Source organism: Henckelia pumila, chromosome 4 (genome assembly GCF_033568475.1).
Source record: "Henckelia pumila isolate YLH828 chromosome 4, ASM3356847v2, whole genome shotgun sequence".
Classification (NCBI taxonomy): domain Eukaryota; kingdom Viridiplantae; phylum Streptophyta; class Magnoliopsida; order Lamiales; family Gesneriaceae; genus Henckelia; species Henckelia pumila.
In genome coordinates, this window is record NC_133123.1 from 3,019,678 (window position 1) to 3,261,647 (window position 241,970).

The window sequence follows — 241,970 nt, forward strand, 5'->3', positions numbered from 1 at the left end:
ATATTACAGGAAGTTCATCAAGGGTTTTTCCTCTATTGCAGTACCCTTGACTTCCTTGACCAAGAAGAATGCGAAGTTTATCTGGAGTTCAGACTGTCAGAGGAGCTTCAATCAGCTGAAGGAAGCACTCACTACTGCACCAGTGTTAGCGATGACAGTACCACACGAGGAGTTAGTGGTGTACACCGACGCGTCTAAACTAGGTTTAGGCGCAGTGCTTATGCATTGTGGTAAGGTTATTGCGTATGCGTCGAGACAGCTGAAGATTCATGAGCAGAATTATCCGACGCATGACTTGGAGTTGGCAGCAGTGGTTTTCGCTTTGAAAATCTGGAGGCACTATCTGTATGGCAAGAAGTGCAAGATTTTCACAGACCACAAGAGTCTCAAGTACTTCTTCACACAGAAGGAGTTGAACATGAGACAACGCAGATGGTTGGAGTTGGTGAAGGACTATGATTGTGACATTAGCTACCATCCGGCCGATGCTTTGAGTCGGAAGTCGTCGGTGGTATCATGTTGGACTGTACAGTTACCACTACAGAGCGAGATTCAGAGTTTTGGCTTGGAGTGTTATCCGAGTGGCCATGCACCGAGCTTGTCAGTGTTGACGGTGCAGCCAGTGTTGAGAGATCGGATTAGAGAGGGACAGTCCACTGATGAGGAGCTACAGCGATGGAGACAGAGAGATGAGGCCAGAGGTAATCTCTTGTATACAGTGGAGGATGGCATCGTTCAGTACCGTGGGAGGATGTGGGTACCGAACGTTGATCAGTTGAGAGCCGAGATTCTAGCAGAGGCTCATGCATCTCCGTACTCCATTCACCCCGGAAGTACGAAGATGTACCGAGGCTTACAGTTATCGTATTGGTGGCCCGGGATGAAGAGTGACATCGGGAGAGTGGTGTCAGAGTGCTTGACTTGTCAGCAAGTCAAAGCAGAGCATCAGCGTCCAGCAGGACTTCTTAGACCTCTCCCTATTCCGGAATGGAAGTGGGAGAATATTACGATGGACTTTGTGGTTGGCTTACCGAGGAGTACCAGAGGGTGTACAGCGATTTGGGTGATTGTGGATAGACTCACCAAGTCAGCTCATTTCTTGCCGGTGAGGACTACTTATACTTTGACACAGTATGCAGAGCTTTACATCAGAGAGATTGTTAGACTGCATGGCATACCAGTGTCTATTGTGTCAGACAGAGATCCGAGATTCACATCAGCGTTTTGGAAGAGTCTGCACACAGCTTTGGGGACGAGACTTTTGTTCAGTACAGCATTTCATCCCCAGACAGATGGTCAGTCTGAGAGGGTGATCCAGGTTCTCGAGGATCTTCTGAGAGCTTGTGTCATCGACTTCCGAGGATCTTGGGAGACTAGACTGCCATTAGTGGAGTTTACCTATAACAACAGCTTTCAGTCGTCTATAGGTATGGCTCCATATGCAGCACTTTATGGGAGGAGATGCAGATCTCCGGTGCATTGGGATGAGGTTGGAGAGAGGATTTTGTTGGGGCCGGAGATTGTGCAGCAGACAGCTGACATGGTGACGCAGATTCGAGACATGATGAGGACAGCGCAGAGTCGGCAGAAGAGTTATGCAGATGCCAGACGACGCGATTTGGAGATTCGCGGTGGGTGATCACGTATTCTTGAAGGTGTCACCTATGAAGGGAGTAACGCGTTTTGGGCGGAGAGGCAAGCTTAATCCGAGATACATAGGGCCATTCGAGGTCTTGGAGCGAGTTGGCACGTTGGCCTATCGTTTAGCTCTACCTCCAGAGCTAGCGGCAGTGCACAACGTTTTCCATGTATCCATGCTTCGGAGATATGTCTCCAATCCGTCGCATGTATTGGATTTTGAGCCCTTACAGTTGCCACCAGATCTTGTTTACGAGGAGAGACCAGTGCGGATTTTGGCTAGAGAGGAGCGGAGGCTTAGGACGCGGGTCATACCGATGGTCAGAGTCCAGTGGCTGAATCACTCGGAGGAGGAAGCTACTTGGGAGACCGATGAGGATATGAGGACTCGCTACCCGGAGATGTTCGGGTAAGTACTTTAATTTCGAGGACGAAATTCAATTTAAGGGGGGGAGAATTGTAACACCCGGTATTTTTAATTACATAAATCCGCCTGCATAATTAGGATATTTAATTATTTAAATTTTAGATTTATGGGTTAAATAATTATGTGAATTATTTGTGCATGATTTAATTTATTTTTAAGCTTTTAACCCATAATTAGTAAATTTTTATGATTTTTAGTATTTTAATTATTTGATCGCGTAGACGGGACCGTGGACGGACGAGATGACAACTTTCTAGCCAAATTATTTGATGAGCCTTTTTAGAGCCCTAAAATATTATTTTGAGTTTTATTATCTCAAAATTTTAAGTATTTAATTTTATATAATTTTAGGAGTCCTTTTTATCCAAAATTAGCCAAGATAATGACTTTTAATCACTTTTAAAAATTCCCTTAATTTTAATTTCGGGATTTTTATTAATGTTTCAGATTTTTAAATATTTATTTTAGAATTTTGTGTTAAGTTATATTTTATCTATATATTTAATATCCTTAATAATATATTAATTACCCTATTTTCTTAAATATTAAAAACCCTAACCTAATCTACCCAAACCCATCGACCAAGCCATCAGCCGCCTCCCTCCATTCTCCATATTCATCTTCTTCACCTAGCAATCCTTGAAGAACTCCATAGCTCGTTTTTGAAGGTTCAAGTCGGTTGTCATCGCCCCCGTCGTCCCGGACTCGTCGCCTTCTCGTTTTTCTCTACTACTTTGGTGGAAGGCATGATTTTTCCTTCTCTTTTCTTCTCCATATCAGTATATGCATGTGGGTATCGTGTATACATCAAACTTTTCCAATATTTTTCCAGAAAATTTCGGTTTTGGACGTTGCACCTTGTTCTTGCATTGTTTTGGTTTGCATACTCACGTTTTTCTTGCATGGATTGTGCATGGCTGCTGTCCACGGTTCAGAGGGGGTCCAAGGGTCCCTAGGATTGGGTTTGGTCAGATTTGTGGGGCTGTAATGGGCTGGAGTCGAAGCCATGTCTTCTGGAGCCAAGCAAATCCGCGCAGGTTTTTGGCTTCTGGTAGAATGGTTCGTTCTCCCTCCTCAGGCCACTATTTTGGGTGAGGTTTGTTGGGTTGGAACCTACTAGATGTTGTCTGAGTTTTGCAATTGGTTTCGCGATTTTAGGTGGTCGGAATCTCAAGAACGAAGCAAAACGCCACAGCTGCTCCTGTCTGCGCGCGAGCTGCGGGTAGGCAGTTTTGCAGAGCTTCGTTCTCCCTCTATACTTGATGGTTTGGGCTGGTTCTTACATGGTTGGAAACGTCTTGAAGAGGGCTAGAGGTAGGTGGTGGTGCTCCGGCCAGGGGACGGCCGGAGCATGGCGGCAACTGCCCCGGAAGGCTGCTGCTCGCGGCTGTGGGAAAGCTAGGAGGGGTTTCGGGTTAGGGGTGGTCCGGGTCGGGTCTGAGGGGTCCGGGTCGGGTCAGTAGGTTAGTGGGTCGGGTTAAGTGGGTCCGGGTCCGGGTTTGGTGGGCCGGGCTCGAGTCTTTTTATTTTTAAAATATTTTATGAATTAATGGGTTTTTGAGTCAATTAATTTGAAATAAAATTATTTGGACTCCCAAATAATTTTATTTGGACTTTTAAAATTTTAATTAAGTTAGTCCATTAATTTTATGGGTTTTGAGCCCATAAAAGTTATTGGGCCAGTCTTTGGGTTTTTGGGCCCATTGGGCCAGTTTAAGTTGTTATTGGGCTTAGGGTATTTTAATGGGCTTTATTAATTTAATTGGGCTTAGAATAATTATTTGGGCTTAAAGTTTAAGATATTGGGCTTAAGTATGTTAATGGGCCATATTTAAGTAAATGGGCTTGAGTGTTAGAGCCAACAGTCCAGTACAATCCATGAGAAAATTTGCATGTGTCCTGATTATATATTTAATTATTTTTATGCATTTAAGTTATTTTAATATTTATATGTTAGTAAGAAATTTAATTAAATATATATGAAGGACACACATTTTATTCAAGTACATGCATTCATGAAATAATATTTTATGCATAATTTAATGTTTAAGGTTGAGCAAGAAAATATTTTATGTTGGAAGTTGAAGTAGTGTGACAATTTAAGGGGGATTCGTCCCCATATGATTGAAGGGCAGTTTACTGCCAATTTAAGAGGTGATTCATCACCGGCCACGTACGTTGGTTTTCACGCTGATCAGTATTTAATGTATGATTTAAGGTTACACTACGGATACAACCATGCGATGTTAGAAAATTAATTGTTCAACAATGTTTATGTATTACGTATGATTATGATATTTAAGTTCATTTAAGTTAAGTTATGTTATGTAATTTTTAAGCATGCTCATTCATGTATATGTATGTATTAGTATTTAATTGTTTTAAATTATTTTAAACCCTTGTTATGTTAGCATGTTGGGCCTCTAGGCTCACTACACTGGTATGGTGCAGGTGAGTTCATAGAGGAGGATGTAGCTCCCACCGGAGGCGAGGACGTATGAGCGGACATGCAGTGACCCCGTGACCGTGATAGATGTTTGAGTCACATGCATGTTTTATTTATGTCGGCATGATATATTTTTATTATTTGTCAGTGGTTGTGAGTTTAGAATATTTTATTAACTATTTTCAGTGCATGCAAATTTTATACATTTTATTTATGCAGTATTTTTTTAATTAAATGTTTGACTCAGATATTTATTTTATTTTTAAGAATGCATTTTTATTTAAGTATTTATTTGTTTATTTATTTAGTTATTTTAAATCTTTTTATTCTGTTCATATACGTATGGGCGTATATGTACAATACTTTATTTAGTAAGTATATATAATAATAAAAAAATTTTTCCGCATATTTATTTATTAATTATAGAGTTAGGGTCGTTTCAGTTGGTATCAAAGCACGGTCCTCGGAGGGGTCCTCACTGCTATGCGAGCTCATAAATCCACGCTACCGGTCTGTAAGTTTTAAATGTTTGTAGCATGATTTAATTTCTAGAATTTAAGTTAGCATTAATTTTAAACCACTTAGTTATGCATGGCGATTTACGTAAAGAAATATGGGGTGATGCAATATGCCTCGGAGACGAGTAGTCCTTAGGGGTGAAATTGGGTAAATTAAGATTTTGGTGCAGCTACTTGGAAATATTTTCTGCGTGCAGGGAGAATTCTAGTAGGAGGAAATTCCACGTGTGCGTTGCTGGATTCAGGAGCCACGCATTCGTTTATCTCCCGGGATTTTATCAGACGGATAGGCATTTCACCGGAGGTTGTAGACAGTGGTTACGATGTTACCAAGCCATCCGGACAGATTATCACTACCACTAGTGTTATCAGGATCTGGAATTGGAGTTGCAGGGACACTCCATTCGAGCAGATCTAGTGGTTCTTCCATTGACTGGGTTTGACTTGATTTTGGGTATGGACTGGCTATCAGTTAATGGAGCTTCGATTGATTTCCGACGTAGGACAGTGTCAGTGAAGCCAACAGGAGGTGAGATGTTTACTTTCTTTGCATCTCAGTCTAGCAGTATTCCTCAGATGATATCACTGGTTCGTGCGAGGAAACTGTTGCGCCATGGATGTCAGGGTTTTCTTGCTAGTGTGGTCACTACCTCAGATATTTCTAGCAGATCTTTATCAGATATAGACGTGGTACGTGACTATCCAGATGTTTTTCCTGACGATGTTGCAGGAGTTCCACCCGTGAGAGAGGTGGAGTTCAGTATTGAGTTGTTGCCGGATACTGTGCCTATGTCTAAGGCACCGTATCGACTTGCTCCTACAGAGATGAGAGAGTTGAAGGAGCAGATTCAGGAGCTGTTGGAGAAGGGCTTTGTTCGCCCTAGCTTTTCTCCATGGGGAGCTCCAGTGTTGTTTGTGAAGAAGAAGGACGGCAGCATGAGATTGTGCATTGACTACCGAGAGCTTAACAGAGTCACAGTGAAGAACAAGTATCCACTGCCGAGGATAGAGGATCTATTTGACCAGTTGCAGGGAGCTTCAGTGTTCTCCAAGATCGATCTGCGATCTGGTTATCATCAGTTACGTGTTAGAGATGCAGATGTGTCCAAGACTGCTTTCCAGACACGATATGGGCATTACGAGTTCTTAGTGATGCCCTTTGGGATGACCAATGCTCCAGTGGTTTTCATGGATCTCATGAACCGAGTCTTTCAGCCGTATTTAGATCAGTTCATCATAGTCTTTATTGATGATATTTTGATCTATTCTAGGAGCATCGAGGAGCATAGACAGCATCTTCAGACAGCCTTGCAGACTTTGAGGGAGCATCGTTTGTATGCCAAGTTCAGCAAGTGCGAGTTTTGGCTTGAGCAGGTGGCATTTCTTGGCCACATTATTTCGAGAGATGGGATTGCAGTTGATCAGTCTAAGGTTGAGGCAGTGCAGAATTGGGGTATTCCGAAGAATGCTTCAGAGATTCGCAGTTTCTTGGGTTTGGCCGGATATTACAGGAAGTTCATCAAGGGTTTTTCCTCTATTGCAGTACCCTTGACTTCCTTGACCAAGAAGAATGCGAAGTTTATCTGGAGTTCAGACTGTCAGAGGAGCTTCAATCAGCTGAAGGAAGCACTCACTACTGCACCAGTGTTAGCGATGACAGTACCACACGAGGAGTTAGTGGTGTACACCGACGCGTCTAAACTAGGTTTAGGCGCAGTGCTTATGCATTGTGGTAAGGTTATTGCGTATGCGTCGAGACAGCTGAAGATTCATGAGCAGAATTATCCGACGCATGACTTGGAGTTGGCAGCAGTGGTTTTCGCTTTGAAAATCTGGAGGCACTATCTGTATGGCAAGAAGTGCAAGATTTTCACAGACCACAAGAGTCTCAAGTACTTCTTCACACAGAAGGAGTTGAACATGAGACAACGCAGATGGTTGGAGTTGGTGAAGGACTATGATTGTGACATTAGCTACCATCCGGCCGATGCTTTGAGTCGGAAGTCGTCGGTGGTATCATGTTGGACTGTACAGTTACCACTACAGAGCGAGATTCAGAGTTTTGGCTTGGAGTGTTATCCGAGTGGCCATGCACCGAGCTTGTCAGTGTTGACGGTGCAGCCAGTGTTGAGAGATCGGATTAGAGAGGGACAGTCCACTGATGAGGAGCTACAGCGATGGAGACAGAGAGATGAGGCCAGAGGTAATCTCTTGTATACAGTGGAGGATGGCATCGTTCAGTACCGTGGGAGGATGTGGGTACCGAACGTTGATCAGTTGAGAGCCGAGATTCTAGCAGAGGCTCATGCATCTCCGTACTCCATTCACCCCGGAAGTACGAAGATGTACCGAGGCTTACAGTTATCGTATTGGTGGCCCGGGATGAAGAGTGACATCGGGAGAGTGGTGTCAGAGTGCTTGACTTGTCAGCATGTCAAAGCAGAGCATCAGCGTCCAGCAGGACTTCTTAGACCTCTCCCTATTCCGGAATGGAAGTGGGAGAATATTACGATGGACTTTGTGGTTGGCTTACCGAGGAGTACCAGAGGGTGTACAGCGATTTGGGTGATTGTGGATAGACTCACCAAGTCAGCTCATTTCTTGCCGGTGAGGACTACTTATACTTTGACACAGTATGCAGAGCTTTACATCAGAGAGATTGTTAGACTGCATGGCATACCAGTGTCTATTGTGTCAGACAGAGATCCGAGATTCACATCAGCGTTTTGGAAGAGTCTGCACACAGCTTTGGGGACGAGACTTTTGTTCAGTACAGCATTTCATCCCCAGACAGATGGTCAGTCTGAGAGGGTGATCCAGGTTCTCGAGGATCTTCTGAGAGCTTGTGTCATCGACTTCCGAGGATCTTGGGAGACTAGACTGCCATTAGTGGAGTTTACCTATAACAACAGCTTTCAGTCGTCTATAGGTATGGCTCCATATGCAGCACTTTATGGGAGGAGATGCAGATCTCCGGTGCATTGGGATGAGGTTGGAGAGAGGATTTTGTTGGGGCCGGAGATTGTGCAGCAGACAGCTGACATGGTGACGCAGATTCGAGACAGGATGAGGACAGCGCAGAGTCGGCAGAAGAGTTATGCAGATGCCAGACGACGCGATTTGGAGATTCGCGGTGGGTGATCACGTATTCTTGAAGGTGTCACCTATGAAGGGAGTAACGCGTTTTGGGCGGAGAGGCAAGCTTAATCCGAGATACATAGGGCCATTCGAGGTCTTGGAGCGAGTTGGCACGTTGGCCTATCGTTTAGCTCTACCTCCAGAGCTAGCGGCAGTGCACAACGTTTTCCATGTATCCATGCTTCGGAGATATGTCTCCAATCCGTCGCATGTATTGGATTTTGAGCCCTTACAGTTGCCACCAGATCTTGTTTACGAGGAGAGACCAGTGCGGATTTTGGCTAGAGAGGAGCGGAGGCTTAGGACGCGGGTCATACCGATGGTCAGAGTCCAGTGGCTGAATCACTCGGAGGAGGAAGCTACTTGGGAGACCGATGAGGATATGAGGACTCGCTACCCGGAGATGTTCGGGTAAGTACTTTAATTTCGAGGACGAAATTCAATTTAAGGGGGGGAGAATTGTAACACCCGGTATTTTTAATTACATAAATCCGCCTGCATAATTAGGATATTTAATTATTTAAATTTTAGATTTATGGGTTAAATAATTATGTGAATTATTTGTGCATGATTTAATTTATTTTTAAGCTTTTAACCCATAATTAGTAAATTTTTATGATTTTTAGTATTTTAATTATTTGATCGCGTAGACGGGACCGTGGACGGACGAGATGACAACTTTCTAGCCAAATTATTTGATGAGCCTTTTTAGAGCCCTAAAATATTATTTTGAGTTTTATTATCTCAAAATTTTAAGTATTTAATTTTATATAATTTTAGGAGTCCTTTTTATCCAAAATTAGCCAAGATAATGACTTTTAATCACTTTTAAAAATTCCCTTAATTTTAATTTCGGGATTTTTATTAATGTTTCAGATTTTTAAATATTTATTTTAGAATTTTGTGTTAAGTTATATTTTATCTATATATTTAATATCCTTAATAATATATTAATTACCCTATTTTCTTAAATATTAAAAACCCTAACCTAATCTACCCAAACCCATCGACCAAGCCATCAGCCGCCTCCCTCCATTCTCCATATTCATCTTCTTCACCTAGCAATCCTTGAAGAACTCCATAGCTCGTTTTTGAAGGTTCAAGTCGGTTGTCATCGCCCCCGTCGTCCCGGACTCGTCGCCTTCTCGTTTTCTCTACTACTTTGGTGGAAGGCATGATTTTTCCTTCTCTTTTCTTCTCCATATCAGTATATGCATGTGGGTATCGTGTATACATCAAACTTTTCCAATATTTTTCCAGAAAATTTCGGTTTTGGACGTTGCACCTTGTTCTTGCATTGTTTTGGTTTGCATACTCACGTTTTTCTTGCATGGATTGTGCATGGCTGCTGTCCACGGTTCAGAGGGGGTCCAAGGGTCCCTAGGATTGGGTTTGGTCAGATTTGTGGGGCTGTAATGGGCTGGAGTCGAAGCCATGTCTTCTGGAGCCAAGCAAATCGCGCGCAGGTTTTTGGCTTCTGGTAGAATGGTTCGTTCTCCCTCCTCAGGCCACTATTTTGGGTGAGGTTTGTTGGGTTGGAACCTACTAGATGTTGTCTGAGTTTTGCAATTGGTTTCGCGATTTTAGGTGGTCGGAATCTCAAGAACGAAGCAAAACGCCACAGCTGCTCCTGTCTGCGCGCGAGCTGCGGGTAGGCAGTTTTGCAGAGCTTCGTTCTCCCTCTATACTTGATGGTTTGGGCTGGTTCTTACATGGTTGGAAACGTCTTGAAGAGGGCTAGAGGTAGGTGGTGGTGCTCCGGCCAGGGGACGGCCGGAGCATGGCGGCAACTGCCCCGGAAGGCTGCTGCTCGCGGCTGTGGGAAAGCTAGGAGGGGTTTCGGGTTAGGGGTGGTCCGGGTCGGGTCTGAGGGGTCCGGGTCGGGTCAGTAGGTTAGTGGGTCGGGTTAAGTGGGTCCGGGTCCGGGTTTGGTGGGCCGGGCTCGAGTCTTTTTATTTTTAAAATATTTTATGAATTAATGGGTTTTTGAGTCAATTAATTTGAAATAAAATTATTTGGACTCCCAAATAATTTTATTTGGACTTTTAAAATTTTAATTAAGTTAGTCCATTAATTTTATGGGTTTTGAGCCCATAAAAGTTATTGGGCCAGTCTTTGGGTTTTTGGGCCCATTGGGCCAGTTTAAGTTGTTATTGGGCTTAGGGTATTTTAATGGGCTTTATTAATTTAATTGGGCTTAGAATAATTATTTGGGCTTAAAGTTTAAGATATTGGGCTTAAGTATGTTAATGGGCCATATTTAAGTAAATGGGCTTGAGTGTTAGAGCCAACAGTCCAGTACAATCCATGAGAAAATTTGCATGTGTCCTGATTATATATTTAATTATTTTTATGCATTTAAGTTATTTTAATATTTATATGTTAGTAAGAAATTTAATTAAATATATATGAAGGACACACATTTTATTCAAGTACATGCATTCATGAAATAATATTTTATGCATAATTTAATGTTTAAGGTTGAGCAAGAAAATATTTTATGTTGGAAGTTGAAGTAGTGTGACAATTTAAGGGGGATTCGTCCCCATATGATTGAAGGGCAGTTTACTGCCAATTTAAGAGGTGATTCATCACCGGCCACGTACGTTGGTTTTCACGCTGATCAGTATTTAATGTATGATTTAAGGTTACACTACGGATACAACCATGCGATGTTAGAAAATTAATTGTTCAACAATGTTTATGTATTACGTATGATTATGATATTTAAGTTCATTTAAGTTAAGTTATGTTATGTAATTTTTAAGCATGCTCATTCATGTATATGTATGTATTAGTATTTAATTGTTTTAAATTATTTTAAACCCTTGTTATGTTAGCATGTTGGGCCTCTAGGCTCACTACACTGGTATGGTGCAGGTGAGTTCATAGAGGAGGATGTAGCTCCCACCGGAGGCGAGGACGTATGAGCGGACATGCAGTGACCCCGTGACCGTGATAGATGTTTGAGTCACATGCATGTTTTATTTATGTCGGCATGATATATTTTTATTATTTGTCAGTGGTTGTGAGTTTAGAATATTTTATTAACTATTTTCAGTGCATGCAAATTTTATACATTTTATTTATGCAGTATTTTTTTAATTAAATGTTTGACTCAGATATTTATTTTATTTTTAAGAATGCATTTTTATTTAAGTATTTATTTGTTTATTTATTTAGTTATTTTAAATCTTTTTATTCTGTTCATATACGTATGGGCGTATATGTACAATACTTTATTTAGTAAGTATATATAATAATAAAAAAATTTTTCCGCATATTTATTTATTAATTATAGAGTTAGGGTCGTTTCAGCCGAGCTCTCGAGCTCCGTGGCTGAGCTCCCCGAGCTGACCTGGCAAATATGGTGAGGGAGCTTGGCCGAGCTCCATGTAGTAACCAGTCTCTAATATAAGTTAATCAAAAATATAATGATGATTAACTAGCTAAAACAAGATTTAAGAATCAAAGCAGGGCTCAAAAGAGGGTTCTGATCTCGAAAAGTCCGGAGGATGGATCGGAGGCTCTGTGAGGATCGAACGCTCCGAAGGGAGTTCAGACGGTCCGATCACATCCGGATAAGTGGATGAAGATTTGATTTGGCAGAAGGCTAAGATCGGACGCTCCGAAGGTGAGATCAGACGGTCCGATCATATTTCATCAGCAGTGACGTCACAAGCTAGGACACGTGTTCGGACGTGGTTGCTAGATGAGTTCGGACGGTCTGATATCAGGGTTCGGACGGTCCAAACTCTGTCTATAATTAGTGGGCCGATGATTCATTTTCAAGTGCACCTTCCAAATTCTCTCTCTCGTTCCTAGCTCCTTTTAGGCGAATTTAGGGGTTTCTAGGCGTCGTATTGGGAAGCCGAAAGTGGCGGAGCACCTCGGAGGCATTTGCGAAGCTGTGTAGGGATGACAATGGGGCGGGTCTCATCAAACCCGCCCCGACGGGGCGGGTCTAGACTCGCCAAAGCGGGTCCATAAGCGGGTCCGGGTCGGGTCTCGGGTTTGACCAAACCCGCCCCGCCAAAGTATTATATTAATATAAATTTAAAATATTCATGTATATATATAAATATAAAATATATATATAATATTAATATATAATTATATTATTATACTAAATAATTAATATTTTATCCATAATTTGAATGTGCAATATTATTGGATTGAAATGAATTTAGTTTATTATGATATGTTTAGTATAAAAATAAATCATTATAATGTTTTTTAACTAATAAATATTAATTAATTACAAGTTAATAAATTTAAACTTTTGAGAATAATTTTTTTTGTCTTAAATATTAAAAATCTATATTTGAAATTAAATTTAATGATATTTTTTATTTTTAAACTTTTTATTTTTTTTATTTTAATAAATTTAAAATTATTTTATTTATGGCGGGTCCAACGGGTCTAACCCGGATTGGACCCGCCGGGTTCGCGGGGCGGGGCGGGTTCCGGGTTTAGCCAAACTCGCCCTAGACCCGCCCCGTTGCCATCCCTAGAGCTGTGCCTAAGTTTTGAGGCGATCGTCGTCAAAGGGTTGATTACGGACGCAGGTATAACTTCGTATCCCTAAAGAGTTTAGAGAGTATGAGATAGCTTAGTTAAGACTTTTAGGATATTATAAGTGATATGATAATTATTTCTTATAGGCTTGGATTGTGAATACCTGGACTGCTAGGTTGTTAGGGTGCTCGGGGTTTCCTTCTTAGAGGTACGAACGTATTATCCGAAACACCAGGTTGAATATACATGTATTGTGTTTGCATATTTTATGTGACATTATTATGTGCATTGATATTATGCGGCATGCATATACACGTTGAACTTTATGCCTTGTTTTGCATAGCCGGTAGATTGGGTCGCTCAGCCCTGTATTTTTAGTGGATGGTTTTCCATGGACTTGGAACAGGTTATATCCACAGGTTTATGGTATAGGAGTCACCTCTTGATGCGACGACCCAGCGTGTTACACACTATGGCGCCTTGACTGAGCAGTTTTCCTAGATAGGTTTTCCAGTACCCTTCATACTGCATATGCATGCATGATATATGTATATTCGTACTTTTGTACTGAGCGTTATGCTCACGTCCAAGTGTTTTGTGTTGGACACCTTATTCGATGGTAGGACTCATGTTGGACGGGCTTGGAGGCAGTGGTCGTTGAGCTGCAGTGATTGCGCGATGATCCTACTTTCCCTTTCAGGTTGTTAGGTTGGGCTCCTAGTGCTTTTCGTTCGATGGGGTTGTATAATAATTCTATTTTTTCCCGGTTGTTATGCCGGTGTATGTTGTATCTTTTGGATTAAGCTTCCGCTGGATTATTTTAAATCTTATTTAAGTTTCATTTGCATGCTTAATCTCTGATTTGTTTAGTGATCCAGGTTGAGTCACTACACTCCCCGAGCCGACCTGGAAAATATGGTGAGAGAGCTTGGCCTACCTCCCGAGCTCCTGTGGCCGAGCTCCCCGAGCCAACTTGGAAAATATGGTGAGGGAGCTTGGCCGAGCTCCCTAGCTCCCGTGGTCGATCTTAGAGTGTTAGTGAGAGCTTTCATGCTTAGTGTCATCGATGAACTGAGCTAGTATCCTTCCGGGGTATTCATATATAAAATTAATATAAATTTTTATTGATTTAGTGATTGTTTGAGATTTAAATAATGGGGTATGAATTTTTTTGAATATATAGTCATATATGGTTAATGAGAAACTTTTATTGATTTTGAATTTTAGAATATCATTATGAATTACCGAGCTATATATTCGTTTTTTTTTTATAACTAATAGGAATAACCAAAGATCATTTAAAATATATCCTAAATATATCTCTTGAGATCAAAAGAGAAAAATGATACAAATGAAGGAGACATTAATTCAAATTCAAGCTGTGATATTGAAAAATATTTTAGTAGAAATAAAGAAAAATAATTAGGGGATAATTTGATGATTGAAAAAATAACTATTCACTCTTATTAACCACCACAAAAAGGTCCATTTCTATTATTTATTCGCCTCAGGCCCCATAAAATACAGGTACGACTCTGGGTATGACATCTCTCATATTTTTACACTTCGATGATCATATAATTACAAAAATTTCACTTGCACTCATTTTTTTTTACTTTTTGCGGATATTCATTTACAAGATTTCCATTTTTTCTTTCACTATTTTTTAAATTTTCAATAAAAAATGAAATGTACAAGGCATGCAACGTGTGCGTTTGTGTGCTAGTATTATATTATAACTAGTAATTGAGGCACATCCGATGTGTGTGCGACGTGATACATAAATATTTATCTATTGGCATGAAAGCAACCCTCTCCACATAATTCGGAAGAAAATGGAGTGAATTGAAAAGGGGATAAAATAAAAAAAATGTGTAAATTGGAAATGATAGAAAGAACAAGGGTGAGTGGAGAAAATTTTTGGATTAAGAAAAATTAAAGTAAGATATCATTCAATTTTTATGTGGTGCTAAACTTAATAAATAGTAACATATAATAATTTAAAAATATTTGACATACGGATTTGGGCTAAGCGAAGCTTAACCACTTTGTTTGGGTATTGGGCCGTTACATAATAGGAACTAAACGCACGTTTTGGTTTTGGATAGATTTGAATGAATTAATTTGCTCAAAATTTAAATTTAAATTTTTTCAAAAAAAAAAAGGTGAAAAATTAGTATAAATATGGATTTAAGTGGAAAGTCAAGTCTCAGACTACAACTCGGCCAACCAATTTTAGTAGACGATTTCAAACTGGCGCCACAATTAATCTGGAACGTGTAGTAATTCTACCCACGGTTTCCCAGTTAGGCACGAAATCTCTGGAGGAAAACCCCAAATCTGATGTATCCAGCTATGAATTCTCTGATTCGTAAGGCATGGGGATCCGTCGTACACCGATTGGTTTTTGGTTCGAGTTCAAATCAGAATCCGAGTCCGATCTCGGAGTACGACACGTTCCTGCAGATGATGTACATACATGATTCATCTACAGGTGAATTCGACCGGATTCCGATCGATATATTATTGCAAATTCTCAGAATTCTTGGTCCTAGAGAGTCGGCGAGGCTGAGAGCGGTTTGCAAGTCCTGGAAATTTATCCTATCGGATAATCGGCTCTGGATTTATTTTCTACAGAATGAGCAAGAGCCTTGGAGCTCCATTTTCTTCGCCGAAACCAACCTACGATCCGGTTTTCCTCTTCAGTAAGCCCGATTCTGTTTTTCACTTTTTTTTTTTTTCAAGTCCAGCGATGTTAAGAAATTAGACAGGATCGGATGATGATTGTACTGTCTTCTCTTCTCCCCTTGCGTTTGCTGATAAAAATGAATACTCTCTTATTCACTTTTCGGTGAACATGCTAACCAAATGTCTGAGTATATGCTATCTCGATGTATAGTTTTCCACTGATAATTTTTCACATTGCCAGCATTCAATTTCTCTTTTGAACTCTACAAATTGATTCTATTACCATATATGCATTTTCGTTATCATTCAGACTGACCTTGTTACAATCTGCAATCTCTTCACTTATATGAAATCTTTGCGTGAATACCTAGAGGACCATTTGATCCTCAGCTACTGAAAAGAGGTTAGGGAGGTGAACTGTTGACGCTGCATTCATTGCTCCTGATATTTTCTTTACCTTGTTGCATATTTTGACCATCTCGACTCTCAAGGCAGTTGATATTGAGGTTGTTGGCATGAATTAGTGGTAGAGTGAACTTTTCGCCTGTCTGAGAAGATGTTGGCGACTTTATGGTTATCCTAACAATAAATCATTTTTTTACAGGGTGTTTCCTACTCTGTTGTCTGACCTGTCGTTTATGCACATCTACTGTCAACGTGTGCAAGTTCCTGGAGCTATCATAATTGATGGTAGGTGTAAGGTACTAAGTGTGTTTTTTTTAAACCCGAAACTGGTTTTTGTACATCTCACACTGGCTGAGCAACTTAGACGAATAAGTTCTTTTGTTGTTTCTTACCTCCTTCGATTTATTTAAATTTAATATAGTACGTTTCAACTTCTCAAATGAAAATCAGAAAAGGAGGACAGAGAAGAAAGTATCATGGTTATGAATTGATTCCTAGACATTTGAAATCATTTAGCTCCTACTGTTTTTTTTAAAAAAGTTTTAAAAGAAAAATAATTGAATTTGAACGTACTGACTGATTTCATTTCCATTCCAACTTTTATCACAGGTGGCTCAGGGTACTGCAAGTATGGGTGGAGCAAGTATTCCTCTCCATCTGGGAGGTCAGCTACATTTTTAGTAAGCTTTCTGCTTAAAGTCTGATATCTTGGCTGCTTGTCCTTTTATGCTTGTATCACTTGTCCAAATGATTATTTAAACACGCCTTGGACTCCTTTTATGATTATTGTTTTTTTTTTTGCAGGAATTTGGAAACATTGAATCTCCAATGCCCTCTAGACTTAGACATTTCTTTTCAACAATTTGCCATAGGTGATCTTATGAGTAACTTTACAGGCTTTATATGTTAAAAAAGTAATTTAGTTCCCTATAAATCTGTTTATTCATCTTCATTTCCAACATGGATGTGAAAGTACATGCATCATTCTCTGTGTTTTAACATTCAACTCACATTCTTCATAAATATGCATAAGTTTGAAATTCATGGTGTTTTAGGAGTACAACTACTTTCGATCCAGATTTACGTTTCCCTTGTTTTCTTGGTTGTAAATTACTTTGAATTTAATGGTCTGCAGGATGCAGGTGAAAACATCTACTCAACCAATTGTTGTGTCCATACCGCTTTGCCATTCCGATGGTCAGTTTCCGAAATTTTCTGGCTATTTTGTCTGTTATTATAGTTTTTTCCACTCTTATGGTTTGACTATAATTAATTTTCGAAAACTTACATGTGAACATGAGGTTTTGTGCCTGTCTGCGTCTTTTCATTTGTTGACTTATTTAACCGCCCATTTCATTGTTCATTGTAAATAATTGCTTTGCATACCAAGGGAAGTCATGAAAAAAGGTATTTGTATGTTTTGTTTCTAGTTAACAAACAAACAGATATGTTCAACAGAACTTTTGCCCCTTTTAAAGGCATTTAAGCTGTCAGTTTCAACGACATGACATTAGGGATAGTTTGAAATTTAACCTCCAAATAATATTTTCAAAAGTTTATGATCTTCCTCGTGCCAAAATGATATTCACAGTGTCAGTGAGAGTCAATATCCCATGGGATACTACCTTTTTTAATATGTACTTCTCTTAGTCCTTGTTAACATCTGTTCAGGTACACAGTCTGCTAAAAATTCAAGAAGACGGCTAGAGGAAGTCATCCACTCAACATTATTTGACATGAATGTTCCTGCTGTTTGTGCCGTCAACCAGGTATTTCTTCCATAAAAGCCTGTGCAACACATTTTCAGTTACCTGTGAAAATATCGTCAATGGTCGATTCTTCATATCCTTGGGACCTTGTCTAGGCCCTGTAATGAGCAATTAGTAGGCCACTAGGCCATGACTTGAGAGTAACACTTTTTCAAGAAAAATCCTTTTAAGAAGTACCTAACACCTCACTTTATTGAATTTTAGGACTCGTGAATCTTGAGAACCGTATCATGTAACCATCACCTGTTGACGTTGTTGCCTGAAACACAATTGTTTTCTTTCGCGGGAAAAATTCAAGTTATGCTGAAGGAATTATTATTCTTGGTCTGCGGCATTCAATGCCATCTTAAAATTCTTATTTTTCATTTTCTCCTTACTAAAAATTATCACGCATTGGACCTTAAAGTTTTTCATATTGAGACGAGACTTGACCTGGCATGTCAGGAAGTATGAGAATTGCCATGCACAAGCTCTGCAGCTCAGTGTGATTGTGAACCCGGGCTCATCTTTGATAAGTTAGAGGATTAACCTCCATGCAAATTTTTATCTCGTCGTTGATGTTAACTATCACCAAAAAATTGTGGATGTAAGCTCTAGTTTGGATAGAGTGAAATTTTATCATATTCAGGATTGTAGTCTAGGTTTAGATTGAAACTACCAGGCTGTAATTGAGTGAATTTTTTTTAAAAAATTCACATACTAGAGAGCATGTAAAAAAATAGAATTTTATTTATTAATAAACACGGGTTTTAATTTTTAATCTGAAGAAGATGTCTACCAGTTATTTCCTGTTGTGCAGCTTAACTATAATTATTGTCCTATGTTAGCACTGTTTCAGAACTCTTTTTAAAGTGTAGGCAACCTTGGCTTTGTTTGCTGCAAGACGAACATCAGGGATTGTTGTTAATGTTGGTTTCAATCAAACATCAGTTGTTCCAAGTAAGTCCTTTTTTCTAACTGAGTTGGCATTATGTGATGTGCTTCACATTTCTATGAGATTTAAGTATCAGTTCAATGTTAAGCATTTAATTTATGCGGTGATCAAGTGGGCATTTTATTGTTTCTGGGGAGGGTGATTGGTCAGTTCCAGAATATTTGAGTGTTTGGTTTTGTGTTGGACAGTTTTGCATGGCAAAGTGATGCATGAGGTGGGTGTGGAGGTTATTGGAATTGGAGCTTTGAAACTTACAGGATTTCTTCGAGACCAGATGCAACAGAACAATATAAATTTTAATTCCATTTACACTGTTCGCGCTTTGAAAGAGGTAAAAATTTCCTCTTAATCTGCGTAGAACCTTTTATCTTAGCTGTCTTTCCTTATCAGGGTTATTTAGACGGTGATGGTGTTTCAGATTGTCCAAGAGTTAAATCTGCTGTTGTTTATCTGTTTTGTGACTCGCAGAATCTGTGTTATGTTGCTTTTGATTATGAAGTCGAACTATCCAGAGATACACGAGCATCTTTTGTTGTTCCATCAGAAGGTCAATTTACACTTTCAAAAGAACGATATCAAACAGGAGAAATATTATTCCAGCCTCGCATTGCAGGAATGTATGTATGTTTTTTATTTACTTGTCACTTATTAGGTATCTTGTGATGCGTCAGTTTCTATGAATATATGATGGTTGGACATTGATAGCTATCCGATTGCTAATTTATTATGAAAAGCCGATGTCAAATGGGTTGATATCTGTGAGTCCTTCAAGGCCCAATGCCGTAAATTTTCTTTCTTTGCTTTGGTGCAATGGTTAATTTGTATATAATATGATGTTTTACAGGCAAGCAATGGGTCTACATCAGGCAGTGGCCCTTTGCATGGATCATTGCCATGATGCTGAATTGACATGTGATGATAATTGGTATAAAACTGTGGTATTGGCGGGGGGCAGTGCATGCTTGCCAGGATTAGCAGGTATAGGTGTATCCGTGTACCTTCAACTCCTTATTTCAGTTGATGGAAATCAGTATGATGAAAGTTTTGATTTGATGCATTCATTATTGTTTCGAATTGCTGATTCCATCTGTTGTTTTTTCCAGAAAGATTACAAAAAGAACTGTCTGGATTTCTACCAACATCCATGTTCCGTGGAATTCGGGTTTTGCCTCCTTCTCATGGTGCAGATTCTGTGTGGTTTGGAGCAAAACTTGTTAGCAATGTAACTACTGCATGCCTTTGCTAAGTTTGCTATTTAACCCTGATGCTTAATGATATGATTAAATCTTGATGCCTATCCAGTGGTTGATAAACTGGCAGAAATATTAGATATTTCCACAGTTTCCCATTGTTATTCGTATAGCCATGGACAATTTCTATCCAATTATTATCCTCCACCATATGGTCGTGAACATTGTCTAATCCAGAAGAAAAACTACCCTTCAAACGTATTTTAGTGGCACCAACGATCTTTGAATCGTTTTTCATGCTTCTTTTTACACCAACTTCGTTCCTACTTAAGTTTAAAAAGAAGATGAAACTGAGACTTTGCAGTTGATTGTGAAGTTAAATTTATGACTTCAACTTTTGAACGACGTAAATTCTTGATGCTTTTTAATGCGAGGCCTAACGTATGTGGTTTCTGGACTTCACGCAGTTGAGCACATTTCAGACATCCTGGTGTGTAACAAAACGGCAATTCAAGCGTTGGTAATATTACCAACGATTACCAACGCAAGTCAGCTGTGCATCTGTTGCAAATGGAGCTTCAAAAGCTGATGAAATGGATGTATGTATATTTCAGGTGAAACCCGTCTTCTTCATTGTAAGTAGTCAAACTCAATTCTTTCAGTTTCCAATCTAGAAACCTTATATTTTATACATTAAGCTTAATACGCTTAAGGTGTCAAAGAGTGTTGTAATAATTGTAACTCTGGACGCCTATATTGAACTCAAGTCTCAAGTTGTCAAAAGTGTGATATAATACTTTTTAATGAGGATAGAATGTATTAAAATTTGCGTTTTGTTTCTGTATATACTACTAATCGAAGAAAAATATATGTAGGGTGGTGTCGTGGTGATTCAAAACCCAAGATAATTAATTGACTCAAAACTTCAAAAGAAACATTTTCGATTCTTGTCGCAAATCCAAATGTTATTGCATGGATATTTTCGTATTTATGCGATTTACGTCTCCTCTGGTTACGTATTAATTGTGTTCATATTAGCTTCAGTTGCCGGTGTCCATCCCACATTGCGAATTTGCGATTTAAGATACTGAATTTTTATCATTTTGATTTCAAGCAGTTTCTATCCGCCCTGGCATGAAACATGGCCGATTGGGTCATAGTTTTATTGACCGGGCCTAAACGAGCCAACCCAAACGGGTCACGGGTTGAGAAAGGTCGGCCCGCGAGTTTTTTAAAAAGTAAAATTTTTTGTTTTTTTTTAAAAAAATTATGTCATAAAAACACTCATTTCAAATTATTTTTTTGAAAATTTATAATTAATATGTGATATGTTTTTAATATCTTACACTATTGTTTTATGAATAAATATCTACTTGTGTTGTTTATACTATTAGGATGTTTGATTTTTTAATTCAAAATATAATAGCTAACATAAAAATTATCATGTTTGTTTGATTTTGCCATTTATTATTTGTTACTGTAATATTTTTAATATATATACTTCAATTCTGTGTTGTTTTTCTTATTTTTGTCTTTTACTTTTTAAAAAATTTACGGTGGGTAGGCCGGCCTAGCCCAATCCACAGCGAAACGGGTTTTTAGAGACTCATTTGGAAGTGGGCCTAAACAGACCAACACAAACGGCCGTGGGTTGGAGCAGAGCGGGCCAGCTTTTTGACAGCTCAAAATTGAGAAGTCCCAGTACAATTTTTCCACTGATTAATTATTATAAACTATAAAAATGTTTAAACGCTTAAAATTGCGAGGCAACCTAAACTCTGATCCTCTTATAACATGAAACATACCACCAAATTGAAACCTTGGCGATTTAAATTTGAAACTCGAATCATACTCGAAGAGACCTAATGGCCAATAAGAGCTCTCCATGCACCTATCCTATGCTCTCGCAACACTTTATTTACATTTTGGCATAACTATCTAGATGCATGGCACCTGCTAATTCACTATCATCCCTCGGTAATGGACAAGTGATGAACCTAATTCTAATTTAATGGATATTTCAAAAAGTCAAGTTAGATTTTCTGAACCATGAACTAACCGGCTGGTGGTTTGCAGACTTGCTCGGATTTTAACCACCCACAGGCTTAACAAAACAAGCATCTTCGCTGCAAAATGAAAGCCCTAAAACTTAGTAGCAATGGTAAATATATAAATCTAATGAATGCACTTGACAGACTTGGTACAGACAAATGGTGGGAAAAGTCACAATATAATACGTTAGCTTTAATGGCAAAAAAATGGCTTACATGAAATTTGAAATCACGAATACTTTCCAGGGATTCGGCAATTTCGACCTGCTTCAGCACTGTAGCATTTATATCCTGGAACAAACAAAAAAATGATTGCACGCCTAAATTCTTGAAAAAGTAAAGCGAAATTAATTGATTAATTACCCTCTTTGTTTTCTCCAGATCACACTCCACAGACTTTATTCTGTTGAGAGAATACTGAATCATTTGCTCTTTCTCTAGTGGAATTTCAGCGGGCTTATGCGCGAGTTCTTCCAATAAACTTTCCAGTTTCTTGAGACGCTGTAGACATGGAAGGACCCTGTCCTCTTCAGTAACAGCTTCTGAGCTACTGGTAGATAGTTGGTTGGTGTGTTCTGCTTCATTTTCCAATGTGTTGGATGGACAAACATTGTTCTGCCTCCTCCAGTATTCAGTAGGGGCATTCCGGATAAGAGCGAAAAGCTTGGTAGTGAACGTTATTAATGTTCTCACCATAAACCGGAAACTTCTCTTGATAAGCTTCTCCTGGATGGCATATAGCCACTGCATCATCAAAGTACCTGACACAGATTCAACACAATTTTAAGCTTTGGCACAAGCCATGGTGTCACGTTACATAGATTTCTGTTACTGATTTGCGTATTTGAAGCCATATCTATTGCTTACAAATTTATTCACATTCCACATGCAAAACAAAATAATAATAATAACAATTTGAATAATCACAAGTTGATCAGAAAAAAACATTCCAGACATTTGGATCAAAGTACACAGCACCAGAGAGCAGAGAACAACAGATAGAATACCTTGTATACTTGGTATTGCATCCATTTTAGTATTTCGTAGATCATTGGTGAGGACAGACTCAGTTTCCAACCCTTGCTGGTTGTCACCATCTCCATCATCTGGACTGAAATGATCTTCACAACTATAGTAGACTTGTTCTAATGTTGTAGCCTACAAAATTATCATTATTAAAGTAAACTGTGTGCAAGCATGCATGCAACTACGAAAGGTCGCCTTCACTAAAACTAGCCCCAACAGTGTATTGCATGTAATCAAACTTACTTCTTCATGCACATGTGGCTCTGGTAAACTCGTAGAGCTATCTTGTCTAGGAGAGTAAGGAATATCAGCTTCAGAAACAGATTCTATCTTATAAGAATTGCTACATCTCCCCTGACAATTTAATGCACCAAAACAGTTAGTTATTATGCATGGCAAGGATAACATGCCAAGTTCCTATATTTGCATACTTACCTTCAATGGCAGGATTTGGATATATGTATCAAATTTCTGCTGGTGATCGCAAGCTATTCTGGTTATCTGCTTCACAAAAGTTGCTTCGGCATTGAACACCAGCTACAAAAGATAAATAGATAGATTACCAAGCAAACATAGTGTCTGTATTAAAACAAATTATCACCTCCTCTTCGACATGTATACCTTCATTATGTCAGGATTATTCCAAGGACCCTTGTTAGACCTTAAGCAACCTCCCTCGTCATTACAATTACATGATCCACCCAAAAAGTCAGGCAATTGACTGGGATAAAACAGCATCCAGTTAAATGATAATTTTACTCGAAAAATCACAAATGAGGTGTACATAAGAGACGAGCAAACCTCGCATCAATAACTTCCTGTAGCTTCCCCAAAGATTTAGAGTCCAAAACCTGCAAAATCAGAGAGTACAATTGACCGATTAAATAATGATGCAGTAAAGGAGAAAACAGAAAAAGGGCCATTCTTTACATGAATTTTTGAAATGGTTTTTGCATCCAAAAACTTCTCTGCAGCAGGCCAAAGCACCTTCTTGAAGCCAGGTCCAGCATTTACAATATACATGTGGTGCAGCGTCTGCCCATAAATGGAAAAAATAAAAACCAAGCATATTGTTTGTGAAGTCTCAAAAACTGTCATGATCTACAAATGTTAAAAAATACGTGAAAATATCTAAAGCACCTCAGGATAGTAACTATTATCAATCTTTGCAATGGCTGCCAATAAACTCGCGGCTGTTTTGGAGAAATTTTTAAGCCCCTGTATAAATCATTAATGATAACAAAATTAAAATTGAAAATTTAATAAGAACTAATTTTAATGCAAAATATATTTCTGAACTACTGATCACTTAGGCCATTGAATAGCAATCTTGTTCCCCTTGGTAAACGAACCAATATTAAATAAGCAATTACTGGAGAATGAACATATAATTAACAATATAGATTCAAAGATTGACTTGGTAAGTTGTTTGAGAGTCATATAAACCGACCAGGCCTTGTACATCCAAGAGAGTGGTGGTTGAACAGATGCGTCTCTTTGCAGCTATGGAACAAGCAGGGAACTTCTCATGTAGAGCTCTCTCAAACTCCTGAACATGGTATTTTAAGTATCTTTCAATTGAAGTGACTCGAATTAATTTACTTGGATGAGCTTTTCCAAGCCTTTCAATGTAGACAGGTCTGCCTTCTCTATCAACTCCATGATATCCTTGGGGGTAAGAGTGCAAGACTTCTTCCAGCTCCTCAAACTCAAAGTCCTGAAATTCAATCATCAGAGAACAGGGAATATAACATCGGAAAAACAGAGGCACTAAGCAGACACCCTCCCACGCGAAAAGAGAGGTTCGAAAATCCAGGCTCCAAATAAGCAGAAGTCCCAAGTTAAGCGTGGAGACTAAACCAGGGATTGAAAAACAGCACATTAAGTTGAAAAACAGCACATTAGGAGAGACTCTGTGGTCTGCTAAGAATCCTTTTCCTAATTAATTAATCATAAATCATGAAACGTTACATCTGATATGGTGTCAGCTCCGTATTCTCTCCTCCAATTAAGCATTTCTTCCCACATCTGGATGGTCTTTTCAATGTTGAAGTCTCTCGCTTTCAAAAATCTGTGCAATAAAAATGGATCCCTTCACTTCAAACAATCTCGTATCATAGGATGAGGCTGTGGTATTGGAATGGACTGGAACCAAGAAAATTTACTTGACGAGATAACAAAACGCGTAACAACTCACCTCAGTAGAGTATGGTAGTCATCATGTCTAACAGGCAGCAAATCTCTGTCAAGAAGCTTTTGACGCAGATCACAGACAGCACTGTCCTCTTTTGCGTCCCTCACATCCTCAATAGAAATGGAAGGCACTCTAAAATCTACTTTCCTTTTCCCTCTTTTCTTGAGAGAATGGGTGAGCTTATTTGAAGCATCTATCGCCTTTTTCTTTAAAGCTCCAATTTTTGATTTCCTCCTTTCATCTTCAGAATTTTCATAGTCAGATTTCCTCTCCCTTGGTTCGTTGCACACCTCTAGGCCTTGAATGCCTAATGTATCAATTAATCGAGTCAAGGAGAAACAAAACTACTCTAACATGCTAAAATTCGAACACAGGCAGTGTTATCAGGGATTTTATTTGCTTGATAAGAACTAAGAAAGATAACAGAAGATAAGAATCTACACACCTGACATTCCAGCCAGATTAGAAAAGAACGGAACCTCAGTGTCCAACATACTTGGTTTCAAGCAGAACCATCAATCTCGATAATCTACATGATCAAGAACGCAGATGATTAAGATCTCGAAGCTACTTGCATTAGTAAATCAACTCCTAGATCATTTAGAACGAAATTTGATAATCAAATACCAACAAAAAACAAGCTTCCATGGCGAAAAAAGGGGAACGATTTCAGGAACTTTCAAGTTTCAACATTATTCTCTACTCAGTTACTTTGGAAAAAAATTCGTGGTCGCTTTTCCTAGTAAAAACCTCTGGAGTCAAAATTACTTTCTCAACCATGCACATCTATGGAAAATTTTCAAATGTCATAACATCGCACGCTTTAGCAATGTCTTCTAACTGTTTCGTGGCTGGTTTAATCCGGAACTAGCTCGAGATCGCGTTCACTCCGGTACTTACAATCGAATTCAATAGAACGAAAAGGCCACGCCTCACACCAACATAATTTACAATAAAATCGGCTCAAACTTCCTTGTCAACGACCCAACCAATACGATCAGAAAAATCCAGCAATGCCAAAATCTCCATCACAAACAGCAAAACAAAGAAGAGAACGAATGACTTATGCAAAAATAACAGCACAGAACCAATCATTCCTCCACATCATTAAGGTCAAATCCTTCATCAACTCAAAAATTAACAATGCGATCAATTCGATCACCATATAACGAATCTCACCTCGCACACAATCAGAAAACATCAAATGATTCCTCGAGAAAGCATGCAAACATATAAAAAAAACAGATGATACATACATGCATCCACAGATCACGAGGTCTATATAGATACATCAAAAGAAACAAAAAAAAAAAAAAAACAGAGACGAGTCACCCACACATAAACCCTAGAACAGAATATCAGCTGGATCAATACCCGCCGAGGCCTATTGCATTGATTCTCCCGAGCTCATCGAACAAAGAAAACAAATCGCAAATGTGCATGTACGCAGACAAAACCATAGAAAACACACAGATTTCTCGAAAGGAGTGCGGCGATATTTTATCGATAAAATTCTGGAAATTGAGATCGAATGATAACGAAAGATCTGAGAAATAGAATCCGAGAATAAACAAACTGTTATAAATATATATATATATATATATACATACATAATAATAATGATGATAATATTAATTATTAATTAATTAAATAAATAAATAAAATTAAAACAATTGTGTGTTCCCTGTTTTGTCCCCCATTGCAGGGGTAAAAAAAGGGCAGAGGTGAGGCAGAGGAAGGTCAAAGCCAAAGGCACGAAAGAATAAAGTGAGAGCGTGCCTGTAATTTACCTTTTTAACCCTTTTTGGGTTTAACCGAGGCGGTGAATAAGGATAAAGTCGTTGCGCGCAACAGTACTTTTCTGTTTCGACCTAAGCTTAGCCATCAGAGTAGGGCCGTTGTTGGTTTCTTTCAGTTGTTTTACTCCGCGGTTAAAATCTAACTCGGGTCAACTCCGGTTTTTTTACCCATGCTTTTAAACCTTACAAATTATTCGAGTTTTCAAAAAATCAGGCCGTCGCCCATGAAACTAAGGATGACAAAAATTCCTGAAATTCCGACCCTTTCCGAATCTCATCCCATTTTCGTCCCAAAAAAATCTCGACCCGAACTTTCGGAATTTTTCCCATCCCGATTAATATCGGAAGCGGGATTGGGAATAAAACCTTATCTCGACGGGATTCCCGACCCGTTCCGAAATAATATAATAATATATTTTATTAATAGCTTTATTAATATAATAAAAAAATATTATTAGGTTTCAACTCATATAACACTTAATTTTGGACTTAATTTGTATAATTTTTAATGTTGGGACGATCAAATTGTAAAATCACGAAATGTCATTTTATTTTTGTGTATTTTTTTAAAAATTAAATTAATAATTTAATTAATTCATATTTATAATTATCTAATTAGAACAAATATGTAGAACAAGACTCAAGAGATTAATTTGACAATCTATTTAACAAAATTTATTTAGCAATTGTATCCGAACATTTTATTAATAATTATCTGATACATTTTTTCTCTTAACAAACTTTGAAACATTATTCAAAATATTTTAATATTATATGTTTTAAGTTGAATATTTATTTTTATTTATAAATATAAGTTTCTAAATAGTATATTTAATACAATTATCACATTTTTTTATTTTTTGAACGAAATCTTGAATATAAAAAAAAATCGGGATTTTACTTCCCTACCCGACGGGATCCCGAATAGTCGGGTCCCGAAATGTTTCGGGTACGGGATCGAAAGAAAAAAAAAATTTCCGATTCTTTTTGGGACGGGAGTTGGGTAAGGAGTTTACGGGACGGGTCCCGATCCTATTCCACCCCTATATGAAACAGTCCAACATATAACGTTCAAATTGAGTACTAACTGATGTTATATTAAAATTATGAACTTGGATCTAATTTAATATCAAAAATTGTTTTTTTCAATCTGAAATATTATCTTAATCTAGACGATGTAAAACATTTAACACTGTTTTATGACATGTAATTTAATATTACTGGGAAATAATTTGTGTAAATTATTATGAATTTATGATTTACAGTTTTCTTTCTTGGGGAATCAAATATTATAAAATTTATTTTATTTTAACATGTTTTTTATTTGTGAGACAATGAATGAAATTCTTTCGCATTCTTTAGTCTTTAATTAATCAACATGTTTTTATTTACGACTCCTCTTTGTGTTGGAGTCTTGGAGAAAGTGAATGAATATTGTAAAATGGACCGACAGGTGAGGTAAAATGCAGATGCTGAGCAGTTTGATAATTTATGTAAAATCATATAAAGCAGAAGTAACAGTTTTTGGGGTAGCAGTTGTTGAGCATGCACGATGGCCTACATGATACAAACCTAAGCTTTATAGACTCTGTCTAGTGAATAAAATCATTTACAGAAAAAGTAAAATCTTGTCTCGACTTTTTTTCATGTAATACATTAATATTCAAATAATTTATTCAAGGGCTCAACATATATATAAAATTAATATTATAAAATTGATATGACAAATTATAATTTGTTAGATCTTTTATTAAGATAATAATCTTAAAATAGATTAAACTAAGCTACGTTTCACATACACTAACGTATTGTGTTCAAAATAAGAAGCCCCCCACTAATTAAATTTTTATTTAATCATAACTATATAATATTGTTATGCTACGAGACGATGTAATTTTGTCGATAAAATCTCTGAGATCTCAGATCCATCACATCTTTCACGACTCACGAGTTTTTGGATTATAATATTAATGAATCAAAGACTGGGGGAAGCTACCTAAAAGAAAGCTGCAGGAGCAGTGTACAAAACATAGATCTCAAAATATATTTTCTTACCGAGAGGGATCGAAACTAACTAACAAAAGTTCAAAAAGTAAACCACAACGCAACGCACCCCTTGATCTGAAAAATGAGATATAGCTCATAGGACAGGGGCATAGGCGAGTTGGTAAGGCCTGAGGTGACGTGGGAAGAAATTTCCCAGCGTTGCGAGTTCGATCCTCGTGTGGAGCATATTTCCTGCTGAAATATTGTGGGGTATGCTATTGGAATTGGGTCATGTGCTCCCTTTCTCAGGTCTCTGCCGCTCGTGCACATCCCTCGATTTACCCTCCGCATGAGTCAATGGGCCTCTGACTCATTGAGAATAGGGTCCCTTCGAAATCCACCTTTTTTTTTTTTTTCCTGAAAAATGAGATATATATTAATGAATTCCCAAGAATTTAATTAATAAAAGTGAGGAATATATATGTGAGTACTTTTGAGGACATTGGAAAGATTTAATTAAAAAGCTGGGGCCGGGGTGCTGTAAAGGACTGTTGCAATGAATGATAAAGAAATAACATAAGAGGAGGAATTGGCGATATTGACTCGTCGGTGGAAACGTCGCTTTCGGAGTTTGCAGGGAACAGAGACGTAGCAGTAACCTATAGTTTCTTGTCCCGCCATTCCTGGATTTGCAGCCACCACACACTATAAATTTTGATCTTTTTATTTATTTATATAACAATAATAATAATCACACTTTTTATTATTGTTCTTGTTGTAAAATTGGTTCTAAAATTGTTTGTTCATGTGTAACAACAATTTCAATAAAGAGCGATCGAATCGTAACGCTCGTCTTTATGTACGATCCACTTTGATAGCAGGGTTAGAGATGATATATATCCACGAATGAGATTAAATAAAAAGAATGTGGGGACTTGGCGGTAGGCGAATGCATGCATTAAATAGGAAGTGAATAGTACAAGAGAGCTTGCTTATAATTAAGCAATGATCAGAACATATAGGACTAGTGGAATTAAATGTTGGTGACAATTATTATGATGAGCTAAATGCCCCACCCCCACAAGTCAATGATCTGGCGACTGATTCTATTTAATTTATTGGGGATCACTCAACATTTTAATTCGACGTTGTTGGCAGTGGCCAGCGAGGGGAGTGTGCATGGTTTTGGTCCAATATTTTTATTTTCATTTTATTTATTTATTTCCTTTTTATATATATTCCATTTGTCTCGTTGATATAGATAAGTGTACGTGTTTTCATATATATTAAAAAAAATTTGGGAAATGTTAATTTTGGAAGCAATTTCTCATTTTACCCATATTTAATGAAGATTTTAATACAAATAATTGTACAAAGTAATTGATTATATTAATAAGGGTAAATTGATAAAAAAAAAAATATCAGATATAACATTAAATATGAAAATTATACTGTATATTTGGAATGAATGAAAAATGAAATGTAAACTAAATAAACAATTAGACGAATGGATCGGAATATATATTTGAATTTATTTTTCGTAGAAAAATTGTTTCAAACAAAAAAAAAATATTGACTTTTACTCCATCTGACCCGTGAAATAATGGGTTGAGTTCAACTTATGTTAGGTATGATCCAAAGTGCGAATCCAAGGACACATATTTATTATTACACATGAAGGTCAATTTCATTTGAGAGTGAATAAAGACAATTAATACATACAAAGCCACAAAGGTTATATCAAGATTATCATCCCATTAAACCGAAATATCGGTTGTGATCTTGAGACATCACATTTTACAGACAATATCTAAATAATTTGGATCCAAGGGAAAAATTGAAGATCTCATATATAGTACGATTAAATCATTCATAAATTTCTGTCATAAAAAAATCATTCATAAATTCATAAAATTCCACACATGCTTGTTTACCATGGATAATTTTTTTTCTAGAATCTAAATATTCAATTAAAAAATCTTCATAATATGTGTGATAAAAAAAATTATTTTATGTCATCATCTTTTGTTTCCATAGCCAGAGCTACTATATATTTCACATAAAAGCTCTTGTGAGATCATCTGACGCGTTAATTTTGTGATACAAATCTTATCCAAATCTTATTTTGTGATACATCACAATTTATTTTTTTTTAGTTTTTATATATTTTAAATTCATTTTTTGTAACCTTTTGTTTTCTTTTTTGTTTTACCTTTTTTCTATATCATAATTTTTTATTTTTTAAAAAATATATATTAGTTTTTTTTATTTTTTCAAATTTTCTTGTGTAATTTATTGTATAATTTATAATGACAAATTTTAGCATAATTGCACAATTTTTTTGTAAAATTTTTTTTTTGTATTTTTTTATAGATATTTTATTTTATTTTAATTTTGTTCAGTTTTTTGGGCTTTAGTTTCCATCTATCTTTTTCCTTTCAAAATTTCATTTTTATTTTTACTCATTTTTCATATGTTTGATTATTTTATTTTTCATTTTTGTCTTCTATTCATTTAAAAAAAAATTATAACATGAGATTATAAGATTTGTATTTAAAAAATGTGATTTTTTTTTATCATTTATATTTCAAATAATTAATTTTTCAGTACGCACACAAAGCGCGTGCTTCGATTACTAGTTATATATTATAGAAGGACAAATTATAACAAAAAAAATTGATTAAAAAAAAATTGACAATATAAAAAAAAAATTAGAGTGTATAAAAAAAAGGGTAAAAAAAACAAAAAAATTAAAACAAAAATATATGCTGTGGTGTGAAGGGCCACAATAGAGGATCCAATTCCTGAAAAAATAGTGTTACTTTTTTACTTCATGCATGGTTCGACTATCTCACGGATGCACAAAACCTACCCTATATTTTAAAAAATATACATGAATTCTACAGCCAAATATTTGTGATATTTCATCTACTTTTTTCACTGATATTCTCTCCGTCGTTCAATCAATTTATCGGGTCCTAGACAAATAAGTACAATATTCATGTATGCATAGAGATTTAAAAACGTAAACACAATAATTTGGGTGGAGTAGTTGAGTGTTTAGGCAGGCCTTCCTTGGAGATATGGACCAGAATTAAATGCCTGCGGGCAGGGAAATGGAGACAGCACATTGAAGCTACACATTGTTGCCCATTGCCTCCGAGCCAACATCGCTTTCGAGGTACTCAAATTTGTTCGGAGATTAAAAATATATATGGAATTAAAAAGGAAACAAATAGAACAAGCAGATGATAAAACAGTGATTACTTGGATCTATCCCAGTACGTAGTAATTGCTTCAAAAGGGACATTTCAACAAGTTCTCCCTCTATAGCAATTAATATGAGGGTGAAAGTGACGTATAATATACTGGCTAACATGGGTTCAAGGACCACAGTGTATATCGTGCACTAAAATGCCAGTTTTCCATTTTGTTTTCTTGGGTCTGGTTAAGAAAATTTTAAAAATTCGATGTGAAAATTCATCAGGATGTGGGACTGGATCGGTTCGGCACGTCTTTTTGATGAGTTGAGAAATTATCGACCCAACCTGATCCAACATATTTTAGTTGGCGGATGGGTCGGTCATTTTATGTATAATTTGTCGGGTTGAGAAACGATCAATTCAAATAATCTCTTTTAATCATATTACGGACGACAAGACGATGTAAAACGGTCAATCCAAATCACCTATTCAACTGTAATTTGTCTGGTTGGGTGAGCCGACAAGACGATTGACGAATTTAACCCATTTTAACATCCCTCATAAGAAAAAAAAAAAAAAACTAAAATCAGAATGCTTAAAGGGTAACCGGTAAAGGACCATTTTAAACTCATAATCTTCGGGCCCTCTCATTGGCAAGATAGATTTCCTTGGGCCTATCCAGTGCCCCATCTGGAAGGAAGACCAAACATTATTTTATTGGGCTTCAAACTTGAGAGTCAAAATTTTATGCAATATATTTTCAGTTTCAGGATTTTCTTTTTCTTTTTTTTTTTTTGTAAAAAAACTAAATATAATATAAATAATATTCATAAATACCATAATATATCACTCTCAAAAAAAAAAAAAAATACCATAATATATCTCCTCTCTAAAATAAAGAATTATATATATATATATATAAAGGTATATTTAGGGAAATGGACTCGGTCAAACATTTTTAAAAAAAATTAACCTCTCCCAAATGATTTGCATTACACCAGAACGTCATTTTTTTAAAAAAAGATTTGAAATACCCCGTTTATTGTCGCAGACCTCGGCCGGTTGGTTGAAAAATAAATAAACGAGGGTCCAGCTCCATCTTTTAAACTTTATTAATATTTTTTGAACAGTTTAAATTATTATAAAACTAGAAAGATTAATTTTAAAATTATTATATTAATTCGTACACACAGCAAAAATAATTACTATGTGATTAAATTATGAAAAAAGGCAATATGACTAATTTTTCTTCTGCACATCGCAGGAATGTCCAAGTGTCAATTATTTAGTCATCCAATTCATTTTTTTAAAAAAGATTTCAGTATCTGTGTGTGTGGCATTATCTCTCTCTATTTTCATTTGTTAAGACAAGCAATCTTTTTTCTATCATTGCCAACTAATAATCAAACAGGTAAACTCTCATTGCTTGTTTGCTGTTGTAAGATGGGAACAAACATGTGAGATCTTGAGGAATGGCAATGCAAGAAGATAAGCTTTCACCTTTTTGTTGTTAATTCCTATTTTCCATTTGCATGTTCTTGATGAAACTGAACTCTGAAACAGTTCAGAATGCAAAAACAAAAAACAGAAAAACGAGACATACAAATCACTCAAACTAGTTCACGAATAGCGAAAGTTTGATTAAATAACAACACAAATAGATGGTGAGCGGAAGCAATCACGGCAGCGATGCCGGAATTTATTTTCATCAATACTAACCAGCCATTTCAGTACAGAGGCGCAGGAGATCCAAGACTGTAAACTACATTCAGAATCAGTTATAAATCATTTGCCTAATGAAACATCGGAGGCATCGGCCCCGGCAACAGATCAATGAGAAGCTCAATATTAGAAGAATGGAGTGGAATGGAATGCAATGCAATGCAATTCAGCAATGGCCGAATTCCTAAGCATTACAGATTCCTCAAAGTTGGACTATCACATCCCAAAGGTACAATTCTTTTTCTGGAACACTTAAAGTTACGGTTACGAAACCGGTTGCTTCTTCGTATTCAAAATCCACCTCCTTGTTATCGACTGCGATTCTTTTCGGTTTAACTGATGAATAAGCTCCGAAAGGACCACATCCACAGACTTTCATGTGGACAGATGCTGTGTTTTCTGGTTCATAGTTGAGTTCTTTAATAGCTCCTCCGGAATTGAACATTTTAATGAGTCCTATGGGGGCAAACGCAATGTTATTCGACAACTTCTTGACGGGAACCACCGTAAAGACATCGTATTCTCGCGCCTTCAAAGTGACAGGTAAAGATGCATGCTTCGGAAGGTACACCAAGTCCCCTGTGCAGAATAACAGAGAAAATGTCAACTGTCGAATTCTTTTTTCGTTCAGTTCATTCAATGTATGTGGGAATTGGAAAGTACCGTGTAGATGAGAATGGACAACTGCATCTCCCTTCCATTTATTATCTGTGATTCTTGGTAAGTAATCTACATCATTAGCCCGAATGATCCCGGTTAGTGTATCGGGCCGTTCGTCGTGAATGAGATTCTTCTTTTCTGTTTTGCACCAGCCAGCTCCTTGGCAGTTGAACACGCCCACAACGCCGTTGAAATCGTTTAGATTCCAAATTTTTAACAAGCTGCAGAAGATTTTTCGAAGTTATTCGATAGGGACAAAAAGAAACTCATGAAAAACAAGATCTTGAAGATACAGGGTTGGCTGAAGAGATTCCAAAAGTACCTTATTCCATCTCTTGCTGGATCAGAAAACAGGCAATCCCGAGTCGGTCTTCCGGGGAGTTTGGCCCTCAATATGGAACCATCGGGAAGTACAAGCTTCTTAAGAAGTTTAAAGTCATGCTGCCCTGGCTTATCACTGACGTATATAGCGCATCCGCCAACTGCTCGTGCTGCTCCGTGATACTCAGCCATCGGATGCAAACTCTGCCAAAGCATTAACACCATGTTATAATATAATTTTTGCATGAACGAGAAGTGTTTATTAGGCCATCTTCTTACATGAAACATGTCCCAATCCGGTTGCATAAACTCCCCTAGAAAAATGGTGTTGTAAGCAACAGAAGCAATGTGAATGGTATGAGAAGCTGGATCTCTCGGCCAAAAATCGTCTGATGCTCTTATGACAGCCGTTCGTTTGGCACTGTGGAGTTAATGCACAATTTCACCAGTATCAGCATTCATGTATGAGTTATGATGTTTGAAATAAAGGACTAGTGTGGTGATAATCACCTGTACAATCCATCCGTGTTGTGACTCATGCAAGAAATGATCCCATTATCGGGAAAGTTTCTGGAGATGGACGCCTCCAATGCTTGGTGGTATTTTCTTGCGAGCTTCACTCTTCCACCATTGCCAGCTCCAAGGGTTTCCAGGATGTTTTGTACATCTACCTTAACCCCATCCACATTAGCTGACGCAAGGTACGAGTGAAGCTCGTTGTAGAAATGAAAGACCTTCTCCGGATTAACGAGACCGAGACCATTCTTGGCAATGCTATTCAAAGCTTCACAAGGTTCATTTGATTGAACCCCAGGAGACGAGACGGGGTAAGCCATCTTGGATTCATAATGTTCCAATCCCCTTCCGCTCGGCCTGACTCCACCCCAATAGCCAGCCAACGCGTGCCAGACATAAACATACCTACGCAGGCAAGAAAGATGGCGTGATTGTTTGCTTACACTCTCGTAAAAGTACATCGAAATGTGGGATTATCATACTTGACAGATTTTTCTTCTTTGATTTCATTAACAATGTGCCTGATTCCCATAGCCGGATCTTCAACCCTTCCACCCTCTTTGCCCTCCCTTTGAAATTTGTGGTTCTCTTTGATGTTAGTCAACCGGTTCGCAAAGCTGGAAATGATAAACATGTATGATGTTATGTAACTCAACAATCAGCAAATTAAGCTCTAAAACAAGAAGCAACGATGAGCAATGAAAAGGATTGTGTGGCGCACTTGGCTGAGTTGTCGCCTTTCTTCCCGTCACCAGTCGGATCCATGCCGACTGATTGCCATCCATCATCGATGATCACAAACTTCGGGGGTATCCCGCCTTTCTCCAAACTACAATAAGGTATAATAATACATCTTTAAAATTCATTTCTCAGATGTTCATGCTTATATACCATTTCGGGTTTTGGAAACAATATGATAATTTGATACCTTTCCAATCCCTGTTTCACTCCTTCAGCAGTGACATCTGTGTAGAAAGCATCCCACGTACACCATCCGAACCAGTTGAGCATGTCCGGCATCTGAAAATGGATCGGATTAGAATAATGAAAGCTTTTCCTAGAGAAATTTGAGCTGGAAATGAAGTTTGTGAACATGAAAACTCCCACCTTCTTTCTCTCACGGTGGCAAAAAGTCTGCAAATGTCCCTCCACAGTCCTGTATAAATCGAAAAAAGCATGTTCTTAATTCTTACACTAGTCGCCCCATCTCGTTTAACACCTCGTCAAGAAGATGATCTCTAATACAATTCTTGTCTTATACAATAATTCTTGAAAAAGGAGCGATCTTTGAAGTCACAAAAAACCAATCACAAGAATTCAGAGCATGACATACTTGACTGCATTTGTGATGACATCAAACGGATCCGATCCAGCTGCAACGAAAACCAAATTGCTCCCGTCGAATTCTTGCACATCGGGATCGCCTGCAAGTTACTATTTATAAAATTTTCCGCAAACAAAACATGGTCCGATGATAGATTACGAGAGATGTAACTTGTAAGAATAAGTGGATGCAGATTTTGTACACATACCACTTTCCAAGCATATCTCCAACTCATTGTTTGCGTTTCCCTGTAAAACAGCTCTAAAATCTCCCTCCAAAATGGGCAAGAAAACGACATATAACGATGACTGTTCGTTACTTTCTGCTCCAAAATTCGAACCATCGCGTCCTTCCACGATCAAGAATTGGGTTTCAAAAGGTATATCTTGGCCATATTTCCCCATCCTCTGAGTCATCCACCATAATTTGAACCGAAAAACACACATGAATCGTAAGTCCCTGGAAATTCGTGAACATGATGAATTTTAGTATTAATGCTGATCTTTATTCCATGCACCAATATTGTCAAAATTTCAAGAATTTTTCTTTGAAAAAAATCCAAACTTACAGGAGCTTGCCAACAGGGAAGACCCTCCGGCTGCCCATTTGATCAGAACTAACACCAAGGAAAGCTCCATTTGTCAAGTTTGCGCCACTCGCAGGAGTCACAATTATGTTTTCATGAACATCACTCAAAATCTTCTCCCCAAACACATTCAACCCCCCATCACTCACGCCAATCCCAGCTCCCACTGTCATTTTTTTTTTCTTCTCACAGATAAGAGATTACGACGATAGAATCAATCGAAGAAAAACCCAAGAAAAGCTAATGAACAAAATAGAGATATGACACACTATACGGGGGAAACCAGAAATGTCGATGAAGGAAGACTGCGTTGGATGGGGTATTTATAGCTGAAAAAAAACTAAAGAAACAAGCGTTGTGTGCCTTGTATGCTACCTCGGTCGGGACATTCAATACCATTATATCACGTGGAACTCATATATTTTTATAAAAATTGACATATGTCTTGATGATCTAATGGTTGATATTTGACCACATCATGGGGAAAAGAACTTCAGATTTAGCATAGAATAATCCGTTTTTCTCATGAATAGTAACGACGATTATTTTCTAAATATTACGTGGTTAAATAATAATTCAAGCTTTGAAATTTGAATATTCTTTTTGTGAATGGATAATTCACTTTCAAGAAAAAAAAAAAGTTGAAAAGAAAATGGTGAAAATGGAGGAAAATGATGTTCTCCGTGTTATTAAAAAAATGGACAGCTAAAAGTACGAATCACTGACATCGGCAAAAGCTCCATTTGGGTCAGATTTCGTGAATCAAATGGTCAAATTCTTGGTTGGTGGGCTTTGAATTTAGGGTAGTTTCATTTCATGCATTTGCTTGTTTAGATTAGATTAGATTAAGATTTTTTTAATTTAAAAAAAGGAAAATTTGATATTTTGGATGAATATGAAAGATTTGTTGGTACATGCAAATTGAGATCTCCGCTGATTACTAAAATATAACAGTTTTCATGTCATAATCGATGGGGAGCGAGTACGCTGTTTCAAAGGAAGAGTTGCACGCACGAGTCTTACAAGACATATATCCACGTCCGCCACACAACACTTTTCACATTTTTTTTAAAAAAATTGTAATTGCTAAATTCTAATTTTTATATAATCTCGTATCTATGGGTTTTCGAGTTACAACTTACAATTTCCGATGAATGAAGTACAAACGCATTTGAATGACCAATAATGGATTAGCAGGTTTTGGTGAGACGAGATCGCAAATCTATTTTTATAAGATAAGTCGACTCGATTCATATATGAAAAAATAATAATATTTTTATTATAAAAACAATAGTATCAAGAGTCGACTCAAATATGAAATCTATCTGACAAAAAAATTATGATTATGAATTTATTCGATCATATCTTTAAGGTATTTTGTGGATTGATTCAATGACATGTAATATGACACATTTAATTTTTCACGTCGTCCAATAACCTTATATAAAAAAATTAGACATGATATATTGTACGTATTGGATATAGGATCGAATCAATATCTCTAATATTTTAGAGTAACTCAACAATTTTATGACAGAGTATAATAATTCGTATTATTTATTTTTATTTTTAATTTTTTGTTTATCTACTTTCTATAATCACACAAAATTTAAAAAGAATTTGACCTCGGAAAGTGCTACAACAAATAAATGAAAATTAAATTTGACTTCATCTTCATGTTAACTAGCTGGGAAGCAAACATCGCGTTATATGGATTAGGTGCTGAGTAGATATGACGTGTAAATGGGAAACAACATTAAATTGGTAGGTCGGAAAATGATATAAATAATTATACTAAATTAATTAGTGGACTCGAAGAAGCTGCGATATGTGGCGAAAAATGTCCATCAGTCGGCGGAAACACGTCGGATCCAAATCATCCTATTGACAACAACAGCCTATCCAACTGTTTGCTCGTCGATGAAATGTTAGCAAAAAATTTAATATTTTTATATTATATTCAATCGTTCAATTTTAATTCTGATTAGTTTGTTCAAATAATTTCATAGACTCAATATATTCATATCAATTTTAGATCATTGGATTCCGTGTCAAGGTAATATCCATATGAGTGTTTTTAGAATCGGACCGGACCGATCGGTTCAAGCGGGAACTGGGCGCCAGTCCGGTCCGATTCATCCCAAAAAATCGAAAAATCGATTGAACCGGTCAGCACGGGTCAAAACATGTCAAAAACAGGTTGAACCAGTGAAGAACCGAAAAAACCGGTTCAACCGGCTGAACCTGATTTTCGAATTTTTTTAATTTTTTTTCGAAAATTATTTTTTTTAATTTTTAAAACTTTAAATTTAATATTTTATATATATATGATTATTTTTAATTCATTGAAAATATTATTTTAATAATAATAGATTTTTTAATTAAATAATTTATTATTTAAATAATTTATAACTATAATTGATTTTTAAAATATATTTACATATTTTTTTTAGTTTTCAAACTATGGTAATATATATATATATATATATATTTTTATTTATATGTATTTTTGAGTTTTTAACATTCAAAACATATTATTTATTATATTATATTATATAAACGCTTTTCCGGTTCGATCGTGGTTAAAACGGTCCGATCGATTGAACTGTTTTTTTTTGTCTAGACCGGTTCGATCACTGAACTGGTTATGAAAACACTGATCCATATGTTAGTAAAATGCTTATTTTTAATATTTTGTAAGTGTGATCTCTCTCTTTTCTTCACATTTTTAATGTTTTGTAGGCGTGCGTTATCTCCCTTTTCTTCCTTCTCATTTAATTTGATGCTAACATTTTGATGCACATGCTACATCTACTACTACTAGATTATTATCATATTTAATGACGTTTTCATTGTATCATGTTTTTGGTTGAATAATTTGGTTATGTTCATTTTTTGTCTTATTGTCGGTCAATTCTGATCTCACTTCAACTAAAGTGTATTTTTTTTTTTCAATTTTAATAATTTTTCAATAAATTTTTGGCGTGCCACGAAAAAATCTAACATTTTACAAATATTTGTCATCATGACAATGAACATTACTGGTACGACTGTGTCACGTCAACATCCTGATAAAAAAAATATAAATTAAAAGAATAAGACGATAATTTAACCGATATCAACATCAAAAAAATTATAAATATCCCCTTGGTTATTCATAGAAAATCATTTTAATCAAAGTATAAAAATTTGGTAGAAAGGGAAAAGAAGGGATTATTGTTTGAGGAAAACATTGTTTGATGTTTTGTCAGAATAGAAAGTAAAAATCATGTTTGAACGTTTTAAAAAAATTTAATAATGATGATGATGATAATATTGAACGTTGACTCTTGACCAATTTGAAGAGGCGGGTGTAGTGATGGTTCTAAATTAAACTGACCCCTGTCGATCTAACAAAGGGTTTTATTATTGGTAAGATTTCGATACAAATCTAAGAGAGAGCAATCTATAAAAATAAAATTTGTAAAGAAAATCTTCATAATCATTTATTTTTAGAGGTTGCAAACACTATCTAAATATGAATCCATCATATTAGAAATGGTCCTCTATTTTATATAAGATTTTAGATTTAGATTATTATTAGGTTACATTCACATTGAAGAACTCGAATCTGAGGGAAAACTCTATTTTGCAGAAATTTAAAATATTTTGCATCAGTCGATAAAAAATCATTAAACTATTTTAAGAACATCCAAATAAGTGAGATGAATTTCAGAATTTGCTATTATGGATCAAAATTCCTAGCTCCAAATCCATCCATTTATATTCTTCCGATCAAAATGTTCATGGCATATGTCCTAGCTCCAAATTTCGTTTATCCTCAGAATCTTTACTAAAATTTTGATAAACTAATAAATTTTTTTTTTAAAAAAAACCCCAAATATATGATGCTAGTCCTACTATTTACTACGGTGCTCCTAATTTTCTAAATGATGTACAATTGTACTGGCTCTTTTGCTTGAATAAAATGTTTGTTTGATTTCAAAAAAAAAAAAAAAAACCCCCAAATATACAGCAAAATTGATATTTAATATCTTGAACGATACATCCCAGATTTTTCTAACATGCCCATCTTCTGTGTCAAAAAGAGACAAATTTCACATGCAAATAATGCTACATTATTGCACGGCTTACGAACACTGTAATTTATATTCGGAGCCTTTGTACTCCGGGACATGAACATTTATCTGAATATTCCTCCCAACAATAGCTCAGGGGTTCGTCTCTACCTCGCGTTGAAGCAATACCTAATTAACATTTTGTTTTAAATGTAATATTTATTATTAACAGGACTCTTGTGATTGTGAGACAATTTCACGAATCTATGTCTGTGATACGCGCTGATCCAGTTCATATTTATAATGAAAAATAATATTTTTGACATAAAAATAATATTTTTCATGGATTGAGTTGAATAAAAGATTCTATTTACAAAATTGACTCATAAATTATACATACATATATATAACCACGATCGGTTGGGGTTATGTTTTTAAATGTGAGATCAAACACGGCTCTCTTTATTGAAAGAAGTTTATATCACGATACCACAACTGATGACGAACGTTAGCAATTAATAGATATTTACACACCGATCGAAAACCAATTACACGTTCATAGTTTGCAACCTGATAGCTGTCCAAGATTCGATAAATATAATAGAAATGGCATCACATAATGTAGTTTAAAATTCGCTTACATGTAATAATATGATTAAGTAATAACTTCTAATATTTGATGTGTTTTTAATCATGATCATTCATTGGACAAAGTTTAAATGTGATCTGGTTCTTAATTAGTTTTGTAGACTTCTAATTTAGATCTTACCTACTAAAGATTCCATCGACAAACAAAAACTTTTGTTTTCACCAAAAGAGAAAAAACACTTGAACCGAGGACCAATATTTAGATGGGCTGATTGTTAGGTTTGCCAACTCTCATACTTGTCTTCTAATTGTGAAATCACATAGTTTTTTTAACAAATTACAATTATTTTTTCGGATAAAAAAATGTTTGGCCAAATGTACGATTTATTACACGAACAACACAAGATACAATGAGCAAACCCGAATTTGGTGGCTTGAAAAAATCAAGAATCCTAGCAGAAAAATTTGTTTCTGCTTTGTTCAAAGTTCAAGTGTTAGATTCTGATGGTTCACACCCTCTGGAAAAGTAAAAGTGACCAATCCAGATTTCTCTTCATAATCAAGCTCGACTTCATCCATGTCAATCGCGGCCCTTTTCGGTTCAACAGACGAATATGCACCGAATAGTCCACATCCATGGATCCTCATTTCGACGTTTCCTGTTTTTCTGGATTCGTACTTTAGTTCTTTTACTGCTCCCCCGGAATTGAACATCTTGATCAGACCTATGGGCGCAAATGCTGCACCATTGGACAGTTTCTTGACAGGAACAACCGTGAATACCTCGTATTCACGAGCTTTCAGTTCGATTGGCAGAGTCATATTTGTCAGTACATAAACCAGTTTCCCTACAATGGGCATCGACAAGAACTAAATTTTACCAAAATGGGACCATTTTTTTTTTATATACAAAAATTGGTGAACCGAAAAAGCAGATGTGAGATGTATTGTCGTGAACATTAAAAATGACATGCTGAGAGAACATACCGCTTCTATGGGAATACATAATGCAATCTCCACTCCATCCATTTTCAGCTATGCTGGTTATGTACGGTATATCTTTCGCTTGAATAGTACCTAGGTTCGTTCCAGGCTCTTTGTCGTGAATAATATTTTTTCTACTATCCCGACACCAAGAAGCCCCTTGACAGTTGAAAACTCCAAGAACTCCAGTATAATCATTCATGTTCCAAACTTTTAGAAGACTACAACGAATTATCAAGACTTGAATATTCTTGCATGTCTTCTAACATCAAGGCGAGAGTTTCGAGCCTAACTTATATTTTTTAAAAGTTATACCTTCTTCCATCTCTGGTAGGATCAGTAAACAGACAATCTATTGTTGGTCTTCCGGGAAGTTTGGCCCTCAATGTTGAACCATCAGGCAGTACAAGCTTCTTCAAAACATCAAAATCGTGGTTCCCAGGCTTGTCGCTGTCAATAAGGACACATGGATTTATATTTTGGATTGAAAATGAGTGTGTTGTGACACATGTAACATCAGAGCATTTTAAACTAAACATCACCTGACATAGATCGCGCAGCCTCCAACAGCACGAGCTGCTCCATGGTATTCAGCCATGGGGTGCAGGCTCTATATCATCATATCAAGCGAAAATTGATTAAGATCAAACATCTCAGAAGTTTATTGGAAGAAAATGGAATCCTCACATGAAACATGTCCCAATCAGGCACCATAAACTCTCCAACGAAGACAGTGTTGTAAGCAACAGAAGCAATGTGGATTGTGTGAGATGCAGGATCTCTAGGAAAAAAATCATCTGATGCTCTAATAACAGCAGCTTTCTTTGCACTGTGGGAATCAATTTTACAGATATAAAAAAATTTAACGCTCCAAATGGCGAAAATGGAGATTTCTTACCTGTACAATGCATCGGTACTATGGCTCATACAAGAAATAATCCCATTATTTTCGAAGTTTCTGGAGATCGATGCTTCTAGGGCTTCGTGGTATTTTTGAGAAAGTTTTACTCTTCCACCAAAGCCAGCCCCAAGGGTTTCAAGTATACTTTGATTGTCTACTTTCACACCATTTACCCCAGCAGAAGCAAGGTAAGAATGCAGATCATAATAGAAAGTGTGTACTTTCTCAGGGTTCACAAGTCCAACCTTGTTTAACATTATGCTCTTCAAAACGAAACAGATGCCATTGGTCTCGACCCCAGAAGATGGAACAGCATTTACTATTTTGGGTTCGTACTGTTCCATTTCGGGAACACTGGGTTTAACACCACCCCAGTAGCCAACTATTGCATGCCACACATAAACATACCTACAAAAAAACTCGGGGGGAAATTTACCAAGGTGTCATAGCCAGAAAGAGTTATGGAGATTCTATTTGAAACTTAAGAGCAATGGTTTACTTCAAATTGTACTGGTCCTTGATCTCAGCAATAATTTGGTGAAGTCCCATTCCCGGATCTCCTTCTGTGTCGCCCCCTCTTTCATTGTCCTTTTGAAATTTATGATTCTCTCTAATATCAGTTAATCGATTTGCAAAACTGGTATGGAAACAAAAAACAAAAATCATGGAACCAGTATTAAATCAATTCACAAATACTGCCCCAAAAAGCAAATGGGTGGAGTTATATTCACTTGGCAGTGTCATCAAATTTGGCTTCAGTGCTGGTAGAATCCATACCAACTGATTGCCATCCATCATCTATGATTATAAACTTAGGAGGAGCTCCACCTTTCACCAGACTACTTGAACAAACAAAAACATGATATTTTACACAGATGATGTAATATTTCAAATACTTTAAATATTAATGAAATTATCTTAAGCGAAGGAGACCTATTTATTCCTTCCTTGACTCCCTCGGCAGTAACATCCGTATAAAAAGCATCCCACGTGCACCATCCGAACCAATTCAATGCATCAGGCATCTGTACCATGATTAAGAACAAATTTATGAGAGTGGGAAAACTAGTGATGAATGCAAACCATGGATATTTGAAGTGTTATCTATAGTTTATAATACCTCCTTATTATGACGGTGGCAGAACGTCTGCAAATGAGTTTCCAGAAACCTGTTCAAATCCCAATTATCGCATAATAACTATGGATTTAAATTCACATTATGAAAGGATATGCAACTGAATCATTTTTCTGCTGCCAAATCACAAACAATGGGATACCAGGAAAGGTAACATTTAGACTCACTTAGTTGCTTCACAATACAATCTGAATAAGAAGAAGCTTTGTGCATTATACCTATAAGCATCATAGAATAATTGGACAAGCCTTGCATTGCAATCAAGTGATATTCAAGTTCTGCTACTATGAATAAGTATTAGACCGAGCAAGAAAATAACTTCTGAATTCGAGTGGCCGTTACAACACACAATCATAGGCCTATCTTGACAGAGTGTGAGAAACTAACAAGGAAATAGCTAAAGAAATAATACACAAGATAAACGGAGAGACTAGTATTGATATTGGTCCGGCAAATATGAACTTAACCGGTCATACTTGATTGAATTTTCGATAACCCTGTACGGATCGATTCCAGCTGCCACATAAACCAAGTGCCTGCCTTCAAATTCTTGCACAGAAGGATCACCTGCAATATTCCAATTCCCCCAACAACAACAATAAAAAACTCAAATTTAGACAAAGAAAAAATGCACACTTAAACACAACCGATGAAAAATTACGTAAAAAAGGTCAACTACCACTTTCCAAGCAAATTTCCAGTTCATCATTTGCATTTCCCTGAAGCACAGCTCTGAAATTCCCTTCAAGAATCGGCAACAGAACAGTGTAAATTACCGATCCTGTTCGTTCTTCCCCATCTTTATTTTCTTCGCCAACTCGAAAACTATTGGGCACCTCAATCAGTAAAAACTGTGTCTCGCATGGGATATCGTGGCCACACGTACCCATACATTGTGTCATCCACCATAACTTGAATCTGTAAAGACTCAAAAATCTCAACCCCCTGCAAATTTAACACCATTAATCCTTCCACAGCCATTCAGTTATATAATCAAGAAAACAAAATTTGACCATGTTTTAGAATAATAAAAGTAAAGCCTCGTACTTGAGTTTTCCAACTGGGAAAACTACACTGCTACCAATTTGATCAGACTCAACGCCAATGAAAATACCCTCATTTTGTTTTGTCGGAGTCAGGAAAATGTTGTCGTGAACATCGGTGAGAATGCAGTTGCAAGAAACGCTCAGATTTCCGTCAGCAAGAATTAAGTCCTGCTGTGAACCAATCGCCATTTTTTGTCCTCCCGCGTTATTGAAAATGAGGATTCACAGTTTTTGGGCAGCTATGATATGATATGATATGATATGATCGAGAAATCATATAAATAAAAATTTCCACTAATCTCGACATGGGAATGTGATCGGATAATTGCGATGAATTTCTATGGTAGAGCAAAAGGCAAAGGCGAAAGCATCATTTTCAGTGGACTCGAAAGTTGAAACGCAAGGACGAGGGGAATTTTGTAAAAATTACACATTAGATACAAGGTAAAGGATGACGTAACATATGCGATCATGTGAATTGTAATTTTAGCGCACACAAAAAACTCTGCAAAATAACGAAACATTATTTAATTTTGTTTCACAAATTTTTTATTCGATCTAAATCATTAAAAAAAATTAATTATTATTTTTTGTATAAGTGTTTTTGATAAAGTTTCATAGATTTATATCCGTGAAATAAGTCGATTCGATTTATATCTACAAAATTTTGAAATGTAAGATTTTTGACAAAAAAGACGATATTTTTTTTCATGAGCCAGACCAAAAATTCAAAATTCATTTAAAAATTTGATTCGTATGACAATTTCCTAGAAATATGTTTTGTATTTTTTTATGTTAACAATATTACTTTAACTGAATTTATGAATAACATTGTCACTTCTTACGAATATATATTGTATTCATAATATACATCATTAAACTATATTTTACAAACGCTTCAATGAAGATAATTTTGTTAATTTATTAATTTAAAAAATTAGTATCTATATTTCTATACACTATATATATAATAAAACATAAACTTTTTTAGAATAACCACGTTGGTCAAATTAATGGAGTGAATTTTCACTTGCATGGATTACTAGTTAAAATAATTATCTACCAAACATTCTATTCTTTAAAAAAAAATCTGTTTTTTAATTTTATTTTCAAACACTATTTTTTTAACAAACCATAAATTTAATCATTTCTTTAATATTCTTTTACAAATACTCGTAAGATAAATAAAGATGTGACATATCAAATGGAATTTTTGGAGTAAATGGTGATGCAATAAATTCGAATTTTATTGAGCATCCTTATTTATTATTTTCTTAACACTCTAATCATACATCATTCACTTATCATAACCCATGAATCAATTGGTACAAAAAATTATACGATATATTTATGCGTTAGTTTTTTTTTTTTTTTAAAAAAAAAATAGATTTTCAAGATTTTTTTAAAATCTTGAAAAATTATACATGACTAATTTTCAGCATTAATATAATTACTTACTATGATATCTCCAGTTTTTCTTAAATTTCATCCACCCCTCAGAGTCAGCTTTGCTGCTTTGCAATATTCCCACAGTTTTTTTTATCACTAGTTCTTTTGTTTGGGGAAAAAAAAAACCTCTGGCGCACAAGCATCATCCATCTCAATAAATAAACAAGATAAAATATGGAATTAACTAGGGAATAAGATTAATTAATTTCAATGTGAAAGAAATATTAAGTCCAATTTATTATATTCTGCAGTTTCTTGCACGACTGCTAAATGCTATAGCTTAGTACTATGGACATCTGACTTTTCATGTGGGAGCCGATGCCATATATACATGAAAAATAAGATGTTACTCATCATGAATACAATAATAAACGTCTGGTCTTTAAGCTCACCTCCTTCATAATAAATTGTCTCCAAATTCTATGCTGGGAAGTGGGAACCCTATAATAACGATAACTCTCGAGCGGGACAAGTGTGTACAAGTACAAAATTGCATATAAACAGTAAAGGTATTTTCAAATCACTAAAAAGGGAAATTTAAACAAATTTCTACACCACTCAAGGATAGGGAAAAGATGTGGTATTCTGAATTCTACTCTTCTGACCGAGTAACCTATAATTTTGTACAAACCCTCTGAAATCCCGACACTTGAAATACGTATGGTGGCATTGGAATCATTTAGAGCCCATAAGCATGGAATTGATGACATGCATGATCAAGCGAACGTTAGAAAGTTCGGAACCTGTAGTGGTTGGCATGTTGTGATGGTGATTCATTATTTGATATACTTGCTCAAAGATGGGGCGTACGTGCACATTAATCACCGGGTCGGCCGGATTTATAGCAGTTAGAACCTCCCTCATCCAAGTTAGTTTTCGAGGGGTTTCCTTGCTGATATCACAGGCCAATTGCTGTAGAAGAGAGAGGAGAACCCCTTGGCTCAATGGCAGTGGATTCATGGCCAAGAGCGTAGGCAAATCAACCTGAAGAAAAATGATTGAAAGGAACAAATTTTAGGATTCCAATGCAAATAACTATGGAACCAAATACATGTATGTGAAAAGAAAATGGTGAGATCGGCCAAGCATATGCCTGTGTTAGGCCTCTCTGATATTCTGAGGAAAAAGAGTAGAGCATACATGAGAACATAACCATGATACAACAGTAACATCACTCCTATGCAAGGCAGCAATGAAAGCATCCTCATACTTTAGCTCAGCTACCAATCTAGAAAGCTCTTTTGTTGGATCAACCTCGAGCTAGAAAAAATAGCATTCAGAATAAATAGGTATAAAAGCACCAAGTAAATAAAAATAAAAAATCAGGGAGAAACGTATAAAACCTTCTCATGTAGAGCACCCAAAAGACCGTTACTCAGCTGATTAGTCAAAGGATTTGCTGCTTTAGAATTTACTCCTGCAGCAAAAGCTACCAATTTTCTTTGACCATCGAGCAACTCATTGCTCAAAGTTTTAGACATTGATGACGCGGAAGTTATAGCATCCTGAAGAAATTAAAAAAATATTAGTGAGGCAGATGGGTACCAACTAAAAGACTCATTCTCCGGTAATGTAACATGCAAACCATGTGCATTCTATATTAGTCAGAGGGCGCACACCTAGAAACATTAGCATAATATTGTAAAAGTATAAATACCCTCAAAACAAGTGCAAGAGATGAATGTGAGGCCTCAAACTGCTGCTGAGCTGCTGCAGTATGTTCAACCATTCCTTTCTGAAATGCGGAATCAACCTGCTCAAACATTGCCCTGCATGACATTTCAAATGCAGGGATCACAGAAACTTCCAAAGACGATTTCAGCATTTCCTGCATTGCAAACCGATATGAAATTAGATTTCGTGAGGCAGACAACTACATAAAAACATATATAAAGATCTATGCCATATCTTGGATAATCCATCTCTTTTTGTAAACAAGGAACAGAGTTCAAAGAACAATAAAATAATAGCCAAACTTATTCGCTTGACTTGTACCTGAAGTGCTTGCTTGCCGGAAGATTGAAATTGAGAATGGAGTTGCCTAGCAACTATAGCTTCAAGCTTGAAGTTGACTGATTTTTCCAGCTGATTTACAGCTTTATCACCCACTCCTTTCTGATCACATAAATAATGTATGATTCAGAAAATGATTAAACCACAATAAAAATACTTTTGACACATGTCGGAATGTAGAATATTAACCTGGAAGCTCTCCACAATAGAAGTGGATATTGCTTTCTCGATGGTGGGAATGATAGCTCGAGCCACAGATTGCCCAAGTGAAGAAACTTCTCGCTTCACAGTTTTCTCTATCAACGAAGGTAAGTCTTTGTTTAAGAAACCGCTGATCATATCTGTTACTTGTTGTGCTCGCTCCCGAGACGCCTTTTCCTGTTTTGCATTCTCTTCTTGCAACCGAGCCCATAAAGCATCAGCATTGGCTTTTACAGCTTTCTCCATGTTTCGTCCCAATGATGCCTCAAGCCTTTTGCCTTCTTTGATAACAGGGACAGCAATCATCGTTGCCATCTGCTTCTGCATGTCTTTTTGCAGAGCTAGAAGCTGAGCATAAATAAGCCGTAAAGCATGATATCAAAACGTTGACACATAAATCAGATGCCGTCAACAATTTGCACTTGATTACCATAGATAAAATGGTTAGTCTCTACCTGATGCATTAAAAATTTCGTACACGGATTTAGCGTTATTCCTATAAAAAAAATATATCAACAATAAAATAACCACTACTTGGGAGAGTTAAAAAAGACAAAAATGAGTAACATTCAAGCACGTGAATGGCATTTAACATTTAACAATTAACAATGACCTTGTATGCGGACAAATTAAAATATACAAAATAAAATAAATGCATGAAAGATGTTTTTAATTTAACCAACATAACTGAAAAATCAAGTGACAACTCAGTTTGAAGAATGATGAAATATAGCATACATAACAGCGTTTCCAAGAAAAATTGTCCAACAGTAGATAATAACAATATTAAAAGGTTCGCAATTACCTGATGCAGGACCTCTTGCATGGAATAAATTTGTGATTCTACCGGAGTACTATAGCTGATGCCTGGTTCATTAGAAGAATCTGCCGAATTGAAAGCACTTGGTGAGGCTAAAGATATGCCAGATCCTTGAGCACTCTTTCCCTTCTGCTTCTTCCCTTTGACATTTGGTGCAGGTTGCGGAGCCAGCACAGGAATTGATGGATCAATGACCCTACTGGGGCCATCCTTCGCAGAGTCTTGAATCTCTTCTTCTACTGTCGAAGGTTGGGCAACTGTTTCAGTTCCACCAGTCCCATCAAACTGGCGATCTTCCTCTACTATATAAGTTTCAGGTGATACAGCACGACATTCTCGGGCCATCTCAATTCCTAGGTCAGATGCTTCAGAGCAAAAGGTATTTTCCTTGTCTTCGGACAGAAAAGTTTGAAGTTCTTCTCCAGATCCATCAACAATATTTTGATTAAACTTTGTTTCATCCACAACCTTTACCTCTACAACAGAATTCCTTGTTTCACTGCTCAGTCCCACATCTTGAATTTTTAGTTCAACGTCGCCTTGGATATCTGTTGTGTGCATCACCTCGGAGGATGAATTGGCCATCAATATCTCGGAAGGAGTAACCAGATGAGTGGGGTGTCTGAATTCTATTGAATGACTGAGTGCCAGGGACATATCATCTTGAGAATGTTTATACTCATAGTTTCTTGATTCACCATCTAATGAAGCAACGTCAGACAAGTTACTGTGAATGGTGTCCATTTGTCTGTCAACTGTATACTCAACAATTTTTGGCTCTACACCCCGATCATTACTCAAAACACCATGCTCAAAGCTGCTCGATGGATTTCTAAAACCAGAAAGTGTTCCGGACAGCCTGGGACTCAAAGGTAGAGAAGGTGAAGCAACAGGAGAGAGATTACCATCACTAGCAATTACAGGTGAAGCCATTTGTTTGCTTTCCATACTTGAGGGAATGAACTCCTGAAGGCTGGGTGACTCGGCAGAAACAGGGTCGACAGGGCATCTAACCGTAGGTACATTCTCCAAGCCATGTGCATGTATGGATGATGAGGGTGCTGAACTAGCAAGCGATGTCCCCGTTGTTTTATTGCCAGAAGACTCCAAATTGGCAAGTCCTTCTGTAATAGAAGCTTCGCGCGAAACATTAGATTCTGACTTCTCATACACTAAATTTCCTACTGCAGGTGGCAAACACTGTGACAAGTCCAACGCATACTGCTGAATGGCTTGCGTCTGGACACAATATACCTGAACAACTTGCTCCCCATTAGGCAGTGATTCACTTGTCCCTGTAAAACTCAGTATTCGCATTGTGACCGTAAATTCGGCAATGTAGTTCATGCGTGTTGCAGCCGGATTAGGACCGTATTCCAAGTGCACAACATATATAGCATTTCTTTTGGCATTTGCCAATAAAAGAAGACCAGCTTGTGATAAGGCTATCACTTGATTGAAGAAAGCTTCTTCTATTCGAGCCTCTGAACTCGTTAATTCCAAAGTCTGCGTGCAGTGCCATGACTCGGCATCAATAGGAAGTAACCAACCTTCCTCACTCGCTGATACCCATATTTTCACTTCCCGATTGAGAGGGCCCTGAACATATCCTCTAAAAGCTAAGTGCAGTGATATAACAATTAAAACCACAAGCAAAGCAAGAGTTAACAAGAAATATTTGATGCAAGTGGTGTTAAAGAGACCCATGACAAAGATAACTCCGTGAGAAAAACTAAAATGAATCTCTATTTGCATTTACCCCAGTTATAAGTATTATATGGTCTGGGCGATGAGGAGCGGCCAAAAATGTGACAGAACTAACAGGTTGTCCACCATGAGGCAGGAGAACTGCTATTGGTAGTAGATTTCGATCTTCCCAAATTTTAATCTGCAAACAAAATGGCAAGTCCTCAACGCCCACAACTTTATAGGAAATACACCAAATAACCATAAGCACTCAATAACCATAAGCACACATGTGATATCTAGATATTAAGTGATATTCGATTATTCAGAATTAGAGGCATTTTGACTGTCAGCAAAAATCCACAAGCAACATTCGGAATCAGAAATTTTTTCCTTCACAACACCCTAACTGCACATGCATTGCTCAGGACCTAGTAGTTTAATGTTGGATTTAGACATTTAAGAATCTCCCTATACAATGTTGAACTTTTCCTCCCAAACTAAATATATGTTCACATTTTAATTAGTTGGTATTGGGTATGTATGTCCGTGCACGAACAATACCAAGTTAGCATGTATAGATCAGGGATAATTAATTATGAGTCTATCATCTGTTCTACGGCCTTAACGTGAGCACATTCCACAATATGAAATAGAAAATTATTTTTAATTGACATCTTGTCAGCTCAGGCTTTTGGTTCCACTTATTTCTCACTATATAAATTACTTTGGAATTTTAAAACACACATTTCCTCAATTCAAGATATGGGAAGTAATCAACACGTTAGCTTTGTGCTTTATAAGAAATAAAGTTACTTAAATCAGATTTGACTATCATAACCACGTTATTTGATAGAACGGAAAGATTACATATGCGAACATAGCGAATGGAGAGGGTACATCAGATGGAAAAATTATTAAACAAGCGCCATAAGTTTTGATAAATCATGAACTTTCGAATGAAGTTGGCTAATTTTGTTTCAAGATTTATGCTATTACAAGCTAATGTTGCATATACACTCATGTGCAACTGCAAAATTGCTATATTTAATTACTACAAAATGTTCCCAGTTAATTCGATTTTGCACGTGCTCGTGTGTCGCTGGAACTCAACATTAATTTTTATGACATACTTTTCACATTTGTTTGTGCAAGGAAGAGAACTAAACTAATTTTATTGATTCTACATGTCACTTTAAATGGGTGTATAGACCCTAAGCCAAATAAATGCAGAAGAAAAGGAATAATATGATGAGGCAATCACTTGGCACTTGCTTCCCATTATTAGTCAAAAAACTTAGAAATAACACCAGCTGTAGGGCAAAGTTAAAGAAATATATGACAAACCGTGCCGTCTACTGAAGCAGATACCAAACGGGTGGTCATCCACTGACACATGGATAGGTCAGTCACTTCCCCATCATGACTACCAACAAGTTGGATGCCATCAATCAATTTATCAACTGTACATTTTAGAGGTTCGTCCGCCGAAAAGTTTTCTCCTTTTCCCACTTTCGTAGTATCAATCTTCAAGATATTCTTCCCAATCCCAAGAGCAAGAACTTCCTGTTGGAGAAAACAAAATTACCCAGCAAATCAGCACCGAGAGATAAAATACGGTTAAACAACCAAAAACACATCGTTGGTGCCTGGCGGTGAAATACTTGTTTGTGACAATGCCAACAAACTCGGGGATGAACAGATTCTCCTTCTCCGGTAATTTGAACAGCAGTAACAATTCGCCCAGTAATTTGCTGCTTGTCTTCTTCATCAGGACCTTCAGCAATCTTCCACACATAAACACGACCATCCACGCTAGCACTGTATGCAACCAACTAGTTTGGTAAAGAGAAGACAAAAGCTAAGGTGATCTCAGGGCAATGGTGGAAGAAGTTACCCAGCTAAAAGGTGAACATCCTCGGTAAAGAAAGCCATGTCCGTGACCCTCTGGCAGGAATAAATAATTCAATAAGATTCAATTAAGGCTATTTTCAAATGTTCACAAGATTGAGAGAAACAATAAGAAAAACTAATAACAAGATTACCAACTCATACACTAAAAGTGTAAAACAAATCCACAAAAATTCTTGGCTCTAACAACAGACTAAGTTCGAGTGCCAAAAGGTAAAGCAGACCTGAGCTAGGCCCTTGAGCAATGATCTCAAGGCAGTGTTGATATTAAGCACCCTAATAGCCCCCAACTTAAGTCCATAGCATATATATGTTTTATTCACTGCAATTTGCCTGCCCACTACAAGTCCTGGGTCCGACACATATTTGGTAATGGGTGTAACCTCAAGCTGCGGCTGCACCTCTCCTGGCAACCTAATATCTATATCATAAACCAAATGATCGCCGCTCAAATGCCTCCCCTTGGGTGGTTTACTACTTGGCATCCGCATCACAGGGCCCTGGTGTGAAACTAATAATCCAGGCCCAGATGACAAATTGTTCACATATTGTGGCATGGAGAAATCAGAGCCTGAAGAAGTAGGAAGAGTTTGGGGCATCGGCATTGTGGACTCATTTGGACTGTCCTGCGTTGAAGGTGGAGCACTCAAAAGCGCCATCAAACGAGCACCATGGGTGTTAGGGTTTTGGGAAACAAGAGCGGCTTGGAGATTAAGGTGGTGGGGGGAACTAGGCACTGGAACTTGGGGTTGGAGGAGGGGCGTAGGATAAGACACGGACCTCTGGGGGTGAACGTTCGCAAATTCCCGAGGGTTGGATGGGGGACTGTACATAGGAAGATGGTGGAACTGGGGTTGGAGATGGAACGGTGAGGTTTGAGGAAGATAAGAATACTGCCCTCCGCCGGCAGCGGCTGGCGGCGGAAAAGAGGCCGAGGGGGGCGGAAAGGGAGCTGAAATAAAATTAGGGTTAGTGAAGGAGCTACCGCTGTTGGAAATGTTTTGGGAAGCAGGTGCTGCTGCCGGGGAAGTGGAAGGTCTGAACAGCAAAGGCATGTCGAAAGGAGGAGCTCCGCCGGGTGGATTGGGATTTCCGGCGGTGGCCATGTCTGCAAGTTTGGAGTGTAGCTCAATAGCTCAATCTCAGTCTTCGCAGGCTCTCACCTCGTTGTTTGCCATTGTCGTTCATCATTCAACACTTAAAATAATTATAATATAATCTTTCATTCATGTTATCTAATTTCATAACAAAATTAAAGTATTAAACCGTTTATTTCAAAAAAAAAAACAAAACAAAACAAAATTAAACCGTTGTGACAGATAACCGCTACCAACGTGCGTCAAATTGATCTCTAACTAGGGATATGAACCAACTCAAAATCGAAATTAAACAAAATCCTAAGCTTCAATGACATGTTTTGACCCATTATATGTAAAGTATAAACAAGTTGTGAATCAAAACAACCACGACCAATGATATCACGAATCCTAAACACTTTAAAGAACTTGTCGTCGAAGATTGGTAAGTCATAAACGCCACAAGAAACGAGTTTCTTGATAAATTCTATAAATCTGAACAAGAAGATGACAAAACACAAATCCAAACAATTTATACGAATAATCAATATCTTCAAAACATTTTTATGCAATTCTCGTCTATAACGCATGCTTATATAAGAAAAATGTCATCGCATGTCAATCTAAAGTTCAACTATTATTGGATGAATGTGTGGGTATGACTAAAACAGATTATACAATGTTGCATTTACAATTGAGTTCAACACAAATAATCGTTTTAATAATTGTCGCAATATTATGAAAAAAAAACAACTACTCAGTCCAGATAATAATAAATAAGGAACATTAAATAATAAATGTTTTCTAATGAGATGAGAAGATGTTAATTATTTCGTATCAAAAAAGAAGATGGTGATTAATGAGTTAGATATCTATGATTTGCTATATAATGTTCCATTACAATATCATCTAGTTGATTAAGTTTTTGGTGAAAACCATCCTATGTCAAGATATCTTGTGTTTATTAAAGAAATTCTAAAAAGACTTTACATGACCATTTTAAATAGTATTTTAGAATGCTCCTATAACTTTGAGAAAAGCTTAAAAATATTTCCTAGAATAATTTCAATACACTAACTCAATATCAACATCGTCCGCACTCACAAAAAAACAAACCAGCCAAAATAATGTCAATAGTTACCATATATCTTCCTCGGCTTGACGGCTTCACAATATCCCCATGGTTTTTGTTATTAGATTATGATGCCCTCAGAAATATATGGGTTTGGTCCGACTCGAACCCGATGATCCATGATCAAGGAGCATAGTCCAAAAATCACCAAATATCATTATATGACAAGGCTTAATGCAATGCAAAGCCCATTTGATGATGTCTCATGTATCAACCCAAGCTAGATGGGTCTATTCAAGACAAAAGGAAGAGCCCATGACTCAAGCCTTTAACTGCTGAGCTCATTGGCCGAGCCCTTTCTGGGCATGGTAAAAGCCCAACCCGGACCCAACAATCTAAAAGCCTGGATAATAGTAAATATTTGAGGATCTTTAACAGATAAAGATAAGCTACGCTAAATTCGAGATATGATCAGATATTAAGTCGGCGCAAGAGTCCTAGCCGCCATTATGATTGAAACCAGCCAAAATAATGTCAATAGTTACCATATATCTTCCTCGGCTTGACGGCTTCACAATATCCCCATGGTTTTTGTTATTAGATTATGATGCCCTCAGAAATATATGGGTTTGGTCCGACTCGAACCCGATGATCCATGATCAAGGAGCATAGTCCAAAAATCACCAAATATCATTATATGACAAGGCTTAATGCAATGCAATGTCCATTTGATGATGTCTCATGTATCAACCCAAGCTAGATGGGTCTATTCAAGACAAAAGGAAGAGCCCATGACTCAAGCCTTTAACTGCTGAGCTCATTGGCCGAGCCCTTTCTGGGCATGGTAAAAGCCCAACCCGGACCCAACAATCTAAAAGCCTGGATAATAGTAAATATTTGAGGATCTTTAACAGATAAAGATAAGCTACGCTAAATTCGAGATATGATCAGATATTAAGTCGGCGCAAGAGTCCTAGCCGCCATTATGATTGAGTCCTACCTACTTCAGTCTCCTACCTTGGGTAGAATTTTGCAGCCTCTGTATTTATACAGGTATCATTTATGGTTTTACACATTCACTTTTGCTCACATATTCACACACTTTTATTATCTCTTTATTATTCTCTCTTTATTGCTGAGCACTGACTTAGGCATCGGAAAGGTCACGCCGAAAACACCTTCGGCCCCCCTAACGAAGTTTCTGTCTGTGCAGAACCACGTCATACCCGACTCGACCCGCTTTTGAAGAGATTTGAAGATTCGCTCTGACCAAACCCGAGATAAATTTTTGGTATCATCATATTAGATTAGATTTTTTGGTGGAATAAATATATATTGTGATATCATGAACATAAATATATGTTAAAACGGGCCAGCGAGATTACGGTCGACCAAACCAGTTATGTGTTATCCTCAAGCAGCCATTTTCTCGACAGATCGAAAATTATGTCGATGAAATCCATCTAATACCTAAAACTCGTGTTTGACAACTTTTATCAATAAAAGAAATAGTAATTCGGAATGATGGTAATAGAAGGTTGCTTTGGCAGTCAAAACGTTTTAAAAAAAATGACCCTTTATGTTGTTGATAATTGGTCAGTTTAGAGGGAACCAAAAGTAATCTGAATGCCGAACCATCAAAATCAAGTCTTAGTGGATGTGATCTTCTCGTATATGGAAAAGCAATCAAGTTCTTGATGCATGAAACCAAGCCGAGCTGTTGACGCCCTCGTCGGTTAACTGTCACATCTACTCCGATTCACCAACCAAACTGAAAGCAAAACATGTTAATGCACGTACTGGCGCAAATAAAGCTATGCTATGCGTGAGAATTAGAATAGCGAGCCAAACACTATTAATAAATAACTAATTATACACCTTCAAAAAGTACCTGGGTATTGTTAACCGAAAATAGCCTATAAAACTGATGATATTATCATCGTCTAAACAAAGAATAACAAAGAACTCTCGGGCGGTACAAGAGTGTACAAGTACAAAATTGCATATAAACAGTAATTTCGAACCACTGACAATGGAGATTTAAACAAATTTCTGCACATATTTTCAGGGACCGGGAAAAGAAAGCTTATTTTCAATTATATTCCTCTGACCGAGAAACCTAGAATTTTGTACAAACCTTTCCCAAAATCCCCACACAACTTCTTAATTATTCCTTTAGATTTGTGGAGTAGCATTGTAATCATTTAGAGCCCATAAGCATGGAATGGATGACATGCATGATCAACCGAATGTTGGAAAGTTCGGAACCCGTAGTGGTTGGGATGCTGCGATGGTGATCCAATATTTGATATACTTGCTGAAAGATGGGACGTACGTGCACCATAATCACTGGGTCGGCGGGATTTATAGCAGTTAGAACCTCCCTCATCCAAGTTAGTTTTCGAGGGGTTTCCTTGCTAATATCACAGGCCAATTGCTGTAGAAGAGAGAGGAGTACCCCTTGGCTCAATGGCAGTGGATTCATGGCCAAAAGCGTAGGCAAATCAACCTGAATAAGACCGAATAAAAAGGATCAATGTATTGAAAGAAAAAAAAAATTAGGATTTCGACGAATAACAATTGACAACAAAAACATGTATGTGAAAAGAAAATGGTGTAATTGGGCAAGCTCTGTCTGATATTGTGAGGAAAATAACAGAGAAAAAGAGTAGAGCCTACATGAGAACATAACCATGATACAACAGTAACATCACTCCTGTGCAAGGCAGCAACAAAAGCCTCCTCATACTTCCGCTCAGCTACCAACCTAGAAAGCTCTTTTGTTGGATCAACCTCGAGCTAAAAAATAGCATACAGAATAGATAAGTCTGAAAGCAAGAAGTAGTTAAAATAAATTTTAAAAAAATCAGGGAGAAATGGAGAACCTTCTCGTGTAGACCACCCAAAGGGCCATTGCTCAGCTGATTTAGCAAAGGATTTGCTGCTTTAGAATTTACACCTGCAACAGCAAGATCTACCAATTTCCTTTGACCATCAAGCAACTCATTGCTCAAAGTTTGAGACATTGATGATGCCGAAGTTATAGCATCCTGAAGAAATAAACAAAAATTAGTGGGGCAGGTAGATACCAAGAAGATTGAATAATAGACCCTTCGATAATGTAACATGACAATCATATTTATTATGTGCATTTCATATTTAGTCAGAGTATACATATTTAGAAACATTAGCAAAATATTGTAAAAATAATAACATAATATACCCTCAAAACAAGTGCAAGAGATGAATGTGAAGCCTCAAACTGCTGCTGAGCTGCTGCAGTATGTTCAACCATTCCTTTCCGAAAGGCGGAATCAACCTGCTCAAACATTTCCCTGCACGACATTTCAAATGCAGGGATCATAGAAACTTCCAAACTTGATTTCAGTGTTTCCTGCATTGCAAATCAGTATGAGATTAGATTTTGCAGGGCGGACAACTACGTAAAAATAGAGACAGGTCTGTCATTCCGTGGATAATCCATCTCAATTTTTGTAAACAAAGCATAGAGTTAAAAAACAATAAAATAATAGTCAAACTTATTCTCGATTCGTACCTGAAGAGCTTGCTTGCCTGAAGTTTGAAATTGTGACTGGATTTGCCTAGCAACCATAGCCTCAAGCTTGGAGTTGACTGATTTTTCCAGTTGATTAACAGCTTTATCACCCACCCCTTTCTGATCACATAAATAATGTGCGATTCAGAAAATGATTAAGCCACAATAAGCATACTTAAGCACATGTAGAAATGTAGAACTTTAACCTGGAAGCTCTCCACAACAGAAGTAGATATCGCTTTCTCAATTGTGGGAACGATAGCCCGAGCCACAGATTGCCCAAGTGAAGAAACTTCTCGTTTCACAGTTTTCTCTATCAATGAAGGTAAATCTTTGTTTAAGAAACTGCTGATCGTATTTGTTACTTGCTGTGCTCGCTCCCGAGATGCCTTTTCCTGTTTTGCATTCTCTTCTTGCAATCGAGCCCATAAAGCATCAGCATTAGCTTTTACAGCTTTCTCCATGTTCCGTCCCAATGATGCCTCAACTCTTTTGCCTTCTTTGGTAACAGGGACAGCAATCATTGTTGTCATCTGCTTCTGCATGTCTTTTTGCAGAGCTACAAGCTGAAAATAAATAAGCCGAGAAGGGTGAGATCAAAATATTGCCGCATAAATCAGATGCCGTCAACAATTTGCACTTGATTGTCACAGATTAACTCTACCGGACACATAAAAAAGTTAGTACATGCATTTCGCATTATTCCTATGAAAAAAGATCCAACAATAAAAATAGCAATACTTGGAGAGTGAAAAGCACAGAAATGAGGGACATACAAGCACTTCAAAACATTTAACAATGACCCTGTATGCGCACAAAATTAAAATATACTAAAAGTTTGGACAGAGCCCATTAACAGAATTGTTTACTCTAGACCTATATTGTTATGGGCTTACGTCAGTTGGACCAGGTAGTTACTTAGGGAAGGGAATATATTTTAAGGGGTGAGATAGTTGTAGGGGGCATTCAGAAGATTTCAATTTGGAAACTGACTAGCATAGCTAGGGAGCGACAGAGGCTTTACTTTGGGGATTTCATCTGTTTGAATTCATATTTGTATGTATTTCTTTGTGTTGTTTTCTTATATTCAATATGGGAATTGAGGATCATAACAAACATCCGGATGATTAAATTTGAAGAATGGTGAAATATAACATATATATAACTGCTTTAACGAGGAAAATTGCCCAACAGTAAATAGTAACAATATTAAAAGGTTCACAATTACCTGATGCAGGATCTCTCGCATGGAATAAATTTGTGATTCTACAGGAGTACCATAGCCGATGCCTGGTTCATTAGAAGAGTCTGCTGAATTGAAAGCACTTGGTGAGGGTGAAGATGGGCCAGATCCTTGAGCAATTTTCCCCTTTTGCTTCTTTCCCTTGGCATTTGGTGCAGGTTGCGGAGACAACACAGGAATTGACGAATCAATGACGCTGCTGGGACCAACCTTTGTGGAGTCATGAATATCTTCTTCTACGGTTGAAGGTTGGGCAACAGTTTCAGTAACTCCAGTCCCATCAAACTGGCGATCTTCCTCCACTATATAAGCTTCTGGTGATACGGCATGGCATTCTCGGGCCATCTCAATTCCTAGGTCAGATGCCTGAGAGCAAAAGATACTTTCCCTCTTTTCAGACAGAAAAGTCTGAAGTTCTTCTCGAGATTCGTCGTCGATATTTTGATCAAATTTTGTTTCACCCACAACCTTTACCTCTACAACAAAATTCCTCGTATCATTGCTCATTACCACATCTTGAATTTTTAGTTCAACTTCGCTCTGGGCTTCAGTTGTGTGTATCACCTCGGAGGATGAATTGGCCATCAATATCTCAGAAGGAGTAACCAGGTGAGTAGGGTGTCTGAATTTTATTGGATGATTGAGTGCCAAGGAGATATCATCTTGAGAATGCTTATTTTCATAGTTTCTTGAATCACCATCAAATGAAGCTACGTCTGACGAGTTACTATGAATGGCGTCCATTTGTCTGTCTACTGTATATTCAACAATTTTAGGCTCTACACTCCGGTCATTACTCAAAACACCATGCTCAAAACTGCTTGATGGATTTCTAAAACCAGAAAGTGTTCCAGACAGCCTAGGGCTCAAAGGTAGAGAAGGTGAAGCAACAGAAGAAAGATTACTATCACTAGCAATTACAGGTGAAGGTATCACTTTGCTTTCCATACTTGAGGGAGCAAACTCCTGAAGGCTGGGAGACTCGGCAGAAACATGGTCAACAGGGTATCTCACAGCGGGTATATTCTCTAAGCCACTTTCATACATGGACGATGAAGGTGCAGAACTAGTTATAGGTACCTCCGTTGCTTTAATTCCAGAAGACTCCAAATTGGTAAGTCCTTCTATAATAGAAGCTTCGCGTGAAACACTGGAGTCTGACTTCTCATACACCACATTTCCTATTGCTGGAGGCAGACACTGAGACAAGTCCAATGCATACTGCTGAATAGCCTGTGTCTGGACGCAATATACCTGAACAACTTGCTCACCATTTGGTAGTGACTCGCTCGTCCCTGTAAAACTCAATATTGGCATTGTGACCGTAAATTCGGCTATGTAATCCATGCGTGTAGCAGCAGGATTAGGACCGTATTCCAAGTGCACAGCATATATAGCATTCCTTTTGGCATTTGCCAATAAAAGAAGACCAGCTTGTGACAAGGCTATCACTTGATTGAAGAAAGCTTCTTCTGTTCGAGCCTCTGAACTCTTTAATTCCAATGTCTGCACGCAGTGCCAAGATTCAGAATCAATAGGAAGTAACCAACCTTCCTCACTTGCTGATACCCATATCTTCACTTCCCGATTCAGAGGGCCCTGGACATATCCTTTAAAAGCTGAGCGAAGTGATATAACAATCAAAACCATAAGCCAAGCAAGATTTAACGAGTAATATTTGATGCAAGTGGAGTTAAAGAGACCCTTAACAAAGATAACTTTATGATTCAAACTAAAATTAATCACTATTTGCATTTACCCCCGTCATGAGTATTATATGGTCTGGGCGATGAGGAGCGGGCAAAAATGTGACAGAGTTTACAGGTTGTCCACCATGAGGCTGGAGGACTGCTATTGGTAGTGGATTTCGATCTCCCCAAATTTTAATCTGCAAAAGAAAAAAGTGACAAGCCCTCAACCCCTGCAACTTTATTGGGAAACTTGTAACATAATGATAGCACAATCATCATGCACCAAATATACGTCAAGTAAAATGGGGATATTTAGGTATTCAGTCATTCAGTGTTTCACAATTGGAGGCATCTTTAAAGTCAGCAACAAACCACAAGCAGCATTTGAAATCAGAAATCATATCCTTCACAACTCCCTGACCGCACATGCATCACTTTCAACATTTCAGGCTTCGACCATTTAGTTTCATCAAAATAAACTCCCACTTATTCTTTAGTGGCATAGGTGGGCGGGAGGTTGAAGTCAGGTTTTAGGACCTAATCGTTTTATGTTCGATTTAGTTATCTCCCTACACAACACTGAAATATTTTCTTTTAAAAAAAATAACTATATGTTTGCCTTGTAATCTTCGATTTTTCCATACATCAATGTAGTAGATCCAGACCCTACCAACGCAATTACACAATAATTAGTTGGAATTGGGTACTTATTTCTGTGCATGCACAATACCAAGTTAGCACATATAAATCTGGGATTTATGTCTGTCACCTGACTGCGGCATTAACGTGAGCAAATATTGAAATATCAAGCTTTTGGTGACACTTACTTCTAACCATACAAATTATTTAGGAAGTTTTAAATACTCATTTCTGCAATTCAAGATATGGTAAGTAATCTGCTAGTATTAACACTTCAGCTTTGTGCTTTATAAGAGATAAAGTTACGTATCAAATTTAATTAATACGACCATGTTATTTGATAGAAACACAAGATTTAATTATGTGAAAATAAAGAATGTAGAGGGTACTTCAGATGGAAAGTTTATTAAACTAGCGCCATCAGTTTTGTTTAATCATGTACTTAAGAATGAATTTGGCTAAGTTTTGTTTCAAGGTTTTTGCTATTACAAGCTAATGTTAAATATATACTGATGTGTCCCTGAAAAAATGGCTAGATTTAATACATACAAAATTTTCCACGTTGGCCTACCACTACTCATCTTTATTAAATTATTTTCCTTTCAAAGGCGCCCACAAAAAATGCCATAACAAATTATCTACCATCAATCCCCAAATTAATAAACCTTTATGGCGTGGTAAATGTAAAACCATTATTTAAACTAGCAATTGAGGCACATCCGATGTGTGTGCGACGTAATACATGAATAGAATTGAAAAGGGGGGGAAAATTAAAAAAAAAGTGTAAATTGAAAATAATAAAAAGAACATGGGTGAGTGGAGGGGTATTTTTGGATTAAAAAAATCCAGGCCAAGACACCAAAACAGTTTTTCTAAGGCTCTCGGCCTTAATAAAATAGTAAAGATGATAAATTCATTCAAAAGTTATAACAGACAACCAAGTCCATAAAATCCATTGACATTCACAGGTTGAAACTAAGTTGAAAACAAAGTGCACAATGGAAAACATGCAAGCTGTGGGAAACAACATAGCATTCCTTTTTAAAAGAAAACAAATAAAATTGTTGGAATACAAGTCCACGCAAATTGCATTAATATAATATTCACAGGATCAAGTTGACTGCAAGATAGCAACCAATGCAAATGATATGTGCTACTAAGTGCATGTCATTGGATATACGACTGGCCTTTGTCACGTATTATAACATTTACTGATTAGTTTTTAATATGCAGCATATATATTATCAAACCGGTGAAATATATGTTAATGAGAAAATACAGATCAGTCAAACTAATAAGTCCCATGGTACAGTATTCCAGGAGAAGAAACAATGATAGCCACCTTCAAACCTGAACATAACGGTAAAAGCTTTAAAAAGAGGCAAAAAATGCTACACTTTCTTGAAATCTCGACAATCTTAGGTAGGGCCAATCCCTCAGATTACTGAATGCAAATCTTTTATTCTAAATGGTGCCTTGCGAGTCTGATACAATTAAGAGATCTGCTTCTAAGAAAGTTGAATAGTTCACTTCGTGTTTATTGATAAGCTTTATCATCTAATTCCATTTTTCTCTTAAAATCTCTTAGATTCTAGTTTGTATATTCACTAGTAAAATTAATAAGTATATGACAACATAGGTGATTTGTTAATCTTTTCCGCTTCAATTGCAAACATTAATTCAAATCCTACTGCTCTTTTCCAGGAGCTCCCCCTTAATATTTGATGACTTACTGTTTACATTTGTATGTGCAAGAGAGGGATAAAAACCTTCAGCCAAATAAATGCAAAACAAAAGGAATATTATATGACGAGGCAATAATTTGCCCCTGTTGTTAGTCAAGAAATCTAGAAATAACACCAGCTGTAGGGAGGGAGAAGTTCAAGAAATATAACAAACCGTGCCATCTACTGAAGCAGATACCAAACGGGTGGTCATCCACTGGCACATAGACAAGTCAGTCACTTCCCCATCGTGACTACCAACAAGTTGGATGCCATCGATCAACTTATCAACGGTACATTTTAGAGGTTCGTCGGCTGAAAATTTTTCTCCTTTTCCCACTTTCGTAGTATCAATCTTCAAAATGTGCTTCCCAATCCCAACAGCAAGAACTTCCTGTTAGAGAACAAAATTACCCAGCAAATCAATGCCAAGAGATGAAAAATACAGTTAAACGATCAAAAACAGATCGTGATGGTGAAATACTTGTTTATGACAATGCCAACAAATTCGGGGATGAACAGATTCTCCTTCTCCGGTAATTTGAACAGCAGTGACAATTCGCCCAGTAATTTGCTGCTTGTCTTCTTCATCAGGACCTTCAGTAATCTTCCACACATAGACACGACCATCGACACTTGCACTGTATGCACCCAACTAGTTTGTTAAAGCGAAGACAAAAAATATGGTGATCCCAGGACAATGGAGGAAAAAGTTACCTAGCTAAAAGGTGAACATCCTCGGCAAAGAAAGCCATGTCTGTGACCCTCTGGCAGGAATAAATAATTCAACAAGATTCAATTAAGGGCATTATCAAATGCTAGCAAGAATAGGAGAAACAATAAGAAAAACTAATCAAAAGATTACCACCTCATAAACACTTAAACAAACCCAAAAAAATTCCAGGTTGTAACAACAGAATAAGTTTGAGTGCCAAAGAGGTAGACAAAACCTGAGCTAGGCCCTTGAGCAAGGATCTTAAGGCAGTGTTGATATTAAGCACCCTAATAGCCCCCAACTTAAGTCCATAGCATATATATGTTTTATTCACTGCAATTTGCCTGCCCACTACAAGTCCTGGGTCTGAGACGTACTTGGTAATGGGTGTAACCTCAAGCTGAGGCTGGACCTCTCCTGGCAACCTAAAATCTATATCATAAGCCAAATGATCGCCGTTCAAATGCCTTCCCTTGGGGAGTTTATTACTCAACATCCGCAAGACAGGGCCTTGATGTGAAACTGATAATCCAGGCCCGGATGGCAAATTGTTCACAAATTGTGGCATAGAAAAATCTGAGCCTGCAGAATTGGGGAGGGTTTGGGGCATCTGCATTGTGGACTCGTTTGGAATGTCCAGCGTTGAAGGTGGAGCGCTCAAAAGCGCCATCAAACGAGCACCATGGTTGTTAGGGTTTTGGGGATTAGCAGGGGCTTGGAAGTTAAGGTGGTGGGGGGAACTAGGCACGGGAACTTGGGGTTGGAGGGTGGGGGTAGGATAAGACATGGACCTTTGGGGGTGAAGGTTCGCAAATTCCCGAGAGTTGGATGGGGGACTGTACATAGGAAGATGGTGGAACTGGGGTTGGTGGAGGAACGGCGAGGCTTGAGGAGGATACGAATACTGCCCTCCGCCGGAAGCGGCTGGCGGCGGAAAAGAGGCCGAGGGGGGCGGAAAGGGAGCTGAAATCAAATTAGGGTTAGTGAAGGCGCTATCACTGTTGGCAATGTTTTGGGGATTGGGGCTGGAAGCAGGTGTTGCTGCCGGGGAAGTCGAAGGCCTGAAAAACTTGGGCATGTCGAAAGGAGGAGCTCCGGCGGGTGGATTGGGATTTCCAGAGGTCGCCATGCCTGCAAACTGAAGAAGCGTAATAAATAGTATGCACAGCAGCTACTGCAGATCGACACAGGAAGATCTGCGTGACTTCCGGTGGTTGTCCGCCCGGAGGAGCGTCGAATGAGATCCGGTGGCGGTGGTGAAGAGACTAATGGCCTTTGGGGGACCCAAAACAAGAAGATGATGGACCCAAAACAAGAAGACGATGCTGATGGGATCACAGATTAAATTATTGCTGCTTTCCTTTTGGTGGGATATATAACAGTAGGCTGTAGCTCTTTACCATTATTAAAAACAATTTCTCTTGTAATATTGTGCTAAATAAATTTTATTCAATTTCTATGTTTATTTTTTTAAATACATTTCTACGATGTTCACACATATATACTTGTACATTACATATTCCTACCATCATCGTGATATTTGAAATACAGTATTTGAATCTTCTTATAGATATCATACGTACTCGACTTTCGATCTAGGAGTATTTATTTTACGAGCATTTCAAATCATTGAAACAAATCCAAATATGTCATCTTTGTTGTGTAAGTGTTGGGGTGTTTTTGTATATTTATATATGAAAACCCTCGTAGCACTCTTTGCGAGGATCCCATCTTGAGTTCTATGCAAAACTCTAATGAACTATTTGTGCGGTGAAAGGAGAATGCGTCGGACGAAATAGGATAATCTGGGTAAATCTAAATCAAACGGTGAGTTAGGTTTTCAGAAATTATCTACTATATACGACTCTCTTTTAGGAAAACAAGTTTGGCGAATTCTTCAATCATTTGATTCATTGATGACTCGAGTTTTTAAATGAAGATACTTCAAACACATAGATATTATGTATACTGATCTAAGATCCAATCCATCTTATGTTTGAAGATATTTAATTTGGGGTTGTGGATTATTAAGGAGAGGCTTATGTTGGAGAGTGGAGAATGTGCACATGATCAAAACTCACCTTTATCTGTGGATTTCGAGAATACCGAGGTTCAAAACCTGTTTCAATTTGAGTATGGGAAATGATATGAAAGTGGCAAGATACGTTTAAGAGTTGGGAGAATGGAATGAACAACATCTAAGGTAAAATTTTCATCCTCTTGAAGTAAAGACAATTCTTGACATTTCGTTGGATCGTAACGATAGTGAAGACAGAAATTTTCTTGATTGACATTTAATGATCAAACAATCAAGATTAATAAATATTAATGATTAAATCTCTTGATCAAATACAATAATTTTAATCTTTTTAATTCTTATAATAATATATAAACAAAACAAAGAATTCAAAGTGAGATATATATTGTGTCACATATGACTTTTTATATGTGTTATGTTATATAATAAAAAATACAATATTTGTTCCCGACAAGGCCATTTAGATCACGTTTACGTCAATATGGGTCAAATAAAATCCATGATATAGAGAAATATAACGGCCAGTTATTCCAAATGACTCAAGCCCAAGCAGTATTGCTTTGGTTAGGGATGTAAACGAATCGAATTTTTCGCGAGCTTTTTTGAGCTCTACTCGATGAAAATCTCCTTCGACTTCCTCCATTAAGCTTATCGAGCTAAGTCCGAGCTTGATTTCAAGCTCGAAAATTTTATTGAGTCGAACTCGAGCTTAATGATATTCGGCTCGTGAGTTCGCGAATATGTTCGTTAATAGGTTTGTGAGCTCGAGTTCGAACTAGGCTGGTTTAGGTGGTTCTCGAGCTCGGGCTCGATATTGGATCGTTTATGTGGCGTGAGAGCTCAAGCTCGACTTGTTTAGGTGGCTTGTGATATCTGACAAGTGCACGTTCTTTGGAGAATCAAGCTTATCCTCTTTCGTTTGTCAATTGAATATGCACACAAAGACTCGTCCACTTAGGAGAAAATATTACTTTTCAAACTGAAAAAATACCAGGAGTTCTTTACTCGTACTCATTGGAATGAAACTATATATATGTGTGTGTCACATCTTGTCACTTGACCATGAGCTGAGAACTTTGTATCTCATGAAAGAAAATGAGGACTACACAAATACAAGATCAAATGATTCTTCAAACGATCGAGTTTGACTTTTTTAATATACTCTAAATCATTTCAAGTTGTCCGTGAAAATGGACGTTCATGTCGATATTGCTTGTGCCCGAGTTTGTTGTGCTTCAGTTTTGCTGACAAGGTCAATGGTACAAAAAGAGCCAATTGGTTGGGAATCTACAATACACTTGATAAAATATTATAAGAAATTTTTAGTTTGTTATTAAAATTTCTAATCTTAAATTAAAAATATTGGGAAAAAAGCTCTTCATTCATCAAATTAATAATCAATTGTATTGTAATAGTATCAAATTTGAAATTCAATAATATCACTTCACTACCTATTTTATGCTTAACTGCATCAATTAAATTATTTTAGACGAGAAGACGATAAGTTCAAGCAAGCATATTATAAAAAAAGAAAGAAAGTTGTTCTAAAAGAAAGCAATAAACTAACCAAATAAGCAAAAAAACAAGTAATTCAATATATCAAAAGTATTACATGAGTGACCTATTTATAGGCACAAAAAATTCTCGGGTATGGTAACTATGATATTACAAGGAAGTGATATTATCTTGATTCATTACCATCTTCCGAAGATTTGATTATGATTTTCTTCGATCACTCAAATCTTTGACATCCATAATATTGTAACACTCCCCCTTGGATGTCATTCGATGGATGTGCCTCGTTAAAACCTTACTAGGAAAAATCCAATGGGATAAAAGCCTAGCGAAGGAAAAAGAGTACAACATCCCTCGTTGCTCAACTGCCTCGTTAAAAACCTTGTCATGAAAAACTACTTGAAAAAAATCATGGACAAGGGAAAAAGAGTGCAGTTTGGATTAACTCCCCCTGTTGCGAACATCAGTTAAAATCTCTAAGTCGTTGCATTCCGATCTTGTACACCAATTTCTGAAAAGTTGATGTGAGCAATGATTTCGGTGAAAACTCGGTCGGATTATCACTTGAACAAATTTTTTGAATTTAGTTGAGAAGTGCATGCCTCATATCCTTCATAGATCTCCGAGATATAAGTGTTCCGTCATAAGTAACAAGCATCCAGTTTGTCAATAAGATATCTGCATAACTAATTAATTGAAAATCACAAGCATTAAAATAAAATAAGTCGTTTGTATCATATACATATTAGATATCAAAATTAATTGCATCCATTACCCCTAAAAGTTTGGACCATAGATCCCAAAAACTCATGTTTTGCTATTGAGTTTAACTCTTCTTGTATTGCAATATTCTAATTTGGCCAATCATGTCTACAATGACATTCATTAACAGATTTATGATATAGATCATAACATCAAATGTCACATCATGGGCAAACTTTATTGATTAAATCATTTTCCCGTTTTGACATACTTTATCGAGATCTCTTCATTTTCAAGTACTTGAACTTCTTCGGGGATTTGATCATCTACATTTCGGACTGATCAATTAATTAATCATATTTTCAACATGGACATCTATATTATTGCTCCTTTTCTTTTCGTAGATTTTTATCTTTGGATCCAATTTCTCTACCACGCTTGATTCGAGCTCGTTGTTTGACTGTTCTTTCAGAACATCAATATGTGCTGGAGCATTAGCAGCTATTATGTGTGACTTAGTTACCATTTTTCTCATTAAATGCATCAAGTAATTTACTTGCAATACTTTGCAAATTGACTATTCTTGAACCTCAAGTTCACATTCATTTGTCCGATAATTAAAATGATGTAATGATGCATTCCAAGTTAATTAACTTGGTGATCTCATATTTTCTCCCCTATTAATCATTGCATATGCAAATTTATTCATAAGGTCTTGGCCAAAAGCTGGTTGTAAAGGGAAGAATTCATGGTAACTAGTCAATCTGATGCGTATAAGTGTTGCTATACATAAAATATCATATCCCCATAAATATTTGGGGAGTTTGTTCTCATTATCAATGGTTAGCTATTAATTGTAGATGCTTAATCAAAATTTTCGCTAAACCATTTTGTATATGAACATTTGCAATAAGATGTTCAATAATTATCTCAATTGACATACTACAATAGTCATTGAAAGTTTGAGATTTAATTTCACCAGCATTATCAATAAAATCCTCTTAATATGAGTTGCAAACATCAGTTTGCGATATGATAGTAAACACACATGTAACCATTTCATAGATACATAAAATATTTAAATGGTTCACATGATGGGTAAATGTGCCCATAAATATCACCTTGTACCCTTTTAAAATATAGGTGAATCAATATCAATTTTAGCCGATGAAGGCTTATAATTTACCTTGAGAACAAGCAACACATGAGAATTTTTTAACATTAATAATCTCTGTTTCTTTAATTGATGTCCATATGAATTATCAATATTATTTTACACATCATTGTAAATTTGGGATTTCTCAATTGATTATTCCAAGTCATAAACAAATTCATATCAATGAATTTCTTGGCTAACCGTTGCATTCGTTTCCGATACATTTATTGTGTAGTATAAGCCATAAGTAAATGTCGATAATTTTTCAACAATGTATTTCTTTCTCGACATTTCTTTCGCAATAAAAGATATCATTTTCCTTCTTGGCTTATAGTTTCAATATAATATCCATTCCGACGGATATCTTGAAAGCTCAATAAATTTCTTTGAGACTTATGAGAGAGTAACACAATTTGTCTCTCCATATAATATTTACTTTTCTAGAGCTTTCAATAATAGTTGTACTTTCAAAAATTGTGTTGACATATCTTTTTCTCATGTGTAAATATGAGAATATTTATTCTCTTGAATATGGAATGTGTCATTGCGATGTCAATACGATATAAATCTCTATTGATTTCATATCCAAAATCCATATTCTATTCACAATAATAAATTTAATAAGAATAAAAACATTTTATTCATATAGAGACAGTACGAAATAAATAACTTTGATTCATAATAAAAACAATCAAACCAATTTAAAATTTAAATTACTTAAACCAATAGTCTTCTCAAATAAACCATATAAATAATCCCTAACATTTAAATAAATAGAAACCAAAATGACCAAATAAAAGATAACCAATAACTTTAATAATTTTGCACGCTTCCTTATCCAATCAAATGATCAATCTTTTCTTCCGAATCTTCAAAGAAATCAGAAACATCAAAATGTGTCGAAAGAGATGGATCTTGGCTTAAATCTTCACCTTGATGAATAAAATTAGTTTCAACATATTTTGTCTTTTCTTTTGATGCTTGATAAAGATCAACAAGGTGTTTTGGGGTACGCCAATTATTATACCAATGCATTTTATCTCCACATCTATAACACCCATTTTTTGAATTCATTGATTTATCATTTTGACCACTTTCAACATTTTTCTTTTGGTCATTACCACACCTTTTGGAACTTCCATTCCTTTGATCATTATTATTATTATAACCATCGTTAAAGTAACGAGGTTTTTCATGCCCACGACCATATGGATGAAAACGTCCTCGACCGCGTCCACACCCACGACCACGACCGAATCCGGTCTTATTTTGTTTCATCTTTTCCTCATGCATTGCCACATTAACTTCAGGAAATGGGTTGGCACCAGTGAGACGAATTTTATGATTTTTCATCAACAACTCATTATTTTGCTCAACCACAAGCAAACATGAAATCAAATCAGAATACCTCTTGAAACCTTTCTCTCTATACTGTTGTTGTAAGACAACATTAGAGGCATGAAATGTGGAATATGTTTTTTTCCAACAAATCATCATCAGTTATTTTTTCTCCACACAATTTCAACTGTGAACTGATGCGAAACAATGCAGAATTATATTCACTTACAAACTTAAAATCTTGTAAGCGCAAGTGCATCGAATCATAACGTGCATTTGGAAGAATCACCGTCTTTTGATGGCTATATCTCTCTTTCAAATTATTCCATAGATCAAGCGGATCTTTTATCGTCAAATACTCAATTTTCAAACCATCATGAAGATGGTGACGAAGGAATATCATAGCCTTTGCACGGTTTTACGGTGATTTTTTATTTTCCTCTTTGATGGTATCTCCAATACCCATAGCATCTAGATGTATTTTAGCATCTAGTATCCAAGAGAGATAATTCTTGCCGGATATATCAAGAGCGGCAAATTCAAGCTTTGAGATATTCTACATGATGAAATCTATATAGAACACAAAATTCATAAATATTGATTAATACACAATAACACAAATGTATATAAAAGTTTAAAGTCAAGCATGAAAATTTAACGATGAACATAAATAATAATATGTGCACAACAATCATATATATAAAATATAATTCATTCTTAGAATATTTAACAAGAAGACAAAAACTACAACAAATAAAAATAATCGAAATTAAAATACTCAACTTCTTAATATCGCTTAATGATGTACATTTATAATAATCATGTAATTTATATGTGTACGTGTATCAATATCCATCAATATTAAAATCCAAAAACAGAATCACTAAAAAAACAATTGGATATCAACAATAAATATTAGTTTGTGCATCGAATTTATATCTATGCGTGTAAAAGTCATACTATCAGAAACATATTAATTTAATGATGAGCATGACATGTGTATTAGTGATTGAAAAACGAAAACCAAAGATAAAATTGTAGATCATGAGCATGTCGTGGAAAAGACGAAAAGAAAAATATGATAGACTCGTGCTGATAACGTGTTATAAAAGAAAACAATAAACTAACCAAATAAGCAAAGAAACAAGTAATTCAATGTATCAAAAGTATTACATGAGTGACCTATTTATAAGTACAAGAAATTCTCGGGTATGGTAACTATGATATTACAAGGAAGTGATATTATCTTGATTCATTACCATCTTCCGAAGATTTTATTATGATTTTCTTCGATCACTCAAATCTTTAACATCCATAATATCGTAACAAAAGTAAGATTGTAAAAGTAAACATTTTTTAAAAATTGATACTTTGATGAGGGTTGTGGAGCCCAATCTAAGCCCACACCTAAAAATAAGGGCTCCGCTCCATTTCTTATCAGTAACTTCGGCCCAAAACCAAGAGCAGGTGGGTTTAGGATAGGATCGTTTAGCAAAGACGACTTCGATTATCGGAAAAGTACCCAGAATTCTTTTTAATTTTTGTTTTAAAAATTATTTTTTCAAGTATAGTTTCGTACAGTATGCTGAACCTGAATTTGCAGAACATGGGTAGAAGAGCGGTTGCGGCGGCTGTCTCCTTGTGGTTGATACCCATTTCCATTTTAGTCAATCGCATTGTTCCGGATCCATACATGGTAATGGATAAAGCTTATTGCTTGGCATTTCTCTTTTTTGGAACCGTAGAGATTTTATATCCTTATTTTATGTTTATGGTTGATTTCAATGCCATAGTTGATGATCCGAAGGTGACTGATTTATTGATGATGTAAAATATAGGATGAAATTTTCCACGTGCCGCAGGCACAAAAGTACTGTAGAGGCAATTTCAGAAATTGGGATCCAATGATTACCACTCCTCCTGGACTGTGAGTTCGTCTCCCGTGATGATTATTTTCACATGAAATTTTTAGTTTACGATAGTGGGTGTTCTGTATTTTGGTGAGTGGTTTCGTGCCTCCAAGTATTTCTCGGTCTAGGATACTTGTTCCTTATGGCTAAAGGATTTTAACGAGAAAAAACAGTTGGAGAGTAATATTTTGTAATAATCCTTGGATAATATATGTCATAACTGTATGACAAAAATACTAAACACTGTGGGACGGGTTAGAACTTAAGAATCAACGAAGGTGGATCCAAAGCATGAGATATGGGTATGATACACATCTTGGAATGATATTGATTAGATCTTAAATCTCAGTGTTTTAAATGGAATTGTGGCCATCTTAGAACGGGTATAGTTTATCACTCCTTTGCATGGGAAAAATGTAAAGCACGAATTTAGATGATGTTGGCTGTGGAAAAAAATCTCTTGACTAGACTCAATTATACTGAAACCATCAACAAAGTTAATTTAATGTAATTTTGAACTTCTGCAGGTACGTTACGTCACTTGCCTATGTTGCCTCTTTGTTTCCAGGATTGTATTGTCTGCAAGCAGTGTCGTCATTTTCTGACTCGTGCTCCACTGCCATTCTACGGTTCACCAATGGTATATTGGCTGTAGCGTGCAGCATTCTGATTTATGAGATAATCACCCATTTGAGGCCTTCTATTGATGACAAGAAAGCAACTCTTTGTTCTTTGGTTTTGTCATTGTATCCACTGCACTGGTTCTTCAGTTTTCTGTATTATACAGATGTGGCATCCCTAACTGCAGTGTTGGCCACGTATCTTTTTAGCCTGAAAAAAAAATACTTCCTGAGTTCACTGGTAAGACCCGAGTTGAATTGTCTGGAATGACTGGATAATATATCTTGTGTGTCTATTTAACCTCTTTGTGGTACATATTTCTTCCTAAGGGGCAGCTTCAATATTTTATGGAGACCATTTTGATGAAAGAAAGTTATTTTTGACATTCGTATTCAAATAAATTTAGCAGCACTCCCATGGCTCATATTTCATAGCTCAAATGTCTTCCTCGTGCTTGCAACTTCTAGAACTGCTCATTAACTGGGACCAAATAAGTTGGAACAGACAAGTTTATAACTTCATATTAAATATCGATTAAGGTTTTGACAAACACAATCTTTTTTAGATGCTCGTAGTATGCTTATCTTTCTTGATGCCAAACTACGATAAAATTGATTTTGCTCTTTGATCCTATTCATGATTTAAAAAAAAATTATTTTCTTATGTTTTCTCAGTGCAGTAATGATTGTTGTTGGTCCATTTACCTGTAGCTTGGGGGCTTGTCTGTGTTGATGCGTCAAACAAATATCATATGGATGCTTTTTGTTGCATGCACTGGGGTTATAGATTTTACACTCTCTCATAAAAATGATTGTTTGAAAGTAGACAAGTCTATCGTGACCAAGGAGAAGGATACCCAGGATGCCTACAACAGAGGTGCATCAGTGGCCACAAAATTAAGAAAACGAAGGGTCGGAAAAGGTTTGGGTAGTCGGAACAATTTAACATCCCAAGCATCTGGTCCTACCATTTGTTCATCAGGTTATACCTAATTTTTCTTGCAAATTATATAGTGCATTGAAATAGTCAGCATCAATATGCCCAACGGAGCATTAATTTTTCCAAAGTAGTCAATGTATTTGTATTAAGGTCATTGGTTGTCGCATAGCCCTTGATTAGCCATCCTGTTAACTATCCTTTGTATTTTTGGTGTTTTGTTTCCTAATATTATTAGGGGTCCCAACAAAACCCCACCTTCTGTGGTAGTTCTTAATTGTGTTTTTGAAAGCAAACTAAATGGTCTTGGGTTGCTAACTGTACGTCTATGCCGTTTTTGTATATTACAGGATTGTACGATGAGATTCGGGACATAATTATAATTTCATGGAATTTCCTAGGGGAACTTTTGGTTACCTTCAGTCCCTTCTTTGTAATATTCATGGCTTTTGTTGCTTTTGTTTGCTGGAACGGGAGCATAGTTCTTGGTATTGCCGTCTGTTGTTTAATTTTTTAATTTCCCTATTGTTTTTAATTTTTGAGTACTTACAAATTATTGTTTTTCTTTTCTGGATAGGGAATCGTTAAAATCCTGTTTTGTTCTCCATTTTGCAGGTGCTAAAGACTCACATGCAGTTTCTCCACATTTTTCCCAGTTATTGTATTATAGTCTGGTTTCTGCTCTGTTTACGGTTCCTGCTTCCTTCTCTTTACAGCAAGCAGCAGTTCTGTTCGGGCAATTGTCCAGGAACAAACTTTTCTCTTGCTTTCAGTTCATTGTGGCGTTAACAATCTGCTCCCTTTCTGTGAAATTTTTCAGGTTTGAACCTCTAACAAGTTTGTGTTTATCTTTGAAGTACTATTTCCCTTTTAGCAATCTATCCAGGTTGAATTTGTTGCACAGAGTTTACAGCCATATTGCCACTTCATTCTTGTCACTCTGATGTCCCATGGTGGCATATCACGGTGATATTTTGTAATACATATGTAAAAGTTAATTATAGTCTGATTTGCCAAAACTGACCGAATTCCAATTATTTCAATACATTTGTGAATATGTCTCGAGTCAATGTCAGCAAAATCTTAGTTCATTTTGTGGAAGTTAAATTTGCCTCAGAGAAGGAATCCGGATTCATACATCCTTTAATGAATATCTGTAAACTCTTTCAGCATTGCTCATCCATATCTCCTAGCCGACAATCGACACTATCCCTTTTATCTCTGGCGAAAGGTCATCAACTACCATTGGTCAACAAAGTACCTTATGGTGCCCCTTTACGTGTACTCAATGTTTTCGATTGTCACTAATTTGGGTTTGTACGAAACTCCATCTGCTATTCCTCTTTATGGCTATGGACTGCGTAAATCTTGTGATTAATTTTCTTGTTTGTCTTTTGGCAGCAAGAGGTCAGAAGAAAATCTGGGTGTTGGTGTATGTTTTGGCTTGTGCCGGAACACTCATCCCTACACCATTGATAGAGTTCAGATACTATACTGTCCCCTTCTACTTATTGATTCTGCACACCCGTATTGATGATAACAAGAGTTGGCTTATCCTTGGTACCTTATATCTAGCCATCAATTGCTTTACAATGTTTATGTTCCTTTTTCGGCCATTTTCTTGGAACCATGAAGCTGGGACACAGAGGTTTATATGGTGAACTCAATCCAAAAATTATGGAAAACATATTTTTTGTTGTTCACGTGACTGCAGATTCAAATACTAGGATTATGCTAAAAAAATATTGTTGCATTGGTCTACGAAGGTAGCAAAAACAAAGTCACTTTTTCGGTGCTTATATCTTTGGTGGGAAATGTAAGATTATTATACTTCATATGAGTACTGCCTCAATTCTTCACAAGTCATTGTCCAATTTGGAGCCGTTATTATGTACGAAATGTCAGGCCAAAAGTTGTGTGATTGAACAACACTATTCTTGTATCATAGATTTGCCAAGCATTGAAAAGTTGTGTAAGAAGCTTTTACTGTTAATTTTGCTAGGATGCAAAAGTAGTAATTTCCAAGAATGCTAGGTGAATCAATGGAAAAAGCCGTTTAAAATCCAGCCTTTTTTTTTCGGTTTTTTGGAATTTGGTCATTCGATATTCCGCGTCTGCATAACATGCGTTAGTTGTCCCGTGATAATCTTATCTACTAATACGCACAGGTCCCACCAGAAAAATTTTATATAAAAAAAAAGGGTGAGCCCCACCCCCAAGGGCCCCACACAGAGACGCCCCAAGCCCCGGCGTGAAGGGAGATAAATCAGGGTTATGTCTGGCCAGGTAAGTACCCAGGGAGAGGAAGGCTCGCAAGCGCGATAAACAAGGCCAAATACACCTTTTACGGGATTCGAACACTTGTCACCTTCTTTTTCACCGAGGCCTTTGCCGGGGCACCAGAAAATTTTTATAGCAGACGATAATGCTGGTAATAAATAAACATTTCTTTTAAATAACAAGCATTCATGTATCGAATCCATTGATTAGATTCTATAATAATCCAACCGTAGGGAGAGATTTGTGGCAAACATCTAGGGTCCATTTGAAGTTCTGTATTGTTAATTTAGTTATAGTTAATCTTATCTAATTTGACATATTATTTATATTTCTATTAAATATTTATTTTACATCAATCAAATCAATAATTATTTATCTCACATCAATCAAATAATTGAATTTAAATTACTATATTACCCTTAATAAATAATATTATTCAAATTTTATTAATTTTTTAAAAAACAAATGGTAATATATCATTTTATCTAAAAATTAATCAATCAAATCAAACAAACTATTATTTATCAATCAAACCAAATACTATACAAATAATCATTTTTTTTAAATTTTTTTTTATCATATTAGATTACTTTATCTTCGTATTATTATCTCATCTTTGACTTTAAACGAACCCGAATATTAGGTGAAAGATGAACTACGGTTAGCTTTAAGATTTTGAAAACAGAAGAGAGGATGCGTGGAGTAACCGATTCAAGAACGTGAATGAAAACAACCGCAACGCTCACCTTTCAGTCAAACTCCACAAACCGAACAATCTCACCCCACGACTCCTTTTGAGTATAAAATCCCATCTCACAAACACAAATTATTTGGTCCCAGTTTTATCTTTTTGTTTGTGGTGATATATCAAGCACAGGGTTTGATTCCGAAAGATGTGTTGCGGGACGAAAGTGTGCTGTTTCTGCATGTGCGTGGTTCTAGTGGTGTTGGCCGTCGGATTTCTGTTCGGGTTTGGGGTGTTCAAACATGGATTCCACAAGTTGAAGGATTCTGTGCATGACGTGAATGACAGTCGGGGACGACGCCCCTTTCTGGGTTTCGCCGCGCCGCCCCCGTTTTATTAGTGCTTTTGATTCATCTTACTTGCTTCCTATTCTTTTAACTTGTAATAACTCTTATTTTTTTTCAGTTTGGATTTGTGTTCTTTATGTCTCTATTAGGTGGGATCGATATTGTTCATTTTAAATTTAACGAATTCTTTTGGTGGGATTCAAAAGATCTTGAGTTCTTTGGATAAAATACTTTTCTTTCTTTCTTTTTTTTTTTTTTTTTCCCTCGAGTTCTTTCGATGGTTTTTTGTTCTGTCGCACACAATCAAGTAATCTAATCGAACATAGGTAAAAACATTGAGAGAATATAAGCTGAAATGCATGCCGATATAGTTCATTTAATCTCCGATAATGCATCAAAAATTCAAAATTTGGAATTGAACATCCATGTTTTCATGTTATAAGTTTGAAAATCATTTGATTTTCCAGAATGATTCAAGGTTGCTGCCGCAAATTTCCCAGAATGATGTTGTCTCGTCTTTCTGGTCAAAACAGCAGCTCCATTAGGTTCGATGTATCTTATGTTTTTGGATGATGAAAACTATATAACAATCCGGCCAAGTTCCAACACAAAATCCAACCCATTCATATGGTAGTAGGCATGAAGCCATGTTTACATTTTGTAATTTGTTCCTTGTCCGAAACAGAGCAAGTTATGCCAATCAATTTCGATTTTTATATTCACAATTTACATTATCCTTACACGTAAATATACAATGCAAGAATGTATGTATACACTGCCAAATGCCAATCACAATGAATCAATAATACCTATATACACAAGTAAACAAACAAATCCCATTTGAACTAAAGAATATCATAGCCCAGTCAGAACCCTTTCCAGGCAGCAAGAACTTCAGTGAACAACTCACCAATCAGTTCTCTATCAGCACACTGCACAAACGCATTCAAATCATCCCCAATATCGAATATCTTGCCGAACTTCACCAGATAACGCATGCACCCGTTCTTCAGTTTCGGCAGCTGATAAAGAGAAGCATTCTGCAGTCTTTCCAGAACATTCTTGGAATCGATATCTTCAACCAAACTGTCGTGGCACGCCTCTTTCAAGTCCGAAACATCGTACTTGTCGGCTGCTCGGAGAAGGGCCAACCTGTGTGTGAGAAACTCTTGGTTCTTTATGTTCCCGTAGATGTAATTCAAGAAAGCGTGGCATGCTTCGATGGACATGTCGGAGATGTTCACGGATGAGAGCTCTTTCTCTCTGAGATTGTGGGAGAACATGCTTCGGAAAACAGGGGACCTTGAGGCAAGAACTGCACGGTGAGCTTCAATGGTTTTGCCATCGGAAGCGTGGATCGTGATATCGGTGTGAATGCTCTCGGACAGCATCCGGCCGAGGGAGGCGAGAGCTGTTTCATTTGGTGGTTTGTGTGTAAATGTTTCGTTCCATATTGAGCAAGGTGATGTGCCCTGTGTAAATTACAAACATTTGTTTAGCCAATTCAGATTAGGAAAAAAGTGGCATTAGTAGCCAAAATGGGATCTGGATCATCTGCTGAAAATGCTGAAAGAGAACAGCCGTGCATTGAATTAGCTTTTCTAATTCATATCACAATTAAAAAATAATATATTTAATTAATTACACACATAAAATATTATAATCAAGACTTTTTCAATGCACAACACCAATGTTGTTTCTTTTTCACAGTAGAGGATCTTTTTCCGCCAAAATGGCATTGTTTTTGCATATGATATTTCAAGCTTCATGGACCCACGCGTAAGAATAACGGTAATTTATAATTCGGTCCTCAAATCTAAACTTAAATTGGTAATCAGTCCCTGTCAGAAAAAAACTTTGTTTAAACTTCCTGGACCCACATGTTTTGTTTCGGATGAAATTTGGTACAAAACATGAAAAATATGGTACAAATACATGATATTTGAGTATCAAATGTGTTAGATCTAGTATAAATATATGATTTTCGAGTACTAAAAAATATTGATATTAATAACACATTTATCTTATTTGGATGAAAATCGGTACAAAACATTGAAAATATGGTACGCATATATGATTTTAGAGTACCCAATGTGTTAAATCTGGTACAAATATATGATTTTTGAGTACTCAAACACATGTTGCAAGTTCATATTAATAAAGATGTTTAGATTTTATACTCAAAATTGTATTTTTTATACTCGATCTTGAACAATTAGTGCTCAAATATCTTGTATTTGTACCATATTTTCAATGTTTTGTACTTAATTTTATCCGAGAAAAATAATGTGGGTCCAGGGAGTGCAAACAAATTTTTTCTGACAAGGAACTGATTCTTAATTTGCTTTTGGATTTAGGGACTGAAAACCAATTCACCCTAAGAATAAACATGTATACCCGAAGGGTGTTTATGTCAATTAAGCTAATGATAAAAAAAAATCTACATCTTCAAATCATTATACTATTATTATATAGTGATGATGGTATCTTACTTCTGAAGAAGATGCAATTTTCAAGTCAAGAAACTCAACGTCAATTATGAACTTTCCGGTGAATGGAATCTCGATCGTCCATACAAAATCCTCGTTGCTCTTCACCACTTTTTCACTAACATCTGCATATGAAACAGAAACGAAAATCATCAAAATGATGCATGAAATCATTCTTTTCTTGGATTCGATACAGGCTTCAATTTCACTTCACCTGGATGAACCAAGCACTTGCGTTCACCCACAGAGGAGATCACTCTGATCCTGAAAGATGCGATGGGAGGATTTTCCCTCTCGAAATTGGATATCTCCGGGAACAATTTAATGGACAGAGACCGATTCTTCTCCACAGACAAGTACCTTCAACCAAAACAAAATCTCAACATCTTCTTCCTCTGTTTCTTGGAATACTCGAAAAACAGAGCAAACTAGCAAATACAATATCAACAAGTCAAAAAATATTCAGCATGAAGAATTCGGAAGTCCATACCAATTCCATTTCCCGATCTTGAAAGGATCTGATTTTCTGTAAGTGCAAGAAGCCAAGCTCTCGATCCGCCACTGGGCAAGACGGGACGTCGTATCGACTCGATACACAGACTCACTCATCCTAGTGAAGGCAAACGCCGCAGTAATTTCATGGATACAATCAAAAATCCCTTCCAGAAACTGATCTCCGTGCTTTCCCAGCTTTGCTTTCGAGTCTCCTCTTCATATATCGATCGGTTCGATTCGCCTCTGCTCCTCCACGCCCCCTTATCTTTTATGATCAAACGTGATTTTTGCTCTTTAAAAAAGTTTATGGGGAGTAAAGGTTATTGCTTTCTGGGGAGAACCCACTCGAGTGTGGAGGTTTCCGTAACGCAAGGTTAGGATTGATCATGCTTTACGCCATTGATGATGAAGAAATTCTTGCACAGTTGTTTTTCTACCAAGGCTTTTGTTTTGTTTCTTTAATACTCTTTTTTTTTTTTTTTTTTTTTTTGTTTTTCCCTTTTTTCTTTGGAGAGAGGTTACTTTTTGCTGCCTTGCACGGCACTTGAGGTATATAGCAAAGATTTTGAACCCAAAACTTTGGTTAAAAGGGACCCAAAACTAATTGCAATTTGTCCAACATACATTATTGGTCTATAGTTCTATTTTTAGCGTAGATGTGATGTTTTTCGGTTTTTATATGATATAGAGATTTATTGTAATTTTATGTATCGATGTGAGGTAATATAAAAGGAATAAATTTGTAAATGGCTAGTCTATTTATTGGAATATATTTTACTTCAAAGTGTTACATTCACATGTAGCTATATATATATATTAAGATTGTGGATTATAGAGATAACTTTGATATATGCCTAAAAATTCTCACCTACACTTATTCTACATGGTAATTATGAAATCATCACTATATAATTAAAGATAAAAAGATGACTCAACCTCTTTTTTACTTTCTTTTTTTTGATAAAAAAAGAATACTATTCAAACACAAGCTTCGTGCACCATACCACTGACTTATTCTATGTTGCACCGGGTGAAATTCACTCGGTGCAGCATCCACCGTCCAACAGCCCGAGCCCCACATAATTATGTGGGGCCCGGGCTCCTTTTCATGGGGCCCAAACCCCATGAACGGGCCAGATCCACCGGGTGAAATTCACCCGGTGGATCATAGAACTTCCCCCATACACTAGCATTTTTGAAATTTTTGTCCAACCTTGGTTTAGGTAATATTTATCACCTCTAAATATAAGTGATTATTCATTTTTTTTTTACAAATTTGTTAAAAAAAAATCAATAATCACTTATTTTTAGAGGTTACGAACACTATCTTAAAATCGAACCAACTTAAATAATTTATTAATGATATAGATTTATATTCTTCATGTTTGGTTTACCATTAAACATGTACACGAGTTGTTTTGTTATGAAATGCGAAGAATTTTTTTCTCCATTGGCCAATGGCCATTGCTATTATTATCTATAGTAGAAAATTCCATCAAAAATATTTCTTAAAATGGTTCCCAGAGAAGCACAAAGTTGTCACTTTTGCCATATAAATTACTTCATGATGTCATGAAAAAGATGGTGTGTATACATATTGTTCCACTTGTTTAGAATCTGGACCGTCGATCAAGTTGGTGGGCTCTTCTTATTCAAAGTCCTAACTAGTGGATAGAGTAAATATTGATGGCCATTGATTCCGATATAATTTGTTATATCTTTATTTCAAGTAATATCAAAATAAAATCATAAAATATAAATAACACAACAAAATATGCCCTTCATGGATTTTTATTTTTATTTTTTAATTGTAATGCAACTCGCAATCGCTGCTGCACTAGATAAACTCTCGAGTCAACGCAATAACTTGTCAATCATGTTAGTCAAGTAAATCGTATTGGACAAATCTTACACGATAAATTTGTTCGATAAAGTGTTAGTATGAGTAACCATAATTCTTGATTTTGGATATGGATATTGAAGGAGAAAAATATGCTTTTTTAAAAAAAATTTGTAAATTAATTTATTTTTATTGTATCAATAGATATGGTCATATGGGTTCAACCGCACCTCAACAAGATTTTTTTGTAAAATAATTTATTTTATGTAAGTTTTTTAGTTGGGCTGGCACTTTCCACTCACTAAAGAGCAAGGAAGTTGAATGCATTGTAGTGTAGTGTGTGTATATGTACATATATCGTCAAGTTGTGGCCCCATATCGTTCAAGTCGATGGGTCATGGGAGCAAAATGATGGCGACTGGAATGGGGGTTTTGGAATCTTTAAAATATTTAAATATAAAATCTTCTTTGGCTTTGCTCCAATCACTCAAAAACAAGAAAGGAATCTCTTGCAAATGGGACACCACGGCCATAATATTTTGTTAAGTGTTCCAATATCTCAAGCAACCAAAGATTCAAAGTAATTTTTAAGTAATTAAAATATTCGTGATATTTAATTGTACACTAATTTGAATAGTGATGTAACATACGATTGTATGCTTGTACATGATTTTACTTCGATGAAAGATATAATAATAATGGTTTTTCTTTGATATACTTTGATCATTCATATAAACATAATAGTAAGATGTCGTGATTTTATTAATCTATCATAATTACAATTTAGAGAGATTCAGCTGCCACAGTATGTATGAGTCTTTTTCATTCACCAAATGAAAAACTTTATAAATTGGGTTTGAATGATTACAAGGACAGATTAAAATGGTGGGGGAAATCTTTGATTAATTAATTGAACATCATTTTCGTATACTCAAGGGTCGTTCAACTACTTGCTTCATATTTTCGACAAAAACGACATTTCATTAAATGATATTTAATGATAATATAATCAAGTCCAACTTTGAGAATTCCACATTTTATGGTGATTGGATATTAGTTTTTGTTTTCCAATTTGAGTAAATGTTTATCAATCATTAGAGTTATAACGCGCTTACAAAAAGAAAATAATATTTTTGTTTATTTATGCAAAATTCAATTTAAATAAATATACTCCATTTAACGTGTTTAGAATCACTTTTTCGAAGTTCGAGCTTGTGAGATTACCCGAAAATATTTGTATGTGTCAACATGTTTCAAACTTTCAAGTACGTAAATTAGAAATTCGATAACATGCACACATCAAAAAAATAAATATCTATAATATATATGCTGTATGCATATGTATCGTGTATAAATTGATGGATATATATCTTTTATATATATATATATATATATATATACACACTATACAGGACATGTATCAATTTAATGAAACACATGAATCTTGAGTCTAGGAAACAAACGAATCGAGTCGAATAACATGCTACTGCTCGGTCAAACCAAATCGAGTTTTGATCGAGATTGACTGGTTTACACAATTACTTGAGCCTGATGGGAGGTTAGTAACAATATATTTTTATGTGGATGAGATTGACCAGAAATGAATACAATTTCCGATTTAGATTCTGTCAGATTTTTGGGCTGGTACACACAGCCCAAAAATAATTGGGTATTAAACCTGTGGAAGCCCAAACAAATATCCAAATAGTGAGCACTATTATTTGAACACTATTATTTGAAGTTGGAACTCGTCGTATCATGATACAGTAGTTGAAACTCAGCTGGGAAGCATGCAGGAGTCGATAATCAATATAGATACAATTTCATTCACATGTATAAGAATTCAAATTTGGAGTGAGTGTATGTATATACGTATTGAATTCATTTAGCTAATTATTGAGATCTTTAATCCATTAATTAAGCCCATAATATTCTATCTTGAAATATCTGTAAACAGAAAGATTAGCTTCATATTGGAGGATATTCTCAACATGTTCCATATTTAAACATCGAAGAATTTTATCATCTGTAAAAACCGGATCATTTCAACCTATTTTTACAGGCACTGCCCCATGATCTGTAAACCTGGCCTATTTCTACTTTTAAAATTGATTTTTTATTTAAAAATTTCTGAACCATGATCCTGATTTTTTTTAATCAGTCATAATTTCGATATATTTGATTGTTATTATAACAGATTAATCTTGATTGAGATACCAGAGTTGACTCTCTCTAATTATTTATTCATGAGTTTATCTGATGACGAGGTTTTAAACCACGACGAAATAATTTGTTTATTTAATATATTATTATTTGAACATTTCAAAAATGTCATCAATTTTATTTATTTTTTTTCAAAATCATTGTCATCAATTTTGAAATTTACCAGTTAATTACATTCAGCACCTCCTTGTGTAACATTAATTTATAACATTTTTTATACTCATTAAAATTTTATGGCCCATTTCCAAAACCAAAGTCTATTTTCGCTATTATTTCGTATCCGGAGCAAGCTTGAAATCACGAATAGAACGTCGGGTTCAAAAAAAAAAAAAAAAACCACGAATAGAACGTTAAAGGGAGATCGGGAGGTTGTGCTGACATATTTGTTCCGATCATCAAGTCAAATGATAAATATATAGAAAAGACATCTAACCCGTCACCAAAATCGAAATATAGTGAAGGAATAATGAAATTCACAAATATGATATTTAATTTAGAGAAAAATGTGGGAGACTGCCGATGTATAGTTCGCACGCCCCTTCAACCGGAACCTTGCCCTCTCGAGACGAGTTTAAGGTAGTGTTTGAGAGAGCTTCTAGCTAGAAAACAGTAATTCTCAGTTTTTTTTTAATAAAATTTTTAAAAATTCCAAAATTTGTTAAAAAAAAGCTGAGAAATGCTTACTAAAAACTATCTCAAACACTATTTCATTAAACTATCACAAGATCCTTATAAAATCTCACTCTTCATGTATTAATTTTAATTTAAAATATTTTGGAGATACCATTGTTTTCATTATTTATAACTTATAATAATTACAAGAAAAAACCATATGCATGAGTATGACAAAATTTTTTTTATTTAAAACAAATAAACTCGTCATTTTAATGCATATCTAGTTTGTTACTAGAAGGTTAGTTGATTTTAATATATAATATCTGTTCATACTTCATATTCAAATTCAAACGTCTAAAAATCATCATCAAGCTACGTACGTATATACCATGTAATCAACAGTGTCTAGACATTAAATTTATCCATATATAATAAAGTCAAATTTTCTTTATTAATTATTATTAATACTAATGGTCGTCGTGATTAGGTCACTAGTTGAACGTTGCAACAAGACCATTTCAATACAACAGTTAACAATTAATAATTTTGATTGAATTAAAGCCGACAATGATCAGCATTTGGCCAAATTGACGTAGCCATTTCTAATTAACGAGAGTACAATCAATTAATATATATATATATATATATATATATATAGTTTTTTTATGGTGCCCAACATTATATGCCCACTTCATGCCCACCATGTACAAAACTCATCTATTGTACCGGTCAACTCAACTATTCTACATGATGGACATGAAATGGACATATAGTGTTGGACACCATAAAAGAAATATATATATATATATATATATATATATATATATATATATTTTGGTTATTGCAAACAATTTATAACAATTCATAAATCTTATCAAAATGATCTGTTAAACAATAATCAACAAATGATACATACATTAATTTCAAGATTCTCATCGATATTTCACATAACAGAGCAATTAGAGGGACCCGAATCACAAACAGGTACTTGGCAAGCATTATAAGGATGATAGGGTGAAATGGGGTAAGATGACCACGGCGACGGCGGGGGCGAAAGTGGGGCATCGGAAGATAGTGGCTGCGTGACTCTAGGTTTTTGCATGGACTCGTGATTTCTTCAACGGATTTAATATCAGCAAACTGAAATTTTTTCCTCAGGCATTTCGCCAAGTATACCGAATCGATCCCTTCTCCCATCACCACCAGTACTTCTTCGTATTCCATTTCTATTCCCACTGCTCTCACTCCTTAATTCGACCATTTTATAATTAAGGCCATATTTATTTTGTATAAGAACCAACTAATTACATATTTGCTATCAATTATTATTATTATTATTATTATTATTATTATTATTATTATTATTATTATTATTATTATTATTATTATTTGAAAGAGCTTACTTACTCAGTCATATATGTACGTAGGTATAAGTAGATGCACATTTCAATAAAATCAAAAAACTTTGCCCGTGGCTTACAGTCCATAAGCTCTCAAATTTGAGACGGGTTTTCAAATTAAATATGATATCAAACTTGAGAAAAAATAATTAAAAATAAAACTTCGATTGTTCCATATATTTAGATCCATGCATCTCGTAATATATATAATCTTAATTTGGTGCTTCATGCATGCATAAGTAGGAATATTATATTAGATACCTCGTACAGACACCGCAATCTTCATTGCTTTCGACTTCTTCTTTTCATTCTTCAATGGCACTCTGATCACTATTCTTTGCTGCAAGAATATAGATATATCCGTGTTATATATATATATATACACACACATGATCATACAATTAGTGACATTTAATTACAACTTAAATAATTAGCATAATAATTAATTAAATGAATACCTTCATATATATTGGGCGATGAAGCTTAGCCTCAGGTAAATATTAAACCCCTTGATTTAGTCTTTAGTCTTTAGAGCCTAAATATAAATAGACAGCACACTTGTGTTCTGGGAAAAATGATACTTTATAAATACCTTAAGGCTCAGTTTGGTTTGGATGATAGGATAAATAATATATAGATAATTAATGTATCGTAATAAAAAATAAATAAGAAATGATAGTAAATATAGTAATTGATTTGATTGATAGATTATAGTTTATTTGATTTGATGGGTTGAATTTTATATAAAAATATAAAATTACCATTTTATCCTTTTAATAATAAATAAAATATGAATAATATTATTTATAAAAGGGTAATTTAGTAATTTAAATTTGATGATTTGATTGATGTAAGATAAATAATTAATGATTTGATTGATGTAAAATAAATAAGAATAAATAATATGGCGAGAAAAACGTAAGATTAGATAAGATAAACTATACATTGATTAATAAAAATCCAACCAAACGGAGCCTAAGTATACTGGATAATGAAGTTAAGCAACTAACTGCTCTCGTCAAATTAAAAAATTAACGTACTAAAGTATTGTGTTTGAGCTGATGAAATAAGTAAATGTTTGACCAATGATCATAAGTTCAATTTTCCTTACGGCCTTACCATCATTTTTTGGGACAAACTTGTAACACAAGATTCGCCCATTCTAATATATATGGTTTACTTGGCAAATGTAGTTTACAAAATAATGCATTAGCATGTGAGTTTTCCTAGTACTACACACCAAAGAATAATAGTTGCGGCGACCAAACTTCTCACGTCATAAAAAAAAAATTTAAAATTTAATTAATTTAAAGATAGCTAGTCATTGAGGTTTAAAATGAATAGTCAAATTTACGTCATTCTGATTACGTTGTCACGGTTCTAGTAATTATCTGCATAACAATGACGCTAAACAATATTATATATCCATTATTTGCAACTGGCAGGCTAAAAATTATTATTTATAATTAATTGTTTTACCTCCAAATAATTTTGACACATATTATATTAAAAAATACCAAACCATAATCGGATTCAAAGAAATTAAAGCTACATACTTCAGAAATTAATTAACGCATAGTATTAATTGTAATTTAATTTACAGACATTGTCTTGACATATATCTAACGTCTAAGGGTTGACATTTATCAATAAATGTGAGGTTTATTATTTTTAATGGACCCCACATTTATTGATAAATTAGTGATAACCCTTAGATTATCATAAGGATAATGCCTGTAAAGATAAGTTGAAATAATCCCATATGACTAGTGAGATTATTCTATGCTACACCTGGAGTACTTCTCCCCCCATGATGTGGTCAAATATCAACCATTGGATCATCAAGACATATGTCAATTTCCATAAAAATATATGGGTTCAACGTGATCTAATGGTATTGAAATAGAGGGAGAAAGACTCCCGATGTAGCATAGACTAACCCTGACTAGTGTCAAAATTTAATCCATACGCTATAAAAGGGTCACTTATGTTTTTCATGCAATGCAATATATGGGTAATTTGTGTGAAAAATGCATGTAAATATATTGTAGTCATTAATGGTTAATACCACAATAACAATTATCAATAAACGAACCAGTGGATGGGGACTAAATGTATAGTTAGTTGGCTTCCAACCTTAAACCACTTACACCGATACCTCTAAGCGAATTGTTATTATGTTATAAATTGCGATTCAAGAATTTTTATTTTTCATTTAAATCATTATAAATTATAACTCGTTACATGTGTAATGCGTAATTTTAAAATACCACAAAAACTGTTTTTGTGAGACCGTCTAATGAATTAATTTTGTGAGACGAATCTCTTATTCGACCCAAATCCCAATCAATTAAAAAATAGACGATCTATCATAACTAGAGTCTTCAAGCAAGATAGCTTAATGCAAAAAGAAAGTAGTACCTTTTAACTCCCTTTTTTTTTTTTTTTTTTTTTTTTTTTTTTTTTTTTTTTTTTTTTTTTTTCCAGGTAATGCACCATCAATGGCCTATTATTTACCTCTAATCAATCTCAACATGCAAAACAAATGAAACGTAGAAAAAGCACACTCAAATATACAAAAACATCAAGAATTTTTGAATGTATGACTTCTTCTCTTGAATCTGATGGAGTTGGAACCCTTAATTCGTCTGTTTCCCCCCTATTTTTATGGCCCTAAAGTCCTTTCTGAAACTCGACCAAATATCTTCTTTCCATTCTCGCGACGCGCTAAAGCACAAGAAGTAGCCGCTCGAGCACGGTCGTCTCCTGTCCCAGCAAAATCTTGTCTCGCGGCGTTCTTTGATTTTCTTTTTCAGTGTGCTTGAGCATATAAATTTACCGCTCAAGCGCGCCCCTAGCATGTTTTGATTTTTTTTCTTTCGCTTCTTGCGCTCGAACGCATAAACCTACTGCTCGAGCGCAATGGTGGACTGCTCTAAACAATGAATTCTTGCATTTTTCCTACAATTGAGCCAATAAAACCAGAGGAGTGAACCGAATGCATGACAACAAAGAACGAAACATAAGTGATCCTTATTTACAAAAAATCATGCACAACAAATGCAAAACAACGTAATAAATTACGTAAAAACGACATCTGTCATTTATACACAACGGTAACTAAGCTGCAAACAAAAGAACAAACCCATAAATCATGGATACGAAATATTGATAGTAAAAAATTCAAGAAGTAATTACATTAGATTCACAATTGATACATGAGCAATTTTGGTCATGTCGCCGCGTCAACGGGACGAAAGGTAGATCTTTTCCGACATTCCAACGAACCGAAAATGACTGTTGCGGTAATGGAAAATGTGGGCTAATGGCTGAAGTATTCTAGCAAAAAGGATGTTAGGCAGGTAGGTATATTAAATAAATGCGGTGGGGCCCACATTTATTTAATAAATCATCCCATCCCACATCGGAAAACTGGAAAATGAAACGGAGGAACCTATTATAAATAGACCTTAATTCCTTCGATTTAAGTATCTCATTCTCCTCTTCTTTTGTATTAACAAAGAGAGAAGAAAATATAAAGAGAGAAAAAAAAAGAGAGTGTTTTTTTTTTTGGAGATCTCTTGTGAGTTAGAGAATTATTTCTCGGTAATACTCGGGGTTTGGGTGTGGTGAGATATAGTATTTTGTATACACTTGTAATATTTCTCCGGTTATAAATATTTCAGTAGCTCCGTGGACGTAGCCTATATTGGGTGAACCACGTAAATCTTGGTGTCCTTGTTGATTGTTTTTATTCCGCAATTATTATCGTCATGATCGTTCCGGCTTAATCCATAACAACTGGTATCAGAGCTGTTACGGTGTTCGGGAGCCTTGGTGAAAAATTTCTTAAAATTTTGAGTATGCTCTGTGGTTGCAGCTTTGTCTGATCTTCCACATCAGAAAAGATTTTTTGAAATTTTATTAATGCAGGTGAAGCGATGGCCAGAAATGACGGATCGGGACCGGGAATCAATAAGTTCGACGGTACAGATTTCACGTTCTGGCGCTTACAGATTAAAGATTATCTGTATAGCAAGAAGCTACATCAACCTCTATCCGGGGTGAAGCCAGAAAATATGGAGGATGATGAGTGGGAGCTTCTTGACCGACAACTGTTATGGGTAATACGATTGACCCTAACAAAGAACGTGGCACACAACGTGGCGGAGGCAAATACCACGAAGGAAATGATGTCCATTTTGTCGGACATGTACGAGAAGCCATCAGAAAATAATAAAGTGTTCCTCATGAAAAAATTATTCAACTTGAAGATGGAGGAAGGTGCTTCGGTGGCAGCACACATCAATGAATTCAACACGATTGTTTTCCAGCTAACATCGGTTGAAATTAAATTTGATGATGAAATTCGAGCACTTATTCTTTTGGCGTCTTTGCCAAATGCTTGGGAGCCGATGCGGGCAGCGGTTAGCAATTCTGCTGGAAAGGGAAAGTTACAATTCAATGATGTCAGAGATCGAATCCTTGGTGAAGAAGTTCGCAGGATGGATTCGGGTGAAGGGACATCATCATCTGCCCTAAATCTCGAGAACAGGGGCAGAGGCAGGAGTGTAGAAAAGAGATCTAACCGATGGCATGGCAGATCCAAATCAAGAACTGGAAAAGACAAAAATACCTTTGAAAAGAAATTGAAGTGCTGGAGCTGTGGTGAAATTGGCCACATGAAAAAGGACTGCAGAGCACCCAAGAATAATGCAAATGCTGTTACTGAGGATGTACATGATGCCTTAGTACTATCCATGGAAAGCCCGGTTGATTCATGGGTTATGGATTCGGGAGCTTCATTTCATACCACCGGTGATCGTGAGGTATTTAGTAATTACACTGCTGGTAATTACGGAAAAGTTTTCCTGGCTGATGGAAAACCGTTGGAAATAGCTGGTATTGGCGATATCAGTTTGAAAATGTCAAACGGATCCATCTGGAAGCTCAACAAAGTGAGGCATGTACCAAAGTTGACCCAGAATCTCATCTCAGTGGGACAGCTCGATGACGAAGGCCATAAAGTGACCTTTGGTGATGGCTCTTGGAAAGTGAGCAAAGGAGCCATGATTATTGCTCGAGGAAAGAAAACTGGAACCATGTACATGACTTCCAGTTGCAGAGATATGTTAGCAGCTGTTGATGCTGGAGCTAACTCAAGTCTATGGCACTGTAGACTTGGACATATGAGTGAGAAGGGAATGAAGATGCTGATGTCAAAAGGGAAGCTACCGGAGTTAAAAACTGTCGAACACAAACTGTGTGAAAGTTGTGTTTTTGGAAAACAGAAAAGGGTGAGCTTTTCGAAAGGCGATAGAGAACCGAAAGCAGCAAAGTTGGAGCTGGTTCATACTGACGTGTGGGGGCCATCTCCTGTGACATCCCTTGGAGGCTCACGATATTATGTCACATTTATCGATGATTCGAGCAGGAAGGTTTGGGTTTATTTTCTGAAAAATAAATCTGATGTTTACGAGACCTTTAAGAGGTGGAAAGTCATGGTGGAGAATGAGACCAACTTGAAGGTAAATTGTTTACGGTCTGATAACGGAGGAGAATATGAAGATTTTGAGTTCAAGAAGTATTGTGCACAGAACGGGATCAAGATGGAGAAAACCATTCCTGGTACACCTCAACAGAATGGTGTAGCTGAGAGGATGAACAGGACCCTGAATGAGCGAGCCAGGAGCATGAGATTGCACGCTGGACTGCCGAAATCATTCTGGGCTGATGCAGTTAACACTGCAGCGTATCTGATCAACAGAGGACCTTCAGTACCACTTGATTGCAGAATACCATATGAGGTCTGGAGCGGCAAAGGAGTAAACCTTTCGTTCTTGAAAGTGTTTGGTTGTCTCTCATATGTTCACATCGATTCAGCCAACAGAACGAAACTTGATCCGAAATCAAAGAAGTGTTTCTTTATTGGTTATGGAGATAATGATTTTGGTTATTGGTTCTGGGATGACCAAAATCGGAAGATCATTCGGAGCAGAGATGTCATTTTCAATGAGCAAGTTTTGTACAAGGACAAATCAGACATTCCAGTCGGAGATAAATGTCCAGAAGTCCAGAAGACAAATGAAGTGCCATTGATAGATATTCCTATGAATGAGTCGGAGGATAGTAACCAGGAAAAAGAAACTGCACAAGAAGTTGATCCACAAACTCCCGTGATTGAACCCAGGAGATCTTCGAGAACAATCAGACCACCTGATAAATACTTCCCTGCACTTCACTATATTTTGCTGACTGATAAAGGTGAACCGGAGACCTTTGAAGAAGCGATGCAAAATGATGATTCAACCAAGTGGGAGTTAGCCATGGAAGATGAGATGGATTCACTGTCATCCAATCATAAGTGGAAATTGACGGAACTTCCGGAAGGCAAGAAGGCATTACACAACAAGTGGGTGTACCGGATCAAAGAAAAAATTGATGGCAGCAAACGGTACAAGGCAAGACTTGTTGTAAAAGGCTTTCAACAAAGAGAAGGTGTTGATTACACCGAGATTTTCTCTCCAGTGGTTAAGTTAACCACAATCAGAACAGTACTTGGACTAGTGGCTAAGGAAGATGTAACGACCCACTGTATCAAGACGGGTCTTTTTAGCGTGCTTATGTCCTCACTCACACGCACCCTGAGAAACTTCCCAGGGGGTCACCCATCCTATAATTGCCCCAAGTTAAGCACGCTTAACTTTGGAGTTCTTATGTGATGAGCTTCCGAAAAGAAGATGCACCTTCTTGATATGAGCAGAACATATGAAATCTTTTAAGCCCTTCTCAACTATGTAATCCCATACCTACACAGTCTCAGAATCCCCTCTCATTCCGGCACGGGATCGGTTCATTCATGTCTTCCTCCACCTAGAAGCCTACCAGGAGCCGCTCATTGTCCGTGCAACCTCTTGGCACCGGCGATCACTCCCTGCCTCTTCAGCCCCGGGCGTCACATGCCCACCAGCTTCCGCTTGGTTCGTCCCCGAACCATACCGTACTAAGAGAGGTCGGCTTTGATACCATTTGTAACGACCCACTGTATCAAGACGGGTCTTTTCAGCGTGCTTATGTCCTCACTCACACGCACCCTGAGAAACTTCCCAGGGGGTCACCCATCCTATAATTGCCCCAAGTTAAGCACGCTTAACTTTGGAGTTCTTATGTGATGAGCTTCCGAAAAGAAGATGCACCTTCTTGATATGAGCAGAACATATGAAATCTTTTAAGCCCTTCTCAACTATGTAGTCCCATACCTACACAGTCTCAGAATCCCCTCTCATTCCGGCACGGGATCGGTTCATTCATGTCTCCCTCCACCTAGAAGCCTACCAGGAGCCGCTCATTGTCCGTGCAACCTCTTGGCACCGGCGATCACTCCCTGCCTCTTCAGCCCCGGGTGTCACAGAAGATTTACATCTGGAGCAGTTGGATGTAAAGACGGCGTTTTTTCATGGTGACTTAGATGAAGAAATTTATATGAAGCAGCCACAGGGATTTGAAGTACGAGGGAAGGAGAAAATGGTATGCAAACTTCAGAAGAGCTTGTACGGTCTCAAACAAGCTCCAAGACAGTGGTACAAGAAGTTTGACGGATTCATGAATAACAACGGTTTCCTGAGGTGCCAGGCGGATCACTGTTGTTATGTGAAGAAGATTGATGGTTCATATATCATTCTACTGCTATATGTGGATGACATGTTAATAGCAGGAGCGTGTCTGGAAGAGATTGATAAGCTCAAGAGAGAGTTATCAAAAAAATTTGATATGAAGGATTTGGGAGCTGCAAAACAAATTCTTGGTATGAGGATCTTGAGAAGGGTGAACGGAGTCTTGAAGTTATCCCAAGCAGAGTACGTGAAAAAGGTGCTTAGCAGATTCAACATGGATGAAGTTAAACCGGTTAGTACTCCTTTGGCTAGTCATTTCAAACTAACCAAAGCTCAATCACCATCGACGGAGCAGGAGCATGCTTATATGAATAAGGTTCCTTATGCATCTGCTGTCGGAAGCCTCATGTATGCAATGGTGTGCACCAGACCAGACATAGCACATGCAGTGGGAGTTGTGAGCAGGTTTATGAGCAATCCTGAAAAACAACACTGGGAAGCAGTGAAGTGGATTCTCAGATATTTGAAAAGTACTATCAGTTCATCTCTGTGCTTCAGAAAGTCAGATTCAGGCTTACAAGGTTTTGTAGATGCCGACATGGGTGGTGACCTAGATGGCAGGAAGAGTACTACTGGATATGTGTTCACATTGGGTGGTACGGCTGTAAGTTGGGTGTCCAAGTTGCAAAAGATTGTTGCACTTTCGACTACTGAAGCTGAGTATGTTGCAGTGACAGAAGCTAGCAAGGAGATGATATGGTTGAGATCATTCCTTGAGGAGTTGGGTCAGAAGCTTGAGGATATCACATTACACTGTGACAGTCAGAGTGCTATTCATTTGGCAAAGAATCCTGTTTATCATGCTAGGACGAAGCATATACAGGTTCGGTACCATTTCATCAGATCTGTTCTGGAAGATAGAATCTTGATGCTTGAGAAGATTCCTGGAAGTAAAAATCCAGCTGATATGTTCACAAAGGCGGTGACCACTGACAAACTGAAGTTATGCTCGAATTCAGTCGGACTGCAAGTATGAAAGAGAAAGCATGAGTTGCTGCATTGACTGTGTGAAGCCATGATTGGAATCAAGTCTTCAAGTGAGAGAATTGTTAGGCAGGTAGGTATATTAAATAAATGCGGTGGGGCCCACATTTATTTAATAAATTATCCCATCCCACATCGGAAAACTGAAAAATGAAACGGAGGAACCTATTATAAATAGACCTTAATTCCTTCGATTTAAGTATCTCATTCTCCTCTTCTTTTGTATTAAGAAAGAGAGAAGAAAATATAAAGAGAGAAAAAAAAAAGAGTGTTTTTTTTTTTGGAGATCTCTTGTGAGTTAGAGAATTATTTCTCGGTAATACTCGGGGTTTGAGTGTGGTGAGATATAGTGTTTTGTATACACTTGTAATATTTCTCCGGTTATAAATATTTCAGCAGCTCCGTGGACGTAGCCTATATTGGGTGAACCACGTAAATCTTGGTGTCCTTGTTGATTGTTTTTATTCCGCAATTATTATCGTCATGATCGTTTCGGCTTAATCCATAACAAAGGATACGGGGAAAAAAAGTGCTCCGATTCTATGGAAGTTCTCTCCGGCAATTCGTCGACAAGGAAGCGTTGTTCATCCAAGAAAACATTTACTTCATGCTGAGAAACCGTTTTATAAAACAAACTTAACTCACAAAGCAAACAGGTGAGAAAAATAGAAACTGAACTCAGAGAAAACAGTACATGAATTTGTGGGGTTGATTTAATTTAATCCATAATAAAACATTTAATTGAAAAGCATGTACACCTGAATCAAATTATAACAGAGAAAATTGATCATTTGAAGAGTTTCTCACAAGACTGTCGTGTCTCTTGTGGAAGATGCACAATGAATCGTGTCGTGAGGTATTCATTTATTGGCAAGAAAAATAAACAAACGACGAGGGTGATGTTTTTTTAAAACGGAAGAAGAAGCCACCATGCTTGATTTGCGAGCGTCCTGTTTCAAAGAATCTGATTTTGTTAACAGTGTGTTTGGTTCCATGGATTTCATGGAATTTGATGGGATTTGGATTTTCAAATCCAGCGTTTGGTGTGATGAAATTTTAAAATGGGATTGGTGTTTGGTGGGGTTTGATGAGATTTGATATAACTAAATGAAATCTTAGGAAAAATAAAAAGATTTCATGGAATTTCATGGGATTGAGTTATACACACAAAATAAATTTTTTTTTCTTTTCAAACCAACTAAAAATACCATGTCCTCAAAAAACAATACATTTAATTCATAAATATTTTATCATACAATTGAAAAAATTATTTCGAAACCATTTTAAAATATTTGTATATTTTAAAAATTATGTAGATTTTTTTTAACAATGAACTTAAATTATTTTTAATGCTAAAAACTTATTTATCATTATTTGATGACTTTATCTCAATTTTATTTTGATGAAATTTTTTTCATTATCAAAAAATTTATTTACGAAAAATAAATATTTTAAAATTATTTTATTAAATACCATGTATAAAAAAAATATTTGACTATTAAATATTATTAATAAGAAAGATATTTTTATTAAAAAATAAGTAAAACAAAAACTTTTAAATTTAAAATTAGATTAATTTTAAGTATCAAATCCAATTCCTAAATAACATCAGCCAAACACTAAAATGAAATTCTAAATCCAAGAATTCCAAATCCAATTCCAAATCCAAATCCAATTCCCATTTTTTAATATTCCAAACACAGTGTTAAGTGTTCGGTTTCAGATAAATGATGCTTTAATTGGGAAAGGGAGAAGAAGAACGTGGGTTGAATTGAGAAGCAAAATAGGTGTAGGGGTATTAATTTTGGATAATTATAAAATAGATCAAGACACTAGAGTTAGATTTGATAAATAGTAAAAGATTATTATTACTAGCAACCGCTCTGCGTGTACGTAAATATTTTAATATCTACTTATAATTATAATAAATATAAAATTTTAATAATTTTATAAATAATAAATTGATCATTAAAGAAAAGTACAATGAAATTATTTGAAATAGATCCTTAATTTTAGTAATACATAAATAGTGAGTGGTTTTTGGGGGATTTTTGATGGTGGGAGTGAGAATTGAAAATGTATGTTTTTACCATTTTACCCAATAATTTTTATGAAGAATAATGTATTTTTAAGAGTTAAAATTGTAAATTTATAATTGTGATATTCGTTAGCCTGATAATTTTAATTTTATTCCATATATATATTTTTGGGACTGAAGAAAATATTGAAAATTTATTTGCCTTTTATTAATTAATCATATTTTTGAATTGCAAGTAAAAACAATTAACAAAAAATATATATATCCTTAATTACGTACTTGTAAAAGAAAGAACAACAAACATATATATACTTCAATTACATAATATCCTAGCTAGCTAGAAATAAAAAAATCGTTTAGAAAGCTAGCTTAATTCTCTAGCTAGTAGGATCGGAGGACATAGATGGAAGGGAGAGTGAAAATGGCGGAATGACGAGCGTTAAGGCCCGAAACCAATGATAGGTAGCCTGTCTGATTTTAGGATTTGGGAAATACTTGACAACTTGCGATTTTCTTTCTCTGATGTTGTAAGAGACGAAAACAAACTCACATCCAAAGTAGACAATATCGGAATCGAATGGATGGAAAAATATGGGTCGTAGCTTGATGGACGTTAATTTCAATCTGTTGATGCCACAATGTAGATGGCGATGAATGTCATCATAGTCGACTCTATGTTGCAACAACCAATTATAATTATAATAATCATTCAGCACCCAAATACTCAGACCGTGGGCATGAGAATCTACAAATCTCAGATGTCCTTGCTGCCCACATATGAGGATTATTTTATGCTACACCTTGAGTACTTCTATCCCATGATGTGATCAAATATCAACCATTGGATCATCAACACATATGTCAATTTCCATAAAAATATATGGGTTCCACGTGATCTAATGGTATTGAAATAAGGGGAGAAACACTTCCGATGTAGCATAGACTAACCCCACATATCATCCTCATTCGGCGGCCATGGAACGAGGAAAAGCGATGTCACGTACTGAGTTGGGGTTTCTGTGGGGATCATACGCAGTTATCCCTTCCTTCGAAATCCAATGCAAAATTCCATCAAGCTCAGTGGAACTCCTCCCATGCCGGTAAATACGTACGGTCAATTTCTACACTCCCCAGTTTTCGAGAAAAACACATGAAATTGAAACCGACCTAATATCACCGCGCGCCGTGTAACTTGTGACAACTCCGTCTCTCATTTCAGTGAAAAATCCCCAAGCACATAGCCAAGGCATAATGCATGGGGAAATTTAGGAGCGCACACAGCTTGCTTCGTCACAATATTGCACACATTCAGGTGTGGAGAAAATTCATCACTTGTCAAGTCATGCATATAACACCAATACAAAACCTGCAGCCCATTGCTCACTCCCAATACCATATACAGTTTCTCGATCGTGACGGATGGGTTGATTACAGATGGGGCTTGGGCATTTGACATCACCCAAATTCAAGTCCATCAGCAGTTTATGCTTCCTTACACGACGTCGTATAGCTTCAGGATAATCCATAGCCGGTACAAATGCCCAATAAGGAGGCGATTTTGATGCTCCAGAGGCGGCATATGTACGACTGAAATAAGTGCTCGAAATCAAAGAATTCCATTCCTTGGAGACAGATTTAAACCGACACAAGCACGCCGGCGAAACCCTCAGGAGGATCTCTATCAAAAACCCCTCCGCTAGATATATAATCAATCATTGGGGAAAATCCCGGTTCACTGCTAAATATTTGAACACATTCTCGGTTCAGTCCTAAATATTTGAACGTTCCCGGTTTGATCCCAAATATTTTCCAAAAATTTCCGGTTCAGTCCTAAATGTTTTTATGTTTCCGGTTTGGTCCCAAATGTTTTAAAAAGTTTCCAGTTCAATCCTAAATGTTTTAGGTTCCAGATTTCGTCCTAAATATTTTTCAAAATTTTTTGGTTTAGTCCTTCCATCTACAAACAAAGCGTGATAAAAAAACTTACAAACAAAAGAAAAAGTTAAATAAAATAGAAGGTAATAATAATAATAATAATAATAATAATAATAATAATAATAATAATAATAATAATAATAAAAAATTATGCAAAATAAAATTATGAAATAAAAAAATAATTGAACGGTGCAATCTTATAGTTCAAACATTATCAATCACAAACAAATAAACAAATGTTTTAGCAAATAACTTGTATTACTTATTTCACAAAATATTTGAAATTTTCAATAAATTTTTCAAGAGAAGAATACTTATGGTTAACAATTGAGAAAATATAATGAATTATTTGACCACCGTTAAAGTAATGATATGAAATTAAGTTTTATTTAATAGTAAATTTTTCTCAAATACTAATTATTTAAATTATAAAAAAAGTTTTAAAAAGATATATATCTTTTTCCAACCTCCAAATTTTTTCTTAAATATGCAAGCATCATGAATGAGAATATAACAAAATTAATAGAAATGTGAAATAACATCATTAAATTTTAATTCCTCAAGTTTTGTTTATTTTATTTAAGTTTTTATTTTGTAGCATCATGAATTTAATATTTTCATTTTGAACATTGTGTAAAATTGATTTAAATTTGGATAAAAACTCTAATAAATTTGTGTTTTATTTACAACTTGTTTAATGTTAAATATATAATAAATGATATAACACTACGCGGTGTTAGTTTTAACACACGAGTAGATGAAAGGATCAAACCGGAAAATTTTGAGAAATATTTGGCACAAAATCGGCAATGTAAAAATATTTAGGACTGAACTGAGAACTTTTAGAAAACATTTAGGACCAAACCGGGAACGTATAAATATTTAGGACTGAACCGGGAACTTTTAGAAAATATTTAGGACCAAACCGGAAACGTCCAAATATTTAGGACTGAACCAGGAATGTGTCCAAACATTTAGGACTGAACTGGGATTTTGCCCTCAATCATCGGATAATTCATTCTACAAAACCAAAAACACCTAATTAATTAACACAAAACGACCCCAAAGCTTAACAATATATTTTAATTTGGTTCTTTCTTGTTCAACAATATCAATTTACCAATATTAAAATAGAAATATCTTTAATTAATTTGCAACCAGATAATTTCATTAATTACTAAAATCCCACAAACTATCAAATCGAATCATGCCATTAAAATTATAGAAAATGGCACTAAGCTATGAAATTTATTAATTGTGTATGCCCAAATCATATTCACACAAAACATAAATTGTATTTCCCATAAATCAGAATAAATTAAAACAAAAGGAAAAGACGATAAAATAAATTAGAATAAAAACAAAAAACGAAACTGAGAGACGAAATTTGTGAGACAATTCTCAATGCACAGCCACGTACGTACGTGTATATATATATATATATATATATATATATATATATATATATATATTATGCTGCTCACCTATCATGATTACCACCATGTCCACCAATGATGTGTCACTATTTTATTGAATGTGATAAAGATGTGATAAATTGTAGGTCCAATAAAATAGTGTCACATCATTGATGAGCATGATAGGTGGGCAGGATAGTAAAACTTTATATATATATATATATATATATATATAGAAGTAACACTTTTGTGAGACGGTTTCATCCGTGAGACGGGTCAACCCTACCCATATTTATAATAATAAGTAATACTTTTGATGGATAACCCATACAATAGATCCGTCTCATAAAAATGACTCTTGAGACCGTTTTATAAGAGTTTTTGCCTATATATAGTCAGAAGGAAGGATTCTAAAAAGACATGGATTCCTTTTTTGTTTTTTGTTTTTTTAGTACAACAGGGATTCTATTATATTGGATTAACTCATGAGATTTAAAACTATATCATTCATAATTTTTTTTAAAAAAAGACTATATAACATATACTTGATACTTATTAATTAAGGGTACGAGTGAATAATAATTGAATTTTAGTGACTTTTTTTAATATATTATTGCTCTTAATTAGTTTTTTTTCTTAACTTTGATTTACTTTTTTTTTTTTTAACAAATCCTCTTTATTTTTTGATTTATTTACAAATATCTAGAAAACAAAAACAAATTAAATACAAAACAAATTCTGGGAAGCTAGTTATCTATCTATATCTATATAATATAAATAACCCATTAGAGAGAGGATACCATTTTTTTTTTCAAAATTGCCCTTTCAATTCATATATGTAAATTTGAATTTATTTTAATATATTCTTATAAGTAAATATTTTATTTTTGGATATTTTTATATTTTTCTTAACTAACCATTATAAATATGATATTGATAAATAAATTTTTATATTATTTTAGAAATAAAAAAAATTAAATATTATTAAAAAACATCTATATGTAGCATATAATATTAAATATTATATGATTTTATACACACACAACGTCGCGTGTTCCTAAATGTAACAAAAAATTGGCAAATCAGTTTCGCCTCGCTCCGCCAACTAGACTGATTGAGTTGATAATTTTCCAATCCTCCTAAATGATGCGCGGTCTCGCCAACTAGTGGGTTTTGATGGGTAGCGAGTTAGCTCGCCCCATCGCCCGTTTTGACAAATTTAGTCTCACAAATCATTTATATACACATCATACCATTCTTATTTATTATTTATATTTTAATTTTTATAATATTTTAAAAATATTTATCTTAAACAAAGTTAAATACGTAAGGTAATTTTATAAATTAATTTTTAACATTTTATGTAATTAATTATATTTAATCAAAATTTAATGACTTCATGTAATGCTATTAATTATTTTTTAATATATTTTTTAATAATATATTAAATTACAATTTAAATTGCTATCCTGAATATTTAATAAAATAAGAAGCGATATAATTAAAATATTTATACTTAATAATAATTTTAATAATAAATATTGAAGTCATGAATTGCACGGACATGATAGCGTAGGCCACTTGAGGGGTGTGTTAAAATTAATGTGGATGCGGCTGTCCGATCAGACTTATTTCAATGTGGAGTTGGGATTGTTGTTAGAGATGTGGGTGAGTAGTGATCGTCTCATCGTTTTTTATGTCTTCAAGGTTCTTTCAATCCACATATGGCGGAGAAGATGACTATAAAAAAAAGGTATTTTGCTGGCTATTTCTTACAATTGGTCAAGTGTACTATTGAATCTGATGCTTCTAATGTGATTGAACAAATCTACAATTGTTCACCTTTTGCGATGGAAGAATTGCTAATTCCTTCTATTAAAGAAATGCTTTTGCAACACTCTACAACTGTTATTGCTCATTGTCATAGGAAAACTAATTGGGTTGCTCATGTTTTGGCATCTAAGGCTTTGTATAGTGGTTGCTCTTTTGTGTTTTCTGATTGCTGCCCAGCGTTTTTGGGTAGATCTGTAATACGCGACCGAAACTGATATTTATATATCTATTTTTGTTTCAAAAAAAAAATAAAAAAAAATTGCATCTGGACACAACAAATAAAGACCAACATTAATTAAAAGTAATCGCATCCGCACCGGGCTCATATATATTCTACCAAGTCGACTCGAAATTTGTAATGTGTTTCTCCATCACGTGGCTCGTTATAATTCTTGGAGATGCTCTCGGAATTCTTGAATAGATCCCATGACAATTTGTACTAATGGAGAGTCTATATCAATTTGACTGATTTATTTATTTTGTTCTTGTAAATTATAAATATTCAGTTGCAAGTTTTGAAATGATTCACGAGAATTAGAAAGATTTGAAGAATATTTTTAGTGATTTATTGAAGATATGATTAGAGCTATTACAAGATAAAGATTTGTATAGGATAAAGCTATAAATTGTTGAGATTACAAAATACAATATAGATATGTTCACGAAATCCTACCTAAAATAAGGCAGGTTTATGCGAAATCCTACCTAAAATAATTGTTTAACTAAGTGTTAATTTATGCTTCGCCGCCAGAAACGATCATCATGTTACATGTATCCATTAGACATGATTATGTGTGGATAATTGTAGAATCCAAATATGGGGAAATTTTCGTGCATGCGGAAAAAAGAAAAGTTGCTAGTGTGGAATGCCCATCAACCAGAAAAGCATATTAGCTTCTGTTCTTCACATCTTCCACAGTTTTTCAGGAATCAAGAATCAAAATGATCGTTGCAGATCATAATAGCGTGAATCTACGGGAATTTACCGGACAAAATCAAAATGATTGTTGCAGATCATAATAGCAGGAATCTACGGGTACTTACCGGACAAAAACAAAACGAGTTCCACAACTCCTTTATTCATATGTGCTGATCAGCATGTACTTGGTTTGCTAGCATCTGTCTCAACATTTTGGATCTAAGAATGCTCAGATTACGAAGCTCTTCCAAAATGCCAATATAGCCACGCCATGTGCCGTCTGGAACTGAGCAAATGTAAGTTCTAAAACCAGTCATCAGAGGTTCAGAAACGGATTGACGCAGAGCATAGCTGGTTCCACCACCAAATGTTTCCTTGACATAGTTAAGATAGCAAGCAAATACCATATGACACTCAGTGGATATAAGAATTTTCGACGTTTGTTGTTTGACAAGCTGAGGGACATGATCATATCCCAAAGAATGTAATTTGTCGAGCAGTGGTGCCTGATGCTGCTCCAAGATGAGAACTGCTTGACACTCGGCAGGCATTTTGTGAATCAAATCCAATGTACTTCTTTGTTCCAGAATTTTCTCAGCCGCAAGGCAGAGTTTGAATTTGAAGGTTTTACACTCGCCAAGTTTAAAAGGCATATCACATCTGGAGCCTCCACCTCTTTTGTTTTCATAACCAGGATAGTCCTTGATACTGAAAACAGGGCATTCCACAAGAAATAAACCACACTCAGATGCGAGATCTTTAATCCTCCAATTGTTATATGGAGACGTATCTTTGTGATTTAGATGAATTTCACCGTCAACCATCAGCATTCTTCTTGCATTCCTAAAGAATTCTCGGACAAGGCTCCTATGCATACTGTAAACATAGAGAAGTCTAGTTAACGCAAAAGATCTGACATGAAAAGAAGAATGTGGTTGTATTTATCATATTTGAAGTGTCAATAACCTAATGCAACATGAAAAGTTGAAAACGAAACATAGAGGATACCAAAATAATTTCTACTATTTATTTTGTTACTACTAAAAATATTCCTTTTGGTGTCCTCTTTAAATGCTAGCACGCAACACACTACTATGAGAACGTAGTTGCTCTTTAAATCCCATGATATCACTCCTGAATATTCATGCATACAAAGATGTAACTATAAACAAATAGAGCAATCAACCAAGAAAATAATGTTGAAGAATTCTTATTACTGGAAGAGAGACGTACTTGATAAGAGCGGGATTGTCTTCCTTTCTATGGAAACCAGCATGAGGGAAGTTATAAATAATTCTGTGAAATTTCTGGTATCGAAGATCACTATAAATCTTCATTCTGGTGGCATCCACTCCATATAAGAGTGCCGAACCCAAGATTTCCAGATCTCTTACATTAGTTTTTGCATTCTTGTACTTCCGAATGAGTAGATCTAATTCGATGTTTCGACAAGGAAGAAACTTGACCAATTAAAACATTACACAAGCGACAGAACAAACATGATACGGGAACAATAATGCATGAAAAAGTCTTGATGTTGGCATAATCAATCGTTTGCAATCATTCTGGAAGAACAGACTCTATCCAATGCCCAAATTAAGGGAAGAGATGGAAGCAGAGATGTCCAAATCTTAACCGTTCAGGTAAATATGGAACAAAGTAAAAGAAGTCATACAATAGAGTAAAACAGAAATACTCCTTTAGTAACTGATCAAACATACAAGGCGCAACTTTAACCAAGTTGTAAACATTAATCCATGCTAAGGTAAAAATAAAAAAATAAAAAACACATTAATCCATGTTAAACTAGATCATGCAGAACAAAACTTGTTATCAACAAGCGTATGACAAGAAATTGCAACCGGACTCAGAAGTAGATATTTCTCACAAAATGTAGCTGTGACAGAGCAAAGAACTCGACAAATGACCCAAATAAAATAAGTCACATCTCCTGCGATCAAACATTCTCAACCTAACAAAATATATATTAATCAAATATATACAAAGACGGGAGTAAACTCGCACACTCCAAATGCAGCATTTGGAATATTTTCTCCCAAAAATGGATTAAACTTCTGCTCTCTCCGAATCCCGAAACATCGATCATGGTCTTAAAGAAAGAAAAGAAAGAAATAATCAGGCAAAACAACCAAGATCAGCAAGGGCGTAAAATGAAAACAGGATAAAATAAAGCCAAAGCAACAGCCCCTGTCTGTGGGCTAAAACGAGGACAAAATCACGAAAGAAAAAAAATCCCAGGAGAATAGCGGCACAGAAAATACCATAAGAGTCCAGAGTGGTGGCAACGATGTTAGTTGCAGAGCCAAAAGCCATAGCCAAACACAGTGAAAAAGAGAAGTCTCCTTCTCCCACCAAGAGGATGGAATGAGCCGAAGAATAGTGCTTTATCCATCTTTCTTCCCTTCCCAACATCGCACTTTCGATTGCGGCCATTATCAACGTGATTCTTGGAAGCGAAAAGATTCAAGCTTTTCACCAACTGCCGAGTGTTGTTCTTTCCTTTATGGCAAAATAATTTGGAAAACAGGGAGCGGTGAGAGAACCGCTTTCATTACACTTCTGGCGATAGCTGATGTGATTGACGGGACTTGGCTGCTATTTTATTTTTAATCTTAAAATTAAAATAAAAGTTAACTCTATAATAATAAATCAATGGATCACAAATGATCGGTTAAAACAAAAAAAAAAAAAGGTTTTTTTTATTATTAAAAAAATGGAATAAAAACTATGCTATGACTTCAAATTAATTATCCTTGTATTATATATTGTAATCGATATCCATCCATATTTTCAAATTTATCGCCACAAAAAATATTCATATTTGAAGTCAATCAACTTTGTTGTTGGAACAGAGTTGCCTATTGACTGTCTTATATGTCATTCGACATTAAGGCACCGTTTGGTACAAATGATAAGATAAGTGTATGATATATAATAAAAGAACAACTAATGGATAATTAAGATGGTTGGATAGAGTATTGAATGTTTGGTATGATTTTGACATGGGTGATTAAATTTGTGTATTTGATTGAAATGACAAAATTGCCTTTATCATAACAAATCATTATTTTTGTGTTGTTTAGATTGTTATAAATACTTGTAAATTTTAGAAATCTTTTTTTCCTCACACGTACACACAATTTATTTATTTACACTAGTCCTTATTATAAGTTAATTAATTTATATTTTTTAAAAAATAATTGATGCTCGTATTTAAAAATATACTCAAATATTTACACTTATAATTATTTCTCAATGTTTAATTTTTTTTCGAAAATCAAAGAGAATATATTATTATTTTTTAAACTAAAATAGAGAATAACACAACAAAGAGAAAAAAAATTCAAACCAAATAGTAACATTCTTCTGGTGAGTCAAACAACCAAGATAAAATTCAATAGTTAGTAGCATTAGATTTTAAAAACCAAATCAATGAACATATATAGGAATCCCACGGTCAAAAACAATAAACCATAGTTTTCAACCACAAACCTCATAAGATAACTACTAGTAAGGTGCAAAACATCACATCATAGTCTAGCGAATATATATCGAACTTACTCTTTCTTCAAAAGTTGTTTGACCATTGAGTTTCGGTCCTCGTCAGGTAAACTAAAAAAAAGTGTCAATTTCTTCGGATTCTCCACTAGCTTCTCAGCTACAAACAGTTTCTCATCCACTGTCATTGCTGGAATTTTTCCCAAATCACCGAACACATTTTTAGTTGCATCATGATCATATCCAAGTTTCTTTGAAAGGTCTTCAATGCACACTTTGGTCATCTCACTGAATCTGTTCATGGCATCCACAATACGGTCTTCTACTTCAGCCACTCTTTTACGTTTTTTGCCCAATAATTTCTTACCTGATGGTGTAACACTAGAACTACTTGGATGTCCTGATCTTGATTGTTCATGGCATAACAACTTCTGCCAAATGATAATAAAGAATGTACACAGTTAGTATTTCTATCACATAACTCAAAATTAATATTGTTCAATCAATATTCTTTCTTATATGTGAAATCTTTAAAAACTAATAAACTATTGAATGTTTAAACAATATGCAATAAACAAGATCGAAAACAGAATGGTTCTTGAAATTCTCATTTGAGAAATTTTTAAAAACTAATCACCTATTAATTAGAAAAGACAAACTTGACTTCATATAATTAGAACATATAATCATCGACAAAACCATTTTCACAAGGTGTGATTGAGTAAAGAACATGGACTGTAACACCCGGTATTTTTAATACGTAAATCCGCATGCATAATTAGGATATTTAATTATTTAAATTTTAGATTTATGGGTTAAATAATTATGTGAATTATTTGTGCATGATTTAATTTATTTTTAAGCATTTAACCCATAATTAGTGATTTTTATGATTTATAGTATTTTAATTATTTGATCGCGTAGACGGGACCGTGGACGGACGAGATGACAACTTTCTAGCCAATTTATTTTACGAGTCTTTTTAGAGCCCTAAAATATTATTTTTGAGTTTTATTATCTCAAAATTTTAAGTATTTAATTTTATATAATTTTAGGAGTCCATTTTTATCCAAATTAAACCATTTTAATGACTTTTTATCTTCTTTAAAATTCCCTTAACTCTTTATTTCGGGATTTAATTATTTTATTAAGTTAGCTAGTATTTGATTTAGTTAGGAGATCTTTTTAAGTTGTTAATATCTCCTCATTAGTTATTAAAATATTATCTACCTAAATTATTATCCTACACTATCCAAATCATCGCCCAAATTCCTTCAACCGATTACTCACCTTCACTCAGCCGCCTCACCCCACCATCTTCATCAGCTCCCTCGATCCAGAAAGCTCAAGAACACCATAGCCACACTTGTGTAGGTCCGAAGCTCGTCGTCGTCGCCCCGTCGTCCCGAAGCCCGTCGTGCACGTTTTAGCTCTATCAAATCGGTGTTAAGGCATGATTTTCTTCTCTTTTCAATCCTATATCAGTGTATGTATGTGTGTGGGTGTGTAGCATCGAGATATATCATTTTGACAGCAAGTTTTTCAAAATCTTTCTCTTATGCACTCGGTTTTGGCTTTGTGATGTTCATGTTCACATTTTTGGCTAACCATGGCTCGTTTGATTGCTGGTCAAGGTGATGTAGGGTCCCTAGGCCAGGTAGGAGTCGGGGGTTAAGGCTGGAGAGGGCTAGGAAAGGGAGGAGACGAGCTGCACCGTGACTGGTGCAGCAGATCGCGCAGCTAGGGTTCGTGGAAGTGGGGTTCGGGCTAGGTGCAGGCGCAGCATGGGGTTCGGGCCAGGGCATGGTTCGAACCGGCAGGACCCTGGGGAGGTCCTGCCGGCGGGGCTCCGGCCACGGTGGTCGGATCTGGGCTGCAGCAGGCCGTGAAGGCCTGCTGCTCGTGCGGCCGCGGCAAGGGGGAAGAGGGAGTAGTAGGGTTTCGGGTTTTGGGTTGTTGGTGGATCCGGGTCGGGTCTAAAATAATATGAGTTAAGTTAGTTGGGTCCGGGTCCGGGTTATTTCAATTGGGCTCGGGTATTTTTTTATTTTTAAGTTTTTAAGTTAATTAGGAGTTAAATGGGCTAATTAAATTCCCAAAAATTTAATTAGTACCATTTAATTTATTTGGGCTCCATTAAATTATTTTGGGTTAATTTAATTATTTTGGGCTTTTATTAATTTTTATTTATTTTTTTTTTTTTTTTTAAATGGCCAGAAAAATTTTTATGGGCTTGGGAGCCCATGAAAGTTATTGGGCCTGTTATTGGGCTTTTGGGCCCATTGGGCCAGGGACAGTGTTATTGGGCCTAAGTTAGTTCTTAATGGGCTTTGGTTGATTTATTGGGCCTAGAAAAGTTGTTAATGGGCTTAAGTACACTAATGTGCCAAGTCTTAAGTTAATGGGCTTGTATGTCTAGGGCCAGCAGTTGAATCAAACCATGAGAAAATTCATGTGTCCTGAGTTTATATTTAATTATTTTATGCATGAAAAGTTAGTTGAATATTTATATGATATTAGAAAATAAATTAAATATAAATGAAGGACACACAATTTATTTAAAGTACATGCATTCATGAAATCAATTTTTATGCTATGATTGAAGTTCTATGGTTGAGCAAATAAAATATTTTAGGTGGAAATTAAAGTAGTGTGGCCATTTATGTGGGCAGTTTATGCCATTTATGTATGGGTGGTTCGCCACCAGCCTCGTACGATGGTTTCTTAGACTGATCAGTCGCACTATAAGTATGGGTCACACTTACGGATAGGACCATTCGATGTTAAGAAAATAAGTGCTCAACAACTCAAGTATGTATGATATTATGTATGTTACGTATAATTCAGTGATTTCTTTAAGCAACATTTATGTTATTATTTTTGAGGCATGCTCGTGCATTTATAGGTTAAGTATTATGTATGAAAGTGTATTAAATTATTTTAAACCCTTGTTAGTATGCATGTTGGGCCTCTAGGCTCACTACACTGATATGGTGCAGGTGAGTACGTAGAGGAGCAGGTTACTCCTACCGGTGGTGAGGACGTATGAGCGGAGCTGCAGTGGCCCCGTGACCATAGTCTGCATCGTGCTAGTGTTCTATGCATTAATATTTTAAACACTATTTTATTTGAAGATTTTATTCCAGTGTTGAGATTTAAGTATTATTTTTATGCAACTTTTTAGTGTATGCACTGTTGATTAAATTGTTTTGAGGTATTTTAAGTATTGCATGATTCAGACGTTTTAGTAATTATTTTTATGTTGCATAATTATTTATTAAATTTTAAATCTCTTTTATGGTTGTACATATATGTATGGGCATATATGTATATATATATATATATATATATAAATATTTTACTTAGTATTTATTTTAAAATTAAAAGAAAAAGAAAATTTTTTTAAAATTTTCCGCATTTTTGAAATTTATAAGTCTAGGATGTTTCAGTTGGTATCAAAGCACGGTCCTTGGAGGGGTCATTACTGCTATGCTAGCTCAGAAATCCACGCTACCGGTCTGTAAGTTTTAAGTGTTTATAGCATGATTTAATTCTTTGAATTTAAGTTAGCATTACTTTTAAACCACTTAGTTATGCATGGCGATTTACGTAAAGTAATATGTGGTGGTGCAGAATGCCTCCCAGACCAGTGAACCGACGTGGGGGACCTCCACCTCCACCTCCGCCTCCACCGCCACCTCCGCAGAATCCTTTATCAGCATTGGAGCAGGCCAATGCTAATATGATGGCGGGTATTACTGCTCTGTTGGAGCAGCAGGCTGCACGTCCCAGACTGTCCCATGAGGAGGACGTTGCTGAGAGGTTCCAGAAGAAGGGGCCCAAGGAGTTTGTTGGTACCACCGATCCTTTGGTGGCTGAGGGATGGATTCGCTCTCTTGAGTCCATCTTTGATTATATGGGGATCACAGACACCGACAGGGTGAGCTGTGCAACGTACATGATGAGAGGAGATGCAGCCCTTTGGTGGGAGGGTGCAGTTAGAGGAGTCCATCTACCTACACTGACGTGGACCGAGTTCAGGCGTATCTTCTACACCAAGTACTTCACTGAGGATGTGCGCAGTCGCATGATCCGGGAGTTTATGAGTCTCCGTCAGGGGGACAAGACAGTGGTCGAGTATGTGAGACAGTTCGAGAGGGGCTGTCGCTTTGTGCCTATGATTTTTGATAGCCCACCAGAGAAGTTGAGGCAGTTTGTGGAAGGTTTGAAGGCGGATATCAAGCATGATGTTCGAATGGCAGACGTACTTACTTATGAGTCTGCAGTCAGTAGGGCCTTGCGTTCCGAGGAGGGTCGGAGAGAGATCCAGAGAGAGCAGCAGGGTAAGAGGCAGTTTCAGCAGACGGGGTATCAGCGACCATCTTCGCAGCCTCCTGCGAAGAAGCAGTTTACAGGGCCATCTAAGGGCCCGAATCAGCAGAGGCCTCAGGGGAAGCCACAGCAGCAGACTAGGGGCGGGGCCCCTACTCCAGGGAGATACCCAGTATGTCCGAAGTGTCAGAAGATGCATTCCGGGCAGTGTCTTATGGGAGCAGGAGTCTGCTATCGTTGCAAAGAGCCGGGGCATCAGATTGCCAACTGCCCGCAGAGGCAGAACGTCAGTGGGCGAGTATATGTGATGCAGGCAGAGGAGGCTGACCCAGATACCTCCTTGATCACCGGTATACCTAACCCCTAGAACTTTTTCAATTCTTTGCTTTTGTTTATTGCGATTATACCTGAATGCCTGTTACTTGAGTTTAACTATCAGCATGCTAGAATAAGAATTTTGTTTCTTTGTGATTAGAATTAAGGATTGTAGTGTTTTAACCTTGGGAGCGTAGTGGTATGAATTGTTGGGAATCTTCTGCGTGCAGGGAGAATTCTAGTTGGAGGCAACTCCACGTTTGCGTTGCTAGATTCAGGAGCCACGCATTCGTTTATCTCCCGAGATTTTATCAGACGGATAGGCATTACACCGGAGGTTGTCGACTGTGGTTACGATGTTACCATGCCATCCGGACAGACTATCACTACCACTAGTGTTATCAGGGATCTGGAATTGGAGTTGCAGGGACACTCCATTCGAGCAGATCTAGTGGTTCTTCCATTGACCGGGTTTGACTTGATTTTGGGTATGGACTGGCTATCAGTTAATGGAGCTTCGATTGATTTCCGACGTAGGACAGTGTCAGTGAAGCCAGCAGGAGGTGAGATATTTACTTTCTTTGCATCTCAGTCTAGCAATATTCCTCAGATGATATCACTTGTTCGTGCGAGGAAATTATTGCGCCATGGATGTCAGGGCTTTCTTGCTAGTGTGGTCACTACCTCAGACGTTTCTAGCAGATCTTTATCAGATATTGAAGTGGTACGTGACTATCCAGATGTTTTTCCTGACGATGTTGCAGGAGTTCCACCAGTGAGAGAGATGGAGTTCAGTATTGAGTTGTTGCCGGATACTGTGCCTATCTCTAAGGCACCGTATCGACTTGCTCCTACAGAGATGAGAGAGTTGAAGGAGCAGATTCAGGAGCTGTTGGAGAAGGGCTTTGTTCGTCCTAGCTTTTCTCCATGGGGAGCTCCAGTGTTGTTTGTGAAGAAGAAGGACGACAGCATGAGATTGTGCATCGACTACCGAGAGCTCAACAGAGTCACAGTGAAGAATAAGTATCCACTACCGAGGATAGAGGATTTATTCGATCAGTTGCAGGGAGCTTCGGTATTCTCCAAGATCGATCTGCGATCTGGTTACCATCAGCTGAGAGTCAGCGATTCAGACGTGTCTAAGACTGCCTTTAGGACACGATACGGGCACTATGAGTTCTTGGTGATGCCCTTTGGGTTGACCAATGCTCCAGCAGTTTTTATGGATCTCATGCATCGTGTCTTCCAGCCGTATCTAGATCAGTTTGTCATTGTATTCATTGATGACATATTGATCTACTCGAGGAGCATTGAGGAGCATACACAACATTTGCATACAGCCTTGCAGACTTTGAGGGAGCATCGACTGTTTGCAAAGTTCAGTAAGTGTGAGTTTTGGTTGGAGCAGGTGGCGTTTCTAGGCCACATTATTTCTAGGGATGGGATTGCAGTGGATCAGTCCAAGGTGCAGGCAGTGAGGGATTGGGGGATTCCAAAGAATGCTTCGGAGATTCGCAGCTTCTTGGGTTTAGCAGGATACTATAGGAAGTTCATCAAGGGTTTTTCCTCTATTGCAGTACCCTTGACTTCCTTAACCAAGAAGAACGCGAAGTATATTTGGAGTCCAGATTGTCAGAGGAGCTTTGATCAACTGAAGGATGCACTTACTTCAGCACCTGTGTTAGCTATGACAGTGCCACATGAGGAGTTAGTGGTGTACACCGACGCGTCCAAGCTTGGTTTGGGCGCAGTACTTATGCAGAGTGGCAGAGTTATCGCATATGCGTCGCGACAGTTGAAGATTCATGAGCAGAACTATCCGACGCATGATTTGGAGCTTGCAGCAGTGGTATTTGCGTTGAAAATCTGGAGGCACTATCTTTACGGCGAGAAGTGCAAGATTTTCACCGATCACAAGAGCCTCAAGTACTTCTTCACCCAGAAGGAGTTGAACATGAGGCAGCGCAGATGGCTTGAGCTTGTTAAGGATTATGATTGTGACATTAGCTACCATCCGGGTAAGGCTAATGTAGTGGCCGACGCTTTGAGTCGGAAGTCCTCCGTATTACCCAGTTTGACAGTACAGTTACCACTGCAGAGTGAGATTCAGAGATTTGATTTGGAGGTGTATTCGAGTGGTCAGGCTCCGAGGTCGTCAGTATTGACAGTGCAGCCGATTCTGCGAGATCGGATTAGGGAGGGACAGTCTACTGACGAGGAGTTACAGCGATGGAGACAGAGAGATGAGGCTAGAGGTAATCTCTTGTATACAGTGGAGGATGGTATCGTTCAGTACCGTGGTAGGATGTGGGTACCGAACATCGATCAGTTGAGAGCTGAGATTTTGGCAGAGGCTCACACATCTCCGTACTCCATTCACCCCGGAAGTACGAAGATGTACAAAGACTTGCAGCTATTGTATTGGTGGCCCGGGATGAAGAGTGACATCGGGAGAGTGGTGTCAGAGTGCTTGACTTGTCAGCAAGTCAAGGCAGAGCATCAGCGTCCAGCAGGACTCCTTAGACCTCTTCCCATTCCGGAATGGAAATGGGAGAATATTACGATGGACTTTGTGGTTGGCTTGCCGAGGAGTGCCAGAGGTTGCACAGCGATTTGGGTGATTGTGGATAGACTCACCAAGTCAGCTCATTTCTTGCCGGTGAGGACTAACTATACTTTGACACAGTATGCAGAGCTTTACATTAGAGAGATTGTTAGACTGCATGGCATACCAGTGTCTATTGTGTCAGACAGAGATCCGAGATTCACATCTGCGTTTTGGAAGAGTCTGCACACGGCTATGGGGACTAGGCTTCTGTTCAGTACAGCATTTCATCCCCAGACAGATGGTCAGTCTGAGAGAGTGATCCAGGTTCTCGAGGATCTTCTGAGATCTTGTGTCATTGATTTTCGGGGCTCTTGGGAGACTAGACTACCATTAGTGGAGTTTACCTATAACAACAGTTTTCAGTCGTCTATAGGTATGGCTCCTTATGCAGCATTGTATGGGAGGAGATGTAGATCTCCTGTGCATTGGGATGAGGTTGGTGAGCGGATTTTGCTGGGTCCTGAGATTGTGCAGCAGACAGCTGACATTGTGACCCAGATTCGGGAACGGATGAGGACTGCTCAGAGTCGGCAGAAGAGTTATGCAGATGCCAGACAACGAGATTTGGAGTTCGCTGTAGGTGATCACGTATTCCTGAAGGTGTCACCTATGAAGGGAGTAGTGCGTTTTGGCCGGAGAGGCAAGCTTAATCCGAGGTAAATAGGGCCATTCGAGATCTTGGAGAGAGTTGGCACGTTGGCCTACCGTTTAGCTCTACCTCCAGGGCTAGCGGCAGTGCATAACGTTTTCCATGTATCCATGCTTCGGAGATATGTCTCCAACCCGTCGCATGTGTTGGATTTCGAGCCCTTACAGTTGCCACCAGATCTAGTGTATGAGGAGAGGCCAGTGCGGATCTTGGCAAGGGAGGAGCGGAGGCTTAGGACGCGGGTCATACCGATGGTCAGAGTCCAGTGGCTGAATCACTCGGAGGAGGAAGCTACTTGGGAGACCGAGGCAGACATGAGGACTCGCTACCCGGAGTTGTTCGGGTAAGTACTTTAATTTCGAGGACGAAATTCAATTTAAGGGGGGGAGAATTGTAACACCCGGTATTTTTAATACGTAAATCCGCATGCATAATTAGGATATTTAATTATTTAAATTTTAGATTTATGGGTTAAATAATTATGTGAATTATTTGTGCATGATTTAATTTATTTTTAAGCATTTAACCCATAATTAGTGATTTTTATGATTTATAGTATTTTAATTATTTGATCGCGTAGACGGGACCGTGGACGGACGAGATGACAACTTTCTAGCCAATTTATTTTACGAGTCTTTTTAGAGCCCTAAAATATTATTTTTGAGTTTTATTATCTCAAAATTTTAAGTATTTAATTTTATATAATTTTAGTAGTCCATTTTTATCCAAATTAAACCATTTTAATGACTTTTTATCTTCTTTAAAATTCCCTTGAACTCTTTATTTCGGGATTTAATTATTTTATTAAGTTAGCTAGTATTTGATTTAGTTAGGAGATCTTTTTAAGTTGTTAATATCTCCTAATTAGTTATTAAAATATTATCTACCTAAATTATTATCCTACACTACCCAAATCATCGCCCAAATTCCCTCAACCGATTACTCACCTTCACTCAGCCGCCTCACCCCACCATCTTCATCAGCTCCCTCGATCCAGAAAGCTCAAGAACACCATAGCCACACTTGTGTAGGTCCGAAGCTCGTCGTCGTCGCCCCGTCGTCCCGAAGCCCGTCGTGCACGTTTTAGCTCTATCAAATCGGTGTTAAGGCATGATTTTCTTCTCTTTTCAATCCTATATCAGTGTATGTATGTGTGTGGGTGTGTAGCATCGAGATATATCATTTTGACAGCAAGTTTTTCAAAATCTTTCTCTTATGCACTCGGTTTTGGCTTTGTGATGTTCATGTTCACGTTTTTGGCTAACCATGGCTCGTTTGATTGCTGGTCAAGGTGATGTAGGGTCCCTAGGCCAGGTAGGAGTCGGGGGTTAAGGCTGGAGAGGGCTAGGAAAGGGAGGAGACGAGCTGCACCGTGACTGGTGCAGCAGATCGCGCAGCTAGGGTTCGTGGAAGTGGGGTTCGGGCTAGGTGCAGGCGCAACATGGGGTTCGGGCCAGGGCATGGTTCGAACCGGCAGGACCCTGGGGAGGTCCTGCCGGCGGGGCTCCGGCCACGGTGGTCGGAGCTGGGCTGCAGCAGGCCTTGAAGGCCTGCTGCTCGTGCGGCCGCGGCAAGGGGGAAGAGGGAGTAGTAGGGTTTCGGGTTTTGGGTTGTTGGTGGATCCGGGTCGGGTCTAAAATAATATGGGTTAAGTTAGTTGGGTCCGGGTCCGGGTTATTTCAATTGGGCTCGGGTATTTTTTTATTTTTAAGTTTTTAAGTTAATTAGGAGTTAAATGGGCTAATTAAATTCCCAAAAATTTAATTAGTACCATTTAATTTATTTGGGCTCCATTAAATTATTTTGGGTTAATTTAATTATTTTGGGCTTTTATTAATTTTTATTTAATTTTTTTTTTTTTTTTTTTAGTTGGCCAGAAAAATTTTTATGGGCTTGGGAGCCCATGAAAGTTATTGGGCCTGTTATTGGGCTTTTGGGCCCATTGGGCCAGGGACAGTGTTATTGGGCCTAAGTTAGTTCTTAATGGGCTTTGGTTGATTTATTGGGCCTAGAAAAGTTGTTAATGGGCTTAAGTACACTAATGGGCCAAGTCTTAAGTTAATGGGCTTGTATGTCTAGGGCCAGCAGTTGAATCAAACCATGAGAAAATTCATGTGTCCTGAGTTTATATTTAATTATTTTATGCATGAAAAGTTAGTTGAATATTTATATGATATTAGAAAATAAATTAAATATAAATGAAGGACACACAATTTATTTAAAGTACATGCATTCATGAAATCAATTTTTATGCTATGATTGAAGTTCTATGGTTGAGCAAATAAAATATTTTAGGTGGAAATTGAAGTAGTGTGGCCATTTATGTATGGGCAGTTTCTGCCATTTATGTATGGGTGGTTCGCCACCAGCCTCGTACGATGGTTTCTTAGACTGATCAGTCGCACTATAAGTATGGGTCACACTTACGGATAGGACCATTCGATGTTAAGAAAATAAGTGCTCAACAACTCAAGTATGTATGATATTATGTATGTTACGTATAATTCAGTGATTTCTTTAAGCAACATTTATGTTATTATTTTTGAGGCATGCTCGTGCATTTATAAGTTAAGTATTATGTATGAAAGTGTATTAAATTATTTTAAACCCTTGTTAGTATGCATGTTAGGCCTCTAGGCTCACTACACTGATATGATGCAGGTGAGTACGTAGAGGAGCAGGTTACTCCTACCGGTGGTAAGGACGTATGAGCGGAGCTGCAGTGGCACCGTGACCATAGTCTGCATCGTGCTAGTGTTCTATGCATGAATATTTTAAACACTATTTTATTTGAAGATTTTATTCCAGTGTTGAGATTTAAGTATTATTTTTATGCAACTTTTTAGTGTATGCACTGTTGATTAAATTGTTTTGAGGTATTTTAAGTATTGCATGATTCAGACGTTTTAGTAATTATTTTTATGTTGCATAATTATTTATTAAATTTTAAATCTCTTTTATGGTTGTACATATATGTATGGGCATATATGTATATATATATATATATATATATAAATATTTTACTTAGTATTTATTTTAAAATTAAAAGAAAAAGAAATTTTTTTTAAAATTTTCCGCATTTTTGAAATTTATAAGTCTAGGATGTTTCATGGACACTCCAACACATGGTGCAGATCAGAACCTCAGCCCACACTATTTGTAGCTTCAGTAAACCGAGCAACAACATTGTAATAAATTAGTTGTAGCACACAGAGAGCACCATCGAGCAATATACCTGAGCCACAGATCCACGAAATACCCAAAATAGAAAAAAAAAATCAAAATAAAGGAAAAATAACATATAGAAACACCATAATCGATTTGAAGACTAAAAATAATTAGAATCATAGTACAAACTAGAAGCAACCAAGTTCCCACAGACGCACAGTTCTAGGAAAACCAAACAAATTCATCAGAAAAACAAGTATAAAAATAACTTCAAACAACCAAGGAAAAACATGTATCATGTTCGATCCAGTAACCAAAAGAAAAAACAACACAAAATCATATAAAAATTACCAAAATATTCACAAAAAAACCAAAAAAACAACTAAAAAAGAAAGAGAAATGTCATAGCGACGCAAATCTCACCTCCCCGAGTCAAGTTCTCAAGGTTTCTTCGCGCCTGTTGAATCCTGGTTCTTCGCGTGGTTTCTCTCTAGCGCCGCCGAGAGAAGAAATAAAGTTTCTGAGATGTGAGAAATGAGCGTTAGGGTTTCAACGGATGGAGGTCATTTGGGGGCAATAGTGTCATTTTACATAATTATAATTTTATCCACCATTTATCCCTCTAACTTGTAGGGATGTCTTCTCCTTGGTGAACCAACATTATCACGGGCCTAATCAATTTTTGTGGGCTTTTAAAAAATGAACCAAGCATGAGTTGAAGAGTTATAACTCATTAATCCTTTATTTATCAAGTGTAACAAACAGTATCTAAAAGTTTTAAATTTAAGATGTATTCATTTATAACAATCTCCTTTCAAACTAAAAAATATGCAATAGTTCACTTTCGTTTCTCTCAATTTTGTAATATAAATCCTCGATTCAATTTAACATAGATCAAGTTGAATCGTGTCACGGATATTGATCCGTGAGAGTTGATACGTCAAACAAAATGCCTACTTAAAAAAACATCGAGTTGCATGAGGAACTTGTAGATTAATTAAACGAACGGAAACGTTATATAATATAAAAATATTATATGTAATATTTTTTTATTAATATGCTTTGATTGTCACTAATGCAACATGAGTAGTTAATAAAAAATTGCAACATGAGTAGTTAAGAAAAGAATATGGTACCGTCAAAAAAAAAGGAAAAGAATATGGTGAAGTAGTTGAGAAAATGAGATAATAATCTTTGAATTTTGTCTTTTGTGTATTTTTAATTTTAATAAAAATAAAAAGATTATTTTTTTTACAACCATTAAAATATCAAAAGCGGTTACAATTTGGCACTTCCGTTATTAAATTGTATAGAGTAAAATATTAAATGTTATGAATACAGACAAAGTATGTATGTAAACATGGATGAGCCACATAATATTATGATTTACTTTTGTATATTAGTAAATATGATTACAGGTAAATAGTTTTACCAAATAAGATAAGATTCTTCCATGCAAATTTTTTCTTAAGCAATGATCTTACTAACTTAATTTTTTTCATCTTCAAAATGTAGTATTTTATTTTGACCGTTGCAACCTTAGGCTAGCACAAATGAAATTTATTTTTTTTGAAAGAAAATACATTTCATTAGATGATCAACAAGTCATTTGTTACAACAGACTTCAAAAACCATGGGATGACATCCATCCACAACACAAATGAAAATTTGAATAACAATGCAAGCAGCCAAGCAGCAAATATTTTTCATCGCAGCTGGCAGTACTTGAAGCAGAGGCATACCCAGTTTTGTCTTTATGCAAAATTGGTTTTTAAAACAATTAAGAAAAATACTCTATTTTTGTCTCCTGTGTGTAGCTTAATGGCTACATTTCTTCGTATATTGGAAACATATAATTCTTCAAGAAACAGACAAGATATTGAATCCAAAGGGAGCATCTAAATAAATGATTATGTATTATATCTTGATAGATTCTAGAGTATTTTCGTCACGATTTTTTTAGACGTTGCAGACATATATTTGAAAGTAATAATGCATTTTTTAATAGAAGTATTTTCGTGACGATTTTTTTAGATATTGCAAGCATATATCTGAACGTAATAAATTAAAAATTAATGATTTTGGAGTATTTTTGCGATGATATTTTTAGATTTTTAAAACATATATGAACGTAATAAATTAAAGATTAGCGTGAACGAAGGCAGTAGCGAGTCTCTCCCCGACATCGATGGCTCCGGCGAGGCTGAGATGCACCACGTCCAATGGTTTCACCTCCGCTCCTTTGCCATCCACGATTATCACATTTCTAAGTTGTATTCCCATCTGAGCTTTTCGTATCTTCTCCTTGTATTTTCCCAAACCACTTGCAATCACCACCTTCAAACAACATCCAGCATTTATACATACAATAATTTTGGTAGCATAGTTTGCAGGCTATTGCGTTAGTTCGGGATTTACCAAGAGCACACTGATTTAAATATCACAACAGATATGTTACTTACCACAAAAACAGGAAGTTGGGGCATCCCTATATCAGATCGAAAATCCGCGATAAACCTCATCAGTCTCTTACGATAAAGTCGTGCATTTTCACTTGTCAACGAGTCATTCTCCCCTTGGTACCAAAGCATAGCCCCAAGGCGGCCGCCTCCTTGGGATGAAGCATTAGTCCTCATCACCAGCTGATCGTAGTACGGTCTGCCTTTGCTCCAGTCGCTCATAAACGTCTCTCCATGCGCGCAAGGGACCAGGCCGATCGTCCCCATGCAAGGATCCCACCCCAGCAACGCGTTAGCGAAAGGCATCCCAGGTCCGAGCCCCACGGGTCTGCCTACGTCTATGCCGACGTGAAGAGGGTCTCTTGCAGCGACCCATCTCTGATTCACGTCGAACATGAGGATCTGTGGATTGGGGTGGAATTCCGGGGGGTTTGTGTTGTTGTAATCTCTTGCACGACCCGACATGTTGCTTTGTCCGGCGAGTATGAATATGCTAATTTTTTCTTCGTTTGCAGATAGAAAAGACACGGATAGAAGCAGAAAGGAAATCGCGACAAAACTTAGATGCTCACCCATTTTAGTAATGAGAAAGGGTTTGCGGGATAAAGTTTGAGGGAGAAGATGGATTGAAGGATGGATACAGTTCATACTAGCGGACACACGTACGTGTAACGTAATAAATGAACATAATTTATTGTCAATGTGCAATGAATTTTGAAATATGATTATGTCATTTGTATGTAACGGCAAGATGTATACGCTATATATGTGTAACAAAGTAAATGATATTATATGTTGTTTCTGATGTATACTATATGTTATTAAGACAATAAATTTATTAATATGATATGTGCGTTATAAATTAAAAAGAATTTTATATGCAATAAAATAAACAAACCAAACATGCAACTAAAAGCTAAAGCCAAAAATCAATGTTACACATGAAATACAATAAACCATTGACATTTTATTTTAGGGATATAAAAGCATGTTAGTTACACAAAATCTAGCAAATCATTGTTCTCTCTAAACACCAATATTACATTAAAGTAACTAATTTATATCGATAATAAACGTAACTAATTTCACTAAAACATCTTGAACCATCCAGTAAAATTTTAAGATCATGGATTGAGCAAAGAAGTATCAAAAACCATTTCTGCATAAAATAAAATGGGATTAGATATAAATTTTGTTAAATATTATTTTGTTATCTAAAATATATATGGAATATTACCTGATTTATTCCAAGCTCACGTTGTCCTTTTGGTTTTCTTGACTCGTATTGTCTGTTAAAATTAAAGTATATAGTATTTTATAGAATCAGATAAATGTAATTTACTGCATAGAATGGAATTAGAAAATATTTTTTTTATTCAATATCATTTTTATATCATCGTCATTGACAGGTCTTTTCTTTTTTCTACATGCATAAGAATACGTATCATCAGTCAATGAATGTACGACATGATGCAATAAGTTAGATATATTGTTTTGAACAATACAATAATTTGGTATTCCTACTATATAAAGATAACAAATTTTGTGAAAACTAAATTACATAATATTTTAAAATTAAGATATTTTTTAAACAAAATAGTTGTCCAGTTCACCACCATTTAAAAAAAAAAAACTTCAATGAAACAGTTTTACTGAACATGTGAGATGATTATTTTATTGTCTCAATTCATAAAAAATATTATTATTAAATACATTATCGATATCGCAAATAAAACAAACAAAAGAAAAAAAATTGAGGCTGCGGCAGGCGTAAACTCTAATTTTAATTGCAGCGCCGCTGTCGTATTTTTATTTTTTAAAAAAAATAATTTTTAATTTACTATACTAATAATAATAATAATAAAAAAACTCAATCTTTGTCGAAAAGGAGTACGATTATTTTATGGTTTTACCACTCATTTCGCTGATAATTTAGAGATAAACGTAACAAGTTTCAAAATCGACAACCTCAATTCTTAGAACACAAAAATTTAATAGTAACACAAAATTTCTAAAAATTTTAAAAGCACAAAAATATCCAAATTATAATTTTTAGCAATTTTTATAGCTAGATCACGTCAAAAATTTTAAATATTACCTAGAACACAAGAATTTTGAAGAAAAAAGTTTTGAAAACATATGACCGGGATGTATTTATTTGATTTTGAAGAAAATGGTTTTATTTTGAGATTTTTAATTTGAAATAATTTATTTTTAAAAATAAAAAAATTGATTTTTTTTAAAAAAATCACGTTTAATCTCGATTAAATACGTTTAATCACGTTTAATATGGTCAACATAGAGTTGACTGTTTTTTTTTTTCGTTTTTACCCGAATCTTAGCGTTTTCATCATGTTTCACGTTTAATCCCGTTTAATCTCCGTTTAATCTAACAATGCGTGTTAGACGGTATTTTTTTATAATATATTTGAGGATATCATTTTCTTAAAAAAATAGTTGATAAGAGTTTTTTTTAAAAATAAAATCGGACTTTACTTTCTGGGGCTTTATTTTTTTGGATCAACACCTGGAAAAAATCACGAATGAAAAAATCCCAGAAGAATAGCGGCACCAGAGGCAGAGGAAATACCATAAGAGTCCAGAGAGGTGGCCACGATGTTAGTTGCAGAGCCAAAAGCCATAGCCAAGCACAGTGAAAAAGAGAAGTCTCCTTCACCCACCAAGAGGATGGAATGAGCCGAAGAATAGTGCTGAATCCATCTTTCTTCTCTCCCCAACATCGCACTTTCGATTGCGGCCATTATCGACGTGATTCTTGGAAGGGTAAAGATTCAAGCTTTTCACCAATTCTCGAGTGTTGTTCTTCCTTTATGGCAAAATAATTTGAAAACAGTGGTGAGACTTGAGAGCACCGCTTTGCTTTTCATTCCACTACTGGCCCTAGCTGATGTGATTGACGGGACGTGGCTGTTTTTTCATTATTAATGTTAAAATTAATTAAAAGTTAACACCAATAAACGAATCGTTTGGATTTGGTTTACATTTTTTTTAAAACACTTTTTTAAGTTATAATTTTTGTCTTTTGAACAAGCTCTAATTTTGATTTTAAAAAAGTACTTATTTAAGCATTTTTTTTGTCAACCAAACACTTTATTAAATGAAAAGCACTTAAAAAATATTTTTTTGGCCTGACTTTTAAAACCAAACGAAGCCTAATTTCAAAGAATCACAAATTTATATCTAAGACGTATCTTCTATTCCATGTTAGATCAAGTCGAATTGTATCACAAATATTGATTTGTGAGAGTTGAGACATCACACAAAAAATGTCCTATCAAAGAAATATAGAATTGCATTAGGCAAACTTGTAAATTAATTAAATTAGAAAAACACAAACGTTGCGTTTATTATACAACATATAGAAATATTATATATATATATATATATATAATATTTTTCGTGAATATGATTTGCTTCTCGACGATGCAACATGTGTAGTTATCAAAAGAATATGGTTATGTATTTGAGAAAGCAAGATAATAATCTTTAAATTTTGTTTTTTGTTTATTACTAATACTAATTTTAGTGAAAACAATAATATTAGTTTTCTACTATCATTAAAATGTTCATATCGGTTATTATTTGACATTTTCTACTAATTTCCATGCACTTTTTTTTCTTAAGCAATGATCTTACTAACTTTTTTTTTTCATCTTCAAACGGTATGCCGAGTATTTATAAAATATTTTTATAAAAGTATTTTTTAAAAAGTTTTTATAAAATATTTTAAAAGTTATTTTAAGAGTAAATATGTGTTTGACAACTATTTTATAAAAATATTTGTATAGTTCAAAATGTGTTTGTATAATTATTTTAGAAAAAATAATTTTAAAGTTAAAAATAATTAAGAAGATATTTTAACATCTATTTTATAAAAATAATTTCTCTTTGTTTTTGTGATGAAGGTAATTTTTATTTTTCCTTTCATTTTTTATATGTTTGTGATTGATTTTATTTTATTTTTCTTTTTTATTCATTTAGTGCATAATTAAATATATAATATATATAAAATTTAAAACATATAAATTCTCATTTAAATATTGAAAGCGAAAAAAATTTAATAAATACATTAAATGTATAGAACTTACAATCTCATTCAAAATGTAGAAAAAAACATAATTTATAATAATATTTTTAACGTCTTGATCTCGGTTCATTCCAATTTCCATATTTCATTCGCTATAGTAATTCGATAAATACGAAATTCATATAACTATGTAATAAAACATAAGTAGCACATCATATATGTCTAAATTTAAATGAAAATTCAACAAATAGTATGAATTGATAAATGCTGAAGAAATGTGAACGTCACAAGTCGTATGAATTGCTAAATATTCACTTTCATGTACCTTTTTCAGATAATATCCCATAGATACTATCTCATCATCCATAAATCTTATTGTAAATCGATACACATATGGTACAAGGAATTGCTCTTCCTCTGCATAGTATAACAACATATATTAAGACAATGTCTGCAACCTCTAAATATAAGTGATTATGTGTTTTTTTCCACAAATTTATTAAAAAAAAATTCGTAATAATTTATTTTTAGAAATGCAAACACTGACTAAATATCAGAATCAATTCATTGAATGTAATTTAGGATAATGTCAAATTCATCCACCCTTACACCTTGTAACCAAACCATTCACATAAATTTATCTTGTTCATTGTATAAATATTAATCACTTATATTTATAGTTTACAAACACTATTTAACTACTATCTATATTTGAATTGCAAGTGACTTCGAAAAAAAGAAAGGTGTAGCGAGTGTGGAATGCCCATCAACCAGAAAAGCATTTGATTGTTGCATATCATAATAGCATGGATCTACAGGAATTTACCGGACAAAATCAAAATGATTGTTCCAAATCATAATATCATGGATCTACAGGTATTTCCCAGACAAAAGCAAAACCAGTTCCATAACTCCTTTGTTCATATGTGCGGATCAGCATGTACTTGATTTGCTAGCATCTGTCTCAACATTTCGGATCTATGAATGCTCAGATTACGAAGCTCTTCCAAAATGCCAATATAACCACTCGAAGTGGCGCCTGGAACTGAGGAAATGTACGTTCTAAATCCAGTCTTCAGAGCTTCAGAAACAGATTGATTCAGAGGATGGCTTGTTTCACTACCGAAAGTTTCCTCGACATATTTGAGATAAGGAGCAAATACCATATGACACTCGTTAGATATAAGAATATTCGACGTTTGTTGTTTGACAAGCTGAGGAACATGATCATATCCCAAAGGATGTAATCTCTTGAGCGGTGGTGGTGGTGCCTGATGCTGCTCCAAGATGGGAACTTCTTGAAACTCGGCAGGCATTTTGTGAATCAAACCCAATGTACTTCTATGTTCCAGAATTCTCTCATCTCCAAGGTAGAGTTTGAATTTGAAGGTTCTACACGCACCAAGGTTAAACGGCATATCACAATTGGCGCCCGAACCTCTTTTGTTTTGATATCCAGGATAGTGCTTGATACTGAAAACAGGAAGCCCCACAAGAAACAAATCACACTCACATGCAAGATCCTCAATCCTCCACTGGTTATATGGAGGCGCAACTTTGTGATTTATATGAATTTCACCATCAACCATCAGCATTCTTCTTGCATCCCAAAAGAATCCACGGACTAGTTTCCTATGCATACTGTAAACATGTCTAGTTAACACAAAAGACCTGACGCGAAAAGAAGAATGTGGTTGTATTTTGCAGGTTTGAAGTGGTCAATAACATAATTCAAGTACGCAACATGAAAAGTTGAAAACAAACCTAAGAGGCTACAATAATAATTTCTAGTATTTGTTTCGTTACCACTAAAACTATTCTGTTTGGTGTCCTCTTTAAATGCTAGCAACACACTACCATAAGAACATAGTTGCTCTTTAAATCCTATGAGATCACTCGTGAATATTCATGCACACGAAGATGTTATATATGAACAAATAGAGCAATCAACCAAGAAAATAATGCTGAGGAATACTTTTTACTGGAAGAGAGGCGTACTCGATAAGAGTGGGATCGTCTTCCCTACCAAGGAAACCAACATGAGGGAAGTTATAAATAATTCTGTGAAATTTCTGGTATTGAAGGTCACTGTAAACATTCAAGCTGGTGGCATCCACTTCATATATCAGTGTCCCACCCAAGATTTCCAGATACCTTACATTAGTTTCTGCATTCTTGTATTTCTGAATCAGTTGATCTGGTACCATGTTTCGACAAGAAAGAAACTTGACCGATTAAGACATAACACAAGCGATAGAACAAACACGATATTGGAACAATATTGCATAAAATTTTTTAAAAGTCGGCATAGTCAATCGTTTGTAATCTTTCTGGAGGAACAGACTGTATTCAATGTCCAAACTAAGGGAAGAGATGGACACAGAGATGTCCAAATCTTAACCTTGTACTTAAATATGGAATCAAGTAAAAGAAGTCATACAATAGAGCAAATAACAGAAATACTCCTTTAGTAACTGATCAAACATACATTGGCACAACTTTAACCAAGTTGTAAACATTAATTCACGCTAAGGTAAAAAATAAAAATGAAAAAACACATTAATCCATGTTAAACTAGATCGTGCAGAACAAAACTTGTTATTAACAAATGTATGACATGAAATTGCAACCGGACCCAAAAGTAGATATTTCTCACAAAATGCAGCTGTAACAGAGCAAACTCAACAAATGACCCAAATGAAATAAGGCATCTGCCCTGCGATCAAACAGTCTCAACCTAACAAAATATATATCAATCAAATATATACAAATACGGGAGCCAATTCCAAATGCAGAATTTGGATTTCCTCCCAAAAATGGATTAAACTTCTGCTCTCCAAATCCCGAAACATCGATCATGGTCTTAAAGAAAGAAAGAATCAGACAAAACAACCAAAATGAACGAGTGAGTAAAATCAACCGGACAAGATAAAGCCAAAGCAACAGCCCCTGTCTGTGTAAATGAATGTGGGTTAACGCGAGGAAAAAATCACGAATGAAAAAATCCCAGAAGAATAGCGGCCCAGAAAATACCATAAGAGTCCAGAGTGGTGGCCACGATGTTAGTTGCAGAGCGAAAAGCCATAGCCAAACACAGTGAAAAAGAGAAGTCCCCTTCTCCCACCAAGAGGATGGAATGAGCCGAAGAATAGTGCTTTATCCATCTTTCTTCCCTTCCCAACATCGCATTTTCGATGGCTGCCATTATCAACGTGATTCTTTGAAGGGAAAAGATTCAAGCTTTTCACCAACTGTTGAGTGTTGTTCTTCCTCTATGATTTTCCATGGAAAAATAATTTGAAAACAGTGAGTCTTGAGAGAACCGCTTTCCTTCCACTACTGATGTGATTGACGGGACTTGTATCAAACTTTTTTATCTTAAAAAAAGACTTTATTTTTAATTGTAAAATGAAAGAAAAGTTAACTTCCATGGGCAATGATAGATTACTTAATGGGATATAAACAATAAAAAAAATTGTGCTTAATTTGAGAAGATGGAAGAAGTTTTACATAATTCCAAAACTACACTGTGACTTCAAATAATTGGCCTTGTATTATATATAGTAATAAATATTCATCAATATTTTCAAATTCATCGCCACAAAAAATTATTCTTATTTGTAGTCAAATATCTTTCTTTTTTTTTTTTAGCAAAGTCAAATATCTTCTGTGTCGAAATAAAGTAGCATGTATTTGAAAATGTTTAAATTAATGGAGTAGGTAAATTTTTGATATGTTATCAAGTGTTTGGTTTTTTTACTGATATTGTTTTGGATTAGTTCGTCACACTCACACAACAACAAACATGTCTTGTGTTGTTTATTTGACTAGCGTGATTTGCAGTCTATTATATTAATTCAAAAGTTTACTCAGTGTGCACTATAAGATAACGACTATATATTTCAATGTCATAAAAAAAGTTGCATATTGATTGTCTTCTCTATCTAACACAAAAAAATTCAAATTTAATATTAGATTTCAATTTTCATATTCGATTCTAACCATCTTCTTTCAAATTAAAAAATACACAAAAACTCGCGTGATATCTTCTCACTCAATTTTATAAAACGAATATATGACTAAACCTAACACACATAAAAGAATATTACTTTTTATATCGAATATATTATTTTTTATTACAAATATAGATAAACCCGACTCATATTCCTTGAAAGTTGAGACGTCACACTAAAGGTCTACCCAAAGAAACAAAGTTGCATGAGGCAAACTTGTAAATAATTAAATTAGCAGAAACTCACATATGTTGAGTGTGTTCTATAATACAAATATTATATAAATATAATATTTTTTTTGTTATTATGAATTACTTCTCATTAGTGGAACATGGATAGTTTAAAAAAACACGGTGAAATAATTTGGAAAGTGGGGGTAATAATCTTTAAATTTTTATTTTTGTGTATTTTTAATTTTAATGAAATAATCAGATTGTTTTTTTTTCTAGACCATTAAAATGATCAAAACTGTTATTACTTGACCATCTTACTTAAAATAAAAAAATATTAATGTAAACACGGTACCATGGATGAGTTACATGATAATATTGTAGAGATTAAATGTATGAATACAGACATTGAATGTAGGTTTACAATAATACGGTTTAGTGTTGTATATTTTAGTAAATAAAATTAGCTTTTTTCTGTCACAAGTAAATAATTTTAACCATATAAGATAAGTTTCTTCCATGCAAATTTTTACTTAAAGCAATGATCTTATTAACTTCATTTTTTTCATCTGCAAAATGAAGTATTTTATTTTTACCGGTACAACTTACAACTTTAGGTTCAGATCAAATTTTGAATAACAATGCAGGCAGCAAATATTTTTCATCGCCTGGCAGTATTTGAAGCAGAGGCATACCCAGTTTTGTCTTTATTCAAAATTGGTTTTTAAAACAATTAAGAAAAATACTCTATTTTTTGTCTCCTCTGTGTTGCTTAATGGCTACATTTCTTTGTATATTGGAAATAGGGCCGGAAAAATTGACAAAATTTTCGATCTGTTTTTTATTTTCAACCCGTTTTCTGCTGGAATTTTTTTTTGACCCGAATTTTACTCGATCCGAGTGGTTGGGATTTTTTCCGACCCGATCAATTTCGGGATCAGGATTGGAATAAACAACTCTTTCCGACGAGATTTTTCGACCCGAATATATTAATAATATTTTTTAATTAAAAAATACAAATATTTTTTATAATTATATGTATTAATGTTAATATTTTATAATTATCTCCCAAATAATTATTTTTTTATATATATTTATTTTTTAATATTAATGTTGATTTATAAATTTTCATTTTGTTTTTTTATTATTTGAAATAATTATATGTTTTTATTGTATTAACCAAATATTTATTTTAGTTTATTTGTATTTTACTAAAACGATGTTTTAGTTCTTAATGGTTATATACAACAAAATTTTACTTTATTTGTAATGTGCTAAAAAATTGTTTGATTTTTCTCATAATTTTTTTTTAAAAAAAAAAAATTCATTGATTTGTTTTTTAAAAAAAAAATTTGGGAAAATCCTCTCCCTACCCGACGGGATCTCGAACTGAATATTCGGGTCCCGACACTTTTCGGGTACGTGATCAGGTGGAAAAAAAATCTCAATTCTTATTGGGACGAAAATCGGGGTACGGAGGTTAAGGGACGGGTCTCGACCCGATCCCACCCCTAATTGGAAACATATAATTCTTCAAGAAACCGTCAAAATATTGAACCCAACGGGAGTATCTAAATAAATGATTGTATGTTGTTGGTGAGTTAATTTGTGTCTCATATTGGTTGGGTAAATATTCTAGTGAGTCCCTAACATACACAAGGACAACTCTCACATCTTGAGCTATTGGTGTGTTAATTTGTGTCACACATCGGTTAGATAAATATCCTGAAAGCCCTTAATATACACAAGAACAACCCCAGTTCAAGTCAATTTCTCAATATGATATCAGAGTCTAGGTTTCAACGTTATGTCTTGTTATGCCTATAATTGGGTGCACACAAACCATCGTAACCCATCATTAAACGGGGCACATCGACCCATCTTTTAGGCGGGTTGGAAAAATGCCAACCTAACCCACCTAATTTGCATGACGGAACGGACCAATCCGACGACCTAGCTCATTTTGACACTTCTAATCCTAAATATACACAATAATAACCCTCACCTCTTTGAACTAGCTTTTTGGATTAATTAAATCAAAGTCAATTTCTCAATACATGCATTATATCTTAATAGATTTTGGAGTATTTTTATGACGACTTTTTTAGATGTTGCAAATATTATATCTGAACCGGAAAAAAAATTAAAGATTAGCGTGAACGAAGGCTGAAGCGAGCCTCTCCCTGACGTCGATGGCTCCGGCGAGGCTGAGATGCACCACATCCAATGGTTTCACGCTCCTTTGCTATCCACGGTTATCACATTTCTAAGTTGTATTTCCATATATCTGAGCTTCCCGTATCTTCTCCTTGTATCTTCCCAGACCACTTGCAATCACCCCCTTCAAACAACAGCTAGCATTTATAAATATATACAAAATAATTGTGGGTAGTTAATTGAATTTAAATATCACAACACATATGTTACGTACCACAAAAACAGGAAGTTGGGGCATCCTTATATCAGATCGAAAATCCGTGATGAACTTCATCAGTCTCTTACGATAAAGTCGAGCATTTTCACATGTGAACGAGTCATTCTGCCCTTGGTACCAAAGCATAGCCCGAAGGCGGTTTTTCAATTTTGGAGTGTGAGTGATCATTTCGCCCATACTTGAATTAATCTTTGCCCCAAAATCAACTTCAAAATTTGAAATTAGAGATTTAAAATGAATTTTACAAGTGATTATGACTTTCATCATTATGATCTTCTAACAAGTAATTGAATATGGTAAATAATCAGAGCCAACTTTTATGCGCACCAAAACAATTTTAAATCCAAAGGAAGAAACATGCTGGTTTAATGATAAAATACATAATTATAAAACACATGTGACCACATAACTGCATCCTTTTAATAAATTAAACACTCAAACACACCCACAGAACCTTTTACCTAATCTATAGCTCACAGCCTGCGTTTTGAGGTATTTTCTTAATGGCTAAGCAAAAACCCTATCACAAAAAGGTAATAGCACTACCCGTAATGCATCATCTACAACACGCCGTAGATTTGGATGAACATTTGACCGTCCAGATTCTTCCTCGTTAGAATTCCAAGAAAGTGCAAAGTTGCACAAGTTCTTTGTCAGGGCATTTTCTTTTTATCTTTTTTTATCCTTTGCGCCATGCATTAATTTATAACTAATGAATCATGATGCAATTGAAATATATATAATTGTGTAGTTAGTGCCCTAACACTTCTTTTTACCATGGGGCTCGTGTAAAAGAAACAATTCCAACCCATAAATCTATGGCGTATAAACTTTAGATCCCATATTCATCTCCTTTTGTTTCAATTTAAAGAAGTATTTGGCCCCCACTAACATTTGAAAGCTTCTTTTTCCCGACTTTACTAACATACCTCACCCCACCTCCAACTTCATTCAATAATTAACAATCATCTTCGTTTTCCTTTCTCATTTCTTCATACATAAGATTTTCTTGAATTTATTCTCAAAAAATGCGTCCCCTCCCACCACCACCCCCCTACACACCTACCCTCAAGCAAACAAAACCATCTCCTCTTTATCAAATTGTGTCATCTAACCAAGCCAAGAATCATCTGGATTTGTCACCAGAGGCTTTACCATATAGTAGAAAGCTCAGAACAAGAGAGCAACCGATTCTCCGGCAACCTCGAAGAACTAATCCAATTGTATGGTGTGGTGCAATCCTATGTTTGATATTTAGTGTACTTCTCATCTTCTTTGGTATTGCTACTTTAATCATTTTTGTCGCTATCAAACCGAAAAGTCCAGTTTTCGACACTCCAGCAGCAAGTCTTAATGCTATCTACTTCGATTCCCCAGAGATTCTAAATGGTGACATAGTATTTCTTGCTAATTTTTCGAACCCAAATCGGAAATTAAATGTTAGATTTGAGTACCTGTATATCGAGCTCTGTTTTTCAGAGAATCCGATAGCTAGCCAAGTTCTTCAACCCTTCAGTCAGAATCCTGGAGAAGCACGCTTTTTATCGGTCCATTTGCTATCAAGCTTGGTGCATCTGCCGCTAAACCAGTCTCTGGAACTTCAAAAGCAGGAGCAGGGGAACAGAGTTGTCTATAACGTAAAAGGGACTTTCAGAGTTAGAGTTAAACTGGGTATGGTTCATTACTCTTATTGGTTGCATGGGAATTGCCAGTTAGAGATGACGAGCCCACCTAATGGTGTATTATTAACCCACAGCTGCAGAACCAAGAGATAAGAGAAAGGAAGAATGTACTCCTCACTCCTACTTCTTTCTTGTGCATTTATGAGGCTTTGATCTAAGCTATCAGCTATGGTTTTAATATTAATACTTTTCAAATGATAAAATGGTATGGAGATCTGCAAAGCAACCTAAAAGTGTTACACAAGTGTTTTCTAATTGTGGCAAAAAGATGAAAAGAGTTTCAACTAACCTGGAGATTTCAAATACTGTTCCTCGCCTATAGATCACATGGCAACACAATTATGCACCAGATCATCAAAAAATCAGAGCATAGACTTTCTTCATCCAAGAGATTATGCATTTATTGGCTATGGCAGTAAAGCAGCGAGTATACTCATTCAGCCTCAGCTGAGATATTATTGAAGAGGATGATTGCATGCAGACGTCATTCAATGTGTTTCACTGCTTGATCCATTGATTGAATCCATTTCTTCAAATTTAAAAGTGAAATCACTGTATTAGAGGAAGGGTGGCATTATCAAGCGCTCAGATATACCGAGAACATGTTACATAGAATCCATCAGTATCACTGCGTGTGATTCAGGATAAGTTCGCGTATAAGCTTATCCAGTCACAACTTCTTTCTACCTGCAAGATTCAGGGTGTTGAAGGCAAATTTTCCGTAGAAGGCAAATTTTCCGTATAGATAAAAATAATCTTCATTAACTTGTCATTTTATATATAAATACTTCATGGCCTTTAATGTTCGCCTCAGCTTTCTTATATATAGATACAAAGTTGTCATGCAGCCAGTCTCCATAAAAGATCAGCATGCAACTCAACCAAAAAGTGTCCCAAATACTAGCAAGCCAAAGATTACTAACAGCGAAAATCAGAAAATAAGAGTACAATGAACCATCGAAACAATTTACAGAGTAAAAAATTGAAAGCTAAAATAAAATGTATTGAATCACACATACAGCAACCATTGATGAATAACACGTGCTCAAGATGACAAAGACACTGTTTAGCAACACATATGACATAACACATTGCATATAAACCAGCATCAATAATTCCAGGAGGGCTAGTAACTGTAAAGTGCAAATATAGAAACCAAAACCAACCATTAATTAATTGTTTCTAAAACTTCCTTTAATAAAGAGTCCTGAAGGAAAAAGCTTAGCTCATATAGAAGCAAAAATTCAATTAGCCAAAGTTCTTTCTCTAGTATCCCTTTAATTATCATCCCCAAATTCCCATAAAACTCACATTTCTGAATTTTCATTGAAATTATTTTACTTTAACGTGTCAGATATGCATCATTTTCACCAACCTTCATTTCCAAATTAGAATTTTCAACAGCTTCTTCAGCTCAAACAAAGGGCAAAAGCTTTCTTTTGCATGAAGCTCGCCACACAAGAAAACACAACTCCAAGGCCTTAGAAATGTTTGGGAGAGCTTGTAAAAAACATTTCTCAGCTTTTCATTCACAAAATTTAAAATTTTGTGAAAGAAAAGCTGAGAATTATTTCTTATCTGAACCTTTGCTTAAACCCAACAAGGACAACACAATCAGGCAACACCCTCGTAATCTCAACTACACACCAACCTCAAAATCCCTCATCTAGCAGAACAGCCACATTGTTAGCAGAGGCTGAATCAGAAGTCAAAACCTACCTCAAGATAACATTTCTATTATCACAACATTTCTCTGTCTCACCTGAGATTCTACAGGGTTTGGAATAAAAATCGTTCCAATTGCTGAAGAAGGGAATTTTCAATGGGTGGAAGTGTTAATCGTTCTCCAATCAAGTCAATAAGCGAGATAAAAGTTTAGAATGGTTTTGGCGTAAACTTAATAAAAAATCAAATTCCTGATTATCTTCCATTTCACAAAAAGATGGGCATAATCATATGGATATATCTAATTAAAATCGAAAGCAAGATAAATCACAAACCCACTAGTGCACTCGAACTAAAATAACATAAGAGGTATCAAGGAAACAGAAATATATTTATGATTGTCAAGACAAGCAAAACTACATAGAAATTGACATTTAGCCACAGTAACATACAACCCGTCGATGAAATCCTAATGCAATGCCAAAACACCTAATCTACAGAAACTCGAGAATCCCCAGCACCAAGCTCCCATTTTCTTAACCTCCAAAGCCGTAGAGAGTGCGACCTTGCCTCTTGAGCGCGTAGACGACATCCATGGCCGTCACCGTCTTGCGGCGAGCGTGCTCAGTATAAGTAACAGCATCACGAATGACATTCTCGAGGAAGATCTTGAGTACACCACGAGTCTCCTCGTAAATCAGGCCGCTGATGCGCTTAACTCCACCACGACGAGCCAGGCGCCGAATCGCCGGCTTGGTGATGCCCTGGATATTGTCTCTCAGAACCTTGCGGTGTCGCTTTGCTCCACCCTTTCCCAAACCCTTGCCACCTTTTCCTCTCCCAGACATATCTTCGAATTAGGGTTTCTGTAGCAGAGAGAAAAGATCGATTGAAGCAATTGTGCTGTCAGTTGTGATGTGGGGGAGATTTTATAGAAATCTGGAGATGTGCTACAATCAGCGATCCGAGTCATGTAGTTTCTCAGCCGTTGATAGACTCATCGACGGTTGAAAAACGTCTGATCAATTTGGTAAGGATCCAATTTTATTTTTCAATTTAATTTAATTCTCTTTTGAACAGCGCCCTTTTAAATTCCTGCCGGGCCAGTTAAGCGCCCAAAATTTCCTTTGGCGGGCTAGACAATTAAATTTTTTATTTAAAAATAAAAACGCCCAATAAAAGACATGATTTTATTTTACTCGAGTGGATATTCACCTAATGCCTGTGTTAATGAAACAGAAATAGTGAAATTATTTCAATTTTAAAAATTATTAACTTTAATTTTAAAATTTGAAGATGTTTTTATAAAGTATGTTTAACTTTAATAAATACTATGAATTAGTGCCTGGTTGCATGCATTGTTTCTTTCTAAAATAAATTTATGCCAAATTTACTTTAATTGATCAATTCTTTATATAAAGATTAGTACACTATTATAGAATAAATACAATATGATAATTATTTAAATTTTAAAGGAGTAAAATGATGATTTCAAAATTTTCAGGGCTCAAATGCCAGTGGCATAATAATATTGATAAATAACAAAAAAAAAATGAATAGGGATAATATTGTTTCTTGCTTCTATTGGCATGCCTGACTAGTGCCTTCACATTTGCCTTTAGGCCTTTAGGAAGGTTTTTTTTTTTTTAAACACCTTTTAGGAAGTTAGAAATTTTGTTTGCACAATAAACTCACTAATATTAGGCCAAAGGAATATGAGATGTGCCATTTTTTTATTTGATTGTAAGTTGTAGCAATGGATTATCACATGGAAAACATGTACAATCCACCTTCACAAGAAGATACTCATCCACTATAATCAAACTAAGATGCATTGTTTTTCATACATTATCAACAGAGAAATCAAAAGAGCAGGAAGAGGACCCCTGAGAAGCCATCTTCTTAGGAGGAGGTGTATTATGAGTGCCTGATACGCTTCCCTTCAAGATGTCGTTGTCCGGTTTCACAAGGTCCACGTGCCGGATTTCTGTTAGCATTGCTACCACATCTTTCATCATTGGACGATCATCTGGACGTGTGCTGAGGCACAGGAACGCGACGGCCAGTGTTTGTAGCATTTCATGTATCTCAGTGTCACTCCTTCCTCTTAGCCTTTGGTCCAAGACATCGACTGGTTCGTGCGTGCTCTGCTGCATGTGGTTGTGAACCCATTGAACCAAATGTGCACCATCTGGCAATGTTGGGTCTAATGGGTGCCTCCCTGTCAGCACCTCCAAGAGGACGACCCCAAAACTGTAGACGTCGCTCTTTTCTGTGACGTGCTGCGTCGAAGCATGTTCTACAATGAAAGTGATAAAAAAAAAAATTACTGGTTAGTAATAGATTTTTCAGTAGTTTTCTTCAACCAAAAATTTATAACCTACCTGGTGCAATGTAACCATAAGAACCAGCCAAATGAGGCCTTTGGTTCTGTTTTGAAGTCCCTATAGGATCAGTTTCACCATTGACAAACCTTGCCAGCCCAAAGTCAGCAAGATATGGCTCCATGTTAGGGCCTAAAAGCACATTCATGGCTTTGACATCACCATGCATGATAGGGACAGCGCATCCGTGATGCAAGTACTCAAGAGCATGCGCTACTGCTAATATGACCTCGTATCTGGCCTCCCACTCGGCCCAGCCCTTGCCGACGCCATGAAGAAGTGAACTCAAACTTCCATTTGGAAGATAATCGTAAAACAGCAACTTTACTGTGCCGTTGGAACCCCAACCTAGAAGCCGAACAATGTTCTTGTGCCTGATTGAACTAAGCGTCCGGATTTCGGAATTAAAAGCTTTAGATTCATCAGATGACCACATCTTTTTCACAGCTAATGTCATCCCATTAGGCACTGTTACCTTGTACACGACACCAGAGCTTCCGGTCCCAATGACATTAGAAGGTGTGAGATTCTGTACCATGTCATCTATTGAGAATTCCATCTTTTGATAAAATGTAATCTCCCAAGTTTTGGCTTCCATGGATTTAGCTTTGTCATTGTGGATTCTTACCAATAAGTATGTACCTAGCAGCATGAGCACGACACCGGTGCTGACAAGGATTGTCATAGCCATCATCATTGTAGATTTGGCGTGTAGAGAAGTCTGTGTGCTGTCTGCTGGAGAGATGACTCCATTGAGGATGTAAAGATTTTTGTTACCTGCAAGGTCGCTGGGAGGCAGCTGGTGAAAGAATGGGGTGTTGGGCAACTCACCGGAGAAATCATTAAACGACACGTTGAGGGAGACGAGGTTTTGAAGGTTTTTGAGAACTTCAAGAGTTCCTGAGAGTTTGTTGTAGGACAGATCAAGAACTCCTAGTTTGTCAAGATTTGAAAATTCAAATGGAACCTCGCCCGTGAATCGGTTACAGCTTAGGTTGAGGGTGATTTCGAGTGATGGAAGTCGGCCCAACTCTCTGGGAATATAACCAAAAAAAGCATTGTCTCCAAGATCAAGTAACTGTAGCTTATTGCAGGACATGATCTCAGATGGAATATAGCCAGAAAACTGATTTTTGCCAATGCTAAACTTGGTTAGCTCGGTTAGGGAACCGATTTTAGGAGAGAGTGTGCCTGTTAGCCTATTGTCTGAAACGTCCACAAACTGCAGATTTTTGGGGAACTCATCTGGCAAAGGTCCCATGAGTGCATTAGAGTGAAGATCAAGAAACTCAAGGTTTTCGCAGCCAGAAATCGAAGGAGGAATTCCCCCCTCAAGTTGATTGTTACCCATATCCAAAAAATTTAAACTTTTCAAGTTTCCAATTTCTAATGGAACAGTACCCCCCAGACTATTATAGCTTACCCTGAACCTGTACAGACTAGTACAGTTTCCAACGTCAGGTGGTATAAATCCTGACAAATTGTTGGAAATTAAAAGAAGTTTTGTCAGGTTTGTTAATGCAAAAATCTTTCTTGGGATTGGACCAAAGAGCTTATTGTAAGAAAGATCAAGAGCTTGGAGATTCTCACAATTAGATAAAGATTCTGGGATACTGCCAGTTAAGTTGTTCTTCCAGGCAAAAAACAGTATCAACTTTGTTAGTTTGCCGATCTGAGCTGGGATTTGCCCTGAAATTCCATTGTTATCAACTTCCAAATGAGTCAGAGCTGTACAGTTTGTTACCTCCGTGGGTATGGTACCTGATAATTGATTGCCACTCAGCTGCAGTTCCTCGAGCCCGAAAACGCGTCCAAAACTGGTTGGTATGCTTCCTGTCAACAGATTCTCAGACAAATCTATGATCCTTAAATCACTGCAGCTCCCTATATCTGATGGTATTGTGCCAACAATGCTGTTTTGCCATAGCAGTAGGTTCCGAAGCATTTTGAGCTCCCCTATTCGCCTTGGAATCGAACCTGTGATTGAATTTTGATGCAAGTACAAATTCTGCATATCACTGCAATTGCAAATACTCTCTGGGATGGAACCAGACAACAAAGATGTGTATATTGCTATTGTTTGTAGCCTCTTCAGCATCCCTATCGACGACGGTAAACTACCGGAAATCCCCGTTTCAGCAAAGCCAAGCACGACCAAGTTGCTGCAGTTTCCAATCTCCCAAGGCAATTCACCCTTGAGATTTTGATTCCCACCTGCTCTAAACACCTCAAGATTGCTCATTTTCCCTATGCTCTTCGGAATCTCGCCGCTGAGCTGATTGTCAAAGAGCATAAGACTCTTAAGACTGGAGAGATTTCCTATTTCAAAAGGAATGCCACCATTCAAAAGATTGGTATTGAGAGACAACTCTTGCAGCTTACTTAACCCGCAAATCTCAACCGGAACATCCCCGGATATCGCATTATCACTTATATCAATCACAACCAGCTCATTGTAGCCTCCCATCTCCTTTGGGATCGTGCCGGTTAGGTTCACAGATGAAAGAACAAGAGTGTTCAAGAACTTGAGGGATTGAAAAGTAGAAGGCAATGGACCTTGCAAGTTTACTTCTTTCAAGATTACCTTCTCCACATCTCCATTCGAGTTGCAATATATCCCAAACCATTTGCAGGGATGTTGGTCCAAAGAATTCCAAGATCGAAGAACATTCGTCGATGCATTCAACGAATTCCTCCATGCTAACAGAGCTTGTCCCTGCTGGTCAATGCAGAAACAAGAAGAGAAGAGAAGAGAGCTTGTGATAATAAGTAGAAAGGTGTAAGAGAAGATATTCTTGTTAGGAAAAGTGAAGTGGTGATTTCTCAAGTGTGCAGGCATTTCTGCAAGTAAAGAGCAGGTGATCAGTTCTTTGGGATTGCTGAGGGGGGAACCCCATGTTTTGTTTATAGCTGAAAAGCACAAGATCTGGATCCAGGGACACTTTGATTTTTTTATTTGCTAAATTATTTGGAATTTGGTAAATGGTGAAGATTGTGATGCAGATTGGTTCTTTTGGATTCATTAAAGTTATAATTATTAATTTGGGTACTATTAGTTGTATTGGCCTATCTTCTTCTTCTTCTTCTGTCATTGAACCCAAAAAAGTTTAGACAAGACATGATATTGTAGCACTAAATCTATTTGTAGTAATCCCTCCAAGAATTAGAATCATTAAATTATTATTGCTTGTCTTAATTAGTATTCTTTGGAGGGAAGGAACATAATAAGCAGCAAGAAGACTAATCGTTTAAAAAAAAGATTTGGTTGATGATGCTGCATGTCCTATGTAAAAAAAACGGATCGATATCGTTTCTAATTATGTATTCTACCATTTTTTTTTCATAAAAATATATATGTTGAAAAAAATATAAAGACGATTGAGAGTATTCGTTATAATTACTTCTCAAGTTTAAAAGCTCGTCTCAAATGTGTTAATCAAGTTATTTCATTGTTTCTTTTATCTACCTTTTCTCTATATGATGTTGTCACCCTTGATTACTCTGGATTATTTAATGCACATTTAATTTACAAGTGGCATAACAACCACATGATATTTAATTTAATTTAACACAACGAGTAGAGTACCATATTCACCCTTCAAAGTTCAAATAATAAAAAAATTTAAAACTATAAATAATTTTAAATTTAATATGTTAAATACTTTTAATTTTTCTTATTACACAACTCATGATGGATTTTGTAGCTAATAATTAAACCTCACCTCATCTTCCCAATCAATTTCTGTAGATTTCTTGCTCCAAAAGTATGTGTTCATTTTCTGTCATATGAAGCAAATTGAATAATTTTTAAATAAACATATATTGTTTAGCTAAGAAAATTGTATAATTGTATAGAAAAGTAAATAGGGTAAAAGTTTTTGTTAAATGTTAGTCAAATAAAGTTGGCATTTATTGTGGGGAGTTACACTACATCTGGTGAAACTTAATGTTATTTATAATTTGGCATTTAAAAACCATATTGTGGACAGTTACGCCATATTAATCAAATGGACCATTAGCAGCTAACTCATTAAATCTCTATTGATTTCAATATATAAATGTGGAGGAAGCCATGTTATGTTAATATAGAAGAGTCAGGTCCAGTTTCTAATGAAAGAAAATGACTCGGCCACATGTTAGTTGTTTATTATTATTAAATTAATCCTTTTTCAAAGACTTTTTTTCATGGTGGACGAATTTAAGTCATTTTCTGTGGGGAAAGTTATGTTACTGTACCAAGAATGAGATACTCATTTCAAAGACATCTCGTCAAGTTAAAAGGTGTTCATAATTTATTACTGAATGTGGAATATTTTAATTACATATTATACATGGTTAGACATGTCTTGAAGGCACAAAATTCAGGTGGGTTTTACCTTTTCTGCATAGGTGAAAATGTTGGTATTAAATATTATAGTTGCCCTTCTGCAGTTTTTGGTTGATATTTCTTTTTTTTTTCTAAAAATATATATATATATATATGAGGTCCCTATGATAAAGTTATAAGTCGGGTTAAGTGCAAGTGTGTTCAGATAAGATTCAAGGATTAATTAATAAAGTTTTTCTCCTGGTCATGGTTGGCCACATCCAATAATAATTTCGATCCAATCCAAAATACATCGTCACTAATGATATATGCCAATTGCCATAAAAAGTGTATAATTTTAAAAAGAAAACCAAATTTGTAAATAATTTTATTCGTTGTCTTGTTAGTTCGGTTGTTTATCGGAAGATGTTTGTCGATTTTTCATCAGATTCAAGAATTTTAGTGACAATCGATTACCATAAATACTTAGGACATTGAAGAATTTTAGTGGCAATCGATTACCATTAATTCTTAGGACATTGAAGAAAATCATGAAATTTCTCGAAAATACCTGTAGCTTCCTTTCTTTTACCATGTCAAAATTGCATTTCTTGCATATAGTGTGGATTTGCATCGTCCATGTTAATATTTCTTGACCTCTCATTTTATCGAGATACGTTTTGTGAAAAAAGTGACCATTAAAATAATAAAGTTTTTTCCCCTTTTTTCTCCCCTCTAAATAAGTTTTGAAGGCTACATGCATTTCGTCACTTAAATCAAAAGTGTCTGAAGCAGGTAAAACAAGATTATTTTAGTGGTCTTTTAATATGGGCATATCAACTTTAATTTGAAAACAAAACCCACAATTATCAAGTTGCATGCAAATAATAATAATAATAATAATAATAATAATAATAATAATAATCAAATTCTTCGAAAAATAAAGCTATACATATACACACAAAATATAATATTTATATATAACTTTATACACGAAGTGTGTGCGCTGCGGCTAGTATGAATTAGTGATAGATGGGATTTGAAACAGTGTAATTCGTAGAACGTGCCATGTTGTGACCCCCCATTTCATGTCATGAAACTTGAAAGGTAAATCAATTTTTTTATAATTTGTGGTGTCAGTGGCATGAAATGGCACATGAGGAGGGATCAAAGGATTAATTTCTTGTTTGTGTATATTATATAATTATTAGGAGGTTAATCGAATCATCAGCATTCGAACAGCCAGCTAATTTCTATATTATACCCTTGTGTGGTTTCATGCAGTCTCAGATATATATGTCACCGGAATGTTCCCGAGGGACTGAGGAGCCACATGATAAGGAGATTGTAATATAACTATTCTCATAAAATTTATAAATCGAGCATTTACAAACGGTAAAATTCAACCTAGCATATGAGTATTACCTCAATGATAGATTTAATGTCACATGATTTGTTACGACAACAATATATCATTAATTACGCATATGTGTAAAAATACGATCAAATGCATGATTTTGGTATTATCCTTAGTGTATGATCTCATTAACCCATTCAAAGATTCACAATTTTTAATGGTTGAAAACTATAATTTCAACGCCTTTCATTTGATTGGGTTGCTATCTTTAAGAACACCTTCACGTATACCAAACCTACTGACATCATAAACTAACATATATGTATAACGACTAATTTGGCTCCAAATGATTGTTTGTGTTTGCTGAATCTGTATCAAGTGGATTTTGGGAGTTTATGCTTATATTTTTTTCTTAACAACAATATATCTTTCGCTATCTAATGATGTCTTCTTTTTTTTTTTGGCATAAAAACTGGGATTTGTCTAGTCTAAGCTCCAAAGTATATGCCGAATCATTGTCTCCCATGAAGGTCGGCTGTCACTTTCATTCCTTGGATTGGGGATTTTGCCTAACAAATCCCCTTTTTGCTCCAACTATTCAAAGATACATTTATTATTGATTTTTGGTAGGAAAATTATTTCTTATTCCCGCGAGCTGCTATTTCTTTTGCCTCACAAATAGAAATGGACCATTGAAATTGGAAATAAGAAGGCTGAAGTTAGGACTTAGGAATTGTCCCACGATTTTGCTTACTACTTGAAATCCTAGTACTTACTGAAAGGAAAATCACAATTTCAATGGAATTTTATCAACTAAAAAACAAAGTATAATCACAACCGTTAATTATCGAACCATGAAATTTTCAGCGAGCTTACTATTAAGGACAAAAAAAATCATTGTTTTATACTGCCAGTGTTCGCAACTTCTTGTATAGAAATCCCTTCGCTTCGAAAATGCATCCATCCAATTCCATCATTAGTGTTAAGAACTAAATTCACCATAGGTAGGAGACATGCAAGGAGTTAGGAGAACAAGAAGTTCATAACCTCATATGTAAGTATTTCTTTCATTTAAGGGGAAATGAGAACGATGCCAATTTCACAGTTCAAATCCCAATATTAGTTAGATTAGATAGGAAATTCCCAACACCAGACCAGTGTACATGAAAAAAATGATGTCAATTTCCAAAATCAAATGTCATGGGAAACCCGAGTCCCATCATACATCTCTACAAAGTTGGCATGCTCTCTCACTTAGTCTATATGGTATTGCTAAGAAAATTTTGACATTAAGCATCAGTGAACAGTTATGCAAGAGTTCGGTTGTAGGTGTCACCTGCCAAAGCACTTCATAATAGAAGACGTCAAATACGATAAAAGAAACTTCATCCCAGAAGATCCACCAGGAAAGTAAGAGATAGCATAGTATGCTAGTGCCAGGACCTACAATATAACATCATTTCAAAATTATGTAAAAATCAAATTTTTTATGTATAATTAAGCATAAAAACTAAACGAATTAACATCTGAAGCTCACACTAGAAAGGAGTTAATACCTGAAACAAAGAAAAGGACAGAGATAGAAGATAACTATGAAGTACCATAGAGACATAAATGGTCCCAACCATGCAGCCAATGAATGCTAACGTAAAAGGAAGCCTCTGACAGAAAAATGCAGATGCATTAGAAAAGTTTCAACTCCAGGTGACAAAATTAAATTTTTGTACACAGTAATTTAGCACACCTCCTTTGATGTCATGTGGTCAAACTGATTCTTTGGACCTTTGAGGGCAAAAAAGGACCCGATGATGAAGGCACAACCAATAGTAAAACAGATAGCAAACTTCTGAGGCACCAACGCAATGACCGGAAGAAATAAACTGAATGCTATGAACACAAAGAAGACTCCACTAGCCAAGAATAAGCCAAAATACACGAGTGCTTTCCCTGAAGGGATGTAACTAGTGGCGGACTGGAAATTTCCTGGTATATCTCTTACTCCTTTAGAAACCCTGTACAGAAGATTGCACGAATGATCAGATGACAAAATGAGTCAAAATGTTCTTCCTAGTTCCTCAGTGCTAATTTATGTTTTACACTGTAAAAGCTAACATTTAAACTCTTGACATTGAAATTCCAATTTATACAATCCTTGAAGAATCTATTCAAACACTCGCATCCCAGAACTTGTTGCACCCTTGGCACATAATTTCCACATCCCAGAACACCACAGTTTCCAAGAAAACGGATAGCTGAAAATCCATCTCAAATTATCACGCAAACACAATATGATTATGGACGACTCGATCAGCCACATACCGATTATATGAATTTATAATCAGATTCGAACCATATATAGACAAACAGAGGTTCCTCCAACACTTGCTTGACATGCCTTGTCAAACTTAGCTGTCCAATGACCAATCCATCTGTCTCCTCATCATCGGCTTTCAATGAAACTTATAACTGATTTAATGATTAAAATCCTACTTTCTAATACCTCTAGTGATTAACAGGCTGCAAATGGGATTCGATATCTGTAACCAAAACGCTAGAGTGATAAGTTTAAACAATTGGATTCTACACTTATCTAGTGGATTTGTTCTCCAACCACACTGTAACCTGCGAAGTCCTGGAAAAACAAGCTATCATCATCTCAAACCGGTCTAAGCATTACTTTTTATGGAAAATTGAAGCCCGATGCCAACAAGAGTGTACTTATGTTTGCACTCTGTTGGCTATTCGATTCTGAAAGTAGTGAAACTAAATGAAGCATTCCCACGGTCGTGTTTAATTTACAATCAGATGTTCAGCCAACCAAATTGTCATTGATATGAAAAAAACGGCGTGGCAAAGACCAATCCTAGCTACAAATCACATAAGCTCGAGCAAATGACTGAATCGAAAAATAAATAAAGGACGAATCGACACAAAACCCGTGATAAACCCTGCGACGGATGATAAGACTCCTGAAAGCAAGGAAGCTTACACACTGAAGGTGCCGGAGACGGTGTCGTTAGCGGATCTGACAGCGGATTCGATGTCGAACACACCGACGAGAGAGCCGCCGCTGCTACTCTCGTCGGGGGATTTGGAGGCTGCGTACGAATTCCAATCCGCCAGCAGAGAGGAGGAGGGCTTCTGCTGGATTTCATTCTCACGAACACCCCCTGAAAACCAATTCTGCATTGTACTACGGATCCGCTTTCGGAGATCAGAATCCGCGTTCAAAAATGTTTGATACAATAACTGGAAGCAGATCGCTTGGTCTATCCCTTAAGCCTTAAGATTGGATATTTGGATTGTGTTCAATTTTGGTTTTTTACGCAGGATAATTAATGATTATAACGGTTCCCACAAATATACTGACACCTTTTTTTTTTTTTTTTTGGACAATACGTCCCTCTTTTTATAAAAAGTTTTTATGATATGTACTCCAAACTAAAAATTTTTTATATTATCCTTATATTAATATTTTGTTTAAACATTTCTCAATGGCTAAAATAGTATCGAAGCCTAGGTAATTTTTTTCAGACTTTATATTATTCATTAATTCATACTTTTCTTTGTTGAGGGAGAGACTTTCAACAAACCATGGATTCAAACGAGAGTTTGAACCAGAAGGATTTCATTTATATAAAATTCCAAAAACAAGTGAATCTATTTAAAATAGATTCTTTACAAAACTTAAAGAGACTTAGGTCTTATATACTCTTTGAAGAAATTAATAAATATGATTTCTAATTCTCAATTTTTTGAGATCACGCCAGATTCCTCTAAACTCTCCAGAGATCTTAGAGAAATTCAAAAGACGATGCAATATTACAGTAATCAGCTGTATGAAATACCTCAGCAGATTGGAGAAATCCTTAAGAAATAAGAAGAAATTCTTGTAACTATAACGGATCTTCAAACCAAAATCTTAAATCTAGAACACACTTCTAGTTCTAGAAAGGGAAATACAGGAGGAAGGTTACCACTCTCGTTTGGTACCGAACCTCTGTTGTATCAGAAAGGTAAAACCAAAATGATTCAAAAACCTTTAACTGATGATGAAATGATGATTAATCTTATAAAGGAAGTATCATAGAAAAACACTATCTGATGACTACTTTAGAAAGATTAAATCTCGAGAATCTACAATATCTTGCGGATTCTTTTGAGAATCTCAAAGTAGTAGATCTAAAAATAAATTTCTCTGAGGGTGAACAACCCATAGGGAATCCCCTTAGATATGTGGTTAAAACAGAAGAACCACATTGTGAGTTACATGTTTGATAAAATTCACATCCAGCCGGAACCAGATCAAGAAGGAGTAATATACCAATACATCAAACTCCTTATGGAAAAACTGTTTTAGACCCGATACATCCTTATGGGGTTATGTTAAACCTGGATGTTCTGGACTTCAAAAACAGATAAGATCTTATAGATGATTGGACATCAGATATTAGAATAGCAGCAGGAACTTTAGATATCAATAAAAAAGGATTTATCAAACTTCTGGAAATGAGTCTAATGGGATCTGTCAAGATAGCTTGGGAAATGACCATGCCAGAAACCAAGGAATCAATCTTAGAAGGAGAATCACTTAGCGAGATTGGAGGAAGAATGACCACCCTTTTTAAAGCACAATTCATAGGGGTAGACTATTTCAATAATCAAGATACAGAGAAAAAGAGAAGATATACTCAAGCTTTGTATAGCCTCGAGTTACATGATATTTGTTTAGTTGATGAATATATTATGTTATTCACCAAATACAGATGAAATTCGGGAGTTGAAGAAAATGTAGTCATTCAGCTATTTTTCGCAAAAATGTCATGCCCCTGGAGAGAAATGCTGATAAAAGAATACGTTCCAGGTAATCTTGATACATTGGCAAGACGCGCCTCCTTTTTGAAAGGTAAATTGGTGGAATGGTGCCATATGACAGCATTACAGAAAAATTACAAGAAAATAAGGGGTGTTAATAAGCATACTCCTTTATGTTGTAGAGAAAATGATCTCCCTACGGTTATAGGGAATAGATCACAGGGATTTAAGAGGAAGAAATTCAGAAATAATCCCTACAATAAAAGAATGAAAAGTTCTTGGAAACCAAGAACATTTTGGTCCAAACAAAAGGCCAGAGCCTATAGATAAGGTAGAAGAAGTGGACCTACACGAGCATCCCCAGCAACAAACTCATCACAAAGCAGAGGAAGAACACCATCTAGAAGAACTCATACGAGAGCAAGTGAAAGTTTCAAGGATTGCAATTGTTGGACATGTGGAGCTAGAGGCCATATATCTACAAACTGTCCAGAAAATGAGAGAAAAAGAGTTAAACTCTTTGAAGCAACACCAGATATGGATGACGCGGTCTTCTTTCAAGATCTAGTCCAAGTATATCAATTTGAGGATATCCCCTCAGATGAAAGTATATACGAAGAAGAGATATTGTTTAACCAAGATGAATATGAAGATGAATCAGAATCAGAATCAGAATCAGAATAAAGAAGAAGTGTTTCGACATGAAACACATGAGAGTTTGGCTGGTTTTTTTAGTCAAACCACGATATCTCATAATATGGACCAAAGGATTATGAGAGAAAATCCAACATTACAAAAGTACCAAGGATTTTCGGCAAGACGAGTAGAAAGAGTCTTAGGCAACCTAGGGCTTAGACAAAGAAGACATCATTTGATTTACAAAGTATCCAGAAGAGAAATGGCAATCCCTATAGAGTTAACAAGTAATCAAATAGAGATGCAGTTAATTCCTTTTGAAGAAGTAAGAGAGGAATTGCAGAAGCTAAAAAGTAAGGTAGCAAGAACGATGTCTTGGATTCATATTGAAGCAATCCAAATAATGATCAAGGCAACTTTTAAAGAAGGAATAGATTCACCCATAGATATCGTAGTATGTGATAAAAGAATGGAGAATATCCAAGATGCTGTTCTGGGTACGATCTCAAGAAATCTATGTGCAGGGAAAATTGTAGGAGTTATTTATCCAAGAATAGCCTACAATTTAGCTGACAGAGACTTTAGTCGAGCTTTGATGTTGCATCAAAACTTCAAGAAAAAAGATTAATGAAGGAAGATAATAGACCATATTCTATTACTTATCAAATTTCATATGTTCTTTTTAATACTCATCATTCTGAATTATTTATTAGAAATGAGTTTATTGAAATTCCAGAAATCTTTGGGAAAGTTGCTCAAGCAATATACCCGGAAAAAATCGAGTTTCCTTTAATTCAAGAAACAGACATTCAAATACAAGATAAACAGGTTCTATACAGAGATCTTAAAATAGAACCCCGTAGGTTATCTTTCCAAGGTGACCGAATGACAAGTTGAAGGTGGGAAAAATCTCCTATTCAGGAAATTCCACCAGAAGAAAAAGGAGTTTTCGATAATAGGAAAACTTAGATCTCCAGAAGGATGAAAAGAAGTCAAAATAGTATTCGAAATTACAAGTCACATGAACCAATTTTTTTGTAACTCGATTTACTATTTAGAGCAGCAGGTAACAGGAACTTACCAAGCATTGATAAATATTGGAGAATTTGAAGTTCAAATATGTGGAATTCCAGAAAAAGAAGTGGATCAGCTCATTCTTGGCCTAGAGTATCTGGAGGACCATAAACCATGGAAACGCCTTGAAAAAGGAATAGAGTTTATGGCAAAAAAAAAAGACTTGGAGGATTCAATAAGAATTCTACGAGATGGAAACCAAGACAATTGGATAAGGGACAATCCCTTAATCAGATTTGAAAACTCTGTTCACAAACTGAGGAAGAAGCAATTGTTGAAATTAGTAAGTCATGAACATGATTTACTAGAACGCATAGTAACCATACTCTACCTTCTGAAGCCTTAGGAAAACTAAAGGTGAATAGTCTTAATCGGATGACTAAGGTACAACATAGTCTATTAAAAATGGCGGGGCCATTTAGTAATCCCTTTAAAAAATAACGACAAGTCCTTTCTCCATATACATTCCGATTGGTATATTGTATGAACAATATAAGGCTGAATACTTTGCAGCTTATATTGACCCGGGAGCAGGAATTTGTACAGCAAAAAGGGGAGTCTTCCCTGAATAATGTGAAGAAGAATTGCCAAAAATTGCTGGACGAGATTTCTCTCGAAGAATTTTAATTCTTTGCAAAGGAATAAAACAAGCAGAGATCCTTATGGGAGGAGCAGGTCAAACACCCTGGTACAAGATAAAAACACCACCAATATATTTCCATGATACAGGAGCAGACATCCTGTTAGGAAATAACTTCTTACAAATGTTTAAGAAGTACACACAAGACAACGAGTCAAGAAGACTTATGTTCACTATAATTTGTGACCATAAAATTATCGTTCAACGACTCAAGGTTGCTTTTTATCGACAATTGCCGATAATATTTCGCAGCCAGCATGGTGATAAAGAACAACTTTTTCACCCAAAATGAAAGATCCAAGAAGGTTTGGAGAAACCATGTTGAAAATAAAAACATAACAAGAACTTCAAACAGAGGATATGGAGATTCTCAAAGTAACTCTAAATCACAGAGATATAGAGTTAAAAAATAAGGTATCCCTTGAAGATGTCAAAAAGAGGCTCAAAGAAAGTTACAATTAGCATCATTTGGCATGGTGGGATAGAAATCAACTCAAAGCCAATCTTACTCTAAAGGAAGGCAAAGAGTATGAATTCGTCAGATATAAGCCTATCCCAATGAACATAACAGATCAAAGGGATATGAGAATGATTATCAAGGAACATTTGGACTTGGTCTAATCAAAGAAGGAGTTTCACCATATAGCAGCCCAGGTTTTCTGGTCAGAAATCATGGTGAAATAAAAAGAGGAAAACCCAGGTTAGTTATTAACTACCAAGGTGTGACGCCCGGGGCTGAAGAGGCAGGGAGTGATCGCCGGTGCCAAGAGGTTGCACGGACAATGAGCGGCTCCTGGTAGGCTTCTAGGCGGAGGGAGACATGAATGAACCGATCCCGTGCCGGAATGAGAGGGGATTCTGAGACTGTGTAGGTATGGGACTACATAGTTGAGGAGGGATTAAAAGATTTCATATGTACTGCTCATATCAAGAAGGTGCATCTTCTTTTCGGAAGCTAATCACATAAGAACTCCAAAGTTAAGCGTGCTTGACTTGGAGCAATTATAGGATGGGTGACCCCCTGGGAAGTTTTCCAGGGTGCGTGTGAGTGAGGACATAAGCACGCTGAAAAGACCCGTCTTGATACAGTGGGGCGTTACAAATGGTATCAAAGCTGACCTCTCTTAATACGGTATGGTTCGGGGACGAACCAAGCGGAAGCTGGTGGGCATGTGACGCCCGGGGCTGAAGAGGCAGGGAGTGATCGCCGGTGCCAAGAGGTTGCACGGACAATGAGCGGCTCCTGGTAGGCTTCTAGGCGGAGGGAGACATGAATGAACCGATCCCGTGCCGGAATGAGAGGGGATTCTGAGACTGTGTAGGTATGGGACTACATAGTTGAGGAGGGATTAAAAGATTTCATATGTACTGCTCATATCAAGAAGGTGCATCTTCTTTTCGGAAGCTAATCACATAAGAACTCCAAAGTTAAGCGTGCTTGACTTGGAGCAATTATAGGATGGGTGACCCCCTGGGAAGTTTTCCAGGGTGCGTGTGAGTGAGGACATAAGCACGCTGAAAAGACCCGTCTTGATACAGTGGGGCGTTACAAATAAATTGTAACACCCGGTATTTTTAAATACGTAAATCCGCCTGCATAATTAGGATATTTAATTATTTAAATTTATGATTTATGGGTTAAATAATTATGTGAATTATTTGTGCATGATTTAATTTATTTTTAAGCATTTAACCCATAATTAGTGATTTTTATGATTTTTAGTATTTTTATTATTTGATCGCGTAGACGGGACCGTGGACGGACGAGATGACAACTTTCCACCCAAATTATTTTATGAACCTTTTTAGAGCCTTAAAATATTATTTTGAGTTTTATTATCTCAAAATTTTTAGTATTTGATTTTATATAATTTTAGGAGTCCTTTTTATCCAAAATTAGCCAAGATAATGACTTTTAATCACTTTTAAAATTCCCTTAAACTATAATTTCGAGATTTTATTTTTAGTTATCAGATTTTAAATTTTTAATTAGGAGTTTAAGTTGTATATTTGATATTTAAAACCTTTTATCTTTATTTAATTAACCTATATTTTTTTAATTAACACAACAAAAATCAAAACCTAATCTACCCCAAACCCCACACACACACGCCTCCATCACTCCTCAGCCGACACCCCAATCCACCTCCATAGTCATTTTCTTCACCTAGCAAGCCAAGGAAGAACACCATAGCCACACTTTTGAAGGTCCAAAGCTCGTTTTCGTCGCCCCGTCGTCCCGGAAACGTCCTACGTGCGTTCTAATCGACTTCTACGGTGAAAGGCATGATTTTCTCTTTATTTTTAACATCATATCAGTATGTATTATGTAGGTGAAGTGTATGCATCGAAACTTCTTATTATTTTTTCAGAAAATGTTTTGGCTTTATTGTTTGCACCTTGTTCATGTGTTTGCTCATTCATCTCACAATTTCTTCAAGCATGGCTCGTGTATGGCTGCTGGGCAAGGTTCATGGTTGTCTTAAGGTCCCTAGGGTCGAATAACTTGGGTGGTATGAGCCATGAGTGGTCTGAAACAAAGTTATTCTTTTCTGTGCATCAATTCGCACAGATTTGGGTTCTGTGGTAGAAGTCTTCGTTCTCCCTCTTCAGGCCACGGTTTGGTGTGAGGTCTAAAGGGTTTGAACCTCCTAGATGTTGGCTAGGATTGAGAAGTGGTTTCACTGAAAAATATGGCCGGAGTAGGGAGAACGATTAGATTTACGGAAGCCGCGCAGGCTGGACGCGAGCTGGAAAATACAGCAAGTTGTAAGGCTTCGTTCTCTTTCCTCGGACCACCGTTTGGGCTGGTTCTTAGCTTGTTGGAAAGGTCTAGAGGTGGGCTAGCTAGTGGGGTTGTTTCTCCGGCCAGGGAGTGACCGGAGCTGGCCGGCAACAGGCCACAAAGCCTGCTGCCCGCACAGCCGAGAAGAGAAGGGGGAGGGAAGGAGGGGCTACGGGTTTGGGGTTTTGGAGAGTGGATCCGGGTCGGGTCTGTGGATCCGGGTCGGGGCAGTAAGTCATGGGTTATGTTAGTTGGTCCGGGTCCGGGTCAAGTTAGTCGGGCTCGGGTATTTTTATTTTTAAGTTTTAAGTTTAATTAAGTGTTTAATGGGCCTAATTAAATCTCAAAATTTATTTGGGCTCCATTTAATTATTTTGGGTTGAGTTTAATTATTTTGGGCTTAATTAAATTAATTAAGTGAGTCCATTAATTTTTATGGGCCTTGGGGGCCCATGGAAGTTATTGGGCCAGCCTTTGGGCTTTTGGGCCCATTGGGCCAGAATAGGTTGTTATTGGGCCAGAAATGTTTTAATTGGGCTTAGAATAATTAATTGGGCTTAAAGTTTAAGATATTGGGCTTAAGAATGTTAATGGGCCAGATTTAAGTTAATGGGATTGAGTATTAGGGCCAGCAGTCCAGAACCATCCATGAGAAAATATGCATGTGTCCTGAATATATATTTAATTATTTTTATGCATTTAAGTTATTTTAATATTTATATGTTAGTAAGAAAATTAAATTAAATATATATGAAGGACACACATTTTATTCAAGTACATGCATTCATGAAATAATATTTTATGCATGATTTAATGTTTAAGTTGAGCAATAAAAATATTTTATGTTGGAAGTTGAAGTAGTGTGACAATTTAAGGGGGACTTGTCCCCATATGATTGAAGGGCAGTTTACTGCCAATTTAAGAGGTGATTCGTCACCGGCCACGTACGTAGGTTTCCACGCTGATCAGTATTTAATGTATGATTTAAGGTTACACTACGGATACAACCATGCTATGTTAGAAAATGAATTGCTCAATATTGTTATGTATTATGTTATTTATGTTTATTTAAGTAAGTTATGTTATGAAATTTTTAAGCATGCTCATTCATGTATATGTATGTATTAGTATTAAATTGATTTAAATTATTTTAAACCCTTGCTATGTTAGCATGTTGGGCCTCTAGGCTCACTACACTGGTATGGCGCAGATGAGTACGTTGGGGATGACATTGTACCCACCGGAGGCGAGGACGTATGAGCAGACATGTAGCAGTGGCCCCGTGACCGTGACAGCTTCTGAGTCACCATACATGTTGTTTTATGATACATTTTAAATATTTTCGAGGGTTGAGGTTTTTGAATATTTTATTAAATATTTTTAGTGCATGCACACTTTTTATTCATTTTATTTATGCAGTATATTTTTAATTATAGGGTTGACTCTGATATTTATTTATTTTAAAGAATGCATTTTACTTAAGTATTTAATTGTTTATTTATTTAGTCATGTATTTATTTTAAATATTTTATTCTGTGCATATATGTATGGGCATATATGTACATATTTTATTAAGTAGTATAAAAAAAAAAAATTTCCGCATATTTATTTATTATAGAGTTAGGGTCGTTTCAGTTGGTATCAGAGCACGGTCCTCGGAGGGGTCATTACTGCTATGCGAGCTCAGAAATCCACGCTACCGGTCTGTAAGTTTTAAATGTTTATAGCATGATTTAATTTCTAGAATTTAAGTTAGCATTAATTTTAAACACTTAGTTATGCATGGCGATTTACGTAAATAAATATGTGGTAATGCCTCCCAGACCAGTGAATAGACGTGGGGGACCTCCACCTCCACCTCCACCGCCACCTCCGCAGAACCCTATGACAGCATTGGAGCAGGCCAGTGCTACGATGATGGCGGGGATTACTGCTCTGTTGGAGCAGCAGGCTGCACGTCCCAGACTATCCCATGAGGAGGACGTGGCTGAGAGGTTCCAGAAGAAGGGGCCTAAGGAGTTTATTGGGACCACCGATCCTTTGGTGGCTGAGGGATGGATTCGCTCTCTTGAGTCCATCTTTGATTACATGGGGATCACAGACACCGACAGGGTGAACTGTGCGACATACATGATGAGAGGGGATGCAGCCCTATGGTGGGAGGGTGCAGCTAGGGGAGTTCACTTGCCCACACTGACGTGGACGGAGTTTAAGCGTATCTTCTACGCCAAGTATTTTACTGAGGATGTGCGCAGCCGCATGATCCGTGAGTTCATGAGTCTCCGTCAGGGGGACAGGTCTGTTGTGGAGTATGTGAGCCAGTTTGAGAGGGGCTGTCACTTTGTGCCCATGATTGCGGACAGTCCGCAGGAGAAGATGCGACAGTTTGTGGAGGGCCTGAAGGCTGAGATCAGGCATGATGTGCGTATGGCAGATGTCCTTACATACGAGTCTGCAGTGAGTAGAGCCTTGCGTTCCGAGGAGGGTCGGAGAGAGATCCAGAGGGAGCAGCAGGGGAAGAGGCAGTTTCAGGCTGCATACCAGCGTCCATCTTCGCAGCCTCCTGCGAAGAAGCAGTATACAGGGCCGGCTAAGGGCCCGAATCAGCAGCAGAGGCCGCAGCAGCCGAGGGGCGGGGCCCCTAATGCCACAGCTCATCCTACTTGCCCGAAGTGCCAGAAGATGCATTCGGGACCTTGCCTATTGGGAGCAGGAGTTTGCTTCCACTGTAGAGAGCCGGGGCATCAGATAGCTAACTGCCCCAGGAAGAAGAACACCGCTGGTAGGGTGTTCGTGATGCAAGCTGAGGAGGTAGATCCAGACACCTCCTTGATCACCGGTACATCCTATCCCTAGTGTTTTAATAATTTTTCCTTTGGTTGAAAATTTAGTCTTTAATTTGGAATTCTTGTTATTTGGGTTATTTAACTGCATGTTAGAATAGGAAGCATGTTTTACTTATGATTAGAGTTAGGAATTTGTAGTGACTCGTTGGGGAAGATTAAGTAGTGATATGAAACTGTTGGGAATTTTCTGCGTGCAGGGAGAATTCTAGTTGGAGACAACTCCACGTTTGCGTTGCTAGATTCAGGGGCTACGCATTCGTTTATCTCCCTGGAGTTTATCAGGCGGGTAGGCATCACACCTGAGAGTAGCGACAGTGGGTATAATGTTACTATGCCGTCAGGGCAGATTATTTCTACCTCGAAGGTTATTCGAGGACTGGAGTTAGAGCTGCAGGGACATTCCATTCGAGCAGATGTAGTAGTTTTGCCTTTGAGTGGTTTTGATCTCATTTTGGGTATGGACTGGTTGACAGTCAATGGAGCTTCGATTGATTTTCGTCGGAGATCAGTGTCAGTGAGACCTGCAGTAGGCGACCCGTTCACTTTTCATGCATCTCAGAGCAGTGATTTTCCTCAGGTGATATCTCTTATTCAGGCGAGGAAGTTGTTGAGACGGGGTTGCCAGGGGTTTCTAGCGAGTATTGTCACGACTACAGAGCCATCTAGCAGATCATTATCAGAGATAGAGGTGGTTCGTGACTTTCCGGATGTCTTTCCGGAGGATGTTGCTGGAATTCCACCAGTGAGAGAGGTGGAGTTCAGTATCGATTTAGTGCCAGACACCGTGCCTATCTCTAAGGCACCGTACAGGCTTGCTCCTACCGAGATGAAAGAGTTGAAGGAGCAGATTCAGGAGTTGTTAGAGAAAGGCTTTGTTCGACCTAGCTTTTCTCCTTGGGGAGCTCCGGTGTTGTTTGTGAAGAAGAAGGATGGCAGTATGAGACTGTGCATTGATTACCGAGAGCTTAACAGGGTCACAGTGAAGAACAAGTATCCATTGCCGAGGATAGAGGATTTGTTTGACCAGTTGCAGGGAGCATCAGTGTTCTCCAAGATCGATCTGCGATCTGGTTATCATCAGTTGCGTGTTAGAGATGCAGATGTGTCCAATACTGCTTTCAGGACACGATATGGGCATTACGAGTTCTTAGTGATGCCCTTTGGGATGACCAATGCTCCAGCGATTTTCATGGATCTCATGAACCGAGTCTTTCAGCCGTATTTAGATCAGTTCATCATAGTCTTTATTGATGATATCTTGATCTATTCTAGGAGCATTGAGGAGCATAGACAGCAGCTTCAGACGGCCTTGCAGACCTTGAGGGAGCATCGTTTGTATGCCAAGTTCAGCAAGTGCGAGTTTTGGCTTGAGCAGGTGGCATTTCTTGGCCACACTATTTCGAGAGATGGGATTGCAGTTGATCAGTCTAAGGTTGAGGCAGTGCAGAATTGGGGTATTCCGAAGAATGCTTCAGAGATTCGCAGTTTCTTGGGTTTGGCAGGGTATTATAGGAAGTTCATCAAGGGTTTTTCCTCTATTGCAGTACCCTTGACTTCCTTGACCAAGAAGAATGCGAAGTTTATCTGGAGTTCAGACTGTCAGAGGAGCTTCGATCAGTTGAAGGAAGCACTCACTACTGCACCAGTGTTAGCGATGACAGTACCACACGAGGAGTTAGTGGTGTACACCGACGCGTCTAAACTGGGTTTAGGCGCAGTGCTTATGCAGTGTGGTAAGGTTATTGCGTATGCGTCGAGGCAGCTAAAGATTCACGAGCAGAATTACCCGACGCATGACTTGGAGTTAGCAGCAGTGGTTTTCGCTTTGAAAATCTGGAGGCACTATCTGTATGGCGAGAAGTGCAAGATTTTCACAGACCACAAGAGTCTCAAGTACTTCTTCACACAGAAGGAGTTGAACATGAGACAGCGCAGATGGTTGGAATTGGTGAAGGACTATGATTGTGACATTAGCTACCATCCGGGTAAGGCTAATGTAGTGGCCGATGCTTTGAGTCGGAAGTCATCAGTGGTATCATGTTTGACTGTGCAGTTACCACTACAGACCGAGATTCAGAGATTTGGATTGGAGTGTTATCCGAGTGGCCATGCACCGAGCTTGTCAGTGTTGACGGTGCAGCCAGTTCTGCGAGATCGGATTAGAGAGGGACAGTCCACTGATGAGGAGTTACAGCGATGGAGACAGAGAGATGAGGCTAGAGGTAATCTCTTGTATACAGTGGAGGATGGCATCGTTCAGTATCGTGGGAGGGTGTGGGTACCGAACGTCGATCAGCTGCGAGCTGAGATTTTGACAGAGGCTCACGCATCTCCGTACTCCATTCACCCCGGAAGTACGAAGATGTATAAAGATTTGCAGCTATTGTATTGGTGGCCAGGGATGAATAGTGACATCGGGAGAGTGGTGTCAGAGTGCTTGACTTGTCAGCAAGTCAAAGCAGAGCATCAGCGTCCAGCAGGACTTCTTAGACCTCTCCCTATTCCGGAATGGAAATGGGAGAATATTACGATGGACTTTGTGGTTGGCTTACCGAGGAGTACCAGAGGGTGTACAGCGATTTGGGTGATTGTGGATAGACTCACCAAGTCAGCTCATTTCTTGCCGGTAAGGACTACTTATACTTTGATACAGTATGCAGAGCTTTACATCAGAGAGATTGTTAGACTGCATGGAATACCAGTGTCTATTGTGTCAGACAGAGATCCGAGATTCACCTCAGCGTTTTGGAAGAGTCTGCACACAGCTTTGGGGACTAGACTTTTGTTCAGTACAGCATTTCATCCCCAGACAGATGGTCAGTCCGAGAGAGTGATCCAGGTTCTCGAGGATCTTCTGAGAGCTTGTGTCATCGATTTTCGAGGATCTTGGGAGACTAGACTGCCATTAGTGGAGTTTACCTATAACAACAGCTTTCAGTCGTCTATAGGTATGGCTCCTTATGCAGCACTTTATGGGAGGAGATGCCGATCTCCGGTGCATTGGGATGAGGTTGGTGAGCGGATTTTGCTGGGTCCTGAGATTGTGCAGCAGACAGCTGACATTGTGACGCAGATTCGAGATAGGATGAGGACTGCGCAGAGTCGGCAGAAGAGTTATGCAGATGCCAGACGACGAGATTTGGAGTTCGCTGTAGGTGATCACGTATTCTTGAAGGTGTCACCTATGAAGGGAGTAGCGCGTTTTGGACGAAGAGGCAAGCTTAATCCGAGGTATATAGGGCCATTCGAGATCTTGGAGCGAGTTGGCACGTTGGCCTATCGTTTAGCTCTACCTCCAGGGCTAGCGGCAGTGCACAACGTTTTCCATGTATCCATGCTTCGAAGATATGTCTCCAACCCGTCGCATGTGTTGGATTTCGAGCCCTTACAGTTGCCACCAGATCTTGTGTACGAGGAGAGACCAGTGCGGATCTTGGCTACGGAGGAGCGGAGGCTTAGGACGCGGGTCATACCGATGGTCAGAGTCCAGTGGCTGAATCACTCGGAGGAGGAAGCCACTTGGGAGACCGAGGAGGATATGAGGACTCGCTACCCGGAGTTGTTCAGGTAAGTACTTTAATTTCGAGGACGAAATTCAATTTAAGGGGGGGGAGAATTGTAACACCCGGTATTTTTAAATACGTAAATCCGCCTGCATAATTAGGATATTTAATTATTTAAATTTATGATTTATGGGTTAAATAATTATGTGAATTATTTGTGCATGATTTAATTTATTTTTAAGCATTTAACCCATAATTAGTGATTTTTATGATTTTTAGTATTTTTATTATTTGATCGCGTAGACGGGACCGTGGACGGACGAGATGACAACTTTCCACCCAAATTATTTTATGAACCTTTTTAGAGCCTTAAAATATTATTTTGAGTTTTATTATCTCAAAATTTTTAGTATTTGATTTTATATAATTTTAGGAGTCCTTTTTATCCAAAATTAGCCAAGATAATGACTTTTAATCACTTTTAAAATTCCCTTAAACTATAATTTCGAGATTTTATTTTTAGTTATCAGATTTTAAATTTTTAATTAGGAGTTTAAGTTGTATATTTGATATTTAAAACCTTTTATCTTTATTTAATTAACCTATATTTTTTTAATTAACACAACAAAAATCAAAACCTAATCTACCCCAAACCCCACACACACACACGCCTCCATCACTCCTCAGCCGACACCCCAATCCACCTCCATAGTCATTTTCTTCACCTAGCAAGCCAAGGAAGAACACCATAGCCACACTTTTGAAGGTCCAAAGCTCGTTTTCGTCGCCCCGTCGTCCCGGAAACGTCCTACGTGCATTCTAATCGACTTCTACGGTGAAAGGCATGATTTTCTCTTTATTTTTAACATCATATCAGTATGTATTATGTAGGTGAAGTGTATGCATCGAAACTTCTTATTATTTTTTCAGAAAATGTTTTGGCTTTATTGTTTGCACCTTGTTCATGTGTTTGCTCATTCATCTCACAATTTCTTCAAGCATGGCTCGTGTATGGCTGCTGGGCAAGGTTCATGGTTGTCTTAAGGTCCCTAGGGTCGAATAACTTGGGTGGTATGAGCCATGAGTGGTCTGAAACAAAGTTATTCTTTTCTGTGCATCAATTCGCACAGATTTGGGTTCTGTGGTAGAAGTCTTCGTTCTCCCTCTTCAGGCCACGGTTTGGTGTGAGGTCTAAAGGGTTTGAACCTCCTAGATGTTGGCTAGGATTGAGAAGTGGTTTCACTGAAAAATATGGCCGGAGTAGGGAGAACGATTAGATTTACGGAAGCCGCGCAGGCTGGACGCGAGCTGGAAAATACAGCAAGTTGTAAGGCTTCGTTCTCTTTCCTCGGACCACCGTTTGGGCTGGTTCTTAGCTTGTTGGAAAGGTCTAGAGGTGGGCTAGCTAGTGGGGTTGTTTCTCCGGCCAGGGAGTGACCGGAGCTGGCCGGCAACAGGCCACAAAGCCTGCTGCCCGCACAGCCGAGAAGAGAAGGGGGAGGGAAGGAGGGGCTACGGGTTTGGGGTTTTGGAGAGTGGATCCGGGTCGGGTCTGTGGATCCGGGTCGGGGCAGTAAGTCATGGGTTATGTTAGTTGGTCCGGGTCCGGGTCAAGTTAGTCGGGCTCGGGTATTTTTATTTTTAAGTTTTAAGTTTAATTAAGTGTTTAATGGGCCTAATTAAATCTCAAAATTTATTTGGGCTCCATTTAATTATTTTGGGTTGAGTTTAATTATTTTGGGCTTAATTAAATTAATTAAGTGAGTCAATTAATTTTTATGGGCCTTGGGGGCCCATGGAAGTTATTGGGCCAGCCTTTGGGCTTTTGGGCCCATTGGGCCAGAATAGGTTGTTATTGGGCCAGAAATGTTTTAATTGGGCTTAGAATAATTAATTGGGCTTAAAGTTTAAGATATTGGGCTTAAGAATGTTAATGGGCCAGATTTAAGTTAATGGGATTGAGTATTAGGGCCAGCAGTCCAGAACCATCCATGAGAAAATATGCATGTGTCCTGAATATATATTTAATTATTTTTATGCATTTAAGTTATTTTAATATTTATATGTCAGTAAGAAAATTAAATTAAATATATATGAAGGACACACATTTTATTCAAGTACATGCATTCATGAAATAATATTTTATGCATGATTTAATGTTTAAGTTGAGCAATAAAAATATTTTATGTTGGAAGTTGAAGTAGTGTGACAATTTAAGGGGGACTTGTCCCCATATGATTGAAGGGCAGTTTACTGCCAATTTAAGAGGTGATTCGTCACCGGCCACGTACGTAGGTTTCCACGCTGATCAGTATTTAATGTATGATTTAAGGTTACACTACGGATACAACCATGCTATGTTAGAAAATGAATTGCTCAATATTGTTATGTATTATGTTATTTATGTTTATTTAAGTAAGTTATGTTATGAAATTTTTAAGCATGCTCATTCATGTATATGTATGTATTAGTATTAAATTGATTTAAATTATTTTAAACCCTTGCTATGTTAGCATGTTGGGCCTCTAGGCTCACTACACTGGTATGGCGCAGGTGAGTACGTTGGGGATGACATTGTACCCACCGGAGGCGAGGACGTATGAGCAGACATGTAGCAGTGGCCCCGTGACCGTGACAGCTTCTGAGTCACCATACATGTTGTTTTATGATACATTTTAAATATTTTCGAGGGTTGAGGTTTTTGAATATTTTATTAAATATTTTTAGTGCATGCACACTTTTTATTCATTTTATTTATGCAGTATATTTTTAATTATAGGGTTGACTCTGATATTTATTTATTTTAAAGAATGCATTTTACTTAAGTATTTAATTGTTTATTTATTTAGTCATGTATTTATTTTAAATATTTTATTCTGTGCATATATGTATGAGCATATATGTACATATTTTATTTAGTAGTATAAAAAAAAAAAAATTTCCGCATATTTATTTATTATAGAGTTAGGGTCGTTTCACAAGGTATTAATAAAATCCTGGAGTTTGATGGGTACTTTATACCCAGTAGAGAACATCTAATTAGTTGTGTACGAAATGCTAAAGTGTTCTCAAAATTTGATTGTAAGTCTGGATTCTACCAGATTCGAATGGAAAAAGGCAGTAAAAAATTCACAGTCTTCTCTACACCACAAGGACATTATATCTGGGAAGTTATGCCTATGGGATTGACTAATGCACCCCAAATATTTCAAAAATAAAAATGGATAATCTTTTTAAAGATTATTTCAACTTCATGTTTGTTTATATTGATGATATTCTTATAGCATCAAAAAACATAGATGAACATGTTAAACATTTAGAGATTTTCTCTAAAATTTGTAAACAAAAAAGACTGGTTTTATCTGAAAATAAAGCAGTCATAACAACAAGAAAAATTGAATTCCTTAGGATTGAGATTGATGAAACTGGAATAATTCTACAACCCCATATTGTGGAAAAAGTAAAGAATTTTCCAGATAAACTCAAAGATGTAAAACAACTCCAAAGTTTTCTAGGAGTAGCTAATTTTGCAGGAATGTTCATAAACAATCTGGCAATGTACAGAAAGGTGTTCAGCCCTTTGTTAAAAAAGGATGCAAGGTTTATATGGACCGATTACCATACTAAAGGGGTGAACCAATTAAAGGAGATATGTAAGAATCTTCCAAAAATGACTATAAACGCGGATGAAGATGATCTGGTGTTATTTACGGATGCTAGTGATGAATGGTGGGCAACAGTGCTTACTAAGATCACTCCGGATGGAAAAATACCATGCAGATACTGTAGCGGTCTTTTTTCAGAATCTGAAGCTATCAGATGACATATCAACGAGAAGAAATTTTATGCAGTTAAAAGGGCTTTCAAAAAATGGCCATTATTTTTACTTGCTAAAAAATTCACTTTGAAGGTTGATAACACTCAGGTAAAAGCTTTCTTAAGAAATAAGATTGAATCTAAACCTGAGAAAGCTAGGTTATTAAGATGGCAAGCTTTATGTCAAAATTATATTTTTGATATTGTTATTATTAAATCTCATAAAAATATTCTTGCAGATTTCTTAACAAGAGATGGAAGGAAGTGACGTAGATTCCATCATGAAAATGCAGAGGCATCTCAGGGAACACCTTGGGCTGATTCAAACCGAGTTCAACCAGCTTGTCCTAAGTGCCGATATGGCGGGCATGTTACAACAAGCTGATCGGATCAAAGTATCCAATCGAATCACAGGATGTATGCAAGCTCAAACTCAACTATGGGTTGCTATTCAAGGGCCAATTATGCGTGCCATAGAAAAACCACTGGTTTCTAAAAAACAAGAAATGTTAAAACCATTGGTTTTACAAGAACAAGAAATACAGCCACCGGTTGTAAAACAATATGTTGAGGATTCTAATACTCAAGAAACAAGCGCTAATCTATCATCAGCTTTTGATGATCTAGATAAAGCAACAATTGATGATGATAACTCATCAAGTCAACCCTCCGCCTCTGGGATAAAAGAGAAAGAGATCAATCTTAGGCCCCACACCGACAAGGGCAAATCTAAGATCGATACTAACCCAACTGTAATTTCTCCATTTCAGGTTTATCAACAAAGATGGGAGAAATTAAGCACAAGAAGTGAAATCAACCCGATCACTTGCAGGGTTGATGTTGCAGGAATATATCCAAGGGTTTGACTAAAAAACAATGTCAATCCTAAGGATGTAAAGCTATGGTATGAATTTGGGGCTCTAGCCTCAGTTTATACAACTTCACCAGGCTTCCAAGAAATATCACAACTACCAAAATGGATTCAGGAAGCAGTCCAAGAAACATGAGAAAATAATGATCATTTGTCCAGAGGAGATGTGCTCGAGTTATACTTCTTTAGTGCAGCTCCAGAACCAACAGGAAAAGGATCACACGAGCCCTTTCATTTCATCAAGCTAAGGAGACCTGACATGAATAATCAAAGATTTATCAAGGATCTTATATCTGAAAAAATATCATTGGTGTCCACTTTTGGAGAAAATGAAATTTCAACCAGAAGGGCATGAGGTATTTGGGTTTGTCTCACCGAGATGGATAAGGTCAAGTTTTCGTTCAAATTTTATCAAAATTATGTGAACAGATCATTCCTGTTAAACACAATAACAGGAAAAACTACGGCTTTTGTGGAAAAACTCTTCGAAAAGAAGAGGAACTTTTTGTGGAACAACAAGCTGACGGGGAGTAAAGAAACTCGCCGAAAAATTTTGTAACATGACTCATATCGGAAGATGGTCAAAGAATATCTGCCCAAAATGTCCAAACCAGAAGGAGCCAGAATTCGAAAAAACCTTCAAACCCCGAACGGATCGAAAAGATTTTTTCGAGACAAGCAAAGGTGGACAAGGACCACCAAAACCGCGTTTTCCCAGGGGCCCACTGCAAAAAACAAAATATGCCCCGACAACAATAAAGAAGGCATGTGAGGAGAATAAATCCAAAAGAAAAAGTCAAGCATGTGACTCCTCCACTAGTAAAAGATGTCATCGGGCATATGACTCTCCCACTAGCAAAAGATGCCATCAATAATGGCATACAAAAATTAAAGACAGCTGTAAGATTCCCTGAAGTTTCTCGGTGAAACGAGTGGAACTTCGGCAATAAATACAGGATTTTGAGGAAGCTGAAGACATCGATCATTCCCTTCAGTTTTCTTACGAAATAAAAATTATTGTAATATTTCTCTTTCTGAGTTTGTGTTAAATTTCTATTTTATGTATTTCAAGAACAATGTTACTATGAGTAGCTAAACTAGTTATCTCCACCTTTTCAAAAGAGGTTGATTTATGTAATAATATGTTGTCTGAATAAATTTCCTAAGTCTTTTGTTCATCCATGCTTATATTTTATAATTAATTTTATATACCATATGCCTTAAAGTAGAAAATGAATTAAAGCTGTGCTGGGTGTCGTTGAAGGAGCTTGTGCAGAAACCATCTGTTGCGACTGCGTGGTTGAGTGTGAGGAGCACTTCGTAAAACTCGGCAAGTATGACCCGACGACACTATGGTCAAAGAGTTATTTAATTTTAATTAATCTTACGGAAGCATGATGAGCTTATGCATAACTTTAATAAAATTGGGAAATAAAGGGCAGAATAGGTTATTATCTAGTTTCAATGACATGTTCGAGACACTTTTTAATTGAAAAGGGATATTTTCAGGATACGAAAAACAAAAGGGATATAATTGGCTCAATAATGAAACTAGAGGGATATATTTAGGAATTATCTCTTTTACGCACGATTTGTTGCTAATGACAATTTCCTTTTTTCCTTTTTTTTTTTTTTTTACAAAATATTAATCTCTCCGTTCCAATTATATTGTCCACGTTTTCTTTTTTATTTGTACCAAATATATAGTCATATACCATATTTAGTAATATTTTTTTACACTTCTTTATTAATATACCCTATTAACTACACCTTGAAAATTGTGCATTCATTTTTTAATACATTGAATATGGATAAAATATGAAGTTTATTTAAAATTTGTTTTCTCAATACATTTTTCTTAATATGTGTGAAAATCTAAAGAAGAAAATATATATGGGACGAATGGAGTATTATTATTATCAAGGTACCGTTTGATGCGATTATTATTAGTCCATACATAACTTATCCAATCCAATCATGTTTTCTTATCGTTATACTATTTATCCACCAATTAATTATTTATTTTACATGAATCAAATTATTAATCATTTATCTTACGTCAATCAAATCATTGAATTTAAATAATTATATTACCCTTATAAATAATATTATTCATATTTTATTTATTCATAAAAGAACAAAATGGTAATTTATCATTTTTATATAAAATTTAATCAATCAAACCAAATAAACTATAATATATCAATCAACTCAAATATTATATTAACTATCATTTTTTCTTTATTTTATATTACATTATATAATTTTTAAAATGTATTATTCATCTCATCAATCGAACCAAACGGTTTAATATATGAAACTACCCTCCGCCTCCTATTGCAATCCTTCAATTTGAATTGGCTAGACTCAATGTAACAAGACTAACGTAATAACGCGCAAATCATGTTAGTTATGTAAACTCAGCTGTGCAAATTTGTGCGACAAACTCACTCAAAAAAATGTCGATAATGAGAATTGATAGTAAGAATTGAACTTATGATCGTTGATCAGTGCTTAACTATTCCACCAAACAACTCAAGAGGGTGCGAATGATAATGAATTGTTTCGTCCAATGTTTGGCACGATTATATATCTTCGTTTAATCCAATATTCAAGTCAATTTTTTTTTAAAAAAACAAGAATTATAAATGATTATATTATTCATAATGTATAGATTTATCATTCATATATTATACATCTTTCATCGTATGATTGCAATAGTGTCTTAGAAGGTGTTTGGCTAAACTTATTAAAAACAACTTATAATCTTCTAGAACTTATAAGTTGTTTTAAGAGTTTATAAGTTGTTAGGTCTTATATTAAAAATAAACAGTTAAAGTGTTTGAATAAACTTATTTTAAACAACTTAAAGATGTTGATGTGTTTGATATTTTAAGATCTTTTTATTGACAAAATTACCAAAAGGGTATAATATTATTAATGTAATGAAATTGTTATATATATATATATATATAAACAAATGAAGTAGTTTTACACTTTTATAAATAAATGTTAAACTTATATATATAATTAAATCTATTTTATATTTTAATTTAGAAAAACTAAAAAAATAAATTAAAAATTTAATGTATCATTAATATTTCAAATAAAAATTGTAGATAAATACTATTCAATACTATGTCAGACATTTTTTAAAAAAACTCATAAGAAAAAAAAATAGAAACAGTTAGAACAAAAACCTTATTAGGAAAAGAAGTCGCGGCGTAGAGAGAGACTTGTTAGGTTTGTAAATTCTGTGGAGAATAAGACAATAATTAATAAAAATATAGAGGGATATTTTGGAGAAGAGAATTATTAAAATAAGACCAAACAAAATTGTGGAGCTTATGAGAGCTTATAAGCTCAGCCGAACACCCACTTAGTTACGCTACAAATTATATCATATTCTTATTTTAAATTGTATTACTCATGTTATGTTATAGTTCATAAAATTAATTTTTGAAGTGGTATACATATTATATAACCCAAAAAAAATTGCAATAACACCATTTTGAACTTTTTAGGAAAGAATTGAGCATGATGTTCACCATTTTCATCTATAAAATTACCATTTTCATCTATTATATCTATATTTACATTTTTGTTCATTTCATTCAAAATAAACTCCTCATGTGATGATTTAAAATTACCATTTTCATCTATTATATTTAGATACTAAAAATACAACAAATATAATGTATAATCATATTCACAACCTCTCTCTCTATATATATATATAAACATATGCTAATGCGACAAGTGTGTCTTTGGATGTTAGTTTTAATAATAAAGGAAACATAATAAACAATGCTTTCATCCACGTGTTAGAATGGATTCATATGTTAACCAATCTCCCAGATCAATCCTCCGTTAAAGAATCGAGGAAAGAAAGAAAAAACGCAGTGAATTGAATAATTACAAGAAGACTTCTCGAAGCGATGCATGAAATCAGAGAACTTTTAAAAGTTGGACTTCAAAAACTAAAGGCTCCTTTGCATGAGACAAAAGGCTCCGGCGAGGACCAAACTGCAACCAAACAACCAACAAGCACGAGCTTAGAGCACGAGTCATCCGAGAAAATGTTAACATGAACAAGTCCAACAGTTTTTTCTATGGAATGTCGTCTCGAGTCATCAACACATCATACCATAAAGATCAAGAATAGCGAAATTCATTACGTCTAGTCTAAATGTAAATGTGCAATAGAATGTATTTCCATGCAAAACTAGAATGGATTAGGTGAATACATCCAAAAGAAAACTGAAAAACACAGGATGGAAAGTTCATAGAGCAGAGATATATACGAACCTCTTCTGGAATCGGTTGTAAAGTCTCGCTAACATATCCTACAGAAGGAGGAATCAAAGCTCTTCTCTTTCCTGAAGAATTGTCAATATAATTCCAGGAGATGTGTACATAATATTTATAAGAAACATCAAATGTAATGTTACATGTCCATTGAGCTTCTATAACTATTTTTTGCAATAAAAGTTTGAACCGACCTCCAACCTTCATGCCAATCAAAACCTCCTTCAAACCTTTTATTATCTGTAATCACATTCAAAAGCAAAATGTTATATGCAAGAGACACACAAAGATAATGGACCAGGATGTTTAATGTGTGACATTTTCTCCCACAAATTCATTCCACTCTTACTATTAAAGCATCAATCTAACCTGCTTATCATCCAGAGGAAGTATGACAGGAGAACTCTCTCCACTGAATTGATCAACAGAGCTAATGGAAAGTAACGAGCATCAAAAGTTCAAAATCATGATTTATGCAAAGAGAAACAAAAGTCAAAGGGGATGAATAAAGCAAAGCAAATATCAATAAACCTTACAAGAAAAGACAGAATAATTAAAGTATAACTCCATTTAAAACTTCCTAACATGCAATCATACCTATGAACAAAGTATCCATTTGACCGCCTGCATACATAATTAAACTCTACGAGATCACCTTCACTGGCTTCCCGACCTTGACCTTCAACAACGTCTGCAACAGATATCAAGAAACTTAATTGGCGACAGAAGTAATGTTTAATGCAAATGTTTATTTCCCTGCACCGCTTCCAACCTGCCAACCTAGATTTCTTGGGCACATTGGTTAGGTAGCTTTATTCACCATCCCATGACATATACTCTTCAAAATAGAAAAAAAAACTTGAATGTGACATGCAGTTGAATAATCATTTTTAGATGTACACAGGAAGATAGACTGAAGTTCAAATCACATTTCATATGATGAATTTATATTGTTTTTTCTAAGAATTACCCTAAGCCCCCACTACTATATTCGTACTCAAGAACCCATAGAAGTATAGAACAAAAGTTTTGGCCCTAAACACTCAGACGATTTTACCTTGTATTCTCACTCCACTAGCGAGCTTCAGAATCCTGCAGGCTTCAAAACATAGTAGCCATCACAAAGGAACCAGTTACAGTACTGAGTACTGAACTACAGGTATATGCATTGTGTCTCTTTGCTGAATAATATCAGAGAATAAAAGAATTTCAAACAGCATTTACCTCAGCATCTCTGGTTCTTTCAATTCCTTCACAGGAGCAGCAAAAACAGCACAGACATTAGCGAAGATCATATTAACTCCTATGAGTGGCAGAATCGCTCTTCTCGGCAATTTCTGGGCTGCAATCGCTGGAAATCCACCCTTCCATTGTTTTTGTGCAGCAACCTTGAATTCTTGGATTCTCCTGATACTGTAGTCTTCAAAACATAACTGAAACTCAGGGTTTTATACTCAGAGCACACAACCAAAAAACATCAGTAAAAAGCTATAAACAACTTGGATCGAAATCACATGTAATGCAAAAAGTACTAAGTTGTCGTTGACACCATGCCTATAGTCGATTCTTGAAAATGTTAATAAGCAAGAGTTGGTTTTATTATGGCCACATCGATCCAGAATCCAATGAAAGATGATCATAATGATTAAAAAAATGCAGTAAATTGAAAGTTTCTTAACAAAATGTATTATCTCTAATTCATTTAAACTTCCCGAACATATGATGTCATCAATGTGAGACAGAGCGCATTATGAACTTATTATGATTGTCAAGATTGAAGAACTAAACACTGCCAGCTGCTGTTTAACTCCACAAAAAGGGGAAAAAACAATAATTTCCAAACTCAAAAAACACAAACAACATAGAAAGATTTTCAGAATGGTAATATACCAAATGAGCAGCATGTCCCAATACTATAATTTAAATTTCAAACCAAGAAAAACGAAACATAATTGATTACTAACGAAAATGGATTTCACCTTGCAAAACCGGAGAGCTTGAGAAATTGGACACGGAATTGAAGCGCAGGAGGTTCCATTGTTGGAGACGTTTGGACTAGAATTGCTTGAGCGAATCCAGTTTTTCCCGGGTCGAAGCTATAGCCCGACCCCTTAACACTTGCGGTCTCTGCCTAGTGCGGAGTCGGATCGGGTATTGTTATCGCGAATTTGGGCTTTGTTTATGAGCCCATTTGGAGTTTGGACGGATAAAAAACCTTTTTTTTTTAATAATATATATATATATTTCTTAAAATTTACAGTGCTTGGTTATAAAAGTAGTTTTAAATGGGTTTAAAAAAATATTTTTAAAAGTTATAATCTCTAGATTTTGAGTTTTTGCTTTTAACTACATAAAAAAAATAAAAACAAATGTATTTTCAACGTAACCCGAATGTCAAACTCGTTTCTATTTTTTTAAAAAATAAAAACATTTAAAAAACCGAATTTATTTAATTATTTTTAAAGTTACAAATTCTAAATCCAAACTGGTTCCATGTAATTTTGGAAAGATGCATAAATCAATATTTTTTTTGAATCAGATGTTCATAAAAATATCTTGTATAAACCACACAAGTAGCATAGACAAAACAAATTGATGGTATTGTTCTGTCCAAACATATCTCCAATTTTAAAAAAAAAAAACTTTTTGTTTACATTTTTATAGTTTGTATGTAGATCAGATATCTTCAATTGGATTTAATGTTTTCTTTGATAAATATTGTCTCATAATTTTCGAAATGCATTTTTTCAAGAATATAATCGATTGAGACAAGCTTTTAAATGTTTGAGTTTAATTAAATGATCGAGTCGAACTCAAATTTTGTTTAACAAATATATCAATAAGTCATAAGATTGTTCGAACCTAAACGAACTTAAAAAATATGAATTACACATTTAGATATTCATATAATTTATTAAAAACTAAATCATATATTTAGGTAAAAATAAAATATAATAATTTTTTTAAAAAAAATTTAATTTTATTATGATAGATAAATTTAATAGATATTTTTATATTTGTCATAAATAAACCTTATAATCTATAAATTAAATATCAAAATTATGTTTTTTTTCGGAGAACTGACTTATAAGCTCACAAGACAAATATTGTAAAATTTGAGTTCCGTTTGTTTATCATAATGAACATCATTAAACAATCTCAAACAAAGTTTTATTGAATCGAGCTCAGAACAACTCACTAAAGTCTTGTTTAATTTAGGTCCCTATTTTTTTCCATCCCTTTATTTTCAGATGAGTTGAGAATTTTTTTTAGAAATTTATAATCGAATTCTATGGGAAATTTGAAATTCATCGTTTTGGGTCATTATAAAGTTTGTTATCTATAAGTATCATACTTCTTGTCAATAGTAAAAGAATTCTTTTTTTAAAAAAATTGTAATAGCATTAATATATTTTTTTAAATAATACATTATATTTGATAGTTTGATGTTCTTATTAATCTATGCATTATTATCCGAGAAGTTGATCGCCACTGTCCAATCAATAGTACGCTCTTCCTGTTCCTTTTTCGTGGCCAAAATCGAATCGAAGGTGCTAAAAACCCTAACTTCTTCAATCAAGTTGCAATTTCAGCTACGCGTTTCTCTCGTATATTGGTATCTCCTCATCGCATCTTGATTAATTTGCTGCAATTGCTTTGAATTTGGATACCCAGCGATCTAGGGTTTCGATATGACGACCGCCGCTAGACCTACATGGGCACCCGCTAAAGGAGGAAACGAACAAGGGGGCACTAGGATTTTTGGACCATCTCAAAAGTACTCTTCGAGGGATATCGCTTCTCACACTACCTTAAAGCCTAGGTTTGTTCTTCGCTCCCCCTCCCTTTCCTTGGTCTATCAATACTGCGGTGTTACTTATCGTTCAATTTTATTTAATGATTCTATGTTGTGATGAAGCATATGGTTAATTTGGTTTTGTTTCTTTTTTTGTTTTAATCAATTGTGCAAATGAATGAACGGTATCTTAAAGCTTGGTCCTTTATCATGTTGCGCAAGCTTGGCTTTTGGTTGCCTTTCTTCATTGTCTGGATGAAGAGACGACGATGACTCTGAAATCATTTAAAAAGGATCGTTGGATTCGTGTTAATTTTTATCCTTTTCATTTTTCAGTCAGTATAGTATATGAATGCGGCTTAATTAACAGGTGGTAAGTTTATGCCACCTCTAACATTGAATGGGGAGTTGAATTCGTCATCTTTTTATGTCATTTCTGTGCCTGAGCTCTTTGGAACCTTTAATGTTTTTATCTCAATGCCTGGACACAGAAAGGACGGACAAGACACTCAGGATGAGCTGCAAAGAAGGGATCTCCGAGATGAATTGGAGGAGCGGGAGAGAAGGCATTTCTCATCTAAGGGTTAGTTTATTGAAACTTCTTGTCCTACCATCTTTGTGTATTCGTTTATGTTATCACACTTCATTTATAATGTTGCAGAGGATCGAGAACGTCGAAAGGGAGGTCAGCTACTTCTTGAAGGTAAATGATACCCTGTAGCTTGATTTGGAGTTTCAAACAAAATACTGAATTTATTTATTTTTATTCATTGCTTTAATGACATGACGAGGCACCACAATTTGCAGGGTCCAAGAGAGACATCGAAGATCGTATTGTTCCGCGAAGTGTTGATGCTGATGATGCTGATGTGGAAGATCAGTCTGATGATGAAAGGTTTGTGCTTCTGACCATTCTCGTTTACTCTTTTACTAATTTTTCATCAGTAATGTACTTGAGAACTTTTGTGGTTTTCCTTTTTCACTCTATTTTATATTATCCTTTTGGGTCTTTTTTAAAATCTTTTTGCCACCTTTTAACTATTTTTCTTGCCTTACATTTTTGTTGTGAAATGTCCCAAATTGTACTGGATAATGATTACTGTTTTCTGTTGCTAGTGAGGATGATGACGACGACGACGGGGATGATGAAGAAGCACTTTTGGCCGAGCTCGAACGTTTGAGGAGAGAAAAGGCAGAGCAGAAAGAACGAGAAGTGAGTTCTATGTCAGTTACATTGTATCATGATTTTACTCTGTAGTCGGCTCTATTTCAAATCATTGTTAATGGTGTTTGTCACAGTTATGGAACTTGTATTTATGTTTAAACAAAAACGTTTTTCTCCCATGCAGTGTGTGCTTTAATGTTCCATACACTGGACATTCTAGCATTTACAGGCCACCTCGGCACCACAAAATTTGAGCTCTGCATCTTAGTGCAAATTACTCTGTTGCATTATGATATTTTTGGTTTTAGATCATTTCCTTTTGCATGATTGATGTGTTTGTATTTAGATACAAGCGCTTTAAGTGCTTACTTCCCTTGATATATCTGTTTGACTCTTATATTTGAATCGGGTGGTGCTGCTTACTGTCTCAATTCCTCATAGTGCATGTATAAATAATTACTGTTGAATTTTTGGCAGGAACGACTACAGCAAGAAGAGGAACTGAAAGCTAAAGAAGAGCAGTTGCTACGTGGAAATCCGTTGCTAAATAACGCGACTTCCTTTAGCGTGAAGAGAAGGTATCATGAACTGCCTATTAGAATTTATATACTCTTTCGTGTCACAATGATGTTGTGTTTGCTAACATCTCAAGAAGTCCTCCCAACTCTCTATTTGTTCAGGTGGGATGATGATGTGGTTTTCAAGAACCAAGCTCGTGGTGAGTCTAAACCAGCGAAGCGCTTCATCAATGACACTATCCGGAATGACTTCCATCGAAAATTTCTTCAGAGGTACATGAAATAACACAGCATGATAGATTTTTGGTTCAAATACCCGGTGATGTGAACCTTATGTAGGCTCTTTTGACTGTAAACACCGAAGTTATGTTTCGTTGGTCTGACTCTTTCAATTTCCAAATGTCGGTGATTGATGTTTTCTTGAAAAATGTTTTCAGATTGTAATATACACGTGTATTAGCTGGTTGTTTTGCCTAGTGCTATGTTGACAGTACATTATTGGTGCTTAAAATTGTGAAGTGGTTGCAAATCTTTCAAGTCTCTGTTTTTGTGCTAGTACTGAAACACAATATCGACCATTTGTACTTAATAGATCAAAATGTATTTAGTGAGGATTAAAAGACATAAAATTTAATCAAATGTCTTTTCAACCTGCATCTTCCTACCTACTTTTGGGACCGCATTTTCTATTATACCCTCGTGATCCTCTCTCAAGTATTTTATTACTAAGCCACAAATGTTTAATAATTGATGCAATTTAGTATGGATCAGAATTACGTATTTTAAAATTTTACGCTCGAAATTTGATTAAAAAATTATTATTATTATTATCTATACTATTAATACTATTAATAAAGTAAGAGGGATGAATAGTAACTGTTTTTTTTGTGAAGCTTTTTTTCTTAATTTCAAATCTATCTTTTCATATATTAACTCTTGAACATATTTAATTTTGTAGTGATGCTTAATTTCTTATATTTTATGTAAAGAATTATCTTATTAAATCTTATATCATATTTATTTTTGTACAATATGATAATTAAATTGTAATTTTCAAAAAAAATAAATGTACAATCATATTATGTTTCACTCACGTGCTCAGTTGCTAGTTATTAATATTATTATTATTGGACAACTCGTCCGCCACTAGCACGAAATGAATAACCTGGACAGGCAGAAAATGAAATCCAAAAGCCAAGGGACGATTGGTTGTTCTCTTAATTGGGCATAAAATGAAAATTTTCAATAGGAAAAAATCATTGATTTAGTTTTTTTTTTTTTAAATGAAAATGTAAACAAGACTTGACAATTTCGAAATTCAGTCGTACTTTCTGCCCTTCAAATGTGGTACGTATCTACTTTGCTTCGCAAGCAAATGTAAGCAAAGAACCTGTAAACCAGTGCCATCCCCAACAAAATCCAAACTTCTTGTAATCCGCCATCCAAGTTCACCGTGTCAAATGACGGCGAACTCTGCAATCTTCGGCAACCGACCCTGCTTTCGCAATCGTACAACTGATCCCCCGAGTACTGCACCTTCAGCAGCAGCCTGAAGCCGTAGTACATGAAAGACACGTGCTTGAGCCATCGCATGAATTTCGGTATGTGCTGCATCGCATGAAGTAATTGATTGAGACTTGTGAGTTCCAGATCATATATGGGTAATCAATTGGTTGTGCCATGCACAAGTTTTGAACGTTTGCTCATTCAAATTTTACTACCTGAACATAATAGCCACCTGTGAGAAGAAACAACATTAATACAAGGGAAGCAACCATCCCTGCCCTTTTGATGCTCATTACTGCAGCTCCAAATAGTTCTCCTGCTCCCTATTCACCCTCATTATACATCAAAATTTAGCATAGGAAATGGTCGAAATTTTAACAAATAATTGCTGGATTAAGAAAATGTTTGTTTTTTGACTTACTTGACTGGTTACAGCTATCAGTAGTATTGCAGCTAAGGTGAAGGAGAAGCATTCCACTGTTCTCTTGAATCCAGCCATGAAATACAAAATGGACATGAAGCAAGTTGGATACAGAATGTGGGCTAACATGTCACTTAACGTGCTGCAAGCATAGTAAACACTCAATCTGTACATGTCTGCCTTTCTTTCTTTCACCAAATATATCTTCTCAAATGGGAAGACGTAAACTGCCCCGAATATGGATGAAGAAGTCCAGAAAATACAGATGTAGAACAGCAAACCAATCTGCAGTTGGATGCAAAAATACGTTTTTTGTTTAAGATAAAAGGGTGAATTTATAACTGGATATATACAGAGGATGAAGAACGCTGACGCAACCTGATCTCTGAGTTGAGCCTCTGTTGCAGTATTGGATTTCCACCAAAGAAGGCCTAGAAGAAAAGCCACTCCAAATGCCTGAAGTAGCCGAAGATGATCAAAATAATCTCTCCATCTCTCTTTAAATGTTCTCTTGAATATTATCCTGAACTGTTCACACCAAGTCAAGGTCCAATCTTTCTTCACTTGAATAGCTAACTGAAGACGCTCTGGAGCCTTTGGCATCCGATGTATCTCTTCCATTTCTTTTGGCTCCAATAAAACTTTGTACTTGAGTTGCAGATACTGTCATAAGACAACTGTTACTAGAAAATAGTTGGAACATAAAGGGAAAAGCTCTGAAAAATGTCTGGAAACAGATGCGAGTTCACGCTCACTCTTATAACAAGTTTTTCGTATTCTTGACTCCCCTGAGATGCCAACAGTTCATCTGGAACCTTGATGTCATTCACTTGTCCTGTTGCTAAATCCAGCAAGAATTCTGAAGGGTTCATTGCTATCTCAGGAGTAAATGTTAACGATGAAAAATACTGCATCGAATCTCTGCCCTTCCCATAGTAGATCGGATACCCTTCTGATATCAGCAACACCTTGTCGAACATGTGAAACATCCGGCTTGAAGGTTGATGGATAGTTATAATAACTGTCCTTCCTGCCTATTGGTTCGAAATGATTAAGTAAAACTTTATGTTAGTAATTTTGCGGGTTCGTTATTTCATCATAGGATCATTACAAAAACAGTTGAAGATGGACGCTCTGTAGAGTATGTTATGTACCTTTGCTAGATCTTGAAGCATTTGGAGTAGTTTTGTAGCTGAAGTTGAATCAAGGCCTGAAGTTGGTTCGTCAAGCAACAACAATGAAGGATCTACCAGTATTTCATGCCCGATACTGGTTCGCTTCCTTTCTCCACCAGATATCCCTTTAACAAAACCGCCACCAATTCTTGTACCAAGACATCTACAAACAGTTGCGATTGATATAATCATTTTCAGTGCATCTCAAGAAAGATCAGGATGAAATTGAGACATACCTATCAAGGCCTAACTGCTTTACAATCATCGCTACTCTTTGGTACTTTTGATGATGACTCATGGTGCTAGGAAGTCTCAAGAAAGCTGCAAAAACCAATGTTTCTTTCACTGTCAATTGTGGGAAAAGTACATCATCTTGTGTCACAAAACCAATCCTGCAAAAAACGAGAAAACATCGGCTGAACTGAATACGATTCTTGATTCTCCTCTTGCTAATTCTTTCAGAGAGAAATCAGTTCAAACAACAGCTGATTTTTAAGTTTACCTCCTCTTTAGAGCTGGATTATACAAGATATCATTGTAAGTAACAGTTCCTTTAACATTTTCCCTCAGTCTGCCGCCTAATATCTTTAACAAAGTAGTTTTTCCACTTCCAGAAGGCCCCATCAGAGCTAGGATCTCCCCGGGGCCAACGCTTCCCGTTATTCCTTTCAATATATGCTTGTATCTATCTTGTTCACTTTTCGAACGGAAGCTTAACTTGGACACAACAGCCTTGACTGGATTAACAGAAGAAGGATTCTGAATTTTTACCTTAAACTGAACACCTGAGAACTTCAGGAAAAAATAAAAAGTATTAAATGATTCATCTTAGTAACCAATCACAAACAATTTTCAGAACAGCGGGGAAAAAAAGAACTTAAAAGACTAAGAATTGCCTTGAGAAAAATGGGGATGGTCCTTTCTAGTCTTGTGCTCGACATTTCTTCATCGATATCGATTTCTGAACTATTTTTTCTATGACAAGTTTGAGTGGTGAACGCCGAGTTCTGCATGGAAATCATGGTTGGAGGGGCAAGTGACAAATCTTCGATTTCGTTTTGTATCTGAGTTTCCATTTGATCTTCTAGCAGTATTCATTCATAAAACAGCTATACTTGAGCTAACGAAATAAATGTTTTTTATACAGTAAACTAAACTGTAACAGACCAAAATCCTGCCTAGATATCGTGAGAAATAACGAAAACTGTTGAGCAGCAAGCTTTCTATGGCCAACTACAGAGTTAGATGACTTGTTTTTTAGTTACCCATAAACACATTTTTTGGCAACAATTTGACTTTGATTCCATTGAAAGAATTACTAGTGAAAAGTTAAAATGAACAATACTCCTTTACAAAAACTGTTTTACAGAACTAAAAGCTAAAGATAATATCCATATGGAAAACATATCAAACCTTTATTTCATAGAAACATTAAAGCACAGCTCAATTATAGTTAGCGACATATAAAATATAAGTACTAATCCTTAATGAAGACCAATTTGTTCAAAAGGACGAAGAATAAATCAACTGGTGATCATTAAAATCCATGGTGATGGGTTCGTTGAATTGAAACGTAAGCAAATAAATGAATACCCATTGCATTGGTCGATATATATAATATACATTTTGATTGCAGTTTCATTAAATTTTGAGAGCAATATTATAATAAGCATCTCTTTTCTTTTCTTTTTTAAATTATGTACAGAAGTCATGAACCCTTTATTATTACACACCTATATTGAAATTGAAATTTCATTTGATCAAATAATAAATAATTGGAAGTACTTCTAATCTTAGTCCAACGATACGAATGCTAAAAATCGAAAAAGAAAAAGGCAAACTGTATGTACAATGCGAATAATATTAGGAGGACTTTGCATGCATGGAATACTGAATGGTTAATGAACAGGACATCCTTTAGCGACGACACCAGGAGCAGTGGGGCATGAGGCCAACGGACAGTGATCATCGGCGTCAAGTCCCCACCATTCCGGCCCATTAACGTCGTACGACTGCAGCGTAAAGAACAGCAACACGCCCATGAATGCGATCCCGGCATTCAGAGCAGCAGCCAAGATGTATGCATGCCTAGCCCACCATTTCTTGTGCACCCTGAAGATGTATATGTTGAAGAAGATTCCAGCAATACCCCACATGATGTAGTTCACCGCCCTCGCGGGCGGCATACTCATCGTAGCTCCCAAGATGAGGGGAGCGTTGATTAGCCTGATCCACTTCTTCTCGGGGAATTTCAGCGTCAACAGGTAGATTGGCACGGGTGCTAGTGCACCGGCTACGAACCACCAGTTCATTGCTCCGTAAACTCCGTGGCTAGTGAACATTCGGAGGGGTCCGATGACTCCCCATATGATGGAAGCGTTGTAGAACACGTCGTCGCCAGGGCAAGTCCACGGGCTACCGTCTGGAAGCAGAGAAGGGTCGCAGATGTGCTCGATCGACGTCAGGAGCCACCAAGATGTGTTGAAGCACACGCATGATGCAACTACGGTTCCTGCCAACTGCCATTTCGAAAAGAGATCAGGTGGATAAGAGTTTTCGTCGATTCATGAGTTGTTTGTTGTTACTTGTTAGTACAAAGTTTGTGTTTTTTTTTTACCTGAACGATGAACATGGATTTTGGAGGAATTTTCATGTAATGGCCTAGCTTGAAATCACTCAAGAACCCAAGTGCTTGTGTCATGCTAATGTAGCCGTAAGTCTTGAATGCAACATTTGCCAGAGGTCTTCCAGGGTAGAGATAACCGATAACCATCTCAGTTATAATATTTAGCCCAATTTGCTGCACAACATTAGCATAATGGAATGAGATTCTTTGCTATATTAAATAAAAGTTAACTTGTGGGGGATTTTGTAAGAGAATTCAATGTACCTGATTTGTTGTGGCTTGTATGATTCCGACCGGCAAAGTGAAGAAGAAAGCCATTCCACAGGCCCCTATCAGCCCCCACCATGGGAGTTGGAGCTGCTTGTTAAAACCTTCACAAGCATACAGACTAAGGCAAAATACTGAAGCCAAAATGGCATAGAACCACCAGTTCGGTACTTGTTCGTAGTTCTGCTTCATCAACCTCGTGTGCACATCCACTTTCCCGTGCAGGTTGTCCTTCGCCTTTGACCACATCGACCAAATCGTTCTGATTACATAAAGTTCGACTTAAGGTAAACACAAGTGACAGAATCAGAAACCAACTTCAAAACAGAAATGTTAAAAGTTTTCTCACTTTCCATGGAAGAGTCCAACATGTGATATGGTAGCTGCCAGACTCGCAAAGCCGAGGCCATAAGTGAAGGCAAAGAAAACACTAAGATACAGTTTGCTGTAACTTTGATAGCCACCCATGTCGAGGTCAAAAGTCAGGGGATTGAGCACGCGAGAGATGTTATAAGGCTTCCCGGAGTGATCAAAGGTGTGTGAAGAAAAGATTGGGAATTTTTGGGCGTCATAAGCATTAAACCAATATATCAATGGGGTCATGACATACATAACCAAGAAAAATCCAACAAGGGTGTTGATGATGGCGAATCCAGGAGCCGAGATGGGATTGCCTAAGAAGCTCACAATTGCAGACCAATCCAAGGAGAAGGAGCCGATTCCCAGACCGTGCAAACCAGAGCCGATTTGTTGAGCCCGTATGGAATTCGTCCAAATCAAACACACAATAGAGATGGCAGAAATTGAAGGGAAGAAATAGGCTGGGATTATGTAGTACGCAAAGCTCGCCACAAAGACCGCAAGAAAATATTGTTGCTTCGAAAGACCTCCCTTTGGTCTTTTTTCTTTTTCATGCAGTGCTCTAAAAAAGTGGCAAAGAACAGGTCAGATCAGATTCCTCTCTGTTAAATAAAATGAATGACATAAATGTATATGTGTGTGTGTGTGTGTGCATATATAAACCACCTGAATAAAGACACAGCAATCATGTTTTCAGGCCACCACATGAAAGGGGAGTCCACCAAAATCTTCCTAAACAATCCAGCCCAGCCATATCCAAGCATCTGATCGATACAAATCCGAAACAAATTAACATCAGTTCAACATATATAGAACGAACCCCCGTTCATGCTAAAGGCAACATTAGTTACCTGCGTGGTTTGGACCAAAAGCCATGCGGCGAATGGATGGAGCTGACGGTGGTAAAAGGCCTTAACAATGGTAATGATACCGACAGCATAAACACCAGACGAACCGCAACTCGCGAATATAGTGATCAAGACATGCTCTTTAAGATGGAAAGGCCCTGGGTTCAAAGAAAACGACCATTTTGTCATCGGCACATGAAAAGTCCTTGTAGGCAGCACTCTTGCCATGAACTTTCCCATCGGGAGAGTGACAATCTGTGCAGTTACTGCAGAAATGTAGAGTTGGTTCTGTCTATAACCAAAGAACTGGTTTACAAAGGCCAGCAGTACACATGCGATTAGGCCAAGAAACCATGTCCTGAATGTCAGTGCCGGCGCTGTCGGATCATCGGTTGCCGGTACTGTCAGCCTCACTTGCTCAATTGGGCAGTAATCTTCATCTGCATCTGCATCATTTGTACGTACAACATTACTATATTAGATTATAGGCTATAGCTACCTCCTCAAACAACCAACACTAGCATGCATGAAACAATATCCTTATCTTCCGTCTTCCAGCATATAGGATTTGATCATTATAACATAACATATAATGGATGGCATGATTAGAACATACCAGTCACTTGAAGATTTGTGTGATGCTTCTTGGGTGATTCGTCGCCTTGAGGGAGCGTGCCACCGTCGACGCCGGCCATTTCTTGCTTGATTTTCAAACAAATTAGAAAAGCGAACAGCCAATGTGAATCCCTCAAATATCCAATGATCCCTCAGCCTTGTTATATAGTGTTTTTCACAACATACATAAGCGGTTCTTGTTGTTTTTGATTCTCCACCTCCTCCATTGATTATATTGTCACAAGTCATTTATTGGTTGTGAATTTCTTTTCTAAATATGGTAAATTGCTACCTATATTCAATGTTTGACCCCCCAAGAAAAACGGAATGAATTCTTTGAATACCATTATTCTGTTGGATGCATTTCAAAATTTCAAGATTCTTTTTTCTCTGAATCTTTGATTTGTTTGTTCACCATGTTTCCTTATTTGTAATTGTAGGCCAATAATCTTTCCTTATTTTGTACACCATATAATGTATATTGCAGCCTGGCCTTTCCTTCTAATTATAATGATATAATTATCTATTAATATCATTCCTCTTCCATAATCATATAATTTACAAAAATAGATAGTCAAATCATTATAAATCCGCAAAATATTTCCCTACGATTCAATTAAAACCAACTAATTTAAAGCAAATCCAAAAACATATCACTAGCAAAATTCAAACGACAAAAAATGGCAAAACGTGATAAATAATAAGATTCACATACTGGAACTGAATTTGGATTCAAAATTGAACCAAGTGCAATCCTCTCTTACTTTTTATCATCAACCACTAACATTTATTTCACTTACGGTGTGTTTGGAACGTAGGATTTTTATGGGATTTGATGGGATTCGAAATTACAAATACCAGTGTTTGGTAAAATAGGATTTCGAAATAGAACTAGTATTTTATGGATTTTATGGGATTTCATTTAACTAAATGAAATTCTTATAAAATTGATCGGATTTCGTGAGATATCATAGTATTTGATTTTTAAAATTTATAATAAATTTTTTAAAAATTATATTTATATAACTTAATTGTAGATTTCAAGTTTTCTTTGAAAATTTTACAAAATATCATTTATCTAAGAAATTATATTATCAATTCACTTACTATATTTTAAATTCTTACCCAACACCAAAACAAAATTTCAATTCCGCGAATTCCAAATTCAAATCCAATTCTAAATCCAATTCCAATTTCAAATCCCATTTTTTATAAATCCAAACACATGACTATTAGTACTTTTATTATAATCAAGAGTTGATGAAACTATAAAGAGATAATCAAAATTAAATTCAAAATTTTTGTTTTAAATAAAAAATTTATTTTTATAAAATAAGATTTTATGATATTTTTCATATTTTGTAAATTTCAGTTGGTGTTAGAAAGTCGAACCTATAAAATATTTCATATTTCATTTATATACATTAGATGGATTATAATTTTATATACTTTTCATATTAATTAACTATTATTTAATATAAAAACATTTTATACGGACTGTATGCATTTAATGTAACATCAGTGATCTAAATTAGATTAACATTTTTTTATATTATATTATAACCTTTGAAATAATTTATCATATTTAACATAATAACTAAATAAGAACATTTGAAATAATTGCATTATTATGAGAAAATTATAAATTTGATAAAATAAGATTTTATGATATTTTTCATGTTTTGTAAATTTCAGTTGGTGTTAGAAATTCGAACCTTTAAAGAGTTTCACACATGTGTAGATAGTAGATAGATTATAATTTTATATACTTTTCATTTTAATTTTTTATTTAATATAAGAACATTTTATATTTACTGTGTGAGTTTAATGTAATCTCATCTTAACAAATTGTTAGTGATCTAAATTAGATTAGCGTGTTTTTATATTATATTAGAACATTTGAAATAATTTATTATATTTAATATAAGAACATTTTATACTAATATAAGAACATTTGAAATAATTTCATTATTATGAATAAATTATAAATTTGATAAAATAAGATTTTATGATAATTTTCATGTTTTGTAAATTACAGTTGGTGTTAGAAAATCGAATTTTTTTAACTTATAAAGGATTTCATATATATATATATAGTAGATAGATTATAATTAATATATTTTTCATATTATTTTTTTATTATATTTAATATAAAAATATTTTATACTAACTGTATGATTTAGTTTAACCATGTCTTAACAAACTGTTAGGCTATGTTTGGTTGGATTATTAATAATCCTTGTATAAATTTATCCTGCCTAATCTTACGTTCTTCTCACCATATTATTTATCCTTCTATTAATTATAATTTTATATAAATCAAATCATTAATTATTTATCTTACATCAATCAAATCATTGAATTTAAATTACTATATTAACTCCTATAAATAATATTATTTATATTTTATTTATTATTAAAAGGATAAAATAATAATTTATCATTTTTATATATAATTTAATCAATCAAATCAAATCAATTATAATCTATCAATCAAATCAAATATTACAATCACTATCATTTTTTATTTATTTTTTATTACAATACATTGCTTATCTATATATTATTTATCACATCATCCGTACCAAACATAGCTTAGTGATTTAAATTAGATTAGCATTTTTTATATTATATTTTTCTACCTTGCTATATCAATTTAAAAAATAACAAAATTTATTTTAACATTTAAAATTTTTTATTTTATATTTTTTGTATATAGAATACAAGTAGTGTATTTGTCAAATTTATAATAATTGGACAAATTTTTTTTATAAAAATAAACAAAATTTTAAATTTATAATATTTGAAATGATATTTAAATTTTTTCGCAACAAATCAAAACAAAACACCTGCAATTAATTTTTTTTTTTGAGATTTCAAACTTAATATGCAGAAAAAAAATAATCAAGAAGAAAAAATATTCATCGAAATATAATTTTTCCCTCCTAATATGTACAAATTAAAAATAAATAAATAGTCAAAAGCAGCATGAAACAAATGTTATAAAAAAATCTACACACTCGTGACTATATACTATTTTAAAAAATAAAATGTTAAAAGAATTTGAAAAACAAAAAAACAACATATTTCTAGATCTTTGTTATTCTATATATCATGGTGATTTTTTGGTATATTATTATTATTATTATTATTATTATTATTATTATTATTATTATTATTATTATTATTATTATTATAATAATTATTATTATTTTTATTATTGTTAATCAAATTTTGTATGAATATTTATTCCAATAAATACATTATTATTTGACATTGTCAATTTGTCTCATGTGGGATTTATTTTGAGTAGCTCGATGTTCGTCATGATCCGTTGTATCTAAAGTTGCGAATCACATGGATATGAAAATGTTGAATCTCAAGAATCTTCAAATTTTGACATGTGGTGGTGATAACAACTAGAAAAAATTCAACGATAAGTATTGTATCATGAAATTTTTCATCATTTTTATTTAATTTTTTTTCTAATATAATAAATTAGGTTTCATTGAGATCGTGTCATTTGTAATATAGGGATTTTGACTTTATTTTCGTTGTTAAATAACTTCAACAATTGAAATTCAAATCAACCTCATACTTACTTTCACTCTATAGAGTGTTTAACTAAACTTATTAAAGAGTTTATAATTTGTTTTAGGAGCTTTTAATCTGTCAGGTCTTATTTTAAAAATAATTCGTTAAAAAATTTGCATAACCTTATTTTAAACAACTTAAAAATGTAGACTTATTTGATATTATAAGATATTTCTGTTGCCAAAATTACCAAAAATAGTATAATAATATGAAGATAATAAAATAATTATATATATATATATATATATATATATATATATATAACACAAAAAGTTTTAGAATTCTATCATAAATGTTTATATTAAAAAGTAAAATTAATTTTGTTTGAAATAAAAAATTATATTATTTTATATCTTAGTTTAATGTGAAAAATTAGCAGAGAGCATTTAAAAAAATATATAAGGATAATATAGGAAAGTAAGAGTTTAGTAAATTTTAAAAAAAACATCTTATAAGCAGTCAAACAACGTGTAGCACCTAAAATCCAATCTATTAAATCACATGCATTAAATTAAATAAATATTATGATTATTATTTTTAAGTTTAATCGATTTAAAATTCTTTATCTTAATTATTTGTTAATGAAATATTAATTATTTATTTAAATATTTTGTTGTACTAACTATTTAATTAATACTTTTAATTGCTTAAGTTTAATTGCCAAAATGATTTTTATTGTGCAACTTATTTGTTTTAAATATTTTAAAGGTTTAAGTTTGCTTAATTAAATGATTTTAATTATTTAGTTTATTCGTTTAAATGATCCTAACTGTCCCACTCATTTATTTAAAATAATTTAAGTTTATTGGATAGTTATTTAAATGATTTTAACTGTTAAGCTTATTTATTTAAATATTTTTGGATGATCCAACTTATTTGTTTTAAATAACTTAAGTTAGCGGTTAGTTATTTTAAATCATTTTAATGTCTAGCTTATTTATTTAAATGCTTTCAATTGTCCAAGTCTTTTTAAAGATTTTTATTCTGCTTGTGTGTTTTATTTAAATGACTTTTAAACAATCATTTCGTTTATTTAAATTATTTTAATCGCTCAGTTTATTATTTAAACATTTTATTTAACATTGTAACATCAAAATAACTAAAGTATTGATTTTAATTTCTAAGTTAGTGTTTAAATTTCCTCAAACGTTTATTTGTTTTTGTGATGCCTAAATTCTATAAATTAAATTGCATGCCTAAATTAGTTTTAAGGTTTAAAATTCTAAAATTCATGGTAATTTAAATGATTTAAATCTCCTTAAAATTTAATTTGTATGATATTAAAAAAATTAATTGCTTAAATTGCTTGTATTGGGGACTTCCGGCTTCGGCGCGCGGCAAAGGCGGACACGGCAAGGAAAATCCTTCATTTTAAATATAGATGACCTAAATTTCATGAGAGGTGAAGAAAATAAAATAAAATCTTTATTTTTAGATTTATCATTTAAGAAAAATCGCGTAAACACATTTTCGCGCGTAATTATTTAAAATTTCCAAATTAGCCTTTTTGGACCCGAACAAATGAAATTTCATTCTTGACATTTAAATTTAAATATTCTAGACTTAGAAATTTAAAATAGGGGCAATTCTACAAGCTAAAGTTTAATACTTAAACTAGCACCTTTATGTAGTACAAAAAAAAAACACTTTTAGACTTGCCCTACTCTCACACACTTACACCTATACATACATATACTTATTATAGCGCACCACAACTTAAACCCTAGCTCTTTAATTCCCATCTAGCCGCCACTCACCTCCATTTTTCCTCTCCCTCACGCTATTTCACATTTCCTCTCCTTGAAGCTCACGACCACTCCTTCCCCTTACCCTCTAGCCGCCGGCCGCCCCTCCCTGTCGTCCAGCCGCCGTGGAGGTACCATAGGAGGTGTGTCCAGCTGCTAGCCGTGGAGTTTGAGTGCCTAGCCGCCCCATTTCTCTTGTTCTTCTAAGTTGAGGCAAGAATTTCCCTTCTTGTTTTTTTTTTAAACCCAAGCATAGAATATAGAGTTCTTGATTCTTTTCTTGAGTTAGATTTTGAGCAGGTTTTTACATGTTATTATGTGTGTGTATGCATCGGTTCCAGCAGGGTTTGGGCATGGGGTGATCCTTTTTGTGTAAATGCATTTTCTAGCTTACAATTTGAAGTTTTTGAGTAATTTCTTGCATCTAAATGTAAAGTTTCATGGCTTGAACGAAAAATCAGAAGATTCCCTGTTGTGTTTGACCCTTGTTCATGTATGTTTGATTGTATTTAAGCCTCACATGGTGTTAGGCAAGTCACATTGTATTATGTTTTGAAATGTTGCGAAATGTATTGAGTTTGCGGCGTTTGAATCAAAATTTTTGTATGATTGGATGAATGGAGTTGAGGGGCTGCCATGGGGTGATCATGAGGTCAAACTTGTGTAATTGGATGTGTTTGAGGAAGGTTATAGGGCTGGTCATGGAGTAATTAGGTAGGGTGTCGGTTAGTAGAAGTTTTGAAGTCGTTGGGCTAGCGGTTTGGGCAAAAGGGAGAAGTAAGGTAGTGTCGGGCTAGAGCCTTGTCCAAGGGCCCTAGCTGGTCACCTAGGCATGTTTACTAGTTGTTCTCATGGATTTTTGAGGTGCCATAGGTTGAGAGATGAGCTCGGGAGTCCATAGTTGTAAGTTGTCCAAAACATAATTTTTTTCATCGAGTATTGTCTCAGGAAAATGGGTCTGATAGGGTTGGTTGCTGAGGTATGGACAGGGGTTACCTCTGATTTTATTAATGTATGTGATGTTAGGATCGTGTCGGTGTAAATTGGGCATAGTTTGAATAAGAATCGATTAAGTTATGTACGTTTTAAGTTGGAGTGTCGTGAGCAGATTTTTTCTATTGACTATGGGCTGTCCGGGAGTCTAGATTGTTGGGTTTGTTTGGGCCATTATAAAAATATAAATTCTGGTCATAGGAGTATTTTAAGGTGTGTTTGAGGTGCCGGTTCAAACAGAAAGTCTTTTGAATTTTAATAAAATGGGTTATGGATTTTATGGGTTAACCGCTCGAGTTAGGCCCTTGTGAGCGTAAACTTAAGTGGAAGGAGAAAAACCGTTAAGGTGAGAGTGCTCCCCTACACTCCAATCATCCATAAAATTCACGTCATGCCATCTTTTGAGTTTTTGTCATTTAAATTATTCAACGCCCATTTATTCGCGTGTGTGACTTCAAATTCATTTATAGTCTAGTCCCGAAGTCTTATTTAAAGAATGCTTGTAAATATAAATGTTGAAATAAGTTGAATGAAAGGAAAATTTAAAGAATGAAGTGGGTTGATTGTGACTTAGACGTGCAATGATGAGTCAGGGGATGCCCAGGGTCACTTGCCAAAATGAGACGTGTAGATCGGGGTCGGGAGACATCTCAGCTTCCCTAACAAATTAGACGTGTAGATCGAGGTTGGGAGAAATCTCGACTTCCCTACCAAATCAGAGGGGCAATGTGGGGCCGAGAAGAACTCGGTTTCCTTGCCGGCATTGTATATACTATAGATATTAATCGATCAAATCCATAGTTACAATCGATGATCCAAATTCAAAAGTAAAAGTAAATGATGAATGATTCATGGATGTGTTTTTCATCGCATATTGCTATTGTTCTTACTTCGGGCATGTTATGACTATTCCCCTTTCGTGAAAGATTCATAAGTGTATTGAGTACTATTTTTAGTATTATGCATTATTTGAACCCTTGCTGTATTATTTAAATCTTGCTGGGCTTTTAGGCTCACTACTATGCTTGGTGCATGATGTACTTTGTTGAGATCGAAGGACATGACTGTCGAGTGGACTATAATGCGGGCACGACACATCCCTCCGATCTATGCTATTTTTTTTCCGCAGAAGTGTATTTAAACCTAAATGTTATGAAGTATTTATTTTGTTTATTTGGAAAATGTAAATGAAATGATTTTTAAGATTTGTTTCTTGGTTTGTAAGGATTAAATTATAAAATTTTTTATGTTTGCGATGTTGAACATTTTCCCCTGGTTTCTCTTTCAATTATTCTGGTCTAGTATTTTTGTGTTGTCGGTTGCTTTTGTTGTTTGCTGTCTGTGCCAGGTGGATTTTAAAATAAATAGATGGGTCATGCCGGAATTTTTTAAAAAAATTCGCATTTTTATTTAAGTTTATTTAAAGTAGAAGTTTAGGGTCGTTTCACAACGCTTATAAACTGTTTTTTTAAAAAAATTACAAAACAAATTTAAATAGCTTATAGCTATGTCAAGTATTCTCTAATTACAATGAATATCAAATGATTCCAATATTTTAAAGATTTGAAATCTATTGTGATTAGTTTCATATAGTGTAAATAAATACAAAAATGAATGGATTTTTTATGTGTAAATTATCTAAACAAAGAAGATACGTTTAAATTCATGGATTTCAAATCCTTTCATACAAACTCAACCTTTTATTTGTACTTTAAGTATTTATTCAAACTCAAACACCCATACTAATTAATTTTTATCACTACGTAAAAAATAACACTTCATGTATCGCACAAATGGAATACTAGTACACACACATATATATATTATAAATATAGATAAGATTATGATATTAAAGGTTGTAAATAAATGAAAATTATTTAAAGTAACAATTTCTATTTAATAAATTTAATTATATATCAATATTTCCATAAATATTAGACACTCTTGGATTATAATAAAGGCAAGAAGTGAAAGCAATGTTAGTGGTTAATTTGAGTAATATTTAATGTAAGATATTTCATTGTTAAATTTAAATATACACGACAATATGGGGGAGTTGATTTGAAGTAATAGTTAGATTTTTTATTATTATTAAAAATGATGTGAAGTAATAGTTAAGATATTTATATTTATAGTTATAGTTATTTAAATATACCCGACAATATGTAGGAGAGGATTTGAATGGATCAATCATTTTTATAGGACTAAGGCAGTGTTTACTAAAGTGAAATTAATTATATATAGATAAATATACTAAGATTATTAAGCTAATTTCATAGGATGTTGAATAATGATGTATAAACAATCACATGTTTATTTTGATGGATCAATTTTGTGATTGATATAATTATGAATAAGTGACGAGTTACAATTTTGCCCTTTGTGTATAATATATAATCTTATTTTAAGTTTTTAATTGTAAAATTGAGATTGTGATTTTTATTAAAAATATAAATTATTATTAATCCACATGTAAATTATTTTAATTGACCAAAATTATTGACTATAAATATTATTTATTTTTTAAAACAAAAATTAATAAATTGATTTAAATTTTTTTCCATGAATAAGGATAAAATCTAATTAAATTTATTAATCATATATTAAATTATTAGAATTTTTATTCATCTTTTATAATTTTTAAATGGATCTTTCGTATATTAAAATCAAATAAAATGTATTAATATATCTTAAATTATTTGAAATTTATATCAATGTTATATAAATTTTTTTTAAAATGGGGTTTTCATATATATATTATTTTTTTTTGGAAGTAAATTAAGGATATTAGTGTAATTTTTTTTTCAATTGGAAACTTAATTAGTGAAAAATGATTATTTATCACACTATTTATTTGTGATAAATAATAAAGGTTTAACGTTTAAATTAGGTAAATATGAATGAACTTTATGAGTTAATACGAGCCTCAAAAAATAAATAAATATGTGATTGCATAAGATTATTAATATATCATAAAACCTTCTAGAAAAGATAAATTAGCTTTTAAGTCCTCCATTTTTAAAATAATAAGCTCATGAAAACCCCTTACGTAAGAAATTGGGGTAACAAGCGCTTATAATACACAGTTGATCATTTTTTTTTTTTTTACTTTTATTAATCGAAATGACTGAAATACCATCAAGTCTTTAAAATATAATATATTTTTGATGGGATTTTCCTTATATCTGTGTTAACCCAAATGACATAATGTATCAACAAATGCAATTGGTCATACTTTTTCTTTAAATAAAGTGAAAAAATACCACTTTGTGAAACACTATACACATAACACAATAGAGGTACTAAATAAAATATATATAATTGTGAAATTAATTTAAAAAATAAAATTCGTATACAATTTTTTTTTAAAAAAATCCAACAACAATATATGATTGATTTGGAAAAACTAAAGTGAGAGTTATAGAAACAAATTAATATTTTTTTATTTGGTTAATAAATTGAATACGTGATGACGGTGTTAAATATCAAATAAAATCAAGTAAAACAAATTTATCAACATAAAAAATTTGAGTAGATATCTTGTGAGACGGTCTGACAAGTATTTATTGCGAGAAGAGTTAAACATGTCTATAACTATAATAAAAAATAAAATTTTTTTATGAGTGAACCAAATAAAAGATTAACTCAAAAAATTGATTGACCCGTGAGACTCTTACAAGACTTTTTGTGTTTAAATTTTTTGCAGTTTTATTTTTTTTAGTCTTTTTGTCACATGTCACTGACATGCATTGATATACAGCTATGTATATAGTGTCACATCAATATTCCTTAGAAAAAAATAACTGAAATTGAAAAAAAAAAATTTGAAAGAGATTGGACTACAACTAAAATTGTCAAAATCGCAAACAGACAAATATATAAGACCAAAAGACAAAAATTGCAAGGTTTTCAAGCATAGCTCTTTTTAAACGAAGAACACTCGACTTACATTTAGGCACCGTTTGGTTTGAGGTATGATATAAGTAATATATAAATAAATAATATAATGTAATAAAAAATAAATAAGAAATGATAGTTAAAATAGTATTGGATTTGATTGATAGATTATGATTTATTTGATTTAATTGATTAAATTTTATATAAAAATGTTAAATGACTATTTTGTCCTTTTAACAATAAATAAAATAAAAATTATATTATTTATAAGGAGTGATATAGTAATTTGAGTTCAATGATTTGATTGATGTGAGATAAATAATTAATAATTTGATTGATGTAAAATAAATAGTTAATACATGAATAAATAATATGATGAAAAGAACGTGAAATGGGATGAGAGAAATTATACGTATATTAATAATATGATGAACAGAACGGTGTCTTACTTGTAGTTTTTCATCCGTTTCTATCACCACCTGTAAAAATACCGCAAATGACTGTACCACCTAGCACTAGCAGTACCTACCAAGTACCAAGACTTCTCTATCCATATTCCCATCAAGGTTAAATAATGAATTGTCCGATTTATTAACACCGCAGAAAATATTGTTTCCCCAAAATAGAAGGCACCTTGAATAACACTTAACCATTCATGAAGTAGCATCAGTGTATAGGATGAGATCATAAATTCATAGCAATCTATCTTCACATTTAACATAGGATTGAAAAGAGAGACGCCACAAAAGGAATGTCTACTGCCGGTGCTTTGGTGCAGAACGCCTTTGTCTCTTGTACGTCTTCTGGCCATCCTCTTTGACTGAGAATGGTTCTGCATGGGTAACTTGGAACTCGCTCTCAAGTGAAGGTTTCAAAGCTGATTTACCTATAGCACTGGGATCAGGTGAACTCACAACTGTTTCAAGTGTTTGACTCGAATCATCAGCGGCATGCCCTTTCCTTTTACCTCCAGCACCAGTTACCACTTCATCAGAAACCATATGTAACGCTGGATTTTGATGCTTTGGTGAAGGCGGTTCAGGAATATTTGTATCACCATGCAGAATGGAGGGCCTCGAGTCTTCCTTTGCAGGGGTAGTAGAGCCTGACGGTATTGGAATCTCAGGATCAGGGGGCACCAACACATGTGGCTTAGACATAGAACAGTAATCAGGGTCATTAACCTCAGTCTCCACCTCATCGCAGTCTGGGTGGACAGGTGACAAATTAGGCTCCTGCAATGGATGCTGACTGGCATTGTGGTCAATCGGAGGAGCGGGAGGAGTTTCACCGCAGTTGGCAGGGTCACCATGATCTAGCTGTACTGGAGTCTGTATATCTTCTGATACAGCATGGTCAGCATTGGATGGCAAAACTTCCATCCCTCCTCTGTTCTTTTCTTCTCCCGTGTTCTGTGCTGTAGTGTCTGCAGATTCTGTTGGCAATGGCCCAATATCCCCCAAAAAATTGGCTTCTGTACCCGTTGGAAGAATTGGATTTTCATTGACGGGTGGAACACACGGAAGATCTAGCATAGATGTGTGGACAGATGATGGTGAAGCTTCTCTACTTCCAGTTATAGTATCCAACTCTATCATCTCGGACTGCAAGTTGTCTTGTAGTTCTGGCAATGGGGAGTAGCTTGAGAAGGGTGTAACCAATGGTTCAACATCCTGTCCAGATATATCATGGGGGAGGGAAGGAGAACCATCAGGTCCCAATGAAACAGACGGTGTTGGGGATGACGGTCCAGAGGTGTATGGATAATACGAATTGGCCCCTGCACTTACACCACCGAAAGATCCACTCATTCCACCTCTCCTCCTTGGCTTGCAACGTTTCGTCTTTGGGCCAACCAGAATCATATCCTGCGTTGATAGTATGGCCTGGTTTCCATTACTCATTCTCAAAGCAACAGAACAAATACCTTGAATCTTGACGAGGGCCTCGAATATTGGATTTGTGGTTTCTGCACAATTTATTCAGAATGACAAAATTCATAATTTGATTCAAACAATGAGCACTAAGAATGTATTGTTCAGCTGTATGAAAATTCGATGTGAGAATGTAAAATTTAGAGAACGGTGGACAAGCAACCTCACCTGTAGCTTCAGGATCCAATTTCATTACACTATGATCTGTTACATCCATGTATTCAGGTGCACTCAGGGAAGAATCCCATGTCTGAGGTGTCTCTGGGAGTTCAAGATTTGAGGATAGAGGAGAATGTGACATGGCCAGAGAGGTAGAAAACATTCCTGGCATGTTTAAACATCTTTTACGGCTCTCAGCCAATAATCCACCAGCATACCCACCCCTTTTTTTGGGCCTGCCTCTCTGTCCTTTAGGTGGAATAAATGGGGTTGCAGCTGGAGATGGTGCACAAAAATCCGGGCGAACATTGAGACGATGATCCTCATGAGCTACCCTCAGAGAATATTCACATATATCCTGGATTTCCTTAAGGACATGTTCCCCCAAGGCTTCATGGCCTTGGTGCATGGCATCACTGGCACGATGGTATATTTTTTGCAAGCTCTGTGCCTGGACACATAGACAAACTAAAAGATCAACAAAAGTGATAGGAACATGGTAATTAATTAGATCAAAGTAATATACCATTGCCTCCATTGCTCCTCCAACGCCCTGGTATCCTGTATTTGGTCGAGAAGCAGGATTACCAATCAACAACCGAGTAATTTGCCTGTACCATATCATGTATGGATCACTCTGATCCATAGGAGACTCAATGGGAGGCGCGGATACAATTCGAGCACAGCGGTCTGTCCACATATCAACGAATTGCCTGTGATGTTGGGCCCAATCATAATTCTGTCTCCCACGACGATCAGTCAAATGGATGTCGGGGATTGTGTCACAAACTGCAGGTATGGTTTGTCGCTGGCCAAACTGACGCAAGACACGGTCGGGATGGTGGAACTCAACCACATCGAAACAAATGAGAGGAGACACTGTCTGCCAAATTCTTCTTCCAAATAGGCAATAATCTGGGAGACTGGCCAATACATCGACAGGATATGGTTCCCATACAAACTAAAACATGAAATGGCTCTCAAACACTAGCTATGAAATTTAGTATAAACTTCGTGTTCTATTGCAGGTAAATGCAAACATAGACAAACAATAACCTGGTCATCCTTCATATTGTCTAGCTGGTCTCTATATAAGACTAGTACATGTGTGCCAACGCTTTCGAGCTTGAAACCAACATTCCACCTGCAAGCAACAATTATTTACCATAAAATCAAGATAATGAGAATCGGATGAACATTTCAAGCAAGTTGTTATAATGTTTTCATCAATACCTAGAACCATAGGGGGCTGCAGGCAAAGGGTACTCTCCTGAAACCCTGTCAGGTGATGTATGCTCTCGTGGTGCTATTCTCCCAGGACGGACAAAAGGCACTCTCTCCCACGCCCATATCTGATTAATAACCATAAAACCAAGAATCTCTCCACGTTCAGCTTTGTTCTTCAAATATTAAACACAAATGTAAGCAAGGAAACTATCTGCATAAGGCTAGACATACCTGCAGAAGTACAAGTGGACCACATATATCTGATGTCTCAGGTTTGGTTGCCCGGCACAAAGCACGGTAAAGACAAGCAAGGACAGCGCTACCCCAGCTTAGCCTACCAGCTGATTCAAAATCCCTTAGGAGTGGCAAGTACATCAACTTGACCTTATTATTGGACATGTCTGACAACAACTGTCCTCCGAGCAACTGCAAAATGTATGCTCTAGCATAAAACTTCACAATATCCTCTGATGCACCATCAGGCAGTGTTTTAAATCTCTCTTGCAAGCATCGAATCTTAAGACGACCACGATCAAAGTCCTCCGGAGGTGGTCTAAATCCCAATAGCTCATTACAAATGTCCTGCCACTCATCCATTGACCGATTGGTATCTACACCTGTAATAGGTTCACCATCCACTGGGAGACCCCATAACACAGAAATGTCCTGCAGTGTGACGGTAGTCTCACCAACCGGTAAATGGAAGGTATGTGTTTCTGGTCGCCATCTCTCAACCAGTGCAGTGATCAAAGCATGATCCAGCCTTATACGACCAGCCATGCAAACTCCATAAAAACCTGCTTTCAGCATCATTTGCTGCACACAAGGGTCCAAGGCACCCAAGCGCCAAAAGTGTCCATCACATCTCCTACATGTCAAAGGCTCAAAGTCTTGACCATTCCATATATCTGTAGATCGGTGATGATCTTGTAAGGTAAGCACAGAGTCATCAATGGGTCCAGGATGCAATGTGTGACCAAGTCCAGCATCCATATTTCCTCGAGCACCTAAAATGGAGAGTTATAGTTAGTAATAAAAGAGTTAACTATTAATGAGCTTGGCAAGCTCCCATGTCACTGAAGCAACGCCGTACAAAATAAACATCAAAGTTATATGCACAAAAATTTAAAAAAATTTATATTTCTCAGAAAATGCGTCCTCTGGACCACATGAAATGAAATGAAAATGCGTCCTCTGGACCACATGAAATGACATGAAGTTCTTACTTCTGCAATTGTTGGGTTTCTCATCAACTCTGTTCACTTTTCCTAAATATTAAACCCTCATTTACCCATCCTCAAGGCAAGACAAGAAATCAAATCCTGATCCTTGTATTGAGAAAGAGAAGGGGTGAGGATGAGAAGGATAGACTGTCGTAAACTTTTAAAGGTTACTAATGATATTTAGCCCGTGCGGCTGCTTCTGCAAGTAACAGGGTTCAGACGAAATGGGATTTTAGCAGAATAAATAGCAAGGAGATTTCCATATGAATAAGAACAGAAAAGGGTGACTGTATCATGATTTAAGGAATAGCTACAGAGGAACTAATAGGATCAATCAAACTCCATGAAAGTTTGTTTAATCCTGTCAACTAAAGTAAAGGACAACCAAAAACTTTATTTGCCAATGGTAGTAGTTTTATCATTATCCACTAACCAGGGGAGTATCTTTCATGTGATTCATAATTCTTCAACTTGAAAGATACAATTATACATTCATTCCTCTTAATAGTTTACTCATTTGATTCGTTTCTCGGTGCTACTCAACATAGGTAAAACTTCTACGCACTATCATCAACTCATTATCTGCCTAGAAACATTCTGGGAGAGAGTACAAGAAAAATTATAGCCAAAATCCAGTATTTTTCAGGCTGCAAAACTTCCTCACTATCTTCGGCATTACAATTCAATGTTAAAGAAACATGTTCGACCTACCCCCATGGATCTACCACCAAGTCTTGAAAGATTTCAAATGCAAATTTGGTCCAAGAAAACTTGTCAAGTTCTTACTTTTTTAGACTTCAAACGGCATCAGATTCCCGACGAAAAATTACACCAAACATCATGCCATTGAAAAAATGCCCCCACAAATACATGGAAATGTAAAAAAAAAAAAAAAAGAACAGAACTCTTACCTCGTGATGAAGACCCAAAAGCTCCAGTATCTTCACGGGACAAAAACAGAGCACTTGAATCCCTCAGAAAATAAAAAACCAAATGTACGCACACATGCGCATGAAACTAATCCAAACCCAAGAAAAATCAAAATTTTAGAAAAATATTAATGGGTTTTGGACAGCAAAGAACAAAAAAAGGAGGGAAGAGAAGAGTGAGAGTGTGCGCAATTCCAACGGCTATTCAAATCGGTGTTCTGCAAGAGAAATCTCCATTAGAAACGCGACTTCGCTTGTCTGCACGCTTTGGAAAAAAGAGAAAGTGCTAGGGTTTTTGTATTGTAAGCGTTCCCAATTTCTTCACAGATCCGCGATTTGCTTCTCTCATCTTCATCCAAATATATATATATATTTTTTCTTTTTAAAAACAAAAAACAAAAAAAAAACTTGTGAATACAATGATGAAAAAATTATTTTGATTTTTCGAAAATATGGATATGAAAAATTTGTGGTCTTCCAACGCGCTTATCTCTTACTATATTATTAAAGTAGAAATATAATAATAATATAGAACATCAAATTTATCTCTCGTAATTATTTCGAATTTCAAACTCTGATTGTATATTATGAAATTAGAATGCGAAAAATTATGTAGTATCTGTATAACTGTATTTGTGATTCGAGCAATTATGATATAATATAGTATAATATCCAACATCGGGATATAGATTTTCTACTATGTTGGGATCGAATAAATTGTCGTATCTGTATTCGTGATTCGAGCAATTATGATATAATTCGATGTAGTACATTTTTTTATTATGTTGGGATCAAATAAAATGATTTATTTTTCGGCACCTTAAAGTTTTAGAAAATACCTATTGATGTTGTGTATATCAATTAGTATGTGAATATGTCACTGAAGTAGTAATTAGAATACTACAAATTTTATAAAGAAAAGTTTATGATCATTTTCTTTTAGGTATTTCAAAACACTATCAGAAATAATATAACTCGACTCTAACATGGTGCATTTATAAAGTTTCAAATTTTTTAAAGTACTTATATATGTGTGCATGTGTGCATGAAGTCTCGATTTATAATTTAAAATTTTGCAATCTAAACAACAAAGGCCATAATCTAAGGAAAGAATTTGTGCCACCAAATACTTATAATTGCCAAAAGAATTACGTTTGATTTTTCAAGAGGAATTTGATCTTTATATATATTACATAATCTAACACGCCAAATCCACCAAAACAATTACTATTTAAAGTGGTGAAAAGGTATGAACTTGGGACACTGAATTTGTCACATAATTTTTTGGTATACTAGGAGAGAATTTGTGATTATAAATTAAATTATTCTAAAATTCGTTCTCAAAAATAATAATTAATATTTTGCTTATTTTACCCCCAACAAAATCACCACATTTGCCACCTTCCTTTTGCACCTCTGGACTCATTTCTCAGCTCTATAAAATCAAAGCCGAATTGCTCCATATCTCAAGAAAAGTTCATTGTGACATTTGTAAGTTAACAAAAGGCATACACATTTGAAGAGAACACCAAAGCTGTTTGAAGATGGAACAAACTGGGATGCCCAATGTGTGCTCTACTGGTTCAACCACAGATACAAATTTTGGTAAATTTCTCTCAAGTTTTAACATTCGATTTATATATATATATATATATATAATATATATATATATATATATATATATATATATATATATATATAATTTTGTTTCCCTACACACCAGTGTGCAGGGATTTTGTGTGCACCCTGTGATGTTTGCGTGAACATCTGATTTTTTTTAGATGTTCGCGCGAACATCCCGCGGTGCACACAAAATCCCTGCACGCTGGTGTGCAGTGGATCATGACTATATATATATATATATATATATATATATATATATATATATATATATAATTTTGGAGTTGCAGCAAAATCACATGCGAAATATAAAAAATGTGTATTTTATCTTTATGAAAATTAAATATGCGTCTAAACCCTTGATCTTTTATAAAAAATTACACGATCTAATCATGCTAACGCGATTTCTTGAGCGCATGCTTGTGTTGCGACTAAGAAACCAGCACTCAATGCACAAGAAAATCATGAAATCTTGCTCGAAGATTTCATGTTTTCTAGCCAAAAAAAAGTTCCATGGTTTCTTACTCAACCTTTATGTGTGGATGCATAATATATATTTCAATGGTTGTATTTTGTAGATTTGAAAAGTATATAGATCAATAAATGACTATTTTTTTTATAATATTATTAAAATTTTGGTTTTTTAAGGTGAGAGTATGTTCCAAAAATCACATTAACAAAGGTAAATCATGTAATTTTTATAAAAAGTCAAGGGTTTGAGAGTTGAGAGTCTTGAGACGCCTATTTAATTTTATGAGGTAAAGTACGTTTTTTATTCACATGTGGTTTTGATGTAAATAACTCTTGTTGTTTTATTATTATTGTTATTGTTGTTGTTTTTTTTTTTTTTTTTTTGAAGAGTAACTATTGTTTTAGTCAAATGAAAATGGTTCTTTTCCCCAAAATCTATCTGATTTCAAGTTGAACTTATAATTGTGTTTGGATAGGTAAACTTCATATTAAAAGCACTTTTATATTTTATAAAAAAAAATATTTTAGAATATAAATTATTTTCTATCTAATCTAATCTATCTAAATAACTATAATTACTAATCTAAATGGGATTTGAACACAAGACTGGATTGGATCTAGGGACCTCACTAGTCACTTCTACCATTAGGTCAAGATATCATTGGCAATAAACGATATTTGGGGTCAAAATTATGCTAAAAAAATCTTCCAAAAGTCAGAAATAATGCTTCCAACATTTGTTTCAGTTTTTCTCTTCCAAAAAAAATTTTGTTTTTATCATTAATCTAAAGTCAAAATATATTTCTCATTGTTAAAAAAACTTAAAGAAAATATTAACATTGTTTCTCATTTTAAAAATCACTTAAATATGAAGCTCAATGAAACGTTTCTTAATGCGTTGCTTATATATTACTAATACATATGGCACTACATATTAAACAGAGCATTGAATTTTACCATTCTGTTTTTAGAGTGACTTGCCATATTTCTTAAAATAAAATTTTATTTTATTTTTCTACTCACAATTTTTTTTAAAAAAAATAAAATTTATTTTCTAAGCTGAATTGTTACAATTTACAAATACGGTCCCCTGACCCCCCCTGTCTAAATTTGTTCGCACCATATTATGGGCCACATGTTACCAAATTTTAAAAAATGGACTCGTATTTGTACACTGAATTTGGGCCACGAAAGCCCAACTTCTGACAGGAAAATGACCTTCGGCCCATTTTGGTAGATATTGTTTCAGATATGATGGCTACACAAGATGCAACCGGCTCTAGGGACATTGCGATCGACACTAATCATATAAACTTGAACCAACCGTTCAAACGCAACCCCGACGAATACCTTCCGATTCCGAACGTGATCAAGATCATGCGCCAAGTCCTCCCGCCTCACGTGAAGATCCTAGACGAATCGAAAGAGATCATACAAGAGTGCGTCTCCGAATTCATCGCCTTTATCACCAAAGCGGCTAATGAAAATTGCCATCGAGACTGTCGCAAAATCATTAAGCCGGAGGACATATTGTCAGCTATGGAGTCGACAGGGTTCGGTAACTATATTGAACCTCTCGCGGTTTTCTTAAATAAATATCGGAGTAGTTATAACTATTCTGATCAGCCTACTCCGAACTATGTCCAATCCCCCCCTGCTCCGGAGGCAATGAACCTCGTCTATCAACCTCAACCTCAGTCTCAGCCTGCTGTTTTTCGGCCCGAGCCTCGTGTGATTCAACCAACAACGACTTTTAATCATGCGATGCCTTCGACATTATGTCAGCCTAATGCAGATGAATTGTCGCAGATTCTCGACTACTTTATGAGCGATCAAAGCGCTCAAGGTGAAGGCTCCTGCGGCGGCTCATTCTTTGACCCATACAATAGATCAATGAATTGAAAAGTGTGGTTTTGCATGGAAAAAACATACACATTAATTGTTGTTTCTTTATTCTAAGAGATCATGCCATGCAAATTTTCATTTGTTTGTGTAGTTTGCTTAGATGGTCGAATTTCCGAGTTATTTAATAAATTAGTACGAAACATTGTGCTTTTGATTTAGTAACGAATTTTAATTAGAGTTAATGCATCTAAACTAACGAATTTTAATTGATTTAGTAAAATTTTATTTAAATTTATAGGGGTTGAAACGAGCAAAAGACCACACACAAAATAATATTTTAAAAAAAACAATAGATGAGCAATCATAGCCTACACATACAATGATTGTGAGATATTCAATAGTAAAGATAATTTTTAAAAAACATAACACAAAATTTGCATAATAAACTATTAAAACATTTTTGGCTTGTAAGATGTGATTATGAAAGATGAAATTAGACGTGACAATAAGTTGAGTTTAAATTCGACATTAAGTGGATCTAAACTCGGTCAAATGAGTTATAGATTGGGCCTAAACTCGACAATAGATCTAAAACTAGGTCCTAGACGGATAATGGAATTTTATAGAAATATATCCAATGCAGACGAATTAAAAAGTTATTAAAATATATGATATATCATTTACAATCCTCATGTGCAGCGTTATACATCTCATGAATTATTGTAAAACTTGTTCTCAACTTAAAATGAAACATAAATATTGAATCTCCTTATTCTTCTTTAAAACTTCACAATCAATCACATGCTTGAACAAATTACAAGACAACTACATCTTCATTTTAGATGCTGAAATTAGGGCTCCCGACCCTTTCCGATTTTCAACTTGTTCTCGACCCGAATTTTTTTTCGTCTCGAACTTTTTTCGACCCGAATGTTCGGAATTTTTCCCGATCCTATCAATTTTGGGATCGGGATCGGGATCGGGATAGACAACTTTACCCGACGGGATTTTCGACCCAAATATATTAATAATTTTTTAAAATTAAAAAATAAATTTTTTTTATAATCTTATGTTTTAATATTAATGTTTTATAATTATCTATCATATAATTATTTTTAATATTTATATTTTTTAATATTAACATTGAGTTATAAATTTTTATTTTGTTTTTTTATTATTATGAATAATTATATGTTTTTATTGTATTAATCAAGTAGTTTTTTTAGTTTATTTGTAATGTACTAAGAAGATGTTTTAGTTTTTAATAGTTATGTACAAAAAAATTTTAATTTATTTGTAATGTACTAAGAAATTCTTTGAGTTTCTTCATAATTTTTTTAAAAGAAATTCATAAATTTTTTTTAAAAAAATATTGTGGGATTTTAATTCCTTCTCCAGGCCCGACGGGATCCTGAATGTTCGGAATCTCGAGCATTCGAGTCCCGACACTTCTCGGGTGCGAGATTGGGAGAAAAAAATATCACAATTCTTATCGAAACAAGAATCGGATAAGGGGTTATGGAACAGGTCCCGACCAGATACCATCCCTAGCTGAAATGGTCAGGTTGATTGAAGTCACACAATATATATATATATATTAGTTTTTTTATGTTGTACACCAACCGTGCTCACCTCTGTGCATATCATTTATGTGACACTCAATCATTGGATATATAATTCATCACATCCAATAGATGAGTGACACCTCATAATGTGCACAATTAGTGAACACGTTAGGTGTGCATCATAATAAAATTACGTGTGTGTATATATATATAGAGAGTTTTGTTATGCTGTTCAACAACTGTGTCAACTTCTTTGCCCACCATGTACAATAATTAAGTGCTTTATACATGGTGGGAACATAGGTTGACACGGTTGGTTGACAACAAAATTATATATGTATATATATATATATATAGTTTCTTTCAAGTGCCCACCTATCATGCACACCATCATGTCCACCAATGATGTGACACTATTCTATTAGATGTGATAATTGTAGGTACAATAGAATATTGCCACATCATTTGTGGGCATGGTAGGTGGGCACTTGAAAGAAAATATATATATATATATATATATATATATATATATATATATATGCATCTCCATTATCCAAGAAATGATAGAAAAATTGGGACCATATGCCCATGAATCCCAATTAAGTTTTAGACAACATTTGATAACCGAAATTAAGATAGAGTGACCACGAAAATGGTGGAAAGAAGGGCAAAGAGGTCCCTAACCTAAATCAATGTAATATACATATATATATAATATAAACAACAAATTTTTTTTTGAGATTGCCTCTCAAATATTAGTTTTACGAGATAAATCTCCACTTGACTCGATCACTTGAAAAATTATTATTAACATATTACTTTTAACAATATATGAATCAATTCGTATAAATATAATCAATAAATATCATCGGTCTTCCGCTGCCCAATATATAAGTATGAAATGAAATGGAAAGGCGAGGAGTCCCAACTTCCAAGTTCCAAGCATGAGGGACAGCTTCAACAGTTGGGAGGCCCACATGTTTATTCAGAGCTTTGTGTAAGTGACAAAATTCATTGAAATTATTGAACATGTAAAGAGACTGCATTGGTATCGGCGTAGCTCGCGGGCCCAGGCCAGTCACCCACTCAAGGGGGCAAGAGTCAATACTCATCTCCCTCTCTCTCTCACACAGCATTCTCAAAGCTTTTTCTTTCACTTTTTTTCTCCATTATTTACTACACACAACTTGGTTTCTGGAAGAGGAAAAGAGGTGGGTTTGAGTCATTTTATTGTTTTCCTGTGTGTGTAGTTGAGGGCCTTACTTTGATGAAATTGTGAGCGGCTAAAGTTTCGATCTTCGTGACTTCAGGTTACGTCTTTTTGGGTAGGCTGTTCTCCTTGCTTTGCTTTTGAACTGATCTAGTGGTATGCTTCGTGGGTTCTGCTTTTCTGCGTTTCTTGGTTTTGTTTGTGAGTTTTCGGGGGGTTGATGGATCCATCTTGGTGGGGTTTTACATAATACAAGTGGTGGGACATCGGTCAAGATCTGTGTTTTTTTCACGCACCTTTCCTTTTTTCTCGCTGTTTTTCTCCTGAACTTGTGCTTATCTTCTGGTATGTGGTAGGATTTGACTGTGAGGCGTGTTCGAGGGACTGCATTTTGTTTTGCGGTTTAACCGAGTCTCTTTTGTTGCAATTCAGTGGTGGTTTGGAGAATCTTTACTTTTCTAATCAAAAAATTTGATTTCTTGAGGTGATATGGTTGTATTTTGAGGTATCAATTGATGGAAAGTTAGACGCTTTGTTGCTTTTCTGCGCATTGTATGGATCTGCATCTGCATCCAATTTTTCTTCCCGGCTCCGAACTTAACCGAGTTTTACTTTTGGGTCGGAGAAATATGAACTATGCTCCCTGCTACCCTTTTGTCACCAGATGCTGATTTTTTTATATATTTTTTTTTAGTTTTGGTTATGACTACGATCTGTATGGTAGCTATATGGACTTTGCTCGATGTTTTATCCTTTGTTCAAATTTCCCTTTACATGTTCATCTATATTAGTTAAATCACTTGTACTCTCCATATTGTTAATTCTGTGCAGTGTCTTGTGGCTAACCTGCAGATGTGGATTCAATTGTAAATGATGGTGCCTGCTTATGGTATTGGATGCGGATACGCTTTCATTTGGTCTTGAGAGTCTGATTAATCTACGGAGTCTGTAATCTTGTAATGGCTTCTGATTCTTTCACCAAGGATTCCTCAGAAAAGCAAAGCAAAACTAATGGAGGGCAAGTTATTGAAGGGAATCCTCGGAAGGCTTGTCCCATCCCAAATCCCAAAGTGGGGAAATTAGACCCCTCTGCGAAAGAAGTGTCTAGAACTGTTCAAAATTCGGCCTCAAAGGAACTAACCTCTGAAACTTTATTAGAAACAAAGTCTGTTAATTCCTTAGCTGGTAAAGTGGATTCAAACTTACATTTGGGTAGCACAAAACAAGTGCAGACACTCAATCGCGATAAGAAAACATTCGATGATGCTGGAAATATCAAGAATCTCGCGGCTTCTGTCAAAGTTTCTGATGGAGAGAATGGTGTTACAAAAGCTAATGGCGGTGTTAAGCATATTGATCGGAACGATTTTGTTGAGAGTGGAAAGAGCAGTCTGTGCAGGGGTAGCACAAGTACCGACATCAGTGATGAAAGTTCTTGCAGCAGCTTCAGTAGCAGTGTTAACAAACCACATAAAGCAAATGACCTACGATGGGAAGCGATACAGGCGGTTCGAGCAAAGGATGGGGTATTGGATCTCAGGCACTTCAGACTACTTAAGAAACTGGGCTGTGGCGACATTGGAAGTGTCTATCTATCTGAGTTGTGTGGTACCAAGTGTTACTTTGCAATGAAGGTAATGGATAAAGCATCGCTAGCTAGTCGGAAGAAACTGTTGCGAGCCCAGACAGAAAGAGAAATATTGCAGTCTCTAGATCATCCTTTTCTCCCAACCCTGTACTCGCATTTCGAAACAGAAAAATTTTCATGTTTAGTGATGGAGTTCTGTCCCGGTGGTGATTTGCATACGCTAAGGCAAAGGCAACCAGGAAAACATTTTTCTGAACAAGCTGTTAAGTATGTCCCTTTCTTAACTCAGTCCCTATATTATTGCAAAATTTCTTAGAAATGCAACATTTGATTTCTTGAACTGCAGCAAAATACTTTGTCATTGCTTGAAAATGTCGAGCTTCTTGGATTGATCTTTATTGTGATTCAACATGTGTTTGGCCTCAAAGTGCTCCAGTGCTAATCCTGTGATATTTAGAAGCTCAAGCGATGCCTTGGACTGGAACTGACATGAGAAAATTACATTATTATAAATTTGCTTATAAAATTTATTGAACTGACTCCCTCCAATCTGTTTACAGTGAATTAAAACTCCTTTGGGGTTTAAGTTTCCCATTTGGCAAAATTTGGGGCATAACATTTATGCATTGATTTAATTAGTCTTGCGTTTGTGAATTTCGCAATGTTATTGTATTACCTTTTTACATGCTAAATATGTCTGGTGCTCCGTAAATTGGAATGCTCGGCTTGATGTACCCTTTCTCTGCCCCTATCTGCTATAAAAATTAACTGATTTGTTGTATAGTAGAAAAGACAGCCAGCCATTCTTGGTTGATGAATGATTCTCATTTCTCATTTTCTCAGACATTGAGTGATGGCTTAATGCTCCCAATTGCTGGTTCCAAACTTTTTTTTTGGAACATTTATCCTTCGCTAGCCGTGTTGTATTTCAATCTATTTATCGTATCTTATAGGAAATTAAGAATAATCCTGACAAAAATCCCATCCCATTTACTTATAGATCATCATATTTTCTGGTTTGTAATATTTTCTTATTTGTAATTTTTCTTACAGGTTTTATGTAGCAGAGATCCTGCTTTCTTTGGAATATCTGCACATGCTTGGCATTGTCTACCGTGACCTAAAACCAGAAAACGTGCTCGTGAGGGATGATGGGCATATAATGCTATCAGATTTCGATCTTTCTCTCCGCTGTTCCGTCAGCCCTACTCTGATCAAGTCCTCGTCTCTTGAAGCCGAGCCCCTTCGTAAAGATCCGGTTTATTGTGTCCAACCAGCTTGCATCGAGCCATCTTGTATCCAGCCATCATGTATAGTCCCAACAACTTGTTTCGGGCCTCGTTTATTTTCGAGCAAATCCAAGAAAGAAAGGAAACCCAAAATAGAAACTGGCAACCAAGTAAGCCCGCTACCGGAGCTCATTGCCGAACCAACAGACGCACGTTCAATGTCATTTGTGGGCACCCACGAGTACTTGGCACCCGAAATCATAAAAGGTGAAGGGCATGGAAGTGCTGTCGACTGGTGGACATTTGGGATCTTTTTATATGAATTATTGTTCGGTAAGACCCCTTTCAAGGGATCAGGCAACCGAGCCACCCTTTTCAACGTCGTAGGCCAGCCCTTGCGATTTCCGGAATCGCCGGTAGTAAGTTTTGCGGCCCGAGATCTTATAAGAGGATTACTAGTGAAAGAGCCACAGCACAGATTGGGGTACAAACGTGGAGCAACAGAAGTGAAGCAGCATCCCTTCTTTGAAGGTGTGAATTGGGCTCTAATCCGTTGCGCAAGTCCCCCAGACGTCCCTAGACCATTCGAGATGGAGAAGATTGCTGGCCCTCCAGCACCAACTGGTCTAAAAGTTGCCTCTCCAGCCATCTCTTCTCAGCAGAGTACTAATAACTATTTGGAATTTGACTTCTTTTAGTTGTCTTTTTTTTCACATTCTAGCTGCTGTTTACTTTTTCAGTGAACTAGAAATATGAATTTTTTTTTCCAAGCATTTGTGAGAACTTTAAGTAAATGTTGGTGCTTGCATTATTGCTCTGCAAATCTTGTAATACTGTTAACATCAACCGATAATTATATCCAGCAAGTCCTTTGTTAAATTTGTTATAATTTCATTCATGTATGGCTTCAAGAAACTAGAACAAAGAAACAAAAAATTGTGCAAAAACCCATATTACGCATGAGCAGAGGCAAAAATTTAAAAACAATATTGCGGTGAGCGTGGATCGAACACGCGACCTTCAGATCTTCAGTCTGACGCTCTCCCAACTGAGCTATCCCCGCGTTTTGAGAACATGTGAAATGTAAATTTACATAACGTAAAATCAGTAAATGATACTAACTTTTGCTTTAAATTTTTTTTATTGAAAAATTGTCACTTTTTCCACGTCCCTTTTCCACTAGACATTAAATCTTTTAAAGAATGAAGTGTCCATTCACTCACATTAGTCAAAAATCACAATCCGACCAAAAAGAAAGGGGTGAGCTAAAGAAGTTGGGTCAATAGCGACCTTTCATTCACCCAAATATCAGCACTTTTCAAGTTGAAGAAGAATTCACTTAACTATTTTGGCACGTCTAATGGCTCATATTTGCATATTTGACTTTGACTTTTAATTAAGATAATCATTTATTTTAGCCTTAAGATTATGTATATTTTTACCTAAAAACTCTTGAAAATATTAGAAATGTTAATTGTAAAATAAGCGTACAAACAATATAAAAGGTAAACACGAAAACTATATATATTATGACATATTTGTGCCACGAATATGTAGCATGTTTGGCACAATATATGTGGCATCGATTAATGTATATTGCGCACCATTAACTTAATTAATTAATTAAAAAAAATTTGATTCGACAAGAGCATGTGAATGCGGAACTCCTAACACCTCGAAAGATTCTCCTAAATTAATAAAGAAATAAATAGTTAATCTTGAATAATGAAGCTGATGCATGTTAAAATAGTGTTTAGCATCTTTTGATGGAGGAAAACAACATGCTTAACACTTTGCCTTTTGTGTCTTTTCATGACCCTCAGCCCTCAGGCCCTCAATCACTTTTTGAGAATTTCAAGATTTGTTTTCATGGCATCTTTCAAATTTTTTTTTGTCACCCAATCACACAAAAGACGTACATGTTAGCGCTTCAGACACACGCGTTGCGTTCTTGTTGTTAAATGCTCACATCGATTTAGACAATACGCTTTTTTTGAGCTAGTTTTTGTATTGAGTTGAGCTCAAGTATATAATATCAACATGGTATCAAAGCTCAGATCTATCATTATGTGTTACATTATCCTAAATTTGAACATATTCAAAAATTTAGTTACATAATCACTTGCTTTATTGAAAAATTGAAATCTAAAAATTTTCCCAAGAATCATTTCATTTTTTTTTTGAATATTTCTATTTTATTCTATACCATCAAGGGTTTCGTTCGTCTGCGTGTGTGCGTGTATAGGGGAAAAGTTAAATATGCTTGTGGATGTTGACAGTTTTTTCTTTAATTTCTTTCTATTTGTGCTGTTTCCACTAAACACCATTAAAATTTCAAAGACAAACATCCTCATTTCATGTAAGGCATAAAATACCACAATAATATGGACAAAACTGAAATTTATCATTACAACTATCATCCCCAAAGGAGCTTAATTTTTTATTTATTTATTATTTTTCTACAAAAGAGGGAGTTTGTGAAATCCTTTTATCATTCCATTTCGGGCTGATTGATTAAATGGGCCTCTAACTTCACGAACTCCGATGGGCAAGTTATATGGGTCCATAATTGGGCCCTCTCAATCTAAAATTGATGTCCAGTATGCTACCCCTTTTATGTTCGTCCAAGAAATGACAAAAAAATGTCCCAAAGGTAGCAGACCTCGCTATAGAAATGACAAGGACTTCGATTATCTTAATCGATATTTTTTCAGACGAATTTGTTACACAGATTTGCTCAATGCGATTTATTTGTCAAACATAATTTGTAAAATGTTACGTCAATCTGAGATTTATCCACTGTGCATCAAAAAACGACTATAAGTTTCTGTATCATTTTTTTAAAAAAATGACAAAAATAAAATTAAAAAACCCAAAAAAATAAAATAGACAAGACAAGACAAGACAAGACAATACATTAAAATTGCAAGGTGTCATGTCGACTGCCCAAGTCTTGGTAGTGTCCCATACTTAAATTACCATAAATTGGTGAGTTGTGTCCAATAAATTTCCATCTGACATTTTCCCATTTATAATTAATTGATTTTTCAATCGATACCTGGCACCTTTTGACCCTTATACGGTTCAAATTTAATCGAATAAAGTTTCATATATGAATAATTTTTAAACTTTCGTTGAAATCAAGCAATCTTACAAGCATATATATGTATATGTATTGTCTGCGCGCAAAGTCTTTGGCGAATATTATTATTATTGGGTACAATGATTTTGAGTGAAATTGGAGACAGTTGTAATCTTAATTGGACATTCTTTACAACGCAAAATTTGGTTCTCTAGCTCTATCATGCCACTCATATGTTAGGGAACAAGGAATAGGAATCTGAACTTGCACGCACCAAAAACGTTTCGTTTTCTTTTAAAATTAAAATTATATCATACTGATTTTTTTTAGTGTATTCGTTATTTAAACAATTTATTCAAATATTCTCGTGTTATTCGGATGATAGAAAAACATGTGCATGAATAAATAGGACTCGAGGTAAAATGAGTCGGCTAGTCATGCAAAAATATGTAAAAACTAAAAACTTAACATAGAGGTAAAAGAAAATTTTTTGAGAGAGAATAATTTTGATGTCTAACTATGATAAACTTTACTTCAAAGTTGTCCTAATTATTGCAAAAGAATGGATGATAACTTGTTCAATATGGTTCACGTGAATTTCTTTCATGTAAATATATTATCCCAAAGATATTATAGACATTAAGAATTAATTCAAGTTATCTTGTCAAGTTTATATTCGATGTCCATTTTCAATATTACGTTTTTGCATCATCCATGCATATACATTATTATTTAGTGTTACAAGCTAGGGTGAAAGAATTATATATGTTATAACATAATTTCCGTTATGTTTTCACTTCTTTTGTCAAGTTTATACGAAATCAAATTCACAACATTAATAAGACTGAAAGGGAAAATAAGGACAAGATCATCTATTTTAATGTCTTTTAATCCAATAGACCTACTCAATGGATTAAATCCACGTAGGACCCAAGCTCTCTGAACAATAATAATATATTCTAAAAAAACACAAAAATACTATGGTTATGCAGATCTTCTTGAATATTTCAATCAATAGAATAATCATCAATTCAACTTACAAGTATATATGTCAAAATACTCAATATACTTCAATATTTTTAAGACTATAAATATATATATCTCAAGAATCTTTCCATTTTTATGAGATCATATTTTATCACATCTCTTCAAAATCTCCAATAAATCATCTTCAAATCAATATTTTTACCTTTTTTTTTCTTTGAGTTAATATTTTTACTTTCCCCTAAACAAAATACACTGACCAAATACAGGAACCGACAAAAATACAATTTATAAATATTTTTATATATATAACAAAAAATATCAGAAAACCATTAATTTGAATATAACAAAAATAACGATCTTTTCCATAACAAGAATTAATCCAACGGCTACGATGGGATGCAAGATTTTGGTTTGTACTCACTCGGGGCGCAGCATGATTGGATCATGTAGATGTCGGCAGTCTATAAACCTTGAAATCACAACCACCTGAATGTGCTTTCAAAGATTTAAGAAAAAATAAATTTGAGAACCCGTGAAGGATAAGGAGGCGAGAGTCATAAATCACGGTTCTTGTGTCAAAACAAAAAAACTCTGTTAATATTTGGAGTGATAATATAAAGAAAGAAGCAAAAAAAAAAAAAAAAAAAAAAAAACAAATTCTCTCCATTTTCCAATTGTTAATCGGTTTTAGGACACGAGTACTGCCAGTGCTTCAACGTCACAAATAGTCCAGCAGATCCCAAGAAATGGCGAGTGTGTATGGAATTGCAGTGGAATCGTTTTGGGGTCGGTGAGTATTAAGTTTAAATATCTATACTTGGAAACAATCAGCCAAAGATATTCTTTATTCCCATCAAGATTATTAAAAACTTTGCTTCGGTCTTGTCTTTTTCTTTCCATTTGAGAAGAAGAAGTTGACATCTATAAAAGATCCACGAAAGGTAGTGTCTTTTTCTTGAGTAGGAAGTTTGTATCGAGGGAAATAGAGGAACCGAAAAGACAGGCCTGCATTTTCACCAGAGCTGAGAAAAGGGCAACCCATCACGGGAAACAACGGTAAAAATTTTGAAATCTGGTCTGAATCTATCGGCCAAAGTGTACGTGATGAAAGAATGCACAATGATGAACATAACGGAAGATATGATCAAACAGTTTCAAATTTTGGTGGAAAAACGTCAGTTTCTCTGTTTGTCTTGCTGAATACTATTCCATCTGTTTGATCTTTGGATCTGCCGCTTGCTGATGTTTTCATGTTGTTCTTTAACACAGTTGACGACCCATTGAAGAAAACTTTCCAGGTGATTTTTGCCACCGATCTTGTTATGTATTTTGGGTGAATAATTCCGGAAAGGTGTGATTTTCTATGAACCCAAATTTGTGGTTTCTAAAGAGTGTTGATCTTTGTTGGTTGCTATGCATATAATATTCCTGATTGTGGCTGGGGATAATGTAATGGACAAAATCAAGTTATATTTCTGATTTAAGTTCGGTTTTGGGTTGATGGATAAACTGTATTAGTCTATTCTTGGTCAACTTAGTAGTTTGTGTATTAAACAATGGAGACTGACTGTGATCTGGTTTTAGGATATATAGAGATGGATTTCCTTTGATCTTTGCTGTTTTTTTCTTTTTTAGAGTTTCTTCTTGGGTTTTTACTGTTATCCAAGTGGTATTGATCTTATTTTAAGCCAAGTTTCATTTTAGAACTGTGAGAAGAAAAGTGGTGGTTTCTTAATTCACTGGACTTGTTTTTGCATCATCTTCGCGACTTTTCTCAGGTTTAACTTGATCAGTTCAGTTACCCTGACCCCTAAATTATCTGATGTACTTTCTCGTTTTTTAACATCGAAAAGGGAGTTTCAGTACATAAACTTGGTGGGAGCTTGCTTTATGTTCGATGCAAGAAGTTGATGTGAAATGAGTGCAATTCGATAGCTGAAACTTTTTCATTTTCAGAATATGCATCTAGGGTGTCAAAGGGAAACTTTGGTGAGGTTTCTCAAGGCAAGGGATGGAAATGTATTGATCGCCCATAAAATGGTTAGTTGATGGTTGGCTGGAATCCATTTAAAGGGGTCATTCTTTCTAGTTCTTTAACAGTAGTCATATTTTTCAGCTTACTGACTGTCTAAACTGGAGGATACAAAATGAAATTGACTGCACATTGTCGGTACGTTTTCGGATTTTCTCTTCATTTGAAAACTCACATTGTCATTTCCTTCTTCCCTGCTGATAGAGCTGGTTGCTTTTGCAGAAACCAATTGTCCCTACTGACATGTATAGAGCAATAAGGGATTCTCAGCTTGTGGGAATGCCTGGATACACAAAAGAGGTTCTGTTTATACATCTTATAAAAACCATTGTCATTTTTTCTCCGTGGATCATTTGTTAAATTCGCAGCACCGATACAGCCATAATACGATGACATTGATTGTCATATATCTCTTTTATAGGGTGTTCCAGTCATTGCCTTAGGCGTAGGTCTCAGCACATATGACAAAGCACCCGTAAGATTTCATTTTTTTTATGGTTTAGTCACAAGCTACGAGTGTCTCGGAAAGTAGAAACTTTGCAGCTCTTGGAAATATGTAAATTATGTTCTTTATTGTGAAAAACTATTGCCAAGATTTTATGTTGGCTAATTCTTCGTTTTCTCTGTTTCAGGTTCATTTTTATATTCAATCACACATCCAAATGAATGAATACAGAGATCGTGTCATACTGGTGAGCTTCAGAATCTTCTTTACTTGAACGATAAAGAAAATGATGTTGCTATTTTTTTTTTATCTAGTTGACTTACTCAAGCTCATCTTATATAGCCTTCTGCAACCAAAAAATTTGGACGGTACATTGGCACATGCATAAAGATTTTGGACATGACCGGTTTAAAACTTTCTGCATTGAATCAAATCAAGGTGTCCGTAACCTTTTCTTTTTATTTTTAAACCCGCACTCAATCGTTGTATTTCACACTCTGAACCTCTCTCTCATTTCTTGAACTAACATACTTTTCTGGTTGCAGTTGTTATCTGCGATATCAACCATAGACGACCTGAACTATCCCGAGAAGACAGACACTTATTACATAGTCAATGTGCCATACATATTTACAGCTTGTTGGAAGGTTTGGAATGAAGCATTCCTTCAGTTTTATCTTCAATAATATGCAACATTCATCTGATACTTTTCTGCTGCTATAGGTTGTTAAACCTCTTCTGCAGGAGAGAACTAGGAAGAAGGTGCAGGTTCTTTCAGGCTCCGGAAGGGACGACCTGTTAAAGGTAGGCCACTCTTCTGGTCAATGAGTATAGGTGCGCAATCAGAGGCAGAAGGAGAGGGAGTCAGTGAGGCTAATAAACCAGACTGCCTTTACATTTCCCCTCTACACGAGTATTTTTCCCCAGTGATGAAATAAAAATGCTGCTGCACCTTGCCTCAGTTGTAAAAAAAGTAGTTGACATAAGATTCATCCAGAAAACTTCCGTCATTCAACTTTTACCATTGCGACTTGTGCAGATTATGGATCAAGAGTCTCTCCCACATTTTTGCCGAAGGGAAGGCTCAGGGTCATCCAGGCATGCCAGGAATGGAACGGGTAGTGACTGTTTTTCGTTGGACCATCCGTTTCATCAGCAGCTGTATAATTACGTTAAGGAGCAGGCCAAACTGTTGGAGATAGTCGCACCAGTCAGACACGGTCCATTCCATGTGGACTTTCCTGAGCCTGATCCAGTAGATATCAAGATTGCTCAAACTATAAAAAGTGAATTTCAAAGATTTGGGAAACAAAATGGTATTGCACCCCCATTACAAGAGCTTAAGATTACTGGGGAGTGAAGCTGGATGAAGCTTACATGCCTATGATGCCTTTTATTTTCAGTGAACTAACAACTTTCAAACTTGCATGTATCTGTCACTATTATGAAAGCAAAATGCTTTATCTTTCAAGCCCAATAATGGCAACAGTAAGGTGATATTATACTGTACAAAATGCAATACTATACAGTGAACCTACACGAAATATGACGGCCTCCCATGGTTCTAAAATACAAGACAGAAACAATCATGCTCAGTTGGATCGAATTCTTTTGACTTAAAGATGATAATCTATAATTTCAGCCATGAGGGAATCACGACTTGAACAGAAATTACCCACAATCACAAATGACAACACAGCAATAGCATGAAATTTCAGCTCAAGTGTTTGTAGCAGCTATAGGCAAATGCAACTGATACAGCAGCACCAACAACAGCAAGTGCAGCATATGCATCTTCACGCTCCCAGGTTTCAAACCAAGTAGGCATTGAGCACACTTTATGAGGACCAGGTCCATTTCCACTATTATTTTGAGAAATTTGTCTCTTATAGCGCCTTTTCCTTTCATTAGCAACATTTTCGGCAACCTTGGTAGACTCAGGATCCACCTTTCCTTGTGATGCAAGGTTCTGACAGCAAGAGAAACCATCATTCTCTTGACAACATGCTGTGCCATCTGCTTGAGATGCGCACATACTAGCTTTTGCATTGTTTACTCCTGTAGTCTCATTCGTGCTCTTATCCATAAATGGTTCACCGCTGATCTGAAACCTTAGTTCCTGTGACTTTTTCTGGTCGTTTTCTGATAATCCCATTTGTCCCCTGCAAAAACAATCAAATATTTATGGGCCATACTCATAAAGAAATTCTAATACATGTCTGCTATATTTTACCTCCATAGGCAATCGACAATTTCTCCTTTCCCAATATGCTGTTCAAGCAAAACAGGTACATCTTCAGGCATAACATACCCGTACCTGCAGCGTAGTTGCAATATTATGATCTTTTAATTAGTGTACAGGCAATTTTCAACAAAGGGAGAAACAGCTCAATAACATTAGGTAAAGGAGAACTAGTTATCCACGTACCAGTGGCCAGTGACTTCTTTCTTGATGTTAGGTCCAAAAATGATCACATTACCCGCATACTTGTGCCCTCCAATGTGTGAACAGGGGCCAACCGACACTTTACCTTGTAAACCGCGTGATTCTATCTCATCCTTAAATTTATTAATAACAGATGGTCCACAAACACCGCATCGTCGATCCCTTGAGCCATGACAGCATACAAAAATATAACAACCCCTCAAAGCTTCTGGGCTTCCAGGTAACCATTCACACTCCTTCACAAGCACCTCCTCGACAAATGTATCAACATCAAAGTGTGTTAATCTCCTGTAATTTATTCAAACTTACAATCTTTCGGGGCAAATACAAAGGAATGCTATGGGTTTCCAAAGCAGTAAAAGACGAACTTTAACCTGTATCTAATCATGTCTGGAAAGATTAACACATCACCGTTTGATGTCTCAGTACCATCGCGCCCCTCACAGATAGTTAAACGGGTCTGAAAAGATATGTGACAAAGTGATTGTCATAAAAAGGATAATTGAAAACATAGTGAAGAGGAAACCAAGTAGTGATTTTTCCCATTTATCATGGAAACACGTTGTCATGGTATTCACAGGGAGAAATCCAAGACACTTCAAAGAAGCAGTGGACCGATCTTCTTGACAGAAAATCAACCTACATTAGTTCTTTTTCCATTAAAGTACACAGAAGTACAGGAAATCTTTTGTTTCATAATGAAACGTATTTTTCAGTCAAAGAAACAGCAAGTTGTTGATTGTACATAGCGATTAGAAGCTTTCAATGTTTGAAAAATGGCATTTGATTCGAGAGCTAGATTTGTCTTAATATTCCACGTAAGTTGAGACAATGGGTCAAAACTCAAAAGAACCCAGCCTAATAATTCGAGTAGCTTCACAGAGCAATTTCACTAATTCTACCCGATAAGGTTGATGCATAACCCGCACGCATCAAACAACATCCCAACACAAACATACATACAATTGAAAAACTAAATCCACATCAAAATTCAATTTGGTTTTTCCTCCAAACTCATCAAGCATCCACAACCTTGCCATCGTTCATCAACATTCTACCGGAGAGAAAAAGAAATCAAGAAACAGGCGTTGCACCGCCGCACAAAACCCAGAAGCGAAAAAAAAAAAACCTTGTACCTGTCGTCTCATTTCTGTCTTCCTCGCAGCCAGAGCGGCCGCAAGAAGTCTGGGAAGCCGATCGAATTCAGCGGCCTCAATACGAGGCGGCCACACCTGAGGGTTCTTGTAGCACAAGAAGACGTGGCGCTCGTACAACTCCACAGTTCCCACAAGCGGACCCTGCCTGAAATCGGGACGCGAGAAGCCATATTCGGCCTCGTTGACAAATCCAGCGTCGTATCCCCCGCCGAGGAACCCATCGTTCTGGAAGCTGCCGGAGGCGCTACCCATTTGGGAGGCGTCAAGAAGGTAACTATCGGGGTCGGAGACGGCTGCGGGCGAGGAAGACGAGGCCGGATGGTGGGGGGCACTCAGCAGTAGAAGAGGATCGTCGCGATTGCTCGCCATTGACATTGGATGCTGTCCCGTACAGTTGCGAGTGAGTGAGTGTGTGCTTTTTTGCTCTTTGTTTTTTGGCTGCTCTATTTTGTCAACTCACATTCAACACTATACTTAACTTCCGTTTTTTCCATATTTTACCTTCCATGATACAAATTTTTAAACAATAATTATACCGTGTTATATAATCATTTTATATAATCGTTTAAATGTTTCCGCTTTTCATCAAATTTTGTATTCTAACAATTGATTATAACGATATTTGGCAAAAACATGATAAGGATCCATGTATTAATTTTTTTATTGATTTGAAAATTACACGAGATTGTATTTGGTTTATGCGTGAAAAACGTTTTTAATTTTTATTAAAATTAGATTATATCAATTCAAGACTGAATAATAATACATAAACACACCAAATTTAATAATAAACACATTTTTCAAGTTGTCAAAAACACAAGTCTTTGTTTATATTGTAAAACTTTTGTCGATCCTTGTTAGGTTATGCGTCGTCTCTTATACTCCAAGAATTTGAGTAACGAAATTTTTTCCTCATGCTTCAAACTTAATCGACGATGGTTTGTTTGCAAAAAGGCTTTGCTCATTAACATAAATAGAACGTTGAAGATTTTAGGGTATATGTGAAATAAATTATAACATCGCAGAAGGTTGTGAAATTTTGTTTTAGGCAAGAAGATCACCGGAGAAGGATGGTGGCAAAGCTTTCCGAGGAAATCTTTATTTCTATAAAATGTTGTCAAAAGCACGAACCTTCAATAAGCATGTATTTGAATTCCACAAGCAATCTAAAACGCTCACCAAGCACACCTGACATTACTAGTGGGCACCTTTACACCATCAATGAACCAAAAACACAACCACCTAGAGCAAAATTTTCAAAATAATTAATCCCAAAATATACACAAGAGATGTCCAACGCTAGTTTGTTTTAAGATGAACATACTGCACAAAAATTTGTTTATAACACTCACCAAACCGGTTTCTCACCGGGCAAATAAGAAGGAGAACCACCCCCCACTTGGGTTTTCTTCTTGTGAAACACCCCGGTGAGGCTAGGCATTAGCACTTTCTTGGCTACTGATGTTTTTGCTTTCTCTAACTTTCGAGATTGCACGACCGTCTCTTGAGGCTTCTGCTTCTGGGTTTGGTACACAGGAGGGGGTGATACGGGGGGGGACTTCTCTGTTTCGGCGAGAATCATAGACGCTGCTTCTGCTGCCTTCTTCTGCTCCCGTTCACGCCATCTTCTGAGTTCTCCCTCAACTGCCTTCTTGGCTGCCTCGGCCATCTCTGCTTTCTTCAGTGCCTCCTGAGTTGCAGCTTTCATGTCCTCGATTTCCTTCTGTGTAGCCTCGAATCTCTTCAGGGCCTCATTTTCACTGGCTTTCACTGCTTCCACCTGAGCCATCGCTGCTGCAACTTTCATACCTGTTAGTTTTTCAGATTCCTCAACCTTATGGCTCAGTGATTCAAACTCGTCTCTTGATATTGTAATCTGGGCACCAGGCTCTGAAGTTGAGACACGGGCTGCCTCAGTTTTCTCAGACAAAATCTTGATCTGATCAAGGGCTCTAGCTTCAGCTTCCTTTGATTCTTCTGCTTCATGCAAAGCAAATCTCAGTTTCTTTTCTACTTCTTCGAGTTCAATTCTGGCTGCTTCTGCTACTCCCTTAAGCTCCTTTGCTTGCTGCTTCATGTCTTCAGCTTCATGTTTCGCATTCTCTCTCTCCAAAGCAAGCTGCCGGATTGTAGCGATCATTTCGTCAGAAGCACCCCTCACTTTTGCTTCTTCCAAAAGCGCTTCTTCAAGCTCAAACTTTGCTTTTCGGAGCTTCACATGCAGACTACCTGCAATGGATTCTGTTTCTGCTTCTTTCTCTTTCAAGTCAGAGTGCTCCTTTTTAATGTCATCCAGTTCTGATTTACGGGTCTCCACTAGATTTCTCAAAGTATTCTCCTCTTCCACCACTTTATGCAGAGACTCTTTAGCACCATCCAACTCTGAAGTAACAGCCTTCACAGAATCAAGATCTGCATCTCTTCTACCCCCCATATCCTTTTTTAAACCTTCTGTCTCCGACAAGGTTTCACTCAATTGAGTCTCCAGATTCTTAACAAGTTCCGGATCTATATCTTTTTTCAAAGCAAGCAATTTTTTTAATGTCTCGTCATGTTTTGCTTTGTATAACTGCTTTTGTTTTTCCTTTTCATCACAAATATTTGTTTCGTCTTCCTTCGCTTGAGCTATTGTAAACTTCACTTGCTGAATCGAGTCTTGGACAGTAGCTATTTCCTTGGATAACTCACCAACTTTTCCCACATTTTCCTGGGCAGAATTATTTGCCTCAGCAGCTCGCTTGCTGGCAATGTCCCTATCTTTCACAGATGCGTCATAATTTTGGCGTGTTTTTATCAACTCTTGTTTTGCCGCATCAAGTTCGGTGACCATAGCCATATACTGAACTCTAGAAGTTTCAAGATCTGTATTTGAAGATTCAGCAGTTACTTTAGAATTGTCATTGTTGGATTCCGCGAGTTGCTTTGCTTGATGCTCAGCGACTTCCACATCCTTAATTGCTGAATCCTTGGATTCATTTATACTTTTCAGTTTCTGGGTAAGATCTGAAACAGTCCATTTAGCTTTTTCAAGCTCTGCAAGAGCCTGAGCTTTGGTCATCTCCGCATTTTGTAATTGATCTTTCAACCTATTAAGCTCTTTCTCGACCAAGTGAAGCTGAGTCTCTTTTGCCAGCACTCTCTGAAAGAACAAAAAACATGTGGCAGGGGACCAAATTAGTAAATGTGCAGCAGCACTTGGTGGTTCAACATGAGTTTATGACTTTTACGTATAACTAACCCAGCACATGAATATCCAACCATGGTAAAGCGAAAAAAACCAATAAATGCTTTTTAATATCGATTCATTAGGGATGTGATTGTAACCAAATCATAGAAATTAAAGTTAAAAAGAGCAATGGAGGAACAATTATTTCACTAGACTCTAATACAGAGTCAACCTAAGAGCAATTAAATAGTAACATGAGGTTAACATTCAATGAAACTCAAGCCCTTTACCTCAAACTTCAAGTTTCTGTATGCAAATTAAGTACAAAAAAGAAATTATCCCAGACTTCTACACTGGAGGTAAAACAATACACATATTCAACATTCTTGGATCTGAAGTTGACACGAGAAAATCATGGGGATGTAGTACGATAATTATAGACACTAAGCAAGGGCTACGAAAAAAGAAAAGAAGAAGAGGAAATCAACATACTTCTGCAGATTGTGGTTTTGCCTTCTTAAAGGCTGGCTTTTCCCCTGAAAAGGCACCTTCGCCAAATAAACTGACAGCATCTTTGACAGATTGAAACGGTGCACTGGTGTCAATTTCTCCCACCTCAGCTTTAGCTGAACCTTTGGTTTTCTGATAATCTTTTGCCACCATAATTCTTCACTCGGTTGTTTGTTGCCAACTATTACATGTCAAGAACAGCAAATGAAACGCTATTTCGACGAAAGGGGTGGATTAATGATATTATTATGAAGGAAAACAAAGACCAATCCAACAGAAGAAACTCTGTGGACAACAAGTTAAATTAATACGGGTATGTGGAACATATTTACTACCACATTGGAGAATGTTTAATTTAACGTAATATTACATCTAAGATCATGGCTTGGGTTCTCAAGCAGCTATCATCAACCAGTGAAGGACATGCCGCTGACAATTTTTTACACGAGCCGCGCAAGAGATTCAGCTCATGAGAAAATATTGAATTTCAATGTATCATGGTCCCCTTCTTAAGTTAGAGCAAATTAACTTATTCGAGGGAAAGATTTGATTGCTGATATTGTCAGAAGAAATGAGACAAACAAATTTTACCTGACAGAAGTAATGCTCTAATAAACTTAAAAGAATAAAAGAAAATCCCATCGCCTTATCAAACAGGTATTAAGCCACCGTAGAATGATAGAACTAAGGAAAAATTCTACAGCAAATTGCTAAGGTTGGTCACTGATTTATTCAACATGAATCATCTTGCGTGCAGAAAAACCAGAAAAATTACTGTGAGTTTCAAGAAAAAAAATCAATTTAATCAGAAAGATCAGCCATTAAATTCCTAAACAACAAAATAAGCACGCAGGCATAATAAAGACTGGCATTTAAGTAACTAAGATGACTTCAAGATCCTACTTAAATACATGCTAGTACACCATTCCTTCAGTAAGCCAGAGGATCAGAACCATATGCCGAAAGACATGTGATTTATAGAAATTTCCCATTGATATTCGAAGTTCCTCCGACACTTGTTCTTCCAGTAAAGTAGTCTTTCCCCTCTACCAATTATTTCTTTCCAACAAGAGACGGAGAGGAGAAAATCCTTTCTCTCAATCATTGGTGTAGATCAACCATATATTTAATTATGAGTCATGAATACACTACAATATGTCAAATAATAAATAACTTGAGAACCATTAGAAATGAATGGACCCACTGATCAAGGTTCACCTGATATTAACTTTTTCTGGCGAAAAACTTTTACTTCAGCATGAATCCACATCAATAGATAATTATCGAACCATAAGAAAAACTAAATTATCCACTAAATGGAAAAGGGTAAAAATTAGGATAAAATATAGAGAAGGGGTGAAAAGTACAAACCCAATAATAATTCACTCAAGAACCTTTATCATGTGATAGCAGACAAAAACGTCAACGTAAACCCTAGAAATCATCAAAGCTTTTGAATCCCAAAAACGTTTTTTCCAGAAATAAAAAAGAAATCGTTGGATACTGCAGAATCTTGATAAACCTCACCAATCTTTCGAGACCCAAAGGCCGAACCTTTTCACAGAATCCGCGAACAGCACAAAAAACCCACAAACAACTAAACTCCGAGAGACTGCCACTGTGGTTCGAACCCCAAGAAAATCACCTCTCAAGGTCTAAGAACAATAAGAACGACCAAACACTCAGCGATGAAGAAAAAAAAAACTTTTTTTCCCAAACTCTGATATTGGGTAGGAAAAAATGGAGAAAATGGAGAAGACTTCAACGTTTTGCGAGAAAAAACTGGGGAGATGACTTCAAATTTCTTGCCAATCTCATATATTAAAAAAACAAAGAGCAGCAAATCAGAGAAAGAGAGAGGATGATTGCCAGGTCAGCGAGTTGCACCGCCCAAAGCTGACTAGGGAAAAAGAGCCCTTTCCTCATTTTGATTGTCAACAGTATCCCACCCTATTATTCATTCTTCATCATAACTCAATACATTTATACATGTCAAATTAAGGGATTGTTTGCAATAGATTATAATCTTGTAGAAGTGATTAATTTATAAATTATAAAAAAGTTAAGAAAAATCAAAAGTTGGCAGTGTTTGAAAATAAATGTGAAAATCTTAAAATCAAAGTTGGGTAGTTTTTGATAAATAAGTGATTAGAGTGATTTTAACAATGACCTTCTTATTAAAATTACTTTTGGAGAATCATAATCACCCCATGATTAGCTTTTGGATTTCAATTAAGTTAAGCATAAGCTAACATATAATCTAGGTTTAAAAAACACACACAAATTATTTTTTTAAACCAAAAACTAACAACCACTTTTTTTAGTGATTGCAAACACTTTTTAAATGGATTACTAATACTAGTAAATATGACACATACAAATGAAAAAGAGTAAAAAATTATAAACAACAGGTAGAAAATAGAAGGAGAGAGGGTTTTGTGGGAGAGAAAACTGCATCACGGTCAGAAAAGTTGGAGAAAAAAGTGGAGAGATGTTACATTGGTGTAATTAAGTCACACCAAATTAGTTAGTAAGATGTTTTCTTGTTTTATATAACCTTATACATATAACAATTTTATAAACATTTTTTCGAGTAAACGTGCCGCACGGAAATTATCTTACTTGACTATCGTGACAGATGGAATCAATATCTTAGTCCAAAGTCTTACCCAATACACATGAAAAGACAATGATCGTATCATCATAAAATGTAGAATAAAAAAAATGATCGTTTTTAAAGAATTGGATTATATAGATAGCTAGCAAACTTGTAAAGATGTGCTGCAAGTTTATACATCTTTACCTAACATATAAAACATATAATCGTATCTATTCTGAGAATTACCCTCGTGCTTCTTATTGCAATCAGGACTCACATATTTTGTTATTGCAGTCAGGACTCACATATCACATGAGCTTTCAAAATAAAATAAAATAAAAATAATAAATATGGGGAAAATTTAAAAACAATAAAAAAATTAAATTCATGTTTTCTATGTATCTTATAAATTATATTATTTTAAGATCATAGAGGATGGCCACGTACCATGGACCCTCCGAGTCCGGACTCCGGACTACTCTATATTTTTGTGTCGGCAAATAATGTATTAGCATTTAACCAGGCTTCAATCTGGGCCGTTAATCTTTAGTAGACTCTAATAATCGGTTGTCAATGGGCTAGCCCATTGACTTCGTATAGCATTTTTCCAAGTTCCATCAACAATTCAATTCAACATCTCCTATTCTCCTAGATAATAAAAACAAAACCAATAGACAAAAAATACCTTATATTATCTTCGGAAAAAAAAGTAACTTGTAGATAACTCCCTAAATCAAACATAAGTTTCAATTTACTTCCTATATTTGTCTTTCCGAAAATGCCCTTGTCTTTATTTTAATCATTATTATTTCTTGAATTATCAAATGTGGAATCGGATTCAAAAATTTGATTCACTTGATTCTTCAAGATAATAAATATTTTCATTGTCGGATGAAAATTCAATTGTTTTTACTGGATATAACCCAATAGTATATATTTCTTCAAGAAGTTTAACTTTATTTTTTTTTTCGTTTCGTTTTGGACATTCATTTGCATAATGACCTTCTTCATTGCACAACCAACATGTGCAGTTCTTTCCTTTACCTTTTGGGAAATGTGGTTTTTTATTATCAAACTTTTTATAAAAAAATTTTTTATAAGGTTTTCTGAAGAAATTCCTTCTAAATTTCTTTTTCTTATAGGGAATAAATTTTCTATTAAAATATTTATAAGGTTTATTTAATTTATTATGTTTCTGTCGTTTTAAATGTTTGTGTGACATGTTTGTTTTACAATCGTATTCTTTTACTGTGAATTTTATTTTGTCACAACAAAGTTTATTGTTTTGTTTGTAAGATTTGGATATTCTTTTATTTAATGTTACTTCATGACATTTCTTTGTTATAACGTCTTTAATAAATTTAATAGCTCCTCTTAGTGTTTTGGCATAAGCACTAGTTAAGAATTCATATTTACTATTTATTGGTATATTAGGTATTTTATTAAAAATACTTAATTTATAATGCTCTTTTTTATCAGCATCTATTAACTGATAATAGTTTGTTTCATAATCACATATAAATTCTTCTAGATAACATAGATTACATAATTTTATATTATCCAGAATAAAAATTGCTCTATTTTGTTCTATATTTTTGGCTACTAAATTAGCGTCATTATTAGAAACTCCTAAAAATTCTTGGTACAAGGCATAAACAAATAGTTCAAAATATCGATGTCCTGTCATTCCTTGTGGTAGATTAGTAATTACTATATTTTCAGCCCAAGTTCTTACTGCTCCTACCAGTGTCATTTTTATCATCCCATGAGTTAAAACTTGAATATTCCCACTTTGTCTAATAATGATGTTAATTGAATTTGTACTGATAGTTCATTTGTCCAATGATCTATCTTTGATTTTCTTTCTTTGGTTGTTGAACAACCTAAATCTAAGATATTCTGTTTCACAGATCCTGATGTTTTTGATTCTCTAAGAATATCTTTAACATCTTTATAAGATCCAGAGTATTGGTCTCTGTTATATTTAAATTCTTCATCATCTCTTCCACCACTACCTTCTACATTCGTTCGTAGATTTAATCGTGGTCTAGAATCATCTTCAGATTCTGATTCTGAAATATCCATATCTCTGTATTGTTCTGATTTCTGATGTGAATGATATAATTCTTCTGTATTTACTCCTATTTGTTCAAAATCAGATGAGTCTGTTTCACTAAACATCTCCATACTTATGTTTGTCATAATTAAGGGGATTTCTATACCATGATTCAATTTTGAATGGTGGTTCTTCTTCCATTTTCCTTTTTCCTTTATCTATTGGAAGAACTTCTTTAAGATAGTTTAATATTTAATTTGTAACACCCGGTATTTTTAATTACATAAATCCGCCTGCATAATTAAGATATTTAATTATTTAAATTTATGATTTATGGGTTAAATAATTATGTGAATTATTTGTGCATGATTTAATTTATTTTTTTAAGCATTTAACCCATAATTAGTAATTTTTATGATTGTTAGTATTTTAATTATTTGATCGCGTAGACGGGACCGTGGACGGACGAGATGACAACTTTCCACCCAAATTATTTTATGAGCCTTTTTAGAGCCTTAAAATATTATTTTGAGTTTTATTATCTCAAAATTTTAAGTATTTAATTTTATTTAATTTTAGGAGTCCATTTTTATTCAAATTAAGCCAAAATATTGACTTTTTATTATCTTTAAAATTCCCTAAAATTATTATTTCGAGATTTTATAATATTTATGTTAGTATTATTATTTTTAAAGTTGGGATTATTTTAATTATGTTATTATCTTCCTATTTTAATTATTAAACCATTATCTACCTAAAATAATCCCCAAACTCTACGCCATTCTCCTAGCATCAGCCGCCTACCTCCCCTCCATTCTCCATATTCTTCATCAGATAGCATTCTCCAAGGACTCCATAGCCTCAATTCGTGTGGTTTTCAAGCCGAGTCATCGTCCCGTCGTCCCGGAACCGCCCCACGCTCGTGTTTTCTCGTCATCTTCGGTGAAAGGCATGATTCCTTCTCTTAATTTCGTGCCATATCAGTATAATATGTGGGTATTGTGTATGCATCAAAAAACTTTCAAAAATTTTCAGAAAAGTTTCGGCCATCATGAAATTTATGGCTTGTAGTGTGAGTTTGATTGTCATGCTCATGTTTCTTAGCCATGGGTGTGTCTAGGCTGCTGGACAGGGTCCCTAGGATGTCTAGGGAGAGTCTAGGCTCGATTGGCTCGGACGGTTCGAGCCAAAAGAGCCCAGAAATTGAGCTGGTTCGTTTCTGCCTCTCCAAGTGCGCAGAACAGGGTTTCAAGGAAGGGAGCTTCGTTCTCCTTCCTCAGACCACGGTTTAGGGTAAGGCCGGTTGGGTTAGAACCCCATTTGAGTTTTCTAAGTTTTTGCAGAAGGTTGCATGGGCTTTCGTGGTCGGAGCTTCGAGGACGAAGGGTTTTCCCGCAGCTGCTCGGGTCTGCGCGACAGTGCAGAAGGGCCGGGTTGCAGGGCTTCGTTCTCACTCCATAGTCGACGGTTTGGGCTGGTTCTTGGCTTGTTGGAAAGGTCTGGATGTGAGCTAAGTCCTAGGGGTGGTGCTCCGGCCGGTGGGTGGCCGGAGCATGGCGGCCGCCGGCGTTCTTTGCAACTGCTCGTGGCCGCAGCAGTGCAGGGAAGAGGGTGATCGAGTTGGGGCTTTGGGAGTGGTTCCGGGTCGGGTCTTGGGTCCGGGTCGGGGCGGTTAGGTAGTGGGTCGGGTTAGTGAGTTCGGGTCCGAGTTTGGTGGGCCGGGCTCGAGTATTTTATTTTTAAAGTATTTTACAAATTTATGTGTTTTTGGGTCAAATAAATTGAAATAAAATTATTTGGACTCCCAAATAATTTTATTTGGACTTTTAAAATTTTAATTAAGTTAGTCCATTTATTTTATGGGCTTTTGGGCCCATAAAAGTTAATGGGCCAGTCTTTGAGTTTTTGGGCCCAATGGGCCAGTTTAAGTGTTATTGGGCTTAGTGTAATTTTAATGGGCTTTATTAATTTAATTGGGCTTAGAATAATTATTTGGGCTTAAAGTTTGAAATAATGGGCTTAAGTATGTTAATGGGCCAGATTTAAGTTAATGGGCTTGTGTGTAGGGCCAGCAGTCCAGGACCATCCATGAGAAAATTTGCATGTGTCCTGAATATATATTTAATTATTTATATGCATTTAAGTTATTTTAATATTTATATGTTAGTAAGAAATTAAATTAAATATATATGATGGACACACATTTTATTCAAGTACATGCATTCATGAAATAATATTTTATGCGTGATTTAATGTTTAAGTTGAGCAATAAAAATATTTTATGTTGGAAGTTGAAGTAGTGTGACAATTTAAGGGGGATTCGTCCCCATATGATTGAAGGGCAGTTTACTGCCAATTTAAGAGGTGATTCGTCACCGGCCACGTACGTAGGTTTCCACGCTGATCAGTATTTAATGTATGATTTAAGGTTACACTACGGATACAACCATGCTATGTTAGAAAATAAATTGCTCAATAATGTTATGTATTATGTTATGTATTATGTTTATTTAATTAAGTTATGTTATGAAATTTTTAAGCATGCTCATTCATGTATATGTATGTATTAGTATTAAATTGGTTTAAATTATTTTAAACCCTTGTTATGTTAGCATGTTGGGCCTCTAGGCTCACTACACTGGTATGGTGCAGGTGAGTACGTTGAGGATGACGTTGTACCCACCGGAGGCGAGGACGTATGAGCATGCATGCAGTGGCCCCGTGACCGTGAAATATTCTGAGTCGCTATGCATGTGATTGTTCTTGTCAGCATGATACATTTTTATTATTTGTCAGTGGTTGTGAGTTTAGAATATTTTATTAACTATTTTCAGTGCATGCAAATTTTATACATTTTATTTATGCAGTATTTTTTTAATTAAATGTTTGACTCAGATATTTATTTTATTTTTAAGAATGCATTTTTATTTAAGTATTTATTTGTTTATTTATTTAGTTATTTTAAATCTTTTTATTCTGTTCATATACGTATGGGCGTATATGTACAATACTTTATTTAGTAAGTAAGTATAAAAAAAAAAAAAAAATTTCCGCATATTTATTTATTAATTATAGAGTTAGGGTCGTTTCAGTTGGTATCAGAGCACGGTCCTCGGAGGGGTCCTCACTGCTATGCGAGCTCATAAATCCACGCTACCGGTCTGTAAGTTTTAAATGTTTATAGCATGATTTAATTTCTAGAATTTAAGTTAGTATTAATTTCAAAACACTTAGTTATGCATGACGATTTACGTAAATAAATATGTGGTGGTGCAGAATGCCTCCCAGACAGGTGAATCGACGTGGGAGACCTCCACATCCACCTCCACCTCCACCGCCACCTCAGCAGCACCCCATGACGGCACTGGAGCAGGCCAGTGCCACGATGATGGCGGGTATTACTGCCTTGCTGGAGCAGCAGGCAGCCCGTCCCAGACTGTCCCACGAGGAGGACGTCGCCGAGAGGTTCCAGAAGAAGGGGCCTAAGGAGTTCTTGGGGACCACCGATCCGTTGGTGGCTGAGGGATGGATTCGCTCACTTGAGTCCATCTTTGACTATATGGGGATCACAGACGCCGACAGGGTGAGTTGTGCTACATACATGATGCGAGGCGATGCAGCCTCATGGTGGGAGGGTGCAGTACGAGGAGTCCATCTACCTACTCTGACATGGGCTGAGTTTAGGCGTATCTTCTACGCCAAATATTTCACTGAGGATGTGCGCAGTCGCATGATCCGGGAGTTCATGAGTCTCCGTCAGGGGGACAGATCTGTGGTGGAGTACATAAGCCAGTTTGAGAGGGGCTGTCGTTTTGTGCCCATGATTGCCGATAGTCCGCAGGAGAAGCTGCGACAGTTTGTTGAGGGCCTGAAGGCTGAGATCAGGCATGACGTGCGCATGGCAGACGTGTTTACATATGAGTCTGCAGTCAGCAGGGCCTTGCGTTCTGAGGAGGGTCGGAGAGCGATCCAGAGAGAGCAGCAGGGCAAGAGGCAGTTTGTACAGACAGGATATCAGCGACCATCTTCGCAGCCACCTGCGAAGAAGCAGTATACAGGGCCGGCTAAGGGCCCGAATCAGCAGCAGAGGCCACAGCAGCAGAGGCCGCAGCAGCAGCAGAGGGGCGGGGCCCCTAATGCCATAGCTCATCCCACTTGCCCGAAGTGCCAGAAGATGCATTCGGGACCTTGCCTATTGGGAGCAGGAGTTTGCTTCCACTGCAGAGAGCCGGGGCATCAGATTGCTAACTGCCCCAGGAAGAAGAACACCGCTGGTAGGGTGTTCGTGATGCAGGCTGAGGAGGTCGATCCTGACACCTCCTTGATCACCGGTACATCCTATCCCTAGTATTTTCATAAATTCTCCTTTGGTTAAAGATTTAGTATTTAATTTGAAATTCTTGTTATTTGGGTCATTTAACTGCATGTTAGAATAGGAAGCATGTTTTACTTGTGATTAGAATTAAGAACTTGTAGTGACTCGTTTGGGAAAAAATTAGAAGTGGTATGAAACTGTTGGGAATTTTCTGCGTGCAGGGAGAATTCTAGTTGGGGGCAACTCCACGTTTGCGTTGCTAGATTCAGGGGCTACGCATTCGTTTATCTCCCTGGAGTTTATCAGACGGGTAGGCATCACACCTGAGAGTAGTGACAGCGGGTATGATGTTACTATGCCGTCAGGGCAGATTATGTCTACCTCGAAGGTTATTCGAGGACTGGAGTTAGAGCTGCAGGGACACTCCATTCGAGCAGATGTAGTAGTCTTGCCTTTGAGTGGTTTTGATCTTATTTTGGGTATGGACTGGTTGACAGTCAATGGAGCTTCGATTGATTTTCGTCGGAGATCAGTGTCAGTGAGACCTACAGGGGGCGACCCGTTCACTTTTTATGCATCTCAGAGCAGTGATATTCCTCAGGTGATATCCTATATTCAGGCGAGGAAGTTGTTGAGACGGGGTTGCCAGGGGTTTCTAGCGAGTATTGTCACAACTTCAGAGCCATCTAGCAGATCATTATCAGAGTTAGAGGTGGTTCGTGACTTTCCGGATGTCTTTCCGGAGGATGTGGCAGGAATTCCACCAGTGAGAGAGGTGGAGTTCAGTATTGACTTAGTGCCAGACACCGTGCCTATCTCTAAGGCACCGTACAGGCTTGCTCCTACCGAGATGAAAGAGTTGAAGGAGCAGATACAGGAGTTGTTAGAGAAAGGCTTCGTTCGACCTAGCTTTTCTCCTTGGGGAGCTCCGGTGTTGTTTGTGAAGAAGAAGGATGGCAGTATGAGACTGTGCATCGATTACCGAGAGCTTAACAGAGTCACAGTGAAGAACAAGTATCCACTGCCGAGGATAGAGGACTTGTTTGACCAGTTGCAGGGAGCTTCAGTGTTCTCCAAGATCGATCTGCGATCTGGTTACCATCAGTTGCGTGTTAGGGATGCAGATGTGTCCAAGACTGCTTTCCGGACACGATATGGGCATTACGAGTTCTTGGTGATGCCATTTGGGTTGACCAATGCTCCAGCGGTTTTCATGGATCTCATGAACCGAGTCTTTCAGCCATATCTGGATCAGTTCATCATAGTCTTTATTGATGATATTTTGATCTATTCTAGGAGCATCGAGGAGCATAGACAGCACCTTCAGACCGCATTGCAGACTTTGAGGGAGCATCGGTTGTATGCCAAGTTCAGCAAGTGCGAGTTTTGGCTTGAGCAGGTGGCATTTCTTGGCCACATTATTTCGAGAGATGGAGTTGCAGTCGATCAGTCTAAGGTGGAGGCAGTGCAGAATTGGGGCATTCCGAAGAATGCTTCAGAGATTCGCAGTTTCTTGGGTTTGGCCGGATACTACAGGAAGTTCATCAAGGGTTTTTCCTCTATTGCAGTACCCTTGACTTCCTTGACCAAGAAGAATGCGAAGTTTATATGGAGTTCAGACTGTCAGAGGAGCTTCGATCAGCTGAAGGAAGCACTCACTACAGCACCAGTGTTAGCGATGACAGTACCACATGAGGAGTTAGTGGTTTACACCGACGCGTCTAAACTTGGTTTAGGCGCAGTGCTTATGCAGTGTGGTAAGGTTATTGCGTATGCGTCGAGACAGTTGAAGATTCATGAGCAGAACTACCCGACGCATGACTTGGAGTTGGCAGCAGTGGTTTTCGCTTTGAAAATCTGGAGGCACTATCTTTACGGCGAGAAGTGCAAGATTTTCACCGATCACAAGAGCCTCAAGTACTTCTTCACCCAGAAGGAGTTGAACATGAGACAGCGCAGATGGTTGGAGTTGGTGAAGGACTATGATTGTGACATTAGCTACCATCCGGGTAAAGCTAATGTAGTGGCCGATGCTTTGAGTCGGAAGTCATCAGTGGTAACATGTTTGACTGTGCAGTTACCACTACAGACCGAGATTCAGAGATTTGGTTTGGAGTGCTATCCGAGTGGCCATGCACCGAGCTTGTCAGTGTTGACGGTGCAGCCAGTTTTGAGAGATCGGATTAGAGAGGGACAGTCCACTGATGAGGAGTTACAGCGATGGAGACAGAGAGATGAGGCTAGAGGTAATCTCTTGTATACAGTGGAGGATGGCATCGTTCAGTACCGTGGTAGGATGTGGGTACCGAACGTCGATCAGTTGCGAGCTGAGATTTTGACAGAGGCTCACGCATCTCCGTACTCCATTCACCCCGGAAGTACGAAGATGTACAAAGACTTGCAGCTATTGTATTGGTGGCCCGGTATGAAGAGTGACATCGGGAGAGTGGTGTCAGAGTGCTTGACTTGTCAGCAAGTCAAAGCAGAGCATCAGCGTCCAGCAGGACTTCTTAGACCTCTCCCCATTCCGGAATGGAAGTGGGAGAACATTTCGATGGACTTTGTGGTTGGCTTACCGAGGAGTACCAGAGGGTGTACAGCGATTTGGGTGATTGTGGATAGACTCACCAAGTCAGCTCATTTCTTGCCGGTAAGGATTACATACACTTTGACACAGTATGCAGAGCTTTACATCAGAGAGATTGTTAGACTGCATGGCATACCAGTGTCTATTGTGTCAGACAGAGATCCGAGATTCACCTCAGCATTTTGGAAGAGTCTGCACACAGCTTTGGGAACTAGGCTTTTGTTCAGTACAGCATTTCATCCCCAGACAGATGGCCAGTCTGAGAGAGTGATCCAGGTTCTCGAGGATCTTCTGAGAGCTTGTGTTATCGATTTTCGAGGATCTTGGGAGACTAGACTGCCTTTAGTGGAGTTTACCTATAACAACAGCTTTCAGTCGTCTATAGGTATGGCTCCATATGCAGCACTTTATGGGAGGAGATGCAGATCTCCGGTGCATTGGGATGAGGTTGGTGAGAGGATTTTGTTGGGTCCGGAGATTGTGCAGCAGACAGCTGACATTGTGACGCAGATTCGAGACAGGATGAGGACAGCGCAGAGTCGGCAGAAGAGTTATGCCGATGCCAGACGACGCGATTTGGAGTTCGCAGTAGGTGATCACGTATTCTTGAAGGTGTCACCTATGAAAGGAGTAGCGCGTTTTGGACGCAGAGGCAAGCTTAATCCGAGGTATATAGGGCCATTCAAGATCTTGGAGCGAGTTGGCACGTTGGCCTATCGTTTAGCTCTACCTCCAGGGCTAGCGGCAGTGCACAACGTTTTCCATGTATCCATGCTTCGGAGATATGTCTCCAATCCGTCGCATGTGTTGGATTTTGAGCCCTTACAGTTGCCACCAGATCTTGTTTACGAGGAGAGACCAGTGCGGATTTTGGCTAGAGAGGAGCGGAGGCTTAGGACGCGGGTCATACCGATGGTCAGAGTCCAGTGGCTGAATCACTCGGAGGAGGAAGCTACTTGGGAGACCGAGGAGGATATAAGGACTCGCTACCCGGAGATGTTCGGGTAAGTACTTTAATTTCGAGGACGAAATTCAATTTAAGGGGGGGAGAATTGTAACACCCGGTATTTTTAATTACATAAATCCGCCTGCATAATTAAGATATTTAATTATTTAAATTTATGATTTATGGGTTAAATAATTATGTGAATTATTTGTGCATGATTTAATTTATTTTTTTAAGCATTTAACCCATAATTAGTAATTTTTATGATTGTTAGTATTTTAATTATTTGATCGCGTAGACGGGACCGTGGACGGACGAGATGACAACTTTCCACCCAAATTATTTTATGAGCCTTTTTAGAGCCTTAAAATATTATTTTGAGTTTTATTATCTCAAAATTTTAAGTATTTAATTTTATTTAATTTTAGGAGTCCATTTTTATTCAAATTAAGCCAAAATATTGACTTTTTATTATCTTTAAAATTCCCTAAAATTATTATTTCGAGATTTTATAATATTTATGTTAGTATTATTATTTTTAAAGTTGGGATTATTTTAATTATGTTATTATCTTCCTATTTTAATTATTAAACCATTATCTACCTAAAATAATCCCCAAACTCTACGCCATTCTCCTAGCATCAGCCGCCTACCTCCCCTCCATTCTCCATATTCTTCATCAGATAGCATTCTCCAAGGACTCCATAGCCTCAATTCGTGTGGTTTTCAAGCCGAGTCATCGTCCCGTCGTCCCGGAACCGCCCCACGCTCGTGTTTTCTCGTCATCTTCGGTGAAAGGCATGATTCCTTCTCTTAATTTCGTGCCATATCAGTATAATATGTGGGTATTGTGTATGCATCAAAAAACTTTCAAAAATTTTCAGAAAAGTTTCGGCCATCATGAAATTTATGGCTTGTAGTGTGAGTTTGATTGTCATGCTCATGTTTCTTAGCCATGGGTGTGTCTAGGCTGCTGGACAGGGTCCCTAGGATGTCTAGGGAGAGTCTAGGCTCGATTGGCTCGGACGGTTCGAGCCAAAAGAGCCCAGAAATTGAGCTGGTTCGTTTCTGCCTCTCCAAGTGCGCAGAACAGGGTTTCAAGGAAGGGAGCTTCGTTCTCCTTCCTCAGACCACGGTTTAGGGTAAGGCCGGTTGGGTTAGAACCCCATTTGAGTTTTCTAAGTTTTTGCAGAAGGTTGCATGGGCTTTCGTGGTCGGAGCTTCGAGGACGAAGGGTTTTCCCGCAGCTGCTCGGGTCTGCGCGACAGTGCAGAAGGGCCGGGTTGCAGGGCTTCGTTCTCACTCCATAGTCGACGGTTTGGGCTGGTTCTTGGCTTGTTGGAAAGGTCTGGATGTGAGCTAAGTCCTAGGGGTGGTGCTCCGGCCGGTGGGTGGCCGGAGCATGGCGGCCGCCGGCGTTCTTTGCAACTGCTCGTGGCCGCAGCAGTGCAGGGAAGAGGGTGATCGAGTTGGGGCTTTGGGAGTGGTTCCGGGTCGGGTCTTGGGTCCGGGTCGGGGCGGTTAGGTAGTGGGTCGGGTTAGTGAGTTCGGGTCCGAGTTTGGTGGGCCGGGCTCGAGTATTTTATTTTTAAAGTATTTTACAAATTTATGTGTTTTTGGGTCAAATAAATTGAAATAAAATTATTTGGACTCCCAAATAATTTTATTTGGACTTTTAAAATTTTAATTAAGTTAGTCCATTTATTTTATGGGCTTTTGGGCCCATAAAAGTTAATGGGCCAGTCTTTGAGTTTTTGGGCCCAATGGGCCAGTTTAAGTGTTATTGGGCTTAGTGTAATTTTAATGGGCTTTATTAATTTAATTGGGCTTAGAATAATTATTTGGGCTTAAAGTTTGAAATAATGGGCTTAAGTATGTTAATGGGCCAGATTTAAGTTAATGGGCTTGTGTGTAGGGCCAGCAGTCCAGGACCATCCATGAGAAAATTTGCATGTGTCCTGAATATATATTTAATTATTTATATGCATTTAAGTTATTTTAATATTTATATGTTAGTAAGAAATTAAATTAAATATATATGATGGACACACATTTTATTCAAGTACATGCATTCATGAAATAATATTTTATGCGTGATTTAATGTTTAAGTTGAGCAATAAAAATATTTTATGTTGGAAGTTGAAGTAGTGTGACAATTTAAGGGGGATTCGTCCCCATATGATTGAAGGGCAGTTTACTGCCAATTTAAGAGGTGATTCGTCACCGGCCACGTACGTAGGTTTCCACGCTGATCAGTATTTAATGTATGATTTAAGGTTACACTACGGATACAACCATGCTATGTTAGAAAATAAATTGCTCAATAATGTTATGTATTATGTTATGTATTATGTTTATTTAATTAAGTTATGTTATGAAATTTTTAAGCATGCTCATTCATGTATATGTATGTATTAGTATTAAATTGGTTTAAATTATTTTAAACCCTTGTTATGTTAGCATGTTGGGCCTCTAGGCTCACTACACTGGTATGGTGCAGGTGAGTACGTTGAGGATGACGTTGTACCCACCGGAGGCGAGGACGTATGAGCATGCATGCAGTGGCCCCGTGACCGTGAAATATTCTGAGTCGCTATGCATGTGATTGTTCTTGTCAGCATGATACATTTTTATTATTTGTCAGTGGTTGTGAGTTTAGAATATTTTATTAACTATTTTCAGTGCATGCAAATTTTATACATTTTATTTATGCAGTATTTTTTTAATTAAATGTTTGACTCAGATATTTATTTTATTTTTAAGAATGCATTTTTATTTAAGTATTTATTTGTTTATTTATTTAGTTATTTTAAATCTTTTTATTCTGTTCATATACGTATGGGCGTATATGTACAATACTTTATTTAGTAAGTAAGTATAAAAAAAAAAAAAAATTTTCCGCATATTTATTTATTAATTATAGAGTTAGGGTCGTTTCATAATTACTATGTCTTTCCTGTTCAATTATTAATCTAGTCGTTGCTAAATCAATATATTCTTTAAAATTATTCTATAATTCTTGTATTGATAGATTGATCTTATTGATATTATTTTCTAAATCTCCTAGATCTTTTTATAATTTTATTAAGGACGTCATTGCGATGAGGTTGATTCATTAACAATAGCTTGTTTAATTTTAAAAATATTTTGATTCATGGTTCCAATCTTTTCAAGAATATCTTCATCGTTTCTAGCAAATGATAATGATCTTCTTGGTACAGACTGTTTTGTGATTTGGAGGTCATCTGAACTCCATCTTTTATAGGGATTTATTTCTTCAATAAATGCTTTTCGAGGGTGTTCAATTCTTGTAAAATTTTCAAACATTCTTTCAACCGAAATAGTTGGTTTTGTTGAAATTATTCCTGTTTGAGAATTATTACTTATTACTAAACCGACAACATAGTTTATATTGATCGGATGGTTTCCTGTTAACATAAGATTGTTTCTATAAAAGTAATAATCTAATGTTAAAACGTCATTTATGTTTTTATCAAAAAGAGATATATTGTATTGTGGATAAATATAAAATTTCATCTTTTTGTAACATAAGTTTTCTTCAATTTTTCCAAGGATAGAATCCTCAAAATTACGTATCCTTTTGTCACGAACTGTGATTTCAATTGGTGTATCTATTCCTTCACGGTAGTGAGTTGATACTATTATTTCGATTCCTCCAATGTGAACATATTTTAGTTCAGATCGTTCTTTTTCACTGACTTTTGTCATGATGGTATCAATATCTTGAGTTGTTAATAACTTCAGAGTATTAGACCTTGATTCGTTATTTATTTTACAGGATCGTTCTTTTGTACGAATCGAATAATAAATTAAATTTTTTTTGGGATTAATAAAATTTGAAATTTTGCTTAATATTCCTAGTTGGTCTATTAGAAAACCCTGTTTTCTGTATCTCAGCAAACTTATTCTGATTAAATATAATATTCAAATTATACTTTTGGTTCTCTTCAGATTCATCAATCTGACTATTTTGATTTGGAATTGCTACTTCTGTCATTTTAACAGATGATAGAACTTCTTAATTTTTTTAAGGCTATTAAAAGCCTTTTTGTTGAATCTATCTGTTCTAATAAATTCTGAAAATCTTCGAAACTATCAATTGAAGGTTGACAATTTTTAAGATGTTTCAAATTGTTTTCAAAATTTTCTATATCAAAATTTATATTTTGAGAATATAAATTAAAGATATTCATTTTTGTATTTTCATACATTTTCCATTTAGTAAAAATTGTTACTTTTATTATTTTGTTTTTGTCGATCGGATTTCGATAACAAAGTTTGTTCTTATTCATAACATATTGTTATGTCTTCAATTTCATCGTTTTCAGAAATTTGAATTATCATTTTCCAGTTGCTTGAAAAATGTTCTTTTTTATGATTTTTGAAATAAAAGGTTTGGAGATCTTTTATTTTATTCCATAATTGATCTATTTTACGTAAATCTTTTAGCAAGATTATTTTATCAAATAAATTTTTAATCTCAATATCTAAAGTTAATCCAGACATTAATAATCTGCTTTATTTAACTGCTCTGATACCAGGTTGCGGAATTCTTATGAATTTCTCATTCATGTTCTATGATGTTTTACAGATCTATGAATAGGTTGCGGAATTCTTATGAATTTCTCATTCATGTTCTATGATGTTTTACAGATCTATGAATTTCTCATTCATGTTTTACAGATCTGATTCATTTATAACAGATAAATGTTTTCCGATTAATTTGGTTCCATTCATAGGTTATTATTACAAATTTTAGTTGATAAATTGATTCAAATATGGTTAAATCAGAAGTATTCAAACGATATTCATGAAATGTATCATATTCATGATCATCTTCTATTTCAAACCAGTTTTTTTATTATTAATCTTTCATTTCTTATAAAGGATGATGACATGATTAATATATTTTGACTATTTCTTTAAATTAAGGGTTGTAGGAGATTTGTGAAGGTTACCTTGATTGAATGAGTCTTGGTTTTGAGCAGAGGCCAAATCCTTGCTTTCCCTTAACGATCACTTGATCAACTGGTACTTGCTTTATGGATTTCCAGGTTTACTCTAACCATAAATCTTCAATGGTTGGCTTCCAACCTTATCCTCCTTACGCCCTGCTTGTTTAGTTATTAGCCATAAGGCTTAATTTTGTTTCTGATTTTATGTTTCTTAGTTTCTGATAGTTTTCATACGTTTTGTATGAACCAGATTGTAAGTAACTTAAGAAGAGAGAGATACTCAAACTTCACTTATTCATTTACAACACAAACATCTCCTTTTATAGGCGTGGAGAAACGCATACAGTAGTAAAAATAAAGGAAGAGGGGGACCATACTACATAATGGAAAACAACTCATTTTACATCTGAGTGGATGCCTTTCACATGTGGTGTGGTCCATGATTTCATTTGTTTTTACATTGTGTCACTTTCTGAATCACTGGTACATTCGGACCATTTTTTTATTGGTTTGTCTTATTTGACAGCTGGTTTGTCCTCTTTGACAGATGCTTCTTCTGTCTGAATGGGTTGTCAATGTCCATATTTGTGAGTGGAAATCATTGTTCTTAGTCTTTGACATAGCATTTGTTGGGTTTCTCGAGTCATGTCAACTCTTGCTTCATAGATTTGAGCTTTGAATTGAGCTAACATGGCTTATTCTTTCTTTTGGATTGCCTCATTGTGTCAAGTGGTTAATAAAATTTTACTGGTTGCAAAATTTATTTTAACCTTTGAGTTTTCATCAATCTTTCTTGTCTTTGAGATCATGTCAATCAATGTCTTTATTCTTATCTCAGGAAGTGTTGAGATATCCATTACTGGTTTATCTTCATTTGATCCTTCAAATAAGAACTTGTCTTTATTTTTTCGACATTGAATGTATATCATCGGCTGATAGAATTTGTCATTTTCCCAATCTGGAAGGGTTGAATGAATACTTAATGTTAACACTGGTTCGTCCTTGAAGACTGCTTTCTTGAACTGAATAATACTATTTCTCAATTGATATGGAAGTAGTTCTATCTCTTGATTGTTGGGACTGACTTCTAATCCGCTTAATAATCCATTTGAAAAGAATCTTGCGACTTCATGCGCTGGAGCACCTTGTAGTGTTCTTGCTCTTGATATGCTCTGTGTGTCACAAGTTTGTAGCCAAGATCTTGCAGATGGTTTGGCTATTCTCAAATAGTTTATTGTTTCAAAGAATTCAGTTTTGAGTTTTTCTGGAAAATTTGTTTTTTCAAAAATTGGTTTTTGTGGTCGCAGATTGACCATATTTCTTTCTCTTGTTTCAAGGGCGCTTTTAAACGTCCTTTCTTCTTTTTCATTTTTCTCGGTGTTGGCTGTGACCACCGGTTCTTTCTTCTTTTCTTTTTCTTTTCCTTTTTCTTTTTCTTTGTTATCAGTGTTGGCTGTGACCACTGATTGTTTTTCATTCATCTCCATTATTTTGTCAAATGGAGTTGCTAACTTGATTGGTGTTCTTGGTGAGGATGATGATGACAAGGTTGTCATCTTTTCTTTTATCCTCTGAATTTTTCCATTTATATTCTTTTTTTTTTTTTGTTGAAGAATCTGAATTTTTTCATCTATGTCAATCAATTGTTCTTTTAATTGATCTAATTGCTCCATCCTGCACAAAAAAACATATATATATATAAAATGGTTAGAAATTTAACTCTTTATCGTGAGTAATATGAATTCTTTTGCAAGAATTGAACCAATCTTCATGAGATTGATTATTTTACTCATAGAGTAATTCATGTTTCTGAATATAAATCTCATTTCATCAATTTATATTCCCCATGCTTTCTAAGGCATGTTCGGATGACTTGAAGTTATAAAATAATTCATGTTTTTTAATATAAATCTCATTTCATCAATTTATATTCCACATGCTTTCTAAGGCATGTTCGGATGACTCACAGTCATTTTCTGGATCACTTAGGATCTCTTTTGTTATTCTGGTACTACGGATAGTATAATTTGGATGAAGTTCTCTAGTTAATGCGTCGGGTAATGAATTGTCCGTTCCTTTGATATGCTGGATCTCGAATTGATAATGATTCAATTCCAATTGCCATCTAATTAACCTTGCTGCATTTCTCCCAGCATTTCTTGATATTTTTCTTGTCTTGAAATATGTTAAATTCATATTATCCATTCTTACTAAAAATGGTTTAGAAATAAGATAAATCTCATAATTTCTAATTATATATATTAAAGCTAATAATTCTTTTTTATTTGAATGATAATTTAGTTGTGCACCTTGAAAAGTTCCTGATGTATAATTACATAATTCTTCGTTATTCCTAGTAGCTGTTTTAGTAAGTTCTTCTAAATTTCTTTCTCCTGTATAAGCTTTTAAATATGCTCCCCAGTATTCATCTGAGGCGTCTGTTTCAATTATTATTATGTCTTTATTTGAAGAAAAATATAATTCGGAAAGATTACTAATTATCTTCTTTTTAATAGTGTCAATATAATTAGTATCTTCTTTAGACCATTTCCACTTATAGTCTTGTTTAAGTTTTGCCTGAAGAGGTTTTCTGATTTCTGCAAATTTTTTAATGTAATTTCCAGAATAAGTTAATAATCCTAAAAATCTTCTTAATTGATCTTTATCCTTGATTTCACTAGGAAAATCGTGAATTTTCTTAAGTATATGCTGTTGTAAACAATATTTTCCATCTTCTATTTGTAATCCTAAATAATTTATTTTTGTTTTAAACAATTGTGCT

The 241,970-nt window shown here is 35.9% G+C and overlaps 26 protein-coding genes and 1 non-coding gene across 49 annotated transcripts; 7 read left to right on the forward strand and 20 right to left on the reverse strand.

Moving 5' to 3' along the window:
- Positions 1–14,914: 14,914 nt before the first annotated feature.
- On the forward strand, positions 14,915–20,547 carry LOC140866318 (actin-related protein 8). 3 transcript variants are annotated; one of them, XM_073271290.1, is made up of 12 exons: positions 14,915–15,390; positions 15,978–16,063; positions 16,388–16,458; positions 16,583–16,650; positions 16,914–16,975; positions 17,450–17,547; positions 18,405–18,486; positions 18,670–18,812; positions 18,950–19,098; positions 19,326–19,459; positions 19,585–19,703; positions 20,139–20,545. In XM_073271290.1, the coding sequence occupies exons 1-12, from the start codon at positions 15,029–15,031 to the stop codon at positions 20,193–20,195; spliced, it is 1,431 nt and encodes a 476-aa protein (XP_073127391.1). In that variant the 5' UTR covers positions 14,915–15,028; the 3' UTR covers positions 20,196–20,545. The 3 variants fall into 3 exon arrangements, 2 of the variants coding, with proteins under 2 accessions (XP_073127391.1, XP_073127392.1); XR_012144851.1 differs by lacking the exon at positions 20,139–20,545 and having other exon boundaries at positions 18,950–19,102; XM_073271291.1 differs by lacking the exon at positions 14,915–15,390 and having other exon boundaries at positions 15,978–16,074; positions 16,388–16,442; positions 20,139–20,547.
- Positions 20,548–21,374: 827 nt separating this feature from the next.
- LOC140866317 (phosphatidylinositol/phosphatidylcholine transfer protein SFH13-like) lies at positions 21,375–26,487 on the reverse strand. Its single transcript, XM_073271289.1, has 15 exons — positions 26,279–26,487; positions 25,388–25,471; positions 24,946–25,249; positions 24,720–24,819; positions 24,199–24,465; positions 23,889–23,966; positions 23,679–23,783; positions 23,550–23,599; positions 23,370–23,469; positions 23,184–23,285; positions 22,992–23,102; positions 22,730–22,880; positions 22,086–22,483; positions 21,939–22,013; positions 21,375–21,797 (listed from the first exon to the last, which is right to left on the reverse strand). Exons 2-15 carry the CDS (start codon positions 25,434–25,436, stop codon positions 21,777–21,779), a joined length of 1,911 nt encoding a protein of 636 aa, XP_073127390.1. The 5' UTR covers positions 25,437–25,471; positions 26,279–26,487; the 3' UTR covers positions 21,375–21,776.
- A 7,108-nt stretch (positions 26,488–33,595) lies between these two features.
- On the reverse strand, positions 33,596–37,356 carry LOC140865627 (probable galactinol--sucrose galactosyltransferase 1). Its single transcript, XM_073270315.1, has 12 exons — positions 37,042–37,356; positions 36,682–36,932; positions 36,483–36,573; positions 36,257–36,305; positions 36,078–36,169; positions 35,871–35,978; positions 35,632–35,766; positions 35,144–35,554; positions 34,913–35,054; positions 34,635–34,837; positions 34,316–34,533; positions 33,596–34,231 (listed from the first exon to the last, which is right to left on the reverse strand). The coding sequence occupies exons 1-12, from the start codon at positions 37,230–37,232 to the stop codon at positions 33,855–33,857; spliced, it is 2,268 nt and encodes a 755-aa protein (XP_073126416.1). The 5' UTR covers positions 37,233–37,356; the 3' UTR covers positions 33,596–33,854.
- A 4,621-nt stretch (positions 37,357–41,977) lies between these two features.
- LOC140867735 (probable galactinol--sucrose galactosyltransferase 1) lies at positions 41,978–46,181 on the reverse strand. The gene is made up of 13 exons (XM_073272782.1): positions 45,773–46,181; positions 45,405–45,670; positions 45,202–45,292; positions 44,711–44,759; positions 44,524–44,615; positions 44,322–44,429; positions 44,090–44,227; positions 43,588–43,998; positions 43,377–43,518; positions 43,232–43,299; positions 43,005–43,139; positions 42,693–42,910; positions 41,978–42,553 (listed from the first exon to the last, which is right to left on the reverse strand). Exons 1-13 carry the CDS (start codon positions 45,958–45,960, stop codon positions 42,186–42,188), a joined length of 2,274 nt encoding a protein of 757 aa, XP_073128883.1. The 5' UTR covers positions 45,961–46,181; the 3' UTR covers positions 41,978–42,185.
- Positions 46,182–47,620: 1,439 nt separating this feature from the next.
- On the reverse strand, positions 47,621–55,576 carry LOC140867387 (enhancer of mRNA-decapping protein 4-like). The gene is made up of 12 exons (XM_073272461.1): positions 54,076–55,576; positions 53,838–53,887; positions 53,605–53,761; positions 53,288–53,506; positions 52,014–52,142; positions 50,240–51,853; positions 49,423–49,782; positions 49,216–49,335; positions 48,878–49,048; positions 48,564–48,725; positions 48,361–48,480; positions 47,621–48,204 (listed from the first exon to the last, which is right to left on the reverse strand). Exons 1-12 carry the CDS (start codon positions 54,955–54,957, stop codon positions 47,896–47,898), a joined length of 4,293 nt encoding a protein of 1,430 aa, XP_073128562.1. The 5' UTR covers positions 54,958–55,576; the 3' UTR covers positions 47,621–47,895.
- A 2,252-nt stretch (positions 55,577–57,828) lies between these two features.
- Positions 57,829–66,937, reverse strand: LOC140867386 (enhancer of mRNA-decapping protein 4-like). The gene is made up of 12 exons (XM_073272460.1): positions 65,803–66,937; positions 65,570–65,619; positions 65,337–65,493; positions 65,028–65,246; positions 62,558–62,686; positions 60,784–62,397; positions 59,762–60,121; positions 59,556–59,675; positions 59,223–59,393; positions 58,885–59,049; positions 58,679–58,798; positions 57,829–58,508 (listed from the first exon to the last, which is right to left on the reverse strand). The coding sequence occupies exons 1-12, from the start codon at positions 66,694–66,696 to the stop codon at positions 58,200–58,202; spliced, it is 4,308 nt and encodes a 1,435-aa protein (XP_073128561.1). The 5' UTR covers positions 66,697–66,937; the 3' UTR covers positions 57,829–58,199.
- Positions 66,938–71,812: 4,875 nt separating this feature from the next.
- Positions 71,813–72,719, reverse strand: LOC140894453 (uncharacterized). Its single transcript, XM_073302959.1, has 2 exons — positions 72,546–72,719; positions 71,813–72,409 (listed from the first exon to the last, which is right to left on the reverse strand). Exons 1-2 carry the CDS (start codon positions 72,717–72,719, stop codon positions 71,813–71,815), a joined length of 771 nt encoding a protein of 256 aa, XP_073159060.1.
- A 1,173-nt stretch (positions 72,720–73,892) lies between these two features.
- On the forward strand, positions 73,893–77,763 carry LOC140865326 (dol-P-Glc:Glc(2)Man(9)GlcNAc(2)-PP-Dol alpha-1,2-glucosyltransferase). Of its 2 annotated transcripts, XM_073269930.1 has the most exons (8): positions 73,893–74,012; positions 74,155–74,243; positions 74,754–75,087; positions 75,558–75,828; positions 76,134–76,271; positions 76,399–76,603; positions 76,954–77,096; positions 77,185–77,763. In XM_073269930.1, exons 1-8 carry the CDS (start codon positions 73,899–73,901, stop codon positions 77,442–77,444), a joined length of 1,554 nt encoding a protein of 517 aa, XP_073126031.1. In that variant the 5' UTR covers positions 73,893–73,898; the 3' UTR covers positions 77,445–77,763. The 2 variants fall into 2 exon arrangements, with proteins under 2 accessions (XP_073126031.1, XP_073126032.1); XM_073269931.1 differs by lacking the exon at positions 76,954–77,096 and having other exon boundaries at positions 77,185–77,452.
- A 1,002-nt stretch (positions 77,764–78,765) lies between these two features.
- On the forward strand, positions 78,766–79,227 carry LOC140867711 (uncharacterized). Its single transcript, XM_073272760.1, has one exon. The coding sequence runs from the start codon at positions 78,957–78,959 to the stop codon at positions 79,146–79,148; it is 192 nt and encodes a 63-aa protein (XP_073128861.1). The 5' UTR covers positions 78,766–78,956; the 3' UTR covers positions 79,149–79,227.
- A 682-nt stretch (positions 79,228–79,909) lies between these two features.
- Positions 79,910–82,775, reverse strand: LOC140865332 (BTB/POZ domain-containing protein At1g55760). Its single transcript, XM_073269941.1, has 4 exons — positions 82,075–82,775; positions 81,799–81,944; positions 81,588–81,709; positions 79,910–80,567 (listed from the first exon to the last, which is right to left on the reverse strand). The coding sequence occupies exons 1-4, from the start codon at positions 82,191–82,193 to the stop codon at positions 79,962–79,964; spliced, it is 993 nt and encodes a 330-aa protein (XP_073126042.1). The 5' UTR covers positions 82,194–82,775; the 3' UTR covers positions 79,910–79,961.
- Positions 82,776–104,727: 21,952 nt separating this feature from the next.
- LOC140864474 (uncharacterized protein At4g26485-like) lies at positions 104,728–124,886 on the reverse strand. Of its 3 annotated transcripts, none has more exons than XM_073268676.1 (3): positions 107,237–107,531; positions 106,188–106,386; positions 104,728–105,830 (listed from the first exon to the last, which is right to left on the reverse strand). In XM_073268676.1, exons 1-3 carry the CDS (start codon positions 107,406–107,408, stop codon positions 105,116–105,118), a joined length of 1,086 nt encoding a protein of 361 aa, XP_073124777.1. In that variant the 5' UTR covers positions 107,409–107,531; the 3' UTR covers positions 104,728–105,115. The 3 variants fall into 3 exon arrangements, with proteins under 3 accessions (XP_073124777.1, XP_073124778.1, XP_073124779.1); XM_073268677.1 differs by lacking the exon at positions 107,237–107,531 and adding an exon at positions 124,595–124,886 and having other exon boundaries at positions 104,729–105,830; XM_073268678.1 differs by having other exon boundaries at positions 104,729–105,821.
- Positions 108,533–122,580, reverse strand: LOC140867349 (probable carbohydrate esterase At4g34215). Its single transcript, XM_073272423.1, has 3 exons — positions 122,008–122,580; positions 121,703–121,882; positions 108,533–108,904 (listed from the first exon to the last, which is right to left on the reverse strand). The coding sequence occupies exons 1-3, from the start codon at positions 122,578–122,580 to the stop codon at positions 108,533–108,535; spliced, it is 1,125 nt and encodes a 374-aa protein (XP_073128524.1).
- A 1,932-nt stretch (positions 124,887–126,818) lies between the features above and the next one.
- LOC140864473 (uncharacterized protein At4g26485-like) lies at positions 126,819–129,379 on the reverse strand. 2 transcript variants are annotated; one of them, XM_073268674.1, is made up of 3 exons: positions 129,086–129,379; positions 128,051–128,249; positions 126,819–127,693 (listed from the first exon to the last, which is right to left on the reverse strand). In XM_073268674.1, exons 1-3 carry the CDS (start codon positions 129,255–129,257, stop codon positions 126,973–126,975), a joined length of 1,092 nt encoding a protein of 363 aa, XP_073124775.1. In that variant the 5' UTR covers positions 129,258–129,379; the 3' UTR covers positions 126,819–126,972. The 2 variants fall into 2 exon arrangements, with proteins under 2 accessions (XP_073124775.1, XP_073124776.1); XM_073268675.1 differs by having other exon boundaries at positions 128,051–129,005.
- Positions 129,380–133,283: 3,904 nt separating this feature from the next.
- LOC140866469 (uncharacterized protein At1g08160) lies at positions 133,284–135,141 on the forward strand. The gene has a single exon (XM_073271459.1). It carries the CDS (start codon positions 133,698–133,700, stop codon positions 134,442–134,444), a length of 747 nt encoding a protein of 248 aa, XP_073127560.1. The 5' UTR covers positions 133,284–133,697; the 3' UTR covers positions 134,445–135,141.
- Positions 135,142–136,388: 1,247 nt separating this feature from the next.
- LOC140866697 (histone H4) lies at positions 136,389–136,899 on the reverse strand. Its single transcript, XM_073271730.1, has one exon. It carries the CDS (start codon positions 136,862–136,864, stop codon positions 136,553–136,555), a length of 312 nt encoding a protein of 103 aa, XP_073127831.1. The 5' UTR covers positions 136,865–136,899; the 3' UTR covers positions 136,389–136,552.
- Positions 136,900–137,757: 858 nt separating this feature from the next.
- Positions 137,758–141,572, reverse strand: LOC140865015 (uncharacterized). The gene is made up of 2 exons (XM_073269498.1): positions 138,401–141,572; positions 137,758–138,315 (listed from the first exon to the last, which is right to left on the reverse strand). Exons 1-2 carry the CDS (start codon positions 141,237–141,239, stop codon positions 137,858–137,860), a joined length of 3,297 nt encoding a protein of 1,098 aa, XP_073125599.1. The 5' UTR covers positions 141,240–141,572; the 3' UTR covers positions 137,758–137,857.
- A 3,260-nt stretch (positions 141,573–144,832) lies between these two features.
- Positions 144,833–147,382, reverse strand: LOC140865251 (protein transport protein sft2). 2 transcript variants are annotated; one of them, XM_073269822.1, is made up of 5 exons: positions 147,053–147,382; positions 145,808–146,075; positions 145,620–145,724; positions 145,400–145,506; positions 144,833–145,052 (listed from the first exon to the last, which is right to left on the reverse strand). In XM_073269822.1, the coding sequence occupies exons 1-5, from the start codon at positions 147,250–147,252 to the stop codon at positions 145,046–145,048; spliced, it is 687 nt and encodes a 228-aa protein (XP_073125923.1). In that variant the 5' UTR covers positions 147,253–147,382; the 3' UTR covers positions 144,833–145,045. The 2 variants fall into 2 exon arrangements, with proteins under 2 accessions (XP_073125923.1, XP_073125924.1); XM_073269823.1 differs by lacking the exon at positions 144,833–145,052 and having other exon boundaries at positions 145,224–145,506.
- Positions 147,383–168,820: 21,438 nt separating this feature from the next.
- On the reverse strand, positions 168,821–171,435 carry LOC140860895 (peptidyl-prolyl cis-trans isomerase FKBP16-1, chloroplastic). The gene is made up of 8 exons (XM_073263895.1): positions 171,337–171,435; positions 170,582–170,770; positions 170,415–170,449; positions 169,955–170,048; positions 169,727–169,787; positions 169,552–169,597; positions 169,358–169,428; positions 168,821–169,075 (listed from the first exon to the last, which is right to left on the reverse strand). The coding sequence occupies exons 1-8, from the start codon at positions 171,393–171,395 to the stop codon at positions 168,998–169,000; spliced, it is 633 nt and encodes a 210-aa protein (XP_073119996.1). The 5' UTR covers positions 171,396–171,435; the 3' UTR covers positions 168,821–168,997.
- Positions 171,436–172,762: 1,327 nt separating this feature from the next.
- On the forward strand, positions 172,763–175,373 carry LOC140860894 (uncharacterized). 2 transcript variants are annotated; one of them, XM_073263894.1, is made up of 8 exons: positions 172,763–172,908; positions 173,033–173,180; positions 173,645–173,736; positions 173,815–173,856; positions 173,961–174,048; positions 174,270–174,366; positions 174,796–174,896; positions 174,999–175,373. In XM_073263894.1, exons 2-8 carry the CDS (start codon positions 173,050–173,052, stop codon positions 175,120–175,122), a joined length of 675 nt encoding a protein of 224 aa, XP_073119995.1. In that variant the 5' UTR covers positions 172,763–172,908; positions 173,033–173,049; the 3' UTR covers positions 175,123–175,373. The 2 variants fall into 2 exon arrangements, with proteins under 2 accessions (XP_073119995.1, XP_073119994.1); XM_073263893.1 differs by having other exon boundaries at positions 172,827–173,180.
- An 801-nt stretch (positions 175,374–176,174) lies between these two features.
- LOC140866562 (ABC transporter G family member 26) lies at positions 176,175–179,014 on the reverse strand. The gene is made up of 9 exons (XM_073271580.1): positions 178,835–179,014; positions 178,441–178,730; positions 178,175–178,330; positions 177,918–178,101; positions 177,519–177,797; positions 177,142–177,426; positions 176,764–177,048; positions 176,558–176,665; positions 176,175–176,444 (listed from the first exon to the last, which is right to left on the reverse strand). Exons 1-9 carry the CDS (start codon positions 179,012–179,014, stop codon positions 176,175–176,177), a joined length of 2,037 nt encoding a protein of 678 aa, XP_073127681.1.
- Positions 179,015–179,609: 595 nt separating this feature from the next.
- Positions 179,610–182,791, reverse strand: LOC140864713 (oligopeptide transporter 1-like). Its single transcript, XM_073269039.1, has 7 exons — positions 182,656–182,791; positions 182,043–182,485; positions 181,858–181,955; positions 181,181–181,753; positions 180,829–181,093; positions 180,556–180,738; positions 179,610–180,457 (listed from the first exon to the last, which is right to left on the reverse strand). Exons 1-7 carry the CDS (start codon positions 182,732–182,734, stop codon positions 179,837–179,839), a joined length of 2,262 nt encoding a protein of 753 aa, XP_073125140.1. The 5' UTR covers positions 182,735–182,791; the 3' UTR covers positions 179,610–179,836.
- Positions 182,792–193,450: 10,659 nt separating this feature from the next.
- LOC140863765 (uncharacterized) lies at positions 193,451–198,671 on the reverse strand. Its single transcript, XM_073267407.1, has 7 exons — positions 198,338–198,671; positions 196,435–197,210; positions 196,210–196,328; positions 196,033–196,120; positions 195,503–195,937; positions 194,986–195,427; positions 193,451–194,852 (listed from the first exon to the last, which is right to left on the reverse strand). Exons 2-7 carry the CDS (start codon positions 197,194–197,196, stop codon positions 193,639–193,641), a joined length of 3,060 nt encoding a protein of 1,019 aa, XP_073123508.1. The 5' UTR covers positions 197,197–197,210; positions 198,338–198,671; the 3' UTR covers positions 193,451–193,638.
- Positions 198,672–204,913: 6,242 nt separating this feature from the next.
- Positions 204,914–208,742, forward strand: LOC140859833 (serine/threonine-protein kinase D6PK-like). Of its 9 annotated transcripts, none has more exons than XM_073262415.1 (4): positions 204,924–205,067; positions 205,167–205,231; positions 205,919–206,921; positions 207,708–208,742. In XM_073262415.1, the coding sequence occupies exons 3-4, from the start codon at positions 206,026–206,028 to the stop codon at positions 208,579–208,581; spliced, it is 1,770 nt and encodes a 589-aa protein (XP_073118516.1). In that variant the 5' UTR covers positions 204,924–205,067; positions 205,167–205,231; positions 205,919–206,025; the 3' UTR covers positions 208,582–208,742. The 9 variants fall into 9 exon arrangements, with proteins under 9 accessions (XP_073118510.1, XP_073118516.1, XP_073118513.1 ...); XM_073262412.1 differs by having other exon boundaries at positions 205,167–205,222; XM_073262409.1 differs by lacking the exon at positions 205,167–205,231 and having other exon boundaries at positions 204,914–205,067.
- Positions 208,743–208,873: 131 nt separating this feature from the next.
- TRNAF-GAA (transfer RNA phenylalanine (anticodon GAA)) lies at positions 208,874–208,946 on the reverse strand. Its single transcript has one exon. It is a non-coding gene; the product is annotated as a tRNA-Phe (tRNA).
- A 3,522-nt stretch (positions 208,947–212,468) lies between these two features.
- LOC140859987 (SEC14 cytosolic factor-like) lies at positions 212,469–215,789 on the forward strand. 2 transcript variants are annotated; one of them, XM_073262696.1, is made up of 12 exons: positions 212,469–212,742; positions 212,861–213,126; positions 213,222–213,250; positions 213,909–213,992; positions 214,069–214,122; positions 214,207–214,284; positions 214,406–214,459; positions 214,617–214,676; positions 214,772–214,867; positions 214,975–215,076; positions 215,153–215,233; positions 215,469–215,789. In XM_073262696.1, exons 2-12 carry the CDS (start codon positions 213,057–213,059, stop codon positions 215,787–215,789), a joined length of 1,029 nt encoding a protein of 342 aa, XP_073118797.1. In that variant the 5' UTR covers positions 212,469–212,742; positions 212,861–213,056. The 2 variants fall into 2 exon arrangements, with proteins under 2 accessions (XP_073118797.1, XP_073118798.1); XM_073262697.1 differs by having other exon boundaries at positions 212,469–213,126.
- A 119-nt stretch (positions 215,790–215,908) lies between these two features.
- LOC140859986 (uncharacterized) lies at positions 215,909–218,496 on the reverse strand. The gene is made up of 5 exons (XM_073262695.1): positions 218,012–218,496; positions 217,250–217,335; positions 216,858–217,163; positions 216,663–216,746; positions 215,909–216,591 (listed from the first exon to the last, which is right to left on the reverse strand). Exons 1-5 carry the CDS (start codon positions 218,405–218,407, stop codon positions 216,144–216,146), a joined length of 1,320 nt encoding a protein of 439 aa, XP_073118796.1. The 5' UTR covers positions 218,408–218,496; the 3' UTR covers positions 215,909–216,143.
- A 623-nt stretch (positions 218,497–219,119) lies between these two features.
- On the reverse strand, positions 219,120–223,642 carry LOC140864480 (WEB family protein At5g55860-like). 6 transcript variants are annotated; one of them, XM_073268687.1, is made up of 4 exons: positions 223,236–223,371; positions 223,080–223,142; positions 221,691–221,889; positions 219,120–221,171 (listed from the first exon to the last, which is right to left on the reverse strand). In XM_073268687.1, the coding sequence occupies exons 3-4, from the start codon at positions 221,859–221,861 to the stop codon at positions 219,381–219,383; spliced, it is 1,962 nt and encodes a 653-aa protein (XP_073124788.1). In that variant the 5' UTR covers positions 221,862–221,889; positions 223,080–223,142; positions 223,236–223,371; the 3' UTR covers positions 219,120–219,380. The 6 variants fall into 6 exon arrangements, with proteins under 6 accessions (XP_073124788.1, XP_073124790.1, XP_073124787.1 ...); XM_073268689.1 differs by lacking the exon at positions 223,080–223,142 and having other exon boundaries at positions 223,263–223,642; XM_073268686.1 differs by lacking the exon at positions 223,080–223,142 and having other exon boundaries at positions 223,213–223,343.
- Between the last annotated feature and the right edge of the window lie 18,328 nt (positions 223,643–241,970).

Bases quoted from the DNA above. Each gene is read 5' to 3' on its own strand.
- LOC140864473 (XM_073268674.1), bottom strand. From the start codon at position 129,257: ATGGCAGCCATCGAAAATGCGATGTTGGGAAGGGAAGAAAGATGGATA. The intron at 128,250-129,085 runs GTATTTTCTGGG...ACATGGTACCAG, and splicing joins CACCACTCTGGACTCTTATG to ATCAACTGATTCAGAAATAC. The intron at 127,694-128,050 runs GTACGCCTCTCT...ACATGTTTACAG, and splicing joins GACGATCCCACTCTTATCGA to TATGCATAGGAAACTAGTCC.
- LOC140867735 (XM_073272782.1), bottom strand. From the start codon at position 45,960: ATGGCGATTGGTTCACAGCAGGACTTAATTCTTGCTGACGGAAATCTG. The intron at 44,760-45,201 runs GTATGACCGGTT...GGATTTGAACAG, and splicing joins GTTATCGAAAATTCAATCAA to GTTTCTGGAAACTCATTTGC. The intron at 44,616-44,710 runs GTATTATAAACT...ATCATGGTACAG, and splicing joins GCCACCGTCATAATAAGGAG to ATGCCTGATGCATTGAATTG.
- LOC140865326 (XM_073269930.1), top strand. From the start codon at position 73,899: ATGCTGAACCTGAATTTGCAGAACATGGGTAGAAGAGCGGTTGCGGCG. The intron at 74,013-74,154 runs GTAATGGATAAA...TGTAAAATATAG, and splicing joins TTGTTCCGGATCCATACATG to GATGAAATTTTCCACGTGCC. The intron at 77,097-77,184 runs GTTTGTACGAAA...GTCTTTTGGCAG, and splicing joins TTCGATTGTCACTAATTTGG to CAAGAGGTCAGAAGAAAATC.
- LOC140866697 (XM_073271730.1), bottom strand. From the start codon at position 136,864: ATGTCTGGGAGAGGAAAAGGTGGCAAGGGTTTGGGAAAGGGTGGAGCA.
- LOC140860895 (XM_073263895.1), bottom strand. From the start codon at position 171,395: ATGGAACCTCCTGCGCTTCAATTCCGTGTCCAATTTCTCAAGCTCTCC. The intron at 170,771-171,336 runs GTGAAATCCATT...TGAAGACTACAG, and splicing joins AAGCTCTCCGGTTTTGCAAG to TATCAGGAGAATCCAAGAAT. The intron at 169,788-169,954 runs GTATGATTGCAT...ACTTTCCATTAG, and splicing joins AATGGATACTTTGTTCATAG to CTCTGTTGATCAATTCAGTG.
- LOC140859833 (XM_073262409.1), top strand. From the start codon at position 206,026: ATGGCTTCTGATTCTTTCACCAAGGATTCCTCAGAAAAGCAAAGCAAA. The intron at 206,922-207,707 runs GTATGTCCCTTT...TTTTTCTTACAG, and splicing joins TTTTCTGAACAAGCTGTTAA to GTTTTATGTAGCAGAGATCC.
- LOC140865332 (XM_073269941.1), bottom strand. From the start codon at position 82,193: ATGAGTGAGTCTGTGTATCGAGTCGATACGACGTCCCGTCTTGCCCAG. The intron at 81,945-82,074 runs GTATGGACTTCC...TTTTGGTTGAAG, and splicing joins AAGATCGGGAAATGGAATTG to GTACTTGTCTGTGGAGAAGA. The intron at 80,568-81,587 runs GTAAGATACCAT...TAATTTACACAG, and splicing joins AAATTGCATCTTCTTCAGAA to GGCACATCACCTTGCTCAAT.
- LOC140866469 (XM_073271459.1), top strand. From the start codon at position 133,698: ATGCGTCCCCTCCCACCACCACCCCCCTACACACCTACCCTCAAGCAA.
- LOC140859987 (XM_073262697.1), top strand. From the start codon at position 213,057: ATGAAAGAATGCACAATGATGAACATAACGGAAGATATGATCAAACAG. The intron at 213,127-213,221 runs GTCAGTTTCTCT...TCTTTAACACAG, and splicing joins TCAAATTTTGGTGGAAAAAC to TTGACGACCCATTGAAGAAA. The intron at 214,123-214,206 runs GTACGTTTTCGG...TTGCTTTTGCAG, and splicing joins AAATTGACTGCACATTGTCG to AAACCAATTGTCCCTACTGA.
- LOC140865251 (XM_073269822.1), bottom strand. From the start codon at position 147,252: ATGCAGAATTGGTTTTCAGGGGGTGTTCGTGAGAATGAAATCCAGCAG. The intron at 146,076-147,052 runs GTAAGCTTCCTT...TCTTCTGTACAG, and splicing joins GTCTCCGGCACCTTCAGTGT to GGTTTCTAAAGGAGTAAGAG. The intron at 145,507-145,619 runs GTATTAACTCCT...GTTATATTGTAG, and splicing joins TGTCCTTTTCTTTGTTTCAG to GTCCTGGCACTAGCATACTA.
- LOC140867387 (XM_073272461.1), bottom strand. From the start codon at position 54,957: ATGGCCACCGCCGGAAATCCCAATCCACCCGGCGGAGCTCCTCCTTTC. The intron at 51,854-52,013 runs GTAAATGCAAAT...GGATATGTTCAG, and splicing joins ATATAATACTTATAACTGGG to GGCCCTCTCAATCGGGAAGT. The intron at 49,783-50,239 runs GTAATTGCGAAC...ATTTATGCTCAG, and splicing joins TGCAAGAGGTCCTGCATCAG to CTTCTAGCTCTGCAAAAAGA.
- LOC140864713 (XM_073269039.1), bottom strand. From the start codon at position 182,734: ATGGCCGGCGTCGACGGTGGCACGCTCCCTCAAGGCGACGAATCACCC. The intron at 181,094-181,180 runs GTGAGAAAACTT...TTATGTAATCAG, and splicing joins GTTGGACTCTTCCATGGAAA to AACGATTTGGTCGATGTGGT. The intron at 180,458-180,555 runs GTAAAAAAAAAA...TCGAAATGGCAG, and splicing joins AATCCATGTTCATCGTTCAG to TTGGCAGGAACCGTAGTTGC.
- LOC140894453 (XM_073302959.1), bottom strand. From the start codon at position 72,719: ATGATATTCCTTCGTCACCATCTTCATGATGGTTTGAAAATTGAGTAT. The intron at 72,410-72,545 runs GTAAGTGAATAT...TTACAACAACAG, and splicing joins GCTTACAAGATTTTAAGTTT to TATAGAGAGAAAGGTTTCAA.
- LOC140866317 (XM_073271289.1), bottom strand. From the start codon at position 25,436: ATGTTGGACACTGAGGTTCCGTTCTTTTCTAATCTGGCTGGAATGTCA. The intron at 22,881-22,991 runs GTAAGTTTGATT...ATAATTTTGTAG, and splicing joins AGCCACATGTGCATGAAGAA to GCTACAACATTAGAACAAGT. The intron at 22,484-22,729 runs GTATTCTATCTG...AATCTGTGTCAG, and splicing joins TGCAATACCAAGTATACAAG to GTACTTTGATGATGCAGTGG.
- LOC140867711 (XM_073272760.1), top strand. From the start codon at position 78,957: ATGTGTTGCGGGACGAAAGTGTGCTGTTTCTGCATGTGCGTGGTTCTA.
- LOC140860894 (XM_073263894.1), top strand. From the start codon at position 173,050: ATGACGACCGCCGCTAGACCTACATGGGCACCCGCTAAAGGAGGAAAC. The intron at 173,737-173,814 runs GTTAGTTTATTG...ATAATGTTGCAG, and splicing joins AAGGCATTTCTCATCTAAGG to AGGATCGAGAACGTCGAAAG. The intron at 174,897-174,998 runs GTATCATGAACT...CTATTTGTTCAG, and splicing joins TCCTTTAGCGTGAAGAGAAG to GTGGGATGATGATGTGGTTT.
- LOC140867349 (XM_073272423.1), bottom strand. From the start codon at position 122,580: ATGGGTGAGCATCTAAGTTTTGTCGCGATTTCCTTTCTGCTTCTATCC. The intron at 121,883-122,007 runs GTAAGTAACATA...TGTTGTTTGAAG, and splicing joins CCCAACTTCCTGTTTTTGTG to GTGGTGATTGCAAGTGGTTT. The intron at 108,905-121,702 runs GTTCACGCTAAT...ATCATTTGGCAG, and splicing joins AGAGACTCGCTACTGCCTTC to AAGTTGTTATGCCATGAACA.
- LOC140864474 (XM_073268676.1), bottom strand. From the start codon at position 107,408: ATGGCCGCAATCGAAAGTGCGATGTTGGGAAGGGAAGAAAGATGGATA. The intron at 106,387-107,236 runs GTATTTTCTGTG...ACATCGAATTAG, and splicing joins CACCACTCTGGACTCTTATG to ATCTACTCATTCGGAAGTAC. The intron at 105,831-106,187 runs GTACGTCTCTCT...CTATGTTTACAG, and splicing joins GACAATCCCGCTCTTATCAA to TATGCATAGGAGCCTTGTCC.
- LOC140866318 (XM_073271290.1), top strand. From the start codon at position 15,029: ATGTATCCAGCTATGAATTCTCTGATTCGTAAGGCATGGGGATCCGTC. The intron at 16,651-16,913 runs GTGATCTTATGA...AATGGTCTGCAG, and splicing joins TTTTCAACAATTTGCCATAG to GATGCAGGTGAAAACATCTA. The intron at 19,704-20,138 runs GTAACTACTGCA...GACTTCACGCAG, and splicing joins GAGCAAAACTTGTTAGCAAT to TTGAGCACATTTCAGACATC.
- LOC140859986 (XM_073262695.1), bottom strand. From the start codon at position 218,407: ATGTCAATGGCGAGCAATCGCGACGATCCTCTTCTACTGCTGAGTGCC. The intron at 217,164-217,249 runs GTTAAAGTTCGT...AATAAATTACAG, and splicing joins CCAGACATGATTAGATACAG to GAGATTAACACACTTTGATG. The intron at 216,747-216,857 runs GTACGTGGATAA...ACTACGCTGCAG, and splicing joins AAAGAAGTCACTGGCCACTG to GTACGGGTATGTTATGCCTG.
- LOC140865627 (XM_073270315.1), bottom strand. From the start codon at position 37,232: ATGACAGTGGGAGCTGGGATTGGCGTGAGTGATGGGGGGTTGAATGTG. The intron at 36,574-36,681 runs GTATGTGTACAA...AGTAACTTGCAG, and splicing joins GGAGATATGCTTGGAAAGTG to GCGATCCCGATGTGCAAGAA. The intron at 35,555-35,631 runs GTATGATAATCC...TTGCCTGCGTAG, and splicing joins AAAGAAGAAAAATCTGTCAA to GTATGTTTATGTCTGGCACG.
- LOC140867386 (XM_073272460.1), bottom strand. From the start codon at position 66,696: ATGGCGACCTCTGGAAATCCCAATCCACCCGCCGGAGCTCCTCCTTTC. The intron at 62,687-65,027 runs GTTTGTTATATT...TTTCTTTTGCAG, and splicing joins CTGCTTCAGTAGATGGCACG to ATTAAAATTTGGGGAGATCG. The intron at 58,509-58,678 runs GTAGGCTCTACT...GGTCTTATTCAG, and splicing joins TATCATGGTTATGTTCTCAT to GTTGATTTGCCTACGCTTTT.
- LOC140865015 (XM_073269498.1), bottom strand. From the start codon at position 141,239: ATGCCTGCACACTTGAGAAATCACCACTTCACTTTTCCTAACAAGAAT. The intron at 138,316-138,400 runs GTAGGTTATAAA...CTTTCATTGTAG, and splicing joins TTATGGTTACATTGCACCAG to AACATGCTTCGACGCAGCAC.
- LOC140864480 (XM_073268689.1), bottom strand. From the start codon at position 221,861: ATGGTGGCAAAAGATTATCAGAAAACCAAAGGTTCAGCTAAAGCTGAG. The intron at 221,172-221,690 runs GTATGTTGATTT...TTGTTCTTTCAG, and splicing joins CAAAACCACAATCTGCAGAA to AGAGTGCTGGCAAAAGAGAC.
- LOC140866562 (XM_073271580.1), bottom strand. From the start codon at position 179,014: ATGGAAACTCAGATACAAAACGAAATCGAAGATTTGTCACTTGCCCCT. The intron at 178,102-178,174 runs GTATGTCTCAAT...AACTGTTTGTAG, and splicing joins AAGCAGTTAGGCCTTGATAG to ATGTCTTGGTACAAGAATTG. The intron at 177,427-177,518 runs GTGAGCGTGAAC...GTCTTATGACAG, and splicing joins ACGAAAAACTTGTTATAAGA to TATCTGCAACTCAAGTACAA.
- LOC140863765 (XM_073267407.1), bottom strand. From the start codon at position 197,196: ATGGATGCTGGACTTGGTCACACATTGCATCCTGGACCCATTGATGAC. The intron at 196,329-196,434 runs GTATGTCTAGCC...GTTATTAATCAG, and splicing joins GTCCACTTGTACTTCTGCAG to ATATGGGCGTGGGAGAGAGT. The intron at 196,121-196,209 runs GTATTGATGAAA...TGTTGCTTGCAG, and splicing joins GCAGCCCCCTATGGTTCTAG to GTGGAATGTTGGTTTCAAGC.